The 288,358-nt window shown below is 40.4% G+C and overlaps 3 protein-coding genes and 1 pseudogene across 6 annotated transcripts; 1 reads left to right on the top strand and 3 right to left on the bottom strand.

Annotated features, from left to right (window-relative positions):
- The first annotated feature begins 3,038 nt into the window (after positions 1 to 3,038).
- On the top strand, positions 3,039 to 125,828 carry ATG5 (autophagy related 5). 4 transcript variants are annotated; one of them, XM_060115236.1, is made up of 8 exons: positions 3,039 to 3,312; positions 8,685 to 8,849; positions 17,751 to 17,878; positions 27,172 to 27,250; positions 43,799 to 43,961; positions 73,402 to 73,496; positions 107,226 to 107,343; positions 123,634 to 125,828. In XM_060115236.1, the coding sequence occupies exons 2-8, from the start codon at positions 8,742 to 8,744 to the stop codon at positions 123,768 to 123,770; spliced, it is 828 nt and encodes a 275-aa protein (XP_059971219.1). In that variant the 5' UTR covers positions 3,039 to 3,312; positions 8,685 to 8,741; the 3' UTR covers positions 123,771 to 125,828. The 4 variants fall into 4 exon arrangements, with proteins under 4 accessions (XP_059971219.1, XP_059971218.1, XP_059971222.1 ...); XM_060115235.1 differs by having other exon boundaries at positions 3,039 to 3,307; XM_060115239.1 differs by lacking the exon at positions 123,634 to 125,828 and having other exon boundaries at positions 3,039 to 3,307; positions 73,406 to 73,496; positions 107,226 to 107,298.
- On the bottom strand, positions 59,205 to 66,473 carry LOC132500396 (small ribosomal subunit protein eS25-like). The gene is made up of 3 exons (XM_060115403.1): positions 66,414 to 66,473; positions 59,764 to 59,952; positions 59,205 to 59,692 (listed from the first exon to the last, which is right to left on the bottom strand). The coding sequence occupies exons 1-3, from the start codon at positions 66,471 to 66,473 to the stop codon at positions 59,264 to 59,266; spliced, it is 678 nt and encodes a 225-aa protein (XP_059971386.1). The 3' UTR covers positions 59,205 to 59,263.
- A 5,198-nt stretch (positions 125,829 to 131,026) lies between the features above and the next one.
- On the bottom strand, positions 131,027 to 140,336 carry LOC132499850 (small ribosomal subunit protein eS1-like; annotated as a pseudogene).
- Positions 140,337 to 189,057: 48,721 nt separating this feature from the next.
- PRDM1 (PR/SET domain 1) lies at positions 189,058 to 211,213 on the bottom strand. Its single transcript, XM_060114918.1, has 7 exons — positions 211,051 to 211,213; positions 209,199 to 209,447; positions 202,674 to 202,793; positions 198,493 to 198,745; positions 192,359 to 193,473; positions 191,786 to 191,914; positions 189,058 to 191,431 (listed from the first exon to the last, which is right to left on the bottom strand). The coding sequence occupies exons 1-7, from the start codon at positions 211,090 to 211,092 to the stop codon at positions 190,859 to 190,861; spliced, it is 2,481 nt and encodes an 826-aa protein (XP_059970901.1). The 5' UTR covers positions 211,093 to 211,213; the 3' UTR covers positions 189,058 to 190,858.
- Between the last annotated feature and the right edge of the window lie 77,145 nt (positions 211,214 to 288,358).

The following is a 288,358-nucleotide window of genomic DNA, read 5'->3' on the forward strand; positions in this document are numbered from 1 at the left end:
TTGAAAAACTGCTTGACTAATTTTTCCCAGTTTTTAATAGGAGCTATTTATAGAAACTATTCCTATGGGAACAGCCAAATAATCTAATTCAAAGATTTTTTAAGAATAATAGTAATTTGGGGGATCAAAAATTAAAACACAAATGCATACAAGTTATGAATGTATATATTTTTTCCAAAGAATATTTGGCATATTGTTTTGATTCACTCCTATACAATCTATGTAGGCAAGTAGATAGAGAGTACTGAGTAACTGGAATCATAGTCTTATAACACAATATTTTCAACAAAAACCCACATTTTATCTGTAGCAGTGCTGGAATTACATATGGTGTTATATAGTTGACATGGTAGTCATAAGAAAACTGCTCCAAATTGTGATTTTAACATATATATTCATATAATGAAATTTGGGAGGTTCCTTTGTTGCTGCTTAAGAGTTCTTATTTTCACTTTACCAAGCACCTAATTACGTGAACTCAAGAAATGTTTAAATGACTGAATGAAGACTTGTCACAGTGAATGAAAGGCTGTCACTGAAGCTAAAAGAGTCTATCCATCCGGCTCCTGGATTCATTTTAGAATGTCAGTTAAATAGACACAAATGGGATGTCTGTGATTGTTCAGCATTGAAAGCCTCGAAATAATATTTGAATCCTCCAAATGCTCTCTCACCTCACAGGACAGAACACCGTATAATGATACTTTCCCGACTTTCAAGTGTGTGTCCTTAGAATTGCCTAAAGGTAAAAACTTAGAACTATAAATATGGTCACAATCACAGTCAAATGTGTATTATTCAGTATAATGCATTCTGGCCTGGTTGTTTTGGTCTTTTGTTCAAAATGAATATTTACGTGCAAAGAACTGAGGTAGGCAGTGCCTTAGAAACATGAAGAGCTATAGAGGAGTGTTATGCTCCAAAGCCTTTAGCATCCAGATAGGTAATCTAAAGTCTAAATAAGTGATAGTGTGGGGACAGTGAGAAACTGAAGAGGGCATTCCCAGCCTAAAAGGGAGCAGCTGCAGCTCCACTCCAGCACTTGGTTGCCATGTGGGAATGTGGTCCCAGGGTTGTCAGATTCCAGGATAAGTCAGAAATCCAAATGTTTGAAACCTGTCACCATTTTTTTTTCTTTTTTTAGAGTTTAAGAAACATTTTAAAGGACAGAGTGGATATCTGTCACTCTTGGTAACTGATTGAGAGAGACGATATAACATTAACAAATGGAAATGATGGAGAACAAATATAGAATTCCTCTTATTTCCATATTTTTGCTCAAGGAGCATAATCATGAGATGGGAAAGAGTACAACAACTGGACCATATCCAGAGGAGAGATATGTCATGTGAAGAATGGCTGAAAGAACTGACAGTGTTTATCCTGAGTGGGTTATGAGGCATATCTTTTCATAGCTGAAGTGCTGTCTATCAGAACAAGAGTTAGCTACTTCTCTTGTAGGTTGGGGGTGGGGTAGAGGAGGGACAAGGGGAGGAAGGAAATAAACAGGGTCAATTCTTAAAGGTTACAAGAAGCTGGATTTTAGCTCAATATAATCACTTTCTACCCATTAGGGTTCTCCATAAATAGTTTCTCTGCCCCCTCCCCAAACATTTTATTAGGAAAAATTTTAAGCATAACAGCAAAGTTGAAATAATTTTACAGTGAACACCCATATGCTCACCACCTAGATTCTACCATTAACATTTTACTGTACTTGCATTATCACATTATTTATCCATCTATCCATCCTTCTAGCCATTCGTCCACCCATCTAATTTTTTCAATACATTTCAGAGTAAATTCCATTTAGTTTTGCCTACCATTGGGAAGTGGGGGCAACTTTATCCCAAGAGCTTTTTTACAGAGGCTAATGGCTGTCTGTTGGGGATGCTATAGAGAGGATTTCTGCATTAAGTAAGTGGAGTGGACTGGACTGTGGCTTTCAATTTTTTTTTGACCGTTACTCATATCAAGAAATGTATTTCACATTCCTACACAGTGTAAACCATGTACATAATAAAGTAAAAACTTCAGGAAACAATATTTACCTTTAATATGTGTGAAGCATGACAATATTTTTTTTAACTTAAAAATTGCTAGTCATGACCCACTAACTTGATTTGATGACCCACCAATGAGTTGTGATTCACCACTGTAAAATCATTGGGCTAGACAATCTCCAGGAAGGTTTGCCTTTTTTTTTTCGGCTGCGCTGCATGGGCCTGTGGGATCTTAGTTCCCCGACCAGGGATTGAACCCATGCCCTCAAGCAGTGAAAGCATGGAGTCCTAGCCACTGGACAGCCAGGGAATTCCTAGAAGATTCTTCCTTTAAAAAGAATCCTGTGGCTAATACTAGGATTTTCCTAGTCTTCCCACTTATCAGGAACCTATCATGAGTCTCAGCACAGTAGTATTCACTTGGCATGCATAGCGTTATGTTGAAAGCCATGTGTAATGAAGAGAAAAACGCTAAATGCCTGCTAAGACTTCTGGATAGACCTAATGCAAACACTTTTTAGGAGTAAGTTGACTAATTGCTTGTCGTTTTCACTAACAGGAAGACATAGGTACGTACAATTGGAGGGATGGCTGGGCTTCAGTATTCAAGTGTTTTAGTCTTTTGTTAAATGCGGCTCTTAATCCGTGCTGGGGCTCTGACAAAGTGGAGAAGATCAAATGAGAAAATAGATATGAAAACACTTTGAAAACCAACGTTTTATTAATTTTACTGTGTGAAGCCAGGACAGGGATGCTGAGATGAAGCTCTAGTGAGGCAGTGACTCAGTATTTGTAAAACTCTCTGCTCTCACCGAACTGTTATATTAACCTCCCTAAACAACAATGACTATGCCAAAAGCACAGGACTCTCGGAAGAGGGTAGAACCGAGGAACTTGCCAGGGGTTTGACGGAACATCCACGGTCTCTACTCTGTCCGCGCATGCTCAAGCGCGGCTCCAGCCTCCTCACGGGGTTGGGCCGAACTGGGAGGGCGGAGGGCGGGCCACGTGGGGTCCCGTGACGTCATCTCCGGGCGCCGAGGGTGACTACACTTGCGGTGGGCTTCCAGAGGTCCGCGGCGCTGCGGGCTGTCTTCGCTGGGTACGGGAGGGCGGAAGTGCAGCAGGTTTCGATTCCGACCTCCGCGCAGGTGCCTTCTGCGGCTGCGCGGGCCAGCGGGACTCCAGTCTGGTGCGTCTCTGCGGGACTGTGTGTCTGGCGCTCTCCGCCGCCGCCCAGCCAGAGCCCGAGACCCGAGCGTCCTCACCGGTGCAGGAAGGCGTAGGAGAAGCCTGAGCTTCTGGTAGGGTATGTGTGTGTCTGTCACCCCAGTGTGAAGAAATGCCCAGAGGAAAAGGGTTGGGGAAGTGCTAGGTAGGTGTGGTTAGAAGGAGGGGTGTGTGCGGCGAGAGGAGCGCTCCCCCGGGCGGTGGTGGAGGGTGAAGGTGGCTCCTCCGGGGGAGGTGGCGTTGGCCAAGCGCCGACCTCGGAGCCCTAGTGCCGGCTGGAGGGTATAGCCTGCGCGGTCTCTCGGGGAATACGTCCCTTCCTTACTAAGGTGGGAAGCTTGGGTCTCGTCGCAGGCTCTAGAGTTTAGTTCGGGACCTGCATTTTTCGTGGAATAGTTATTTAGATCATAGTTATTTTTACAGGCAGTTCGATTCTATCCGAAATCGGTGGGGTTTCTCCCCAGTTTATCTTCTCAGACGCATTCATTGTCTCATTTTAATAATAATATTTAGTGCCAACAAAGCCATTTTCCCTTGGCAGAGCACTTTCACATACTTTATAGTTTGGATTATTTTCAAGTCACACCTGAACTTGGGGAACCTAGGGAAAGTGGATTGGTTCTAGATTTTTCCGAGGGATGGGGAGGCACAGCATGTTTTCAGCAAGAATCAGAACCCAGAGGCTATCAAACAACACTGAATTTCCAAGGCCTTCCAGAGTTTACTTGGTAAATTTCAGTCTTTTGGACTGTGTGTACTTGGATCTGAACGGATTTATTTTGTGATTTCCATAAAGGGAGTTGTTGGTTGAATTTTGAATTTGAAAGTAAAGATGTTGGGCTGAGGGTAGCAGTGGAGGGAAATTTTAGAATTTTATATTGGATTTAAGTAGGTGCTTTGATCCTCAAAGGTATGCTGATTAAAATTGTGGAAAAGTGAACAGAATGATACTATATGGTTAAGAGTTTTTAGAATAATGTACAAGCTTCAAGTGTAGGTTCACTTTATTAATTTAACAGATACAAAGTGCTAGTTATGTTCCAGGCACTGAACAAAAAGTAAACAAAACAGTAAACAGTGAGGAAGACAATAAAAATCCCTGCCATCATGAAGTTCACCTTGAGGGTTGAGGGGGGAGACATTAATTTAAAAGTTAATTAAAATATGTGTCAGGTAATGAAAAGTGCTATGGAGAAAAAATAAAGTAATGAAGGGGAATGGGGAGTGCTGGTAGCATGCATGGGAAATTATAGTGGTGGCCTTAGAAAAGATGACATTTGAGCAGAGACCTAATAGTGATAAAGAAGGGTGCCCGTGGATGTAGTGGAGAGGGCCATCAGAGCAACCACAAAGTCCCTGAGGCGGGAGCACATCAGCAAGTTTGGTTGGAACTGGGGGAGCAAGTTGCGGAGAGAAGTAGATAAGCAAGTCAGAGTGGGGTCAGGTCACATAGGGCCTGCTAACACCTTGTAAGACTTTAGTTTTTACTTTGAATGAGATGGTGGGGTTTTGAGTAAAGGAGTGAACTGATCTGACTTGTGTTTTAAAGGATTTTTCTGATTACTTTGTTGTCTCTCTGCAGCAAGGGCAGAAACGTTGAGACCTCTGTTGGTAGGCCATTGCATTTATCTGGGTTAAAGGTCAAGGTGACTTGGATCAGTGTGGTAAGAGTGGAGGTGGTGAGAAATGGCCAGATTCTAGATTTATATCTAGAATTAATATTTATATCTAGAAAATTTTATATCTTTATATCTAGATATATATCTATATATTTATATCTAGAATTATATTTATATTAAATTTATAAAATTTATAGAATTTATATCTAGCATTATATCTAGAATTAATATATATTAATCTAAGCTAGAGCCATCAAGTGTGAAGAGGGGTCATGGATGACTCCCAGATTTATGGCCTGAGAAGCTAAAGAATGGAGTTAACCACTCAGTGATGTGGGGAAGACCACAGAGTAATAGGGAGAGGAGGGAGGAAGATCTGCAAACATTTTCAGTTTTGCACTTGCTGAATTTTCAGATGAAATGTCAGTATACAGTAGTATATATGAAACTGGAGTTCAGAAGAGAAGTCTAGGCTGAAGATGTAAATATGGGAATTGTTAACGTGTAAGTGATATTTAAAGCTCTGAGAGATCTCCAAAGGCAGGGTTCAAGGACCGTGGGGCACTTCAGCATTTGGAGACTGGAGGGAGTTATGACCTATCCCCCAGGGTAGAGGTGGGGCTGTTCCTTAAAACCCCTGTTCAGAACCAATGATCCTCAGTAACCAGATAGAAGGAAATAGAAAGCCAGGTCATTAGCTGAGAGAGAGTGAGGAAGGAGATGTGAAAATTTGAGGAGGGGGAGTTGATTTAGGACAGTGGAAGAATAAATGGACTAGGGAAGTAAGAGAATACTGGACAATACTAAGAGCCCACTTTTGAGGTCAGTGTTCATGAATTTAAAGGGAGACCAGCCAGCATATATATTTTTAGATGTTTACAAATTTACTACTAGTAGGTATTTGATATTTTAAGTAATTTCTGAGTAGTTGGGGATTTTGTCAGCAAAACAGCTTCAGGTAATAGGTTAGCCTTTCTTGGTTTGTAGTGTAAAAGGGACTGTTAATAGTGCATTATATTGGGTTGGCCAAAAAGTTCATTCAGGTTTCTGTAACAGGTTACGGAAAAACCCAAACGAACTTTTTGGCCAGCCCAATATTTTTATCATACTCACTGTACTGTTTGCTAAGTGTTGTTGGTTGGGCACCTGCCTCTTTTCCAGGCCATGAATTAGATGGCAGAGAATACAGCAGTCAAGAAGTAGTCCCTGCCCTCAGGAAGCTTACTTCTAGTACACTGCATCATGGGTTGGGATTTCTATTCTTCCAAAACATTGCCTTCAAGTTGGATGCATGGTGTTGATATCGTAGTATATGTATGAGAGGGAAAAATAGTGAAATTCGCTGAATATGAAGTGTGATTGTACAGATTTAAGAAAGAGTTTAGGTGGAAAAGTTTCTTAAGTAGCTAGTATAACTTTTGGATTTACACATTTTATTTATTTATATATTTTCCAGTTGTTTAACAAAAATTCCAGAGCCTATTATGTGCTGATTATGCTAACATCCTGGATACAAAGGCATATATGACTCAGGAGTCATATATATGGTATATATGCTGTCAAGGAACTGATGTGGGGAGGGGCAAGAGACAGATAAGATACACAGCTGCAATGCATTGTTATACCATATAACAATAAAGATATAATAACAGAAGCAATTAGATTATAGTTTGCTTAGTGGAAAGCTTCCCAAGGAGTTAATGTTAAGCTGACTCTTAAAAGAGGATTAAGAGTTGGCCAAGAGAAGGGGCAAAGGGTATTCAAGCAGAGGGGCCGTGGAAGCACAGGGAAACCATGTATTAAATACATTTACCATTTTTCCAGTGGTTGGTTACTAGGTGCTAAATACCCAACAACCCTGTGAAATTAGAATTATCTTCAGTTTATAGATATGAGGTTTAGAGATGTCAGGTTTGTTGTCCAAGGACGTACAGCTTATATGTGGAAGTCAGGGTTGAAACCTATGTCAGTCTGATTTCAGAACCCCTCAACTACCTTACTATATAGGCTGCTGTAAGCATTTAAATCTTCTTTGTCCTTGTTCTTTGTCCTTCAGCCAGTCTTTTTACCAACTTCTATTCATTCTTCCTTGGAAAGCCCTCCTGTCTCTCATCAATCCACTGCTACCAGTCTAGGTCAGGCACTCATTATATGCCTTAGTTGCTGAAATTGCTTCCTGGCTAGCCTCTCTCTGGCTCTGGATCCCCTTTTGTGTACTGCTACCAGATAATTGTTTTTATTTCACCATTATAAAACCTTTCTAGGCTTGTTGGAAGAAATTGAAAACCCACAAGTTTCTATTTGGTGTACTTCATGATCCAGTTACATTTTATATTTACAAATTTGACATTAAAAGAATAATAATTGCTTTTCTTTCTCAGCACATGCTGTGTCCATTACCATGTCAAATACTTTATAGATTTTTTTTTTTTCTAGAACAACCTGGTGACTTTTACAGGTAAGGAAATTTAGACTTAGTGAAGTAAAGTGACTTACCTAGGATCAGGTATGATAGTAAAACATGTCATAGGTCAGCTCTTTCATTATCTACTACTCCTCCCAACACAAAGTTTCCTAAAAAGTTGGTACACATACTGCTCCTGCCACTTCCTGCCTTTGCTGATGCTATTTTGCCTTGCTTGGAATATTTGTCTTCTTTTTGTCTGTCCATATTCTACTCATTCTTCAAGTTCAATATCTTTTAAGATTCTTCCCTGAACACTATAGGTTCTGTTAATATTTAACTTCTTCCCCTCCTGCATTATGAAAGCTCTCACAAAGTAACATTTAGTTATAACCATGGACATTTTGGCATGGGAAGGGATGTTTGGCAATACGTATGGTATGATGGAAAAAATATGAGATTGGAAATCCTGCTGTAGGAGAGGAGAAGTAGAGGCACAGTGAGGTAACAGAGGTTCTGTCTGATTCATGCATAGAAGAAAGGTTATTCTGAGCAGGGTCCTGAATGATGTGTAAGTTGGAAGGCGAGGTGGGGAAGGCTACTTTAGGGTAAGGAACCACCGGCATGAGCAAAGCCATGCAAAGGACATGAAAGTGCATGGTATGTTTAGCAGATTTGTAAATAATACCTTCTGGGCAATGCCTGAGGTTTTAAAAAAGTTGTTATCACCACCATCATCATCATCATCTTGTATGCCCTCAGCACCTGCCACAGAGCTGGGCATATCAAATGATCAAATATTTATTGACTCTTTATTGAATGTTATTAGCAATGTTCAATGTATAATTTTTAGTTATTTTCCTTTACTCTTATAATTCCAGTTTACACTAAATAATGCTTTTGATTATTCTAAGTTCTTTGAACATTTTTTGAGACATGTTCTGGTTGGTTCTATAAATTATGATGATAAATACACTTTATAGTACTGTGTTATAGGCATTGTTCTAAGTGTTCTACATGTATTAATTTAATTTTCATATCTATCTTATATGGTCAGTGCTGTTATTCCCATTTTACAGATGAGAAAACTGAGACACAGAAGTTATAGGTGAAGGGTTCACTTTAGATAAGCGGTAGACTCTTTTGGGGCTTGTGAGAATGATGCAAGTATAGTTTCACTTTGGCTGTGGTTCATTAGTTGTATATGTAATTTTGAAATGGTTACTTCCGTGATCTCTTTAAATAAATAATAGCTCCACATTTAGAATTTGTTGTACTGATTTTTGCATTCATTCTAAAGAATGCCCATCACGGAGTCTTTTGAAGTGAATAATCTTTATGCATTCTTTTTTTCCTATAATCTTTCTTTGTTTTGGAGCAGGTTCATTTATACCTGCAAGGATCTAATACTCTTTGTTTTATTTTCAGTTTGGCTTTGGCTGGAAAAGAATTTAGCCTATATGTACTGCTTTAACCACTGGAAGAATGACAGATGACAAAGATGTGCTTCGAGATGTGTGGTTTGGACGAATTCCAACTTGCTTCACCCTCTATCAGGATGAGATAACTGAACGGGAGGCAGAACCATATTATGTAAGTATGTTGATGGTGGCAAATGGGATACCATAACTTTGTCCATTTTTGTAAATAAAGATCTAAGAACCTGGAGGCTGGTTTTCAACATTTTATATACAATTAGTATGTGCTTATTGTGGAAAAAAATTAGGAGACAGATCTATGAAAAGAAGGAAATAAGAATTACCTCTAATCCTACTACTCAGAGGAAGAAAACACTGTTGGCATGTTGATGTGGGACCTTCTTGACTTTCTTTTTCTTATGCATATATAGTATATGATAGTGAATCATAAGTTATGTGTGGTTTTTTAACAGGAAGCTATTTTGAAAATGCTAGGTTCAGACTTGATTCTTTTGTATGTAGGTGGTTCAAAGCAACTATTTAAATTCTTTTTGCAAGCTGAGTGAACATATGAATGTGTGTGTGACTTCATATGTTCATGAGCTAATATAGATTATATGAAATATATTGTTTAATAACATAAATCACTGTATATAGGCCTGTAGGTTTGAGTTAGTGTATTATCTGTTCTAAAAAAAAGAGTATCAATTATCTTCTGATTTTAGTCTGCTTTTTTTTCTTTTCTAATTGCATATATGATCCAAACGTAAGCATGTGTCAGTCAGACATAATAGTATCTTGCCTTTTTACTGAATAGTCCCTAGTAGTCAAAGACATTCTCAATTGTTATTTTAGTTTTTTTTTTTTTTCCATCTCAGGTACACATAATATTGTTTACTCAGGAAGATCTGGAGAAGTGGAAATGTATCTGTGGTTCTGGATTATTTCTTGTTTTGCTTTTTAAAAAAATTAATTAATTAATTAATTAATTTTTGGGGCTGCATTGGGTCTTCGTTGCTGCACGCAGGCTTTCTCTAGTTGTGGCAAGTGGGGGCTTCTCTTCATTGCGGCGCACTGGCTTTTCATTGCAGTGGCTTCTCTTGTTGCGGTGCACGGGCTCTAGGCACTAGGGCTTCAGTAGTTGTGGCTCACGAGCTCTAGAGCTCAGGCTCAGTAGTTGTGGCACACGGGCTTAGTTGCTCCGTGGCATGTGGGATCTTCCCGGACCAGGGCTCGAACCCGTGTCCCCTGCATTGGCAGGTGGATCTTAACCACTGCACCACCAGAGAAGTCCTCTTGTTTCACTTAAGTAAAGCTTGCGCTTGGCTTTATTCCTGTCTGTTGGAGGGGCAGCAGTATTCCACAGCCTTCTCCAGCTGTGGGAAGTCAGACTGCTAGAAGAAGCTCCTTCAGGGGCCCATTCACTAAATTTTTGGGTAGAGGAACTTGCATTTTTCTCTGCACATTCTCGAATCTGGCATAGGTCATGCAACTGGTAGATACTCAGTGCATGAAAGCCTCTCCACACCCATGTTAGGGGTTTGTTTTAAATTCTCTGGGTTTTCTTAATGAATGATAATTTCAGAGAAATTGGGCAGTCTTTTGTACTAGTATTTAGGTAGTCGTAGTTGATTATATTTATAAATTTGAGTCGTTTTAATTTTGGAAACCTCAACAGTTTTCTGCCTTTAGAAAAACTTCCATAGTTAAAAACGAAGTGTGATCATAGTTTATTTTTAGAGACATTTCATTTGTTAGATGTATTTTTCCTCTTCTCCCCCTGTAGCATGGGTTAAGATATCATTTATGTTTGTTTCCAAACTAGCTTTTGCTATTTTAATGAAAACTTTTAACTTTGCGTAGCTTTCTAATAGTATATGTGTCCAGTTGGTCAAAGTGGCAAAAACTAAGAAATATATAATTTAAGACTGTTTACTTTTAAGTCAGAGTATGATGTTTGACACACTTTCTGCAGTTAAAAAAAAAATCCAGGGCCTCCCTGGTGGCACAGTGGTTGAGAGTCCGCCTGCCGATGCAGGGGATACGGGTTCGTGCCCCGGTCTGGGAGGATCCCATATGCCGCGGAGCGGCTGGGCCCGTGAGCCATGGCCGCTGGGCCTGCGCATCCGGAGCCTGTGCTCCGCAACGGGAGAGGCCACAACAGTGAGAGGCCCGCATACCGCAAAAAAAAAAAAAAAAAAAAAAAAAAAAAAAAAAAAAAAAATCCAAGTAAAGAATATAACATTTTTCCTTCCTTATATATGAATCTGTTTAAATATGAAAAGACTGTTGTGAGACCTAAAGGGTAAGTTTTTTCTGTTTCTAATCGAATTAAAAATGGCAAAGAGTAATGGGGGATAACTGTTGGAGGAAGAGGATTGTTTTGTCTAATAGTAATTGATTTTTTTCTTGAATTCTTCCTAATTCTTCACCCAAAAGAAACTCATTACATAGTCATTGTGATTATGTTTTTGCAGAATATTGGGTGATAGGCATATAATAAATATTAAACAAAGAACTGGATTTTAAAACCATGCAGCATAATTCAGATTTTGTTCTTTAAATACATACATACTTAATAAACACATACGTACTTAAGTATAAGAAAGACAATATACAAAACCACTAGCAGTGGTTACCCTTAGAATTATTATAGGTGAGCATTTTAGTGCCAACATGATTTTAGTTCACCTGTCTCTTGGTTGTAAATTAAACTTGAATGTATTTTTTAATTGCTTTGAGTTATAATAATGATAACGTTTTAAAGATTCTGGATGAAATGAGATGAAAATATCATAGCCTGAGAGCCAGTAGACCTCTTCCCCAGACATTCTCAAAGTTCAGGTGAAGTAACGTAACAGGGTTGTCACCAAGGGTTGAAGAGTCCATTCACGTTCACATGGAGGTGCAGGAAGGATGGGTGAAAGGGAATGTAGTTTATTTTTATTAATGTTTATAGCTTATTTCTTAGAAACTAGATTTTAAAATATCCACTTGTACCAAATTTATAAATTATTATTCATATAGTCTTCTGGAATTTCCTGTTTCCATTGGAAAAGCATGTTAATATTAGACATATTCCTATTTGTTGGCTCCGTATACATCTTTCAGCCATCATCCTATATGTATATCATTGAGAATTACATCTTATTTTACAGGGAGTATTAGGAAGGAAATTTGTTAGAAAATCGGCAACTTTAAAAAAAAAAAGGCAACTTTTCAATTTTTGTTGTTTCTGTTATATTCATTTGAACTGTTGCTTTTCATTTAGATTATCCAGTATGAAACATACGTACTAAAGTGCATTCATAGTTTGTGACTTGTTACCAGAGGAAATCACATAGATACGTGGTCATCGATTTGAGTGGACCCTAAACATTTCCCAGCATTCCTTTTATGTTTCCTTAGCTGTCTCTGTTCTTCTCTGCTAGGACTATTTCTCTGAGTCCTGACCTCATCTTTCTTGACAGGTGACCTCACTTTCTACTTCACAAAGGAAATAGAAACCATACAGTAGGACCTTTTTTAACTTTCTGCCACCAAGTCTGTAAAACATATCTGCACTCAACATATTTTTACTTCTTCTCTCTCCTGTTTTAATGGAAGAGGTGTCCTTTCTTCCTAGACAAGGCCCAGCCTTCCATCTGTGTTCTGGATCCCATCTCCTGCTTCTCTATTTACTTTACTTTCAAATTTTTCTATCTACTGACTTCTTCTTTGCAGCATTTATATTGTCTCAAATCCTTTCTATCCTAAAACAACCCTCTGTTGACCCCATCCTCCTTTCAACTGCTTGCTTTTTCTTCACAGCCAGACTTATTAAAAAGACCATCTGTACTCATTGTTTCCTTCCCATCTCCCACTACTTACTTCACTGTAATCATATTTCACCCTTCTCCAACAGAACTGTTCTTGTCACTGTCACTAATGACATCTTTTTTTTTTTTTTACCAGCCAATTTGATGTCATTGGCTGTTTTCTCCATTGCTCTGCAGTGCCTCATTCCTGGTTTTGCTTCTGTGGGCCCCTTTGCCAGGGGACCTCTTTTGCTTGTTGCTCAGTGCTGGCATTCGTTGAGGCTTTGCCTTTTTTTTTTTCTTTTTCCACTTCACTGTTTTTCCCCCCCCCCAGAGCTTTCACTCCATTTTTATATCTTTGTTGAGCATTTTTATCTTGACAGCTCCCCAGGATTTTTCTCCTGGTCTCCAGACCTATATGTCTTTCTGCTGGATAGCCTCACTTAGATGTCTTGAAGGAACTCAAACTGAGTGTGTTTGAAACTGGACTCATCATCTTTACTCCAGAAAACCTGATTATCTGCCATCTTCCCTTCCTGTTTTATCATCCAGCTAATTAATTACTCTTACAGTAATTAATATGGGACTCATGCTTTGATACTTCCTTCTCCCGTATCCCTGACATTCATTCATAACTTAGTCCATCTGATTTTACATCTCAAATATTTCACGCTTTTCTGATTCCTTTCATACCCACTGATACAGCCTAGTTCAGGCCACCATTTAAAAACTAGTGTATTGGGCTTCCCTGGTGGTGTAGTGGTTGAGAGTCCGCCTGCCGATGCAGGGGACACTGGTTCGTGCCCCGGTCTGGGAAGATCCCACATGCCACGGAGCGGCTGGGCCCGTGAGCCATGGCCGCTGAGCCTGCGCGTCCGGAGCCTGTGCTCCGCAGCGGGAGAGGCCACAACAGTGAGAGGCCCGCATACTGCAAAAAATAAAAAATAAAAAATAAAATAAAATAAAATAAAAACTAGTGTATTGGGACTTCCCTGGTGTCACAGTGGTTAAGAATCCACCTGCCAGTGCGGGGGACACGGGTTCGAGCCCCGGTCTGCGAAGGTCCCACATGCTGCGGAGCAACTAAGCCCGTGTGCCACAACTACTGAGCCTGCGCTCTAGAGCCCACGAGTCACAACTACTGAGCCCACATGCCACAACTACTGAAGCCTGCATGCCTAGAGCCCATGCTCCACAATGAGAGAAGCCACCGCAATGAGAAACTCGCGCACCTCAACAAAGAGTAGCCCCCTCTCACCCCCGTGCGTAGCAATGAAGGCCCAATGCAGCCAAATAAATAAATAAATAAATTTATAAAACAACAACAACAACAAAAAACTAGTGTATTGTATAGTATTAACTAATTTCCCTGGTTTCAGTCTTGCCCATTTTCCAGTCTGCAGTTGGAGTCATCTTTTCAAAACACATATCTGACATTGTCACCTGCCAGCTAGAAACCTTTAGTGGCTTTTCATTGTCTTTAGGATCCTTAATATAGTTTACAAGGTTCTTCATGATCTGGTCCCTTGCTTCTTCAGTACTATTCTGTCCTAAACCTCTACAGTCCTGTCGTATTCAACTTCTTATAATTCCTCATGTGCCAGTCTTTGTCCTTTTGTATTCACGCCATGCCTTCTTGCAGTTCCCTCTGCTGGAATGAGCAGCAGTATCTCCCACCCCTACTCACACCCAGACATCCACACCAACGCATGTTTGGTTCATTCCTGTTTTCCTTTTGACCCTTGCCTTAAAATTGACTTCCTGTCAAGGCTTCCCTGAGCTCCTAGGTTGGGTTAAGTTTCTTTGCTACTTGCTCCTATAACGTTCTTCACTTCCTCTTTGCATGCATCATGTTTGTAATTTTGTCTTTACTGTCTGCCTCTCAAGCCTGTAAGCTCCCTGAGAGGAAGAATTCTTTCTGTCTCATTCCGTGCTCTATCCTCATCCCCTAGAGTGATGCCTCACACATTGAAATGGGACAGAATTCTGGTGTATTTTAATTCTGTTTTTGTTTTTAGATAAGTGAATCTCCAATTTTATCATTGAAAATTGTTGGACAAATAGGATTTGGTGTAAACAAATAATATTACAGGCACTTTTTTTCTGAAACATAAGTAATCTATACAACTATGTAAAACATGTATTACTTATAAGCTGTACAGAGAAAAAAAATGAATCACTTGTGTCGTACTGAGTACTTGACAGTGCTGAATGAGGAATAAGGGAATGACAGAGTCCACGTAGTGGACAATGTCCCTGGGGGGGGTTAATCCTTTTTGTATTAAAAGAACTTAAAGAACCTTGAAGACATTAATCAAAGTGAAATAAGCCAGACACAAAAGGACAAATATTTCATGATTCCATTTAGATGAGGTACCTAGAATGGTCTAATTCAAAGAGACAGAAAGTAAAAAAGTGATTACAAAGGGCCGGGGGGAAGAGGAGAACGGGGGAATTACTGTTTAATAGGTACAGCGTTTGAGTTTGGGATGATGAAAAGTTCCGGAGGTGGACAGTGGTGATAGTTGCACAGCAGTGTGAATGTATTTAATGCCACTGAACTATACACTTAAAATGGTTAACCTGGTAAATTTTACACTGGGTATATTTTACCACAGTTTTTAAAAACGAACTTGAAGTAAACCAATTTGATACACCGAAGAAAAACCTTATGTGATACAATCTGGATGTAAAAGGCAGGGTGATGTCTTTTTGCTGTTATTTTCTTTCCCTTTTTACCTATTTAAATATTTACTAGATAAAGTATCTATACCTACTCTAGTTATTTCTTAGTGCTACTATGTATAGATATTTATGTTAGTTACTCCCACAGGCTAATTCAGGACAGAAGATTCCAGCTACATTTTAGTGTACCTTCTGTCTGAAGAATGAGCATTCTTTTACAATTTATCACTTTTGACCTTTTGTCCCACTTAGCCTTTTGCATCTCCGATTCATTCAGCAAATATTTATTGTATGCCTGCTATGAAGCAGGCACTGTTTTGGGCATTGGGAATGTTAGTTAGCGGTGAACAAAACAGATGAAAACCCCTGTCTTAATGGAGCTTACGTTCTAATGTTCCTCATTCCTTATTGTAAATAAGTTTTTGTTTCATGAAAACCATTTGTGAATTTTTCAGCAAATTTGGTTGAACCCTATGCATGTAGTACAGCTCTTTCCAAAATCAGGAGCTGATATCCATACTCATTTAGTCCTGATATATCTTCCTTCTTATGATCTCCATAGGGTAATATCATTCTCTACAGAATAGATAGCTATGCAATGCCCAACAGACATTTTAAATTAAAGTCCTTGACTTACTAACATAGAACTATTGGACTAATAGAACATACTTATTTATTTTTTAAAAATGGCTAATTTACCATGCTATTTTAATTTCATAGAGACTGTCCATGATACTTCTGTACTTGATTCTGTCATTTCTGACTCTAATGAATCATTTCTTTGCCATTTATTTAATAGAATATGGTTTTGGCAAGTTATTTAAGCTGTATGTAAAATAGAGGTGATAATAATTCTGCCTGTAAAACAGCTAGTGCTTTTCCTTATACATAGTAAGTATTAGTTTCCTTTTTTTCTCTTCCCTAATCACATTCTAGTTGTTTCTTTATAAAAGAGGAACTTATGTTCTATTGAATCCACACAGCTATCCAATACCTTGTTCCTAGTATTAGTACCATTTATTCCATACTGGAGCATGCCAACTACTGCCTATACCCCTGTACCCTGTAGCTCCTAGGACTACTGTCATGTTCCCTTACCTAACTGGGGCCTGTTACCTTGATCTTCAGTGATTAAGTATCAGTCCCTTTAACCAGAATATTTCTCTTTGTATATATTTCCCAGCCCGCTACATAATTCTACTTGATCTACTGATCAAAAGGCATAACCTTGAATAAGCAGCATGAAAAGTGATGTGGAGTTACACTCACAGAAGCAGCTGAAAGAGAGTAACAAAACAGTTTTACCAGCAAAAGAAGACAGAAGCTTAGGAAAACAAGAAATGGCTAGAGAGTCTGCTGCAAAGGAGGAAAATACATGAATTTTTGCCAGTTTCCTCCTTTTACCTACTTGTAGGTTCTTTAAATAAATTCTTGCTCTCTTATGTTTTCTTTCTGGGTACCTTTCCTAGGGGAAAAACGCTGACAGCCTTCATACTATTCCAGTTGAGGCTTTACCAACCTCAGTGTTCTTTTCCAGACTTTTCTCTCTCCAGAGTCCAAGTAGGTCCAGCCTCTGTAAGGACAGATTGAGGGAGTTGATTGACAGTGGCAGGATCATCAGTCCACCAGCATTACACTCTAAGCTTGTACTTTATTGCATTTAAATATTTAAATGTGTAGCTCAAAAGTCAGTCATCTAACTTACCTCTCTCCTTGAGATTTCTTCATTAGTAATCACAAAAATCTGTTCTGACTTCCAGACCTCCCCCACTTTTCCATTCCTTCTTTCTCATCTCATGTAATATTTCCTTAACAGATTTCCTATCTAGAATCTTACCTTATTGCAATTTTTACATACAATGGCTAGAATATTCCTCAAGTACTATTTTTCATCACGCCATTAATGGTATCATAGTGGGCTTCACTGTTTATCAAATGAAAATTTCTATTTCACCTTCAAAGTTCTTTCTATGGCTGCCATGAAGTATTTTTGTAAGTATTTTTTATGAGTTTTTTTTGTTTTGTTTTTAGCCTCCACTTTATTTTAGCCTCATAGAAAAGGATAGATTATGTCCTTGTCTTGGTGTTCTTCACTGCAACTAAGCCAGTACACAGTAGATTATCAAAATGTGATGGACCAATTGAGAAGTCCTGATTGATAAGTCAAGGTGTACATTAGACTGAGTTAATTATCTTCTCAGAAGTTGAATTAACTCAGGTGAATCATATTAATTTTTAAGTTAAATTTGATAGAACTAGTAAGTAGCTTAAATAGTATGACATCTGATTGCGTTGTATTTTTATTTGGAAAAAAGTATTACAGAAAGATTGCATATAAACTTGTGTTGTTTATTATTCTAGGCATTTATCTTATAAGCTATACATAAGTAATGACCTCATAAGAAATTTTAAAACATCTTAGCCTTTAGCCTTTGATTTTCTATAAAAAGCAGTTGACTTTGTGTGGAGTATTCAAAATAATGCAAAGAAAATGGTTGTTTTTCAGAATATTCAAAATATATTAAAAAACCTATTTAGTATATTTCTTTTTGAAAAAATAGTAAATAAATATGGTTTACAAATTTTCATTTCAGTTGCTTTTGCCAAGAGTAAGTTATTTGACGTTGGTAACTGACAAAGTGAAAAAGCACTTTCAGAAGGTTATGAGACAAGAAGACATTAGTGAGATATGGTTTGAATATGAAGGCACACCACTGAAATGGTGAGTGAATTTTTCTGCATTATTAAGCGTTGAGTATATACTAGCTTTAAGAAGGTATAGTGCCTTGAAGCAGTTTTTTTTAAAGTTCTATACAAGAAGTCACTAGTCTAGCTCTATAATACAGTGAATTTTAAACCAATGCTGGAATATTTTATTGGCAGTATTTCTGTCTTCTATTTGGATGCATGGGAGACTGGACAGATTTGTATATTTTCAACAATAGATTTTTTTATATGGCATAATAATAGTATATTTGGTTATGGAGTTTTTGTTTTTTATTTTTTATTTTTTTAAACGTATATTTAAAACTCGCTTATGAATAAGTCACTCTGTGACACTATTCAGTTTTGTTTCTATCTCTAAAATCTTTTTAAACAGAACTTTATATACACATGATTACCTAAAGGGGCATCTTTCAAACTGATCGTCACATATAGTTGACCACTGTGCTATAAGCACATGTTGTTTAGCCTTGGTTTAGTATTTAAATTATATTGATTTCCTTTTTGTGTGAAAAATAATTTCGGTAGTATATCGGAATGCCATTTTTTCAGAAACATTTAAAATAAATATCCTTTTTCAGAAACATAAATCTGGGCTTATCCATGTATAGATGATGTAATTTTGTACTTCCTCTGTAACTGGGAACTTTGGTCATCGTGCTTCCAAAAATATTTAATGAAATTGAAGAAATTACAGGGAGAATGTTAAAAAATGACTCAAGATATGCTGAGATATAGGTGTTGAAATGCTGCCTTATAGATGTAGTTGAATGAGAAAGATACAGGCTGAGTCAAGCTTTAAGTGAAATATGAAAAATATAAATAGTTTAATAATGGACTTGCTCTTTGAGTCTGGGAATAATAAAGAATGAAGAGTTTTAAAAGAGACTTAAAGCAAATAAAAGGAAGCTAGTAGGTGTGTAATAAGTGCAGCTGACTTGAATCCAAGGATTACTTAGAAACAAGGAGTGAACTTTTAGAACTCACCTTGTGCTGATGAATTTCCAAGAGTGGGTAGATTTCTCTTAATGATTTAGCAATATGCAAGGTGATATCTTGTATTGAGTTATGGGTCACATCACTAACCTTTTTTTTTCTTTTCTTTTCTTTTGTATAACGTTCATTTTTTAGTCAAAACAATACTGAGCTTCATAATCACATTATCAGCCTCATTATGACTCTTCAATAGTTCTAGACCTCTGGCAGCATAGATAAGTCAATGTTTTCTGTTTCTTTTTATTTCTCAGAAGAATTGGAGGTTTTGGAATGGGAAGGTGGCTTAAAAGAAGTATAAGAGGAGCAAGGAACAGTAGAGTAGAGGGAGAGGAAGGAGGGGGAAAGATTGTGGGTGAGTAGTAATAGGATACCTCTGTGTTCTTGACAGTTCTATCTGTGTTATAGATGGATGTTGAAATTGTATTGCTTTTTGTGTATTAGTTATAGATTCCCTTAAGAACTCATGTGACTGACAGTGGGCTTTTCAGTTTTATCATTGTAAAGCATGGGTTCTCAATGAGGGCCCTACTGACATTTTGGACCCAGATAATTCGTTGATGTAGGAGAGCTACTCTGTATGTTGTAGTGTTTTTAGCAGCAGCCCTGGTCTCTATCCACTATTGCCAGTTGCACGCCCTTCAGTTGTGATAGTAAAAATGTTGCTAAATGTCCTGGGGGCAGGGGGTACAAAACCACCCCCAACTGAGAAACTCTGGAAAAGATGGGAAACCTCAATTTAGCTTTTATAGTAAATGATTATTAAGTCATCATCTTTCAGCTGCCGTTTTAATTTATCTTGTGTGGTGATTATTTTTGTATTTGCTGTGATTTGTCTTCTATAGGTTTGTATTCTATATATGATATCAGTAAACAACATTTGGACCCATTCCTCCCTGTTACAACAGAGTGATGATTTTTGGTTTCAAGAGACGTGTTCCTACTTTGTCATTATTTATCCCTTCTGAAAGTCTTTTATTTTATTTTTTATTTTTTATTTTATTTTATTTTATTTTTTTTCTTTTTGCGGTATGAGGGCCTCTCACTGTTGTGGCCTCTCCCGTTGCGGAGCACAGGCTCCGGACGCGCAGGCTCAGCGGCCATGGCTCACGGGCCCAGCCGCTCCGCGGCATATGGGATCCTCCCAGACCGGGGCACGAACCCGTATCCCCTGCATCGGCAGGCAGACTCTTAACCACTGCGCCACCAGGGAGGCCCTGAAAGTCTTTTATTAAAGAGTGAAATTATTTTTCCTTTTAGAGAGCTTATGTGAAAGCAATTGTGTTCACATATCTTCATTTTAGTTTTTGGGGTGTTAGCTTTTTATGCATGATACCACTTTCATAGCTGTGTCTTGCTGTGCACTCATTGTATTTAATGGCTTTTGATACAACTTTTCCTGTAGTGTTGTTAGGTATTCCATATATTTGAGGAATGAATAACTTATCGAGGCATGAATAAAATTTAGGACCTCTGGGCTAAGTTCTGATCTTTCTCTCTTTGCTCCCAACAATAGCAATTTTCTCTTGTGTGATAAGAGTTATCTTCCTGGAAATAGGCTGTCAATATCTACCTGGCATTTAAGCAGTGGGCTTCATAGGATAGGATAATCATTGTAGGGAAGCAGTTACCACTGAAGTTTTGTAGGACTTGGACTTTTGAGACCATAAATGTGTCTTAAGTGTAGAGAAGCATTTATTTCAGTAGGATGATAATATCTGCCTTATACTTGATTCTTTGGAGTTTTAAGTAAATTCAAGTGAGAAAGGAAGTCAAACACCAGTTTAGATAATTCATAAAAGAAGGAAGAAAGCATAAATTGATATTCCTTCTCTCTCTGTAACCCTTCCTCCTATTCATATTAATTATTATTACAAATATTTAATCATCTGTGAGATGCTTGAGCAGGTGCTGTGTACCTTAAGCAGTAGCTCGTAAGAGGTGCTAAGTAAATGTTTGTTGAATAAAAAAATGAATCTAAATAAGTCTCTTCTTTTTATTAAGAAAACTGAGGTTCAAATAAATAACTCACTCAAATGAGCAAGTAGGACCATATTTTGAGGGCTCTTTCTACCATACATGCTGATATTCTGTTTCTTAGTTGTTGTTTTCTCTGATTCTGTATGTTCTAATTACTTATGTTAATTTGTCTATATTAGAATAGAAAAGTATTTAAGAACAGTGGTATGCACATAATGAATACTCAATATGTTGTTGATTTGTAGAGAGATGCCAAAGAGGCCTTATCTGATTAGTGCTTTTAAAAATTATATGGGAAATGGAAAGTGCTGATCTTAATTCAAATTAAGGGTCTCTTTTTAAAGAGTGATTTGAGTTGATTAGTCAGCAGAGGGTGCTCTAACATTGCATTTTAAGGGATAAAGTTTCTTGTTACATTAACTTAAGTGTTCAAAAGTTGTCTTTGTTACTTTTATATTAGGCTTATCTTAAGAGAAAAGTTCTTGGTTCTTCTAAAGAATACTTTGTTAGTATACCCTAATGCTAGTTAGATCTTAGGCCTCCAGGTACAAAATTCAGAAAAAGGTTCTTTGTCAACTGTAAAATAAGTGTCTCTACAAGAATATTATTATTTTGTGTAAATTGACTTATTTTCAGGACTGATTGTTGAAAATGTTGAAACTACCTTTGGAATTAAAAAAAAAAGGCAGCAAATACTGATGTTGATATTAAATGTAGGCATAATACAGTGACCCAGAATTTAATACTGTACCTATGTGATTTCAAAAGTAAATTTTAACAAAGTAATTTTAACATCTTAATTGTAAATATTGTGCAGGCTCTTCTCTTATGTCCAGTCATTTTTCTGAGGTTGTGCATTTTTAGAATTTTATAAATTATTCTGTAAACTAGATTTTTTGAAATGTGGTAGCATTTTATACATGTAGTATCCCTTTAGTTGGTTATTTCTGTACTTTTTTCATCCATAAGAATAGGCTTAGAAAGCTGAGAAACACAGCACTGGCCTGTAATTGTCTGTGTTTGTACTATAGACCGAGTAACGCAAAATAGATTGTAATCATTAAATTACTTTGGTTTACATTTGAGTTAAACCCTTATTCATTAGAATGTAATCCTGTTTTCAGTGAATCACTAATTTAGCAAACTTATGAATAGGATGCATTTATTTCAGTGAAATGGAGTGGGACAATAGTTCTCTAGTATATAGGGAAGATTCCTTTCAATACTGATCTTAAAATACTGGTTTGCTATCTAACTGCAGATGTTTAGACTAGAATGAGCACCCTTGGCTGACCTCAAAGCATATCTGTTACTGCCATGCCATGTGCCAGTATGTATATGTATTTTAGCAGTAATGAAAGGGTAAAGAAGAAACAACTTATGCAAAAAAAAAAAAAAGAAAGAAAGAAAACGTTAATTCATTTAGAGAATTGAATTTAGAAAAGGCTAGAGCAATTTAAGGAAGAGAAAGAAAATGAATAAAATATGAAAGTACACACATCACTAAATATTCTGGTGCAGTTAATTTTTTTTTTTTTTTTGCGGTACGCGGGCCTCTCACTGTTGTGGCCTCCCCCGTTGCGGAGCACAGGCTCCGGACGCGCAGGCTCAGCGGCCATGGCTCACGGGCCCAGCCGCTCCGCGGCATATGGGATCCTCCCAGACCGGGGCACGAACCCGTATCCCCTGCATCGGCAGGCGGACTCTCAACCACTTGCGCCACCAGGGAGGCCCCTGGTGCAGTTAATTTTTATAGCACGGTAGATTGAACCTTTACCAGTTTGGTCCTCTTCTGGGGTATTCCAGGTTCAAATCCTCACCGCTTCCTTTTCTTTTAAATTTAGGTTAAAATGGCAGGAGTAGCAATGTAACAGCCAAATGGCTACATTACGATTTACTCACAGTTATGGCTTACATGGTTTCTGTGTTATGGGTTAGGAGCCTTATAACAAAACTACATGGAATATCTGTTTAGAGGAATTGTGCAAATTAGTACTTTGAAATCTTTGACATAAATCAGATTATAGTGTAAGAGAAAGTCAGTACTTTTAATTTTTGCCAGTTCTGTTTTTTAGATTTTCTTGCATATTAATAGATTCATCAGAAATAAGCAATCTTGGAACCAGTTAATTCAGGTGGTGTATTTGTTTGGACTTAGTATAATACTTGCATCAAAATCGTTCTGACATAAGCATCTGCATTGATGATCCACGTATGGTCTATATACTTTGACAATAGATAGAAGTAAATAGTTATTTTACTCCTAAATTTTTCTGGCTTAATTTTATTTCTAAAGATTGTTACAGGATAATTGTTAGCTATTGTATTATTTAGAATGCTCTTATGTTAATATTTTTTATATTTTTAAATCTTAAATATAAGTTTTAGAAATTATCATACTTAAATTTCCATCCTAACCCTTAGTATATCAGGAAAAAGTCATCATCATTTACTATTTGAGACCAATGAACTTTAAAATATATATGTGTGTGTATATATATATATTTAAGTCACTTTATAAATAACTTAGAGAAGTATAAAGGAATGGCATATAACAACTTTATTATAGAAATTTTAATAAGCATTTAAATATAGAAATTCAGATTTTCACTCCATGTTTTCCTGGTTTCAAAGATATATATATACCAGAAGTGGGCAATGTCCTCAATGCAAGTTACTGCTCATTAATTGTCAAACATTCAAATAGACCTGTATGAGGTTCCAGCTTGTCATTACTTCTGGCTCTTCTTGCGTTTCACGGCAATGCTTTACGAAATTTAAAAAGCCCTAGATCGTGATTTTGTTGTAAAATAATTTCTTTATTACATGAGTAAACATCCTGAATGAGCAGTCCAATTGTTTTTAATTTCTACATCATCTAATTCCTTCCAGTCATCTTTGTGTACAAATCTGGCTTTAATATTTGCCCACTTACTGTCAAGTAAATTGCAGTGTACAAATGGCATTAAAGATGGGAATACTGATACACATCCTTTTAGCAAAATGGAATGGTCTAGGTTCTAGTCATGAAATACTGTATGAAGAAATCCTTTCTTTTGAATGACTAAGTGGATAAGAATGCCATATGTCCTTAGAAATACATTGTTTATGCATTAGTTCTTGAGTTTTATAAAATTCACCTAGGATATCATCATCTAAAGACTCATAGTCTGAGATTTCACTTATATGATCAGTTTACCAATGTCATTAAAGTCTAAAGTACTGCTGTCTGTTTCTTTGCAAAAATCTTTTGATTTATCTAATTATGTAACATCTTCCTCTGTCAATATAGGTGGAAAATAAGACATTTTGAATTTTCAGCTGTATTAATGAGAGATAAAAGCAGACTCCAAAGATGGGGTCTGCATCCTTATTTTATGCTTTTTGGAATATGATATAATGTTTTAGGTGACAAAGTAAGAAAATGGAAGAAGGATGCATTATTATATCTTTCTTCTAGGCATAACATTATTCTTCCAAATTCTTATTATTTTAATCTTTTTTTTAGTTAGGAATAATTGGTAAGTAATGATGAAATAATCCCTAGAATGATGAAATAGCAAAACGTTTCAAGATAGAGGAAAAAAATAAGATCACTAAGATACCACAATATATCTTAGATTTGTAAAAGGGTCCAGTGAATTCATATGGCAGTTACTAGACAGACTAAGTTTTTTTCTTCTTTTTTTTGACGTGAGTTTTCTCTGTGACTTTTGGAAGACTTTTAAGAAAGAATAAAAGGGGGGACTTCCCTGGTGGTCCAGTGGATAAGACTTCACCTTCCAGTGCAGGGGGTGCGGGTTTAATCCCTGGTCGGGGAGCTAAGGGCCCACATGCCTCACCACCCAAAAAATAAAACAGAAGCAATATTGTAACAAATTCAGTAAAGACTTTTAAAATGGTCCATATCAAAAAAAATTTTTTTAAAAGAATAAAAGTTATAAAGTATTAATCTTAAAATAGAGCTGCTCAGAAAAGAAGTTCAGAACCTAAAATTGGGCTCATTGGATCTTCATGGTATACCAAGCGTTAACTATTCTGTGGATCTTTGATTTATGCATTCAGCAGCTATTAGCTACTTTGTTCAAGATTCTATGCACTTGCGGGCCTTTTTTTCTTTTAATATTGAGGGTAAAAAAATAGCTGATTATTATGAGTCTTTTTATGTTTAAATTGTATTCTAACTCAAATACTTGTTATTTATTTTTAAAGTTGTACTTGATTTTATGTGACTGTATAGATTACTTTAAGATAATATTTGATTTAACTTTAGAATTTGTATATAGTTCCATTTGTGAATGGTGGAGAACGTGTACAACACTTGAATTGCTAGTCATCTTATGGGGTTACTGGTGAATCTATCCAATAGGTCAACTACATAATTTGCTAAAGGGATTCTATAATTGTATCTGCAGTGCCACATAGAGTTTGGAAAGCAGTATGCTCTATTGGTTTAAGTACCATATTCATTCTTAACCTAGTTGCACATAACTCAGAGGGACATGAAGACTAAAAAGTCAAATTTGTAAAAGTGCAGGGCATTATGTAGAGCCTGTGCAATTTTAAGAGGTCAGAGAGAAAGATCAGAATTGGATAGAATCTATAACTTGTTTATAGTGCAATATTTTTGTTTTTTTTAATTAATATTTTTATTTCAGTTTTTAACTGAGACTGGAGTTTTTCCTGGTTAGAGAATTTCCTAAAGGAAGCATTCTGTAATTTAGTTAATTCAAGATTTACTTCATGTTCATTCCTAGTTATGAAGGATTTGTGTTAGATACTGACTTTCGATGAGAGAGAAGTTTGAGGGTTTTTTTTTTTTTTTTTTTTACACGGGCCTCTCACTGTTGTGGCCTCTCCCGTTGCGGAGCACAGGCTCCGGACGCGCAGGCTCAGCGGCCATGGCTCACGGGCCCAGCCTCTCCGTGGCATGTGGGCTCTTCCCGGACCGGGGCACAAACCCACGCCCCCTGCATCGGCAGGCAGACTCAACCACCGCGCCACCAGGGAAGCCCAGTTTGAGGGTTTTATTAAGAGATACAACACATACATGACTAAAACTACTCACTGTTTTATTTTGCTAGCAGGGCATTCATCTTAAATTCATTCTAAATAAATATATGATCTCTAATGACTGATGATTTTCCCACAATTATATTATGTAGATGTAAGCAAACATAAACAGTATTAGCTAATATTTGAATCTTGATCAGGTCATGTATTTGGGTCACTCATTTGGAAGGAAATTAGATGTATTTTCAAAGTTTTCCACTCTTAAATCTAGGAGTAATTCACTAATATATTATATAGGAAAGAACGGGACTGTACATAAAACCAGACAGTCTTCTTTTTGTCTTTGTTGGGAGGATTATTTATTCTGATTCACTGATTAAGCTGCTTTAGATTCTTTAAAAGGATGTAAAAAATAAGGTTTGTCCACTGAAATCTGCAAGGTTTGTATTATTAACTTGTTTGTTACTAAATAATTTGCTTCACTGTGAGTAATGGTTATATTAGGAAATGTTCTCTCATTTAGGAAGTCCCAAATTTATTATTATTTTTTTAAAAAACTTTGGAATTAGGCTGCAGAAGAATATTCAGTGACTTTGGAAAATGTTCACCTATTGTTATATGAAAAAAGCAGGTTATAGCAGTCTGTAAAGGATAAGCCTAATGTATATTTAGATATGTATGCATAAAGAAAAGACTGGAAATTTATATACTGTGATGTTAATAGTAATAAGTACAGAATAGGTGATTGCATATGCTCTTTTAGGTGCTCTTTTCAGTTCTTAACATTTTCTAAAATTTTAAGATTTTTTAACATCTTTATTGGAGTATAATTGCTTTACAATGGTGTGTTAGTTTCTGCTTTATAACAAAGTGAATCAGCTATACATATACATATGTCCCCATATCTCCTCCCTCTTGCGTCTCCCTCCCTCCCACCTTCCCTATCCCACCCCTCTAGAAAAAAACTGGTTGCCCAATATGAATGCTTGGATGATAATTAGATGTGGCAGTACTGTGACATAACAGTGCTCATGGCTGATAAAAGGTGCCTTAGTACAATTTCATTATGTATATTGAGGATTCCCTGGGGAACGGTATGGTTAGAAAAAAAAAAAAAACACACCTGATGCCTAGAAACTATGCCATATTAGCCCAGGCAAGTAACTGTGTAAAACATTGCCTTTCTGTGATTTGTGGTTAAAGTCCCCTGATATTTGATGTTGAAACATGCTGGAAATTTATTTTGGAGTTGTAGTTTAACTTTAAATATTTATTTTATCTTAAAGTATACTCTTTCATTTTTAGGCATTATCCAATTGGTTTGCTCTTTGATCTTCTTGCATCAAGTTCAGCTCTTCCTTGGAACATCACAGTACATTTTAAGGTATAGTTTAAATAGCATTTCCCATTTGTCCCACTTGTGGTACTACTTAGTAAGTAGACTTAGAGTAGAATTTTTTTTAAGTTGTTTATTGCTTTTCCCATGATACTTTTTATTTGCTAAGCTGCCATTAGTGTTTATAAAATGCCTTCCAATTTCTTCTTAACTCTTGACGGAACCATTTAAACATTTAACGTATAAGTGCCTATTCTTTGTGGGAGCTGGATACACTGTGTTTAAAATTTATAATATTTTGGAATATTTATATTCATTAAAAAAAATCTCAAATAGGAAGAACAAAATCCTGAGTGCATGTGGGCATGGGAATGGGGAAGGAGGCAACCTAACACTGAGTAATTCTAAGGCTCTTTTGATGGAATGAAAAGAAGTGTTAGGAGACAGAAATACAAAGACTTGATTTAAGTCTGTTTTGAGAAATATTAATTCCTGTAGTTTTTAAGAGTCCAGGCTAGGTTTATTGTAACCTAATTTTGTCTCATTATTTTATAAAAATCTCATCCCTCTTTCTCACTAAACACCCTGATTCTCCATCCTCCACCCCACGAGCAAGTACCGCTGAAGGATTGAACCCCCTCTATTAGTTGATCACTAGGCAGTGATTCTCAAATGGTGACATATAGTGGGAGGGAGACATGCTAAGAGTTTGAAAAGTCATTTAGGTGTCTGATTTGCTTTCCCATTAGGGTCACTTATTCAAAGTCATTACCCAAAGGCTCACCCAGTCTTCCTAAGTTACTTTCCTTTCCTTTTTACTGAAATTGGATTTGTGGGGCGTTTGCATTTATTTCCCTATTATTTGCACTGATATACTTTGCACAGCACCATGCTACCACAGATGTTAGTTACCACGGAACCATACAGAGTGAGGACATGGTTCTAATATGCATGAGTTTCAGTTACTATGAAGAGCAAGGACTGCCTGTATGTATAATAATTTAAATTTAGAATGGTAGGAAGGTAAAACTACTCCAAGCATAATAAGTGTTCCATATTGCCTAACAGGTCTTTCCCATTATGTTGAAAAGCATTCCCAGTAATTGTGTGTGTGTGTAGAATGCACTCTAAAAGACTTTGAAATCTAGGTTAAAATATATCATAGTTACCCACTTATTTATTCATTCAACAAATACTGAGAGCCTGCTGTGTGCCAGCCAGGCACTGTTCTAGGAGCCTGGGATATATGAGTGAATGATACAAAAGATACTCAAACAAATTTTATGGTACCTAGTTGGCATTGCCTGCTAGGCCCTCTGTAATTATTGGTTGAATTAGTTGATGGATTGTAATAATGATAGGAAAGGCTTAGAATTCTTATGATTGGTATAGTGTTATGGTTCTCAGAGTGCTTGATAGACCCAGATCCCTGGGGATTCCTATTTCCATAATAATATTAAGATGCTATTTGCCCTTTCCACTGTGTTTAAATTTGTACTGATCTGCAAAAGCGATGGTGAGCAAAACTTTTGGCAGCTTAGCACAGAGCAAGGCCCTGTACCAAAATGTGCTAGTGGTCGTTGTATTCTTCACCACCACACACTAGGACTGTCCTGGTTGAAGTGGTACAAATTATTAATTATTATTAATCTGGACTCTTAAGTACATGTCTTTTTACATGTGGTGAAATGGGAATACACATAAAGCACTCCTGCTGTGTGCCAAATACGATGGTTGTCTTAAGGAAAAGCATTGTGCCCTTGTTTACTTTGAGAGCTAAATGAGCCACTTTTCTCATGAAACACCATTTTTTATTTGAAAGAGTGACTGACAAACTGTGGTTTATCCACACTTGGGCATTTGTTAGTTTCTTGAAAACAAACAAAGTGACCTCTCATTGCAGAGAAAACAACTGACAGTATTTGTTTCCAATGATAAGATTTGCACTTTTAAGTGAAAATTAGAATTTTGGAAAATATGTATCTGTCACCATGAGCTTGACAGCTTTATTATTCTCAAAGAATTTTCTGATGAGATTGGTGGTCATTTTAACAAATTGATTTTTAAGAAATTTTATATAGTGAAATGTGAAAACATTTGGAGAAGGCCTACCTTAACTCAATAAACAGATACTTTCCAAATGATCACTGCATTATGTTGAGAAATTATGCATGTGTTAAAGATCTGTTCAAAGTGCACGGCTGGCATCAGGAATTTTAATGTAACAGAGGTCAAAATGTTTATTGATGTGTTTTCAGATTCCACATTAATGTAATAATAAACTAATTGAATTGATGTAGTATCAAAAAAGAATATCTATAAATCTGAAAAGACTCAAAATACTACTTTTTCCAACTACATATTTTTATAAACCTGTATAATTACATACTTTAATCAAAACAACTGCATAGTATTGAATGTGGAAGCAAATACGATAACTCCATCTACTTCCCATTAAGCAGACCTTATAAAGATATTTGCAAAACCTGTACAGCAGTGCCGGTCTTCTCCCTAAATCGTTGTTGTTGTTGTCCTGGAAAATATAGTTATTTTTTACAAAAATACAGTTTTTGTGTTGACAGGTAATGGGTTTATTCTTGATATTTTAAAATGAATTGCTCTTTGAGATCCTTAGTAGGTCATATATTGTCTTCCCCAATGGAAAGTTTATTAGAGAAATTAAATAGAAAGGAGAATGTTAGAGGATGTTTTAAATTTGCCCCAACTACCAGCGTGTTTCTGTCAGCTGCTCTTACTCTTTCTGACCCTGGCCTGTGTTGGAGGAAAATTATTGCCCAGATTTCTTTCTCCCTATACTAAGTTCCCTTTATTTAGGGTTATACGACCTGGTTTACCACAAAGGTCGTCCTCAGGTATTTAATTGATAGCTTATACGGACTGATGCAGGCCCACATCCCCTTGTAGTACCTTATGGCTTTTGATTGATTATAATGAAACTGAGTAAGCATTAAATTTGCAGGTAGAAAAGCAATGCTTTTAGATTGAGGAAGCAGGTTTTCTTTAAGTTTCTAGAAAATACTTTCTCATCAACAGGTTACATTTATCAAGTAACAACTTTCTGTCAGTTGATGCATCAGTATTTTATCTTTTATGATTTTGTATTGAGTGTGTCAGATGATGTGTGTGCTTTAACCAGACTGCTTAGAATTTTTATTTTAGAGTTGCTTTCAAAGATACTGATTTTAATTAGATTTTGTGCAACACTGAAGTCTCCAAGAGATGCCCCCACCTCCATCATACACATTTGGGTCAGTTCATAGTTCACACTGAATTCTTGGGGAGAAAACCTGTTAAAAATTTTTCGAAAGGACATATTTTCTCTAATTTTTAACTGACTTTGATGCTTGTCATTTGAATAGATTCATAATGTTTATAGTAAGTGAATTTTAATGTCTAGAGCAGTGCTTTTCAAAATTCAACGAACATACAAATCACATATGTGTCTTGTTAAAGTGCAGATTTTGATTCTGATTCCATAGGTTTGTGTTGAGGGCAGAGGTTCTGCATTTTTAACAAGTTTGCAGTGCTGTTGATCCACCAGGCTGAATAACAAGAGTTTAGAAAACAATGCAGATTTAAAAGTTAGTGTTGGACTTCCCTGGTGGCGCAGTGGTTGAGAATCTGCCTGCCAATGCAGGGGATACGGGTTCGAGCCCAGGTCCAGGAAGATCCCACATGCCGTGGAGCAGCTAAGCCTGTGCGCCACAACTATTGAGCCTGCACTCTAGAGTCCACAAGCCACAACTACTGAAGCCTGTGTGCCTAGAGCCTGTGCTCCACAACAAGAGAAGCTACCGCAATGAGAAGCCCATGCACCAGAACGAAGAGTAGGCCCTGCTCGCCGCAACTAGAGAAAAGTCTGTGTGCAGCAACAAAGACCCAACGCAGCCATAAATAAATAAATATATATTTTTAAAAAAGTTAGTGTTGTTTACAAAACCAAAAGGTTGTAAAGGATGATTCAGAAAATTGTTTTTGTAGGAATTTTTATATTATTTTTTGAATTCTGAGAGAGAAATATTATGCAATTGTAAAGTGTTAACTACTTTAAAACATGTAGATTTACTTTGCTTTCTTTTTCTGTTTACCAAAACAGGAATGAAAAAGGTATCTTCTTCATGGTTTTCTTAATTAACTTCAAGGACATTTTTGATTCCTAAATCTGATTAGCCTCCTGAGAAAATTATTTTATTTCTCTTTCCTCAGCTTTTATGTTAAAAAATTCAAACCTGTATTAGAAAGCTTGAGAGTCGAACACCCACATACCTTTCACCTGGATTTGCCAATTGTTATTTTGCTACCTTTGCTTTATTTCTCTCTGGTTTTTTCTTTGATATTTCATTATTCCTATAGGCATTTTGCTTGCAAAGCTGCATTATAATCAAAAGGTTGCTCACAGGGTGTGCAGTTTTTAAAGAGGGAAGTTAGTAGTGTGACTCAGAAATTTAGTAACATCAGATGAAGAGAGTGGGCTCTTTAAAATGCTCAGGTCTATTGCATATCTATCCTAAAAAAAAATTGATGGAGTAAAAAAAACCCAACAATAATTCGGTGTTTTTCTTTTTCTCTTAATAAAATGGTGCTAAACTGATGTATTTAGGTTTTGAAAAGAACAGAAATTTAAATTTTGAATCTTGACAGTGATAATTAGGGGTCAGAGCTCACATTTGCTAGGCAAAATTGGGTCAGCATTAAGGTAGGTGTTTCTGTGTAAAACACTGCTGAATGATTGTGACCAGACAAACTTAGGTTTTTGGATCAAGGCACTCTGTCTTTCCTAAGGTGCATGGGAAGGCACTACCACTGGTCCTGACTATACTTGTAGGACTGACCACACCCTTTTTCTGATGGACAAGTTTTCTTACTAGGCCAAGAGCCACTGTGTCTCTCTCTAAGGTAATTTACCACGTCCCTGCTCCTTCCACCGTGTGTTGATGACATAGATCTGAGGTAGCTTTCCTTGTTCTTAAGTGCACTTCATGGTCTCTCCTATGCTTCTGCTGCCTGTACTTCCCAGCTCTATATATTGGTGGCTGTCTTGAAGTATTTTATCAATAGTGTATTATATTATCTGTCTATCACGGTGGGACAGGTCACCAGAAATGTAGCAGCTTAAAACAGCACACATTTATTATCGCATAGTTTCTGTGGGTCAGGCTTACCTGGATCCTCAGCTTAGTGTCTCACAAGGCTGTAGTCAAGGTATTGACTGGCCTGTATTCTTGCCTCGAGACTTGAGAATCTGCTTCCAAGTTCACTCAGGTTGCTGGCAGAGTTCATTTCTTTGTGATTGTGGGACTAAGGGATATATCTTCTTGTTGACTGTTAGCTAGAGGCTGTACTCAGCACCTACAGGCTGCTTGAAGTTCCTTGCCATGTGGATTTTCCCAGCATGGTAGCTTACTTCACTGAGTCAACAAAAAGAGCCTCTAGAGCTAGTCTGTTAGCAAGACCAGAGTTATATAACATGACATGACTTAATCACAGGAGTAGTAGCCCATAATCTCTGCCACATTTTTTTTAAATTTTTAATTTATTTTTGGCTGCTTTGGGTCTTTGTTGTTGCGTGCGGGCTTTTTCTAGTTACGGCGAGCGGGGGCTACTCTTTGTTGTGGTGCGTGGGCTTCTCATTGCGGTGGCTTCTCTTGTTATGGAGCACGGGCTGTAGGCATGCAGGCTTCAGTAGCTGCAGCACGTGGGCTCAGTAGCTGCGGTGCACAGGCTCTAGAGCGCAGGCTCAGTAGTTGTGGCGCACGGGCTTAGTTTCTCCACGGCATGTGGAATCTTCCCGGACCAAGGATTGAACCCCTGTCCCCTGTACTGGCAGGCGGATTCTTAACCACTGTGCCACCAGGGAAGTCCCTTTGCCATATTCTTTTTTTTTTTTTTTTTTTTTTTTTTGCGGTATGCGGGCCTCTCACTGCTGTGGCCTCCCCCGCTGCGGAGCACAGGCTCCGGATGCGCAGGCTCCGGACGCGCAGGCTCAGCGGCCATGGCTCACGGGCCCAGCCGCTCCGCGGCATATGGGATCCTCCCAGACCGGGGCACGAACCCGCATCCCCTGCATCGGCAGGCGGACTCTCAACCACTTGCGCCACCAGGGAGGCCCTGCCATATTCTTTTGATTAATGCAGATCACAGGTCCTACCTACACTCCAGGGGAAGGGATTACAGAAAGGTGTGGACACCAAGAGGTTGAGATCACAGAGGGTCACACATACTTAAAACTTTATGAAATAAGGTTTGTTTAGTCATTAAATTTTGTATCAAATATTTATTGGAGTTAACATCTGCTTTCATCTCTGACAGAGTAAGTGGATTATATTTTTCCTCTAGTCATAAGCAGCTATAAAGCCAGACAAAGTATATGAAGTAGAGCTGTTTTCAGGCACTGGATGTAGAGAGAAAGAGAACAAACTAGGTGAGCCCCACATTTAGCCCATCTCTGTGCTTCAGGGTAATTGGCTAACTATGTCATGGGGAGTGGAACTCAAGCAGAGCAAGGAAGTTCTACTGAACTGAGGGTGCAGAGATTGGAGTTCTGGGCTGCTGAAGCAGCTGGAACTTGTTAGACAGGTTGTTGAAGAAGAGGGTACGTATAGAAGTATGAGTTCCCCAAGAGTGCTTGGCTGAGGGTTGGGCTGCACACATGTAGGTGATGTTCCTTAAGGCCTAGTAGAGAGTGCATGTTGGGGGTTAAAAGTGGGAGAAATATCATAATACCTGGAGATGTTGGATTTCAAGAGTGGAGAAAGACCTAGTTAATATACCGGATATTAATCTTAGATTTCTGAAAGGCTGTGCTTTTGGAAAGGCTTGGCAAGTTATGGCCTGTGTGCCATATCTGGCCCACTGACTGTTTTTATATGTCCTATGATCTCAGGATGATTTTTATGTTTGTTAGTGGCTGAAAAGAAATTAAAAGAAGAATAATATTTTGTGACATGTGAAAATGATGTGGAATATAAATTCTAGTGACCGTAAATAATGGATGGATGCAGCCAGCCATGTTAATTCATTTACATACTGCTTTTGGACTACAACAGCAGAGTTGAGTGCTTGCTATAGACATTGTATGGCCCATAAATAATACATTTACCATCTTGCTCTTTAAAGACAAAGTTTAACTCCTCTTACAGAGTAAGGATTGCTCTGGATCTGCCCTGATAAAGCCTAAAATTAAGTCTTTTTAAGATCAAGGAGATGCTCCAGGCAGAACAAACTCAACAAGAAAGACAGTATAATCTAGAATCCTTACACCATATTCACAATGTTTAGCATACAATCGTCTATTACTAGACATGCAAATAAGCAGGGAAACTTGAACCATATCAAGGGGAAAAATGCTGTCAGTAGACATTGACCCTGAGATAACCCACATTTAGAATTAGCAAAAAATGAATTAAAGCAACTATTAAAAACTCAGTGACTTAAGATAACAAAATTGCAGAACTGAAAAGAACAGTATCTGAAATTAAAAGTTCACTGATGGACTTAACAGTGAATTGGAGATGGCATAAGAAAGCTGCTGTGAACTTGACAGATCCATAGAAATTATCCAATGTAAAGAACTGAGAGAAGAAAATTGGAGGGAGGTGGGGACAGAGTCCCAATGACTTCTAGGATAATATCAAGCAGTCTAACATACATGTAATTGGAGTCCTAGAAGGAAAGGAAGGAGGGCATGGGTCAGAAAGAAAATTTTAAGAAATATGATTTGACTCACATTTCCTGGTTTCAAAGCAACAGTAAACACAACTACATGGTACCAGCAACTAAAGTACAAGCAACGAAAGAAAAAAATAGATAATTTGGACTTCATCAAAATGAAATACTTTCTGTGCTTCAAAGGAAGTGAAAAGACAACCCACAGAATAGGAGAAAATATTTGCAAAATTATATATTTAATATGGTCTGGTGTCCCGAATATATAAAGAACTGTTAGAACTTAGTAATAAAAAGATAAATAACCCAATTAAAAATGGAAAAAGGATTTGAGTAGACATTTCTCCAAAGAAGATATATAAATGGCCAGTAAGCATATGAAAAGAAACCAAGCATAATTATTTAGAGTTGCCAAGACATGGAGAAAACCTCAGTGTCCATCAACAGATGAATGGATAAGGAAGATGTGGTATATATATACAATGGGATACTACTCAGCCATAAAAAAGAATGAAATTTTGCCATTTGCAGCGACATGGATAGACTTGGAGGGCATTGTGCTAAGTGAAATAGGTCAGAGAAAGATAAATACTGTATGATGTCACTTACGTGTGGAATCTAAAAAATAGGATAAACTAGTGAATATGACATAAAAGAAGGAGATTCACAGATATAGAGAACAAACTAGTGGTTACCAGTGTTGGGGGAGAGGAGACATAGAGGTGGGGGAAGTGGGAGGTACAAACTCTTGGGTGTTAGATGGGCTCAAGGATGTACTGTGCAACATGGGGAATATAGCCAGTATTTTGTAATAACTGTAAATGGAAAGTAACCTTTAAAAATTGTATAAAAATAAAAAATGAAAAAAACCCACAAAACCTCAGCATAATTAGTCATTAGGGAACTGCAAAGAAATACCTCAGTGAGTTACCCCTTCATGCCCACTAAAATAGCTATAATCAAAATGTTGGACAATAACAGGTGTTGGAGAGAGTGGGCTAATCGGTACTTTTCATATGTTACATGTTACTGTTGTGAATGTAGAATGCTGCAGCTGCTTTGGAGAACAATCTGGCAATTCCCTCAAATGCCATATGACCCACCAACTCCATTCATAGTTACATACACAAGGGAATTGAAAACATATGTCTACCCATCAACTTGTACATGGTGGTTCATAGCAGCTTTAGTCATAAGAACCAAGAAGTGGAAGCAATCCAGATGCTTATCAACTGATGAATGGATATACAAAATGTATATCCATACAATGGAATATAGTTTGGCCATGAAAAGGAACAGAGTACTGTTACATGCTATAGCACAGATGAACCTTGAAACATCATACCGAGCCTGAGCAAAAGGAGGCAGACTCAAAAGGCTGCACTTTATATGATTCATTATATGAAACGTCCAAAATACGCAAATCCATAGAGACAGAAAGTTGAATACTGGTTTTCAAGAGCTGGAGGGAGGACAGAATGGGGAGTGACTGCTTACAGATACGAGGTTGGTTTCTTGAGCGTTGAAAATATTATGTAATTAGATAGCAGTAATGGTTGTACAGCTTGTGAATAGAGTTGTCCCTGGGTGTCTGTGGGGGGTTGGTTCCATGACCCCCCTCCCCATAAAAAAATCCGCTGGATGCTGAAGTCCCTTATATAAAATGGTGTAGTACAGTCAACCCTCTGTATCCACAAGTTCTGCATCCACAGATAAAACCAACTACATTTTGATCGTGGTTGGTTGAATACATGGATGAAGAAGCTGCAGGTATGGAGGGCAACTGCATACTGAAAACTACTGAGTTGTAGTCTTTAAAATGGTCAACTTTAAGTGAATTGTATATGAACTATATCTCAATTTTTTTTAAAGAAATAATGATGAATAATTTTGCAAATTTGGGGGAGAACACAGTCTGTGTGTTAAAGAAGGTCAGCAAATCTAAAGCAAGTAACTATATAGAAGACCACATCCAAGCACATCGTAAACTGCTGAAAACCAGTTATAAACAAAAAATCTTGAAAGCAGCCACCAAAAAAATGACACAAGAACAGTAGGTTAATGATGGGTGACTTCTCATCAAATAGTGAAGAACAGAAAAAATGGAATGATGTCTTAAAGCACTGGAAGAAGCTACAGGCAGGAATGAAGAACACTAGAAATGGTAAATAAGTGATAAATAGAAAAAATTACCTCTTTTAACTTCTTTAAAAGAGAAATGACAGTTTAAGGCAAGAATAATTTAATTTTAAGGAAGGGTTAATAATGTCTGTAAGTAAAATATGTGGCTGCACTTATCTAAAGGATGAGGCCACTAAATCTTCAATTAGCTATGGGTCAAAGAAGAAATCACAAGGGAAATTTTTAAAATATTTCAAACTGAATGATAATGGAAACACAACATATTGAAGTTTGTGGGAGTCATCCTAAGCAGTGCTTAGAGGGAATTAAAAACTTTCTATAGTAGGAAAACATAATTTCTGATACCAGGAATGAAAAAATGGGATATTTCTACAGATCCTATAAACATTACTAGGATAGTAAGAAATATCGTGAACAACTTTATGCCAGAAAATTTGACAAATGGACAAATTCAATGAAAAGAAGAGGTAGCAGATATGAATAGCCCCTGAATATATGTAGAAGTTAGATTTGTAATTAAAAAAAAAACCCTCACAAAGTAAAATTCCTTGCCTAGTTTCGTGATTGGTGAATTCTATCAAACGTTTAAGGAATAAATAATGTCAATCTGTAGGCTTTTTCCAGAAATAGAAGGGGAGGGAATATTTCCCAATTTGTTTTACAGGCCAGAATAACTCTGATACCAAAACCTATTAAAGATATTTAAGGAAAATTGCAGACCAGTATTTCTAATGAACTTAGGTGCAGACACTCTCAAGAAAATACAAGCAAATCAAATGTAGCAACATATAAAAAGGACAATACACCATGACCATGTTGAGATTGTCCCACAAATACAAGGGTGACTCAACTTCATTATCAATGAATCGATTTAATTCATTTCAGCATATTAGCAGAAAAAAGAGAAATCATGATTTGATGAATAGATGCAAAAAAAGCTTTTGACAAAACTCAGTACCCGTTTTTCATCAAAACTCTTAGCAAGCTTAGGAATAGAAGGGAATTGTCTCAATTTGACAAAGACTAAATATGAGAAGCCTACAGCTGAAATCATGCTAAATGGTGGTTTACTGAATGTTTCACCCTAAGATCAGGAAAAAGGCAAGAGTGTCTGCTTTCACCACTTCTACATAGTTTTGCTCTACTGCAAGATACATATTCCTAAAAAGTACTGTGTTGTTAAAAATCAGAGGAAACCCCAAAACTTCATTAATGACAAATGAAAAAGATAGGAACCTAATAAAAGCACAATTTTACGTATGTTAAATGGTTAAGGAATACATAAGTACTACAATGAATATGGCACTCTATGTTGAAAAAGACTGGAAATTTGCTTGTTGAAATGAGCATTGGAAAGGATTGCAGCTTGTTAGTTATTGTGAAGTGATAGGAGGAAGGTTATCTGAAATCAGACAAAATTGTAACATAGGATGTGGATGAGTGTAGCTTATAGTATGATTTGAAGTAGTGGATCCATTTCTGAGGTGTGTGTGTGTTTTGTGTGTTCTGATGTGGTTTGGTTTAGCTGGGTGCATTTTTTGTCTTCACCTACTATTGTGGACAATGTTTACAAAAGTAAACATGAAATTTACATTGTTCAAATTGTTCCCTAACATATCATTCACTTTGGAACACATCCAAAAGATCTAAACAGACATATATATGCACACACACATATATATGTGTATATATATGAACAGATATATAATATATGTATGCTATGTATATGTATGTTCATATGGGAATAACCAATTAGCACATGAAAAGGTGCTCACCATCATCAGTCATCAGGGAAATGTGTATTAAAAACCAAAATGAGATGTTGCTTCACACTCAGTAGAATAACTGAAATTAAAAATACAGTACCGAGAAAAAAGGAATTCCCTGGTCGTCCAGTGGTTAGGACTTGGCACTTTCACTGCCCTGGGACGGGTTCAGTCTCTGGTCAGGGAACTAAGATCCCGTAAGCCACACAGTGTGGCCAAAAAAAAAAAATTCTGACAGTACTAAGTTTGAGGAATGTAGTAACCAGAACTCTCTTACATTGCTGGAGGGAGTGTAAAATTGTACTTTCATCTTGGAAAATAGTTTGGCAGTTTTTAAATAAAGTTAGACATAAACTTTCTTTATGACAACATTTCTATTTCAAGGTATATACTCAAGAAATATGAAAACATGTTCTCAGAAGACTTGTACACTAATGTTCATAGCAACTTTCTTAATAATAGTCAAAATTTGCATATAATCTTAATGTCTACTAACAGGGTTTTGGATTCACAGATGATGGTATATCCATTCAATTGTACACTACTATGCAATAAAAAGAAACTAACTATGGATACATGCAGTAACAAACATGAATCTCAAAAGCATGCTAAGTGAAAGATGCTAGAGTACACAATACTGCACATTGTATGATTCTTTTGATATGCGATTATATTATAGGCAAACCTAATCTCTGGTGATACAAATCAGATCAGTGGTAGCTGAGGTTCAAAATGGGGGAACTGATTGCACAGGGCACCAAGGAACTTTTTAGAAGGTGATGGTAATGTTCTGTATCTTGTTTGGGCTGACAGTTCCGCAGTATCAAAATTCATCTAACTGTATGCGTAAAATTTCTTCATTTGGCTGTATGTGAAATCATATCTCAATAAAGTTACTTATTTTTAAAAGTTTATTGAGATGACACAGACTTGAGAACAGTCTTGGTCTCTGTCCTGTGGAGCTTTAAGAGTATGGTGACATAAGAATATAAATGATATTATAGAGTTAAGTATAAGGACTTTGTGAACATGACCTAGACTTGGGGAGTGAGGGAAATTTCCTGAAGGAAGTGATATCAAAACTGAATCTGAATTTTGAGGAGGATTTTTTTGGGGGGTAGGCATGTAGGTGGTTGAGAGATAGGCAAGGAGAGTGTGCCAGGCAGAAGAAATAGTTTGTGTAAAGGAACAGAAAAGAGAGTATGGCTGAAAGAATGTCTGAACAGATGACATATTCAGGATCGTTGGAGCAGAGAGACTGTATGTGGGAGAGAAGGGAAAGAGAATGGAGTATGTGAAATGCGAGTAAGAGATTATGCTGGAGAGGTTAGCAGAGAGAGAAATCATTCGAATGTTGAAAGCATTAGAAGTTTGATTTTATCCTAAAAGTAGAGCGGAGCAGCTGAGTGAGAAGATCAGATTTGCATTTTAGAAAGATCACCATGACTCCAAATGTGAAAAATGAATTAAAGAGGGTAAGGTTTTGGGCATGGGATCCAGTCACGAGGTTTTTCAGAAATTTCACATAGTTGTTAATTTGTACTAGGAAAGTGGCATTGGGAATGTTGAAAGTGAATGGATTCAGACCTATTTAGGATGTAGATTCAACAGAACTTGATTGGATGTGGGAGATGGGGAGAAGGAGGAATCAGCAGTACATGGGAAATGTTTTTTTGTTTTGCTCTATTGTCATAATAGAGCTTGTAATATTATTATTAATAGACTGAAAAGGCTTTTTTTCCCACTAACTTTGTAAGTAGTTTCAGTGTTTCGTTTAGTGTTATTTGGTTATCTCTAATGCGTCTGGACATACTCCAGACTGCCTGGATTAATATTTTAATTAAAGGACACAGGTAATAATATATAAGTAAATGGAACCTTTCAGGAAAAAAGTGAAATTAGATCTAGTTTATTAGGATTCTGACTTGGAAGATTAATGAAAGCAAGTAAACATGGTGTTAAAGTCGCTGCCTTTATTTGCAAGAATTTGGACTGAAAAGATATGCACTTAAACACAACTGCTCATGTATATGAGAAGAGATTTAGAAATGTAATGTAACAAATCAAGATTCTGCTTGTAATTTTATTGTGAAGCTTTCAAAAAAAATATTTCCCACCCCAGCCCAAGCTAATCATGGAAAGAAGAGCATTTCATGAGTAGAAGCTGTGGGGGCTTTGGTTGAGACATCTGACACTGTATTCATTGCCACAATTAATTCAACTGCTGTGGCTGCCTAAGCAGTTATCTCCGTTTTTCTGTTACTGCTCTCATGCTTCCCCTGAGTTCATTTCATTAAAGAGTTCATCTGGAGATAGGGCATTCTCTGTTGAAGGGTAGGTGTACAAACATGCACTCTCTTAACAGACCCCCTCTTTTGCTATAAAGACTAGGCATTTGGAATTGTCAGCTGTCAATTATAGGTGTCAGCATTGGTTAAGTTTAGAAACCTGCAAAGCAGTGGAAGTCTGGGAAAAGCAAAACCTCAGTAACTTCTCTGGTTACAAGAGCCATTGAAGGAATTAGCAGCCTATGTTGATGCAACACTAAAAAACGGCGGGATTTTTTTCCTCCTGATTTTTCAAACCAGTGGTTTGAGAGATCCTAACTCCTTTTTTTCATAATCAGCTTGTATACAATTTTAAGAAATTCTAACGGTATTTAAGCTTAAATAGGTCATAAATTAAAGTACATGAAGACAATATGAAGACAATATTTTCTTTGGAATATGAACTTTTATATTTTCTGCCACTCATTCATAACCAAAGTGGATAATTAGCAGTGTAGTGAACTGTACAACAGGGGTCCCCAGCCTGTTAGGAACCGGGCCGCACAGCAGGAGGTGAGTGGCGGGCAAGCAAGCGAAGCTTCATTACCCCCTGAACCCACCCCCCCTCCCCCCCCACCTACCCAAATCCCTTCCTGGAAAAACCGGTCCCTGGGGACTACTGTACAATAACTGAAAAAGCCCGTCTAGACTTCCCTGGCGGTCCAGTGGCTAAGACTCCTCCCTTCCACTGCAGGGGATTCAGGTTCTATCCCTGTTTGGTTGGGGAGCAAAGATCCTACATGCTGCACGGCCTAAAAAAGTAAAAAATAAAGAAAGCATTGGTCTGAAAAAGCCCTTCTAATTTTATAGATCAAGTATAACAAAATTGAAATTTTCTTAAATCATAATACTAATCATTATCATATTGCTAATCCATTTGACTGTAATAGAATTGATATGATGTACACTTAATTGTTTGTCCTGGTCAGGAATCCAGGACAAATCCCTTCAGTCTAGCTAATTCAAAGCAAATACAGCTGATTGTAAAGTTGCTTAAGGCAGGGACACTCTCTCTGCTGTCCATATCCTCTCTCATCTTTTAGTTTTATCTGTCCCTCATATTCTCCTTTTGCCTTTTCATTCATAAGACATTTTATATTTTCTCCTATTCTTTGCCTTTGTGTGCCTGTGTTTGAAAGCATCCATCTTAATTCTTTATGGACTTCTAGTTCAAGAGCACCATGAAACTGGAATCCATTTGTACCTAGAGAGACAATTTGATTGTCTCAGCTGTTTACTTCTGCTCTAGGCAACTGTGACCAGCGGGTAGTTATATAGTGGCTTACCATTTACTCAGCAGAAACTGTGAGGCTGGATTCTATGAAAATAGAAGGACGTGTGACTGATTATTTGCGTTTAAAAAATATGCTTTAGGAGATAGCCATAGGTAGTCAAGTGCCTTTTCCTTTGGTAGGAGGGCATCTATGGTAAATTTCCTAATCATTCAGGAGCTTTCCATGACTTGGATAATTGAATGTTGTCTATTAATAACATGAGTAGGCTATAACTCATGCTATTTTCTACCATTATTATTTGACTCCATTTTTATTAAAGGACTTACAGAACAATGTCTTTTTTTGGTAAGATAATGTTCGAATATAATCATTAAGTACATATTTAGGTCTTAGGGAGGAAGTGGTATTGCATGGTGGTTTAAGAGCTGGGACTGTTGAGTCACACTAATTCTAGCTCCACCACTAGCAAGCTGTGCAATTCTATCCACTCCCAGAGCTTTATTTATATATTTTTTATCTGTAAAATAGCAATAACAATAGTGTTTACCTCAAGAGTTGTTAGGAAAATTAAATGATTTAATCCATATTAAAGTCTTAGTACAATGTTTGTCACATACTAAGTGTTCAATTCGAGTTAGCTATTATTGTTAATATCTTTTGTTTGGTGAAAAGTACATGTCATCTCATTTACATAACTGCTTATTTGTCCAATGATCATTGCCTCAACTGCCTAAAAGATTCAGTGAAGGTAAAGAATGTAAATTTAGCTATTTGACCTTACATTTTAACAGCTTTGTTAAGCTCTGATTGACCTAAAGGAAACTATGCATGTTAAAAGTGTACACTTTTATTTATACTGCAGTTTATATATTTATACTGCAGTTTATATATTTGTTTACCTGTTGACACTTAGGTTGCTTCCTGTGTTGTTACTGCTACAAATAAAGCTGCTGTGAACATTCATGTACAAGTCTTTGTGTAGACATATGCTTTTATTCCTCTTAAGTAAATACCTAGTTGTAGAATGACGGGATCAGATGGTAGGTGTCTGTTTGCTTTTTTAGAAGAAACTACCAAACTGTTTTCCACAGTGTTTGTACCATTTTACATTTCCATCCACATTCTTGCCAATACTAGGTATGGTCAGTCAAAAAGCTATTTTTAAAATTCTTGCTCTTTCATATCTTTTTTCATGTTTTATAAATGCATACCATATGACACAAGGATTACTTGGAAAAAGTGAAGAATATGCCAGACAGCTAAAGATTTTTAAGTTAATTTTAAAAAGTATTTGGAGTTATACTAAAATCTCTTTATTGCAAAGGTAAGAGGTGGTTTGCTTAAAATATTGGAAAATTGCAGGAGATAACAGTTCTTTGAAGAGCTAATTTTGTAATGTGTGTACCTGTTTTATATGTGTATTTTTTCTTCCTTTGATAGAGTTTTCCAGAAAAGGACCTTCTGCACTGTCCATCTAAGGATGTAATTGAAGCTCATTTTATGTCTTGTGTGAAAGAAGCGGATGCTTTAAAGCATAAAAGTCAAGTAATCAATGAAATGCAGAAAAAAGATCACAAGCAGCTCTGGATGGGTTTACAAAATGGTAAATATAACAATGTTTAATTTCATAATACCACATTATGAAGTATGAAGTAACTATAATCCTGTGAGTAATTGGTACATCTTAGGGTTGGTGGTACAAGTTTAAATTCCAGCCTCTGTGCACAGAATTTCACAAAGAAGCTACCTTTGGTCATACCTTTCTTACATTGTACCCTTCTAGCATCCCTCTCTTCCTGGATTCCCTAGCATTAGACAGATTGCTTTGCCCATAATATAAGACAGTATAAACTTCCTGTGTTTAGCTTCTGGAAAAAGTGCCCTTAGTCCTAGTCACGATCCTTCTGGAATTGCAACTGAATACCCTGTGTATGTACCGAAATACCTCCGCCTGGGTAGGGCACAATCTCTTAAGTCTCTGCTTTCTCAGAACAGGAAGCCTTGCTTTTTGCTCAGATTCTCTCTCTCCTGGCTGAGATTTAGAAAATACACTCAAGGAAAAAGCTGAGGGGAATCTGCAATTTACTGATGTATTCTCCTTCTCTTAGCCATCATAGTTCCTTAATCTTGCCTGCATTGATTGCCCTCCAGTGCCTACACACAGTTCTGTATGCAGGCAGTTCTCACTTTGCATGGGTCAAATATGCATGAATTTCAGTTAACATGCTTTAGTTAAATAATGCCAGTTCCCCAACAATGTGGCTCAAATTTCATTGGTCATGGTGTATTAACTGTGAATAATCACATAAAGTACAGTTACGTAAGAGTTAGCTCTTCGGTTCAGTCATTATGTAACAACAGATACACGTCATGATCAGTGACCAGTCACTTTCTTTGAGTGTCTGTCAGTGAATCGTCGTTATGCCGCTGTTATTTAATTCACTCACAGACAGCAAAGCATGCAGTTGTGTTGCCTCCTTGTGTCCACTGATAAGCCCACATAACATTTTGTAAAACTGGATAATTGAAAGAGGGAATTAGCCAAGAAAGATGAAAATGTAGCAAAGAAACAAAAAGTGATAATGCTGGAAGTGAAATTTGAATAGAAGGTAGTGGAATTATAGAAGACATAGCTAACTGTGGGGCTGTTGACACTACCACCATTTGAGAGACTTTAGATATGCCGCCCCAGGAGCTTAGTGAAGGCAAACTCTTCCACACAAATGAGGGAAGTGGTTGTGATGAAAAGGATGAAGTTATCCCAGAGGGAGTGATACTGGCAAAGATATCACATTAAAGGAACAGGGATATCTCATGGTGTTGAAAGTGCAAGTAACATGCTTGAAGTTGATCCAGACTTAGAAAGGAGTATGATAATTTGCCAAGGTTTAGGAAAGATGCTTGCTTGTAAGAAAGCAGGCACTATTCAAACTGTGCTTAAGATTTTTACAAATAAAGCACTTTAATTCTCCGTGTTTCTCATGCTTTAATTAGTGTACTGTTAAACACAGTACTAAATAAATATTAGTTTTATTTACTTTTTTCATTTTCCTGTACATTTATAACCATCAGAGTTTTTAATATTTTGACAATTTACTAAAAGATCACAAAACAATCATAAATTTTCCCATTAACTCTTAAGATCACTTTGCATGGTTTTATGTTGCATGGTCATTTTTCCAGTCCTGCACTACTGTGCAAAGCAAGGACTATCTGTATTTTGTCCATCTTCGATAGTTGTTTTTGGACAAGGAGTTGGTACAATATAAGCTGCTGTTTCATGGCAACAACTAGAATAAGAGAAGACCCCTCTTTTCCCCTTAAAAAATTTTTTTTAAATGTGATACAGTTTTATCTTTTGGACTGTATCATTACCATTTCACAGAGTTGTCTGTAGTTATTTAGTATTTATTAAACTTTCATTATGCAAAATACAGGGCATTATCTGTGACTTCATTAGTGCAAAAGGTACGTATTTTATGACAGTGTGTCCTGTAAATTAAATTTTCACATTTCTTTTTAAGTTTCTTAGATTTGACCCAAGTTACATGGAGTTGCTCCTTAGTTTCATATTTGTACCTCTGATATTTCTCAATTAGGTTGTAAGGTTTGCAAAAGGAAGGCACCAGGCCTTTCACTTCATTTCTATTACTGAGTACACATATTCTTATTAAGTGATCAAAAGAGTTTACAACCCCTTAAGAAGGTGTACTTTTTCCTTTTCCTGGCTGGCTATTTGTAGATGAAGTGACATTTTAGGAGGCTTGTGAATAAGAGGATTGCTTAAATGGAAGAAGACAGGAATGCTCTAAAGAGAGAAGAGATCTGAGAGTAATTTGTCTTCAGAATTTAAGTAAATAATTTAGATGAACTTTTAAGTAGATGTTCTTGAAATCTATTGTGAGCATGGTGAGTCAGCTATAGAGAGCCCAGGGATTCAGCAGAGGATTCTAAAATGATTGAACTGTTTCAGTTGGGGCATTAGAGGATTAGTTATGGAGGGTGGTGGGTAAGAGTTGTGGAAATAACCAAGATGTGGTTTTTAGTCTCAGCTCTTCTGGTAGCTCCTTAGGGCAAGTCACTCAATCCCTTTTAGCTTCAGTTTCTTTATCTGTAAAATAAGAGAATATCTGCTATGTTTTCCTATAAATGTTTTTAGAAGCTTTAACGAAACACTAATACAGTTTATGTGAAAGTGTTTGAAAGGAAGTAAAGCTGTCTTGATAAAGAGAATTATTGAGAAGTCACTTTGAGACTCTAGAACAGGAGTTGGCAAAAAGTGTGGTCATGAGCCAGCCACCTGTTTTTGTAAATAAAGATTTATTAGAACCCTGCCACAACAATTCATTTCTGTAACATCTGTGGCTACTTTCATGCTACAACAGCTGAGTTAAATAGTTGTGATCAAAAAAACAAACAACCCAGGGCTTCCCTGGTGGAGCAGTGGTTGAGAGTCCGCCTGCTGATGCAGGGGACACGGATTCGTGCCCTGGTCCGGGAAGATCCCGCATGCCGCGGAGCGGCTGGGCCCGTGAGCCATGGCCACTGAGCCTGTGCGTCAGGAGCCTGTGCTCCGCAACGGGAGAGGCCACAACAGTGAGAGGCCCGCGTACCGCAAAAACAAACAAAAAAACAAAAAAACAACCCAATCCAAAAATGGGCAGAAGACCTAAATAGACATTTCTCCAAAGAAGACATACAGATGGCCAACAAACACATGAAAGGGTGCTCAACATCACTAATCATCAGAGAAATGCAAATCAAAACTACAATGAGGTATCACCTCACACCAGTCAGAATGGCCATCATCAAAATGTCTACAAACAATAAATGCTGGAGAGAGAGTGGAGAAAAGGGAACCCTCTTGCACTGTTGGTGGGAATGTAAATTGATACAGCCACTATGGAGAACAGTATGGAGGTTCCTTAAAAAACTAAAAATAGAACTACCATATGACCCAGCAATCCCACTACTGGGCATATACCCTGAGAAAACCATAATTCAAAAAGAGTCATGTACCACAGTGTTCATTGCAGCACTATTTACAGTAGACAGGACATGAAAGCAATCTAAGTGTCCATCAACAGATGAATGGATAAAGAAGATGTGGCACATATATACAATGGAATATTACTCAGCCATAAAAAGAAATGAAACTGAGTTATTTGTAGTGAGGTGGATGGACCTAGAGTCTGTCATACAGAGTGAAGTAAGTCAGAAAGAGAAAAACAAATACCATATGCTAACACATATATATGGAATCTAAAAAAAAAAAAAAAAAAAGGTTCTAACGAACCTAGAGGCAGAACAGGAATAAAGACACAGAGGTAGAGAATGGACTTGAGGACATGGGGGGGGGAAGGGTAAGCTGGGATGAAATGAGAGAGTGGCATGGACATATATACACTACCAAATGTAAAATAGATAGCTAGTGGGAAGCAGCTGATTAACACAGGGAGATCAGCTCATGCTTTGTGACCACCTAGAGGGGTGGGATAGGGAGGGTGGGAGGGAGACGCAAAAGGGAGGGGATATGGGGATATATGTATATGTATGGCTGACTCACTTTTGTTATACAGCAGCAGCTAACACAACAATGTAAAGCAATTATACTCCAATAAAGATGTTAAAAAAAAAAGTCAAAAAAATGTAGTTGTGAAAGAGACCATGTGGCCCACAGCTTAAAATATTTACTCTCTAACCCTTTTAGAAAACATTTGCCAGCCTATAGAAGGTTGATTAAACCAACAGCTTGTATTTATCATTGATCTAAAGCATGACTCACAGCGTCACACATTCAGAACTTGGTATAACTTAACATATCAGACTTAGTCTAATAACTGCCTTCATTGCTATTTTTTGTATATAAAAAATATATTTTTTTCTAAAATTCCTTTTTTCCTATATTTGTCTTAGCTTATATTCTTGCTTGGATATATGACTATTTTAAAGTTATTTTTATTAATTTAACTTTTATTAAGTTACTTTTCAAATTGAGTTTCATTAAATCCAACTTAAAATGGTATGTGGTTAAAATATATTTTGTTCCTTCTTTTAGCTATAAATTATTTTTGTAGCTCTTATGTTTGGTTTTATTGGTACTGCTAATGATTAAGTTTACACACTCAAAATCCTACATGTGGTATCCTGTGGAGACCTTGATAGTTTATTTTCTACTTTTTTAAATTGAAATATACATTTAGAAAATCTTTGGTTGGGTAGAGGTTGTTTGTAGAAAATATATTTTGGGGTAAAATGTTGAATGTTACCTACATAAAGGTAAATTGGTGAAAGGTGGGTATAGTAGTTCATTCTGTTCCTTCTGCCTAGAATAACCTTTCCCTCCCTTTTTGTCTATTTAATTCTTACTTGATGTTTTAATGCTCATCTGTCTTGTCACCCTCTAAGTGAAAACTTCCCTGTTTCAATTTTTTTTTTAGCCAACAAACTATTTATTGAACATCTAATATGTGCTTGACACTATGCTAGGAGCTAGTGATCATCCAGCAGTGATAGAACAAACATGAATCCTGTTTTTGTGAAGCTACAGCCAAGTGGAGGCAGATCTATTTATATTTTCATGCTCTCACGGCTCCTTGTCCATTCATATGCATTCTTGCTCTCATAATTCACTCTCTGGTATAGTTATGGTTTATGTATTCTGCTAGAATATAAATTTCTCTTGGCTAGAGTGTATCATGCATTTTCTGTATCCCCAGCACCTAGTATATTCTTAGGCATAGAATGGACAAAATAAATATTGACTGAGTGACTCCTTTATTTTAATCCTATCTAGTACAACAAGGAAATACTGTTAACAGCTTTTTATAACTAGATTAATACTAGTATAAAATTGAGGAAGTACCTTTAAAATTTTTAATTATGGAAGTGGATTTTATGTTTAAGAATTTTTCCATACAAAAGAAAGTCTTACAGATCTGTTAGGGCAAAGACATTTCACCTGTTGGTTAGTGTAATTGTAAACTGGTCAGAATTGAGACAAAGCAGATGGTAAATTTATTTCATTCAGAACTGCACCTGTACAGCATAGCAACTAAACGATTTAAACAATTTTTGAATACTTTCAAATGCTAATTTTAATTTTTCAGATCTCTGTGAAAGAGAAATAAGAAAAGCTTTTGAAACCAAGAAAGCTCATTTAAGACATACTGTGCCTTTCAGTGTTTTTTATGGGTTTTCATTTTAGATATAAGAGTATTTAACCTCCCTGTGAAACAAAGGTAATGACCACAAAAAAAGAGAAGAAAGTAGCATTTTTATTATTTATGAGGCACTTGTCACTATATTTGCACGCTATTTTCTATTAAATGTCAGGAGGTTTTTCTTATAAGCTAGAGATTTGAGGAAATCTCTAAAAAATATTTTTAACATAATATATGACTTAGTTTTCAGCTTTGGTTTTCTGAGTATACTAAAAAAGAAAAGATGGCATCAAATAAATTCCATAGACCTTCAAATAAATGCAAGTTTTCACCGTTAAATATTGAAAATTTCCATTGTTTATAAAGTATGGTTAATCCTTTTGAGCTAAGTAATTTTTTAGAGAAATCAATTATTTGGTAGTGTACCATTTTAACTTAAAACTGGTTTTTAAGAGGAAATAGTGGTTAGCTTAAGATGAATTTTATGATAAGTCATAGCATTTTGAAAATACTTTTGTTTGGTGGGTGATGCAAAAGAAACACAATGCTTCTAACTGGCTTATATGACAGAGACAATTGGGTTGTGATTCCATTGCTTTGTTTTTATCAGTTGCAATATAGTAGTATAAGTAATGGACTGAGAATCTCTTGGTCCGAGAAGGAGCATTGGATCATTAACATATGCTCCAAAGGAGCATTGATCTTTCTTTGCTTATCTCCTATTGGTTGTGTGGCCATGGCAGATCACTCTTCTGAGATGGAGTTTCCTTACAAATGTCAAGGTGATGATACCTCACAAGACTCAGATTCAAAGACTGTCCAGTGGTAATCACTTACACCTGAATTCTGGTGATTAGATATTCTTGATTCCAGAGGATTTCCTGGAAGAATAATTATTGTTTATTTCTCTCTCTCTCTCTCTCTCTCTCCCTCCCTCCCTCCCTCCCTCCCCGTCTTTCTCTCTCTACCTCTCCCTCTTTCCCTCTCTTCCTCCCTGGTCCTTTCAAGCAGGACTTAGGTAAAAGGCAATAGATAACTTTCTAAAAATAAATGTGGTGTCATAGAAACGACTACTAAAACAGAAAGACAAGAGATTTTTGGACTTAACTCTGTATCTTGAAGCTTCCATTTCTGTGTTGTTATCACGGTGTCAGTACTGTTCTAATGTGTAGGTGGTGTGGAAGGAGATTCTTAAGTAGAACTGTCAATAGGAAGCATAAGTATTCTTCTTGAACCTTTTGTCTCAGTGAAAGGTCCCTATTTGGAAAGCTTCCTTTCTTTAGAAAAACTCAGATGTTTATCAGTCATGAGAACACCGGGATCACATTGTATAAAGAAGAGCAAAGAAAATAGTGTAATGAGCATCCACATACCTTTCACCCATCTCAGCAGTTATCAGTATATGGTCCGTCTTTTTCATCTGCTCTCACCCCTCCCCCACTTTGAGTTTATATAAATTTTCATTCTTTAATCTAGCGCTACGAATATTACTCACAAACTTATATTCTTCACAGACTTTAGACTCTGTTATTTAATCAAGTCTTGGAAAGAACAATCATTATACGAGAGTTATGCCCAGATCCTGATAGTATGGATGAGCCAATTGTAAGAATCTACCACATGCCAGGCACTGTGCTAGGCATAGGGGGCGCTGGGGTGAGTGTGACAGCCATAGTCCCTCCCCTCCGAGTTCACATCCTGGTGGGGGAGGCAGACATTAAACGGATAGTCTTTAAAGAATTATTACATTCGTATCTTGAGTTACAGAGGAAGGGATCGAGAGCAGTGTGGTGGTGATCAAAGTGTTCCAGGCACAGGGAATGATGTGGGTTAGGCTGAGAAGGAGAAAAGAGCTTAATAAATTCTAGGGGCTCTAAGAAGGCTATTCTTTTTTTTCTTTTTTTTTTTTTCTTCAAAATCAATATTTTAGTTAAGGGGTACTTCTACTTCCTTTAAGCAAATCTTTAAAGCCATGTTACTTGGACTTCCCCCTTCAAGCCTCCTGTGGTTCTTCTTTGTTTAATCAGTGGTTCTCCAAGGCCTCAACTTTCTTGATAAGGCTCCAGAAGGCTATTCTGACTAGAGCCCGGGGATCAAGATTGAGAGTGGCAAGTAGATAACAGTGCACATTGGATAGAGGACCCTATCTATTCAGGGTCTGGTAGGACATTTTAGTGATATTGAACTTAATCTCCAGGAGTGAGGTGAGGTAGATAGGGGACTGCTGAAAGATTATAAGCAGGGATATAAAGGAATCAGATGTTCTTTTTTAAGTTATCTCTGACTACTGTATGGTTAATGAATTAGAAGGGAACAAATATGGAATTAAAAGGCCAAGTACGAGTCCATTCCAGTGGTTAGGTAGCAGATGAATTTTTCTGACTACAGGGCAGTCTTGAAGGTAGAGAGAAGTGGACAGTTTGGAGAAATATTTGAGATGTAGACTTGCTAGGACTTAGTATTTGGTTGAATATGGTGGGTAATAGAATGAAAACTGTCATAGTTGGTTCCCAGACATTTTAGAAACTGTTGAGTGTGCCTAACTACACTCATCCAGCTTATAGACACCCAGAAGGTGATCTTTATCATTACATTAAGATAAATCATTTTTTTGGTATCCAGTACCTTAATACTGTCATAAAAAGAAACATGGTCACTTTGATGCTATAAGTATTTTTAAATTTATGCTGATTTCTACTAATTATTGTTTTACTTTCTGAATGCTCAAAAACATTCTCAAACTCTGCTAAAGATTGACGTCAGGCTTACCAGTTGATAAAATCCATTCATATTTTTAGGTTGAAACATTTGCCTGTCTGCTGACCTCAGGCACCTCTCTCGTTTTCCATTGTTTCATAAGATTATTGGCATTGGTTTTGTAATCCTATCTTTAGGTTCTTTTAGTGTCCTCTGAAGTAATTTTCCTTTGTCTGAAGACTTGCATTAATTTAAAGCAGAGTACCTACTGTTATGTCTGAATCTTTTGAAGCATCATTTTTATTTTAGCTAAGTTTTCGCACTTTCTTCTTTGAAAATCATTCTCTTGTTGAAGAAAATGGAAACTAAACAGAAGTTGGATAGTTTAGCTTTCTCTCTGTCACCTCTTAATATGATAACCATCTTTCCCAATAATGTTCTCCATGCGTTCGTTCTTTCTTTGCCAAACATGGTTTATAAAGCTCGTTTTGTTTTTCCTCCCTTTTTTTTTTTTTTTTTTAAATAAACCTCATCTTGTGCTTGGTGTTGACCTTCCTGCCACTCTTCTTACATACTTACATACTCCTCTTATTAGTCAGGATTCTCCAGAGAAATAGAATGAATACACATACGCACACACACACACACACACACACACAGATTTATTATGAGGAACTGGTTCATGTGATTTTGGAGTCTTACAAGTCCCACAATCTGCCCCCTGCAAGCTGAAGACTCAGGAAAGTCAGAGGTGTAATTCACTCTGAGTTTCAAGGCCTGAGAACCAAGGATGCTGCTGGTATAAATCCCAGTTCAATGGTAGGAAAAGATGAGATGTCTCAGCTCAAGCAATGGGGCAGGAAAAAGTGGGGCAGATTCCTGTCTCCTCTGCCTTTCCTTTTGTTCTCTTCAGGTTCTCAACTGATTGGACGATGTCCACTCACATTGGGGTGGGCAGTCTACTGAAATGACACATATTCATATGCTAATCTCATCCCAAAACACCCTCACAGGCACACCCAGAAATAATGTTTAATCTGGGCATCTGTGGCCAGTCAAGTTGACGCATAAAATTAACCATCACATGCCTGCTATAACTTGGTTCATCTTTTATGAGTGTCATTTTAATGTTAATTCATTGAACAGTTAATTATTGAATCCATACTGGAGATAAAGTAGTAAAAAAAAAAAAAAAAGACTGAATTTCCTGCCCTTATGCAGCTTAAATTATCGTGGGGGAGACAGACAATAAGTATATATAAAAGTAAAATACATTATGCGCCTTATGATGACGAGGAGTGCTGTGGGAGAAAAAGCAGGGAAAGATGAGAAAGGACTGTTTTGGGAGAGGGCGTTGCTGTTTTTAATCAGGTGGTCTCAGAAGGCCTCACTGATTGGATGACATTAAATGAAGACCTAAAGCAGGACCATACATTTATCTGGGGTTCATAATACCTTCATAGGCAGAGGGAATGTCAGGGGCAAAGCCCCTCAGGTGGGGAAAAATGCTAGGTACTTTTGAAGACTTAATCCTATTAGTAGCTTTTACCAAAAGTGAGAGAGAACGTAAGTTGTTTTTCCCTAGGATACCGTTTTCCTCTAGTGTGCTTGTCATATTTCCCCTCTACCTGTGAGAACAATCTATAGTATAGTCTCATCATTTAAAAAAAAAATTCTTTGTAGCAAGAAATGTCACTTTTCTATTATCTGTTTCTTTCCATAAGTTTCATGTGACAGAAAGCATCCTTTTGGCAGTGATCTTACCCTATTTTGAAAGCAATAAACAGTGCTGAGAATAGAGATCATTAGGGATTGGGCCTGTTTTTATTAAGGTAGTTATAAAAGACCTGTTTGAGAAGATGATATTTAAGCTGAAATCTTAGGGTTGAAAGGGAACTAGTCACATTAGGGAATGGCATGTTTTAAGAACATGAGGCAAAAAGTTTGGTACATTTTAAAAAATAGAAAGAAGGCCAGTGTGTCTTGGCCAGTGACCAAGAAGGAAGAGTGACATGCAGTGAGGTTAGAGAAATGGGAAAGATCTAGGTGATATAGGGCCTTTCAAGTCAAGGAAAAGAAAATTTTTTTTAATTTATTTATTTAATTTATTTTTATTTTTGGCTGTGTTGGGTCTTCATTGCTGCATGCGGGCTTTCTCCAGCTGTGGCAAGTGGGGACCCCTCCTCGTTGTGGTGCGCAGGCTCCTCATCGCAGCGGCCTCTCCCATTGCGGAGCACGGGCTCTAGGCGCGTGGGCTTCAATAGATGTGGCATGCGGGCTCAGTAGTTGTGGCTTGTGGGCTCTAGAGCATAGGCTTAGCAGTTGTGGCACACAGGCTTAGTTGCTCAGTGGCATGTGGGATCTTCCTGGACCAGGGCTCGAACCCGTGTCCCCTGCATTGGCAGGCGGACTCAACCACTTCACCACTAGGGAAGCCCAAGGAAAGAATTGTGATGTTAAGTGCATTGCGAAGCCATTGGAGGATTTTTAAGCAGGAGAGTGATGAGATGCAGAATATGTTGGAAGAACATTGTAGCTGCTGAATAGAGGGTGGAATAGAGGGAGCCAAGAGTGGAAGTGGAGAGTCTGTAGTAGTAGGTCCAGGTATAAGATGATGGTGGCCTTTAGGGTGATGATGGTAGAGATGGAGAAAAGTCAGTAAATCTGGGGTTTATTTTGGAGGTAGCATTGACAGAATCTATTATTAGATGGGGTGTTAGGTTGTTACTAAACCAAACTTGAGTCTGCTCACCCACACACAGTAAAGCCAATCTACTGACACTGGGTTGTGGTGAAGGAAAGTACATTGTTTACTGCAGGGCACCAAGCAAGGAGAATGGGCAGTTCATGCTCAAAAGACCCAAACTCACCGACGGCTTTCAGGGAAGGGGTTTTAAAGGCAGTGTGAGGGAGGGGCTGCAGGGTGTGTGATCAGCTGTTGCACAATTCTCTGATTGGTTGGCATCAAGGTGAAGTTCCAAGCATCATCAACCTTCTGGTTTCAAGCAGACTAGGATCTGTGTTCTTGTGGTCAGCAGTTTCCATCTGGTGGGGGCCTGCTTCTTTTAAAAACAACTCAGGAATGTGTGTCAGGCCTTTATCTGTATCTTTCAGGGACCTGGGAGTTGGGTGACTGTGCTGTGTGGTGGATTTATAGTCTAAATTGTTACCAGTTTCCCAGCCCAACAGCTATTCTTTATTTCTACATCTTCACATTTCCTAATCATTAACTCTTGAGTCAGCCTTTTGAGACACAATGGAGGCCTGGGAGACTAAAGCAAAAGCCTTTTACTTCAAAGGACAGGGACACAGGGGCTTGTGTACGGTTTCAAGTTTAGGTTGAAAGAAAGGAAAGAATCATTCCTGAGTTCTGACTTGGGCAGCTAGATGGATAGTAGTGCTTTATACCATGATATGAAATAACTAGACAAAAAATAGGTTTGGGATGGGGAACAAAGCCAAATTGAGAAGGTCAGCCTTGAAGGCAAAAGTTTGAAATGTGGGCTTCCCTGGTGGTGCAGTGGTTAAGAATGCACCTGCCAGTGCAGGGGACACAGGTTCGAGCCTTGGTCCGGGAAGATCCCACATGCCGTGGAGCAGCTAAGCCTGTGCACCACAACTACTGAGCGTGCACTAGAGCCCGATAACTACTGAGCCTGCGTACCTAGAGCCTGTGCTGCACAACAGGAGAAGTCACCACAATGAAAAGCCCACACACTGCAACGAAGAGTAGCCCCCGCTCACCGCAACTAGAGAAAGCCTGTGTGCAGCAACGAAGTCCCAACGCAGCCAAAAATAAATAAATTAAATAAACTAAAAAAGAAAAGTTGGAAATGTCTCTGAGACATTCACGTGCAGATGCATTGAGTTAGATGTTGATAGAATTAAGTATTGTGAGTGTGTGTCAGTAGATGAAGAAAGCTTAACAGATTTGAATCGAATGCTGCAGCTTCTAATTTCATAGTCATTTACTTTAACAATAAGTGCCCTGTTTATTATTTTATCTTAAAAGATATGACAGTTAATGTCCCAGTGTTACAAGGCAATGAATATGGAGCAATCCCATATATTCCTAATGTTTGAGAGTTCTTTATATCCACTAACCGTGTTTTGCTTTTTTTTCTGCATACAGCTGAGATAGTCGTTTTCCTTATTGTTTTGTCTGCATTATAGTAAGATGAATAAGTTCAGTCTGAAGCTGTGTGTGTGGCTTCAGGAATCTACAACTTTGTGAGAAATTTGCTTAGAGAAAATTTGTAACCTGCTTGAGCATTCAAGTTTTACTGTTGAACAAACAAGCATTTTACTATATTATGCTACATGTTTTAAATCAATCTCTTGGTATTCTAACTTTCTGTAATTAGAAATAATGATAAAGATCTAAAAAGTTTATGCATTTGTGTTTTAATATAAAATCATAAAGATACTTTGCTTGGCTTCTGGAGAAAGATTGCTCTTGGGAATTACATGATTTGAATGAGTAAATAAATTTGGTGATAATTTGGATCATAGCTTGTTACAGTGCTTTGGGTATACTTGGCAGTGAACATCATGGATAATAAAACTTGGTGAAAACATTTAGACAGTTATTTCATAATGCACTACAAATTATACCAACATAAGTTTATTGAAAAGAGTCCATTAATTACAGTGAATGGTCATATGTTCCAGAGTTAATCAGTGGTAGAGAGAATACATTTTTGTGTATGAGATTCAGTTGATAAATGTACAAATCTATGAGACTAGATTTATACCTCAGCTAAACTCTGATCAGTACTTGAAAATATTTTTAGTGAACTCTTAGTGTTGCAGGAATACAAAGGTTTAGTTTGTAATGTCATTTTAAATAAAATTCCAAATTATCTACAGTAAGAAGGCTACCTTATGATACCTTTTATTTATCTGGTCCAGTTAAAAAAACTAAAAAAATGTATGCCTTGTAACGTACTGTCACTTTTTTGTAAGGTAAGTTTGGGAAGGTTCAAGAAGCTTTTTCTTATGAATGTTGGTACCCTATATAAAGGAAATGCAGATGAACATCTGTCAGATATTGATCCAATATCAATATCCGGATATTGATTTTCACTCTTGGACTCATGACCTATTATTATTATTTGAATTTACAGTATAATTCCTCTTTCTTCTTAAAAAAAAACAAAACACAGTATACACACAAACACAAAACACATATATATACACAGGTATATATGCATATATAGTTTAACTTTGTTTTTATATTTTTATTTTAGTTTTTAATTTTTTAAATTTAGGTATAATTGACATGTAGCATTATATTATTTTCAGGTGTACAATATAATGATTCAATATTTGTATATATAGCAAAGTGCTCACTACCACAATAAGTCTAGTTAACGTGTCATTTTACATAGTTGTAAAAAAATTTTTTTTGTGATGAGAACTTTTAAGATCTACTCTCTTAGCAACTTTCAAATATGCCATACAGTATTATGAACTGTAGTCATCATGCTGTACCTTACCAGTTACAAAATAACTAAAAATAACTAAAATACTGGCTGCACCAGTTTACATTCCCACCAGCAGTGCACAGGGTTTTCTTTTCTCCCTGTCCTTGCCAACACTTGTTATCTCTTTTCTTTTTGACAGTAGCCATTCTGACAGGTGTGAGGTGATATCTTTTTTTTTTTTTTGGTTGTGTTGTATCTTCGTTGCTGTGCGCGGACTTGCTCTAGTTGTGGCGAGCGGGGGCTACTCTTCGTTGAGGTGCGCGGGCTTCTCATTGCTGTGGCTTCTCTTGTTGCGGAGCACGGGCTCTAGGCGCGCGGGCTTCAGTAGTTGTGGCATGCAGGCTCAGTAGTTGTGGCTCGTGGGCTCTAGAGCGCAGGCTCAGTAGTTGTGGTACACAGGCTTAGTTGCTCCGCTGGCATGTGGGATCTTCCCGGACCAGGGCTTGAATGCATGTCCCCTGCATTGGCAGGCGGATTCTTAATCACTGTGCCACCAGGGAGGCCTGTGAGGTGATATCTTATTGTGGTTTTGATTTGTGTTTTCCTTATTATTAGTGATGTTGAGCACTTTTCATCTACCTGTTAGCCATCTATATGTCTTCTTTGAAAATGTCCATTCAGATCTTCTGCCCATTTTAAAATTGGATTGTTTAGGGTTTTTTTGCTATTGAATTGTATGAGTTTTTTAATATATTTTGGATATTAACCTCTTATCAGATAGATGATTTGCAAATATTTTTTCCCATTCAGTAGATTGTCTTTTCATTTTGTTGATTTCTGTCGCTGAGCAGAAGCTTTTTACTTTGATGTAGTTCCACTTGTTTATTTTTGCTTTTGTTGGTTTTGCTTTTGATGTCAGACTGAAAAAACTTGCCAAGACCTATGTTAAGGTATATGTGCATATATATTTTAACTTATTTTGTTTTTAAATGAATCTTTTGTTTTGAAACTTAATATCATAATTCTCCTCAAGAGAATGGAAAACCCCAAGTGTACTTACTTTTCATAATATTTTTTTTTGTTTTGTCAATTAGCTCCTGATCACTTTTCTCTAGAGCAGTGTTTCTCAAAGTGTAGACAATGGGACAGAAGTATCAGTTTTAGCTAGGAACTGATTAGAAATGTATCCTAAACCAACTGAGTCAGAAACTCTGGGGCAGATCCCAGTAACTTGTGGTCCAGCACCCCTCCAGGTGATTGTGATGCACTAAAGTTTGAGAGCCATTCCTCTTGAGCAGGATTTCTCATTGTTGGCACCATTAGATGTTTTGGACTGGATAATTCTTTGATGTTGGGGTGGTGGCAGGGAGGGGCTGTCCTGTGCACTATAGGACGTTTGGCAGCATTCCTGGTCTCTGCCCACTCACTAGATGCCAGGAGCACACTACTCCCCGTTCTCAATCATCACATTAAAAAATGTCTCCAGACATTGCCAGATATCCCCTAAGCGGCAGAATCACCCCATTTGAGTACCACTGCTCTGAGAGAGGTGATGTAGAATTTTTTTTTTGGATTTAATAAAGTTTTATTTTTCAAAATATACAGCTGGTGGGACCTGTTCATGCATCTTCACCAGCAGCTGGAGCATCTCCACCCTTGCTATTTCTGGTGTACATTACTTGAGCTCTGTGCTTTGAAACCAGTTTAATAAGTCCTTTACTAAGCAGCTCCTGCAGGGCTACCCTGGCCAGGGAGCCACGAATCTTCAGTCTCTCAGAGACGACAGCTGGAGTTGTAAGCTTATAGTTGGGAACTTCTTTACAGAGTTTGTCATACGTTGCTTTGTCAAACAAGACTAGGTTATTGAGCTTGTCCCGAACTTTGCCTTTGGACCACTTCTTCTTTTTGGCCTTGCCCCCAGATTTGTTCACTGGGTCTTTGTCTTTCTTGGCCGACTTTCCGGCATCTTTCTTCTTCTTGTCATCCTTGGGCGGCTTTTGCACTTTGCGGCTAGTTGTGAGGCAGTCACACGTTGCTGTTTCCTGACACTAAAAACCGGGGAAAAGGGACGGAAAACAATTTTATGGATCCCGACAGCTAACTTCCCGGCATTACTGACCGCCAGACGTGCTCCAAGTGCGCAAGCGCCGCAGCCGCGCTCCGGAGTCCGTGATGTAGAATTAATGCATAAAACTGCCTCTCCATTAAAGTAGCAGTGATCATTTATTGAATCCCCAAGTTCTGTCCTGGGTACTTTACATGAATTATCACTGTCATCACAACAGCCTTGTAAGATGTGTTTGAAAGTCTAAAGCGTGGGCCAATTTATTTATGAAGTTTCACATCTGTTCCACCAACTCAGCCTTTGAGAACTACTATGTTCAGTTGTTACAGTGACTCATTTAGGCTGTATTTGGAACTATATTCTTTAAACAAAAGGACTTTGACATGTAAACAAATTAAAAAGTTATTTTAATCAGTTAACTCTTCTTGTATAAACATAACCATGTGAACTTCTTATTGTAAACTTAGCTATAATTGTTTCTGGATGATGAGGATTATTTTATTTTTGTTGAGGTGACTACTAAATGACGAATCAATAGTATGCTGTCATTTCAGTAAGACTTGTTTACATTTTTTAAAAATTCATTTATTTTATTTTTGGCTGCGTTGGGTCTTCGTTGCTGCATGCGGGGTTTCTCTAGTTGTGGCGAGCAGGGCCTACTCTTCGTTGTGGTGTGCGGGCTTCTCATTGTTGTGGCTTCTCTTGTAGAGGAGCACAGGCTCTAGGCGCACGGGCTTCAGTAGTTGCAGCACGCGGGCTCAGTAGTTGTGGCTCGCGGGCTCTAGAGCGTAGGCTCAGTAGTTGTGGCACACGGGCTTAGTTGCTCTGTGGCATGTGGGATCTTCCCAGACCAGGGTTCGAACCTGAGTCCCCTGCATTGGCAGGTGGATTCTTAACCACTGCACCACCAGGGAAGTCCCTGTTTACATTTTTTGAAGTAACATGTGTCTTCCATATTTTTCCTTTTCCTTCTTTTGCTGCCTTTCCTCTCCCTCTCCAGCTTTCTGTGTGGCACTTGATCTAGTTCTGAGTATGTTGATAACACTTCTTTCCCTCTCTTACCTCTCATTTAAACTTTTACCTACTCTCTGACCAATTCTTTCATTATCTTTCTAGGGTCTGGATGACCAAATAAACATTTTAGCTCAACAGTCTAATTAATGCCGGCCAGTGTGTTACCTATTCCCAGGTACCCATTTCATGTACTTTTTAACAATGACCTAGAAATTACTTTATTGAGAATTCTAGAATTTCCTCCCCCTCCACTCTCCCAGTCCTATCCCCGTGACATTCTATTTACTCCATCTCTGCCTGTGCAGACCAGTCCTGATTAGTGGCTGTGATAACGAGTTCTTGATGTCACAGTTCTCCATATTAATGATGTTTTTTCTTAACCAAAGAAGTAACTGCCATTCTATAGCAGGGCTAATTTGTTATTATTCATTGCATGTGTCTTTTATTGCTTTAGAAACTGTAAAAGATTCAGAAATCCTTTTATGTGAAAATTACATTTAAATATTAAACTATTCCAGTGTTTTAATTAACATTCAGAGAGTTGCACAATTTTAACCCAAATGCTGGAAAACTAGAAAAGAAGCAACCCATAAAAAATGAGTGCAAAATAAACAAATTTGTGTATCTAAGATACAGGGTGTTCAGTCAAGTCCTGATCATTATCTTCAAAGTGGCTTTCTACTTAAGAAGCATTTCTTCCCACAGGGTCCCTTTAGGATCCAGACTATCTCTGGTTCCTGGGCTTTTCTACATCTAGCTTATTTCTATCTTTCTCTGTAGAGGAATATCAATGAAATATCCCAAATGGTATTTTTAATTGGAGTTTATTTGCATAAAAGATTTAACCAGATTCAGATTTCGCTTTATTTCACATTACCATAAACCACACTCAGAAGTACACTTCAAGATATATGCCTCTTTTTCTTAAACTAGCTTCTTGTTTTTGTTAATAAACTCAGATTTTTTTCCCTACAAACATATTAACCTGCACTTAACTTTTCGCTTATTTTAAGGTGAAATTATTTTTATGTGGGTTTTTAAAACTCTATAAAAACATTTTTGCAAGAAAAATAATGTATTGCTATTTGTCCACTCAGAATATAAGGAAGGAGGAGCAGAGGAAGAAAGGCAATCAGTGGACATCTAATATCTGGGAAGGAGGAAGAGAAGAGGGCAATAGCATAGGCTCAGTGAGTGACGGAGAGAGGCTTTGCATACAGAAGTTTCCCCCCAAAAGTGGCGGGGGAAGGTGTTGGTGGTGATGGGATGAATTGGGAGATTGGGATTGACATATATACACTAATGTGTATAAAATAGATAACTAATAACAACCTGCTGTACAAAAAATAAATAATATAAAATTCAAAAAAAGTTTCCCCCCAATATTTTTATCAGCATTTATTTTAAGGTGTTATTACACTCAGAATAATATTCTGTAGGATTCAGATATTTGAGTGTAAATGAATAAGTTGAGAAGCACTGGTAGAATAATTTCAACTTTTAATAACTTTATTCTTATTTCTACTGGAATTCTTAGAAATCCTGATTAACTTTTAGGATACATTATGTATATCACTTATTACTAAAACCTACTGAATACATTTAAAATAATAGTATTTATTCTAAAATAAACTCACTACAGGAAGTAATATAGTTTATAAAATATTGGGTGGGCCCTATTTTGGGGGTATGTGTATAATTTTACAAATCAACTTTGTTTTGATAGTGAATGAGTTGTTATAATAAATAAATTTTGTAGTAATTGCCACCTGAATAATCCTAGTAGCTAAAAGTTAAACTGTGGTTGAATTTTCCAGTTTTACTCATCATTGTCCATGGCAGCTTTTAAGAGGTAGTTCCTAATTGAATGATGTTTTCAATTATCAGTTGCATTTTTCCTTGTTCTCATTGAAAAATAATGCCTTAATGTACATGTTGAAGTAAATTTTTATTTACTTAAACGTTTATTAAGTATTTATTTCTGCAGCAGCTACTGCTAACTGTTCAGTTTGTGATCTGTAACTGCCAAAGGAGACAAGATTTGGTAAACTATTATACTTGACACTACCAAGAATTTTGAAGTATAGGACTGTGGAATTTTTGATAATATGAACATTCTGTTCATTAATAGTTTCTCAGATTCCTGTTAATCATACATCATTGAACTGACTCAACTTGGAGTTTTAACAAGCAAGCAGTGTTTTAATTTATAGAAATGTAACTGAAAGTTTTCTGTGATATGGTAGCATCCCTGAGAATCTACTGGCCTGGTGACCTCAAGCAAATCATTTACCTGTTTTGAACTGCAGCTTCCCTCAGTAAGTTGCTTTGAAAATCAAACAACATAATATTCATTTAGGGTTTTAAAAAAACAGTTAAATTCTGTTCAGGTATGTTATTAATAAAAAATGATCTCTGAGGTTCTACTATAATCAGAACCCATGACTTTTCACTCTAGCATCACTTGAGTTATTTTAATACCACTTCTTTACCAGCCTAACTTTAAAAAATTTTTTTATTTTTGGCTGTGTTGGGTCTTTGTTGCTGTGTGCGGGCTTTCTCTGGTTGTGGCGAGCGGGGGCTACTGTTCGTTGCGGTGCATGGGCTTCTCATTGCGGTGGCCTATCTTGTTGCAGAGCACGGGCCCTAGAGCACGCGGGCTTCAGTAATTGCGGTGCGTGGGCTCTAGAGCGCAGGCTCAGTAGTTGTGGCGCATGGGCTTAGTTGCTCCATGGCATGTGGGATCTTCCCAGACCAGGGATCGAACCCATGTCCCCTGCATTGGCAGGCAGATTCTTAACCACTGCGCTACCAGGCCCAGCCTAACTTTTAACATGCTTTTTACTTAAGCATCTGTCACTTGGTCACCTGCATTAGAAGAGAAGTGGGTGGGGAGGACTTGAACCATCAGGCACTACTAATACACAATAAAGGACCAATTGGACTCATTAGAAATTGTGATAACTTTATGTATGTCAATTTGGCTTCCCCAACTACATATTAAGTAAAGGAGAGTCCGTGTACTTGTTTTATATTTTGGTTTTTAATTCTCTACAGCTCCCAGTACTCAATTAAGTACATAATAGGAGTAAATAAACACTTTAATAGATTTAACTCTATGCAGAACCTACAAAGTAAAAACTTAATTGAGTACACTGTTACTTCTATCAGTTGTTTTACTTTTTCTTTTCTCTTCCTTGCCTAGAATTAAACTGGAGATTCATAATATGAACTATTTGCAAATGGGGGACTTCTTTTAAAGAGGCATTTTTCATGTAGCCACCTTGGACAGATGAGATGGATTTGAAATAGAACAGAATTTACCTGTAATCATATTACATTTACTAATTCCTGTGATGTCCCAGTCCTGGATATGCCTTCTTAGTGAGTCTTCCCAAGAATTAGATAAACATTATCAACTTTAAAAACGAGGAAAAGAGCTTACAGGGCTAGTAAGAGATGGGACCAGGATTTGATCCTAGATCTCTGATTCTAAAGTCAGTGTATTTTCTTTTTTTCTTTTTTTAATTTTTATTTATTTATTTTTTTTAAAGATGTTGGGGGTAGGAGTTTATTAATTTATTTATATTTATTTTTGCTGTGTTGGGTCTTTGTTTCTGTGCGAGGGCTTTCTCTAGTTGTGGCAAGCGGGGTCCACTCTTCATCGCGGTGCGCGGGCCTCTCACTATCGCGGCCTCTCTTGTTGTGGAGCACAAGCTCCAGACGCGCAGGCTCAGTAGTTGTGGCTCACGGGCCTAGTTGCCCCGCGGCATGTGGGATCCTCCCAGACCAGGGCTCGAACCCGTGTCCCCTGCATTAGCAGGCAAATTCTCAACCACTGCGCCACCAGGGAAGTCCCTAAAGTCAGTGTATTTTCTATCTGGAGGCTGTTAACTCTGGCTACATATTAGAATCATCTGGGAGTTTCCAAAAAATACAGGTCCAGGGAATCTGAAATAACTGGTCCGGAGTGGATCCTCGACATTAGTATTTTTTTTAAAGTTTCTTAGGTGGTCCAGGTAGGCAGCTAAAGCTGAGAAATGTTGCATTATATATTGCATCTCCAGTGACCGCTGGTGCCCCACCCACCTTTTTAAGTGTTTGTTATTTGTCTATGAATAATTATTAATAAAATTTTCTCATTTACAGTTTCTCATCAGAAGCATGAGGAATTTGTATTAGAATAAAGATAGAGTATCCTGCATAATAAACATTGCAAAGATAATAGTTAATATAATGGAGTATCTTTTTCTCCATTGGTCTTTCAAAAGTGAAAATAGATTTTTGTTTTTGTCTTATGACTTTGGAGTGCTCTGAGTGAAGTAAAAATGGGCTTGATTACATGTTAAATTTGTTTCTGGCCCTCTGAATTTAGGAAAGTGATAAACTGTAACTTAACCTGAGAGGAAAAATATTTTCTCAATTTACAATAGTTTTGAAAGGTAACAAGTCAGGTAGTCTGGTTAAAAATCTATAGGTGATTTACACAGGAATACATTTAGTTAATTAGCACTGGCCTGCCACTGGCTATAGCTCTTTAAATCTCTTTTTGGCAAGCAAGCTACTTTAAAAATTGTCTTTTAGAGTCAGTGAAGACTTGAATATAATTGAAGGTCATTCTTCCTTTTTTAAAATTTTTAACATGAGCACATAGAATAAGTTGGGGGTTTTTTATATTATGATTTTTTTTGAATTTTGAATCCCTTTTATGTTGTTACTGGCCCAATTTGAAAATAAATTTGAAGTAAATGTTTCTTAATTGGTTGAAATACAGTAATTGAATTCTGTCTATTAAAATAAAGTCAACTACTGGGATTGACTCTTGGAATGCATTTTAATTGGGGGAGAGACAGTAACCAATTAAACATGTAAATAGGGTAATTTCAAAGAATGGTAAGTGTTTAGAAGAAAACAATAATACTTTAGCTAGAATTATGAGGAAATTCTCCCCTGAGGAGGTGACACTCTGTTGAGACTTGGATGATGACAAAAAAGCAGCTACGTGATGATTAGAAAAGTGGGGGATTCCAAGCCTCTAACTGATATGGGGATAAGCTTGGTGTTTTCAAGGGACAGAAAAGAAAAATAGTGTGATTTGGAGCTTTAGTAAGTAAGCAGATTGGTAGGCAGCGAGATCTCAGAGGGATGCAGGAACCATTGCATTCCAAGGGAGTGGGAGGGGGCTGAAAGGAACCAGCTTCCTGGGAAGGAGGTATTTCATTACCAACATTGTGGTTGCTTGCACGCAGAGTTTGAGTGGCGAGCCAGTCTGCCCCATTTGTAGCCAGTAAGGAGATGCAGTGGATTTTTTCTTTTAATAATGATTCTAGTACTTAACTTCAAATAATCGTATTGTTAAAGTACATTATAAAGCATTATTCCTTATGGCCCATTAGAAAAATGTTTGGAAATTTATTCATTCATGGTATGATTCAATTTATGTTTTAAAAGAGCATTCTGGATGTTGTGTATTATGGATACAAGTGGAAGGGCAGAGACCAATTAGGAGGCTGTCACAGTGGTTCAGATGAGAGTTGATAGTGGTTTAGATGACAGTTGTAGCAGTGAATACAGAGGGAATTGAACTGTAAAAATATATATTGATTCCTCTCCTTGATGCCAGTTTTCTAGACTGTGTGTTACAGCATCTTTAATGTATTCCGAGAGTGAATCCCAGTAATTGACTTTACTTTAATAAGACAGCACTTCTTTTTTAGGTCAGAGGAGTATGGTAGTTCCTCCTTATTCATGGTTTCGTTTTCCACAGTTTCAGTTTCCTGTGGGCATACGTGGTCTGAAGATATTAAATGAAAAATTCCAGAAATCAGTAATTCACAGGTTTTAAATCGTGCACTGTTCTGAGTAGCATGATGAAATCTTGTTCCGTCTCACCTCAGCATGTGAAGTATAGGAGATGATTCCAGTATATCCACACTGTATGTGCTACCCTCCTGTTAGTCACGCAGTAGCCGTCTCAGGTATCACATCAACTGTTGTGGTATTGCTGGGCTTGTGTTCAAATAACCCTTATTTTACTTAATAATGACCCCCAAATGTTAGTGATGCTGGCAATCAGGAGAGTCTCTTACTGTGCCTAATTTATAAATTAAACTTTATTACAGGTATGTAGGTATAGGAAAAAACACAGTATGTATAGGATTCGGTACTATCCGCTGTTTCAGGCATCCACTGGAGGTCTTGGAACGTATCCCCCATGGATAAGGGGAGACTACTATAAATGTCTTCTCTCAGTTTATTCTGAGACAGTGATGCTCCAGGTCAAAGATTTCCTCAGATCCAGGTTTTATTGCTCTTTTGACTCACTCAAACCACAAATTCCCCAGGGTACAATCCTATTGCCAAGATGAGTGTTTACGAACAGGATTAAGGATTGACCTTCTCCTGGTTTGGTTCTCCTCTCAGCCTTAATACAGAGGCCAGCCTGCTGGTCCTGCCTACTTCTGTCTTCATGACAAATTTTCAGGGGTCCTTGAAGCATTTTCAAGACTTTTTTGAAGATGTATCACAGTAACTTTAAACCTCAAACAGAAGTTCTCTTGGAAATGTGTGGGTGTAGTTCTGTTAAGAAGCATCCAAGCACCCGTGGACTTGCTGCCGTACAGAGAATGCTCCCTTCCCTGGGTCAGCCCTAACTGTCCTGTTAACATATGACTCAGAGGACAAATGAGTTTGAAGATACAGGTCACATATTTAACACACCTGTGTTTGGTACCCTACCAGTAATTAATTGTTTTTTTTCCCCTCCTATTTTGCTTCACAAAGATGTTTACTATATTACATGTTAAGAAATTAATTCAAATAGGTCTGTACTTGGATATGTTTTCTGCTATAAATTTTGAAAGCCTCTGGTCAAAACACCATGTATATTACATGGCCACCTGTAGTACTGATTTGAATAACACTGTTGATAAATGCAGAATTTTGTGAGGAGTGTGTTCCCTTCAGTAGTGATTTTCAACCATTTGCTTTTCTCTTTAAAGAAATGCTTAAAGCCTGTGTTTTATGGGCCATCATGATCTGACACTTATTTAGGGTGCTGTAAATCTGTTCTTTTTGACATCACAGACTTGAAGAGCAGGAAGTGGATGGTGTGCATGTGGAAGCCATTTCACCCCTTCCCTATGGTTATATCCCAGCCAGCGATACCACATTACTGAATTGAGGCTGCGTCACAGTCCCTTAGATGTCCTCCATGTTTCCTGTGGGATCTTGTAGACGAATACATTGTTTGTGGCATTTGAGTATTAAAAATTATTTTGCCTTGAGTTCTTAATAAAGCTTAAGTGGAAGAGCAGAAACATCCTTTAAGATTGCCACTTTTTTCTGCAGCTTTTTCCATGTGAGGAATAAAGAATACAAATGTAATCAATTTATTTTTCATGCTTCTTAGGAAGATCCGATTCGGTTTAAAAAATTTTTTTTTCTGGATTTAAAAAAAATTTCCAAGACCAATATAAAAGCTTAATTCAGCAGAGAGTGAGAAAAAAAAATTGGTGGCCACCAGGATTTTGAGGAATTCTGTTTTTAATATCTTTAAAAAAATAGATTGACTTTCTATAGCACAGCTATAGAAAACAGAAACCAACTTATCAATCATATTCTTTTTTTTTTTTTTTTTGGCTGTGTTGGGTCTTCGTTTCTGTGCGTGGGCTTTCTCTAGTTGCAGCGAGCGGGGGGCACTCTTCATCGCGGTGCGCGGGCCTCTCACTATCGTGGCCTCTCTTGTTGCAGAGCACAGGCTCCAGACGCGCAGGCTCAGTAATTGTGGCTCACGGGCCCAGTTGCTCCGCGGCATGTGGGATCCTCCCAGACCAGGGCTCGAACCCGTGTCCCCTGCATTGGCAGGCAGCTTCTCAACCACTGCACCACCTGGGAAGTCCCAATCATATTCTTAGTAGCTCTGGCAAGAAGTACGTTCAGTTACCTTCTTTCCTCCCATTCTTTGTATAAGCTAAGTGACTGCTAGTTTTAATTTTCTTCTACTTAGTAGTTTGTTTTGTTTTAGATTTAGAATTAAATTAATGTGAAAGCTGTTGAAATAGATGTTCATTTACCTAACTTTACAGTTTAAAAAATGAGCAGCTAAAGACCATTGAGCTTCTTTTACTTGTAGGTTCTGTTTTCGTGGCCAATGACACAAATAACTAAATTTACAACTTAATTATAATAACTAATAACATAGTTCCAATATTCAAAGTATTGTTTGGTAACAGGTTAATATGTACTTGATTCATTACCATGTAAGAAGTTAGCAATACATCCTTACTCCAATTTTATTTAATTATTGACTAAGGGATAGAAGAGTTCTGATGTTCCAAAACCCAGTGTGAAAGACATTTGGTTATAAACTGAAACTCAGCACTAATTTTCTTTTAATTTCTTTTATTTGTGTCTTTCTAGTTAATAACTTTGACTTATAAAAGTTAGATTATTCTTGTTTGGAATTTTTTGGTATTGTTGAGGAAATGCCTATTTTATTTAAGAACATAACATTTTTATAAGAAGATAAAGCTAATCTTAATACAGATTTTTATTATGTCTTTATTCCTTTAAAACATAGTTGTATCAGACTAGGTCCAGTCAGGAGATAGAAACCACACAGAGGGTTAAATAGGTTAAGTATTATATACTGAATGATTAAACTCTGGTAAAAGAGTAACTGAAGATATAAGAAAATCATATCTGGTACCCTAGGGCTAAAGAGGAAGGTCACACTTAAAAGGAGCCCCTTCCCAGGGCTGGGTTTAGAACTCATTGGAGAACGTATATTCCAGCCCATTGGGTTGGTAGAGAAGTTCACTGTTTTGCCCAGATTGGAACTGGTCTGCAGTGGCTGGGAAGTCAGGAAAATCTGGAGTGCGGGCCACCAGCAACAAGTGACACAGGAATGCAGAGGGACTGGTGTCTTTGTGGGAAACTGTAGGCCAGCCACCCATATGGGCCTGCAGAGGAAAACAGGGTGCTAATTTGGGCAAGGGGCCTTCAGTGTGTGTGTGTGTGTGTGTGTGTGTGTGTGTGTGTGTAGGCAGGAGCCCCTTTCTCCTGCAGTGTCCTTTCAGTACTCTCTACTGAGAAAGCTTAATGTGATTGTCACGCTAGAGATGCTTAAAGAAATTGTGTCCATTATGCCTGTGTATATATTGAAGGGTAAATTTGGAGCTGAGTGTCAGTAAATTGGTAATGTGCACAGTAATGTTTCTTTTTCCAGTTTACTTTTTTGCAATATAGGTACGTGAAAGCTTTTTACTAATCACCTTTCTGTACTTTTTGTTTGTGTTTGCTTTCCTTCCTTTAGCCCTATGAACATTTTGAGTCAGATAATTCTTGGTTGTGGAGAGCTGTCCTATGCGTTGTGGTATGTTTAGCAGCATCCCTGTCTTTTACCCACTAGATGCTAGTAACACACACATATTGGTGACATCCAAAGATGTCCCCAGACCCACAGGGGAGCAGAATCTTCCCTGGTTAAGGACCACTGCTTTAGCCCATTTTTTTCCCCCTGTTAGAAACAGTATAAGTTTTTCATTTAATAGAGGTTTGCTTGTGGTTTTTAATAAGTTATATTTTGATAAAGAAGGTGTCTTAAATAAGTACAAAATTTTATTTTTAGAAGAGGTATTAAAACTATTTAACTCCTTTTATTTCATCTGTAAGTGAATTAGGGCAGAATTTTCAGTTGATTTGTTTCTAGTCTAGCTATTAAGTTGCAGACCTAGGATTAGAATCCAGAAATTTTAATGAAAAGTTATATATGTAGTATTCTGTTATTCATTGATTCAAGAGCATATGTTGTGCATGCACTGTGGTAGGTGTTAGAGATTTAATGATGAGGCAGTGAGTAAAATTTTAGCAGCGCATGAAGAATCACTTTATTTAGCTATCACATTCTTGCTTGATACTTGAAAGTAGAAAGATGCTTTTTAAAAAGCATTGACTGAATAATTGATTCATACATGAAAGAATTGTGGTTAAAGGAGCTACTCTTAGCATTAAGATGCAGTTTTGTGGTTGCAACTGTTGAAACGGTTGTGGGCTTTGAATCAGAAGACCAAGAGTCTTGTCTTGGTTCTTAACTAAACTCATAACAAGCTGGACCTTAGTTGTCATCTGTGAAATTGCCCTGGACTGACTGGGTTCTAAATTCCCTATCCTACCAGTTCTATTGTAGTATGTGTCTTTCCCCAGATTGGAGTTGAAAATGAGATTAGAGAAGGCCTAGAGCCTGTCACAGTCATCTAAGAAGAAACAACTAAACTTTGTTTTTTATATATAATTATGATGGCTTAAGCAGTATGAATAGATTGCCAGTAAATTGGGTTGAGATGGGTCTAGTAGTAGAGAATATACCAGGCTGACCTGAGATTCTGGAGTATTCATGTACTTTACAGAGATTTGATTCTGAGATAAATTTCTGTGTATAAAAAATATTTTAAGGTAGAAATCTGCGTGAGTTAAAGGCGTTAAAAAACAACACACAGAATGGGGAAAAAAAACAGTTGTGTATTATTTATCAGATTAAGGGGCTTGTATCCAGAATACATAAAGAACTCTTACAATACTCAACATCAAAAAGATAAACAACCCAGTTAAAAAGAGGACAAAGGATTTGATAGACATTTCTCCAAAAGAAAATATATAAATGGCTAGGAAACAAATGAAAAGATACTCAGCATAATTAGTCTTTAGGGAAATGGAAATCAAACCATAAGGGGATACCACTTCATACCCACTAGAATGACTATAATAAAGAAGATGGACAATAATGTGTTGGCAAGGATGTGGACAGATCAGAACCCTCATACATTGTTGGTGGGGATGTAAAATGGTGCAGTCTCTTTGGAAAGCAGTTTGGCAGTTCCTCAAAACATAGTTACCGTATGGCAGATAAACAGTTACCGTGTAACTCGGCAGTTCCATTCTTAGGTAGTATGCCCAAGAAAATTGAAAATACGCATCCATACAGAAACTTGTACATGAATATTCATGGTAGCATTAATCATAATAGTCAAAAAGTGGGAACAGGGCCTCCCTGGTGGCGCAAGTGGTTGAGAGTCCGCCTGCCGATGCAGGGGATGCGGGTTCGTGCCCCGGTCTGGGAGGATCCCATATGCCGCGGAGCGGCTGGGCCCGTGAGCCATGGCCGCTGAGCCTGCGCGTCCGGAGCCTGCGCGTCCGGAGCCTGTGCTCCGCAACGGGGGAGGCCACAACAGTGAGAGGCCCGCATACCGCAAAAAAAAAAAAAAAAAAAAAAAAGTGGGAACAACCCAGATGTCTACAAACTGATGAATGGGTAAACAAAATGTGGTATCTCCATACAATGACATATTATTTGGTAGTAAAAATGAAGTTCTGATACATGCTACATGTATGAACCTTGAAAACATAGTAAGAAGAAAAATAGATGCAGAAGACCACATATTATATGATTCCATTTATATGAAATCTCTGGAATAGAATAGAGATTAGTGATTTCCAGGGGATGGGGGAGGAGGGCATAATTATTAATGGGTACAGGTTTCTTTTGGGGATGATGAAAATGTTCTGAAATTAGATATTGGCAACTCTGAATATGCTAACAACCACTCAGTTAACACTTCAAAAAGGTGAATTTTATGGTATGTGAATTATATATCAGTAAAGTGGGTGTTTTTTTTGGTTAAAGCAAGCCTTACATTTTTTAAAAGGAGTTTTTTTTTTTGGCGGTACGCGGGCCTCTCACCGTCGTGGCCTCTCCCGTTGCGGACACGGGCTCTGGACGCGCAGGCTCAGAGGCCGCGGCTCACGGGCCTAGCCGCTCCGCGGCATGTGGGATCTTCCCGGACTGGGGCATGAACCCGTGTCTCCTGCATCGGCAGGCGGACTCTCAACCACTCCGCCACCAGGGAAGCCCTAAAAAGGAATTGTTTAATCAGTCTAAGATTTAACTACAACTGACAGTTATTTAAGTGTCAGTTTCACATTTCTTTCAAAGCCTGTCCAATAATTTTATCTTTTTTCTGTTTAATGTGTACTGTGTTTGGTATTTTTACTTTGTTTCTTTAAACAATTTGTGGTTAAACTTTAGGTCACTTGAAGCTGTGCCTTTATAGTTTAGACAGTAGGAATAGGACCAAGGGAATCGAGACATTCATCTATACCTGATGTTTTTTGCTGTGATAACACCAGTAGTCATAATCTATTTAGGGTTTCTCTTATGAGAAAAAGTGTCTATGGAGATATCTAGGAAAAGGGAGCAACAATAATGTAGAAAAAAAAATTTTATATCTTGCTTTATGTTTAGTTATGGAAAGATAAGTTTAAGAAAAAATAATATAGGGCCTCCCTGGTGGCGCAGTGGTTGAGAGTCCGCCTGCCGATGCAGGGGATACGGGTTCGTGCCCCGGTCTGGGAGGATCCCATATGCCGCGGAGCGGCTGGGCCCGTGAGCCATGGCCGCTGGGCCTGCGCGTCCGGAGCCTGTGCTCCGCAACGGGAGAGGCCACAACAGTGAGAGGCCCGCATACCACAAAAAAAAAAAAAAAAAAAAGAAAGAAAAAATAATATAGAAATAATGCCCTTTCAGAAACTTCTACTAGAATGGATGCTTAACAACTTTCATCTCTTCATATGAGGTATTAAATTATAATGTTCATTTTTATGAATAATTTGTCATTACAGACAGATTTGACCAGTTTTGGGCGATCAATCGGAAACTCATGGAATATCCTGCAGAGGAAAATGGATTTCGTTACATCCCTTTTAGAATATACCAGGTAGGAAGTAACATTTTTAACACTACCAACTTATGAAAGCCTCAGACATCCTACTTCTTGAAGCACTCTAGTCCAAAGTCTTTTCAGTTTGCATGGTAACTGAATAACATTTATTAGGGTTTTCCAGATCTCTTCCTTTTGGTGGCAGTCAAATCAGAGACTGCACTGTGAAAATATGTGACTCATTTAGTTGGTGCTCTTTATTTGCAGATTTTGTATTTGCAGATTAGCCTGCTTGCTAAAATTTATTTGCAACCTCAAAGTCAGTACTCAACAGTACTACCCTGGACATGTGCAGAGTGATGAAAAATTTGATTTGCCCATGTGCACATTTTCAGTGATGCTGTCTGTGCCTTCTTGTTTCTGCTCTCATACTGTAAACAAGTGACATTTCCCAGTCTATTTAGTGCCGCGTTCTTCACATTTTTGTGCTTTTTGTTGGTAATACTGATGTTAAAAATGACTCCCAAGCATAGTGCTTAAGTGCTATCTTTATACAGAAACATACATAAAACAAGGTTATGTATTGATGAGTTGAAGACATGTGACCAGAGACTTGCAGTAACCCTTGTAGTCCCCCTAAGAGCAATGGTTCAGTATTTGTTAATTCAGTGTTTGCAGTAACTTTATAAAACATAAGTACCACAGATGAGAATCGACTGTATTTGTTTTAGATGATGGGTCCTCAGTGTTGTACAACAAAATAAATAGTAGCGTCTCATAACTGTACACTTTCATGGGGTTAAGAAACTCCATGTTTCTGTAGAGTACTTTAAAACTACCATGTGTTTCCTATATAGCAATACTGAGTAAATTTTCACTGAATGAATGGTATCCAGAAAGCTAGTTGCCTACGATCATAGAAAAAGCAGTTAAGAATAGGAATTAGAAACACAGTATCACAAACATAGACTCTCATCTAGCAGGCCCTCGATTCCAACTCAAGAGATTGTGTCATAACTTCCCTCAGTAGCCATTTTTACTATCTCACAGTCTTTGCTCATAGTTACTTCTCCAGTTATTTTTTAATCTTTTATAGCGCCATCATATTAGTGTGTGTTCAAAGAGGAAAACAGACTGTCCAATTGAAAAGTAAAAAACAAAAATCCCAATATACTCAAAGAATAAAAGGTTTTTATGACTTACATAAGGTTGCTTCCCATTTATTTCATTAACATAGTGGCAGATAGCCTGTGTTTAGATCATGGATTCATAATATGTACAATAGAAATAAAATGAGGAAAATGCCTGATGGAATGAGACCAGATGATCTAATCAGCCACACACCTCTGCTTCCTTTTTTCAGGAAAGTAAAATTTTAATTCCACGAGTCTTTGTTAAGCACAAATGTTACCCAGTGGGTTTGGCAATACCATAATTTATTTATTTATACTTTATCTTGTATCATGAAGAATCTGAGGCAATTTACAAGAATATATTTTGTATAGTCACAATATAGAAAAAGTTTGAAATTTAAAATTAGAGCCACCAAAGATATAAAATGGAAACCCAGCATGAAATGACCTACGCTCTGAATAAGTGAGATCATCAAATTTATTAAAATTGACCTATAAATTTGACCCCAAGCTTCCTTGTAGCCAGAGCAAAGGGGAAAGAAATGTGATGAGATACAATTTTGTTTTTCATGTTATATATGATGAAAACCTACTAGGTCATCAGGAAAGCTAACTTTTCTTGGGCACCACCTAGGAAAGAAATTCTCACGTGGCCTCATTTTGAAGGGACAGGGCAATATCCTTTATACTTCACCTACGGTAAAAATATAATAATAGTTTCAGTAAAGCTGCTTCCTAAAGTGTCACTCAGCGGTAGCTAAAGACAATGTGTCATAAGCCATGGATCATCCACAGTATAATAAAGACTTGGCGAAGTAATGCGAAGGCTAAGGCAGAATAAAATTTTAGGTTATTTTATGGAAGAATGTGTTTATCAAATAAGAAGGAAAGTAATTGATGGAGCAAGGCAATTGAGGATTGGGATTAACCAGTAAAGTTTTTAGCCCAAGAGAAGAGAGGTTTGCAGAGACCTGTTAAAGAAAAGGAAGGGAAACATTGTTGCTGCTCACATGAGACAGTCTCAGTCTTCTCTGTATAGGCAGCAGAGCGGTAGAACAGTTTCGGCAACTGTTACGTTAAACAGTGGGCAAATAGGACAGTTACTATAGCTGCATAAAATAATGTGAGAAAGGTGGCAGGAAGCCTAGTTGTATGGAGAGAAGTGTCTCACGTTACATGAATTGGTACTGACCACCTAGGTATTCCCTAAGAGAACTTCAGGAGTGATTTTACAGAACTAGATTCATTAGTGATATGCTTTAGTTATTCCACTGAGAAAAGCCAAAATTGAGTCAGATTTTATGGACTAAGTATAGTACTTATAGTGGGTAGGATCCTTTATGTGGTCTGTAAATCTCATAGGGGGAGGCTGCGTCTTCACCATCACTGACATAGATATTGGTGATTAAAATACGGATTAAAAACAGTAACAGGTTATTACAGAATTTTAGAGTGGTCCTGAAGTTTTCTGAGTAGATTTCATTTCTTTTTCTTTTCTTTTTTTTTTTTTTTTTTTTGCGGTACGCGGGCCTCTCACTGTTGTGGCCTCTCCCGTTGCGGAGCACAGGCTCCGGACGTGCAGGCTCAGCGGCCATGGCTCACGGGCCCAGCCGCTCTGCGGCATGTGGGATCTTCCCGGACCGGGGCACGAACCCATGTCCCCTGCATCAGCAGGCGGACTCTCAACCACTCTGCCACCAGGGAAGCCCCATTTTTTTTTTTTTTTTTTAATGCAGCAGCCCACTTTGGGGTTGAACTTGGAAGGGGTGGGTAGATGGGGATAAGTGAGATTGACTCAGGTGGCTTGACTCTCTCCTCCTGGGGACCAGTGGTTATAGTATCACATATTTATGGAAATTCTAAAGCACAGTTTGAAAATCTCTTTATCTAGGCCTGGACAGGTTCATTGATTTGCCCAAGTTAGGTAATTCTTGATCTAACTAGCATTGTGGATACACTAATACACTCAACATGCTAGTGATATCTGAAGGCAAGTTTAGTTTTTTTTGTTTGTTTGGGTTTTTTTTGTTTTTTCCTTTTTAAATCTGTGTAGTAGGATTTAGCACAGTGTTACGTACACTGTAGGTGCTTCACAAGTACTTACTTCGTTGAATCTTGGAATATTAAAAGCACCAAAGATCACATAATTCTGAAGCTGAAAAAAAGACTTTATAGTTCAAATAATCCAAAACTGAAAGAACTAGCTGGCTTTAACAAGGATAGTGCTGTTGTAGTAGTTGAAGAAAAAACACTTTTAAAATTAATTCAGATGGTGGGAGAATAGTAGGAGCAAGTGGAAAAGAGCTGTTGGAAGGGTTGCATCCAGAAACAGTGCATGATAGATCAAGATCACAGTTTTGCCTTATTCACCTAGTCTGACAATTTGTGACTTCATGTAAACCTCTCTGAGCTCGCCAAGTTGTCAGATATTTGAGACATAAAGGCCAAAGCAGTTTCCCTTGAAAAACAGGTTTCCTACTAAGAGCACTGCACTAGAAGGGAGACCTCTAAGGCTCTGTGGGAGGTGTGGCACTGACTAGTTGTGTGTCCACAGGTGCTTACTGTCTTGCTGGGCCTTCGTTTCCTCATCCACAAAATGAAAAGGGCATGACTGAGTGAATTTATACATCTGATCGGAATTGTTCTTTAAAGAAGCCATATTACAGGTTTATCTAATTATACCAATGATATTCTTTTTCAAACACTTTATACTCCTGATTTCAGAGCAGATTTATTATTTTTACAGTAAGCACAGTTCTTTCCTTTATGGCAGTATTTACCATTCTTTTCTGGGGAATATTGTCAGATGTATCCATACCTGTTACTGTCATATCATAACATAAAAGGATTTAGAGAGAGAATGTGAGAGAGAGAGGGAAAGAGAATGTGTATATGTGAGAGAGAATGGTTTTCATAAAGTTCTATAATTAGATAGAAAGTGGGAAGCTAGAGAATTCTCAAAATTTGCTTGACAAAACCTGGCTGCCAGGTGGTGACTGTTAGGGCAGAGCTTGCTGCCTGATCTTTCCTCTGTCAAGACAGTGGCAGCTTTGCCTCAGACAGGGAGAGACAAGAGCCTCAGGGTTTTTTTGTTATTTATTTATTTATTTATTTTTGGCTGTGTTGGGTCTTCGTTGCTGCTCATAGGCTTTCTCTAGTTGTGGCGAGCAGGGGCTACTCTTCATTTGTGGTGCGCAGGCTTCTCGTTGCGGTGGCTTCTCTTGTTGTGGAGCACAGGCTCTAGGCATGCGGGCTTCAGTAGTTGTGGCTCACGAGCTCTAGAGTGCAGGCTCAGTAATTGTGGCACATGGGCTTAGTTGCTCTGCGACATGTGGGATCTTCCTGGACCAGGGATCGAACCCATGTCCCCTGCATTGAAAGGCGGATTCTTAACTGCTGCGCCACCAGAGAAGACCCTGAGCCTCAGGGTTTTATTGGTTCTCTTTATTGACTTTGCTGTTGGCTTTACCCTTATCTGGTTTGGTTTTCTTGAACTTGATTAAAATTTTAGATGTGAGATGCATAAGTGAATATAAAAATTTAGGAGTCTTAGTTTTTGTCCATTGTCCATTCTCTGGCTTTTTCCATTTCCCTATTTTGTATTTTTGAATCTTCATTCATACCTTGATGAAAGGAAGATGGGATCTGCTTTCTGTTTTCCTTAATTATATGATCTAAAGGTAATACCATATTTCTGCTGTTGACTCCTTTACAGCTGATTAGTTTGTGTGGTTGGGATAGTCTATTGATTAAGTGTAGCTTTTACTTATGTGGCATTTTGATTAATCTGTACTTTTCATTTCTTTAATATACTAGATATAGATCTCTGGACTATTTGAGACCTTAAATTAGTAAGTAAATTTAAATAAAACCTGAAAATCCAGGTTTATTAATAAGACAAATAAGGGCATAATTTTGCTAAACTTTTTTACTTTGCAGCATTCTAATAGAATTCCTGTATAGCAGGGGGTGAAAAGGATAGGACAGCAAGCATGCTTCAGTGAGGCCCATTTTATCTTTGGAAGCCTCAAAACCATCTTAGGATGTAGGGATCATTATCTGATTTTACATGTCAGGAAACTGAAGCTGAGGAATTTTAAATCACTTGCTCAGGGGCACACATATGAAATGTGGAACAACTAGTATCCAGACATAGGTAAGACTTACAAAGAAAATATAATTTTATTTATAAAAATTAAGCTTACACAATTTTCAAGACATAAGTATCACATAAAGTGAAGTCCACTTTGACCAAACCTAGAAAATCTCTAACTGGTGATATTCTTTAAAGGTTGACTTTTATACAGATTGTTGGAAAACTTTAGTTCTTTTTCATCTGTAATTTGATTACCGCTGGCTCAAAATGGCTATAAATCCAATGACGGAATTTTAGTGGTAAAAGTAAAATAGGTCCAAAAGTAGTTTAGAGATCCATTACAGACCCCAAAATGTGTCATTTCTGTCATTTACATAACAGTTTACTTTAGCGTCTGTTTCAGGTCTGTGTTCCTGAAATCCAGGTGCTTCATATTAGCCAGTATTCTAGAGATGAGGTTAATGGCAGGAAGTGCTTCAAAAATGTAACTAAAATGTTATTGAGACAAGCACAGGTAAACAGATGTGATTAAGGAGGGTATCTGTTAAAAAGGACTTGTAAAGTGACTGTGAAGTCCTTAGGCATTGGTATTTAGGTTGTATAGTAAAAATTAGGCACATAATTTCTGTTTTTCAAGAAGCAATGGATTCATAAGTGTTATCCTGCCAATATGCTACATGTAAGAAAAGGTTGTCTCATTCATTCATTCAAGTTCATTTGTTCACAAACATTGCATGCTATGCCTAATACTGTGCACAGGGGATGCAAGTGGTTATTAATATGGTACATCATGCTTTAAAAGTTTATAATCTAGAGGTGGAAAGAAATTAAATAAGTATACAAACAAATTTTAAATCACAACTGTGATTGGTTCTGTGAAGGAGAAGTATATAGTGCAATAAAGCCTAATTCCTATAAGGGGAATTTGATCTAGCTTAGTAGGGCAGAGAAGCCTTCTTTGATGAAAGTGTCATGTCTTTTGAGGTCTGACAAGTGGATAGAATTAAGGTAGGCAAAGAGTGATGAGAGGACCTTTGAAGGCAGAGGGGACATTGTAAGTATGAGGACAGCCTGTTGGTCTTGAGCACAGAGTTGAGGGCAAAATAAATATTTCGCTTATTTTTCTTTTGGGTTATTTATCTGATTTTACAAAAATTATTTTTATAGATATTAACCATTTTTCTATCAAACACTTTGTAAAAAATAATCACAACTATAAAATTTGTCTTGATTTTTTTATGGTATCTTTCTGTAAAAAATGTTTACAAACCATTCCATTGGTTTATTTGTATTTTCTTATAACAGTATTATTTTTATTTGATTTTAGTCTTCTGATATCTGCTGGGGCAATTCACCCCTTACCTTTTTTTCAGTCTTTTCATGCTTAATAAGTGGAAATACATTTCTGTTTTAATTTTGGTAGAATTCACCTTTTTATATCAAATCTTCCTACATAAGAACATGGAACATCTTTTTTGTTTGTTTGTTTTTGTTTTTGGCTGCATTGGGTCTTAGTTGCAGTGTGTGGGCTTCTCATTGTGGTGGCTTCTCTTGTTGTGGAGCATGGGCTGTAGGCGCACGGGCTTCAGTAGTTGTGGCTTGTGGACTCTAGAGCACAGGCTCAGTAGTTGTGGTGCACGGGCTTAGTTGCTCTGCGGCATGTGGGATCGTCCCAGACCAGGGCTCGAACCCATGGACCCCTGCGTTGGCAGGCGGATTCTTAACCACTGCACTACCAGGGAAGCCCAGGTACATCTTTCTTATTCAGATTTTGTTTTATGTTCTCAAATAGGCCCTGTGCCTTTCTTTTTAATTTATTTCTAGGTGTTTTTTAGATTTTGTTTTTCTTTATTTCATTTCCATTTCTAGATATTTATTTATGGCATCAACCCAAAAAACAACACCTCTTGCTATAATTTTTTCAGCCATTTCTTGTTTGCTTTATCACATTGCTAGTATTGCATTGCCAAGACAGTATTGAATAATAAATGTTACTAGCAGGATTCAGCCTTTTTTCCCAGCTTTTTCCTTAGCCTTTGGGGATCCATAGACTCGTTGGTCCTTAGGCTCATGTCCACCCAGAGGGGAGAATATTGCAGAGGGTTTGTAGCTCCTCCATGTAGGTCCTCCCTGCCTACTCACCCCAATAGGTGCTTTAGCTCAGGAGAGCCACTGTGTTGGGTATGAGATAGATTTGGGAGTAGAAGGGAGAGGGGGAAGCGTTAAGCTTCCGTGCTCCCAGAATCCTCTCCATGTATAGTTGTTATTATGCTGTTTTTTCATGTAAAGAATTATATGGCAGTAATCCTTGGGGCAAGGTATCTAATACTTAATTCACATCCTAGCTGTGGTGGTACATGCTACAATGACTATTAAGACATCTGTGCTTAAAAACAGGATTTGTATCTCATATGTAAAGACAAGAAAGTACAGAATGGATGCTCAGTTCTCAAAATAACTTCACTTCTGATCCAAGTGAAGGTAACAGTTATAAAATGATACATAACTTGCAAGTTGAAGGCATATCATTCATTTTCACCTTTCTATGTATAAATTTAAGGTCAGCTTATGACGTTAATTTCTTTCCGGAGTATTTTTTTCTCTCTTTTTTATTTTTTATTTTTTTTGTGGTACGCGGGCTTCTCACTGTTGTGGCCTCTCCCGTTGCGGAGCACAGGCTCCGGACGCGCAGGCTCAGCAGCCATGGTTTACGGGCCTAGCCACTCCGCGGCATGTGGGATCTTCCCGGACTGGGGCACGAACCCATGTCCCCTGCGTCGGCAGGCAGACTCTCAACCACTGTGCCACCAGGGAAACCCTCTCTTTTTTTTAAAAAATAGATCTTTATTGGAGTATAATTGCTTCACATTACCATGTTAGTTTCTGTTGCACAACAAAGCGAATCAGCCATATGCATACATATGTCCCCATATCCCCTCCCTCTTGAGCCTCCCTCCCATCCTCCCTATCCCATCCTTCTAGGTCATCGCAAAGCACCGAGCTGATCTCCCTGGGCTATGCTGCTGCTTCCCACTAGCCAACTGTTTTACATTCAGTAGTGTATATATGTCCGTGCTACTCTCACTTTGTCCCAGCTTCGCCCTCCCACCCCATGTCATCAAGTCCATTCTCTATGTCTACCTCTTTATTCCTGCCCTGCAACTAGGTTCATCAGTACCGTTTTTTTTTTAGATTCCATATATATGTGTTAGCATACGGTATTTGTTTTTCTCTTTCTGACTTACTTTACTCTGTGTGACAGACTCTAGGTCCATCTCCCTCACTACAAATAACTCAATTTCATTTCTTTTTATGGCTGAGTATATTCCATTATATATATGTGCCACATCTTTATCCATTCATGTGTCGATGGGCATTTAGGTTGGTCAGAGTATTTTAAACATTTATTAAACAGCTAAGGAGAATTCCTTCTTTAGTAAACGCAGAGAAGAAGTTGAGCCTCTGTACTGTGCTTATATCTTTATGTTCATCACAGTACCATACACATAATAGGTGCTCACTAAATACACAAACTATATAACAAACTAAGGAAGGTCTCATTATCTATGAAGGTGGTGGTCATTCTGGTCTCATAATAAATTAGACTGTAACATTCATACCATACATTTTTACTACAGAATTCTGGGCTGAATTTTCTGTTGAGTAAACTATCATTCTCTACTATTGCCCTAAAGTAGAACAGAGCTATATGAGACATATAATAATAATAAATCCTATTTGTTTAGCACTTTATATTTTGTAAAATACCTTCACGCTACCTCATTTGATCTTCACAACAGCTTTGTGTGGACAGAACAAATACTATTGTCTTCTTTTAAGGTGGAAGTTAATGACCAGATAAAAGACACAAAGCTAGTGAGCAGTGGAGCAGGGACTAGAGTGCAAATCTATCTCTGTATAGTATATACATGTGCCCATATTATAAAGGGATATCTTTTTTGCAAGAAGATGAATGTTTATTGAGACTTTAGCAGTTGGATATGAGATTAATGTTTTACAGGCATAGGTTGGTTCAATTAATGAAGAATTAATTTGGAACATGATTTGAGTTTTAAAGGATTAAAGAAATAGAGTCCAGCATTCTTTTCTATTTGCATTTGTTGCCTTTGCTTTTGGAGTCAGATCCAAAAAATTATTTGCAAGACCATGTCAAGGAGCTTAGCACTTTTCTTACCATTTACTGATATCTACAAGCTTACTGTTTTCTTCTAAGAGTTTTATGGTTTCAGGTCTTACATTCAAGTCTTTAATCCATTTTGAGTTAATTTTTGTGAATGGTATAAGATAGTGGTCCAGTTTCATTCTTTTGCATGTGGCTGTTCAGTTTTCCCAACACCATTTATTGAAGAGATTATCCTTTCCCCATTGTATATTCTTGGTGCCTTTGTCATAAATTAATTGACCATATATATATCTATGGGTTTACTTCTGGGCTCTCTGTGCTATTCCATTGTTCTATGTGGCTGTTTTTTTGCCAGTACTATATTGTTTTGATTACCATAGCTTTGTTATACAGTTTGAAGTCAGGGGGTGTGATGCCTCCAGCTTTGTTCTTCTTTTTTTTTTTTTTTTTTCTTTTTTTTTTTGCGGTACACAGTCCTCTCACTGTTGTGGCCTCTCCCATTGCAGAGCACAGGCTCTGGATGCGCAGGCTCAGTGGCCATGGCTCACAGGCCTAGCCACTCCGCGGCATGTGAGATCTTCCCAGACCGGGACATGAACCCGTGTCCCCTGCATCAGCAGGCAGACCCTCAACCACTGCGCCACCAGGGAAGCCCTTTGTTCTTCTTAAGATTGCTTTAGCTATTCAGGGTATTTTGTGGTTCCGTATCACAAAATTTTAGGATCAAATATTCTAGTGGGTTATTTTTTTTTAGATACAATTCACATCCATAAAATTCACCCCTTTAAAGTGTACAGTTTTAGTATTTCACAGTTGTGCAGCCATCACCACTATCTAATTTCAAAACATTTTCATCACCTCAAAAAGAAACTCCATACCCATTAGTAGTCACTTCTCTTCCCTCCTCTCCCTGGCCCCTGGCAACTACTAATTTACTTTCTGTTTCTGTGGATGTGCTATATGGACATATAAATGGAATCATATCACCCAGTAGTAGTCACTTCTCTTCCCTCCTCCCCCTGGCAACTACTCATTTACTTTCTGTTTCTGTGGATGTGCTACATGGACATATAAATGGAATCACATCATATGTGTCTTTTTGTGTCTGCCTTCTTTCATGTAGCATAATATTTTCAAGGTTCATCTGTCTTGTAGTATGTAGTACCTCATCCTTTTTTTAACTTGAGTAACATTCCATTGTATGGATACATCACATTTTGTTTAACCATTCATCGGGTTGATGAATATTTGGGTGGTTTCCACTTTAGGGCTGTTATGAAGAAAGCTCCTATGAACATTTATGTACAAATTTGGGGGTGGGCATATGTTTTCACTTTTCCTGAGTATATACCTAGGAGTGGAACTGGTGGGTCATATGATAACTCCACATTGAGCCTTTTGAGGAACCTGCCATATTGTTTTCCAAATCGTTGCACCATTTTACATTCCCACCAGCAGTGAATGAGGGATTCAGTTTCTCCATGTCCCTGCCAACACTTGTTACTGTACATTGTTTTGATTAGTTATCCTAAGTGGATATGAAGGGGTATTTCATTATGATTTTGATTTGCTTTTCCCTAATGACTAATGATGTTGAGCATCTTTTTATGGGCTTACTGATGGTTTGTATATCTTCTTAGGAAAAATGTCTCTCCTTTGCTTATTTTTAAACTGGGTTGTCTTTTCATTATTGAGTTGTAAAAGTTCTTTATATATTCTGGATCCTAGACCTTTACTAGATATATGCTTTATAAATAGTTACTTCTGTTCTGTGGGCTGTCTTTTTACTTTAGTGGTCATGGCCTTTGAAACACAAAAAAGTTTTTAGTTCTGATGAAGTCCAGTTCTTTTTGTTGTTGTTGTTATTACTTATGCTTTTATGTTATCATATCTAAGAAAACCTTGCCTAATACTAAGTGATGAAGATTTCCTCTTATGTTTTCTTCTAAAGTTTTATAGTTTCGGTTCTTTGATTTAGGTGTTTGATCCATTTTGAGTTAATTTTTTGTATATGGTGCAAGGTAAAGGGGTCCACCTTCATTCTTTTGTATGTAGATATTCCAGTTCTCCCAGCATGATTTGTTGAAGACTTCTCTTTCTCTCATTGGATTGTCTTAGCACTCTTGTTGAAAATTAGTTGTCCACAATGTGTGGATTTGTATCTAGAGTCTCAATTCTATTCCACTGATTATATGTCTATTCTTGAATTCTGTAGCTTTGTGTAGTAAGTTTTGAAATCAAGAGGTATGAGTCCTCCATCTTTGTTCTTTTTTTAAAGATTATTTTGGCTATTCTGGATCTTTTGCATTTCCGTATGAATACTAGGATCAGCTTGTCAGTTTCTACCAAAAAAAAGACAATTGGGATTTTGATAGGAATTGTATTCAATATGTAGATTAATTTCTGGAGTATTGCTATCTTTTTTTTCTTTTTGGCTGCACCACGCAGCTTGCAGGATCTTAGTTCCCTGACCAGGGATCAAACCTGGGCCCGCAGCAGTGAAAGCCCATGTCCTAACCACTGGACTGCCAGGGAATTCCCTGGAGTATTGCTATCTTTACAAACAACATTAAGTCTTCCAATCAGTGAACACAGGATTTTTTCCCATATATGTAGGTCTTCAATGATGTATTGTCGTTTTCAGTGTACAAGTTGCCCGCTTCTTTTTTTTGCGGTACGTGGGCTTCTCACTGTTGTGGCCTCTCCCGTTGCGGAGCACAGGCTCCGGACGCGCAGGCTCAGCGGCCATGGCTCACGGGCCCAGCCGCTCTACGGCATGTGAGATCTTCCCGGACCGGGGCACGAACCCGTGTCCCCTGCATCGGCAGGCGGACTCTCAACCACTGTGCCACCAGGGAAGCCCTGCCTGCTTCTTTTGTTAAATTTATTCCTATGTAATTTTTTCTTTTTGATCCAGTTTTTATTATCATTTTTGGACTTTTTGCTAGTGTGTATAAATAGTATTGATTTTTTTGTATATTGATCTTGTATCCAGTAGCCTCATTGAACTTGTTTCTTACTTCTAACAGTTGTGGGGGTTTTTGGTTTGGTTTTTGTTTTTGCTGCTTCCTTAGAATTTTCCATATAGAAGGTCATGTCACTACAAATGGAGATAGTTTTACTTCTCCCTTTCCAGTTCGAATGCCTTTTACTTCTTTTTCCTGCCTCATTTCCCTGACTAGAACCTCCAGTACAGAGTCAAAATAAAAGTGGCAAAAGCAGACATCCTTGTTTTATTCCTGATCTTAACGGGGAAGAAAGCTTACAGTCTTTCATTACTGAGTATGATGTTAGCCTGTAAGTTTCTCTTATATGCCCTTTATAAGATTGAGTTCCCTATATTTTGTTGAGTATTTTTATCATGAAAGGGTGTTGGATTTTGTCAGGTGCTTTTTCTGTGTCTATTCAGGTTCTTATGTGGGTTTTCCCCCTTTTTTCTATTAATATGATGTATTGCATTGCTTGATTTTCTTTGTTGAACCAACCTCGTATTCCTGGGATAGATACCAGTCAGTCAGATTATATAACATATGTAGCTGGGTTTGGTTTGCTGGTTTCTTTCTTTCCTTTTCTTTTTTTAATTTATTTACTTTTTAAAATTTTTGGCTGCTTTGGGTCTTTGTTGCTGCACGTGGGCTTTCTCTAGTTGCAGCGAGCAGGGGCTACTCTTCATTGCTGTGCGCGGGCTTCCCTTGTTGCGGAGCACGGGCTCTAAGCGCATGGGCTTCCGTAGTTGCAGCACGCGAGCTCAGTGGTTGGTTGTGGCTCACAGGCTCTATGCGCTCAGCTCAGTAGTTGTGGTGCACAGGCTTAGTTGCTCCGTGGCATGTGGGATCTTCCTGGACCAGGGCTTGAACCCGTGTCCCTTGCATTGGCAGGCAGATTCTTAACCACTGTGCCACCAGGGAAGTCCAGGTTTGCTGGTTTCTTGTTGAGGATTTTGTGTCTATACTCATAACGATTGTTGGTCTCTAGTATTCTTATCTTGTATGTCTTCATCTGATTTTGATATCTGGGTAATACTGGCCTCAGAATGAGTTGGGTAGTGTTTCCTCTTCTAGTTTTTGGAAGAGTGTGTGAAGGATTTGTGTTAAATCTTGAAATAATTGGTAGAATTCACCTGGGAAGCCATCTGGTTCTGGGTGTTTCTTTGTGGGAAGTTTTAAAAATTAATAATTCAGTCTCTCACAGTTTTTGCCAGTGTTCTCATTGCTTTTATGGAAAATAGGATATTTGAAGTACTTACTCCATCATTACTGATGACGTCACCACTTCTAATAATTCTTAACCTCCACATTTAGATAGGTGGATTTTGTAGAAATTTGGGGAAGAGAATAAAGACTGAGGAGTTTTCTAAGGTTTTTTTTTTAATCTGTTCTTTCTAATTATTTCTAAATACAAAAATTTTAGCTTAGCATATTGCTTAAGAACATGAATATTGCTATAAATGATAGATGATTATTACTTTTTCTAAAAGTTGTCTATCCTTGATTATTTTGGAATTTTTTTTCTACATGGGTTCTCCAGTAAAGAACTTTGAAAAATTTGTAGGAATTGAATCTGTAACTTTCATTAATATACCAAGTGGTTAAGATGGAGAAGTTTCATTTAGGCAATTATATCCCAATTAGCTGTGATTTGGGGCATTCACTTCACATCTCTGGACCTCAATTTTATCATTCGTAGAATAGGGATAATAATATTTCATAGGGTTGTTAATGAAAATTAAATGTAATACTTTTTGATATTATGCCTGGCACATAGGAAATAATTTGCAAATTATTTGCTGTAATTATTATTAGATTTTATTGCTGTGAATTATTTTATCAGTGATGATAGGGATTGCCATACCCCCTATGACTAGTGTAACATATGTGACAAATAGTTCACTCCATTTATCAGTATATTTCTGGTCTTAGTGTAGTCTTCTCTGTGAGGCTCTGTCTGGTCCCCAAAATCTATTACTCATTACTGCCAAGTACTCACATAACCTACTCTTTCTGTTTCAGTTCCCTATTTCTTTACCACTTTCTTTCAATTTTCTAGACAAAATGCCTTGGAATCTCTTTTGATTAGTTTCTTAGAATTGTACAGCACCAGAACCATTTGCATTTATCACTTTCTTGCCATTTGCACTAATTTCAGTTACTGTTAATTTGATTTTCATGAAACAAAGCTAGTCTCCTACCAAATAACATCATGTATTGTTCCCCAAAACATGCTTGATATTTTTATTTTCTTACTCTGTTCACTCCTGCTAGGAATAGCGCCTATTCCCAGAATGCTTCTTAACTCAGCTCAAATGTCACTTCCCCCAAGAAGTCTTTCTTGATTTCTCCGTATGTGCCCCAACTCTTCATACCATGTAGAAATTATTTCTTCTTTCTCTGAGTTTTGTTTTAAAACATTCCCTTCTGCCTCTTATTATGGCAAATGTAATTATACATTAGGAGGAAACCTTAGGAATCATCTAATTCAGCCCCCTAATTTTAGAAAGCTTGCACAAAACTCTTGCCCAGATGTTCAACTGGATAGTTAATGGCAGAGACAAGAAGAGTAGAACTTGAGTCTTGGATTTCCAGCCTGGTTCTTTTTCTACATGCAACACTGTAATATAGACATTTGTTAAGCTATTTTGCAGTATTTCACCATGGATCTGTTGAAGTCTATGTGATTTCTCTGTAAGATGTAACCTGTGGATTACTGGAGGTCGAGGAATTGTTTCATTTCTCTCTGTATCTTTATAGAGGTTTCTCAGAGACTGTTTCCTGCTAGAATGAATGAATGAATAAAACTTTGCTTTAGAATTAATTAATATTATTAATGTAAGATTCTAATGATATTCCCTTAGACACCTTTTAAAAGAAATTGGTAAATTGAGGCCTGTAGGGGGCAGCCCAACACAGCAGATTTTGATTGCCCTTGCTAAATAAGCTAGTTACTACTCTGGGATTGTTTTAGTCTTAAATTGCTTCCTATGTGGATTTTTGAAAAGAAAGCAACTATTAATTATAAGCTTATTTGGTGGGTATATTTTTAAAAAATTATATTGTATAAGAATGGGAACTTTTTGATGCAGGTGGTTTGCTGTTTTGTTTTTAAGGCATTGGATATATATTAGAGCTTCTTAAAAATTTGCTTTGTTTATTAATTCCAAAATAACACAGATAATATAATGGCAAATGTTGTCCCTAATTTATTGTTAACGAAGTTAAAATATGCAAATTAATAGTGTTATCCCAACGTACTAAAGTTATTATTAAATGAAGTCAACATTTTCTTATTACTAATTTGTTACACTAAGCTAGGTCATTGTTTCATTTAATATTTTCAAGAATAAAAGACATTGCTGGTAATTAAAGTAAGCTATAGAGAAACACCAGTAATAGCTAACATTTATTGAGTACTTTGTGTGCCAGGTGCTATTTGAAATACTACTTTACATGTATTAGTTCATTTACTTCTCACTAGAGTCCTCTGGGACATATGCTGGTACTGTCCCTGTTGTATGGATGAAGTAATTGGTTGGTTATTGAAAATTGCCTAGGGTCACTCAGGAAGTGGAAGAGCTGGGGTTTGAACCCAGGCAGTCTGGCTCCAGAGCTCTCACTCTTAATCACTATTCCTTTGATACATTGTTGAGTTCATTGCTTTTATTTTCTTATGCCTTTCTATCACAACTTTCCATTTGAGACTGTTTTCCAGTTTTTACACACATCAAGTTACTTATTACTCCACCCTTTCTGTTGCTTCCTGCCTCAGTCCTTTTTTTCTTCTTCTTCTTCTTCTTCTAATAGAGAAAAGGCATGGACAGAAAGTAAAAACATGACATCCTCCCTTTAGTGTGAGGAGATTGAAACAGATAGCTAAAGCTGTGCGGTTTTCTTTCTCTTTTATTTACAGAATGTTCTTTTTCCAGTTACCAATTAAGCGATTTCTAGCGATCACATTAAAGCATAAACTCTCAAATTTAGGAATAGAATAAACTTCACTGCCCTACTTAAGCATGTAGTACTGTGGGGTAATTTTAAGAACTGAAAGATTAAATACCTCATTTTAAAAAGATAGACAAATTTTGATAAGATGGTCTTAATTATTTCACTAAAAATTATATTTTAGATCCCTCCATAAAAAAATTCTTAGTTTAATAACATGCTTATATTTCATTATGGTATTCTAATATATGTAAAAATTAACATTACAGTCAGTTATTTGTGTGTATTTTCTTTCTCATTCTCTCCTTTTGATAATTTCAACTCTCCTTAAACACTCTTTGAGAATATGAGTAGATATGGTAAAAATAAGTTGAACTCCAGTCAGTTTGAAATTTGAAAAAAGCTTAGGTTAACTGTGAGATGACATAAAAAATTATAATTTGGCTAAAATGAAAATAGAGTTGTTTCATACCTAAGTATTCAATAGTATTTATATGACAAAATAAGATCTTGGTGTATAACTCTTAAGAAAATATTTTCAATTCAAGTTTACTCCTTGGTTTATTATTATTTATTTATTAAGGCACCTCATATTACAGTTAATATTTGAGTTTCTTGGAGGAATTGTCAATCGTATGCCATGGATAACCTACACCTTAGGATGGTCAGCTGCTGCTTTAATGGGTTGATTTACAGCCTTCCCATCTTTTTCTAACTGACATGGCTTTTAGTTTCCTGATTTACTGCTGGCCTAATGAGGTCTTGGCAGATGTTAAGCTCAATCCCTGTCTAAAGAATGTTTTTTTCCTTCAGAAAGTTTTCTACTACCCATATCATCTATGTGTGTGTGTGTCATTATCACAATTTTCTTTCATTCCCTTTCCATCTAAGAGAATGCCAACATCCAGGAATGATGCCCTATAGGGTGATCATTTAATCTATTGACAATTTCATGGTGTAAGAAAATTTGCTTAATCACTTATCTATTCCAATAATGAAAACTACCTTCTGATTTTTTTTTCCTGTTCTTCTCATAAATGATTTTCATATAACAGGCCAGAACACACAACACCTGTCCGTTAAGAACAGAATTACTAGGCTTTGATTCTTAGTAGTGGTTCCTTCTTTTGGGTAAATATGAGAATTGCTTTTGGTCTAATTACTCATACTTTTAAAATAACTACTTACTAATAATTTCAAGTAGGTAATGTATGTGTGATTATTTAGGAATATTAGAAGGAAAAACCAATCTAAAAATACACAGGCTAATATCTTATTCTTTATTTCTGGCCTGAACCTAGAAAATTTTGTTTGGTATTTTATATCCTGGTATATTACTCTTTGATGAAGTTTGTGTCTTAGTTGTTGGGTCATACCCATTTTTTTGTTTTTTTTTTAATTTTGTTTTTAATTTTCAAGGTTTTGCGGGGGTTTATATATTTTTGCTTCATGATCCATGCAGGTTGTTTGTAATAATAAGACAAGTACTAAGGAGACCATGTAAATACAAAGATATATGTGTAGATATATTGATGCATGCATCAGTTGTATTGCTATTACATATAGATGCAGATCTTGATATATACATATTTGAAATTTCTAAATTGTTGGCTAGGCAAGTTGCTCCTTTTGCAGATCGATTGTGATATATTAAAATATTAATTCTCAGTTAAGAAATATCTAAACTATACTAAACAGTCAATTGCATTATCTTTTGATGCCTTGGGAGCATTTTATAGAATATATCTTGTCTCAAACAGGATGTGTCTCTCAAAGGTCTGTTTCAAAAAATCTTGTAAATGTAAAGGAATGTCAATGGTGGTTCAAAGAGCCACTGTTTGTGTTGCTTAGAGTGGGTAGTGGATAGGGAGGGCTATCTAACAATGGAATGATGAGTCTTGATCACAATTAAGTTCAACAGGATTGGATCTACATTTGGAAACCATATATGAGTAGACCATATGTCTACCTTGGGTGTGATCTTTTCATGAAAGTCACCTATCTGTTATGTTGTGACACAGTTATGTACACGACTTAAATTAATTAAAATCGTATGAATTGTAAAATTCATACAATTGTGAAATTGTATGAATTGTAAAATTCATACAATTGTGAAATTGTATGAATTGTAAAATTCATACAATTGTGAAATTGTATGAATTGTAAAATTCATACAATTGGGAAATTGTATGAATTAGTAAGCTGAGGATTTCAAATGATTATTGAATTCACTGATGAGTGATTTGTATATTAGATGTGTGGTTGAGTTAATGTGCACAAAACTTTGAGAAGTCAAACTAATATGTTACTTATTGTTGAACTTCATTAACCATATTTTACACCATATTAAATCTGTCTTCAAAACATTCGTGTAAATGGATATTACATTTCAAATGTAGAAAATCAACATACTAAGAAAGAACAGGTCTTCAAAACTAAAGACTCAAAATGTTAAGAATACATACTACATTGGATTTCTGTTTGTCTAGATATTTCAAAGCATAGGTAAGAGAAACGTTGGTTATTTCATGTATATGAGAAGAAAGAATTTCTCCTGCTAGTTTAAAATTTGAAAAAAATAATGTATTTCAGTAGGCACTTCTGTCCTTTTAGTCTTTCCTCCCTTTCTTTTCTTTTCCTCCTCCATTTCTCTTTTTCTTCATCTTTCTATCCCACCTTCTTCTTTTACAGAGCCCCTCCTTTTCTCTGCCTCACTAATCTGAGAAGTTTTTACTATGTAATAAGCATTTCCTATTTTAATTAAAGTTTTGAAGTTTACTTTTAAAAGCAGAGCTTTACTAAAGGAAAAATACCTCTATTAGCTTACATTTAAAATCCTTTTCATCATGATGAGGGTAATTATCTGTTACTTGTAAGAAGTAAGCCACAGCTAATTTCTGACTGCATACATGTTTAAAGTAACTTAGAATCACCTTGGGACAGTTCTGACGTCTCCTTGTGTAATGCAGCATTCGTACTCTTCACTAGGTGTTCATTTTAGCTACAGATGCTTCATATAAAACAGGATAGAGTAGCTTTCAAAAGGATCCACACATCAAAGTATAACTAGAACTCTGGTTTTTACGTTGCTTAAGGAATCCTTAATGGAGTAGAACTAACAAATTTGCTCTTCCCTCTAACACATTATCGTTTTAAAAACTTTTTTACTTCCATGCCTTCCTGAGTCATATCACATATAATTGAATAGATTTATTACTTTGGAATGTTTTAACAATGTCCACATTAAATAATATAGTAATTTATGTTCTGTGTAAAGAAGGCTTCCTTTAATTATAATTAATTCTGGGGAATAATGATCTGCTTTTGGAACAATAAATAAAATTCCTTAAATAAAGAACTATTTTTTAAGTTGAAATACACACTCTTTCACCCATTTTGTAGTTCAGCTGATAACTCTTCATAAGTGTTGTGATAATAGCTTTTAGCCACAGTTTATTCTCTTCTGCCTCAGCACAGTCTTCCATTTCTCAGCTGGATAAACTGTCACTTAAGTTACACAAGAATTAATCTTTGCTGTCTATGGTCCTCCTAGACCCTTATTTAAAAATCACCACTTCAGTGTACTAAATAGCAAAATGTTTATGCTATTTTAAAACTCCCATTGTGGAAAGAAACCTGCAATTCTGACTTGCTGAATTGGTGGTATTGGAAAATTATCTTGAACTAAAATTCTGATGGGATATATTAGCCTACTTTGGATTCTATAGACAGTCCTTTCTTCATATATTGTGTTCCAAAAATTTGAATCTGTAAAGGAGATAGGACTTGTATTATAAGTAAAAACAATTCCTAGGATAGGCTACATAATTAGTAATGAAATTGAACTATGATATTGGTACTGTAAAGCCTAACCTGCACTTAGAATATCGTTTCTTTACCATTCTAGATTCTAAGTCAAGAATCTGTGAGAGGAAGAGCCCCTCTTATTGCAGAGTCCCTCCTCTCCATTCGGGTCTCAGCAGTGTGGGTTGGAATCAGAGGTTCCAAGCCAGCAGGAAGGAAGTAGGTAGATGAGGAGTTCCTCTCCTACCCTGACTGGTGGAGTGGGTTCTGGGAAAGCTCAGAAATAATAGACGTAATGAGTCTACAAGCTGGGCAACAGTTGATCAATAAGGACATTTTTTATGATCCAGACACCCAATTTGGTAAGATAGATTAATTCTGTTTTATATAACCCTTTATTATTAAATTCTGAATTCATTTTAGTAAGCCCCACCCACCCCACCCCCCGCCGCACGCCCATGCTTTAAACTAGGTTTTATAATTTCAAAACTTTCGGGCTTCATTTTTTTATTTTTATTTTTTTTTGATACGCGGGCCTCTCACTGTTGTGGCCTCTCCCATTGCGGAACACAGGCTCCAGCCGCGCAGGCTCAGCAGCCATGGCTCACGGGCCTAGCCACTCCGCAGCATGTGGGATCTTCCCAGGCTGGGGCACGAACCCCTGTCCCCTGCATCGGCAGGCGGACTCTCAACCACTGCGCTACCAGGGAAGCCCTCGGGCTTCATTTTAAGCATCAGAACATGATTTTAAATGAGTTAAACAAATTAAGGCAGAGTTATTTAAATTCCCACAGGCAACTTTAAAATTGGCACGATGCTATACAACTTTTTAAAGAAAAATTTATAATTTTTCTGAATTGATGAGGACAGGGATATTTCTCTGATCCTTATTGTTTGGAAACTCTTGACTTTAAAAATTTTAAATTTGGGCTTCCCTGGTGGCGCAGTGGTTGGGAGTCCGCCTGCCGATGCAGGGGACACGGGTTCGTGCCCCGATCCCGGAAGATCCCACATGCCGCGGAGCGGCTGGGCCCGCGAGCCATGGCCGCGGAGCCTGTGTGTCCGGAGCCTGTGCTCCGCAACGGGAGAGGCCACAGCAGTGAGAGGCCCGCGTACAGCAAAAAAAAAAAAAAAAAAAAAAAAAAAAAAAAAAAAAATTTTAAATTTGTAGAGGTGGTATAATTATTGTTTTTTAAGAACTCATGAAATAAGCATGGTTTGATGAATAGTTGTAAATCAAACTATGATGAATCTGAATTATCACCCCAGAAGGACTCCCCCCACTGCCCACCCATTTGAGGACTTTTTACATTATGTTTTCTTTTTAATAATTGCTTTATTAAAGTATAATTTTGATATCATAAAGTTCACCCTTTTTTTTCTTCTGGCTGTGCCGCATGGCATGCGGAATCTTAGTTCCCCAACCAGTGATCAAACCCAGGTCCCCTGCAGCAGAAGTACAGTCTTAACCACTGGGCTGCCAGGAAAGTCCTAAAGTTCACCCTTTTAAAGTGTACTATTCATTGATTTTTTAAGAATATTCACAAAATTGGTGCAACCATCACTGTTATGTAATTTCAGAACACTTTTATCACCCCCAAAAGACCCCATACCTGATTAACAGTCACTCATTCTTCCTTCCAGCCCATGACAAATTCCCCCTCACCTCCAGTTGATGGCAACCACTAATCTACTTTCTCTCTCTGTCTCTCTATGGATTTGCCTATTCTGAACATTTTGTGTAAATGTAATCTTAAAGTATATGGCCTTTTGTGTCTGGCTTCTTTCACTTTCATTATATTTCCATGGTTCATCAATGTCGTAGCATGTTTCAGTACATTCCTTTTTATGGCCAAGTAATATTCCACTGTTTGGAGATACCACATCTTGTTTATCTATTCACCAATTGATGGTTATTTGGATTGTTTCTACATTTTGGCTGTTATGGATAAACATTGCTGTAGACAATAATGCACTAGTTTTTGTGTGGACATATACTTTCAGTTCTCTTGGGTAGATACTTAAGAGTGGAATTGCTGGGTTATGCGATAATTCTATGTTTAATCTTTTGAGGAACTGCCAGACTGTTTTCCAAAGCATGTGCACCATTTTACATTTCGCTAGCCGAGTACGAGGGTTCCAATTTGTCTACATCCTTGCCAGCACTTGTTATTTTCTGTCATTTTAATTATAACCATCTTAGTGGGTATGCAGGGGTATATCGTTTTGGTCTCAGTTTTCACTTCCCTAATTACTAAAGATGTTAAACATCTTTTCATATGTTTAGTGGTCATTTGTATGTTATCTTAGGAGAAATATCTTCAAAGCCTTTGTTCATTTTTAGTTGGGTTGTCTTTTTATTACTGAATTATAAGAGCTCTTTATATCTTCTAGACACTAATTCCTTATCAGATATATGATTTGCATATATTTTCTCCCATACCATAGATTTTATTTTCATTTTCTTTTTTTTTTTTTTTTTTTTTATTTTCATTTTCTTAATAGTGTCCTTTGAAATACAGAGATTTTTAATTTTGATTAAATTCAGCTTATTTTTTCTTTGGTTGCTTGTGCTTTCAGGTTGTCTTGCCAAATCCGAGGCCATAAAGATTTCCTTCTATGTTTTCTTTCAAGAGTTTTATAGTTTTACTACATTGTTTTTCTTCATATGTTTTTTAGAGTAGTCAAGGGCTATGTTTTTTTAATTTCTTAATCAGCAGATTACTTTCAACAGTGAGATCTGTAAAATGTTTATCACTAGTTTTTATTTGCTACTTGTAAAAAATTCACAAGAATTTATGAAATCTGCTTTTGATGATACTTCAGTAGGATAATTTTTTTAAATTATTTGTATCAGAAACAAAAATATCAACATTCCCATATTATAAACTTTATTTAGCATTCACTGTAAAACCTACAGACCTTGCTCAGAGGACTGAGGATCTTTAGAGCTTCACTAGCTCCTGGCCCAAGTTTAGAAACACTTTTCTAGTGGATAAGACACTTGACTGGACATCAAGAGAACAGAATTTTAATTCTGAGGTCAACACAACCTCTTTTACCCAGATGTTTCTTCTTGCTACTTGGATTTCTATATTTGTACAAATTAAATGTGCTGCATAGTTATTTTATGTAATTATACCATAAAGATAGAAATAATCTGCATATAAAAGTATCCTTTGATTCTTTAGTCAAAAACAGCTTATTAATTACATTACTCTTATAGTAGCCTACCTTTTAGTATGGCTTTTAGGTAAAATGAGAAAAGATATTTTAAAGCTCTTATAGATAATGAAATTTAAACTATGATTCCCCAGGTATGGTTTTGAAATCTTTCCAGAGAAACCTTAGAAGAATTAAGATAATTATTACTAAACACATCAATCCTAGCTCTTTTATAGGAAGCTTCTCAGTTGGCCACTCTACTAATAATTTCAAATAAAACATTTTAAAGCCATATAACTTGTTTTATGAATTAGCTCATAAACAGCATCAAATTGATCTCAATCTTGAGTAAGAGGGATATGGTACTTCCCTGTAACACATTTTATTCAGTGAAAGGATATGAGGAAGACACAAACTGTTGCCTGTATTTGAAGAAAATTTGCCTTAATTATTTATGCGGCAAAATATATTTGGTATTGTGTAGGCAGAAATACAATAAATAAAACAATTTAAATAAGACAAAACATAAACTTCAAACCATATGTGTGGATATAATTCTGATGGGTGCTTTCATTTAATCATAGTCTCAATTAAGACACTGCTGCTTTGAGAATTAAGTGTCCCTGACTATAATAATGACAGCTTTTCAAATGTTAATTATTATTTTTCAGAGTTGTCAGGAATATTAAAAGTGGACCTCAGACTCTGGTAGCATAACTACAGAAAGTGCTTATTTTCAAGTCTCCTATTTCCCTACATAAAGGATAAAAGTAGTCTGATTAAGTGGCACAGACTCCCCCCTCCCGCTGTCCTCCCTGTCCCCCTACTTCCCACCACCAAAAGGACTGTTTACTGTAAAGGTCTAAAAGCGTTCATTTGAAAATGGCCTGTTCTTTTTACTTAATGAGGTATTGTAATTGTGTATATTCTTAAGCTAATTTTAACATGAGGCTTCTTTTGAAAAGCATGTGATGCAAAATTTGACATGCATGAATATATCTAAGGCCAGATATGCATGTGACAGTTTGAAGCACATATCATGTGTCATTGTTGGTAAAGTCTGTCAGCATATCCTCTGTAAACCCCTATTTTCTTTTTCTTTGTGCCACATATTTATTCTAATGAACAAGACTTCAAAGGGAACAACTCATGGTTGGATACCAATTATTTTTTATTCTCTCTGTTTTTGGTTCTGTATAGACTAGATAGTGTTACCTTTCTTTGGTCCACATTTAACCGTGGTTTTAAAGGGAGAAATGAAAGGAATTAATCATTGTTAAAACACCTGTTGCACTAGGTGTTTTGTGTATCTCATCTTCTTTAATTGTTACAACAGTCATTCAAAAATATATATTATTCCCATTTTTCACATTTAGAAACAGACTCCCAAAGGCTGATGCAATTTGCCTTAGGTAGCCAGTCAGTTGTGTTGTGAGATGGGATTCCAACCAAGCCCTTGCTAATTCAATGCATTTGACATTCCACGCTTTATGTGCTAAATTTGTAGGCCATTTTGCTCCCCTTATCCACTAATTTCTCACAGGTACTGTTATATTCCATCTGCCTCTGAATATTTTAGTGGGGAGGGGCATATGAAAGGGAAGGATTAGTACTGTACTCTGCCTGAAATAGCCTTGTCTCTTTCTCTGTTTTAAAAAAAAAATTCTCCATTTCAAGTTGGAAATGGAAGACCTATATTCTCTCCTTTGTTTTCATCTTCTTTGGAAACTCCCTACAATTTTATTTAATACATTACATTCTACCACACTTAGCATATTTTACTTTGAACCTACTGGTATATCTTGCACACTTGTAAAGTGAAATTATGTAACCAGTTTTTTGTTTGATGTTTGTTTGTTTGTTTTTTACTTTTGTTTTTGCTCTAGCTGCCAAAAAGTCCAGAGTTAAAAAGTTTATGCTTGGGCTTTTAAATTTTCTCATAGCACTTTGAACATATTTCTGTTATCACTTAACACTGTTACAATTATTTGTTTATGTGTGCATTGTTCATCTTTGTATCTACTAGCACAAGTGATACCTTCATAAGTGCTCAACAAATGTATAAGGAATGAAGATTTCTGATATATTTACCCCTGCCCTCTGGTTGTTAGAGATCCTGGACATGGGTACTACTACTGGGATAATTCTTTTTGTTTGTTTGTTTTGTTGTGTTGTGTTGTGTTGTGGCTGGACTCTTGACTGTCTGGGTCTGGGCTGTTTGGGGGCAGGTGGGGAGACAGCCATGAGGACTGTGCCTAGTTTCCAAGACCACAGGGCTTCACTGGACTAGGCAAAAATTTACCCAAAACACATGAAATCAGCCTAACTCTCTAAAAATAGGAAGTAGGAAGTGCATCTAAGAAGCCAGAGATGAGAGCTGCCAGTGGGGTGAAGTGGAATCATAGTCAGGAAAAGAAGATGTGATCAGAAACTGGGAGATTTGGGAACAGGCTAGGAAGCAGAATTTGAAAGGATGTGGAGGGAATGTTTCTGGATGGAGGCTGTGAGCACTCTTAGGGGGTGGGACTAATTTTTGAGTTACTGGATTAAAGGAGAGCTACTCAGGGCTGGTCAGAGAGCTCTGTGAGGGGAGTAACCCTGCTCATTTTCTGCTGAATACCTTTAACAACTGCCTGGTACAGTAAAAGAGGTGAATTAAAGTAAGAATAAACAAATGAATTAAGGAAACAAATCTATTTTCAGATCACACAATCTATCCACATCCCTTATATCCACTCTCTCCATTTTCTTTGCCACCACACAAGTTCTTATCCTCATTATTTCTCAGGCTAACCGAAGAGACTCCCCAATTCTCCAATCTCTTCCAATTTTAATTTATGTTATAGACTGTAGCAGGATTAGTCCTTTTCCCCTCTCATTCAGTTTCTGTAAACTAAAAACAAAAACAGTTCACCCAATCCTCCCACCCCCACACTCCCCGCCTCTGGCAACCACTGATCTGTTCTCTGGATCAGTGAGCTTCAGGTCTGTTGGTTTGTTGGTTTGTTGTTTTTATTTTTTGGATTCTGCATATAAGAGATGGGATCATTCTATCCAAGACAAAGATGTGTTAATAGTTTTTGTTGTTATTATACGCATGCTTTTGCTATAAGCAATCTCAAATCCTTTTTTTAAAAAAACATTGACAGGAAATAAATGTAGTATTCTTTGTTGCAATTTATTTATCTTTATATCCTTGTAATGCCTGTCACATTACAAGGATTAATGGAATATCAGTGGCCACATGATTCTCAAAAGTAAAGTATTGTGGTTTTTTTCTACGGATATAAGGAAAGTTTTATTGGTGTTCATCATGTCACCATTTTGACAATAATGAAGGCTTCACTACTTATTATGTAAAGCTTTTAAAATATAGTAAATTTAGTTATTTTAAAATTGTGTCAGTGAAAATGCACTGATTTTGATGGCACTAGTTGGTGGAGTTTTTAATATTGGAAGTAACTTTACAGTTATATGTGTTTTATTGGACTTATAAAATCTAGTGTTTCCAATGCCTTTCAGTTCAATTTATGCTAGTTATAAATATAGTAGGTTTGCATAAAAATCAGAGCAATTTTTTTCACTTCTTGATATTTTTATAATTTATTCCTTTTCCATATTTAATTCTTCTAAAACACATAGTACTATCTGTATAGTCAATGAAATAAATCTAATTACATTCTCTATTAATAAGTAGGCATTGCTAATTCGTTATAGTTCAATATAGCTGATTTTTAAAAAAAAATCTAAAAACCTAACAAGTGAACTCCTTTGATATACTTAAGCAAGTCTTGTAAACCAAATTTTATTTACAAATATAGTAAACCAATTATCCTGACTCATAGGACTTAAAAGCAAAACATACAAAGTAGCTGATGATATCAAAACTTGTTGCTGTACCTGGAGAAATACAACATATATAAAGTATCAATATAATATTTATTTCCTCAGCCCAACCAAGGGCTTAGAATACCAGTCTAAGGCTCACTGGACCAAATGTTATGGATTCAGTTTACAGCGAGTCAGATCAGAGATCCTGAACCTGGGTACTACTACTGGGGTGATTCTGTCCAAGCAGTTGTAACAAACGGGGTCCCTTGTCATCATGAGGTACTGCCTGATGTATCAGTAGGAGACCCACGCACCCCCAGCCTTTTAATTAAGGGCATTTATAAGTTTCACAAACAAGTGAATCATCACGCATCTACTGGGCATCTTTTAGGTTGTATCCTTTCTGAATTTTTATGTTTTTCTCTTTCATAACTTTTAATCTCTTTGTTTCAGTGAATAGAATCTCCTTTTCCTATTGGATATGATTCTTTCCTCTTTAAGGTCACTAACTCCATGGTCCATGAACCAAATGTGTCCAGCTGTAATTTGTCATTTTCAACAAACTAACATTTCTAACTCATTATATTGATACAATATATATTACCAAAACAACAAAATCAGCCCTAATGCTATGTAGTAACAGTGTGATGACAAGATTAGTATATCTTCTTATCCATATTTTATATTACAACTCAATATAAAATACATGTTAGTGTTTAATAAATTTCTTTTGACTGTCAAGTCATGCTTAATAAGAACAGTTACAGCACTTATTGAGCAATTACTGTTCACTAGGCATCCTTCTAAATGCTTTTCATAAATTAACATGTATAATCTTCACATGGAGTTGTAACAAATGATACAGAAACATCTGTATACATACTCTTCACCCAGTTCCCCACACTGGTGACATCTTCTATAACTATAGTAAAATATCATAGCCAGGAAAAGTGACGTTGATACAATCCACAAACTTTATTCATATTTCATTAGTTTTGTTCCAACACAAAGGCTACCCTTTTATAACTCAGCCTCCAACCTCACTTTCTCCTTTCCCTGACCTCTGACAACTACTAATTTGTTCCCCATTTCTAAAATTTTATCATTTTACTAATGTTATATAAGTATAATCATACAGTACATAAGCTTTTGAGTTTGGATTTTTTTTCACGTAGTGTAATTCCCTTGCACTCCATACAATTTGTTGCATGTATTAATAGGTTTTTACATTATTATTACTGAGTAGTATTCTGTGGTATAGATATACCACAGTTTAACCATTCACCTGTTGAAAGACATTGGGATTGTTTTTACTATGAACATTTGTGTACAATTTTTTTTGAGAACATAAGTTTGTGCTTCTCTGGGAGTACTCAAGAGTACAATTGCTGGGTCATATGGTAAATATATGTTTAGTTTTGTAAAAAACTACCTTACCCTTTTCCATAAGAGCTGAACTATTTTACATTTGTACTAGCAGTGGTACGAGAGATCTCGTTTCTCCACATGCTCACCAGCATTTGGTATTATTACCATTTTTTTATTTTAGACATGCTGGTAGGTGTGTAGTGATGTTGTATTGCTTTAATTTGCATTTCCTTAGTGGTTAATGACATGTCAAACATCTTTTTTTATTATTAATTAATTAATTAATTTTATTTATTTATTTTTGGCTGAGTTGGGTCTTTGTTGCTGCGCATGGGCTTTCTCTAGTTGCGGCGAGCGGGGGCTACTCTTTGTTGTGGTGTGCAGGCTTCTCATTGCGGTGGCTTCTCTTGTTGCGGAGCACAGGCTCTAGGCATGCAGGCTTCAGTAGTTGTGGCATGCAGGCTCAGTAGTTGTGGCTCACAGGCTCTAGAGCGCAGACTCAGTAGTTGTGGCGCATGGGCTTAGTTGCTCTGTGGCATGTGGGATCTTCCTGCACCAGGGCTCGAACCCACGTCCCCTGCATTGGCAGGCAGATTCTTAACCACTGCGCCACCAGGGAACCCCTCAAACATCTTTTCATGTGCTTTTTTGCCATATGTATTTCCTCTTTGGTGAAATGTCTGTTGGTGTCTTTTGCTTATTTTCTAATTGAATTCTTTGTGTTCTTTACTGTTGGATTTTTAGAGTTGTTTATATGTTCTGGATACAAGACCTTTGTTGGATATGTAGTCTTGCAGATATTTTCTTTCAGTCTTGTCTTTTCATCTTCTTCACAGACTCTTTTCTAGAGCAAAAGTTTATTTTGATAAGGGTCCAGTTTATCAATATTTCCTTTTATGGATCTTGCTTTTTGGTGTTAAGTTCTAGACTAGTTTTGAATCTAGTCCTAAAGTGACTTTGCTTTTTTTACCCTGCCATATAAAAACATTACAGCATAAGCTGAATTTCATGATTCTGGACCTTTTAGCATCTAGACAAGTGAACTTAGAGAAAGTAGATTAAAACTAAAAAGAAATAAAATTTGAGTCTGCTAAATTGGGACAGTATTAAGTTAAAATATTCGTTACAGTGCTCTAAAACTATTGATCGTGGTGGTGGTGGTGTTGCAGTGGTAGTGTGTGTTTTAGTGTGTATTTAGGTGGTTGTGTGTACCATGATTGTACTCTGTATATATTTTATCTCAGAAACTCTGCAGTGTAGTTATTACCTCCATTTATACTCATGCATATGTGTGCAAACTTGATTCAGTAAAATCTTACAAATTTAACTTAAAATTTTTACAAATTTAGTTCCTCTGCTTCTGTTCAGTATATCTCCAAGGTAAATCAACAGCATAACTTTTTCATACAGGAAAAAGTTATTGTTACAGTGATGAGGGTGCCTGAGTAAATAAGGGATGGGACACAGGCAGCCAGTAGCATCCCAATTTTATATACATTTGATGTGTTTAAGAAATGACTAACATATTTAATTTAAAAACTAGCAAGGGCAGTTTCAAATATGACTTTACCAAGTCATATTATTTCTCATGAGAAAGTAATTCTGTTTCTTGAAAGTCCCTGAAATAATTTGCATATTTACAAATATATGGCTAGATTAAGTGTTGTGGTGTAGTTCTATTACAGTGGCTTTCTTATCTATCAGGCTAAGGTTCGGATTACCATGGATATTGTTAGCATTATCTGGTTTTATGTATACTAAATCAAAGTTTAAAGAATTCATATTCGTGGAGTTTTTGTATTTTTAAAATTCTTGCTATATTCAAAGGGAAAATAGCTTTTAAATACTTCCTAGTATAATTTAGTCTTCTCTGCTTAACTCCAACTTAGGTTTAATGAGATCTGTTAAGAAATTTATATGAATTTACCCTTCATTCCCATTGCCCTTCAGAACCTCTGTACAGTAGTTGAATTCCTGATCTGTCTGTGGAGGGCTTTTGTTTTAAGGCTAAGTAACTCTCAAAAATTGAGTACTTTTCATAGTCTTTGGTGTAACTTACTCAGACACTTAATAGCTCTTTTCTAACATACTAAATTTTTAAGAATGAGAATATAAGGTTTTTTTTAATATGATTTTTAAAATAAATTAATTTATTTATTATTTATCTTTGGCTGCATTGGGTCTTCGCTGCTACACGCAGGCTTTCTCTCGTGGCGAGCGGGGGCTACTCTTTGTTGCGGTGTGCGGGCTTCTCATTGCAGTGGCTTCTCTTGTTGCGGATCACAGGCTCTAGGTGCGCGGGCTTCAGTAGTTGTGGCTCATGGGCTTAGTTGCTCCGCGGCATGTGGGATCTTCCTGGACCAGGGCTCGAACCCGTGTCCCGTGCATTGTCAGGCGGGTTCTTAACCACTGCGCAACCAGGGAAGCCCGAGAATGCAAGTTTTTAAAGGCACTCGAGTAAATGTTAAACAGAAAATGTTTATTAGATTTTTTATTGGGGTATCTTAATAAAAGTTTTTATTATTTGAAAAACAGCAGTTTACTTTTTTTTTTTTTTTACAGCAGTTTACTTTGATGAGAGTTTTCTTGGTTACCATTCTACAGAATTTACTTAGAATATCTGTTAATAGTACTGGGGCTTTCCCCCTCCCCCCAAGCAAATAGCATTATAAAGGTTGTTGAAGTTATACCTTTATTATAACTGCTCCACTTTGGGAGAGAGTTGAAAAAAGAGAAGTACAGGGAAATTACAGGCCATTTTTTCTAGGAATGGGAATAGGGGAGAATTTCTGTTTTTTAATATGTGGCTATGACTACTCAGCCTTTCCTGTTTAGCATATTTTTTCAAATTATTATAATATGTATTATATTATTAGAGCTAAGCCACCTCATAGTTCTGTCACTAAGTAAGGGGCGAATGAATCTTGAAAGGATTTATTTGGCTTTGCTGAAAACCTTAGTATTTTCAGATCAGAGCATGGATGATACATTTTAACTTTTTTTTAATTGGGGGTACAGTCCTGCCCCTCCTTTTCTACTGACCGGGTCCTAGTTGTCATCACATAGGCTTGCATTACTCAGGCAGCCTCTCACCGATCATCCTGATGTTACCTCTTCACCAAGTCTTTGTACACAGAGCTGCTTTCCATTAGCCTTCAGAAAAAGCCTCTTTCATCACGTCACTTCCTTTGCTAAAAAGTCTTAAAAGCCTCTTCATTGCCTGGAAGATAGAAAGCCCTAAGTGGGTGGTGGCTATTTTAAATTATTACTGCAGTCCCCTATTCATTTCTTTTTTCTCTGAATTCTTCTAACTTTTATTATCTTCACATAGTTAATCCTTGATTGTGCATGATATCATGCTCAGTTTCACCTGTGGGAAAAGTATGAGCTTCCTAAATTGAAGGGTATCAATCACACTTAAAAAAATTTTTTTTATTGGTGTATAATTGATTTACAATGTTGTGTTAGTTTCAGGTGTACAGCAAAGTGAATCTGTTACACAAATACATATATCCACTCTTTTTTAGATTCTTTTCCCATATAGTCCATTACATAGTATTGAGTAGAGTTCCCTGTTCAATCATACTTTTAAAAAATGAAGAGTTCAATTAGTGAAGTGAATTGCATTGTATTCATGCATATTTGTTAAAATTTTAGTTTTTTTCATACTTTCCGTATATGCTCAACTGTGTTATTGTAACACCGTTTTTAACATTTATTATGTATTCACTGAACACACAGTGTAAAGCCAGGAGAGGTACTCACATGCTTGCACCACATCTAGCTTTTCTTACATCGTAGTTTATGTCTGCACTTAAAATCAGATGATTTTTTATCAAATCTGGTAAAAGTTATCTTGAAGAAGTTGAGATATACCTCTGTGATTTAAAAACAAACAAACAAGCAGGGACTTCCCTGGTGGTCCAGGGGCTAAAACTCCACACTCCCAATGCAGGGGACCCGGGTTCTATGCCTACTTGGGAAACTAGATCCCACATGCATGCCACAACTAATGATACCGCATGCTGCAGCTAAACATGCCGCAACTAAGACCCAGAGCAGCCTAAATAAATAAATAAATTTAAAAACGAACAAACAAACCAACCAAAAACTTGTCTTTAATGGCTAGGTATTTGAAATCATTTTCTTATAAAATATAAGGTATTACTCTGTTCCTGTAGGTTTTAATGATTTTTCATTCCAGGAAGCTTAAAACAAAAACTTAGCATCTTAAAATGAAATAGCAGTTAAGACTTGTGGTGGGTATTATTCTCCTTATCATTTACTTATTCTGTTCTTGGCAGTTCTCCTATTCCCAGAATAAACTTAAGAGGTATGGAATGTCCCAGATTTCCAAAGAAACTGGGTGCAAGATCATAGAACTCATAAACGACAGTGCTATTTATTCATAGATTGGCTGATTCCAGAGCCTCTGCAGTCTGTCATGGGGAGGCTTCATCATTGTTGTCGTGCTTCTAGAGAGGGAGTTTGAAAAAATAAAACCTAATTTTTTGAATGGGTAAGACGTTGAAAATATTAGCAATAAATTATGACATAGTGCTAATAACAATTGTCAGAGGAAATACATCTACTATTTTGAAATTTGTTGAACCTATAGAAAAGATAAAATAATGAAACAACTAAGACCATATAATACCCTTCACCTGGATTCACCAGTAATTAACATTTTTTCACATTTGCTGTCTCTTTCTACACACATACTCTTTCTCCCTCCCCTCCCCCAACCATTGGACTGTAGGTTTCAGACATCATGGTACCTTACTCCTAAATACTGGATCATGAATTTCTTAACAATAAGGATATTGTCCTTATAAACATTATCACTCCTAAGAAATTTGACATTAATTTAATAATATTATCTAATGTTCATTTCGTATTTCCCCATTTATTCCAAAAATGTCTTTTATAGCTGATCTTTTTAAATTTCTTTCTCCAATCCAGTATTCAGACTTCGTGTTTTGTATTTAGTTGTTATATCTTGTCAGTCTCTTTTAATCTTTTTGTATTGTTTTTATTTTTTTAATGCCTTTGACTTTTTTGAAGTGTTCAGGCCAGCTGTGTTTAGAATGCTGCACGTTCTGAATTTGTTTTATTGCTTCCTGTGATTAGATTTACTTGAGTTTATGTTAAGCATTTTGGGCCATAATACCACATTTGTGATGTTATATGCTTCTGATTACACTATATCAGAAGACAGCTAATGCCAGCTTTAAATTTCTGATCTATTAGTTCATAATTCGCAGCAACAGAGACTTAATTGTTTGAAATCTTTTTTCATTTTTCAAATAGACAACAACTGAACGGCCTTTCATTCAGAAGCTTTTTCGTCCTGTGGCTACAGATGGACAATTGCATACACTAGGAGATCTCCTCAAAGAAGTCTGTCCTTCTGCAGTTGCTCCTGAAGGTAATATAATCAGCAACATTAAAACATTTCTTTCATTTCTCTTTGTTACTGAAGTAATGTAAGCATTCTATATTTATAGATAACATTTATTAGTTACTTCAGGAAGATATTTTCGTTATCTTGTAAGGAAAAATCTTTTGAAATTAGAAGCACTTGATATTTAACTTATTATTTTATAAATTATTGACACTAAGAGAATAAGAATTTCACTCTCTTTAGCAAACTAAAATATACTTTTAAAATTACTCTCTTATATTTCTGGGGCCTTGCATCTTTCATTGGTGAATTCAGTTTTGGTAAACATTATTTTTAATCTTGCATTGTGTTTCTTCATTCTAAAGGAATAAGAGATAGTAAAAAAAAAAAAAAGAAAGAAAAGGTCTTGCCTTTGGTTGATTTTTTTTTTTTTTTGCGGTACGCGGGCCTCTCACTGTTGTGGCCTCTCCCGTTGCGGAGCACAGGCTCCGGATGTGCAGGCTCAGCGGGCATGGCTCACGGGCCCAGCCGCTCCGCGGCATGTGGGATCTTCCCGGACCGGGGCACGAACCCGTGTCCCCTGTATCGGCAGGCGGACTCTCAACCACTGTGCCATCAGGGAAGCCCCTGGTTGATATTTTAAAATTCAAAATATTGAATAATGGATACGTATTTTATTTGAATTTTTTGCTACTCTTTAATGTTTTACTCAACATTGTTCTCTGAGGCTTTAACATTTCACAAGTCCAGTCAAGAACTTGTCCTGTTTTGTAGTCCTCATTTTGTAGCTTAGGTTAAGATTGTTTTCCTGTAAGCAGAGGAAAAATATAAAAATCACAATTCTCTTTTCTTAACTGCAACATAAGGAACACTAGGAAAATGCAGAAAACTAGGGGTGAAATGCTATAGACCCCTAACTCATAGAGGCCACTATTGACACACACATGCAGATATACACTTGAATATTTGAGAGGGGGGGTGGGTGTATAAAATTATATGTCCTGCTGCTTTTTTCACCTAACATAACATGATAGTCATTAAAAATTCTTTAAAGCTATGTTTTTAAATACCAGCACTATGGTCCTTTATATCAATGTACCATAATTTGACCATCACCCTGTTACTGAATGACTTGTCTTATTATTGGTTACACTAAGCTGTAGGGGAAATTTCAGTGGCATATTGCTGTATTTGTTAATATATTGCCTAGACTTGGATTTATCATATAGAAAAACATGTAAAACTTGCCACTTTAAATCCTTTATGGGAAGAGGTAAGGCATTAGTAAATACAACGGTAATACTTCAGTAGATAATGCTGTGTTTCTTATTAATATATCCTAAGTTGTGGTGATGGCAGTATTATTTACATGACTTGTAACTATATCACACAGTTCAAGAATCCTATAGTATCTATGGAAATGGTTTGCCTATTGAGTAGAATTAGAAATAGTAGGATTGAGAGGAATGTTGATATTCTAGCCTAAAGGACTAACCAAAGACTATGGAACTCAAAATGTGTGCTATTTGGCCTGTGACTATAACTGTTTTTCTTAATTAAATATGCTTGCCTTTCCTGGCATTCCTATGTATATCTAGCACTTTGAAAATACACAAAGGCTCAAAAGGAGGGGAGAAGAGGGGCATCTGAAATCCCATGAGAACCAGTTCCAGAAGGGATCGATAAAAAGAATCATTGACCACTACCCAAAATTACGAAAACTGAGCACGTTTCATTGGTTTAAGAGGTTACTAAATAACCTCTTAGTTCTAACCTCTAATAAATAAACCTTATAGTTTACTAAAGGTAGTAAACTATATTTACTGTGTCATTTGTCACCACTGTACTATACTAGTCAAGGTTTTTGATACTGTCATACACATCCTCATATCTCTAATCATAGGATAATGCTATCTCATAATCCTAATCTTCTTTATTGCTATGTAGTTTTCATTTTCAGTAAGAGTTTGTGTTAAATAATCTTTTTGCCATTCAGTGATTTTTATTTTTATTAAATTTATAGAGTTGTGCAGCCATCACCACAATCTAGTTTTGGAATATTTCCATCACCTCAAAGTTCCCACGTGCTTGTTTGTAGCTAATTTCTGTCCCTGCTGCTACTTATAGACAACTACCGGTCTGCTTTCTGTCTCTGTAATTTACCTCTTTTGGATATTTCACATAAAGGGAATTATACAAAATTGCAACTGATTGTTTTCACTTAGCATAATGTTTTTGGGTTTCATTCATATTGTAGTATAAATTAGTAGTTTGTTCCTTTTTATTACTGAGTAGTATTCCATTGGGTGTATGTATCACATTTTGTTTATTCACCAATTGATGGGCATTTGGGTTGTTTCCACCTTTTCACCTTTATGAATGATGGTGCTCTGAACATCCACATACAGGACATATGTTTTCATTTTTCTTGGGTAGATTCCTAGGAGTGGAATGGCTGGGTTGTATGGTAAGTTTATATTTAATTTTTTAAGAAGCTGCTAAACTTTTCCAAAGTGGCTACACCATTTTACAGTTCTACCAGCAATGAATGGGGATTCCAGTTTCTTCACATCTTCATCAATGTATATATTTTTTGTCTTATTATAGCCATCCTAGTGTTGTGTAGTGGTATCTCACGTTGGTTTTTTAAAATCTCCCTAATGACTAATGATGTTGAGTGTTTTCACGTGCTTATTGTTACTCATGGATATATTTGATGAAATGTCTTATGTAAATCCTTTTCTCATTTTTTTCATGGATTATATGTCATATAATCCATGAGTTTTGAGAGTTATTTATATATTCTTCATACAAGTACTTTACCAGACATGGTTGGTAATTATTTTCTTCTAGTCTGAGACTTACCTTTTCATTTTCTTTTAATTAATTAATTTATTTATTTATGGCTGTGTTGGGTCTTCGTTTCTGTTCGAGGGCTTTCTCTAGTTGTGGCAAACGGGGGCCACTCTTCATCTCAGTGCGCGGGCCTCTCACTATCGCGGCCTCTCTTGTTGCAGAGCACAGGCTCCAGACGCGCAGGCTCAGTAATTGTGGCTCACGGGCCCAGTTGCTCTGCGGCATGTGGGATCTTCCCAGACCAGGGCGTGAACCCACATCCCCTGCATTGGCAGGCAGACTCCCAACCACTGTGCCACCAGGGAAGCCCTTCATTTTCTTTTGAAGAGTAAAAAATATTTTATTTTGATGAAGTCCTATTTATCAAGGTTTTTTATACATGTGTTCAGTTAAATAATCAAATACTTTTTCTAGTAGACAATACACTTGTATAGTTCCAAAATCTAAAAGTTTATAAAGGAATTTAGTGAAAAATCTCTATCTCAACTCCTATACATAAAACCCTGACTCAGTTCCCCTCTCCAGAGACAACCAGTGTTGCCATTTTCCTGTAAATTCTCACAGAGATGGTTAAGTAAACTTTTTAGTTTTGAACTCAAGTTATAGAAATTTAGACCGGGATATTCCCAGTAACTTTAGGAATAATCTTATTTTTCCAGTCATTTGATCCATGCTATAAGGGTTTTGTGTGTGTTTTTAAAATCTATTTAATGTCTATTTAGCTACATTCTTGAAGATTCGGGAATATAGACTAGCTTTTCCATTTGAAGTATAATTAAGAGATTAATCATTTTTATTGCTGTCAGAGACGGGACCCACAGGCTGCCCCCACTGCAAGCATTGGCCTTCAGTTATTCATTTCTCTGCACTGTATTTTTCTTTCATTTTGAGTACTTTGCAGTATTTTAAAGAACATTGAAGAAATGCTTTTATCAATTAAGGGTAAATTGAAATTTAAGCTAAAGCGTAATGTTGAAATGGCTACCTGATTGTACTTTTCTTAGATGTTTTTTGACAATCTTCTTTCCAGAACATTGTCATGTAAAATGTACTTCTGTATAAAATCCTTGACTATTGAGTGAGAACATCACAATAAGACTAAACACCTTAATAAAACTGTTCTACTGTAAGGCGCTAGCCCCCCAGCTGGCAGCACAGTTATCAACAAATCCACAGAATGATGAGAGAAAACCTTAGTGGAGGGAGAGCAGGAAGAAATTGGTTGGGTGTTAATTTTGTATTTGACATCTTTAAAGAATCATATAACTGTTGAACCTTAGAGTTATTTTAGTTCAGTCTCTTAGTTTTTTAGATGATTTTCTAAAGGTCTCTTAGCTGCTTAATTGTAGAACTAGGTTTAGAACTCAAGTCTCATCTCCTGGTCCGTTGGTTTTTCCACTTTACTATGCTACCATTTATTTTCATTTTCACCTTTTCAATCTTTTTACTTTTTTGTTTATTTTAAGATAACATTCTGGGGGCTTCCCTGGTGGTGTAGTGGTTGAGAGTCCGCCTGCCGATGCAGGGGACGCAGGTTTGTGCCCCGGTCCAGGAAGATCCCACATGCCACGGAGCGGCCGGGCCCGTGAGCCATGGCCGCTGAGCCTGTGCGTCCGGAGCCTGTGCTCTGCAACGGGAGAGGCCACAACAGTGAGAGGCCCGCGTACCGCAAAAAAACAAACAAACAAAAAACATTCTGAAATGTTTGCTTTTTCCTAACTCAGTTTATTCTATGATTTGTGTTTAGTACCTAATCTGGCCTACGTGCAAGACCTGCACTTTCTTTCAGTGTTCCCTGCCGTGATACTAGGGACCTGAGCTTCTGTTGTTACTGTAGTGTTCTTGTGTATAATTCTGGCTACTCTTCTTGTTGACTTTATGAAAATGCTGTCTATGACATTCTGACATGTAAATGAAAAGCAGTCACATGGTTTGAGCTGACACATTTGTCAGAATGCGCCTTTGTGCTTTTTTGCCATTCCTACACCCAGATCACAGTACATATACAAAGTTACTGTGGTCCTGCACAAGAATGGCAAACACATTTGTGAGGCTTTTTTATTCCTTTAAAGACTCTTTATTCTCTCCTAAATTTTTTTAAACATTTTTTAAAAATTTATTTATTTTTGGCTATGTTAGGTCTTTGCTGCTGCGCGCAGGCTTTCTCTTGTTGTGGCGAGCGAGGGCTACTCTTCGTTGCGGTGCGTGGGCTTCTCATTGCAGTGGCTTCTCTTGTTGCGGAGCATGGACTTAGGCGCATGGGCTTCAGTAGTTGTGGTTTGCAGGCTCAGTAGTTGTGGCTCGTGGGCTCTAGAGCACAGGCTCAGTAGTTGCGGCCCATGGGCTTAGTTGCTCCGTGGCGTGTGGGATCTTCCCGGATCAGGGCTCGAACCCGTGTCCCCTGTGTTGTCAGGCGGATTCTTAACTACTGCACCACCAGGGAAGCCCTCTCCTAAATTTTTAACCTGCCCTACCTGCCCATCCATTCCTAAAGAATACACAAGGTGACTCCCCTTGTTTTTTGTGTTTTTTTTAAAGGGAGGGCGGTGAGGTAGCCACTCACAGCATTAATCCACTAACCTGCCTCTTAGACGGATATCTTTTTGTGACAGACTTCTGTCACATGTTTGTATCCATCAGGGAACATACACATACCATACACACACTTCATTGAAATGATGTAAATAGTACGTATACTTTTAAGGTACTCTTGATGGTACCTTTCATACCAGGAGGAGGCCACATTTCTAACACCAGTATCTTATCTTTGGAAAAACTTTTATTTGCCTCTTCCTTTTGTCACCTCATTGGAAAATAACTGTCAGTCATTTCAGGATCTATGGGGAGTATTCAAAACATCAAGTCACTCTTTCAGTAAAAAACTTTACTGTCTGGTTCAGTACACCTGTGATATTGTCCGTTGTGAAGCATTTTGAAACACCTGCATTCAACTTAAGTTGAAAGTGAAAGACTTTAAGATGGGGTGTGTATGGATAAGAACTAGCTGTCATCACATGATTACAAGAGAAAGTGCTTCATAAAAGTTATGTGGCACCATTGTCTACTATTCCTTACAACAAGTGATTCATGCATGAAGGAATTTTGCCTTATTTCATCATATGAAGGTAGAATGTACTAATATGCATGAAGATGTGCTTTAGGTCATTATTCTTGTAACTAATGATGAGCTGCTTTATGTGTTTCTTTTTTTTGTTTTGTAAGTGGCTAGATAAGTTAGCCAAGGTAACAGGAAGTAACCAAAGGTGAACTCAGGTAAATTTTTTTCTGTGGTGTCAGCAGTAGTTAAAATGACTCAGAGAGCTAAGCTTCTGTAGCAGGCTTGAAGTGAAATTTCTTTCTTTGTCCATTAGAAACAACATACAAAAATTTTTAAAAACCTAAAACTAAAAATCATAGCTTTTATTCTTTTACTTTGGAGAATACAAAAATCTTATAAGCTTTGCCCAATCATGTTTCATTGTTCAGTTTTCTAATGTAATGTATAAAAACCTAGTAAGTTAGGGTTATAAAAATAATAATGTCCATTCTCACTTTTATAAGTTTATTTCAAAGTTCTGGTTGATCATTCCTCTATAACAGTTGGGCTCTTGTAATCCTGAATTTATATTTGGTATTGTACAAATGGAGTGTGTGTGTAGGGAAAGGCTTACATTCAGTGGCAAATTAGTCAGGGTTCCCTGCATCTCTCTTACCAGCAAGTAGTCTTCTTGCTGCTTGCCTTTTTCCGTTTCTGCCCTGCTTCCTGGGATTTTATACTCTTTGAGCCCCTTCCCAACTACCGTTTAACTTTTGGGTTCCATTTGATGTTGTAGCTTTCATTATTTGTCAGTTTCTTCACATCATACTGTCTTCTGACACTGGGGTTACTAAGATGTCCCTGCTTTTAAGAAACTTTAGTCCAGTTGGAGTGGACAGAAAGATGCACAGATGTGATATGTGTAGGAATGGAGATACGCAAAAGATATTAGGAAGATTTATTGTCTTATCCATTCCAGAGTAGGCAGTAAAGACTGAGCTAAGTCTTAAAAGATGAGCAGAAATTAGTTGCAAAGGAGGGACCAGGTCACAGTGTCCCACTGTAGTAGAATCCTTCTCTAGCTACCTAGGGGCTGGTTGCTCAGGGGTAATGTCTGGTCTGAAATGCTGACCTAAAATGTCCCTACTCTATTTCCTGAAAGACTAGCTTTATTTTTCTACTTTTCTCCCATAAATGTGGACAAGACTTTCAATGAGGTCAGAGATGTGGGGGGAAAGTATTGAGGAACTAAGTGACTAAAATTGATCTTTTATTTGCTTAGTACAAATCTTTTTATTTGTACAAGTCTTTTATTGTACAGATCTTTTATTTGTCAGTACATTAGAGTATAATTTTAACAACTGAGGCTAGGTAGTCATAATATCCCATTTAAGTAGTCTAACTTGAAAATTATACTGCTTTATTTTTGACATGCTTTATGAGAAACCACAGAATAGTTTCTATAAAAAGTAAGGAAAGATGGTGCATTCACATTTTTTTCTCCTTGGCCCCATAGCATATGATTAGATTGTTTTATAAAGTAAATCAACTGTTTGTTGTAACAGCTTTTTTCAGACATAAAGCAATTAGAGAAAAGAAACATCTAAATCTCACATTATTCTTCCAAGGTGGATCCTTCAATTTGAACTTCAAATTGGCACTTTTGTCAGCATGATGACACTGACCCCCAAAGAGGTGGCATTTCAATTTGCCAGTTCATGCCACAGAAACATAAAGCCTTCAAACCCCAAACTTCATCAGAATGAGGGTTTAGGAGTAAGAATAATAATCGTTTTACAGTTTCAGTAATTCTTTTTTCACTCATTTAAAATTTGTTTTCATTCTACTATCCTCTTGTACCTTCATACAAAGGTATGATTGATTGATTTAGAAGATCATTTAGTAGTTGCTTTTTTTTTTAATGGTTCTTACTCAGTAAAATAAGGGTGTTACCTGCTATGCACCTGATAGGATGGTTGGAGGGTTTAAATGAACAAAAGATTTGTTTAAGTGAGATTTCATAATCTAATATTTTTCACAGTTTTACAATTAACATTTTTTTGTTTTCTTATGGTTTTGTTAGTATTTTTTCACAAATAACTGTACTCATAAGAAATTTACCAAGTGGAGTTAGCAAGAACCAGTTTTATTTTTTCTTGTTGTCATTTGTTGATAATCCCACTCTGCAGAGATAAGTACGTGTTGATATTCAGCCTCTGCACAGAAGATATAGATGTAGGATGAGCTCTAAATGTAAACTGATGTTGGAACCGCTTATACCTCAGGTTATGGCAAGAGTTCCATGCTACTGAGTTTTAAACTGTTTTTAGAAATTACCTTCTGGATGTGATTAGGAATACTCTGGTAAGACATAAGTAAGCTTATCTCCATAGTCACTGCATCCAGCTGGACTAGCATATACTTGTTAAAACATGTTAAAAAGGAAAAATCTTAAGGCAAGAGGTCCGGAAGTGTTGCTGCTAGTGAAAGCTTTTCATTTAAGACTATAAGCAACGAATCACATATTTATTTGAAGTTTCAGCTATTCACAAGTAACCCTGGAAGGCCCATTTGTAACTCCACTGAGGTACCGTGAGCCTGCCATGTGGGACTGGGTCATTGGGCTGCAGTCTCATCCTGACACTCTCTACTCTTCATTGTTTTCTCTCTCTGGGTGTAAAAGAAATGATACAGTGTCATTCACAGTGGTAATACAAGAAGTTCTTCAAATGTAGCCCTCATCAACAAAGATCTACTATATTCAAGTCTGGACGGAAGTAACTTATAAGGCTTATTTTAAACTTGGTAATTATAATATATTTTCTTAAATGTATCATTATGTCATCAAATCTAAACTGAATCGGACTCTTCGCCTTGTTTGTTTGATTCTCCCTCCATCTCTGTGCTTTGTCCCAACACATGGGTAACATGGACTAATTTTGGTGGTACAGAATCTGTTAATGACTTAACCCATTGACACATGTCTTTTCTAAAATGAAAGAAATAATAAACTGATTATTTTCATTATTCTCCATTAGTGAAGATGGGATTACTAGGCCTGTCAGGAGATGCCTCTGATTTCCTTTATCTAGATCCCAAGAAGTTAAATGAATTAACTTGACTCCTTCAAAAGTGGGAACAGATCTTACACAATTAATATTTCATCTTTAGCACTAAAAAACAATTCCCTTAACAAAATAATAACACATGCAGGCAATTAAAAGCAAGTCATCTCTTCATTAAAACAAGTCCTGTGAGACCTTAATCTGACCATATATAACAGTGTAATTACTGCCTGTATTTTAAATAAAACAATTAGTTTTGAACTATTCTGTAACTCATAATTGACAAATATTAATGGGCCCTATTACACCCAACTAGAATTACTGGATCATTTTATAAAATTAGTTCAAAAACATTTGAACCTATATTTTCAAAGTTTTATTTTTGGGGGCAGGGGTTTCTTGAAGTGAACAAGTTTTAATTTCTAACTTGTACCACACTTTTATCTTATCAGGAGGCATTTAATCAGTTTATGTAAATGGTCTCACAGTCACTTAATACAATGTTCTTTTTATAATTATAGCTAATTTGGGGGGGTTAAGTTTAAATTTTGGTTTATTATCTCCTCATTAAGAAATATAAAGGTTATAAACAAGTCAGTGAAAGAATTAACATAGACATGTTTTGAAAAATCTTACACAAAATGTTAAGAGTCAAGGCTTTGGTAATATTTTGGACAGAAATAATGAAAATATATATAAAGATAAAATTTACGCATGGGAAAAGATATTTGGTATATATTAACTGTGATATTCTATGTTCATTAAAACCTATACTACTAAATGAGCATAGATCCGGAAGAAGTTAATGTAAGTATTTTTAAATGGGTTTGTATTTCTCTGATAAACAGCACTCTCCTTCTGTTTGTGATCATAGGATAAAAGCTCTGTACGCTTGTATATGTTCATTTTTACTGCTACATCATGTAGTGTGCTCTTAAGATTGAGATCTCATTCCCCAGGAAGCATTTCTGTCTAAGATTAATTGCCCTTTTAAAATCAGCGTTTGATGTATTCCTTTGGCTATATCCTGGCTTGGTTTAACCCTCTTTGACCTGACCTCACTGACTATTATCGCTGAGGCTGAGTCAAAATCCTTCAGCATGATGTATGCACTTCAGATTTCAGCCTGTGGTTTTTCATGTCGATGGACTCAATTAGTTGGCGTTTTACTAATGAACATATCAGAAGTTAAAGAATTTGTCAGAGCAACATTGTTCAGAATAGTGACAGTAAAAAAGTTTATCTCTGTTTTTCAGAAGTATCAAATATTTTTCAGAAGTTTTACCTTCAGCATCACACATTCCAAGATAGCAAATCAAGGCATTTTCTGCTGAGCTATGTAAAATATAAATGTGAAGCCACAAATCTAAACACAGTGGTTACAACCTTTGGCCTTAGATTTCTATTATTCCATATTCACAAGTGTGAACTAAGAAAACAAGTTACTAATCTGAAATGTTCTGATTAAAAGCACTTTCCCTTAAAGATATATCATCCATTTCTCTAGCTTCCTTTAAATTCAAAGAAGTTTCACATATTTAGTTACACGTATTAATAGTAAGAGTGAAACTCATGCATCTCTCTAGAATCTCAAGTAACCTGTTTTTAAAGACATATAGGTCATATTCCTTGTTAATAATTGGCTTAAAAATAATGGCTAAGGGCTTCCCTGGTGGCGCAGTGGTTGAGAGTCCGCCTGCCGATGCAGGGGACACGGGTTCGTGCCCCGGTCCGGGAAGATCCCACATGCTGTGGAGTGGCTGGGACCGTGAGCCATGGCCGCTGAGCCTGCGTGTCCGGAACCTGTGCTCCGCAATGGGAGAGGCCACAACAGTGAGAGACCCGCGTACCACAAAAAAAAAAAAAAAAAAGGCTAAAATGCAGATTGGGATGGAGAAGGCTGTGAGCCATTGCTAATAGAAATCTCTAAAAAGCAGATTCATCACATACCCTTAAGTTCTCAAATAATGATATACTTTAAAATGTATAACAAAGATTTTGGAAGTTTTTTCCCCCCCTACTTGAATTTTTCATCTTTAAGATAAAATAAGAACCATATCTAAAGTCTAACATCACCATAGTACAGTAGGGCTCATTTGACTTATCCAGGATGTGCTCTGCTGAATATACATATTTAGAGCAGTACTAGATTTATCCAGAGGGTTTACAGTGCTTAATGACTTTTTTTAAATGTCATTCATTTTGTTATTTGCATAATGATAGAGTGTTTGGGTTTTTTTGTTGTTCTCATCTCGCTCTCTTTTTTTTCTTAACACATTCATAAAATCCGTGTGCCACGCTGCATAATAATGGGTCTGAGTAATGCAGAGTGTATATTAACATGAGGCCAAATTCTCACAGCCCATTGCATGCCAGTCACTTAATTCAGTCCACAGTTTTTATATATGTTTTGGTATATCACTCACTTTATTGAATGCCTACTATGTCCAAGCCCTGTGCTGGGCTCTGTGCTGAGTGCTTTATTTGGATATCCCATTTGATCCTCTCTGCAACCCTGGAGGTTAGAATTCTTTACCTACATTGTAGGAGGAGGAAACTGGGACTCAAAAGGTTAAGTGATTTGCCTAAGAATTAAAAACTAGTGTATTATGCTGGTTTAAACTCAAAAAGAAATATTTTGCTGTTTAGGCATAAAAGACTCATGTACTAGAACTGGAAGACATGTTACCAATCCTCTGTTTTAGACCAGTGCTTTACAAACTGATCCATGGAGTTGAATCACAAACTGCCATGGATCGTAAGTCAGCAAGCAGCAGGACTTGGGAGACAGGCTTCAATCCCACATCAACCAAAGCTGCCCCACCTTCACCTGTGTTATATATTGTGGTTCTGCATAAGATTTTGTTTGAAGAAAAATTCTATACCCATATTATTACATGATTTATTTAAGGGAACATTTAAAAAAAGACTTTACCCCAGAGGTTGATTCAGATCTGGAGAGGTTATATATTTTTAAAAATCTTTCAAATGATTCTGATGGTCAGTCAGATTTGCAAACCATAGATCTAGACAGACATCTTCATTTTATATATAAGGAAAGAGATGAGTTCTGCCTAGAGTCCTTCATTATCAGAATTGGAATTCAAGTTGCCTCCCTCCCAATTTGTGTCTTTTTTTTTTTGCTGTACGCGGGCCTCTCACCGCCGCGGCCTCTCCCGCTGCAGAGCACAGGCTCCGGATGCCCAGGCCCAGCAGCCACGGCTCACGGGCCCAGCCGCTCCGTGGCACGTGGGATCCTCCCAGACCGGGGCATGAACCCACGCCCCCCCGCATCATCAGGCGGACTCCCAACCACTGCGCCACCAGGAAAGCCCTGTGTCTTTTTTTAAAGTTCATAATTTTCATTAATGACTTGTTAACTAATATGAATTTTCTTTTCTTTTTGTTTCTATATGTAATTCTTACTGTTTTAATCATACAACCAAAATCTGTCTAAATATATTTTTCTTAAAATGTCACACAGCTCTAAAATTCTCACTTTAAAGTAGATGCTAGAATTAAGTTTGTTTTTATTAGGGTATTGGTGATAATAAAACATTATATGATATGTTTACATTTTTATCTTTCATAATACTGAGGCTTATAAGTAAGATGAATGTAAGAAATGAAATTTTATTGTGATATTCTGTGTATTGATTTATGATCTCTTTAGATTTAACATCTAACTCTTAAAGTGAATTTAATTGCTACTCAAAGAAAATGCTTGTCTCTGATATTTTTTTCTGTCCTTTTCCTTAATTCACAAACTCAAAGTATTTATGAATGACTGTCCTTATATTTACAAGATGAATTAAAAGAGTTGTTTTTTTAAATTGCTATGTGGACATTCTACAAAATAATGACATGTATTCTTCAAAATTGTCGAGGTTAAGAAATGCAAGGAAAGGCTAAAAACTATCCAAGTTAAAGGAGAGTATAGAGACCTGAAAATTAAATGCAGTGTGTGGTTCCTGGACTGGATCTTAGACTGGAGAAAAAAATAATTAGGATAGTTAATAACATGTGAAATTATTACATAATAGTATAATATCAATATTAATGTTTTTTATTTTGATAACTGTACTATGGTTATATAAAAGAATATTTTTATTAGAAAGTATATACTGAAATATTTAAAGGTAAAGGACTCAGTTTCTAATTTACTCTCAAATGATTCAGAAAGTAGTTACATATATACACAGAATGATAAAGCAAATGGGGTAAAAATGTAAACAGTTGATGACTCTGGGTGAAGAATTCCTTGTGCTATCCTTGTAACTTTTCTCTAAGTTTGAAATTATATCCAAATCAAAAGTTACCCCCAAAAGTGCCCTGTATGTGAAAATTTCATATAGAATGAGTTCACTTGATAACTGTCTCAAACGTTTGCCTACTTTAAAGCATCAGACTAACGTTTTTAAAAATCTGAGTGGGTGGGATGTGGAGTACATATTTCTCCTGAGTCATTTACTTTGTAGTGACATATTTCTTATTCCCAAGTATTAAATTCTAGATTTCCATTTTGAAACACAAAGATATATTTACCAAAAACACGATTTACTTTAGTAGCAGTATCATCAAGTGTTTCCTTTCTGTTAGGGGGAAAAAAAATCTGCTAAATTCTTACTATTTAGTCTTGTTAGTTTTGATATTGCCAAAATGTCCAGTCATGCTTTGTTGTTATTTGTGGTAGCATCAGTTTTGGTGATGGCATATATACTTCTTGGCTTATTTGGAAACATTTTGACTTTTTGTTGTTTTAATACCCAAAACAGTCTTTATCGGTAGCGCTCATCTACATAGTAGTGGTAGTCATTAGAAACTATTTGCAAAACATTAATTTTGATAGTGTGTTTTACCAGCAGCAAAATGATCCAAGCTCTGAAAACATTTATTGTCAGGCACCACGCTAGACACTGAGGATACAGTGATAAATACGAGAGAAGTTTCAGTTAATAGTTTCAAGGAAACTGCTCTCCCATTCTAAGAATCCTTCTGGTGAGAGTTACATCATCAGAGAAAGTCAGAAAACCAAAAAGATAAATATACACAGGTGAAATATTTGGACAAATGTAAGCAGTGACAAAATTATATATTTAAAATCTTAAACTGATGTGTTGAGGGATATGACAGTCTAGATCACTTGCTTAGTTGTCTGTGTTTAGCGACACGTTTATGTTCCGGATTAAAAGTGGCCCCAGGTTAAACCAGAGAATCAGGGCTGCCTATTCAGGTTTCTGATAACAGGATTTATTGGGTTTGTTTTACAAAGTGTTTGAATTGTGCTTATGTTCTCCAGCTTCTGCTGTACAGTTCTTAAACTGTCCCCTTGTGGAACAGGGTTAGCCTTTTGCCTTTCAGACACACAATGCGTCAGTGTGCCATATTGTATTTGCTCCCACATTTACATGCTGCTTCAGGCAGAGTATTTTGGATATTCAGCTCTATTTCATAGTATCCAAAGGTGACACTGCTTAAGGAAGAACTTTACAGATAAGGAACTTTGACTCTTACACCACTGCTCTTTCTTTTTTTTTTTTTTTTTTTGACTCAGTGCTAAGTAGGAGGAAGATTCTGAGACTATTAAGGTATTTCAAAGAAATATATAAGAATATAAAGAGAACTACAGTGAAAATGTTTTTAAATATTCTAAGAAAGATTTAATACAGTGAAACCTTGGCAGTCTAGAACTTACAAAGTATGAATCATTCCAGATAGCTGAGGGCTTAGCCATTTGAATATCAACATTTTAAAATCTTCTCGAAGTACTAATACTGTGCTTTCTATAGTATTCTGTATATAGCTTAATCTTTTAGTTATAGATGATTCACATCATTATGGAAACCAATCATTGTATTAATACTGTGATCACAACTGTGTAAAAAGTATGTATAGATGCAACAAAGATTGGTGGACAAATCAAAACAATGAGAAATTTTTTTTAAGTTAGTAGTATTATAAGGTGACATCTTTTTCCAAAATTGTTTTAAGCTATGACACAGTGATTCAGGGTTTTTTGGAGACATTTATTTGGTTATCTTTGGGGTTGATAATATGTTTGTTAGGTCTTTATTTTTGGCATTCTTTTAGCAATTCTCTAGTGTTTTTGTGTCCTCTCATTGTCAATCTGTTGACTGTCACTGCCCAGGACTGCACTGCCTCTAATAGGGAGTTTAAATATTTCTTTAAAAGGGTCTCTTGTTTCAGGTGCCAGCCAGGCCATTATCACCATACATCATCAGCCCATTTTGCCTAGACATTAGAGCACTAGGGATGCAAAAGTCATTTTGAACAGAGCAGAAAGGAAAAATAGGGTATTTCCCTCTCATACAGTTCCATGAATTCCCTGTTTCCTTGCTGTCTTCTGTGTCCAGGAAGCTGAGAGATTTAGATGTTGTAGACTGAAGAGACTAAAAGAGACAAACCAAGAATTGTGCTAAAGGAGTGATACAAAGTTTCTTGAAGGTTCTTTGTTTTGTTTTATTTTGTTTTCTGTTTTTAGAAAAAGAGTTTGGTTTTACTTTCTTTGTTTTTTCTGTAGCAACCAAGCATGCTTCCGTTTTCTTTAAAGATCGTCAGTATATCATACAAAAATCATAAAAGACACAAAACTAATCTTAAATTTAATTTGTAATAAAATTTGAACTTCAGAGAAGAGTGTGAATTTCAGCAGCCTTTTAATTAGCGAATGGGTGTTAACAAAAATCAGTCAGGTTTCAGTACTCTGAAACAGAAATCCCTGAGTCAGACTCCCAGTTCCTTCTCATTAAAACTTTAACTATTCTTCTAATAGTCTCTAAAATTTTCTCATACATATATGGACAGCTTTATTGAAAATTAACTTACAGCTCCCACCTTGTTATTAAACATCTTCCTAAACACTGCTCTTATTCTTGATGACTTCTAGACACATTTCTGTTTTGTATGTTTTAAATATGTATTGACCTACTTCACCCGCCTGTCATTTTTAATAGCTGTATAGTACAGTTTTTAATGTGTAACTAAAATAAATTTTGGTCAGTGGGTACAATGGGCTGTTTTCTCCACTGTGGTTTCATTAACGTCAATCTTAGGTAAGCACAGTAATTAAGAAAGAATGAATACTTTCACATATAGCAACAGAATTTTTATCAGAATTCATTGTAACCCTCAGGTTTCTGTTTTGGTTGATACATATTGCAACATTTGAACTTTCTCCATGTCCACATTTCCTGCTCAGGAAACAGACCAGGTTTTTAACCTGTTAAAGCAGTAAAATCCATTTAATTCACTGAGGATTCTCAAAGGCAACAGATTATTTTTTCTTCAACTGTTTTGACTCTTATCGATTATTGTTGGATTTCTTTCTTGGAATAGATGGGGAAAAAAAGAATCAAGTGATGATTCATGGAATTGAACCAATGTTGGAAACACCTTTGCAGTGGCTGAGTGAACATCTGAGCTACCCGGATAATTTTCTTCATATTAGTATCATCCCGCAACCAACAGATTGAAGGATCAACCATTTGCTTGAACGGAATCACCCTTAAACAGGATTTACCAGAGCATGTCACCTTTCTGCTTCAATCAGGTTTGGTGGAGGCAACCTGACCAGAAACACTGCTACAAGCCAAACAGGAAAAAGATTCCATGTCAGATAAGGGCACTTGGGCTGGTCTTACTTTGCATCACCACTGCTTTCCTCCGCTGCCGTCATTAAACCTCAGCTGCGACATGAAAGACTTTACAGGACCACTGCAAGTCTTCTGTTTTCTTGTAAAATATAATGAAGCTGAAGCCTTTGGCCTAAGAAGAAAATGGAAATATGTGCCACTCAATTTGTATTTCTGATTAACAAATAAACAGGGGTATTTCCTAAGGTGACCATGGTTGAACTTTAGCTCGAGGGAGTGGAAACATTGGTTTAATTTTCTAGAGAATTAGACTTAAGAAAGTAAAAGAGAAATTCTGTTATCAATAACTTTCAGTAATTTTTTGTAAAAGATCAAATTACAGTAAACCCATCTTTCCTTAATGAAAATTTCCTATGTTTACAGTCTGTCTATTGGTATGCAATCTTGTAACTTTGATAATGAACAGTGAGAGATTTTTAAATAAAGCCTCTAAATATGTTTTGTCATTTAATAACATACAATTTTGTCACTTTTCCAGTACTTTCTGACTCACATACATTAGATCACTGTTTTTACTCTGTGTGTTACCTTTCAGACTGGTCATCATTGGCATGGAATGGGTGTAGGGCATAGGATAACTTGTCTCAGGAGCTGTCATAGAATTTCTTGCTGACGATTTTAAAATCTGTGTTATTTACACTAAAAGTATAAATAATGTTGCCATTTATCATTGCTGTTTTATCACTGTAAATCTGTCAAATCATAGTATCTTTAAGCATCTGTATAATTTTACATTTTTTTGGAAAAACTCATTCCTTTTCAAGCTAGTGTTTTTCATTGGCCTCAGGTCTAATGTTTCACGGTGGTCCCTGGTAGCCAATCTTTGAAGTTTAAAGATTACCGATCTCCAGACTGCAATAGCTTTTCCTTAACTTTACCAAAAATATTCAGAGGTTACTAGAGTTCTTATTCAAATAAGGAAATTTTTGCTGCACTTTATTACCACGCTGCTGGGATTCTACCAGCTGAACGTACTTGTGCATTACACTTTGTTTCTTGTGAGCTAGCTTGCTGTTCATATTGAATGTTGACCCATTTGAGTATGCTAAAAGACAGTATCATACCATAATGGTTTTAGATTCCAAAATAAAGATGAATGTTTTTCTCATAAAAAAAAATTGTACGAATGTGAAGTGAGATCCTGCTAGTGCTCACTGCTTCCTTTTTCCTTTTATGATTTTCACTAATCAGCAGCAGACTTATCCACAGAATGAGATAAAGTTAGTCAAAGATCAAATATTCTGGAATGGAAAGTATAAGCCTCAATCAAAAAGAAAAACATAGGGAACCAACATGATCAGAAAAAAATAGAAGCAAGTAGCAAATACTTGGCTAATGTCAATAAAATGAAAAGTGCCATTTTAGTAAGGCAGAAAAAATAGTAATATTTGAGTTACTTAAGGATTAAAAAACCCACTGACTTGTATTTTTTCAAAAGAGGTTGATCTGAATATGATTGTTCACATTAAAAGTGTTTATTCATCTATTCAGTTTGGGGATTTTCCCTCTTGATGTTTTGACAGACTGATGTGAGCTTCAGTGAGCAAAAGGATCAAAATGCCAGGAGTGCTAAGCTGTGAAGAAGATAAGTGTGGTAAGAGCAGTAAGCCATAGTAGTTTTCACAGACAAGACTAATGTATGGTCTCTGCAGTGGGCTCCAGTGAGCTACTGATCTTTACTTCCAGATTTGAAAGTAAGTTTTATCAAGCCATTTCCCATTTTTACCTACTTGTTCATTATTACACCAGCATCATAACTGTATTATTCTACTCTAGTCCCAGGTAAGTCAAGCTTCTGATACCCAGAGAAAGAATAAAAACAGAAATTAGTGCTGGCTTAAATATCTATTTTTGTTTCTTTTTATTTGAATATTTAAATTTAATGGTTTATTAAAAAATTAAATTAATTTTGTGTCTGTCTTTATTTCTAGAAGTTGAAAATGAAATTTACTATAAATCAAGCTACCTTTTGGGGAAATCATTAAAATTTCCTTATTCTTACACCTGTCATAAAAGTTTCTCAAAGAAATAAACGGTAGGAGGGTTAAAGGAGAACATATGAAAGAAAACTGGAGAGGACCACAAATCTCAATGTGCTTGTTTAACTCATCCTGGGCATTGAGCATCCTAAGAAAATGAAAATGTGTTCTTAAGTTTGGCATTGTTTAACTAGGAAGGAATAAATTCAGCCTAAATAAAGTAAATCATTGCTTGTCCTTCATAATGTTGTTTTTCACTTGGATGACCTAAGTTCATGGATAGAGTGAACTGACAAGGACTTTATGTACCTAAAGACCCAAAGTAGCTTGCTCACAGTTAAAACTGACCTACTAGTCTTTATAGCATGGTGATGTTCAGAACACATTCCAGTCAGTCGGACGTGAACGCAGGATGGGCTGCTCGTATTATGTTTATTCCCCCATTCACTGGAAGCTAGGTGGGAATGGATGGTTTGCTAAGAAAACAATATACAAGATTTGATATTGAGTGACACTTTTAATGGTTATCTTTCTAGGATATGTTTATATTTTGTAGGCTATATGAGGCTAACATTTTTTCTTTCAATTTTCAGAAATTTGGTTTACGTGGGTCATGCCAAAGAATGACAGTCTCATGTTTTATTTATCATACTGTTGATATTTAGGTCTGAGGTAAGTTGGGTTTCCTTTTAGATGTGCCAACACAGTTGAAATAGAAGTGTAGGATCTTGGGGTATGATAAGAAAAAATCAAGTATGACAATATTTATAGTCCATTCCATTCATGGTCAATCACTGGGGTGGAATCAGTCAAAATACTTACCTGTCTCTTGAGTTCTGTCATCCACTTAAGTTTTTATAAATACAATCATCTCTTGGTCTGAAAGTATTAAAAATTACCGACACGGGTGTTGGAGAGAAGGGAGTCATGCCTCTTTTCAAGTAATTTGAGATTAAATGATTCTTTGTAATAAAAATTCATTTACCACATAGATTTATTTGTCAAATTTTCTCAAACATGAATTACAGATTTGATTCTCCACACTTATTGGCAAATGTAATACTACTGTGGAATCTAGTAGTCACAATATAGGAACCATAGAGTGAAAAAGCACTCTAGTTTTAGATCCTTTAGGTGGTTCGTTAAGTATTTAAGTTTTTTAATATTTAACTATTCTTGTCAACTGACAATATGTTGGAATGATCACCAGTGAGATAAAGACTAATCTGAAGATTTAGAAATGTCAACATGTTTCAACATACTAATTGATTCTTCTGAAAGTGATGAATTTGGCTTTCCTTCTAAGCTTCCACACCCCCATATCACAAGAATAAATAAAGCACAACCAGGCCTTTTCCTCTTTGTTTACCATGGTTCTTAGTAGAGTGTCTTGCACATAGTTGGTGCTTTGCAGCTATGTATAAAAAAGAAAAAAAATTAACAGGATTATTTAATGATGCTTTAAAATCAATGTTATGTTTTCCTGTTAAAAATACCAGCTATAAAAATAGGAAGGACCTTGTTGTTTAGAAATCAATATACAAAGTGCAGTGAGTGCAGGTTTGCAGTACTGGTGAAGACTGGCTTACTCAAATTGGCTACTTTCAGCAGGAACCACTGTGGATCCGAACCTTGCGTCAGTCCACATTCATTTTAGCTGTAGCATAGACCACAGCACAGATCTTCTGTTTCAACATCACTCTAATTTAAGCAGCCCCTAAAGTTGGAGCTATTCTCATCAAGCATCTAGAGGTAGTTATTAATTCTGGCCTTTTCATAAATGAGTGGTTTGTGTCTTGCTTTTGCCTTTAGACCTTACTTCTGAAAATGTAATACATTTTTAGCAAGGGAAATGTGTTAGACCTGTGAGCAGGGTTCTTCAAACTGAGCTAGACTCTTAGGACCATGTTTATGAAAAGCTTTAAGAGAAATATTTGTCTTTCAGTCTTTGATATTCAGTGGAAGAGGTATCTGCTTCATGTATTATTTAGAAAATACTGATGAACTTTTCCTTCGTAATGTTTACTGTGGTTTATAATAAATATTTGTATGGTATTTGTTTCTCACACTGAGCATAAACTCCATAAGAGCAGAGACCAGGTCTGTTTGGCCCAGGATTGTATTCTCAGGACCTAGCACTGTGCTGCAACACAGCGGACTATACTACATACTTGTTGAATAAAAGGTTGGAAAAGTCTGTGTAGTACATCTCCCTTTTAGACTCCAAAGCATATTGATACATTAAAGACTTTGAGAAGTTCTAAGGTTAAGAGACCTATTTGATCTAGCATTTCCCAAATTTTCTTGATTATAGGATTTTTCCTCCAGTACCACATCATATTGAACTCTAGTTTGGGAAATACTACATTAAATCGTTATATCCTAATGACCTAGAGTTTAGAGCGTAAGGCTTATCCCTCTTTTTCTGACAACTCCATTTGAAAGTGTCTCTTAAGCTTATGACCCCTCCAAAAAATATCTCGAGTCTATTCATTCCATCCTCTAGATATGTTCCATTTTTGTCAGTATCATTCTTGAAATTCATTCACCAAGTGTATAATGAGTAATATATGCCAAGCTATGTGCAAGAAATACAATAGGTTAGAATTTGTCATGGTAATGCTGGGTGGATAGTCTGGCTGCACAGCAGTGCCATAATTTGACGGCACATACAGAGTAAGATGTAGTAAAAGGGCTGGGAACCACAGGGTCTCTTTACAAGACTTCCATCCAAGTATAAAAACTAGGCAAATGGTCAATCCTTAGGTGTAAAAGTAAGCAGGAATCAGAAATGAATAATTGCTCTCAGGGAGCCTCCATAAAGGTAGGCAAAAGAGCCATGGAGCTGAAATGTGGCATTCCAGGAAAATAATTACTAGAGCTCCAAATGGAAAGGCCAAGCAGAGAGGCTGGCTCTATAGATGGGTGGTTTTCTGTGGCATTGGTACATGTGGCAGGCATTTCTTATCTCTAGGGAGACACTGTACTTGTTTGGGATGTGGCGACTGTATCTTTGTGCTGTCTAATGCACATTCTCCAAATAAGCTATGTTGCTGAAAGCTTAACTCCATAATTTGGAGGTTGATATTCTTGTTACTCCAAACTGTTGGGTTTTAGCTTTCTTTTACAGAGACAGTAACTCAGTGACCTGTTACCTGTATCTGATCTGTTGTGTGCAGGCCCAGGGAAAAATTTCGTGCCCTGACTACTAGCCTTTTTCTGCATAGGCCATCTCAACTATGCCCCCCTAAAGAATTTGGTCATTCCTAAGTGCCAATATTTCAGTAGTTCCTTTTGTCATGGTTTTGAAATTAATTATCATGTAATATGAAATGTCAACTTACCTGATGTCTCTGATGTTCCATAGTGATGCTAACATTCAAGTGTGACACAGAGAGTTATTGATGATACTGCTGACGTGTGAAGGTATCAACTGGAGCCAACTTTAGATGAGGGCTAGCCAGGTTGGGGCAGAGGTTGGGGAGGAATATATATATAAGCAAATCAGGTAAAAGTTAAGTTACTTTGGGGTTGTACCATGCATGAAACATTCGAATAAAAAAATAGAAATGCCAGATAGGTTGTGATTAGCTGTAGTTCAACTCTAATTCAGATGCATGGTGGACACCTTTCATTCTAGGCAGAATGAATACCGTGCATTAGCCTTAGAGCATTTAGGATATCTTAGTAAAAACCAACTCTGATTGCTAATTCTGTGTTCTGCATATTCTCCCAGATCTTAAAGAATTCTACATGATTCATCTATTCAAACATTTGTTGAGCAAGTAGGGTAGTGGATATTCTGAGAGAAAAGATGTGGTCTCTGACCTTAAGGGACCTCTGTAAGAGGAGAGAAGACAGAAGTAACTACAACATAATAGTTGGATATTGCAATGAGAACGTACAAATAAACCACTGTGAGAAAAATGGAGCTGAGAGAATGATTTACTTTGAGCGAACTAGATGTTATCTTGCTTGACCTCTCAGAAGCATTTGACAGTTTATCACACCTTCATTCTTGAAACAATTTCTTCACTGGACACCACACCCTCCTGGTTTTCCTCCTACCTCAGCCCCTTTCTCAGTTGTCTTTGATGATTCTTTCGTTTCTTCACTCCTAAATGTTGCAGTACTCTAGGGCTCAGGCTTTGGTCCTCTTCTCTAGCTACACTCAAGTGTGTGAGCTCATCCTATGGCTTTTAACACCATATGTTTTCTGCAATATTAACTTCTCCTGAGTTCTAGACTTCTACCCAACCACTTACTTGACAAACATCTTAGATGTCTAATAGTTCAAATTTTATTGAGTCAAAGCAGAACTCTTGATTTTCTGCCCATACCTGTAGCTCTCTCTTTCCCATCCTAATAAATGCAACCCAGCCCCAAAGCCTAGTATCTTTTTATTTTAAATAAATTTATTTATTTTTGGCTGTGTTGGGTCTTCGTTGCTGCATGCGGGCTTTCTCTAGTTGCAGCTAGCGGGGGCTACTCATTGTGGTGGCTTCTCGTTGCGGAGCATGGGTCCTAGGCACGCAGGCTTCAATAGTTGTGGCTCGTGGGCTCTAGAGCGCAGGCTCAGTAGTTGTGGCGCATGGGCTTAGTTGCTCTGCAGCATGTGGGATCTTCATGGACCAGGGCTCAAACCTTTGTTCGCTGCATTGGCAGGTGGATTCTTTTCTTTTTTTTTTTTTTTGCAGTACGCGGGCCTCTCACTGTTGTGGCCTCTCCCGTTGCAGAGCACAGGCTCCGGACGCGCAGGCTCAGCGGCCATGGCTCACAGGCCCAGCCACTCCGCGGCATGTGGGATCTTCCCGGACCGGGGCACGAACCCGTGTCCCCTGCATCAGCAGGTGGACTCTCAACCACTGCGCCACCAGGGAAGCCCTGTAGTCAATTACTGATCAGTTATTTTTTTGAGGGATATATTGTTTGTTGATTCAAAGGGACTTCTCAATCTTTTCTACAAGTGTTTTTAGGGTATTAGTATGATTCATTATTAATGGTCTAGATATACTTTTTAAATGTTAACATTTAGCAAAGTAATGCTTTTTTTCCACGAATAAGATCTTTTATTTGTCATCATTAAAAGTGTAAATTTTAAGCAGATTCTTGTACTACTGGCTTATATCCATCAGCTCATTAGACTAGCACCTGTCTCATCCGCAGCAGCTTTTCCAGAACTACTACCTTCACCATGAAACTCCATGAGTTTTCCCAATTCAAACTTGGGCTTCTTCAGCATTTTTACTTTCCTAACAAAGACATCATAGAGCAGATAAGTAGACTGGCAAGCCTTTTCTATGTCTTTTCAATGCTGTCTGGAATCAATTTATTGATCACTTCTTTCAAGTCATTTGTCTTCACCTCTTGGGTCATGGTTTCCATCACCATCTTCCAGATTTGGCAGACCTGTTGGTGCTGGGCATAAGAGGTCTTCCGAATCTGATTGTTACATTTTTTTAGTAAAACCCACACAGAATAGACGAAGCAAATATCCATGGGTAGTCTTGACACCAATGTGAGCTTCAACCATGGTCTGCCATTTTTTGACCATGGAGCACATTTTGTCATGGGTAAGATCCATGCCATGGAAATCAGTCAGACAATTTTTTACCCTGAACATCTTCAGTAATTAGCTTGAATTTTCTAAATGCAACTTCATCATCCTGCAGATCAGCAAGGCTCACTTCAAAAACAGAATCCGTAAGGTCATCAGATGTGATTTTGATTTCTTGAGTTTTTGTGACTAGTGTTTTCCCAGTATTTCTTATATTGACACATAGCTAGTGCTTTCACATCATACCAATCTTTTTTAGAAAATGAATCAACCACTTTCTTCTTGGCTCCCTTTTTGCCACTTTCGTAAGGTGCTTGTTCTTGCCAACCACTGTGGTGCTGCTCAGAGAGCCAAAAAGCCAACGTAATGCTTTTTAACAGAAAACTGCAATATAGTATAAGCATGCTGTTTACAAAATAACTATAGGACTTATTTTTTAAATTAATTCCTAGTTTTGAATGCATAAACTATGATGAATGTCTTCCTCTTTCAATCCCATCAGCATACTTCTGTCACTTCATGTAAAAGCTTATTTGAGATGATGTTAAAAGCCAGGACTAGCCAGATGGAATAGCCTGCCTGTCAGATCCTGCAGAAAGCAGAGGCTCAAAGATAATCAAGCATAGATCGGAAAAGGAGATTATTATAACCTGAAGACAAAATTCAAAATTTTCTTCCTCTGGAATCATTTTTAAAAGTTTCTTTCGGGACTTCCCTGGTGGTCCAGTAGTTAAGAATCTGCCTTCCAATGCAGGGGACGTGGGTTTGATCCTTGGTCAGGGAACTAAGATCCCACATGCTGTGGGCAACTGAGCCCGCGCACCACAACTACTGAGCCTGCATGCTCTAGAGCCCGCACACCACAACTAGAGAGCCCACACGCCACAACTACTGAGCACGCGTGCTCTGGAGCCTACGTGCCACAACTAGAGAGAAGCCTGCGTGCTGCAACGAAAGATCCCACATGCTGCAACGAAGATCCTGCATGCTGCAACTAAGATCTGACTCAGGCAAATAAATACATTAATTATTTTTTAAGTTTTTTTCATTTGTAATACTTTGTACACGTGCAAAATGCAAAAGGTTCCAAGTGTGTATGGTGAAAGTCTCCTCCCTCCCATGCTGTCTTCACAGAGCTCCCCTCTGTCAACCAGTGTCTTGTGTCTATTTCAGAAAACAGCTCTACTTTGTATGTTTAATATTTCATATTAATATATATAGTCTGCGCTATTCTTAATAGCTACATAATTGGATATGATTTTTCCATAATTTTCCCCAAATTTGAATTTTTCTTCATAAAGTTACATGCAAGTGAATATATTGAGCATTTAGGACCATTAAGGAGGAATGTCAGTAGATGCCTCCAGGGAAATTCAACATCCCTCTAAACTTGTTTCCTTATATTTGTAGAGACCGTATCAAAAGCTTGAAGCCCCTGCTAACTCTCCATTCTTACAATTCTAGGAGCCCCTGCTGGGTTTAACAGGACGCTAGAACAGAGCAAAGAGGAGATGCCATTCACTCCTGCGTATCAGCAGACCTACCGGTTAATACCGTCAAGAAATGCTCCAGGGCTTCCCTGGTGGCGCAGTGGTTGGGAGTCCGCCTGCCGATGCAGGGGACATGGGTTCGTGCCCTAGTCCAGGAGGATCCCGCGTGCTGCTGAGCGGCTGGGCCTGTGGGCCGTGGCCGCTGGGCCTGGGCGTCCGGAGTCTGTGCTCCACGGCGGGAGAGGCCACGGCAGTGAGAGGCCCGCGTACTGCAAAAAAAAAAAAAAGAAAGAAAGAAAGAAATGCTCCAAGGCACTTCCATGCCCGTGGGTGAACATTAGAACCATTCCAAACCAATGCTAACATCTGCATGCTTTCCAGAAGACCTCTGATGATGCAGAACAATCATCACCATGTATAAAATGCAAAGCCAATGGGCCCCTGGGAGACCTCACATGACAGTAGTGGTTCTGGAGTTCAAGTGGAGTTCCAGCAGGACTTGGTCTGTTTATCTAGTCTCTCATCTATTCAATACACATTTATGAACATTTACTGTGTTCCAGGCACAGTTCTGCTCCTAGGGGTATGAGAAGAGAGACAAGGTTCTTGCCTTCGGGGAACTTACATTCCAGTGGGGAATAGCTGGCTCCACCTCACCAAAGCCAGCCAGCCTTTGTCTTCCTTCCTCATTCTGGTCATTGCTTCCTCTCATTACCAGCTCCACCCCACCCTTCCACCCCCACCCCCCACACGCCTACCCTCTCTAGTCAACCTGCAAACCTGCCTGCTCTGCTCTTCGTTTCATCACCCCGGATGCCTTGCCTGTGTATATGCATCTATTCATCTCCCATGTGTCTAAGTGTCTTCTTTGTGTCCAGCAGGGTTGGAAGCTCATTATGGGCACTCCATAAAAGTGACTGAATGAAGGCCCGGCTCTTGGCATTAAGGAACTTTTTTTAAAGTAAGCTTTTAATTTTAAAACGGTTTTTTATTCACAGAATAGTTGCAAAGATAATGTACAGAGTTCCCGTATACCCCTCAGCCAGCTCCTCCTGTCATTAGCAACTGACATTACAATGGTATATTTGTCACAATTAATGAACCAATATTGATACGTTGTTATTAACTAAAGTTTATATCTTACTCAGATTTCCTTAGCTTTTCCACTGATATCCTTTTTTGGTTCCAGGGTCTCATCTAGGATGCCACACCACAAGTTGTTGTTGTGTATCCTTAATCCCTCAGGTCTGTGATAGTTTCTAGTCTTGTTTCTCATGGAGTTTTGACAGATTTGAAGAGTTCTAGTTAGGTATTTTGTAGAATGCCCCTCTAGTTGGGTTTCCCTGATACTTTTTTTATGGTTGCACTGGGGTTGTGGGCTATTGGAGGAAGCCAGCAGAGGTGAAGTGCCCTTCTCACATCTTGTCGGGGGTACATGCCATCCACATGATGGGACAGTAAAATCAATCTTGAACACCTGGCCAAGGTACTGTTTGCCAGCTTTCCTCACTGCAGGTGACCCTGTTCCCCTTTTACCTACTCTGTTGCTTGGAATCAAGTCACTAAGTGCCTTCCGCCTCCCCTCAAGGGGGTAGGGGATGGGGAGGATTAAGCTCCACCTCCTGGAGGGTAGTATTTATGTACGTCATTTAAATTCTTCTGTAAGAAAGATGTAACTCTCCCCCTCTTGATTTATTTATTTAGTCAACCACTTATATCAGTATGGACTCTCATGCATATTTATTTAAAGATTTGGGTTATAATCTGATATTAGGCTATTTATTTTGCTGCTCAAATTGTTCCAATTTTGGCCATTGGGAGTTCTTTTTAGGTTGGCTCCTGTGTCCCTTTGACATGCCCTATCCTTTTGTTTTTTGAGTATTTCTTTACTTTCTGGCACTACTGTATATTTCCTGCCCCAGCCTTAGAATCAGCCATTTCTCCAAGGAACCCTGGTTCCTTTTATTGGGGAGGCCTGTTTTTCAATCCAGACCTCAGCATCACTTACCCACCCATTCAGTCAGCCAGTCAAGGAATACGTAGGTATATTCTTCTCTCACGCTGATCATTGAACCAGATGTGGGATATACAGTGGGGAACAGAGCATACAAGTCCCTGCCTTTAAAAGCTAGTGATGTGGCCTACGAGACAGACAATGAGCAAGTCTCAACAAAGAAATACGTAATTATAACTTTGATACATGCTTCAAAGGGAAGGGACATGGCCCTCAGATGAAAAATAATCTAAGTCAGGGACCTGGGTTGCATCAGGTGGCCAGAGAAGCCCCCCATGGGTAGCTAACATTTAGATAGAAAGTTGATGAGAACGATTCAGCCATTCAAAGAGCAGAGGGAGGAGTGTTTTCAAACTGCAGGTTAGTGGGTCATGGCTAGCTTTTTAAAAAAAGGACAGAACATACCAGAAGTATTATGTAAAACTAATGTTGCCTTTATTTATAGGTTGATGTATTTACTGGTTCATGGTATAAAATATTTCTTACTGGGGAGTATTGTCAAAAAAACACGTTGAAAGCAACTGTTTTAGGAGAAAATAAAGGCAGATTGAAAGCTCTGAAAAGAGAAAGAGCCGTAGCATACTTGAGGATCTGAAAGGAGGCCAGTGTGACTGGGGAGTGAGTCTAGGGTGTGAGAAGAGGCTGTAAATGTAGGGAGGTGCGCAGCCCTCGAACAGGGCCAGGGCCCAGGAAGCCTCGGTATTTTCATTAAGGAGCAATGGGAAGTCATTGGAGGGTTTCAAACGGGGAAGTGTTGATATTTAAGAAGATCTTTTAGGCTCCTATGTGGAGAATGGAAGGAGAGGGCAAATGAGGAAGCCGGAGCCAGTCAGCGAGAAGGGTCGTACAGAGGGAGGCCCAAGCAAGAAGAGTCACTAGGACGTGCGTTCACATTCCATTGTCAGTCTTGTACTCCCAGCCACTAGAACAGTGCCTGGAACACAGAAGACCTTCAGTGTATACGTGTTGAATGAATAAGTTACATGACTGTAGTAAAGACGGAGAGAAGTGGTTGAGTCAAGACATGTTTGGAAACTGGCAAGTCTTGTTGATAGATTGGGTCTGGGGGAAGTGGACGGGGAGAGTGAGAGCCCTCCCTCACACACTGCACCCCACCAGTGCTCACGTTTGCTTTCTTTCTCTGCTGTTGGGCTACTTTGGGTAGTTACAGGATCCTTTAACTGTTTAGACTGTGTTTCTACCTCTGTGCTTAGTCATAGTGGCCAGAAGTGGAAATAACAGAATTTTTCAAGAGAAACTGAGATTGAGTAGAATCACAAAAACACACAGATTTTCAGACCCACAGATTTTATAATCTTTGATGCCAAATCTCTGAAATTCTGTGAGCGCCAACCACTAGCAAATAAAGATCCTCAGAGGGGCACCAAACTTCCTGGCGTTTTAGCATTCTGACAGGGAGCTGGCTGGGGGCCGGGGGTAATCGTGCATAGCTATGTGCCGAAGACCCTTCTCCCACCTGATTTTATGTCATATTAAAATATATTGTGGCCAAATCCTTTCCTGATACTCCTTTTCTTGACAGTGCTGATGCCTGCGGTCTGCAGCTGGCTGCCCACTTGGCCGCTAGCTTCCTCAGCAGAGGGCAGCCGCCTCCTGTCACCGTGGAGGGACTGGGACAAGGACAGGCCTAGACAGAGCCAACATGGAGCAGAAAACAGGAGGAGCCAGACCCCAGGAACAGAAAAATGTGAGTCGTCTCTGGCAAGTCAGGCACCAGAGATGGGCATGCTCCAGAAATGCTGATTAATTTTGAAGGATTGGTCCTTTTGGTCAAATGGGTTTCATGCTCTTGACTGAGAAACCAAAGCAACCATCAGATGTTACTGGAGGGATGCCAGTGGTGTTTGCATTGGTTAAGAATTTTCTTATGACAGAATAACAAACTAAAACGGGCTTAAGCAAACAAAGGGATTGTGTTAGCTTACGGCCTGAAAACTCCAGCACACAGTCTAGAATTTAAATCTTCCTCACGATACCAGCTCCGTGTCCGTTTTGTTTGGAGCACTGCCTCTTCTGTGTGTCAGCTTCATCCTCAGGCTGGCACTTCTCTTGGTGGCACAAATGGCTGAGGGAATTCTGAACCTTGTATTCTCCAATACACCATTCAGGAGAAGGGGGATTGTCCCCGCTGGTAAACCCACAGAGGGCTGAGGAAGCTTTTTTTTCAGAAGCCCTAGGGAACATTTCCTCAAATCCCACTGGCCTGAATCGGGCTGTATGCCCACGCCTGAACCAATCACCATGGCCAGGTGATGGATACTCTCTGGCTTAAGCACATCAGGGCTACCCCTGGGAGCTGGATGTATCCAGCTGTTAGAGAAGGGGGAGACAGTGAGGGGGTGGGTGGTTCCCTCAAGGCAAAATGTGGGTGCTGTGGTGGGAAAAGGGGGGAGAGGGACGCTAGGGAGGCAACCTATGTATGTTTACTACATCAACATCATTAGTATCGTGATAAAGGCCAAACTGGAGGCAGTGCAGCTATAGATAAGGAAACCTTTGTTCAGAACCCCAGTTCTGCCTGCTTCTAGGTGAGTGACTTAACCTCTTCAGGTCTCAGTTTCTTTATCTGAAAAGATGTGGATGAAAATACCTCAGGGAGGGTAACATTCATATATCTAAATATGTCATATATATATATATCTCAAAATATATCAGGTTATATATTTGAAAAAGTAAAAATAAAATATGAGGTACTTTTTGTATTTTCTCAAAGTGGCAATTACAGTCAGTCCTGTAGAAGCCAAGATTGAGCCCATGTTTCAGCCTAGTAGGACGGCAGGTGGAAGGAAGGCTTTCCTGGCCACCAAGTGTTGGGCAAGTCAGGGCCCATCTCGTGTCTTCATGGCGAGAAAGAAGTTTCACTGGTTCAGAACCAAACTTAAGCAGCAGGTGTTCAGGGATGGGGTGTTGAAGTTTCAGCTTTGATTTTTCTATGAAATCGTTCAGGTTATTAAAATGTCGGCCCTATTCTCTTGTTTAAGAACTGGTTTCATTTCTAATGACACAGCACCATCATGCCATTCCTTGATTTAGTCACGAGAACCAAAACTAATGTGTGGCTAGTTTCATGTCGTTTTTATAGCAGTTAGTACAGAGAACAACAGGCTCTTGTAAAAACAGATGTATTTGCTATCTGTTTTTCTATCTGCTGCCTCTCAGGCTCAAAACCCTATTTCTAAGATGGCGTGGTCCTCTGGTTGGGCCTTGTGGGAGAGGCTCCTGCAAGGACAAAAACCTCGCTGCTCTTCTCAGTGGGAAACCTTTTCATAAGAAACAAGAGTCCCAGCCCCCAAACATTATAAGAATTGTAAAGGGGTGTCAGAAAGAGACCTTTCACCTTTTGAGAGAAGATTCGCTTGGCATTAATGTCTACTGTGAACCCAGAGGAGGGGGTTTTATTTTATTTTATTTATTTATTTTTACATCTTTATTGGAGTATAATTGCTTTAAATGATGTGTTAGTTTCTGCTTTATAATAAAGTGAATCAGCTCTGCATATACATATATCCCCATATCCCCTCCCTTTTGCGTCTCCCTCCCACCCTCCCTATCCCACCCCTCTAGGTGGTCACAAAGCACCGAGCTGATCTCCCTGTGCTATGCGGCTGCTTCCCACTAGCTATCTATTTTATGTTTGGTAGTGTATGTATGTCCATGCCACTCTCTCACTTCGTCCCAGCTTACCCTTCCCCCTCCCCATATCCTCAGGTCCATTCTCAAGTAGGTCTGTTGTCTTTATTCCTGTTTTACCCCTGGGTTCTTCATGACATTTTTTCTTTTTCTTAAATTCCATATATATGTGTTAGCATACGGTATTTGTCTTTCTCTTTCTGACTTACTTCACTCTGTATGACAGACTCTAGGTCCATCCACCTCATGAGCCTCTGTAAACTTCTTCAAGGCCTTGTGGTATTACCATGAAAAAGTGAGCATATATTTAGCATTCCTGGAAAAAGCATGGCCTTCCTATTAATGCTAATACTCTCATAATGACACTACAGCCAGTCTCCTCACAGAGGCTTTATCATCTACAGTGTCTCTACAAGCAGGTTAGATAACAAATGTTTACAGATGAGGAAACAGAGACATTGAATTTTCCATGGCTTCAGAGAGAGAGTGTTGTGGAATTTAATTAGAGTCCTGGGCTAACCTCTACTGTGTAATTGCTTGATCTCTCTGTGCCTGAGTTTCCTCACATATAAAATGCAAATAATAATAATAATAATAATAAAATCCCTCATGGGTGGTAGTGAGGATCATGTAAACGAATGCATGTAAAGTGTTTAGACCAGCACCTGGCACATAGTTTTCACTCGATAAATGTTTGTTGTTGTAATTATCATTACCTTCCCTATCCTTTTTTCTCAATCGCAAGTTAAATGACCTTGCCTCTTCGACTCACACATATACAACCCACCTACTGGGTCTCCCCCCAACCTCAGTTATTCATTTGATCTTGATCTCAGTTTGTCTTCCAGCATCTGTCTCAGACTAGGGCAAGTCTTGCTTCCATGCTAGAAAGCTGGCCTCCTCTAGGGCCATCTCACCAATCTTTTCTTGTTGCCTTTTAATGCTAAATATGACTCCTAGGGCACCAGTGTTTTTTAAAATGTTGAATATTGAACTGAATTTCATGTTACGTAGATCCAACTCACCTGGAAGACCGGATTGGGCAGTGATGCCTCCTGTTCTTTGCTTTGATTCGGAGCCTGTGCTATGCTGTAGTCAAGCCCAGGTCACCTTCTTGGCCCAGTTTTAAATGTTTCATCCCGTTCAACCAACATCATTTCACTTAATTCCTGCATTTTAAAAAATTTCCACATGGGAACATTGTCAAGAAAGCCTTTCTGTAGTTCATTTCTTTATCTTAATTCAATCTTTGTTTGTTTCAACCAATATTCTTCACTGTGTTCACCTGAGCAGTCCCACTAATATTGCTGGTATTTATTGCTTCGCATATGTACATCTTGTCCCTTCTCTCAGATTGTGAATTTCTTGAGGCCAAAATTCATTGCTTCTATTTCTTTGCATCACCTGCAAGACCATGGGCAGGTCAGCCTGGGGATTAACTTGTGGAAGGGCTGTGACTGCATCTATGGATCTCCCTGCTTACAGCCTCTTTCTTTTCTCCTAAGTGTCTCACTAGGCCCTAAGCAAGCAGAGACATAGATTTCATTGTCAGGGCTGATCTGTCCTGTATTGGGGGCTTTGAAGGTGATACACCCAGGGGCGTCCTTGGACCAGGCCTCCAACACCCTCTGTTGGTGTATGTGTTGGCAAATTACCTGCCATTTCCTCCAACAAACGATCACATCTCCCGTTCATGTCTGATTGTTTTTTCCTTTGTTTAATCTCTCTCCTCCTCCCCACAGTCTTGTCCTGCCTTTCCCTGATTCTCTTGCAGGCCTGTCCCATTTCCTGGCCTCTGTTCGTGCATTGGCCATTACTCTTGCTCGACCCTTCGGTGTGCCTCACTTTGGTTTCTGTTCCCCCTGTTCTTTTTCTTTCACTTTCCCCCGCCCACCAGCCCATTTTAACAGTGTCATCATGACTAACAGTTTGGGAACATGGCCCTCGCCATCTCCCACATTACACAGCCGCCCCAGCTTTCATTTGCCCAGCATCCCTCCCCTGAGCCAATCCAGCAGCACGGAAGCTCTGCCACGGCCAGATGCCAGCCAACTCTTACTGTGAGCCCTGCTTCATGCCCGTCTGCGGAAGCAGGGGCAGGGCTGAAGATGGAGGCCACAGAGAAGGACCCCAGACCTCTCCTCAGCTTCTGCTGGGATGTGTGAGTTGGGTGTGACCCCAAGACTCAGAACAGCTTCGCTCTGTGAAAGAGCGAAACAGGGAGGGTTCTCTGAAAGGAATGGCCTGGGCTGCGGGGAAGAGGTGGGGTAGCACATGTGACAGAGACCCAGGAGGTTTCTTGTGCTGACGTGACTTGGCCTCCTAATCCACAAAACTCAGCTGAAACACCCAAGCCAGTGAGTAACAGGGTCCCGGCCATAAGCAGAAAACGCTCTTCCCTTTTCCTTCCCTCCACCTCACCCATGCAGCCTTGTGCACTCTGTCCTTATACAAAGGTTTGCAACATTGTCCAAGTGGAGGACAGGTCTGCAGTTTCTTGGCCACACCTCCCTTCCCGGAGGGTCAACCAGCACAGCTGGAGCAAGCTGAAGGGGTAGGAGGGGAAGGGGACGGCAAGGATGCTGGGAACGGGGCCTTCTAGGACTCAGTGTCAGAGATCAAGAAAGTGGTCCTCCTATTTCAAACACGCAGACTGAATTTGGTCAAACACTCTCCTTGTGAGGCAGCTGCCCTTTGAAGCTGTGGACCAGGGTGGAAATAAAAGCTCCTGTCTGAGAAAGGATATGTTTCTTCCTTATGCTCTCTCCTGACCATTCTATTTCCTGCTGGTTTGCTGCGTGGACCCTCTGCCGGCAGCATGGGGGGAGCCTCCAGCAGCCAGAGCAGCGGCGCCTGAGTGAAAGTGATGAACACCCTGAGCTCCGCAGCTACCTCGGCAACTGCAGCACCTTTCCCCAGCCCGACCTCCCCTTGATGCCTTGCTGCTGCTGCTGTGTGAGCCAAGCTCTTAAGCCAGGCTGAACAGGCTGGTTGAAGAAAGGAGTGAGACAGGTCTTAAGTCCCAGAAAGGCCATGCAGCCCAAATCCTGGTGCTAGTGGTTAAAGCCCACCCATGGGTGCATCTCACCTATGACACAGGCAAGAAAGCACATACAGCTAAACTCAAGATGGACATCTGTATTCAGAGATCTTTTATATTCATCCATATTACCTGGTATGGTGCTGAGAATGCATTTAATATTTATGGACCTTTTTGGCATTAAGTAAGTCCTGGCCAAGATAAAGGGAAAAAATAATAGGAATTTTGCCAAACAGGACCAAAGAATGCAATTTTTTAAACTCTATTTTTTTCTCTTCCATTATGGCTTATTGTAGAATATTGAATATAGTTCCCTGTGCTATATAATACGACCTTGTTGTTTACCCATTTTATATACAATAGTTTGTATCTGCTAATCCCAACTCCTAATTTATCCCTCCTCCACCCACCTTCCCCTTTGATAACCACAAGTTTGTTTTCTATGTCTGTGAGTCTGTTTCTGCTTCATAAATAAGTTCATTTGTGTCATAGTTTAGATTCCACATATAAGTGATATCATATGGTATTTGTCTTACTCTTTCTGATGTACTTCCCTTAGTATGATAATCTCTAGTTACATCCGTATTGCTGCAAATGGCAAAATTTCATTCTTTTTTATAGCTGAGTAGTATTCCATTGTACTTATACCACATCTTCTTTATCCGTTCATCTGTCAGTGGACATTTAGGTTGCTTACATGTCTTGGCTATTGTAAGTAATGCTGCTATGAACGTTGGGGTGCATGTATCTTCTCAAATTATAGTTTTCTCCAGATATATGCCCAGGAGTGGAATTGCTGGATCATATAACTCTATTTTTAAAGAACTATTTTTATAGAACCTTAGCTTTAGTTTGTATCAGCCAAAGTGTGACAATCTCCTTTCTGACCATCTTATTTTAGAACTAAATGTATAATGTTACCCATACCAAGTATCTTGGATATCTTTTTCAATTAATCTTGAAAGTTCACAGAGCTGGACTTCTGAGGCCTTCTACTCTAGACCCGTGGAGTACACGGATGATCCACTGAAGTGCAAAAAGAAAATATTTTAACTTCTGTTTACATCTATGTTGGTTTTTTTTTAAATAAATTTATTTATTTATTTACTTATTTTTGGCTGCGTTGGGTCTTGGCTGGTGCGCGTGGGCTTTCTCTAGTTGCAGCGAGCGAGGGTCACTCTTCCCTGCGGCACGCGGGCTTCTCATTGCGGTGGCCTCTCTTGTTGCGGAGCACGGGCTCCAGGCACGTGGGCCTCAGTAGCTGCGGCACGTGGGCTCAGTAGTTGTGGCTCGCAGGCTCTAGAGCACAGGCTCAGTAGTTGTGGCGCACAGGCTCAGTTGCTACGCGGCACGTAGGATCCTCCCGGACCAGGGCCTGAACCCATGTCCCCTGCATTGGCAGGCGGATTCTTAAACACTGTGCCACCAGGGAGGTACCCACATCTATGTTTTAATGTAAAAGTGAAGAAAGGAATTAAGCTTTACTAGTACTACTAGTAATAATAATATGACTAATATTTGCTATACATATTTGCAAGTATATGTGTATAACATTTACAAATAAATATAAATATGATGGGGATACAGGTTCTAATTTAGCAGGGGGTGGGGACTGGATTGTATGATCAAAAAAGTTTTCTGGGACTGTTGCTTCTGACCATATGGGTTAATAGAGACCAAATTTACCCTCCCATCTGAAACAGCCCCCACAAAAAAACAAGATCTAGCATAGGAGTTGTCACATGATAGTTGCTGAATGAACATGAGTTGAGTGAATAACTGAAGCTCCCCAGGGAAGCCCAAGATGGTTAGATCACAGATGATGGGGCGTTAGGGCCCAGTGCACCTTAGCACTGATCTATTCCAGTTTCCTCATTATCTAGATGAGGAAATTGAGGTCCAGAGCCACACAGTGACTTCTCCAAAGTCCCTCAGCCCCTAGTGGTGGAGTTACTGGGAATATTCTTTCCTATAAACCAACCCTAGGGTCAACAAGTCAATAAACCACAGCCCCAAGCTGCAGAAGGACTTTTCTTTTTAAAAATAAATTTTATTTATTTATTTTTGGCTGCGTTGGGTCTTCGTTGCTGCACACGGGCTCTCTCTAGTTGTGGCGAGCAGGGGCTACTCTTCGTTGCGGTGCGGTGGCTTCTCTTGCTGAGGAGCACAGGCTCTAGGCGCACGGGGTTCAGTAGTTGTGTCTCGCGGGCTCTAGAGCGCAGCCTCAGTAGTTGTGGCGCACGGGTCTAGTTGTTCCGCGGCATGTGGGATCCTCCCGGACCAGGGCTCGAACCCGTGTCCCCTGCATTGGCAGGTGGATTCTTAACCACTGCGCCACCAGGGAAGCCCCAGAAGGACCTTTCTTAAAGGGCTAATTCCTGCTACTCACAGAACAGGGACAGGGTGGAGTTTGAGGTGTTAAAGGTAGTATGTTCAGAAACAAAAATAGGCACCAAGAATTATTGCAGACAAAGCCACTTGGAATTGAAGATATGGCCAGACATTGCTCAATTCTAGAAAAAGACTGAAAGAAACTTCCAGGTTGGGTAGAGAGGCCAGAGGAAGATCATTGCTAACATAAGCTCTGGTTGCACCTCAAGACTCTACAAGAGACTTTGGATTCTGGATCACAACAGGCCTATCTACCTAGAAACTCCAGAAGATTCTGGACCGGATCCAGGCCAACCAATACTTCCTAGGATAGCCCGCAGGCCCTGGGTCCGTTCTGGGAGTTGGGGGGCAGGTGGGCCCACAGCGAGCAGTCTCATGTTGGGACCCCACTGCCCAACTGCTTGGCCTGACTGAGACCCCACATGGAGAAGACCCACTCCTGAGGGGGACACGGTCAGTAGTGGAGACCTTCAGGCCACATGACATGTGCATCCCGGGAGGATCTTCCTGCTCTGGACTATAGGAGCTGCTGACATTTTACCCAGCAGGCAGGAGCAGAGCACCCCCCACCCCCCCTCCAGGCACTTTGTCCTGGGTTTTCTTGGGAAGTGGCAGCTGTGGGCAAGCCCCTTCACTTTGCGTTTCTCCTCAGTTCACATTTCTGCCTGCTCCTCAAAGCCCTTGAAAAGGCAGCCCAGCTCTTTCAAAGCACTTTTTTTTAGGGCCGGAAAATTCTAAGACATGTCAGCGACTGCCCGCTGGTGTCTTGAGTGTTTAAGCCTTGACCTGGGCCCGTCGTAGGAATGGACTTCTGCCCACAGAGGCTTCCTATTGCCTCTCCTACCACCTGGAGTACGTCTACGGGTTACACGGGGTGGAGGCTAATGCTTGGCTCTGGTTTCAAAGATTTTTTGGTAGTCTCAGAGTTCAACAGAATTTTCAGCAGTGACATTTGGGCTTCACCTGACAGCGTGAATGACACGGTTTGAAAGTGAATGGTGATTTAAATGAGGCTTATACACACTCCTCTGCCCTGGGATCTCTAGAAGGAGAGTTCCTCCAGAAAGGAATCTAACAGGAGATGATTATACAGCTTAAAGCGAGTCTCCTGAACAATACTTGCCGTCTGATGTACACCGGACTTGGAGGTGAATCACCTTAGGCTCGGGGCCCAGCTAGGAGGTGGTCTGAACCAGCCTGACCCAGGGGTGGACATAACCAGCCAAACTTCACCTGTGCTGTGCTCCCTCAGCACGGAATTGTCCACTCGACTCACTAGCAGAGGCCAAACGCAGAGCCCTGGAATGGGAAAGGCATGTTCCTGGCAGCCAGTGACTGGAAAGTGATCTCTATGCACTAATTAGACCGAGCAGGACAGGGCTGTCATTAGTCTCCACTTTATAGATAAGGAAACAAAGGCATTGAAAGAGCAAGTAAGGCACCCACTGCCACAGGGTGAGTCAGCAGTAAACTGGGCCCAGGACACAAAGTTTGTGCCTCCTGGGCCGGCATTCGGCTCCGCCTCGGCCCCTGTGGTCTCAGAGAAGATGTCTCCTGCTTTATCCATAGCAAGAGTTCTTTGTGACACTCATTCCGTGAATCCTGCCCTAACACTCTCTGTTCTCCTCAGGTTTGCTCAACAGCCTGAGGCCCTGCCTTCCTCAGTCTCCCTTCACACCGCCCCTTGGCCGTCTCGTGGGTTGTCCAGCTCCAACTGGCCTCTTACGGACTCGACCCAGTTGGCCTCCCCACTCACTCCAGCACATCCACCAAGTGGTCCCCTTGCCCTCGGCCTTGGCCATGGTGGCAACTTCCCCACACAGTGTGGCTCAGAAACACAGCCCTGACCTGGGGCTCTCAGGCTTGTTTCCTTCCCTTACCGCTTCTGTCACCCACATTGGTCTCTCTGGTTCCTTCAGCCACTCCCTGCATCCTCTTCCTCATTTCTTTCTCTGCCTGGAAAGCCCTCCTCTTCCTGTACCATCAAGGCTCTTTCAGGAATCCTAGGCCCCTCCCAACTCTTCAAGAACTCCTGTTTTTCCTTCTCTGCAATGTCTTCCTGTACTGCCTGAAGAAACACTGTGGTCTCTCCAGCTGCCATTTGCCCCCAAATCTGATTTGGCCTCAACTCTCTCACCAGTATCTCAAATTTATATTTAAGGTGATGTCATAGGCAGAATTCTAAAATGACCCAAGATTTCCTGTTTCCCCACTTGCGTGCACACCCTGTGAATATGATGGATTTTATCTGTGTGATTAGATACGTTTTATGGCACATTTGACCTTAAGGGAGATTATCCCAGTGGCCCTGACCTAATCATAACAGGGACCTCAGTCCTATAACCACAAGGAACTAAATTCTACTACCAAAAAGAAAGTGCTAAAAGTGCCCTGTTTCCCCAGAGCCTTCAGACAAGAGTTCAGCTGCGCCAACACCTTGATTTCAACATTGTGTTACTCTGAGCAGAAGCCCAGGCATGTTGTGCCAGCCTTCTGATTTATAGAATTTAACTGTGAACTAATAAATGGGTATTGTCTTCAGCTGGTAAATTGGTGGTAATTTGTTATGGAGCCATAGAAAACTAATACAGGTAAATATTTAATTGTGTTTGAGTTGTGGATTTTCCACATTTATCCTGGCACCAGAGTCTCAGGTCAGTAGCTACAGCCACACTTGTGTTGATGTGAGCCTTAGGTTGTAGACTCCCAGCAGGAGAGCCTGGCCACCTGGTTCCCTCTGAATATAATTCAGCAATAAGGGGGATTCTTGGTTCTCAGCACTCTGCTGCCAGCTCTGAGGCAAAGACGAACTTGGCCTTCCTGCCCTCAGGGGCTTTTAATATAGTAATTGGACAATCACGGAAAGAGTCTAATACAAAGAAGATCAAGGCAAGGGAAATCACATCCAGTATGTGAAATCAAAAACTTATTAGAGGAAGTGACATTGGACCTGAGCCCTGAAGGCTGAGTGGTGTTTTACTTTAGGGATGGAAATAGGAAATTGAGTGAATTTTTAGAGAAATAGCGTGTTGGACATTTGACACATCAGGGGTAGTGTGAGTTAGGACAGAAACAGTATTCTGGGTCCCCAGTGTGCGAAGGCTCTTGAATCGTCAGGTGTAGTGTGTTTGGGTGATTTGGTGAGGAATTAGGGACCATGGAAAATTTGGAGGCTGGGGCGGGCGGGATAGAATCAAGGTGGACTGCGTATGTAAGACGGATTAAAGTAGAGGCAGGTAGGAGATGGGGATTATTTGCAGACCATGAGAGGAGAAGAGGTAAAAGTTAATCAGAGCCCGCATCATGGCTCTGGCAGTAGGGACAGAAGGAAGGAGAGAATGTCGCAGTCACTGGGGAAGATAGAACTTCCACCAGCAGAGCCACGAAATGAGCATAGCATCCGGCACAGGTCCATCCATCAGTCCCGCCTTCCTCCACTCATTCCAATAGTTAAGGTGTATTGTATGTCTCCCCTACCCAATAATCTGTCCCAGGTGCTGCCCCAAAGGCAAACATCACTACATTTGAGGAGGTAGGAATGACTGTGTTACCAAGAGACAAATGTTAAGTCCTGTAAGAGAAGTCTGGCTCGAGAACTACAGGTTCAGGAGGGAGGAAGATGGCGCCCAGCTGCAGTCAGAGTCTTCAAGAAAGAATGACGTGGAGTCACTGTTTAAGTTGTAGGTGGCAAATTTAAAAGGAAAGGGGTCTTTGCATCTCTTCTCTAAACTACCAATGAAACTTCACCTCATCCTGGTACACACACACACACGCACACGCACGCACACCCGCACGCGGACACTCACTCAGCTGGAGCCTGCTGAATCGTGCCTCACGATGACAAACGTGGTGAGACAGTTATCCCTGCACATGCTCAGATGGGTTGTTCTAGAAGACAACTGGGTAGCCCTTTGGGCCATTCTTTAGACACTGGCTTCCTCCACCCGCCTCCCTGACTGACTGCCCAAGCTGTGGTGGTTATCGTGACCGTACAGGGTAAGAGACATATAACGTCGTTTTTGTTCAGCCACCACCAGAGCAGCCGAGGGCCGACTAGGCCAGCAGGGCTCTTCCTCCTTCCCCCTCGGTTCTGGGTAAGCACACGTCTTCCACCCTTACTTTAAAGGCAGACAATTTGTTTTTATCATTTGCCAACACAGCTGAGGATGATTATTAATTAATCAAAAACACTGACTTTTAACTTCCCACGCTCTCTCCAGAGATGCTCAAGTGACAGCGTGCATCTGGACTTCAGAGCTGTTTAGATAGAAGTGGGCACCATGCAGCAAAGATTTGTTTTCTTCTGGTTTATTCTTTTTAAAACACAACTCTAGCTTAATCCCATTTAGCCAGTAAACTTGATTTTTAAGGTGGTCTCATTTTGTGGGATTTTCTGCTGGTCTTTATACAGCTTCCTTTGAAACCAGAAATGCTGTGTCAGGATTTCACAAAAAGGAAAATGTAAAGAGCACATTTTCTGTTCATCAAAAGCTCAAACCGAAGCACACGAGCACCATGTTTCCATGCATAATGAAACACCACTGTCCTCCTCTGCCAGCAATCTTATGTAGTGGTAGTGCCCACCAAATTCAGGGCCTCGGCAAGGAATACCTAACAGCTTCTGAGAGCAAGTTTGAAACGTTACAGTTGTAACCTCACAGCAAAGGATGATCCGATTCAGTGGGCTGAGGTTTAAGCAACGGAGTCTTTTTCCGCTGTTCTAAGATGGCGCTGCTGGGGAGCCAGCCTCCCCTCTGAACTTGAGCTTTGTGGCTACACAGTGGTTTTCAGTGAAAAAAGAAAGGGGTGGCAGAAGATAGCTTGCCTCAAATGACACATCAAAGCTGAATGGCTACCTCTAGAGTGAGACGGGGTGCGCTCTGGCTTCATCACTTGGCAGAGGCTAGAGCAAAAACTCCGATGCCTTTTTAGGAGCCGTACCGACGGATAGAAGATTTTAAGCAAAACCAAACTTAGGAGGCAGGTGGGCTTCCCTTCCACTTAGTGAGGGCCACATCTTCAGAATCTCAGATACCTGCGAGGAGTGTGTTGTCTTGTAAATGCAGAGGTGCCGGCTTGGGAAAGGTGTTTTGTGAACTGCGGAGCAAGGGCTCCCCCTCCCCCCTTGTGATTGTGCTCCCCTTCCGGCGGCTTCTCTTCCTCAGCCTCGGTGACCCATGTTCCCAAAGCCCCCCCACCCCCGACTCCTTTAAGACGACTCCCGGAAGCTGTCTTGCCGGTGCTCGAGCCATCCAGGCTTTGTTTCTCCTCTTTGCTCTCCTGCCACCTGTCTTTTTGTCCTTCTCATTGTTCCTCAGTATCTCCACTGGAGGTGTGCAAGGGGAATAAAAGGGGATAAAAACTCCACCTTGTCACAGTCCATTTGCTTCTTGTCGACAGCTCTGCTAAAAGGCAGAAGAGGAAGCTATTGCCCAAGATAAGAGTTTAGATAAGGTTTGGGGATTATCTGTAAAATTCACTTATTTGTGGTTACCCTCCCGATCACCTGAGGATAATGGGGGGGGTGTCTTTATCAAGCACCTGTTTTTAGGAAGTTAAGAGCAAAATTCTTCAGTCATTTCTAAGAGCTGGTCAAAATAACTTGAGATAAACCTAGCATACCTACTTTATACCTTGTTGACATAAAACTAGCAAGCAGCTAAATATCCACTCCATTGTTTAGCTCTCTGGAGCCAACTGACTTTGGAAGTGGAGAATTTCCTATCTCTTGTTAGTCGGGGAAACAATTTAACTAATTCTCAGGTTAATAGGGGTCCCTGACAGCCCTGCAGTTCTTTTGAATGGCTGGGAAGAAGTAAATTGAATAGATAAGTGAGGGTCTTTGATTACAAGTAATAGAAAGCAACTGAAACTAATTTAAGCCAAAAAGGTCAATTTATTATAAAGACTCAGCAGAGGATCTCATAGGACCCAAGGACCAGGCCTCTGCAAAGGGCTGGGGCTGAGGCCTGGAAGGCTTTAGGATTCTTGGTCCATCTCTCACCACCCACCTCCCCTTTAAAAAAAACTATCGGGGCTTCCCTGGTGGCGCAGTGGTTGAGAGTCCACCTGCTGATGCAGGGGACGCGGGTTCGTGCCCCGGTCCGGGAAGATCCCACATGCTGCGGAGTGGCTGGGCCTGTGAGCCATGGCTGCTGAGCCTGCGCGTCCGGAACCTGTGCTCCGCAATGGGAGAGGCCACAACAGGGAGAGGCCCGCGTACCGCCAAAAAAATAATAATAATAACCAGGATGACTCTGGGGACAAGGACATCCTCCTAGGGAGTCTCCAACCAGTGAGAGGAGGAATGGGGACATAGCTGGATTTTCTGATATGGGTTACTCAGGAGAGGGTGGCCTGCGAGGGCTGGAGAACGTGGGATGTCCAGGCTACACGCACTCAGCCACAGGAGGAAGTCTTTCAGACACTGTCAATTTAACATTTAATATTAGCATGTAAGTAACATGCTCTGGGTGTGGACTTATACCTGGGGGATTCAACGAGCCCAACAGCCCTCTAGCTGTGTTGTTATCATCCTACCCACTTGTCTTCATCTTTATTTTCTGTAGATTGTTGGGGTTTCTTTTTAATTACAAAAGTTATCTGTACTCCTCATGAAAATCCCAATGATGCAGAAGCCCATTGGAGAACATTTTGTCAAGTGTTACGTTAAAATCAAGAGGCACTAGGCCTCTGGCATTTGCCAGATCTCTGTGGCAGGGAGGTGCTTGTTGGCTTGGTATGCTATCTGCCTTCTTGTTGGCCTGGCTCCCTCTCCCAGCTCTAGAATGTGGTCCTGAGGTCCATGATCATAAGCATCCTGAATGAACGGGATGTGGGCAGACACTTGAACTAGTAGGAGAATCACATTTGCTTTTAGGTTCCTCAAGGTGGTGTTGTCCCTTAGCAATAGTATTTGAGGGCCTAGCTAGGGTTTTATGAGTGGCAATGGAAATAGCATCTAGAAAAATATTCTGTCACTGTATATGGTAAAATGTAGACTTTTAAGTTTTACACAAAGGTAGTCGAGATCTGTTGCTTTTAACTGCCTTACATCCTTTCCCTCTTCTTCAGACGGAGTGCATGACATTAAGTGCAATTAAATGCATTAAAGGCAGTTTGGGGGAACACTGCCTTTCCTCACAGAATGGACACAGCACCACCAGTGCTTGTCTGTTTTGGATGCTGTCCACTCACAGCAGGTGGCTGGCAGGCCAGTGCCACACTCGGTCTATCGTTCTTTCCTGGACTTCTGGGGAAATGCCTGTTTTGATGTGTGTGTATACGTGTGATTTTCTTAAGTCTTTGTTGACGGACAGGTATGATCCAGACCTCAGACTAAGAGACAGGGAAGCCTACATCAGGTATGATATGGAGTCCTTGTGTGGCCTTGAAAAAGCCACTTAACTTCCTGGCCTCAGTTTCCCTGTCTGCAAAACAAGGCTCATAATCCAAATCTAGATGCCTCCCTGGGCTGCCGTGTGCATTAATTACTATTTATCGGGCAAGTGGAAGTTGAGCTGTGTTAATTATTATTATCATTTCTGCGTTTTTCAGCCATGTTGAAGCCAAGCCCTTGCCTTGTTTTTAGTTCCTGAGATCTGACAAGGTATAGCCCCAGGTGGTGAGAAGGGCCATAAATTAAGGCTAATCAGCAGATTTATGCATATCTCACCACAAGGGACTGGCCCTGGGAGGCTCTGCCAGCCACAGGCTTTGGTTCTGGAGTTCCAGGGCAGCCCAGAGACCCACAGGCTTTACTAGAACCTCGTTCGAACAGAGCAAGAGTTGTGAGGCTGCTTCCACACTCCTGTCCCTCGCCTCTTTGTGTACCTGCCATTTAATTTACTAAGGAGACTGGAGATCAATAAGAGACGCTCACCCTGTCATTAGACAAGGCCCTAAATTGCAAGTCACAGGTGGAGAAGCTTCAGAAGTGTTGTGATCACTCATGAAGAAAGATGACTAATCGCTTTCTTCTGGTCACTTATTTGGCTGATGACTTTGGTTTCTACTCTCTAAGTGCAACAGTTATCAGATTTCCATGTAAGTAGGTAGCTGACGATTGGCACATCCAGCTTCACTGACTACGCTTGTGGGTTGACCTAGTCGCAGATGCCTCGTTGTGCTTTTCCCAGAGTCATTTAAACTTCAGGGCACGGGTGAAGGAGAGAAAGCTCACCTCACCCCACCTGCTACCATCTGCTTCCCCACTCAGGATCACTGCTGAGTGTCTGGGAGACACTGCACTTTTAACCCTTTGCAGGGAGGTTAATCTCCTCATATCCAGTGCAAGTTGGATAAACAGTACCAGCAAGTTTGGGTCTTGGCCACGTGTAGAACCCTGGAGTTTAGAAAATGATGCCCAAATCCATGAGCATTCTGAAGAGGAGAAGGGGTGAAGCTGACCATCCAGGGCACAGATGCCACCTATATCCTGTATCATCTCACTTGGCAGGGGCTGGAACAATCTGATTTTAGGAAAATCCTAAGCCCCCTGGTGAAGCACCATGCTTACCCACCAAGGACTGAATCCCATTGTCCAAGTGCAGATCACGTCCCTGCCTGCGTGCTTGACCTCCTCGTCAAGGGACATACCCACATCTATTTGCGCTGATTCATAACCGTCTCCTTCCAAATTTAGTTCTTGGTGTTGATACCACCCCCCGACTCTTCACCCCACATGCCCCGGCCCTCACTTTCCCTAGCTCTGCAATCCCCTGGCAGACAGGCAGGTCCCGCCTGGCTCTTTTGTCTGCTCAGCACAGCAGGCAGACAGCAGGGATAGTGGTGAGTGCTAGTTAACGAATTAATGATTGTAAAGCACTTTGAAAACATAAAGAACTAGATAAATGCCGAGCATTATTGTTGATGAGGAGGCTGTTTAGTCATCCTTTGCCTTGAACTCAGCTCACTGCCCCCACTGTGGCCGCAGGCTGATCTGTGAACTAGGATGAGAGCCCTCCTCCTCTCTGCAGGCGCTGTTTCACACTGAGTCAGTGACCAAGGTGAAGGGCAGGGGCCAGGAAGCCTCTCCCCATCTCCCACCTGCTCTCGAAGCACTGCCTGCTTTGCGGCTGTCAGGCTAACGTTTACCAGAAAGCCAGGCTCTGAAACTGCCGCTCTGTTTCCCATTCACCTGTTTGGTAAGTTCGCTGATGTTTATTTGATTTCTTGATTACGGTGATTAGAACGTCTCTGTGTGAGGACAGGATGGAGCCCAGAGTGAAGCCCTACTTTCCATTTAGCGGATGGACTCACTTTCACGTGATCTGATCATTCTCTCTTTTACGTATTTTTAGGCCTGAACTCTTTTTCTAGATACTCCTATGTACACGTGCTCATTGACAGAGTAGCTCTGTGTGCTGGGGAAGGCAGGTGTTGTTTTCCCCCATTTTACAGACATTAAGGCCCCAGGGCATCTAGAACCTAGTGACAGGGTCAGGGTGCACCCAGCTCTCCTGAGCCCCAGACTGAGCAGTGCCCTCCGACACGGGCAGTGATTGCAGCAGACTCCAGACACCTGGCAGGATATGCCAGAAGACGTTGAAGAGGCTCCCTGATACATTTGCCTGAGGCAGACCCTCTCAGGAGCACCTGGTGTCTGGGTGCTGACCGAATCCCCAGCACCGTCCTGCCTGAGGCTTGTGATCCCAGAATCTGACATCCCGTAGAACGGCAGGGCCAGAGAGATCTCAAAATCTATCTGTGTAATGCCCTCCCTTCACAGGTGACAAATCTGAGATCTAGTCAAACTACTGGTCTAAGATGACAGAGCCGGTTAGGGAATGAGGCTTGAAGCTGGCCTTCCCACTCTGCAGCCTGGCTTCTTCCTCAATAGCCATTTGTAATTCAGGGTGGTGAGGTTTCAGGTGGTGTCATGTTCTTTGTACTTTTCTGTATTTTCCAAAATTTCCTTCTGAAATGATAGAAGTAATCTGAAAACAAATTATTGCTCTATGTGAATAAATGCAAATGTGGAGTGCTGCATTTCTCTTCCCCAAGCACAGAACTCTTCTTGGATCGGTAGATGTTCTTTCAGCAGAGGCTCAGAGGGTGCAGACATTGCTGGTTATCTTAACCCTTTGAGCTGCTATAACAAAATACCACAGTCTGGGTGGCTTATAAACACCAGAAATATATGGCTCCCAATGGTGGAGGCTGAAAATCTGAGATCAGGGTGCCCACACGGTCGGGTGAAGGCTATCCTCCAGTTTGAAGTCTTCTTTTTGGGTCCTCACATGGCAGAAGGGGCTGGGGGCTGTGTGGAGGCCCCTTTTTATTTTTATTATTATTTTTTAAAAATTAATTTAATTAATTTTATTTATTTGGGGCTGTGTTGGGTCTTCGTTGCTGCGTGCGGGCTTTTTCTAGTTGCCGCGAGCGGGGGCTACTCTTTGTTGCGGTGCCTGGGCTTCTCATTACACTGGCCTCCCTTGTGTAGCACGGGCTGTAGGCATGAGGGCTTCAGTAGTTGTGGTGCGTGGGCTCAGTAGTTGTGGCTCGTAAGCTCCAGAGCGCAGGCTCAGTAGTTGTGGCACACAGACTCAGTTGCTCTGCGACATGTGGGATCTTCCCGGCCCAGGGCTCGAACCTGTGTCCCCTGCACTGGCAGGCGGACTCCCAACCGCTGCGGGAGGCCCCTTTTTAAAGAGCACTAATCCCATTTGTGAGGGCTCCACCCTCATGAGCAAAGCACCTCCCAATCCTAACACATTGCCCTGGGCATTAGGATTTCAACATATGATTTTGGGAGCACACAAACCTTCAAACCATTGCACTGGCTGTCTTCTCCCAGCTTAGTTCCCCAAAGGAGGCATCTCAACAGACCTACTACTTGGTTCTAGGTCTAAACCCTCAAAGGTAGGGCTGTGTGGCCTTGGGGGTGGGAGGGACGGTTGATCTGATCCTACAGCCGGGGGTGCAGCCTCTCCTGACGGGGCCACTGCTGCTGTGGGGACAGCCTCAGAAACCATTTGAAGGGCCCTTTGGTAACTCTGAGATCCAACTAACACCACACACTGTGTGCGCTCCTGACCAAGCTCTGTGGCCTAGCACTGTGGCCTGAGGTGCTGTGGGATTTCTTTTATTAAATAGTGAGTTTATTACATAGCTCCGTTTTTAAAAAATTGCAGCTTCAGAATACATTGAAGGTCAAATGTGCATCGAGAATGCAGGCCTGGCCTGGAGTGGAGCTAGAAAGCAGAGCAAAACCCAGCAAAGCCTCGGGTTCCACCCTCTCCTGCCCCCTCTCAGTTCAGAGCAGCCCCGTGAGTGAGGCCACAGCCCTGCTCACAGTGGCGGGTGAGGTGGGCACTGACAGCAGATTCGATTCTCCTCATGTACTCTTTTTTTTTTTTTTTTTTTTTTGCGGTACACGGGCCTCTCACTGTTGTGGCCTCTCCCGCTGCAGAGCACAGGCTCAGCAGCCATGGCTCACGGGCCCAGCCACTCCGCGGCATGTGGGATCTTCCCAGACCGGGGCACGAACCCACGTCCCCTGCATCGGCAGGCGGACTCTCAACCACTGCGCCACCAGGGAAGCCCCCTCATGTACTTTTGAGCAGATGCTTTATCCTGAAGAATTCAGGAGCATCTGGAGAGAGCAGAGGAGAGACAGCACCCAGAGGAGGGGTGACTCCCTCCTCAGCAGTGAGGCTGACTCCGGAAGAGGCATCCGACCCACTGGTCATGGGGAAAGTAAGGCAAGCACATCCCAGAAAAATCACCCCCACCCCACCCTGGAGTTTTCTGGCATGAGCTATAGCATGAGCTATAGCATAATTCACATGGCCAAGTGATACAAAAGAAAATTAGCTTCTCAAACCTAGAATCCTCACTCAACACAGCCATCCCTCTCTTCCTTTTTCGGCAGAGCTAACATGAATGGAGCACTTACGGCATGTCGGGCACGATTACATACAGTCTCTCATTTAACCCTCACATCAGCTGAGGAGCTCACTTTTACAGATGAGGAAGCTAAGGCACAGAGAGGTTAAGTGGCCTGCCCAAGGACACACAGCTAGTACGTGGTAGAACAGGGATTTGAACTGTGTCATCCAGTCTCCAAAGCCCAGGCTTCCATCTCTTTGGTATTTAGAGACCACAGTCCCATCCACATCTCAGTAATTAGAGGTTTCAGTGGAAGTAGAAAACATTTCAGGATCTCTTATGGTGAAAGAATTGCCCAAGAGGTGTTAGGAAGGCCGAGAAGCCAGTTGAGTCACCTGATGGGGGATTTCTTCCCAGGGATGGTGCTCTTGGTGAAAGAAGGAAGCACACAGAGGAGCTTTGCTGCTGAAGAACAGGATCTGGGTGGGCATCTGTGTGGAGCCACCATGCTCAGGACACAGAAAGCCAGGCTGGCTCGGCTCGGAGAGAGACTCGTGCAGAATGACGTTAGTTGCCCATGCTTTGAACTCCTCAACGCCATTTCCACTTCCATCAAAATCCACTTACAGACACCGCTTTAGTCAGTTGGACTTTACAAGCATCAAGGCATAGATGCTGGAAAAAAGGGATTTCTGAAATGCTACCACATGTTTGAAAGGTTGTGTGCAGGCTGTTGTGTCGTGTTTGGCTTTGGCTGGACCTGGCCGACTCCCGCCCCCCAGCAATATTTAACAAGCACCTTCCAGAAGATGCAGCTCTGCATAACCTGTGCCAGGAATTTGGGCCTCTGCCCTGAATATTGGTCCTATTTCACATGTGCCTCATCAACCTGATAACATTCCTCCCAGCTGAAGAGTCACGTTGGTGGAGTGTGCAGGGCAGGGAAGCTCAGAAACACAGGACCACAGGACTTACCTACAGAAAGGCTTTCATTCGAGCATCACAAAGCACTGACGGACAGTAATTAATCCTCATAACACCTGTGCTCGGAAGGTGAGTGATCACCTGGTTTTTATAGATTGGGAGGACTTTCTTCAGGCAGTGCCTCCCTCGAGAAGCTGAGACTGGATGGTGGGGCAATCCTACCTCTGAAGTGGAGGAGAGGCAGAGAGGGTGGCTCGGTGGAAGCCAGGCCCGTGTCACCTGGCCACCTTTCCCTCCCCAGGACACACGTTCCCCAGTGCACACTTACTGTGGCTGCGAGCTGGGGAGAGGGGGTTAAGAAGATTCTCAGAGATTCAAGAAACCAAAGATGGGGTGAGGGGTAGAAGAGAAAGAGAATGAAAAGCAAAAAATAGAGCAGGAGGAGGTTAGAGGTTCTCTCTGACTTCCTGTAAGTATAATCCGACTGGTGGCCACATGTGAGGGAAACCAAATGTCATGTGAAGCAGTGCAATTGTCACCCTCAGGAGGTGGGCCTTGTTGGGCAAAAGGTCAGAATAATCCCTTCTCTAGCAAAGCAGAAGTCCCAATGCTATTTTTGGAAACTCCTAGAATTTGCCACCACAACATGGTATGAGAAGAGCCAGAGTTACAGTTCATCACCCTGCAGTGCAGCGTCACCCTTCTCTCCGTTGTGGCCGATAGGCTTCTGAGAAGTGATCAGAGCAGATGTTAGTAAAGTGCATCACACCTCGAGCACACTGGGGCTCCTCGTGGTTACAGGACTTGGCGGGGAGGATCAGGGCAAACAAGTCATGACCCCCCTGAGCAGCGGTTGGAAATGTGGGCTTTTTAGTTCTGCTGAGCTGAGCACCAATCCCAGCCCCACCTCCCGCCATAGCTGGGTCATCTCGGTAAGCAGCTTGATCTCTTTGAGCCTCATTTTCCTCATCTGTTAACTGGGGCTAGTCATGCCGTCCCTCCTGGGATGGTTGGAAGAGTTACCTGCAGGGCTTCCCTGGTGGCACAGTGGTTGAGAATCTGCCTGCTAATGCAGGGGACACGGGTTCGAGCCCTGGTCTGGGAAGATCCCACATGCCGCGGAGCAACTAGGCCCATGAGCCACAACTACTGAGCCTGCGCGTCTGGAGCCTGTGCTCCGCAACAAGAGAGGCTGCGATAGTGAGGCCCGCGCACCGCGATGAAGAGTGGCCCCCGCTTGCCACAACTAGAGAAAGCCCTCGCACAGAAACGAAGACCCAACACAGCAAAAATAAATAAATTAATAAAACAAAGGACTAGTCTTTGCCAAAGAATGATTGAAGTTTAAAAAAAAAAAAAGTGACCTGCAATAATACTAGTTCCTAATAAGCATTCAATGAACAGCAGCTGTTATTATGTTCTTACATTTTACATATTGGTTTGTCTTTACTAATAGGACACCTCCTGTAGATGACAGGAGCGAATGAGAGCACTGTTCCTTTAGGGTTCTAAAACACACCATTCCTCCAAGCTGGTTCACAGTGCCTCTACATTCCAAGTCTATGAAGCATGACTGATTTTGCTTGGCCTAGAACACCCTGGCTTTTCATTCCCTTGGGACGAGCATGGATCAAGATGACAGCCCGGGCCATCTGGGGGCTGATCCATCCAGTCCTCTGAAAACACTCCCATGGTTTTTCAAGAGGACCAGCATTATTTCTCTTCTAATGGAAGATCTGATGCAATGACTAAACCTTTTTGAATGCCCCCTTGGGAATTTGATAAAAGTCATAGTCCTCTCCCTCTCAAAAAAATGCCAATGCACACAAAAGTTTACAGTCAATTCTTGTTACTTGTGGTGGTTGTGTTCTATGACTGCTAGGAATACTGAATTCATGAGTATGGAACCATTGCCCCTAGGGAAGATACAGAGTTAGGGTCCTGCCAGCCTCTGGTCACAACATTTTCATCAACTGATCAATACATAACTTTGTGTTATGTGTGGTTCTGTTTAAAGAACCTGATTTAATAGAAATTGATTAACATTGAACTCACAGCCAGCACTCCAGCACTGTAACTCATACCTGAATGAAGCTTCTGTAACACACATATTTTCTCTGTAAGGAACATCACAGCCTTCTTGCACTTAGGAACACTAGGCAGCTCTTCAGCACTGTGCCTGGGGCCTTTTTAAACAGTGAAATCACTAACAAAAAGTACAAGAGGCACATAACATGGAATTAAATAGGCTGCAAAAAGTCGCTTCTTTACAGTGTCAGGGCCAAAACAAGGAGACAATGTTGCCTTGTTCAACTTTAGCTGAAGTGTGCGTATTGGGTGACTCAAAATTTTTGCTGCACTGCACAAGTGTGTGTCCGCAGATGACTACAAAAGCACCAAGAGTATTGATCCTGGGATTACAAATAAATCTTAACAAGTAGATGAATTTGCAAATACAGACTCTGCAAATAATAAGGATTGACTTATATCGTCTCCAGGCATTCAACCCGTGGAAGCCAATTCTGTGGTAACTGGGGCAGGGTGAAGTGTTTTATCTTTCGCAACCCGTAGGAATGTGTCTAATCCAGGAACAAGTAAAATGTCTTTCGGTATAGGTATGGGCATCCTTTACCAGACATTTCCATTATTTTCTGCCTTGATATTTTCTACCTCTGGACTATGTTCAAGGCCAACAATGAAAAACCTAGACTTTTGGGGAAAAAATGAGCATATTATTATAGAAAGTAAAACTACTTGGTGCTTTCTTTACATTTATTATTATTGGCTTTAGCAGTAAAACGTTTCTCTTTCTCAAAAATGTCTGATTATAACTACATGAAAAAATACGCATATGCAGAAAGATTGGGAGGAAACGAGAAAAATGAAAACAGTTGTTAGGGTGGCAGAATATGAAAACATTTCTCCTTCAGAATGTGCTCTTCAGAGTTGATGTTATGTGATCTCAGACATAAACTGGAGGAAAAAAACCTTCAATTAAAACAATATGACCGGGAGTAGAAAAATGACCAATGAAAATATATTTAAACACAGGGGACTTAATAATCTTTCATCATTTGTCCTTTGGAAGTTAGCTCACATTGGCAAAAAAAGATTGTGCATTCCATGTCACCCATCATTTCTGTTCTGCAGCATTCTCTAAGGTCCGTGCTATTCCTCTGCAGGATGGATTTTAATATTCTAAGCCCTTTGGATGCTTTCATTCCTGCAGACACATGGTGTTAGACAGAAAGTAGAAAACCAGAAGAGTCAAGATGTAAATGGCGCAGGTAACCAGCACATTATCAGGTGTCTCTGGGAAACAGGAAACTCAGCAACAAGTGATTTTGTGAAAACTACCAAGGAGAAAGTCCAGAGAGAAATCGCCAGCATGCGTGCAAAGTGGCCTGTATAAGGCAGATTGGCCACAGGTGCGACCTACAGCCTTTGAGCACAGAATCTGATGCAGTTCATGGGTGCACATGCCTTAGTAAAATTCCCCCTGAAGGCCATAGCCATCAGCCAATCCAGGATTTACTGAGCACATTTAATATGGCAGGCTGGACAACATGTGGCGGGCACCAAGAAAAATCAGACCCAGTCCTTGGCCTCCAGTTACAATCTGCTTGCGAAGACAGGATTCGGTCATGGAAGGAGCCCTGGGCTCAATGAGCGCCCAGCGCTCATCTCCCACTGGTACCAGACCAGGTCTAGGCTTTTGGGACACACAGTGAATAAGAGAAAGTCCCTGCCTTCAGTTGCTCAGATTTTTGTGGGGGAGACAGACAATAAACATGAAAACAAATCAAGAGGACTGCTTCCGACAGAGATGAAGTGCTACGAAGAAAACCAATGGCAGTGTTATAAAGAGCGCTCGGCCTCTCTGGGGAGATAGCACGTGAGCTCAGGTGATGGGAAGTCAGCCAGCTGCAGCAAGATCTGCGGGGGGAGATTTCACTGGCAGAGGATCTACGGTATGGGTGGCACATCAGGAGACCAGTCCAGAGGGAGGAATGACGCCTGTAAGGAGGGAATCCTCCAGGGGGTGGAGGACATGCAGTAAGGTCGGACTTTATTCTGCAGGTCAGGGCTGCCTGCTACTCCCTGCCTTTGCTCTCGGAGCAGATATTGCTAATCTAACCCGGCACTCTCTCCCACCAGGCCCAGGGGCAACCTCTCAAGCAGACACTACTAATCAACTAGAACTGAGGTGTGAGTTAAAGACTATTTGTCACCAGCGCTATAAACAGTGGGAAGCCTTTTAAAGGGTTTGAGCAAGAGACTTTCAAAATAAAAGGAGTGTTTTAAGAAAGATGAATCCAACCATGCTATGCAGGCGAACTTGGAGGGAACTGAAATGAGTGTTCAGCAAGGCCACTCAGAAGTGAATATTAATTGTAGACGTTTATTAAGCACCTACTATGTCCTAGCACTTTACAGCTTTATCCGTTTTTATCAACCTCAAAAGGCAGATATTATTGTTCCCTTTGAGCAGATAAAGAAACTGAAACTCGGAGAAGGAAAGTCAGTGGTTCAAGTGGAGAAATGGAGACCTAAGTCTTTCGGTTCCGAAGCCCTCTCTCATTTCCCTGTGGAACACTGATATTCTGAGCGCAGGTCAGTAGGAATTTGGATGGAAAGATATGAGAAACATAAAGGAAAAACTAGGGGGAGTTGATGCAGGCAAGGGTAGGGTCAAAGATGGTGGCCACAACAAAAGAAACTTGGTTTTGGTTGTGGAGAACAAAATGTTGAGTGACACACACACCGGTACTTGGGAGGAGCGGGATGGGGAGTTGGGGCTACAGGGCGTATTTTTAGTTGTTTTATAAGCTTCTGCATTTGTTTTGCAATAAGTGTATAATTTTATAATTTAAAAAGTTAGATTATTTAGAAATCTAAGTCTTTTTCTCCTGGGTAACTGAGAGATGCCACTGACAGAATTCAGGAGATGCTAAGTTTTGGCTTGGGGGTAAGATAATACATCCAATTTAGACCCATTGATTGAGGCGCTGATGGGATAGCCAGGTGACAACGGCCCATAGTGTTTTGGTTTTTTTTCATTTTTATTTTATTTATTTATTTTGGCTGCGTTGGGTCTTTGTTGCTGCACGCGGGCTTTCTCTAGTCGTGGTGAGTAGGGGCTACTCTTCGTGGCGGCGCGCGGGCTTCTCATTGCAGTGGCTTCTCTTGTTGTGGACCATGGGCTCTAGGTGCGCAGGCTTCAGTAGTTGTGGCTCATGGGCTTAGTTGCTCCGCGGCATGTGGGATCTTCCCGGACCAGGGCTCAAACCTGTGTCCCCCGCATTGGCAGGCGGATTCTTAACCACTGCGCCACCAGGGAAGGCCGGCCCATAGTGTTTTCGTTCCAATTCAGGATTCAGGGACATTTGTGGTTCCAAGCTCTGACTCTTCATTTTGGAATGAGGCCAACCTAGGCCATCCTGTCTGCCACTAGGCTAGCCACTCAAGTCGAAAGCTCAGGAGATCCATGGCAAATCTCCAGCACCAGCGTGGCACTGGAGCTGGACCCAGAATGAGGAGGAGTGACACCGCTCTGGGCATATTCTTCATTTGTTCACAGTTCCCAAGACTGCTCCTGGCAGGGCGGTTGGGGAGGGCAGGAGAGGGACCCCCTCTGGCATCCCTGGCCCCGGCGAAATGCTGGCCCTCTAGTCTAGGAGTGGGCCCTGGCCAGGAGAGAACTTCCTGGAGTACTTAACCTCTCCATGCCCTGTTTACCTCAAAGCAATGGGTTTGTGAGCAATGGCTAATAAAAAGAGCCCTTTGACAACTAGCAGTTTCCATAATCACAACCATAACAAGAACAATCATAATAATATGTCCAGGAAAAACAACAGTTCACTGAAAATTTGAGAGTAGATTCCTGAGGTGGGAATAAGATGCCCCCATAATCATCTTACTCAAGATGCTTTTTAATAGAAGGTAATAACCAGAAATGAAACCATCAACATAATATACGCCATGTCATAAAATAAAAAATAATTGTCGGGTCGGCCAGCCTCCCTGGAGCAAGACTTCCCCTGCCTTACTCCTTCGTTGCCAGCCTCAGACTTCATTCTTTACCGTCACTTAGCAGATACCTGTCCTCGGTGTCCGGGCTTTCAGAATCGGAGCAGAGAGAGCCCAGTAAGCCGATACACATCGTCCCAGCTCCCAAGCAGCCGGGAAGCTTTGAACTCTAGGAGTGGGCCATTTCCTCTATGGGAGAGAAACGAGTGGAGCCAACCCAGAATGAACATGTTTCCCTCCTGTTTGTTTGCCAGATGTGTGGCTTTCAAGCAAGCTGGCCTGGAATGGGTACATCGCTAACATGGCTGGGGTGGGCCTCTGGGTGGCACTGCCCCACACTGCAAGACTGCAAAGTCTCCCTTGGGCTCTCAAGAAGTCAGTCAAATGGTCATTTTCCAACCCCCAAAGCCTAAATATGTATAATTTCTTTAGAAATTGTCCTGAAACCCAACAGCTGCCTAAACGTACCAGCTGTCTGAATGTGCTAATGGACCCCTGGCCCTGGAGGAACCCAGTGGGTCATGCGCTGCCAGGCCCACACCGTGGGCCATCTTCACAGCTTATAGGCTGACACTTGACCCAAAGTCTCTCTGTCACAGTGGTCCATGTCCTGTGACCCTGGAGCTCTATGTTCATTTTAAAAGGCCTAATTCTAAAGCATCACTTCACACTGTGGCCTTTAACAGAAACTTCCCTCCAAGCAGCAGAAGGCAGATCTTGCGGTTGCAGGGCGTGAAGCAGCACTTTTACCTGTGGCGGATCCCCTGGCTGAACCTGTGAAATGTGGGAAATATCCCAGTTCTCTATAGGAAGCAGCAGCCCAAGTGGGGCGGCCCTGCCCTGCATTACTCAGTCTCGAGGTTGATTCATTTCAGTGATACAGACAGTGGGGGAGGCAGGCAGCCACTGCCCATTACCCACCTCTCTGTCACTTCGAATTTAATCACTTAGAGTCATCGGACATAATTTGGATCGTTTTACAATGTGTTATTTCAAATTCTATTTACGTAAGCTGGAGGGGAGAGTGGGCACCCCCAGCTCCCCAAGGCCTCGTGGCTAGAGGCAGGGCACTGGCCATGTGGCCCAGCTGGGTCTTTGTGCCGAAGGAGGCCCGCTAGTCTGCACGTCCCCTTGGGTTGTTGAGTGACATTCCTTTCATCCCTAAGGATAAGTCTCTCTGGTGTGGTTGGTGGCTCCTTCCTTCCTTGGCAAGCTCTCCAGCCCAAGGTAGACTGGATCATCTCTAAGGAAGCCCCAAAGTCAGCAATCCCTCCCCGCTAGATTCTGGTGTAGCAAATCCCTTCTCACCCGGCCTCATTTCCTCTTCCTCTCTTGGTTCTGCGTGGGCCTGTCATTCTCTTCCCTGACCGCCCAGACTCCTAACAGCATGACTTAGATTTACAAAATCTCACAACCTCTGAACCGATAGAGGCTTTCACCTCCCTCTGCCCCAACGTTTCTTCCATCACTGACCCTTCTCAACCGGAAGAGCATTTATTCCGCTCAGCTGGCACCGGGAGGGGCAAGCATTGGACATTGTCCCTTACTTTGGCGCCCAGTACTAAATTCCTGCGGTTAGTGCCCGAGAGGGGCCTCCTCATGTAGCTGCCCACAGTGTCCGCAGCCTGGTGACACACCAGCATCTTCCCAGAGGGGCTTCATTTGTGATGTCGACTATGGCAGCCAGTAGCTACCCTGGCAACGTGGCTCGTTCGAAGAGAAACATGCTGTAAGGGTAAAACAGCAGACTTCTAAGACTTAGAGCAACAACAGCAAAAAAACCCCTCAAATATCTCATTAATAATTTTTAGATTGATTATATGTTGAAATGATATTTTGGATACATTAGGTTAAAGAAAATACTAAAATTCTTTAGCCTGTTTCTTTTTACCTTTTAAAAGTGGCTACTAGAAAATTTAAAATTACACCTGTGGCTCGCATTGCATTTCTATTGGGTAACACTGGTCTGGGCTGGCTACCATATGCCATGATTCTATTTACGCTGCTACTATTTGTTTACCAAGTTTTCTGGTTATTTTTATTATTATTTTTTTGTGTGGTACGCGGGCCTCTCACTGCTGTGGCCTCTCCCGTTGTGGAGCACAGGCCCTGGACGCACAGGTTCAGTGGCCATGGCTCACGGGCCCAGCTGCTCCGCGGCACGTGGGATCGTCCCGGACCGGGGCACGAACCTGTGTCCCCTGCATCGGCAGGCGGACTCCCAACCACTGCGCCACCAGGGAAGCCCTATATTTTCTTTATCCTTTCCATTTCCCCCTGCTCTTTGCCTTCCTATTTTAACCTCTTGTTCCTCCATTCACTCATTACCACATTCCCACACACATTTTCCCTTTTCTTTTGTCTTTTTCCCCCAATGGCAGGATTGCCACAAATTATGGAGTAAGAAACAGTAACGGCAGCGACAAAACAGTGTTTTGGTAGAAGAGCCACCTCCACCCAAATCCTCTCGAAAAGAAACTATCTCAGGCACCAGCCATTACTTCACAGGGCTCCTGGGCCCACAATGCCACCCCTTAGCCCTTTTGAAATAGCTCGAGAATGTGGCCTTAAGGCTGACCCCTCAAGGGGTGATTTCCACCCACACAGTGAAGATGGGATTAAGGGGGAAAGTTAAAAAAAAAAAAATCCTCCCTAACTGCCTGATTAGCTTGTATTGTAGGTCCCTGGAGACTATGTTCTTTAAGGCCTCAATTGCTATCCATGCAGTGGCCCCCAAGAAACATGTTTATTACTGTGACTAGTATTAGGCCCAATATTAATAATAGCCATAATAATCATCTGTTCAGCCAGAGTGAGTAAAATATTCCGCGAGAGTGAGATGTACACCCTTTAACTCAGGGCACTGGAGTGTGTGTTTGGAAAATGAGCTCTTCTAGGAACTAAAGGATACTTGAAGTCCTGACAGAGTTCATTGCAAAGGCATGTATCACCAAGCCATGCTTCCTTAACCCCGCTGGACAGGTACGGCTCTCAAAATCGCCATAGACGGCGTCCATGCAACCCCATTTCTTTGGTGTATTAAAAACAGCTCCAGGGCTTCGCCTGCGCCTCCGGAGCCTGTGCTCCACAACGGGAGAGGCCACAACAGTGAGAAGCCCGCGTACCGCAAAAACAAACAAACAAAAACCAGCTCCAATGGTGTTATCCCTTCTAATGCAGTAGTGGTTGAACACCCACCTATGGGACTCCCGATTCTGTGACAGTTCCTGGGGAGGGGGACGCAGGAGGTCGAGGGCGATGCTTTCCTCCTGGGGTGGCGTCCTGCACGCCCTCCCTTCTCCTGTCCATCAGCCTCGCCCCATGTTCATCCTCCTGAAACATGGAAGGCTGCATGTGATCCTGTGCTCAGAAACTTTCCATGAGCTTCTGTTGTCTAAGTCCCCCACTCTGGTCCCTGGTTCCGCCTGTCACTTCCCTTCCCAGCACTCCGCAAACGGTTCAGCCAGCTGGTGGGTCATTTGTTCATTCCTCAGCCAGAGACTGAAGGCTGAGGACGTGCCTTGAGTTCTCCTAGGCTTTGAAGATACAGACAGACTCCATTCCTACCCCCTGGAGTCTACTGTCTAGTGAGGAAATAATTACACAAATCATGGTTTTCCTGGAAACTATGAAGGTCAAGTACAGAGGCTGGAGAAGCCTATCTCAGCTCTCCTTAAGCCTTTGATCTCCACCTCCAGTGGAGGCTCCCGGAGGACAGTCACGTGGTTACCTCCCCAGGAAGTGCCCCCCCCCCCCGCCGCCACATGGCTGAGCAGGAGTCGGTGCTCAGGGAATTCCAGGCAGAGCTTATTGGTGACAAAATATCAGGGGCAGTCAGGCTCTTTCCAGCCATGGACTCGGTGCTTTTCTGTGTCTGTGCTCAGTGGTTCAGGATTCAGAAATGCCTGGCAGAGCAGCAAGAGAGAGTCCAGGGACCCCTGCCAGGCTTTGTGCAAAGCGTCAACGGTAGGACACTTCCTGTGAATTCTTGTCAATACTGTAGATATGATTGTACTCAGTAGAGCACTTTGAGGAGTAACACACTAAAAACTATGTGTAGGACTTCCCTACACATATGTGTAGAATCCGCCTGCCAATGCAGGGGACACGGATTTGAGCCCTGGTCCGGGAAGATCCCACATGCCACGGAGCAACTAAGCCCGTGCATTACAACTACTGAGCCTGTGCTCTAGAGCCCACGAGCCATAACTACTGAACCCACATGCCACAACTACTGAAGCCCAGAACACCTAGAGCCTGTGCTCCACAAGAGAAGCCACCACAATGAGCAGCCCACGCACCACAACAAAGAGTAGCCCCCGCTCGCCACAGCTAGAGAAAAGCCCATGCGCAGCAACGAAGACCCAATGCAGCCAAAAATAAATAAATAAATTTATTAAAATAAATTTAAAATATTATATATTTTAGACCTTCCAGCAAGACCCTGCCCCCAAAGGGGAGGCTGACAATCACTGAAGGCGAAGTGATGGTTCCTCCCCTTTGCGTGGCTCAGACTCCACCCGGAAGGCATCAGGAAAGTGAGCATATCACCAGGGGAGTTTGGTGGGTGATGCCTGTCAAAGTCACGGTGTCCTGCCCTCAGGTTGTCAGCCAGGAGCGTGTGGAGCAGGAACCAGCGTGACACTGTCGTCATCACCCCATTACGTCATCCAAGTCCACGGGGAGTTTCTGTGGAACCAGAACCAGTGAGTTTCTTGCTCGCTGCTGGGAGGCGCTTCCTGAGTTACAGTGAGCACCATCTTATGAAACCCCAGCTTGGTTTCCTCTTCAGGTGGACTTGCCAGCCTTGCTGCAGATTTTATTTTATATTTATTGATTTATTTATTTTTAACATCTTTATTGGAGTAGAATTGCTTTACAATGGTGTGTTAGTTTCTGCTTTACAACAAAGTGAATCAGCTCTGCATATACATACATGCCCATATCTCCTCCCTCTCTTGCTGCAGATTTTAAAGAGAGTCCCTCAGGCTACTTTCAGGCCAGAATCACCTGGGGATTCCTGGGCCTCACCCCGAATCTTCCAAACCAGGTCTGGGGCTGGGGTGAGACCCAGAAATCTGCACTCTGCCTGAGTGCCCCTGGGGACATTTGCGAACCGCTGTGGAGAGTGACCTCCCTGACCCTTCCCTCAACCCCCATCTCTCGCTTCCCTCGGCTGTCAGTCCGCCCCCTCATCTTCCCGGAGATGGTGTTCTGCTATCCCTGTTCTTCAAAGCTTATTGTCTGCTAGCCAAACTGCCCATCCTGCTGTCCTCTGGAACTTTCTAGAGTTGTTTTTTGGTAGTGAGTGTCCACCTCTAGGGGAGGCTCTCTTGTGTTCCAGAGGGAAGGAAAGGAGAGGGGAGGAGGAGGGGGAGACAGGTGACCCAGTGGGAGAGGCAGATTCCACCCTAGCAAGATAATTGGGTGAAAAAACGAAAACTCCTACTGTCCTTATATTTCCTAAATAGAAAACAATGCACTTTTATTGTGGAAAAGGTGGACTTTAATAGAACAAAAAAAAAGAATAAGGAAGAAAACAAAAATATACTACAAACTCACACTATAGATAAAATAATTAACCCATGAATAAACTTCCCTAGAATCTTTTTCCTAGAAACTTATGCTCTGCTTTACCAGTTTGAGCTACAAAATAATCACAGTTCTTTTAACATTAAAATTGATGAGATTTGAGCCCCCATCCTGCCTATGAGTCTGTCTTTCCTTCCCGCCTATAAGTCTGTCTCTTCCTGTGATAATTTTAAGAACCAGAAGGCTTACTGGTCTTGCTGCTGGATGCAGAGCTGTCAGGCTGTGTGGTTGCTCCCAGACCCACTTTCTCCTGAACAAGACAGACCCAAGCCTGGGTCACCAGTTCAAACTCTTCATCACACCCGCTGAGTTTGCAAGGCCAGGGGTAGGGCAGGCACAGGGTGGAATGCTAGGATCCTTCCTTACCAGCTGACCTCAATCCAGGCTACATCCATCCATCAGAAATGTTCTTATGATACTGAACCTCAAAGAACAACCAAGGATTCATTCTCTTTCCTCTGGCAGCCCTGACAATGTGTCCACTCCCTGCTGCAGGAATGTCCTAAACATATATAAAGAGGGACCACTTCATTTTTTCCTTTGGCCACCCCGTGTGGCTTTCAGGATCTTAGTTCCCTAACCAGGGATTGAACTCGGGCCCTCAGCAGTGAAAGCGCTGAGTCCTAACCACTGGACCGTCAGGGAATTCCCAAAGAGGGACCACTTTTGTCAAGACACACACACACACACACACACACACACACACACACACACACACACACACACACACACACACACACACACACACACACACACAGTCCTACTAACCGTTTCTCACAGTACATAAGTGAAAAGGACCACCAAAATGATTCTTCCTAAGGTGACCAGCCAGTTGTCACAGCTTCTCAAAATAGAGGTGGCTGGAAACTTTTGAATGTCATTTCACCTTAACTAAAAAGTATTTTTAAATGGTGTGGCTTTAAGCTATTTTTTTAAGTGACAAAAGGACTATCCTTTTTACTACTCCCAAACCCTGATTGTTGGTCATAAAAATGTTTCAATTATGAATTTTTTCCAAGGCATTCTCTTAAAGGAAATACTACCAGGGCTAATCCTGGGCGGCACTGTGAATTTGTCTTTCTTACCTCACATTATTCTATTTTCTTTCACCATTTCAGGGCCCTGTATATCTCCAGACTACAGGGATGTTAGACTGTCTCTCCAAGTCTTCTCTTCTAGAAAAAAATCATTTGATAAAAACCAACTTACTTTGATAAAACCAATTATTAACAAGATTTTTAGGAATTTCCCAGCAGGAGGGCATTTTGAAACAGAACTTTAGAGAGAGAGAGAGCAAGAAGCACAATGGTACAATGGTTAGCACCAGGAATGTTAGCACCAATGATGGCAGTCATCATCTGGTGGGTAAAGAGCCTTTGACATGCTCACAATCACCCTTGTAGTTGGATGCCTGGCTGCTCTGCCCTGCTGGAGGCCAACCCCAAATATTTCCAGCCTGCTGGAAAATGAAAATAGAAGGAGTTTCACGAAGGTGAAACTAAGGTGTACTCTTTTTTTTTTTAATTTTTTTTCATTTTTGGCCACTTTGCGTCTTCATTGCTGTTCGCGGGCTTTCTCTAGTTGCAGCGAGCAGGGACTACTCGTTGTTGTGGTGTGCGGGCTTCCCATTGTGGTGGCTTCTCCTATTGTGGACGGAGCACAGGCTCTAGGTGTGCGGGCTTCAGTAGTTGTGTCACGTGGGCTCAGTAGTTGTGGCTTGCGGGCTCTAGAGCACAGGCTCAGTAGTTGTGGCACACGGGCTTAGTTGCTCCATGGCATGTGGGATCTTCCTGGACCAGGGCTTAAACCCGTGTCCCCTGCATTGGCAGGCAGATTCTTAACCACTGTGCCACCAGGGAAGTCCTAATGTGTACTCTTTAAGACCGACAAAAAACTGACAAAAGTTAAAGCTGGATAATGGGTACATGGAGGTTCATTATACCATTGTCTCTACTTTTATAGATGCTTGGAAATTTCCATAATAGAAAGGCTTAGAATGCTCTTTAACCAGAAACTGTGGTGGTGATGATGTTGGACTTTTGACTCTATGTAGGTTGGAAGAGCGAATAAAAATATTCTGTTGATTTTGAAATATATTATTTCATTTAGTCAGCTCGTAACTGACAGGTGCATTTTGAACACGGGGAATTAAGTTAAATTATTGCACAAAAGTATGCCACAAGTCCAGTTCTTTTCTCTTTAGTAAAATAATATTTTTGTAATCCAGGAAGTAAAGCCCCATTATGCAAAAAGGAAGGGATCTTTGGACACAGTCCAGGCCCTTCAAAGAGATGACCAGACTTTTCATGTATGCAAAATAACCACAGTCCGGGCTGACTCCAGCTCTTGCCAGAATCATTCATGAAACCTGTACTAACAGAAATGCAGAGTCTCTTGAAATAGCCAGACATGCTTTGGACACTCATGGCATTAAGGGTAATTATTGTTGCATAATCTGAGAACTTGTCACTGGATGATATAAAAATATGGTCATCAGAAACTAGTTTAAGAGTGACACTGTGGCTTATCTCTGGGATAACTTGCATGTAAACACACAAAGTAAAACTTGGCCAACCAGAAATCTTGGGGAGTGAGTCATTTTTGCTATCTTGGTGTTACTGATATCCTTCAGGCAGTAAAACTCTAACCATTATGTATAGGGATTCCTTGACAAAAGTCGTGAACCTCTTCATCATGTTATAACTGGTCGTGGTCGGTCCTTGTCTTGGTGACTTAGGGATGTGATGATGAACAGTTACTCTGTTTCTGGATGTCAGGGTAGCTGCGGGCGGAGCTCTCACCTCCTACACTAAATGGTCTACGTGTGCTCCTTTGTAAAGCACCTCTTCCTTCTATTCAGGTATCGGCCACCTCTTCTGCCCGCTCTAAGAAGCAGGTTTCTAGCGTCTTTCCCTCTGGCTTTGCCTTTTGATTTGCGGTCTCTAGTCTTCTACTGTGGACTGGTAAGAAGATCCCTGGCCCCTTCAGAATTGTGTAGAAAGTAAGAGTGAGTAGAATGTGAATGACTCTAGAGGAGGGGCTCAGCTAATAAGCCGAGGGCTGGATTTTAGCACTGAACTTTTATGAGACCCTTTCTGGTGTATCAGAGGCCAGTTTTCTCAATGGATAAGGTCTTATCATCAAAATAACTTACATGGTGTTGGTAAATATAACATTTCTGTCTTATATTTTGAGCTTTATGTTGTTTCTTCCCCCCCCCCTTTATCAACATTTTAGTGTTTTGCACTCCAGACTTCACCCCTGTAGACAATGCCTAGGCTCAAAGATGTCAGCTTATTGAAGGGAGTTAATATCCATGGATCCAAATTACATCAGAGGAATTATTTTTAAATTTGTGTGTGTGTGTGTGTGTGTGTGTGTGTGTTTTAATTGGCCAAGAGGTGATTGGGCAGCACATAGGTGGTGAGAGGCAGGGTGAGCACAGTATTAAGAACCAGGCCGCCTCCATGGTAAAATGGGGACAAGCACACAGTTGTTGGGAGTTATATGAGTTGGTATTGGTAAAGTATTTGGTAAACTTGAACTTATATTTTTAGTCAGTGAAAGAAATGAGCCAGGGCTGAAGACTGGTTCTAGGTTAGTACAAGAGTAAATTCCCTCTCCCCTACCTTCTTCCTGCTTCAGACAAAGGAAAGAAAGAGAAAAGGGGATGGTAAAAATGGCGGCGAAGGAGAGAGGCCATGGAGGTACTTTGTGACTATTTGTGTCTATTCGTAAAATGACCATTAGCTAAAACAGAACTGTATGTAAATAGTGATGGCAGCCTAACGATCCACCAGTATCTGGCAAATAAAAATGCAGAGAAGACAAAGGAAGAGAGAGAGAGTGGAAAAAGTCATGGGAACAGAAGCCACAAGGACAGTGCTCCAAAGGTGACTTCTGAAGTGGCAAGCACTCACTGCCCCTACTGGGAGACTTTCCTAGTTAGACGGGGGAGTGCCAGAGAGAACTCAGGAATAAATGCAGCTGGGGTCAGGCAAGGGCCAAGGGCTGGTGAGCAATGAGTGTGGCAGACTTTTTCTTTAATTTTATGATCTCATGAAACACACACTCAACTGCAAGGAAGTGCTGTCTTGAGTTGTTAATTAAACACGATTCAGTAAATGAATCAGGACAAAGCCTGAAGTTGCAGCATAATTAATTCAGTGGTGCAGTTCCCGCCACCCCCCCTTTTGTTAGTTGAGTCATTTCCAAAGGCAGACACCAAAACCCTTGAGCTGTGGCTGGAAATGAAGAATAAAGATTAACTTAGGTGCTGACACTTTTTTATTCATCGAGACCTGAGACACTGGACATAGGGTAGAACTTTGGAACCTTTCAACGAAAGCCAAACAAGCCAAGAAATCAGAGGACCCCCATCTTCTGGGCAGGAATGGAGAGGCTCTCTCCCTGGAGCTCAGCTTCCGGGCTGTCCCAACACGAAAAAACAAGATAGTTGGTGGTTTTCATTGTAAACATTCAGCTCCAAACAAATACCTTCATTCGTTAAGCAGTCGGATGATCCGTTTTGACTCATGCTGCCGAGGTGGCGGAAGTCCCGCTGAGAACAGCAGGAGGAATTAGATGAGACTAAATTAACTCAGGTGTCTGTGGAAATGGGTGGGAAGAGGCAGTGATTCATAGCCAGGACGGAGATAAGCTGGTTCTTGTCTTTATAAACTCCAAGTCCAGAGTCCATTTTCTGCAGTCATCATAAAGGTGGAAATTTATTTTAGTAAATAGAAAGTAAAAGCCGTCAGAGCTGCACAGGTGAGACTCTCAGTAGGGTTAGAGGTCAGCGCCCAGGAGTGATGAGCCATTTGCCAACCCAACCCAGTGGACTCTGATGCCCAGAGACTTAGCTTGATCCCATAGACACAGGGGACTCATACAAATAGCAAAAAGAGAAGTGGTATCAAATGGAGGAGCACAATTAGCCCTTATTATGTTTTTTAAAGTTAGTCCAAGAACTGAGGTTTTATTGTTTTCTTTTTCCAACAGAAAAAAAAAGGACACATTTGTCTATTTTCCTTACTGCTTTGCTCCTATAGTATGGTTTCCAGACCTGAGACTGTAGGAAGTTTTATATAACCCATCACTGATCAAAATTGGTATGTTACATCTTGGGGTGAAGATTTTTTCATGCTGAAACTTCTAGGTTGGACTTGATCCATGGGGGGAGTGGTGGGTATATATCCTGAAGACTACCTGTCTGGCTGTTGGCTGGGAGTCTGTGTGATCACCCACCTTCTCTCCAGCAGGAAGAGGGAATCTCCTGGTCCCTTTATTCCCACCCTGAAACCTGTCTCAGTAGCCTGGCCTTAGGGAAGCCCTGACTCTGACTTGTCGAGTTTGCCCTCACAGTGTTCAATCCATTTTGGAGGAACAGCTGTCATGGCCTTAGAATCGCCCCAACTGAAACTCCAAGGAGACCGTGACTTTATGTAGTGTCATAGAAAGAGCACTGGACTCAGGATTTGAAGAGCAAGGGCACCATCCCAGCTCTGCACCTTATGCCTGATGTGTCCATGGGCGGGTCAGTCTTCCCCAGGGCCTGACTGTAAGATGAGGGCGGTGAGGAGAGTTTCCAGAGTCCTTCCTGCCTCTGAGATTCTACTGGTCTAGGAGATGTTATTGCCAATGGTAACAAAGTTCTGATAAGCTGCCATACCCTCTGGGAATGTGCCAGGAAGAGCTTAGAACCAAGAAGACATGACCCTCCTTATGACAGGAGCTAGGGCTGTCAGTCCCCTTCTTGGCCACAGGTGTCCAGGTGACAAAGGACACCCACAAGTGTGACAGAGTCAGCAGAGGTTCTCAGGGAAGAAAGAACCTTCTACTCAGGGCACATCTGGCTGGCTCTCCTGTGTTCCCCAAATCCCTTCCCTCAACAATGTCCCACATCCTTTTGAATTATCATGTTGAATCAGTTCCCTAAAACTCCAAGTTTAATGGAATGTTAGGTTATAGAAACCTCTTCTGTCCTGCTCTACATGTTAGAAGCATCAGATGGGAACTGACTTGAAGGGAACACAGCAGTAGATCTTCCAGTTAGGGATTAGGGCACATCTTAAATATTATTATTTTTATTTAAAAATTTGATAATATATGTACCAGGTTGGAAAATTCACAAGTGACAAGAGGATGCTGAAGCTAAGGTGACTCTTCCTCCTTCCCCATTCCTTAGCCTCCCATCTCTTCCCAAGAGCCATTTGCTTTTTCCAGATTCCTGTATATCTGTTCAAAGATATCCAATGCATACATAAGACTTGGCATCTACGCCTATTTTTTTCTTTTTCACAAATGGTAGCACAGGACACACTATTACACACTTGCTTTTTTCTCTTAAAGGTATATTTTGGAGCGCTTCCATTGTAGTAGATGGAGAGCCAGCCCATTCTTTTTTACTAGCTACATAGTATTCCACTGTATAGATGATCATGTTTTGTTTAACCAGTCTTCTGTATTAATGGACATTTAGACGTTTCCCCAAATGTTGTTATAACAAACAATGCTGCAGTGAATATCCTTGTACCTACAACATTTGTCTTACTGGGCATAATCACATATGGCCTTGCTCTGTTGGTGTTATTTTTATGTGTACATGTCCATCTTTCCAATTAGATTGTAAATTCCAGGGAACAGCAGCAGACACTGTTCTGTCCTGTGTCTCCGAAAACACAAAATGCAGCATCATGCACAAAAGTTTGGGTTTCCTAAACATTGGATGAAAGAATTAAAGCCCCTCATTTGTACCAATGATACTTCAGAGATAAGTAAATGGTAAATCAAAGGTTCAACGACTTGCCTAAAATCACAGAGAACCCGTCAGGCATAGGAAACACCAATAAATTAAAATAGATGCAAATAAAAGCAGATATTTAGAATATTCCCAAAGTGGGCTATTTTTCCAGATTTACATGCACACATAGAAGAGTTCACTCCATTGTCTAGCTCTGCAAGGTGAGTAAATAACTCCTCTGGAAAAACTGGTCGTATTGGGAGGTGGGTAGATGTCTCCAGCTATTGGAATTTCACTCCATAAATGTTGACTGCAGTTCACCCAACAGTGTCCCAGTGACCTGGAAAAGTCAAGCATTGCCCAAAGTGCCTGACTGGTCAGGAGGGAGACATTTCCTCACATGAGGAACCCTAGTTCAACCCAGAGGAAAGTAAAAAAGGAGAAGGAAGGAAAGAGGAAGGAGGAAAAATCAGGAGGAGAAAAAATGTTCTCTGACCATTTGACAGCTCTGAAAGAAATCAGGAAGAAAGGGAATGAGTAGATGACTTTAATTGTGCCACATCACCTGTCATCAGTGATACATGAAGAGAATGCCCCTGTGTTAGCAAAGAAGGAGGGTGCTGTTATCATGATGTTTAATGAACACTCATTGTAACCTGGTAGCACGAAATGTGTGGTCTGATTGGTTGATCTCAAAACAATTATGTCGACATCTCATAGCTTAAAGATTATACAGCCTTGTAGTTTCACAACTTATTACCCACTTAAAAAATAGTTTTCCATACAAATAAGTGTTGTATTAATCTTTACAAAATGTTTCCAGGATTTCCAAGACCCCTGTCTACCAAGGGTGACTCTAGTATTGACACCAATGTTTTTGAGGTGGTAAGTTTCCTTTGTCCTCAAATTGGGAAGAGTGTTGGGTTTCTTTTCTCTCTCTCTCTCTCTCTCTCTCTCTCTCTCTCTCTCTTTTTCTCTTTTCTCGTTAGTGACCTGAAAGAGCAGATTCATTGGGTCTAAGCAAAATATCCCAATTCACCCTTATTCCCACCCCCAAGCAATAAAAGCCTTGTCATCAGGTTTATGGGTTAGATGACAACAAGCAAACTGCACAACACCAGGGAAGAGTAAGTGTGGATGCCACATGGCACTGAAATGCAAGACTAATGTGAGAAGCATAATTATCCCAGGTGGCAGTTTGATGAAGGGACGGAGGTTGACACCCCTAAGCTTGAGTCAGGTATCCTGGACTCTGAGTGCGTATGACTGGTCTGCATTTCAAGTCCCTGCCTCACCCCGAAGTGCCGGCAGCTCGCTCCTCACAAGGCCTTCCTGGGCACCTGCAGCCCTGACCACAGGGCAGAGAGCCACGTGCTGAGTCATCAATACCTCCCAGAGCTCTGAGCCAAGAGCTGCAGGGCAACGCCACCCTGTTTTCCTTTGCCACCCTGACCAAAACACCGTGTTTGGCTAAAAGACAGAATGGCTAGAAGGGAGGCCACCAGCTGAGTGAGGTTTCCCTGAGATCTTTTCATGTTAATACAGCTTTACTAAAATGAGCAACAAGCTTTTACATCCATTGATTTGTAGAAATGGACTTAGACGTTTAACTACTGCATTTTACAGATGTGGAAACAGACTTGGAGAAGCTACACCTCTTGCTGAAGTAGCCCAGCTGGCCATACCAGGAATAAACCCAGGTGTCCTGATTACCTGTCCCCTTACCCCACAACTCCCCCCAGTATAGCGCCCCTTCCATTTCAAGACCTCCCACCATTATTGCTGTTTTTCTGGGAATACATCTTCTTGAAAGAAAAAAATGACCTGACATGATTTTATGAATCCTTATGAGATGCTTGGATAGTTAAAGTTAAACCTAGCACATCTCAGCATAGTGTGTTTTATATAATATTAAGAACAAACAAGTTAGAGCTCTCTTTGTTTATGATCTCATCCAGAAAGTCACATTTCTGAAGGTAGAAATGATACTGTAGTCCTGTGACCACCTACTCCTAAATTATCACTGATTTATAACAACATTTTTTTAAATTTTTATTTATTTATTTATTTTTGGCTGTGTTGGGTCTTCGTTTCTGTGCGAGGACTTTCTCTAGTTGCGGCGAGTGGGGGCCACTCTTCATCGCGGTGCGCGGGCCTCTCACTGTCACGGCCTCTCTTGTTGCCGAGCACAGGCTCCAGACGCGCAGGCTCAGTAGCTGTGGCTCACGGGCCCAGTTGCTCCACGGCATGTGGGATCTTCCCAGACCAGGACTCGAACCCGTGTCCCCTGCATCGGCAGGCGGATTCTTAACCACTGTGCCACCAGGGAAGCCCATAACAAAAATTTTTAGTTAAATATTCTGGGCTTCCCTGGTGGCGCAGTGATTGAGAGTCCGCCTGCCGATCCAGGGGACACGGGTTCATGCCCCAGTCCGGGAAGATCCCACATGCCGCGGAGCGGCTGGGCCCATGAGCCATGGCTGCTGAGCCTGCACGTCCGGAGCCTGTGCTCCGCAACGGGAGAGGCCACAACAGTGAGAGGCCCGCGTACCGCAAAAAAAAAAAAAAAAAAAAAAAAAAAAAAAAAATTCCTTGCAGGCATAGCCAGATTTAACAATGTGTTTTGCTGATATTCAGCTCTAGCACTGCCCCATGGAGGCTAGTACAAATGTAAAAAGTGGACATGGAATTCTCTGTTAGACATCCAAACCCAAATATAGTCAGGATGTACACTGTTCTTACTTAAATTATTGTTTTTGAGCCAAAGGTGACTTATATGCAGAAGATACACAAAATACCTATAAAACTAAATGCTTCAAATGAAAGCTAGGAATTTGTGTTTCTAATTCAATTTGATCCCTCTTAGCAGTTATTAATAGAACTAATTTATTTAACATCAATCAAATTGTACATAGCTCTCTCTCTCCAGAGGCAGGAAACTCTTTGACATCAAGGTCTTGGTCTTATTCGTACCTGCTCCTGGGTTTATTCCTGGTTTGGCCAGCTGGGATACTTTAGCCTGGCCCAATATTTAAAGTATAATAGGCAGGCAATAAATATTGTTGAATGAACAAATGATTGAATACATGAGTCAAAATGCTGGATTTACCTTTCATTATTAGGTTGAAAGCCTCACAATTTAAAACAGGCCCCCCGCACCCCAAACTCAGTCATTCTGATAAAATGATTTTAAAATAAGAGGAGCAGTAGGGAGGATTTTCCCAGCGTTTTGTTTTGTTTCTTCCCCCTTGGGGGAAATGGGTTAAAAAACCACAAGGTTGTATGAATTACATTTAGTGACTCCTCAACAAACTAATTCTATAGCTAATACATAATAAAGTGGAAGTTCCAGAAAATGTTTAAAACTAAATCTCTTGTATTTCATGGACTAAGATTGCTATGCTGAGGTGGAGAGAGAAGTTAGTGGCCATGGTTTAGGAAGGTTTTGGTCATAGTTACTAGTGGCGTGATATTAAGCAAGTTACTTAAGAACAGTTACTGTTTTGGAGTACTTTCGATGTGAATTGGGTTAAGGGCTTTTTTCCCTGCATCACCTAATTTATTTGATCTCTCTGGGCCTCTGTTTCCTTGTATGTATAATAGAACCCATCTCAAAGGGTATTCATGAGGGGGCTTCCCTGGTGGCACAGTGGTTGAGAGTCCACCTGCCGATGTAGGGGACACGGGTTCGTGCCCCGGTCCAGGAAGATCCCACATGCCGCGGAGCGGCTGGGCCCATGAGCCATGGCCGCTGAGCCTGCGCGTCTGGAGCCTGTGCTCCGCAACGGGAGAGGCCACAACAGTGAGAGGCCCGCGTACCACAAAAAAAAAAAAAGAAAAAAGAAAAAAAGAAAAAAAAAGGGTATTCATGAGGATAAAATGAGAAAATGGCAGTGGCAGATCCTAGTAACGTATACAGTATAAATCAAATGAGGCATTATTTTCATAATGATTATTGTACTACAGAAGCACCAAAATCAGTATTTAAGGTACATATTTTACTTTCTGTTTCTTCTACTGGAACAATGCCATTTAAAATGAATACAGTAGAGAAAAAAATAGGCATGACTCATAAATCCTATGTTCTTTGGAACCTTAATCTGTTGCTCTCTTCATTTATCTCATGAAGGAAATGAACCAAAGAAGGAAAAAGTCAAGACAGGAGTGAGAGAAGATGAAAAGTTACTCTAAGAAGTGCCCAGCTAATTTCTAGAAAGCTTCTTATCTGCAAATAGCATGGTCAAATTGTTCAGAGTGTTTTGAAAGCATCCGTAGGACTACTGGAGTGTGATTTGTAATCTTTTTCCATATTTTCTTTCCCCTGAATTTCCATTCTCAGGAGTCTCAGAGTAAGAAGTACATCGTAAAAGCCTGGAAGCTTTGTTCTGGGCGGGAGAAAATGGTCTACTGAAAAACAAGCCAACCTCATTCTGGGCCTTGAAGCTTGACCATGTCATTTATGGAGTGACCCAGTCACACTGTAAATGACCAGAGACATTCCAGAGTTCATGACTATTGTGTAACAACAACACTTCAAGGGTGGCTACAGGCACGAGGCACAACACGCCTGTCCAGTGCGGTGAGTGGGAGGAACCCTCCCCCTGGAATGTGGCTTTGCTCCAAGGCGTGCCCTCCTCGCCATCCCCGCCACCAAGTGCTGGGGGTGGGAGACTGGACAGACTGGAGGGACGACTCTATTTTCAGGGAATGACAAGCTGATCGAGCTGATTGAGTGAGAGTACTTACCTGCCTCCTGCTCTGACTCCAGGGACAACCTGCTGGGAGGATTTGTTTAGACGTAACTTGTATGAGGAAGTGGCGCAGAGCCACAGGTGCCCCCAACAACCCGCCAGCAGAGAGGACTGCAGCCCAGGCTCCATCAGAAAATTGGAGCAAGGGTCCTTGTCCTCCCCAGGGTCCAGCAGCCACCAAGCTGCTGGAGAGGACATTCCATTCTACTGAGAGAGAGGAGACAAGATGGCAGCTTGACGTTACATGTGCAACAGCCCAGGAAGCTTGTAAACATTTAAGGAGTTGATTGTTATTTTCATTCCTGACCACTTTGGTGGTGTCAATAACAAGTCCATAAACTGCTGAAGCCCAGCCGGAGTGCTGAGGACAAGCATTTGGGAACGTGATCCCCAGTGAGTGATGAATATTCATGGCCGAGTGAATCTGAACTGCTCACTAGACAGGGAGGCTGGTGCATGAACTTGCAACAGGTCTTGGCACGGAAATCAAGTTTATAGATTTAACTGAAAAAAAAGCACTCATGATCAAGACATGTCAGTGCACAGGGTCTCAGGGGGAGGCCAAAGGGGCGCTATTGTTTCACGGCCTTAGAGTTTCAGCTTTGCAAGATGAAAATGTTCTAGAGATCTTTGCACAACAATGTGATGAGAGTGAACACTACTGAACTGTACACTTAAAAACAGTGAAGGTGGTAAATTTTGTGTGTACTGTTTTTTACCATGATTTTAAAAAAGTGAGAGAAGAAATGTCACTATAGAGACTGCCCTAAAACAGCTCAAATCAAATATATAGCTGTGCCCCAGCCTCTCTCCCCTTGTCCTCCCAATATGTCACCTGTCCATCGGGACAGGTGCTAAGGAGTCAGGTATAAGCTATCCTCAGGCTACACAGAGGTCCCCGTGGCCACTCTTCTGGCTTCCCAGAACCACAGAGCTCTGGAAGTGGATGTTCTTTCCTTCGTTGAATGATCTCTTCCTCCATCACCCCAAGGTGATCAGGGGCATTAAAAGACATGCTTTGCAGCTCGGAGGATTGGAGAGACCGGCCGGGGTGGGTACACTGTAGAGGCCAGGAGGAAACCTTATTGATCCCTCCTCTCCCCTCTCCCTACCACCCCCCTTCCTGGCCCCCAACACCCTCTACCCCCATCGAAAGGGACTTTCCCTCTCTAACCACCAGGGTCTCCAGTGGTGAGCAGAGACGGTGACAAAAGACGTGATGTGGTTTCTGCTCAGTTAGAAGCACAGGAAAAACTTTCAAACACCCCTTAGAAGGGAGAAAAACCCAAATACGGAAGGAAGGAAGGAAGTCTGTGCACCTTCAGCACAGACTTTGCCCTGCCTTTTTCTGGTTTTTGTTTATAAGAAATAGATGCTTCTCTTTTGGAGAAGCCCAGTGGCCCTCAGCAGAACTCATGGTGAGCTGGGGTTCAGCATCCCTGCCAGCCAATGCTCATCTCCACCTGATCACGTTCTAACTCATTCCTCTGATGTGAATAAGATTTGGACCTGAATTCAAGAGATGCTTCTCTCATGTCTAAGTTATATAGCTAGTCTTAAAAGATTCCTTTCTTCTCTTCCTTCCTTCCTTTCTTTCTTTCTTTCTCTTTCTTTCTTTCTTTCTTTCTTTCCTGCCAGTCCTCTTAAGAGCACCTAATTCTTCAGGCTATAGATGAACTGTAATATATGATGTTATTACACTAAAGTTGGAGGGATGGTTGAAACAGCTGTAACCTATCTAAGATGGGCTGAATGGTTTGCTACAGATAAATGTAATTTTCAGTCTGGAATCCATGTGCAGGTCAAAACTAGAGAAGACAAAAACTACCAGTTTGAAGCAACATGACTATAAATCTACGGGGTTTCTGTTGGTTGCAAAAGCTGTATAACAGGTGGGTATATTGCAAGTCTTCAGATAATTCTTAGTGAAATCGTGCCTTTTGGGATTACATTGCCTGGGAACAAAAAGGTAGAACAGACTGTTCTTTCTCAACTTTCATCTCTGTCTCCAGGTATGTTGGTTAACTATATATGGGCAATATTTAAAACAGAGAACATACCTCCTTAAACTCAGAAGCAACAAAAAAATTTTTATGTGTACTCGAAGCAGACAAGATGTCCATTTATGTGTTTCCTCTTCTTTGTAGAAAACACAGACCCTCCATGCTTTTAAAGTGGAATGAGCTTATCCACTTTATCCAAAATAGCAGCTGAATTTTTGCAAGTGCGCAGTGCCTTCTGTCTGAGCATCACTGTGCCCTTCAGCTGTAGTTGTCAGGTCCCTGAGGCATGTCCTGACAGGGAATGAGGAGCTCTCTGCCTCAGTTGCCTCTTTGGAGCACTGCTGACCTGAGGCTGACCCGGAACCACTGAAGCCTGACACCCACCCTCTGTTAATGCACGTGGAACTGCCAACTCAATCTGGCTCTTTGAAGGGAACTGGCTACCCCCAGAGTGATGAAAGCCTTTCAGAAAAGGGGCATCTGGAGGGAGCTTGGTTTCAGAGATGTTAATAATTGTGTTGAGCTGGGATGGATTCAGAATAACTTTGGGCCGTAGTTGGCCACGGTTCTCCAAGGCTTGCTGTCTCCACCTTGCTTTCCTGAAATGTCTGCAGAACTCGTTAAGAGTCAAGCTCCGGACAAGGCAAAAGACAGTAACTTAATGCTGTAAAACCCTGCTGTTTTGGCAAGTCTGCCCTAAGTAAAAACAGCATCAGTGACTCCTGTGGCCCTACCCCGCTAGGTAATAGCCGTGTTGTGTAACCTGCTAACTTGGGAAGCAGAATCAGGAAGCTGGGATTTGGTTTCCAGGTCCAGCAGGAACTTGTCAGGTGGCTTGGGCCTCTCTCCTGACCTTCCGTGCTTTGACAGTCCCATTTCTAAGATGGAGATGCTCAAAGCCCACCCCTACCTTCCTCCTTCGTGAAAACATTCAAGGACGAAAGCCTTAAACCTTCCACCAGCACAAGGCCAGGTACTTCTTGCAGCAACAGCAAGAGCAGATACTAAGATCTGTGTGAGGCTCTGAGGGAAACCTCAGCCCCATTGGCCAGATGTACAGAACTACAGTCTTACCTTGGTTCTTAAAAATGAAACGGATTCATTAAAATTGGGCCTCATTCTTTGATTTTACAGCTAGCTGTGTGCATCGGCTCACTGCTCCATGGGTCACTTGGGTCAAATGTTCCCTGGACATTTGAACCCTGAACCCTGGCGGGCCACCCACCTCCCTGGAGTCCACTGGAGACAACCAGTGAGGCCCTCGCAAGCAAATTATCTCAGGATTTGTGACCACCCATCTTCCACCTCCTTTCTGTTGAAACAGGATCAAAAGTTAGCTGCACGCAGGCAGCTCCGATAGAGAAGTATGTTCTATACTTGGAAGGAGCAGGGGGGCGACCCTGCAGCACTGGAGATGGCTTGTACTATTTGTACCGGCGTGATGCTTCCTCGTGATGCTGGACCCGTCTTCTGGTGGGTGCGAGCACTTCCGGTCCTCACGCTTCCGGGAGGCTCGGAGGGTGGGGTCAACCGGTGGAACCGGTTCACTTCCTAGGGCTGCCGATGCTTCTTCAAGTAGGCGGGGACAGAGGCAGTTCTGCTATGATTGGCATTTTCTTTGCTGGCCCTGATGTGCTCCGGAGAGGATATTCTGTCAGCTCTTGGAACAGAAGACATTGTGGGACGGCCATTGTGTCCCTGCCCTGACACACCACGAGGAATGAAAAGGATCACTGAGTATGATGAACTCACAGCCTCATTTTCAGAAAATGGCAGAGGCAGGCTGAGCGTCCGGGCTGCGTCAACTTCTCTTAGAAGATCTGCTCACCCTCCCCGGCCCTCGGCCCTCGCTCCTTGCCTTGCCCGTGTCCTGTATGTACGGAGAAGCTATCGCCTGCCTTGTAGTGTCAGCAGGTTGGAGAGAGGACCAAGTCATGTTTTCTGTGTTCAAGGCGGTAAAATGGGCCACATGAGTCTGTGATGGCGAGTAATCACAGTGAAACTGACACTCAAGTAGAAAACGGAGTCCGCCCACAGGAGCAGCCCTGCACCAACTGCTGCATATAGGTTAAGCCTGGAGTCGCAGCTCAGGTCAGCCTCTGGCTGCCACGAGCTGGTGATTCAGTAATAACTGGAAGCACGATTGCTTTTTCACTCACTATTTTTTAACGGTTTATTCATAAAGCAATTTTTCACTTTTCACTTATTTTCAGCCCCTTTCACATCTATCTACTCACAGTTTCTGTCTTGGCTTAACCTTTCCCTCTCCTCCTCCCTCTTGCTGCTTCATTTTTCTTTATTCCCCTTTTTAAACCTTGAACCGTTAGAGCAGTATCGAGGCCTCCATTGCTTTGCTAACCAGAATGTTTCTTTCAACGTCTTCTTGGGTTCTCTCGATTGGCCTCACCTTCTCTTCTTTAGCTCTCATATTTTTGACCCCCTTTCCTTTTTGTGGCAACAAAATTAAATATTTCTTAGTCTTCATACAAGTAAGCCTTTGCATAAAAAGAAAGAAAGAAAAAAGACGTATAAGAAAAAACAAAAAGCCGCTAAACTAAACAGCCTAGAATTCATGGTACTTGAGCAGAGGTTTGATTTACACACAACTCATTATTTCCATTAAAAGAATCTTGATTCCTTTCAGATGAGCATATTAATTCCTAGGGAAATTTCATGGTTCTCACAAATTAGCAGGACCTTTGCGAGCCCAATCTCTTGCCAAAAGAAGCCACAATAGTTTTTTCCATATAAGCCTGCCCCTCATTTCCATTTTCCTCTGACATCTGCTCTCTAAATTACAAATATCTGCCTATAGCAACAATCAGACTTCCAAGGAAAACAAACCAAAAGGAAATAAGAGAAAACGATGGACTTTTAGCATATTAAGAGATGTAATACTTCTGAAAGAGGCAAAGACAACCTAGAAATGACTCCTTCATTTTATGGATCAGGCAACTGAGGCCCAAGAAGTTCCAGGACTTTCTTGAGAGCACACAGGTAACTAGGGGTTGAACCAGGACTAGAACTAAACCCCTAGTTCACTCTTTCCTGCAGAGTAGGAGCACATAATCTCAGTTCCCACCTTGGGTGTATATTTAGACTCTGGCCTGGGGAGCACAGAAGAAGGACTTAAATCACCCCATTCATGATCTTTAGATGGTTAGTCTCACAGCAAATGACCCTCGCGTTAATTGTTCTAAAACTGGGGAGGCAAGAAAGCGTTCCACACAAAGGGATGAGGGTGCATCCCACTTCCTTTGCCTGTGTGGATGGGAAATAGTGCTAAAGGGCAGCCTTGCTATGGAAGGAGGGAGGGTGGAGACGGTCCCTTCTCTTCCCAAGGCGTAACTATACTGACAGGCTGCTAGCCTGGACATTGCTCTGCAGAGTGCTGGGTGCCAGGTGAGAGTGGTACCATGTCTCATTTTCCACCCCCTTTCAGAATCCCTGGGAAGAACTCAAACAGGGAATACGTTTCCAAATATTTTACAAAATATACAGTTCATTTCGTGGTGTCATGGACTCTTCCTCAGAATTAGACAAGCTCTTCAGATTTGTCTTCCATATAGATTTATATAAATAGTTTCCTAGGAGGCCTCAGGAACATTAAGGAAACTTAAGTTCTCTACCAGAGCCTTAGCTTTGTCTTGTCTCCAGGTGCACCATCGTTTGTAAGGCTGAGAGAAACCTTTGAATTACAGACGTGGGAAGGACTTGCCAGGCATCTTGCTTATCCTGTGCTTTCAAACAAGCTGGCTCCGCTCTAAGCCCTCCCAGCAAGGAGACTTACTTCCTCCCTCCCGTGGAAAGGAACCCATTGTGTTACCAACCCTAGAGGTGGGTGTTATTTTTTGTCATTTAAACCAAAGTCCCTTCTGCTCATGATTTAACTTCATTTCTTTAGCTCCACTCCTCACCCTGGCTGCCATAGCCCACAGAGGAATTCTTCAGATACCTGAAGATGGGAAGTTGTACCCCGATCCCATGAGAACAACCCCCTTTTGTTAACACGCTGAAGAATTTCTTACCAAAACTACCCACTGGCATTTACCTGTCACTTCCTCTTTCTTTCTTGATGGGAGTAGGAGAAAACTACACGGTGACTGTGTTCACATTTATGCTAAGTAAAAGCTTCTATCTTAAATTCAGAGAGAAGGAATGTGTACATGACCAACTCTGGTTCGTTATTTATCAAACCTGGAAGGAAGAGCAAACCAGGAGAGGGTTTGTTAGTTTATCGTATTCTGTGAAACTGGGCATGGGGAGTATTTGCATAAATCAGGTTAAAAATAACTTTTTGGAATCTTGCTCTGTTTTTGGCCTAAATTACATGATTAAAGCTATACTGAGATTAAAATCACTTCTCACTTATTGAAGGAGCAGCTGTCAGTAGCACTTTGAGCAAATGGACTTGGGGGTCCTGAGGACTTGAAGCTTAAAAAAGGATGTGATGGGAGGCTTATTCCTGAGTCCTGAAACATTCCTTGCAGCTGCTGTATGCCCAGAAGTGGACTCCAAAGAGGTAGCCAGTGCTCAGGATGATCTGATTTCTTCTGGCCAGACACTGATAATGGAGAAAGAACTCTATGGTCTCATAAAGGAAATAGAAATGTCTTTTCAATTGGTTCAATGATCCCATTCTATGTAACTTCTCTTCTATGCATTAATGTTTTTAGCTGCCAACCTCTGTGGTACAGCCTTCCTTTGTAGACCAGATTATCCCAGAGGCCTGGTTTTACATTAGAAGTCCTCCATGTGCCTCTAATTACTTTCATTTCTCTGCTCTGGCCTTTCCCCATTATCTTCTTTTAAAGAAGGCTTCACACACACACACACACACAGAGAGAGAGAAATAAGTTCACTTATACAAACTTATGGGTCCTAAATTGGTTTCCTGCCCCTCAAGAGAAAAAATTTGAGATGTGTGCCCATAAACTCCCGTGGAACTGTATATTCTATATGTTTTCTTCTGGTGAAGAATTGAATGCATCATTTGTGAACAGGGCTTTTAGTTTAAGGAAAGATTCAAAAAGGTGGCTTCTTCATTTTTGCCTTGCTCTACAAACAGCTGCCCAAAGTCTCAGTTCAACAGGGTGGATGTCGGCCGGCGAGACTTGAACTACTAGTGAATATTATCTTCTCATGTAATGTTTCGTTAAACAGCTAAGTCCACAAGTGTTCCCGAGATAGGTAACTCTCAAGAAAGAAAGGCATGCTTTGCCAAGTAAAGAACTATGATTTATGGTAGTAACTGTTATACTCTGACTCCTTTTGGGCTTTGTTTTGAAAAATTATTACCACAATGGTTCTGTAGAATTTAGTAGTGCAACCAGCACCGTTTGGCCCGTTTATGACAATAGGGTTCTGGTTTTCTTAACTCCCTGGTTAAATGTTGGCAGCATTTCAAATTCTTGGCACAGATGTTTAAGTGAATATAAAGAAGAAGCACTTAAAAAAAGTGGGCAGTTTTGAGTGTCTAAATGTAGGGAGCATTATTTTCTTAACAGTTAGCATGGGCGTGGTACCATGAACTTGGTAGTGGATGAAACGGCAAGCATGAAAACCATTTGAAAAGGGCTTTTAGATTTTTTTTTGTTTGTTTCATTGAGGGCAGCAGCACTTTTATACAGGCATCTCTCTTATTCACATCTACCAAGTGAGACTCAAAATAATTTGTGCCTTTTTGTTTGTGACTGGAGAAAGATTAGTTACTGGAGCATCAATGGATGAGCAAGTAGACTCACTCCCAACATACGACCCTTGGGACCACATGGCCAAGCCACCATGATCCCTGGGCTTCAGACTAACAATGCCCAGAGGCTGGTCAAACAACAGCTTTCTTGAAATTTGCTTTAAATGCACAAGTGGCAAATCTACTTCCCGAGTTAAGATGTGAAGGACAAAGATACGATGGGATGTAGGGCAGGAAGACTATGCAGAAGTACAAAAGCGCTGATTCCCCATGGGGGTGCTCAAGGCTGGCTACTGAAGCAAAAATGATACCACCAATGGGCAAAATGCCCCTCACCCAGCAGCTGGCTGGGTCCACACACATACACGCTGGATCAAGGCTAGGACGGCATTTCTGGACTTGATCTCAAGTCTTCCTCACCTTGCCACCACCCCACGTCCATCAACAAAGTAAAACAAAAAAGTCCAACAAAAGCAAACAAATCTTCCCCTACTTACTGGCTAATGCTTGAAATGATTTCCTTAGAGGGCACTTCTATAGCTCATAATTAAAGAGAAAAATCTTTGAGTTATGAGAGAAGCAAGAGGCCAACCCTGTTAGAGCAGTCGCCGAGAGAGGAGGTGAAATTAGGGAATCATCTCTGGGGGGGATGAAGGGTCGGGGTGGGGATGTGTGCAGGATAGAGGCAAATTGTGTCACGTTCAGAATTTGTTTTGGGGCCACCCTTGCAGTATGGTTAAGGTGTCATTCACTCACCCTTCACTCAAGACACTAGACAAGCATTGGTAAAGCATGAACATTTATATTTAATTTACATTTTGACAATTTGCACATAAATAACAATGTAAACCAGTACGTAAACATAAGATAGTTTGTTGTTCTAGCAAAGTAAAAAGCCAATAACTTTGGTTGGTTTTAACTTTGAGTAGAAGAAAAAAAAAAAAAACCACTGTTGATTGTGGGCTCAACATTCACATGTAAGAGGCCTCAGGGAAAGTCAGAAGGTAAAGAGAATCAAGAAGTCTCAAGCCACTGTGCAGGTCTCAGGAAAAATTCCCATTAATGAGAAAGCATGAAAGGGGAAAAAAAGAACCAATGAGTAATTGGGAATAGGAAGTATTTGGTATCAACGTCAGAATGTGATGCTTTGGTTTACCTACAATTAAGGACTGTGTTTGTCAAACACTGATTAAAAAATACCATAAAGAACTGTCAGTTTCGTTACTTAAAGGAACAGATCAGTAAGGCTCTTAAGTTTCTGTGCATTATCCTAAATTTGTTGTTCTCTTCTGCAGGTTGACATTAGTTGCCATGGGCCAAAATACTGAATATATAAACCAGATTGATGAGTGATACATCAGTTATTTAGGAAGGAGGGAGAGGAAGAGAGAAAAGTTGCAGTGGTCGATGGGATTTTTATTTCTGGGGCTTGGGTGTGACCACATCATCAGAATGTGGCAAAACAAAAAAAACCCCATCTTAGATTGTCCTTAATAGTAAAAAAGTATGTCTCTTTCTCCCTGGTTGTCATGCAGTCCCCACCTTTGCACCAAGGTTTTAGGGTCACTTACAATACCAAGGGGGTGCCCAAGCGCACCAATATGACTGTGAGGTCATCGAGTGCTAATTAAGCAAAGTCTCAGAAAGGGTTTGATTTTTTTTTTTAATGCCATTAGGAAAAGAAGGATCTTTTACATGGTTTGGCTCACAATTTAAGTGGTTATAAATATATTATATATACACATGGTATAGTGGTATAAATAGATTTATAAATATACATCATTCTCCGCTACACCTCAAATGCCAACGTGTCATCTTTGGGTTTAGCAGAAGAGGAGACAGAATGCGACGCATTCCAGCTTTCTGGTGCACGCTGGCTCTCTCCTCTTGAGTAGCAAATCATTAGAGAAGCCATCACTTCCTGCACTACTGGACACACTCAATGAGGTAATTGTTGAACAACTCTGCAATGCCCTTTCTTCTTCAATTAAATTAACCATAAAATGTAAAAACACAAATACTGAGAAAAGTCTGAGTTGTACAGAAAAGAAATACAATTGATGTGTTGGGGATAGGAATGTTCATTACCCGCTTTGACCCTAAGACAACGAGAATACCCGTTTTCCGGTTTTTGGTTTTTAAAGTGTGGCCTGAGCCTATCTAACTCAAATCCTTCCTGGTGGAGCACCACGTTTGTGCAATTTTGACAAAACAACAAAAAAGACCAACAACAAAAACACCCAGACTCATGCTCCCTCACCTCACCCATACAAAACCACCTGTGCTTTGGGAATGTTTTGCAGTGGTTTTAAACATGGCATTTTGTCTTCTTCACATTTTCAGATAATACATTGGGATGCCAAAGTCTCGTGGCCACTCCGAACGGTCACATGACTTTGGGGGTGGGGCGACCCTGTTTTTCGGAGAGGGAGACAGACTAGCAAAGCCTTCTTGTCGCCTTTCTGGTAAATCTGTGAATGGGGGGAAAATGCTGAACTATCTACAGAAACATACAAGATTCTCTCTTTCTTATTTCTTCTACCAGAGTTATTACTGGGTAATTCTGCACACATACCCCCAAGTTATACAGTGCTGTTCAAAATGATACAATCCTATGAATGAACACATCAATTGCCTAACTTTGGCAATACCAAAACCTCATTTTCAAACCATTATTACAGAGGGAGGTCGGCTGACGTAATGTATTTGTTTACTAAATCTTAGGTACTTAAAACAGATGTGCAGAAATTATCTACAAAGAACAGCCACCAGACAAAAATATAACAACTCAAATTACAAGGAATTCTTCCAGTCATTGTAAACTTTTTTTAATTATTGCTTTTTGAATGATAAATTGTATAATAAATTATGAAGGATTATCATTGAAAAAATAATTATGACTAGGCCATAGTCTTAGCAATGGGAGGGCTATGCAAACATATCCACACAAATATTCAAAATACACAGGTTCAAATATATAGATGGGGGTGTAAATAAGTATATATAATATGTATATATATTGTCTTTCCCTCATTTATGCCCTGAGATTTCAGTAACTTTGGGGATCCTTCTTTAATTCCAGAGAGGTGAGGGGAAACCACCTGCCATCAGGAGAGCTTTGCAGAACTGGAATCATGTACAAGCATTTGCTACAGGCACCCTGACTCGCCAAGTCATAAGTTAAGAAAAAAGACAAAACACCTTTTGTTTTCTGCAAATCTTAAGGATCCATTGGTTCGACTGTTTCTTGTTTGACCTTTACAGGTCCCAGAGGTAGTGGGTTGCTGTGAGGCAACTTCAGGAAGGACGGGTCCGTTGACTCGTAGAGGCTACAGCCTGAGAGCAGTCCATTCCCCATGTTTCTTTGCAAAGACACTTTCAGGCCAGTTTCTTCTTTCTCTTTTCTGACCACGGCCAGAATCTCCTTCTCCACCACAGAGGTCACGTCAACGTTGTCCTCCATGTCCTCCAGCCGGTCGGCATTGTCGCTGATGTCAAACTTCTCGATTTCTTCGTTGATTCTGGTCAGGTCCTCCAGAGGCAGCCCCGTGGCTGGGGCCACAGGACAGTACCCCTTCAGGTGGACCTTGAGGCTGCAGAGATGGATGTAGCTCTTGTGGCAGTGGGCACACTTGTGGGGCCGCTCCCGGGTGTGTAGGCGCTTGTGGAGTTTCAGGTGCACAAACTGGGTGAACTTGGCGGGGCACACCTTGCACTGGTAAGGTTTCTCTCCCGAGTGGAGTCGCAGGTGGGTCTTGAGATTGCTGGTGCTGCTGAAGCGCTTGTGGCAAACCTGCAGCGTGGGGAAGGGGGCAGGGAAGGGAGGTGGGAGACCAGAAGGTTAAGAGCTGCCAAGCGGAGGGGCACGCTGCCCACCCACACCCAGCAACCTGGGAGGTGAAAAAACTCCCAGCAGCGTTAGGCAAATAGAGCGATGGGAACACACCGCCCATGGGGTGGTGTCTCCCTTCCCGACCACTGTCCAACCACTGGAAGCTGGTGTGTGTCATCATCTCAGCTCATCAGCAGCCCAAAGAAGGCAGAATCCTTGTGCTGGTTTAAACTATGGGCTATGGGATGATGGGAGGACGACTCCTGAGACACTGTCTACAGAGGTCGAAAGTTCTACCGAGAAAACACTGCCCACCTGGCATTCATGTGGCTTCTCTCCCGTGTGTACCAGGTAGTGTTTCTGCAGATGGGCGAGCTGAGTGAAGCCCTTGTTGCAAGTCTGGCATTTGAAAGGCCGTTCTCCGCTGTGCACTCTGAGGTGGACCTGGGAAGAAGCCACACACATTAGTTCGGCTGTCACTTGGCTGCAAAATCGAACATTCCCGTGCAAGGACTCGGGCATTTAGGATGCAAACCTCTTAAAAAAAAGCATCCAGGTGAAGTCTTAAAACAAATCAAACCCCGATGTGATTTTCAGAACTCTGTTGTGTTGGAGCTAAAGGAACAAAAGGCATAGGCTAAGCGGGGACTTGAAACTGATGTTCTGGCGCAAACCCCACGTGTTTATCATTCAGAAGACACTCAGGAGAGGGGAAGCAACGTGTCCCAAGTGGCGCAGCCAGAGCAGCAAAGGCAAAAGCAAAGCCGCATCGACGGTGCCCAGCCCAGGTCTCACACTGTGCAAACGGCAATTTATAACCTGCGGGAGGTGAACTAAAGACGCACGCGCGTCGTGCACTCCAGGGGACAGACCCCACGCCAGGCCTACCTTCAGGTTTGAGAGCTGGCCGAAAGTCTTGGCGCAGACGTTGCACTCGTACTTGATCTTGCCGTTCTGCTTCTTCAGGGGGTAGGGGAGCGTCTTGTAGCCGGTCATGTTCCTTTTGTTCTTGATGAGATTCACGGCCTCGTCGCTGCCGCCGCCGCCGCCGGGGGCCGCCGCGGCCGCTGAGGTAGCTTTGGGCTGCACCACGTGCTCGGCCGTGGCGGCGGTGCCGGCCGTCGGGGACCCGCTGGTGGGGCTGCAGGCCTTGTCCTTCAGGCTGGCGGCCGCCCCGGGCAGGGAGAAGGCGCTGTGCGGCGGGGGCACCAGCACCTCCCGAGGGTGCTCGGGCTGCAGCAGGCGGCGCGCCCCCTCCGAGGGCAGCGAGCTGGGGAGGGAGGCGGGCGCCAGCATCGGGGGAGGCAGGCCGCCCCCGCCCAGGAGGCCGCTGTACACGGGGTACAGCCTCGGGAAGAGGCCGAAGCTGCCGAGGCCGTTGATGTTGCCCACGGCGCCCAGGCCGTTGCAGTTCATGCCGTAGGGGGGCAGCAGGAACTTGGGGTAGTGCGCGTTGTAGGAAGGGATGAAGGCGGGCGGCAGGTGCGGGGGCGGTGCGTAGCCGGGGTAGGAGCCCAGCCCCTCGGCGGCGGCGGCGGCGTACGGAGCGTTCAAGTAGGCGTAAGGGTCCCGGTGCTCCTGGGAGACGGGGGCCCGCGGCGACACGGTGTTCCCCGGGCTGCTGTGCAGGCTCCGGTCCGGGCTGCTGCGCGCCGAGGGGCTGGGCGTCGTGGAGGACGGGATGGGGGAGTGCGCGATGTAGGGCGGCCGCTCCATCCCGTAGGCCAGGGAAGCTTTCAGAAAGTCTTCCGGGAGAGGGGCCCGGATCGGGTACACCACCCGCGGGTAGAAGGGCATCTCGGGGCTCCCATGTTTCCGGAAGTCATCCGCGTCCTTTTCCAAAGTGAGGGGTGAAATGTTGGAGCGGTATAAGTCCTTCCCTTTGGAGGGGTAGGAGTCCAATTTTAGTATTTCTTTCACGCTGTACTCTCTCTTCGGGACACTCTTTGGGCAAAGTTCATGTTTCTCAGTGCTCTGCTGCTTTGAATGGCTCTGGGTTTGCGCTGAAATAAAGAAAGGGGGATTACTCAGAGGGAGACAGAAAATCGGAGCGAGTTGCTCTCTCCTTGAGCAAACCTGAGCCCCAGCTGCCCCAAGAGGGACACCTGGCATCTCAACGCCCACTCATTCTAGAAGGCTCTCGCCACTCCAGTTCCTTCTCAGCAAAACCAGGTCACTGGTGGCATCGATAAAACGAATAGCACCGTTTGTATTATTTTTGTTTCCAATGGTAAAAACCTCATGATAGGACAAGTCCTGTTCGACCTAGAGTAGGGAGAGCCTCCATGAAAATGGCGTGGAAAAATACCGGCACGGGGTGTCAACAGGTTAATGAAAGTCATTCTCATGTTCACGGTTTACCTAAAGGAAATCAGCACACCCTGTAAACTAGATGTGCAAGATTAAGACTCATTTCAAGTAATAAGCAGTCATCAATTTTCGCCTCCATTCTTGTTTAATACGAATTTGATAAAACCCTGTTCAAACTGCCTCTCCCAAACAGACAGATTAGCAATGTGATGCCAACCCTTCCCCTCGATTTGCTGACAACACCAGAATTTCACTGAGGCTCTGGTCTAACCAGGCTCCCAGTAATGCTGTCCCCTGGAATCACAAGGCATGACACAGGCATCTCTGCCAAACCACAACTGGCACTTCCTGAGCCAGTTCAATTACTTAGAGCACCAAAGAAAACAGGCAGCAAAGATGAAAGCATGTGTTCCAAAAGACGGCATATTATTACTTGGTAAACAGACTGTTTAGGAACAGCAGCAACGAGAGGACAGGCTCTCCAGGCCATCGCCAGCACTGCCCCTCCTAACACACAGAACAAACGATGCCTTCGGGAAGACACCAGCCAGAGCAGGGAAAACCAAACACTCGCTGCTCAGCCTTCCCTGGAAACCAAAAGTAAAATACATGCTGCTTAGTCGGAGCTCTGGTTGTTGGAGGGCAACCCCTCCAGCCTGCACACCTGCCGTAGGCGTAGGCATCAGCTGTTGGTGTGTGTAGATGCCAGGAGAGGCAGGGACCTCGTGGCCTTAGCCTCAGAAGAGGACAGGCTTGGGGGACTGGGCTGAAGCCTCTGTAAAAGTATCATTCACTGTCTTTAAAAAAGTCCCTGTTCGACTTAACGGAGGAGGAACTTCAGGCTTGATACCTGATAGGTCTAGAAATGAACTCTGTGGAACTCCAGAGTCTGAATTCTTCAAATCCATTCTCTAGACTGACAAGCTTGAGGGATTCGATTCCAGTTTGAGAGCCCCTCAGAGAATGTTATCTCTGCTGGCTGTTATCAGCTACTCGTGGGTGAGCCAGCAACCCCAGAATAAACACAGCCCAGACACTATCAGGGAAGATGCTGATGGGGGCAGTGACGGAAAGCTTGTTGAGGGAGAGGGGTTTCTGAAGCCACGAAACCAAAATAAATAGCCCCTTATCAGGCCAATATCAGTCTTTCAGTGAGGCTCAGCAGGCAGGAAGTTCAAATTGTCACTTTTGTTTTTTAAAGCTGAAATGGTAAAGGAAGAGAGACAACTAAGTTGGAAAGCTGATAGGCAAGGCATCTCACACCCACAGGAGGGAATTGTGAGGTGAAAAAGAATGATTTGGAGTCATCCACAGAAAGATGTCACCCTAAAAAAAATGAAAATACAGAAACTTCACCATCATAACTTTCTGCCATTTTTATGTGGCAAGTAACATCTAAGTCTCCTAATTTTCTTCAGTGGCTTCAACACTGTCTTGGTTCTAAAATTCAATAAATTAAAGCCATAAGCAAAAAGTTTAAGTCTGTCCGTAGCACTGTCCCTACTATTTATTTAGTCTGGTGTTCTTACTGAGCACCTCCATAATCCGATTATTGAACTACCACAGAGCTAACGACTGGGGACTTCCCTGGTGGTCCAGCGGGAAAGACTCCACCCTCCCAATGCAGAGGGCCCCGGTTCGATCCCTGGTCGGGGAACTAGATCCCTCATGCGTGCCGCAGCTAAGAGTCCACATGCCACAACTAAGAGTCCGCGTGCTGCAACTAACACCTGGTGCAGCCAAAATAAAAATTAATTAATTAATTTTAAAAAAACTTTAAAAAAAGCTAACGATTGGGCCAACAAACCAGAAAGTCGGAATTTATAATTTTCTGCGCAAAATACTGAGCACGGTGTGCCTAGCATATAGTAAATCCATGATATGTGTTCGATATCTCTTATGCCTTCATAAAAATACATTTATTTCTTATTACAAAACAATATCCGGAGGGCAACGTCAGCCCCCCTCAGGTGTTCTAAGGTGGCGATCATGGAGTCTATGTGAAAAGGTACATTTAAAAAAACCATCCTTCAGCAGCTGAGTAATCAGTGGAGCTGGTGTCATTTCTGACTCTCCCACTCAGCAGCAGCTTGAGTTAGTTAACATGAAAAAGAAAATCAAGATCTGTTTTTGTTCTTAAATCTTAAATGGCTGTAGGCGGACGGAGTCATTTCAAGAGTGAACTGCTTCTGAAGGCTCTGAATGGCTTAATTATGCCGACTCACATTTTCGATCTATAATAAGAACCCCCAAGACTACAAGAACCTAGAAGTTCTGCAGTAGGCAAAACAAAGCCTGTTTTCAACTGAAACTGAGAAAGCAGATTAACATTTAGAAGTCTATAATCTGGTCAACTGTTTTCTAGATGGGTTAGTTAGATAGATTGAAAAAAACTACCAAAAAAACTTGGGAGGGGTAAGAGTTAAACCTGATAGTTCCTACTCCTTTTCTTTGGTTTTTAAAAAATGCCTACTTATGATTTCTGGCTACTTATTTTTCTTTACCTCAGTTTTCTTCAAATCTCTTCTCCTCAGAACTCTACCAGTTGAACTATCACTGCCATTTTAAAGCCCTCACGGAGATTCTGACACAAGCCTCTATTGTGCTTGAAGCATGGAACCCAACACAACTCTTGTGAAGACGCAATCTACCTATTAGGCCTGATGAAACAGTGGAAATTTTCCTGATCAGCATCTCAATCATCAGTTACCACACCTAAGACAACTGGTTTCACAAGGCAACTGGAGTCTTGGCTTATTGTGACTGGCTATTGTTAACTCTCATTCTTTACTACGAATACTGGACAATGAATGGGTACCTAAAAATGTTAAACCACCATTCAGAAAAAATTCTGCATAAACAAAAAGGGATATTTGAGGGAACAAAGGTGTCATTTCATAGTATACATGACAGTTGCTTCTGAATACAAAGAATAAGCATTTGAATAAATGCAAGGCCTTTTAAGACCTTTCTTTGACTGGCAGGAGGTAAGGGATGTATGTGAAAAAACTTCTTTGTGGTTGGAGCAAAGTCACCAGGGTGGGTCATCTCAAATGGAGTTACTGTTCAAAAAAAAAAAAAAAAAAAAAAAAAAAAAGTCTTTTTCTGAATCCGTGAATGATGAAGCTCAAGGAATGGGAGGAGACCCTCAAGAGGAAGTGACCGGCTATGCTGAGAAAGTCAGGAGGAAGCAGCACATCTTCTCGGGAGATGTCCTGCCGGAATATAAGTTGCCTTTTACCACTGGGCCTGGCACCTACAGGTGGTAAAATAGCGGAAGGGCTCCTGGGATGCTTGGCACTAGTGACATGATGGAGACTCTTGGAAGCGCTAAAGAGAGATAAGGGAAAAGAACCGCCACCATTGGCCAGGACCTGATTATACCCACCATGCTCAAGCTGAAAGCCAATTTGTTCCAACTATTCTAAGACTTCTTCCTGAAGCTCAAGGTGCACAATATGTGTGTATGTAAGGACCACAAACACAAATTTAAAGATGATCTTATGGTGGAGGTCCTTAAGCTTTTATAGCCCCAGCTTTTCAGAAAACTGCAAATATAGTCTTGGGATCACAGGGAGAGCAAAAGTAAACTAGACAGTGTGGGATGAGTACCAAATAGCTACACAATTGGATTATACCTGACTAGGATAAATAATTGGTCCTAAAGTTTAAGTCAAATTCTAATTTATGTTAATATTAACATTCATCTCAAAGGACAAAGTGTGAACTAAAACAATTTAGCCTCCAGATAAAGCAGGTGGGACAGCATATGGACTACTGATGAATCTGGTTAAAGGGTCTCTGGGAATTCTTTGTACTGTTCTTGCAACTTCTCCTTAGGTTGGAAATGAGATCAAAACAAAAGGTTACAAAAATTTCAGCATTTAGAGACCAAAACTTTTAAACCAGAAGGAGCTGATTTAAAAAACTGCTTTAAAACTTAGCAGTCTGCGAATATACAACCATAGCTACAACAGGTTGGAATTTTATGGTAAATCTTAAATCATTCATAGAGATCACTTGAGAACGACTAAAATGAAGTAGGGTTTTGCAGAGAGGTCATGATAGCCAACTTTAACCAAATAAAAAAGTAAAAGCTTGCAAACCTAAGGAACTGAGGATTTGTTAAGATAAAGTGATAGGTGGTTACTGTAAACTCATCAGGAGATCAGATGATTAGGTTTTTACCATTAGGAAGGAAGCTAAGATATAAAATCTTTAGGGTTATCCATATTCAAATAAGATCTGAAAAATTATAGCTCCGAGTTTTTCTAGAAACCTTTCATGTTTCACATCAGACCATAACTTGATAACCAAATGTGCATCTCTGCAATATTTCAATGTACATGTTAAGCACTGACAAATTACCACAAACAAGGAACTATATACCTTGCATTCTTGGCATGTCAGAACCAATCTCTATTATATTATAATCCTACCTGCCCCCTTTTGGATAGATTAGCATTGAACATATATTTCTTCCTGTAACTTTCTGAACATTCAAAGTAGTTCTTAGTATTTTTTAAATGATCCAGTTTCATTATAGGGAATAGAGACTCAAAAAAGCTGTTTTCCTGTTCCCAGTCCCTAGTTTAAGCCACCTCCTTGGCCCATCCGATGAAGCCATGTAATTAAACAACATGTTATTAGCGCAAAGGGGCAGAACTGACGTTACTGGCATTTCTGATTTTTTTGTTCTGTAATCCACTTACTGAGATTAATCATTGTCAGCTCTCCAGGATAAGGGTAGTGAAGCCTTTCCGCAAAGTCCCGGCAATACCACACAAGAAGCTCCTGGTTGGCGGGGATGGGCTTAATGGTGTAGAAGTAGATGTTCATGCCGTTCTGACAGGCGGCCAGGTTCTGTTCCCGGGCAGAGTGTGCTGGGTTCACGTAGCGCAGCCAGTTGCTCTTCTCTTCATTAAAGCCATCGATGAAGTGGTGAAGCTCCCCTCGGGAATAGATCTGCCCCAAAGAGAAGACAGACATGGAAAAGACAGCCCCCAAGCAAGGGAAAGCTTCCCTGGCACCTCTGAGAATAAACCCAGCAAATCCCGGCTTTGATTTCTGGTCCCTTATTGCCTGGTTAGAAAAGGCAATCAGTTTAGCCGGAGTTGTCTTGAATCAGCAGAAATAAGGGCATTAACAGGGAAGGCACACTTTGTCAGTTACCTTTTCCATTTCAGTTTTAGTGTCTTTTCACTTTTGGGGGGAAAAGTAACAGAAGAGTGAAACACAAGATTTCATTTAAGGAGCTGCCTCAGAAGGACTCAACAACCACCGAGTACTGTTTCTGCTACCACAGTGAATGGCACACAGGCAATGCTACTAACTTGAGTTCCGATCATGCAGACTTTTAATGCTTTGAGTCACTGGGTATTAGACCAACCCGACTGAGTACGTCAAACCGAGTCTCTCAACTTTTTCTATGGCCTCTGTACTTGCCGTTTCCTACACCCCCGCCCGAGGCTTAAACTATGCAAACATCCTCCACCCCCAAGCCTCCAAGTCCAGCAGAAACACTTGTTCATATGAATACTTGGAAGCTTGCCTTTTTGGGGAAACGCTGGGTGAGGCCAAGGTGAACTTCACCTGCCATAACAAAGTGAACACCGGGACAGAAGCCAGCATCAGACAGTCTACTGAGAAGCCACTTTTCCTCTTGACAAGCGAGTTCGGCCTTGCACTTTTCTTTCAAGGCAGAGGAGGGGAGAGGGAACCCTCTTATCCGTGAGGTGGTTGGGCTAAAACACCACTCACAGAGCCACAGGGTTCGTGTTTTTGGTAAAAGAACAGAAAGAAACCACGTTGTTCTTTCAAGGCAATGCAAAATGAAGAACTCAAAGCCTGCCCTAGAGGCATGCTGCTTTTGGTTAACAGATGCCCTCAGGCCACTCGGTAAAAAGGTAGAGGTAAAAATAGGAAACATTAAAGTATACATTCTTACTGAAGCTTTATAAACAAACGCCTTGCCCTTCCACAGTAAGTTTCTCTCTTTCCCTCTTTTTAAGATGTACCCAACTCGTCTTCAGACTTAAGAGATCCTTAACACATATATAAGAAATACCTGGTAATCGGCAACTTAGAGGTTCCAAGTCATAGGGCCTGGTTCATAGCAGAAGTTTTGCTCTAACCGGACAGCAGGTTATTGCTTTCTTCTTAGTCACATGCTATGTTAGCCTCTAAAGTGTTTCTGTATTCTGCTCAAGTGTTATCAGACAAAAAGGAACTCTGTCCCTTTAACACGGGCAGTAAACACCAGAATCACTTTCTTTTAAGAGTAACTTCCTGTAAATTGTGAAGGGGGAAATACATGTGGCTTCATCAAAGCAGCTTGTGAGAGCTTTTGCGGTGTGTTTTGTTAAGAGAAAATGGAACAAGGCCGGGTGAATTCTGCTATCAAGAGGGGTTTTCAAGTTTGTTTACTCTGATGTGCAAACTTCCAGGAACACGGGGTTCCATCGCTGTTGCACTCTTCGCTGGGCGGGCGGAAACTGCTTTCTAAAGCTACGGGTATGTTGATTCCAGTCAGCCTTCCACGGACTACAATTTACTGTATCCTCATTTAAAAACAGATATGTCGATGCCATGAAGTCACACACACACACACACACACACACACACACGAAAATAAAATAAGGATACGTCAGATGCACACTGCTCCCTATCACCCTCTCTACATTTCCATATATTATCAAGAAGATTAAAAACGTGCTGACTCATAGCACAGTTACAAGAAATGTCACTGGTTTCTCAACTTGAACATCCCTTCTCTTCTTTGACTGTGTAATTTGCATGAAACTTTTTCTTTCCTCACAACAGATGTTCATATTCCTGCCAGCAAAATCAGGATGCTTTTAACAACATGTGGGAAGTTATCTCCTACAATATCCTTTGCATGTGAAGGACCGATTTCAATAAATCCTCCCAAGGAAAGCATTTCAGCTACTTAGAGTGAATCTTCAATGAAGCAGGGAACTGGGACAGAGATAGGAGGTTCTTAAATATTTCTTGTCGTTTTTTTTCAAAAGGATCATGAATTAACAAGACTTAGGCTGGATTTTCTTAATTCCGACCTTCAACTCCAAGAACTACACGTGTCTGTGGCTCATTTCTGAGAAGACCTTATTGGCAGTAAAGGGAAAAATGAACTCGCTTACATTTTGCCCATTATTAGTCAGGTATTAAATATATTTTAAGCATGACTAATTATTAAATAAAAATTGTGAGCACACAACTCAGAGTGAAAAATTCTCAGTGATCTCTTTTGTTTGGAAAATAGTAAAATACTAAAACACAAAACTTCCCAAATTAAAAAAAAAAAAGCTTGTTTCTTAGGAACAGCTTCTGAGTGATCCCCAAATAGAAATCTTTTATAAATATACTTGTCCAAATGATATAAGCATTCTAGGTAAATCTGGCCAGAGTAAGTATAATACAATTTTTGTTGCTACCATGTAGCTGTTTCTTAAAAGAATTTTAGTAACAGTTTCTCAGTAATCATGTACATTTTATGCAAGTATGTATATAAAAAATTGCTTTTAAATTTAGTAAAGGTAGCTTTATTTTCTAATTGAGGAAACCAAGTATCCCAGAGAGATCTATGGGAAAATGGAAAGTAGTCCAATTTTTTCTCTGTTCATCCTAATCCAGGGTCTTTTACTCAAAGATTCCATCTAATTAGTTCACCTGTCAGGTCCTTTTTTATTTTTTTAATTAATTAATTAATTTTTTATTTTTGGCTGTGTTGGATCTTCCTTGCTGTGTGCGCTTTCTCTAGTTGCGGCGAGCGGGGGCTACTCTTCGTTGCTGTGTGCAGGATTCTCATTGCAGTGGCTTCTCTTTGTTATGGAGCATGGGCTCTAGGCGTGCGGGCTTCGGTAGTCATGGCACACGGGCTCTATAGAGCACAGGCTCAGTAGTTGTGGTGCACGGGCTTAGTTGCTCCGCGGCATGTGGGATCTTCCCAGATCAGGGCTCGAACCCGTGTCTCCTGCATAGGCAGGCGGATTTTTTTTTTTTTTTTTTTTTTTGCGGTGCTTGGGCCTCTCACTGTTGTGGCCTCTCCCGTCGCGGAGCACAGGCTCCGACACGCAGGCTCAGCGGCCATGGCTCACGGGCCCAGCCGCTCCGCGGCATGTGGGATCTTCCCAGGCCGGGGCACGAACCCATGTCCCCTGCATCGGCAGGCGGACTCTCAACCACTGCGCCACCAGGGAAGTCCTGTGAGATCCTTTCTAAGTGTGATATTCCAAAGGAAACTGGATTGGCCAGACTCTTTGGATGTTAAAGGAAAGTTTATCATCCCGAATGATTGTAAGCATTTCCTTTACGCTATGGGAGTAACTTATGTACTGTCAAACCCAATAGTTTCATGGTACAGGTGCATTGAAACAGGACGAGTCTTGTGGTCCATCTCCATTCCCCTAGTACCATCTTCTACCCATCCTTCCTTAAAGGCATTTATTTTTGAGGTAATTCATTTATGATTACTTGTCCATTCAATTAAAGTTAAGTCAGCAAGAGATCAACAAGGGGTGAAATCTAAGGCTTGGTGACTCATTACTACTTCCTTGCACAGAAATGCAAATGAACTTACCCTTGAAGCAAGCAGCAAACTGTTTCCTTTCATCACAAAGCTCTAATGAATTGCAAAAATTAAGATTCACATATAGACCATCTCTCCATCCCTAACCACCTACATACAGGCTGTGTTTCCCAGGCCAAACATTTAACCAGGTTCATCACGATTGCTTAGAATTCCCTATGTCCTTGGGGACCCTGAATACTTGTGGGGAGCCCCAGGACAGGTTGAAAAAGGAAGTGACCCAGCAATTTTAGTTTCATTTTTTCCCCTAATACTTAATGAGTCTGGAAAAATTTCCCTACTTACCCGCCAAAAATATTTCCTGTTGGCGTTCTTGGGAACTGTATCATTGGTGTAGATTTCACCTATTAGAGGTCCAAAACGTGTCCCCTTTGGTATGTATTCTTTACTCACCACTCCAATAACCTAAAGGGGGTAAAACATATGAAACAATGAGTTCAACTGTAAAATATTAATCAATCTTTTCATTTCAATGAATTGAATCGTCAAATGGTAATATAACCAACAATGATGAAATTGTACTATGGAGAGCGGACATTAATGGTGCCACATAATTAACAACGAGCTTGACTTTTGGGGAAGACCATCTTTTAAACTCGCAGATCATAAGCAAATACACAACCAAGTATATAAAACAGTCTAATTCTCCGGTGACTGAGTGTCCTCTATTTTTTATTAATACTTTTTATGTGAGAACGGAGAGGGTAACCATTCCATTTTAGAACGAGTTTCAGATACTGAAGAACTAGACAGTCAAGGTTAGACCACTTCAGCCCGCTCCTAGTTTCCTACTTCTTCTTCTCCCTCAAGCCATAAACAGTGTGCTTAAGGGGAATAAAATAGTTTTAACCTCAGAAACCAAACTAATGTTCTTTGGTTGTTCCACAAAGGCCTAAGGAACCAGAAACAAAATATATTATATTTTTTTTCATTCCAGATGAGGGTTTTTTTTCTCTTCTTATAACTTGTAAGTTCTCTTTAATAGAAGGGAATTCTTTCAAGTAACTTTGTTCTTCTCTAGCATCTTCTGCTCAACAGTGGTCAAAAGTCTTCCTTTGAAGTGGAATTTATATGGAGGAGAGCTGTGGGTTCTAAGATCTGAGGAAATGACCTTCTCAGACTTGGATGTATCACACATTTTGACTTTGTAGGGCCTTGCTAAAGAAACATGTTAACTATACCAGTTCCTCCTGAGTCGTAAATTTCTTTGGTGGGGGGGGGGGTTGAAAAAAAAAGTCACCAACCAGGAATCAGGAAGCAATTCATTACTATTCAAAAGAACTCCTTCTCCTCTGTAATAGTCCCTTACGACATTTTGCAGTACATTTCGTTTTGGTTTTTATTCACTCACTTTCCTCTTTTCATTTTCTTTTTGCTCCAAACAGCCTACAAATCACGTACTGAATACCTTACTGATATGGACCAAGAAGGGAGGTAAAACATATTTATTTCCAGGTTTTATTATCCCTGGTGACTCCTTTATAGTTGTGTACCTGACATGGTAGGCCCCAATACATGAAGCAATAAATGTCTGCAGTGGAATCTAAGATTCTGGTTATGATATACACTGACACCTCACTAATCTCATCAATAATTTGTCTCTGTTTAAATGAATATGGAATAAGCATACCTACATGCTTGTGACAGACCAGGCTTTCTCATGTACGTGACTTAAAGAATTAATGTTAAAAAATTTAGTATTCAGTATACAAGCCAATGGAGCATACCCAGACTGGAAAGACAGAAAAAAAGAAAATTTCCTCTACCTAACACAAGTTGAAACAAGGTTGGTGAGCTAGTGTTATTTTTGGCCCGTTATGAACTTCTGGCAAGAGCTGAAAAAAGCAGATGTTCATTTCATCCTCCTCCTCTGCCTCATTTACATCTATCTGCCCTTTCAATAACAGCTCATCATTATTGGTATACGTTGGCAGTATAGCTCTGGGGGACGGGAGTACTTCAGCACAGTCTTGAGATAAAAATACATCCTAAAGCTTAAGTAGACTTACTTATTCAGAGGCTCATTGTTTATGATATATTATTGAAAATAATTAATTTGAAAAATGCATGGAATTGGCTTCTATGACACAAATCATTTGGCATTCATATCTGAGTGATTATTCCATAATATTAGAATGACAAACAGGAAAAACAAGTAATGTCATTTGTTGGTGAGCCAATAATTAGCAGTTGATATTTTCAACATACCCACTTTAAAGCAGTAATTGTAAAAAAGGTACTCAACTGGTTCATCAACCTTGTTTTAAATGATAGTCTCTCGCAGACAGTGTCTTGGGGGTCAGAGCTTGATTACCAACAAGTAGCACGACATTGAGGCCAGGGTTTTTCTTCTGAATTGCCATTCTTTTAAGCAATGGGCTTTGTGGTATTCAGCTATCAATCTTACACTAAGAAACATACACCATTTTCTTATGGTCCAGAAGAAGTCAACTAGCATTTTGTTCCCACAAAGGAATCTGAAGTAGACATAAGCCACCTGACACCTTTGAGCACAGCTATAGGCAAGTCGCTGGGGAAGCTGTGTGGCAGCCCTGGAAGTAGCTCTTGTCATCGATAACTTACAGGTGAAATGCAGCGGCCAGACAGGCGAGTCATCTGTTAGGAAAGGGAGGTCTGTGAAAACCCTCAAGGCCCAAACAAATAAAAAGAGCCTCGATATTAGATTATCTTTGCAAGTGAGACAGAACCCTAATATTTTAAGCTGTGTGATGCACAGAGCTTTGGGTACATATAAACTCACACATGTGAATAAACAGAGACACAAAATCACAGAATTTCAAGGTTGGAAGGAACAGTGTAGCTTATATACCATCTCTATCCGTTCCCAGTCCAGCACCCTATCTCACAATCAGCACCTTCACCTCAAATCCATGTCGGAGACATTATTCAAAGAGCACATAAGAGCTGCAACTCTAAGATTCCAATCCTAAGATTCCAGTGCTCAGCCAGGTAACCGGAGTGGGGATCGGAACCAGGGTAGTTTTTCGTGGGAAGTGGGAGACCCAAGTCATACTTCTCCCTCTGGCCCTGGAAAGATCCAGATGTGAATCTTAGCCAACAAAGTTCTATCCTTGGAGCTAGCCTATGATACAGGGGAACCTGGTATGTGCCTTGAATTTCCCAGAGCTAAAAAGACTAAGAATGTGTTCACCTAGTTCAGGAAGGAAACTTCACTGGAACTGACCAGGGTCCTAAAGCATCCTTGCTGGGCACGGACTGCTGTGTGCCTCCCATAAACCTACCAGCGAGACAGCGAGAGGACACTGGCCTCAACACTTCCCCGCCTGCCCGCTCTTCCCCACTGTGTGTTATGTGTGGGGCTGACCCCTTCAGATCTGTGAGGGGCCTCAGTTACAGAACATACCCTGAAGTCCATGGGTTGCAGACAAAAAACAGGGCTTGTTTTCCATTTTACAAAATGAAGATGTCACAACTTAGTATAGGTGGACTGGGGGTGCTGAATGAAAGTCTGATAGTAAGGAGAATAAATTTGCTTTTTTTTTTTTTTGAAAGCAAATTCCCTCTTTAGAATATATGAATACACACGCATCGCAGTGAGTTTCAAGCAGAAACATCATTCAGGTCTAAATGTGGTATAAGCATCCTCACCCCAAATTATATTAAAATCATTTAAATTACTAGCTACCTCTTCCCCTCTCCCTCCATAAAAATGACTCATTCGATTAAAATTCTATTTTGAATACAAGGATAGTTGCACTGAGATGACTAGAGCTCTGTAGTGTACTTCAGCCTGTACTTCACCCCATTTTTTAAAAACCGGGGTGGAGTGGATAACGATGTTTTTGGAAAGTTTCCTTCTTAATTATCTTCATATTAAAAGAAATGTGGCAATGCCTGGGTACATGGTCTCCAAAATAAAAGGCAGTATGAAGAGGGAATTGCACTTACGGCAAGATACTTTTTAGAGATGGCTTAATAATGGACTTCAATCAAAATGGACACTGAGTCCCCATCTTCGGCCTGATGTTTCACTGCCACACAACTCTGGAGGTCAGGCTCGGAGCCACAGAGCCTCTGAATTCAACTCAAGCAACCTCAGTACAGGCTACTGCTTCCAGAACAGAAGTGTTTAAATCGATCTTTCTGTATTCAAGTATTCACAGAAAATTATTTCAGGAGGTCAAGGGGAAAATCCCCCTAAAAGAATAACCCAGCAGTTTAAAAAGTTTTAAAAGTTTTTGAATAGTATGTCTATATTTGGTTTGAGTTCTGGAAATAGGAAGTAAGAACAGCCTCATTAAAGGTGCACAATGATTCTAAACCAAATCTAAAAATGAGGGTCAAGATCAGAAATATGGTTTGTATGTTTTGTTTTTAAACCAAAAAAAAAAAAAAAAAGGTGCTGACACATAGCACAAATTCATAATGAAAAATGGTCTTGCTAAAAAAAAAATCCCCAGGATGTCAGAACATCAGTACATAATGTAACATCTTTGCTACTTAAATGAAAACATTTATAGAAGGGCAAGATAAATCAGTCAGATGAAAACTACACGTACAAAGGCTTTTTTCCTCTTTCCACGGCTTGTGGGACTGAAAGAACTAACTGAATAATGATAATGTAAACATTTCACCCATCCTGAAGATTTCTGTTCTAGAACTGGTGTGCAGCTCTCATACTCTCAATGGCTCAATTCCACAGTTCTCTTTCACCACCTGGAGGGAGCTCTCCTTCCCCAAAGTGCAAAAAGGAAGGAGGGAGAAACAGAATAACAGGTACACGTTCCAGAGAGAGCTTAAGACAGTATTATATTTAAGTTGGTTTCCTGGTTGCTTTTATGAGGAGGGACTACAGATATACTGCTCTCTTCAAGCATTTCTAGGGGAAAACAGAATAAGAGAAACCTGATTTCTTATTAGGTTCGTTTTGAAGGACCCTCCTTAGGAATACAGGCACTGTATGCTTTTTGGGTGCTGAATATATGAAATAGGGAGTTACACATTTAGAGAAAAAAAACACTAAACAAGCTTAATAAATGATCGTCCTGAAGTTATCTTAAGACGATAAATAAAACCACAGTGACACCAAGAGGGGCCAGTGTAGCACAATCAAGTAGCACTGGTTGGGGAAGTCTGAAGAACTTTGCTCCAAGTCCTGGCTCTGGCTCTAAGTATATACCTTAAGTAAGTGACTATCTTTCTGAACCTTGGACTAAGGGCATTATTCTATTTAGCTATGATTTTACATAGAATGATGAAAATTGAAAAACTTAAGCTAAGAGCTGAACCGAGGATAAGAACACTACAGAACTAAAAGGCAAGGGTGACCCACAGAATGGAGGTCTTGATTTCAATCCCAAGGGGCTGGATGGGGCAACACAGCACAATTGAAACCTGGGAACAGATCAATATCTGATCAAATTTGATATGGGAAAAAATGCTACACCTTATAAAGCCACAGCCAAACCTTAAATACCCAAACAAATCCTACACTGATTCCATGGGCCACATATTAAGAGACCTTCTATAGAAAAGGGTGTTACTTTCAGCAGGAGGTGTAATTAAGGCCGATCTCTGGCGTGAAATTTTTGGTAATGTTCACATAAAAATACAATTTAAAGTTTGCTTTCTATGAAATCAGCCTCCTCTCTCCCAGCAGGAAAAAAAAAAAAAAGTTGAGCTTTAATGAAACCCAAAGCAGAGCTGCTCTATTTAACTTTAGACAGCTGTTCACCCCTCACCAAAAACACTGAACTCAGATACACAAACAGGAAAGAGACAAAGTATTTCCCAAACCAGCTCTCAACTCCTTCAAATGCTGTTCCTTAGGGAAGGAGGAAAGTGATTTGACATGGTTGTAATGAATAGTCCCAGTATAGAATTCTGGGCTCCTACAGCAAATGACCCCCTTTTCGCGACTTTCTGAAGGCAGTGATAGGACGGACGGTGACCTATGGGAATGGTTGTGATGGCAGGGCTGTGGACGGGTGGATTCCTCCAGCTCAGCCCGGCAGGCAGTAGACCAATGAAAGCAGCTGCAGTAGCTGAATTCTCAAAACAAGAGGTGGTTCTGCAAGTTATTTCACAGCCAAACATCACGCCTAGCTACAATCATTATAGAAAAGGGTAAACACAAATCCTTTGCTCATTCCAAGTTTGGGTTTTCAGCCCCTCTGAAACAACAAAGGGTGCACCCACTTCAGAGGCCAAGAAGAAATTGGCCTGCCAGCCCGGTCAGAGCAAAGGAGCTGCCGCAGATAAACAGGGGTTAGCTCTGAAGTCATCCGGACAGAGGGCACTTTTACATGAAACTCTTCTTCGTTTATACCATCACTTCAGTTCATAAACACGTCAAGGTTTTGAGAATAATTTTAGAAACCCGGCTAAGAAAGCTGGCTCGTTAAAAAAGTAAATAAATAAAGCCATCTCATGACCAAAAAGAGACAAAAGAAACATGTCAAACATTTTTTCTAAGAAAATTTTCTCTCCCTCAAAAGCTAGTATACCGGGGGACGAGGGCCAGAATAGCCAGAAAACTTTCTCAAAGCTGCTGACAATTTCACCCACCCCATGCTGCAATTCGGCTTTTCCAAGACATGTCAACTTGCCAAAAGATTTCACTGTTTACTAATTCGTATGGAATGGTCGAGAGCTGGAGGAATAAGAAGGGATGGACTTAGGGCAAGAGAAAGCAATGAAAGAAGTGAATTAAGTGATCGGTTATTTACTGATACTTGCAGATTCTCACAGACATACAAGGCCTCAAGGGCAAGTAGGGAGATTTGGCGTCAGGTGCCACTCTTCTTCAACAAGAAACCAGAGGCTTACCTCTTTGCTGTCTGTGGCATATTTGAAAAGCAGGTTCCTCGGTAAGGATGCCTCTGCCTGAACCGAAGTGCCTCCTTCGGTGCCAGAATCCCAGGGGTGGTCGTTCACAATGTATGTACACTTCTCCTCAAACTCAGCCTCTGTCCACAGAGTCATGTCCGCGTCCTCCATGTCCATTTTCATGGTCCCCTCAGTCCCCTCTGCCAACCCTGGAACCTTCACAGCACTGGAGTTACACTTAGGGGCAGCCTGGAAGAGAAAGGAAAGGCCTTTAATCCCCATTGTCCTGTGGCTCCTCCGAGAGAGGCTATGACTAATACAGTCGTCTGAAGACTTTAAAAGCAGATGCAGCGTGCTTGGTACAGTTGAGTAAGAGCCAGAAAGCCGTATAAAGATTGCCTTGGAGAAGCAAGGTTTTTAAATGCTATCCTTAGTCAAAAAAAAAAAAAAAAAAGTGTGGCAACCACATTGGGGGACAAAGTTAAAAAAAAGAAAAAAAGGAAAAAGGAAAAGAACCACCTCCAATCCCTGGCTTTACCTCTCACGGCAGAAAAATGTTGGGGGCGCCTAGTTCTCTGTCCCAGGATGCCTGGGGTCATGGCCGCCAGACCCTCAGCGCTGTGGAAAAGCTGCCTCAGAAAAGTGTCACAAACAAGGAGAGGAAGAGGAAGGAGCTCTGTCTGCCTCTGAATGAAGCTAAAAATGGAAAGCGCGTGTGGTGCAGGAGCGGAACCCAGCCTGCCTTTTCCAAATGGGGAAGACTGAACTTTCCCACCAGCTCCCAACTCAAAACAACTTTCAAAACAACTCACCCCCCCCCCCCCTCTGCAGCGCGATCTCTTTCATCCTCTCACAGGGAAGGCCGAGAAGGGCTGCATCCTGCCAGCATCCCTGAGCTGCAGCTTTTCCGAGATCGTTTGGACCATAGGAAAAGAGAAGGAAAGACGGGGGCGGAAGGGGGGGCAACTCCCCGCAGTTTCTTTTGACCGTGGGCATCTCACGCCAAATTGAAAAAGTAAAAACAAAGCATAAAACTGTTCAATAGAATTCCCTGGAGAGAATTCCTTTAGGAGCCCTCAGCTACAAATAGCACTTTCCATTTAAATCTGAAAGTGTACGAATTCCCAGAAGTCACTGATGGGCTGCAGTTACTGTAACTAAAGTTATAACAAATATAGAAGACTCAGAAGACGAGCTCTGCTTCCACTTATACACTGATAAGGGTATTCCCGCAAATCCCCCCTCACACGCAGGAAAAGTGCTCTCCAAAGAGGGGGAAAAAAAGGTAAACAACGTCTGCAGTGTTTTCGCATACAGACGGGTTGGGGAAGCAGCAGGAACGTGGGTATCATTTCCATGTAAGAACATGTCCTTGTCAGAATGTAAACATAACACCGTCCAAGTCCTTCAGGGTGGCTTTTCCATTCTTTTATTTCTTCCCTAAATATGATGCTCTTAAAAAAAAAAAAAGTCGGATGCTAAGTTGTCTTTCCCTCGGCCACGATTTAAACAAACGTGCTTATTTCTACGTAGTTGCAACATGTACAGTCACGATGCCAAATAAGTGTTAAAATAAAACCAAAATTTAAACTTAAGCCAACGCGGAATAGTTACTTTATTGGACGGGTGTGGGCGGGAGCCACTACCGAAATTTCAATGAACTGACAATTATGCCTAGAACTGAAAGGGTTAATGATTCATAAGGAAAAAGTCTTATAAGTGTTTGACAGTACTAAGCGCCCTAAAGCAGAAGCCCTTCTGGTTTCTACTACGACTACGTTAGCCAAGAGAGAGAGAAAAAAAAAAGTTTTCAGATCAATTTCAGAATGAAAAACAAGATCAAGTTCCTTACCAAGGTCGTACCCACACGTTTTTCCAAGCAAATATCCAACATCTGAGATAAGTGTCGCTCATGCCTACACAGTCCGCATGTGCTCCGCGTCCCCTCCCGGCCGAGGGCTGGCGCGCACCGCGGCGGTGCCCCTCTCCTCCGGCGGCCGGCGCCCGTGTCCCGACTCCCGGCGCAGACAGGTGCCGTGCTGCCCTGCCTCTGCGCAACACTGGAGGGCCGAGTGTCACGGCAGCACGCTCAGTCTGTGTTAACCCGGCCGGCGGCTCGGCCCTTTCCTCCTCCCTGCCGCAGATTTCCCATTCGTGATTCACTCCTACCAGCCGCCCGAAGTGGGGGCGTGGCCACACCTGGCCGAGCCGTGCAGAGCTCACCCCAGGGCTTTCCCCCAGCCCGAGAGCGCCCAGAGCTTCCTCCCTCCGTATGTGAATTTCAACATTTACTTGGAATCTTCTGACTTCCCTTTGAGGGCACAACCTCAGCGTTTACTCGGGCTGTATTGTATTCTAAAGACTCCAGACCGCCCTCCTTCCTGCTGCGGCTTTATAAGGGGGCGCACATTCCTTAAATTCAGGGAAACCTAAAAATCACCTAAAATCGTTTGAGTTCCTCGGCTCAGATCCAGTTACAGAACATACAAAACTTACTTGAAAAGATCACGTGAAAAGAGCAATTATTTTTGCATGGAATGGAATAAGATGTAGCTGTCTAGTCCCCAAGCTACTGCCTGTGAAATACACGTTTTCTCCCCGCAAACTTGAAAGCTTCCATGTCTCCTGCTAACTAAAGGGAACTCATCTTTGGTAGAACTGACTTCCCTCTTTCAATTATTTAGTAAATAGGGAAATAGGAAAAAGGTATAATCCTACAGATTAAAATTTCTTTGCCTTTTCTCTCCTCCCCAAAACTCACAGGCAGACTTCCGAGGAGTGTGTTTGCAAAGTGTAGAGCATTAATCGTTTCCTAGTTAAAGGGAATGTGGAACTGATCGCTGCAAGTGGAAGGCAGACGAAGGCAGTAATTAGTGGCGCTCTACGCTGGGAGCCCTGCCCGGCTTTTCCTCCAGCCCCAGTCAGCCCTCTGTTGAAGGAAGGACATCCTGTGATGATGGCATACAATGTCCTGTTTGTTTATTATTAAGAGCGTGGACCTTGCATTCCTGCTTCTCATTACAAAACAAACCAGATGCTTTACTTCCTTCAATGGTCTTGTGCCTTCAGCAAGGAATCGTCTAATTCAGAGAAACAATGATGCAAAGAGTCCATTTAGAGCAGACACACCATTACAAGGACTGTTTAGGTCACTGTAACACAAGTCTCCCACTATTCCTGCTTGCCTTCTATACGTGGTGGTTCTTAAAATCATCTCTCTCCCTCAACCTTAGGCTGCAATGTTTTCTCTAACATTTTAAATACACGTGTGCCTACACACCCACGTCCCGACAGACATGCACACCCCGACATACACACACCCAGTCCCCACCTAATGATACCAACTTAGTCATACAGTGAAGTGGACATGTGAGTATTTGTTTATAGGAAGAAAGAAAACAAAGCAAAAAAAAGCCCAACTCGATCATAAAAATATGTCTGTTTATCTTTAAAATTTCTTTTCTCTCTTTTAGGAAACTTTTCTAGAATTTTTTTTTGGGGGGGTAGGTGGGAAGTAAAAGACTACTTGCCAGGAAATGGTATTTATGTCTAAAGTCCTTCCTCAATCTCTGTAGTACAGAACAATTAAATTCCCACTAGGGGACATAAGTAACACACTCCCCGCTCACTGCCTGGTGACCTGTGGTTACATGTTATGCCAGAGGGGACGCTAGCACCCAGAGGAAACAGGACTTTGAGTTGGTAGATGTGCTAGGGGTATAAAACTGAATGAACAATTCCTTAAAGTGTTCTCAGAAAGCTCCAAGATGATAATTAAACAAGAGAAATCCAGCCTTCTGGAGAGGGTTTATTAACCGATGCTGAGTCAGCGCCACAATGTACAAAAAAACAATGTAGTCATACTGAAGGCTGGCCTGCTGTTCAAACAGTCTCGCCTGCAGATGTTAAAGAGTATTTCACTTCCCTTTTAGAATCAAACGCTGTTCTTAGGCCACATACACCCTGCAAGCGCTGGTGAGTCAACCACGGTGGAGCAAGGGAAGGGGCGAAAAGTTGGGAGAGTTGAGGTGGGAAGAGGCTATTTTAAACCAAATATTTACTTTAATGACTGGAAGATGCCAGTGAATCAACTCTCTGTTAATTGATATCAGCCTGCACTCACTCACCTTCAGAGGTGGTGAAATGGGCTTGAGTCTAAGGAGGATGCAAACTTCAAATTCCAGTGTGGGACTCAGCCAGGCAGCCCTAAAATTAGTTCCAGGTGCTCCAGCTGAGCTGGAGAAGGCCAGGACTGGAGCTTTAAGGAAAAAAGACACACAGAGAATTGGACTAGAAGATCCTGCCAATGATACCAAAAGCACCAAACCCAACCATTTTTATTGCAATCATAGCAGTCAAGGGTAGGCCGTAATATAATTTAACATGAAAGCTGCAAAAAAGGAGGAGGGAATAAAGGAAGGAAGCAGGCCCCATTGTAAGGAAAAGCGTGTTCACACGGTCATATCTAGGTGCGTCCAGCATACAAGTGTTAAGGGGGAAGAAGAAGGGGTCTTCCAAACTTCACTCCCCACTTCTAGAAGGCCAGAGCTTGGCATTTAGAATGCTGACAAGCAGGCAGATGTCAGTACTGGTACAGCTGTGCAGAGTTATCTGAGGCTACCACTGTCTGGAATCTTAAGTCTCAAAATGCTTGTTTCTAAGTAGTACCTTGGTGCGTTTGTAGTCACTATATTATTTCCTTCCCTGTTAGAACACCAAAAAAAAAAAAAAAAAAGCCAACCTCAGTTACCTTTTTTTTTTTTTTTTTTTTGCGGCACGCGGGCCTCTCACTGTTGTGGCCTCTCCCGTCGTGGAGCACAGGCTCCGGCTGCGCAGGCTCAGCGGCCACGGCTCACGGGCCCAGCCGCTCCGCGGCATGTGGGATCTTCCCGGACTGGGGCACGAACCCGTGTCCCCTGCATCGGCAGGCGGACTCTCAACCACTGTGCCACCAGGGAAGCCCATCAGTTACCTTTATTAATCAGCATTTCTCAGGCAGAGTTCTCTCCTTACAAGTGTTCACAATGGCAGCAAATTATGAATGATCCCAACAGCTCAGCTCTCAGAAACTCCCATCTATTCCCTTTGATGGTGTCATCACAACGGCTCGACAAGCCTATAATACACAGTCTCAGCTACCAGGCCGGCCCAGTCCTCGGTGGCCCGGGAGTTGCAATGTAGGTGGTCAGATGAGTGTGGGCGAAGACTACTACAGAACGAAGGGAAATTGAGTACCAAATCTGGAGACCTGACTCCACTTGGGAAAAAAAAAATTTTTTTTTTCCCTGAGGTAAGTGAAAAATGGGATGAAATGCGCCTAGGAGGAAACGTGTTTTCATTTTCTAATTCAACTCCTGCTCTACCCAGACAAGGTCAATGACAGACTAACCACATCAAGAGAACACCCCACCCTCCTCTCCCCACTCCCCACCCTCACCCCAACACCCACTTCCCACTTCCTGTAAGTCAGGCATCTTCATGCTGGTAAACATTTGGGGACCAACTGCAAGCCTGAGCTCTAAAAGAGGGGCACTGCGGCTTTGAAGCCCTCCCACATGTCTCAAAGCCATGCTGAGCACTAGAGGGGCACTTGGTTTTTACACTTTAACAGCCTTTTCAATTCAAATCACTGTGCTCGGTGTGCCGGCTGCCTTCCTTTTTTAAAGCTGGACAAGGAGGGCTGGGATGTGTGTGAGTGAGAGAGAATGTATGTATGACACATGGCATGTTACAATGCAGCGTGTGTGTCACTGGTATGATATGTGTATGATATGTTTCAACGATGGGTTGCATCAGTTTAAAAATAGCACAAGGCTTCCTTCCCGTGACACAGCTCACGGCTCCAACACTTTGGACAAACGTATTCAGGGCCTAAACCTCGGGACAGTGATCCTAGGGGGCTGTGGGTGTTTTGAAATGAGGTCAGTATTTTGAATTCTTAAATAAGGGAAACAAACATTAAGTAAATTGAAGAACCAAAGCCGAGCTCCCTCCCCTTCCTAGGAATAAAGAACTGGTAAGCGCCGTCCAAAGGACTTTATAAAACCCACCCAATGTCCGAGGTCTCAGTGTTTACAGAACCACCTGAGTCTCATCATACCTAAGTGTCTTGTCCGCCTTCCCTTCAGACAGACACTTATGTTCTTATTGAATCATTTACATATTTTAAACTTATTCATTGAGTTTGACATCCACCCACTTAATAAACAACAGCAGCAACTATAATCATTTCTATGTGATTTGTGGGGAAACCAAGGTGGGTTTCCAATGTCGGTGTTTCTTCCTAATCATGTATCTATTTTATCCAACATTCAGACAAGAGAGGGATTTAAATGTCTGAAAAGGCTATGGGCAAGGACACGGGAAGGAAGATCATTTCTGAATCCAGAAAACATTTCCTAGTCTTGCATTTGGTGGGACAAAGGAATAAAACAAACTAACAGGAGACAAAATATGGGCTGTAAATAAGGGAGAAAGAGAGCAACGAGAAAGGTGTCCATCCTGAAACTCGGCTTCCTCTTACCTCTTCTCTTCCTTTACGGAAGAGGAAGAGCAGCTGCCGCATAGGAGAAGGAACACCTCAGGGCAGAAGTTTGCTTCTCGCACCTTCCAGTGGGAGGAAGAAACCACACCGAAGTGTGGGGGGAAGTAGGGATCCAAGGTGGAAATACAAAGGATGGTTGTAGAGAGGATGTTTTAGCAGAGAGAGATGAAAGAGGGGCGAGTTGTCCTAACACAAAGGTGAGCCAGGAGAAGCAGCAGCAGCCGGAAGTGCAGCCGTGAGGCCAGGAGAGCCCGCACAGGCAGGGGCCGTCCCCACAGACCAGGAAAAATGCCCCACGGCTGGGCCTGCCACACTCTGTTTCCCTGAAACCCCAGAGTGTTCAACAAAGGATCAGGGAAGAATGATTTCTTATTAAAAATGGGACTGACGGGTTCTTCCCATCCTTTCTAAGCAAAGATTCGAGGTTGCGGAGGCTTGATTTTTATGTGCCAGGGTGAGTTAGGAGAGAAGAGACAGAAATAATAGTGAAATCCTTTGAACTCCCCGCCAAACAGAGAGCAGGGCGGGGGCGGGGGGGCGCGGGGGAAAGTAGGACCTTTGTAATTTGTTTAAAGACAGAAAGATGTCCCCCATCCCCCAGTTCTGCTCCAAAGCGGATTTCATATGCCAACGGCAGTGAGGACCATAGACCCAGCCCAACATCTTATTTTCCTGCTGAGGAAGCTGAGGGCCAGAGGTCAGGAAGCAGAAAGCTCATCTCTCCCGGCCCTCCTTCCATACTTGGGTCTTACAGACAGCTGGGAACCTGGCAGATGCCAGCCCCTGGGCAGGCCTCAGCTCCCGCAGAGAGCAAAACCAGAACTTGGCTCACTGTTGAGTGTGGAATCCTCATCCTCGTGGATGCTTAAGCACCTGTGAGGCCTAAAGTACAGGTGGGCTAGGAAAGGGGGAGGGAGGAGACTCATCTATTGTAGAATCTTTTAAATGCTAAACTGGTGGTGACAGGAATAAAATTAAACCTGCCTAATTCGGTGCCTGGGTTTGGAGACTGGTGACTGGTCCTTTAAATGCTTTCTTCTCCACCTGAGTTGAGAGGTGATGGAGGAAAGGGAAGGCAATACAATGACAAACCTAATTTAATAGACATCTTATCTTTTGAAAAACTCTCTGATGTTGACAGAAGAATACTAAGAATACCCAGGAGACCTTTCAACAAGAAGATAGTGTGAAAATTGTGAAGCCGGCAGCCCTGGCTTATCTGATCTCCATCTACAGCCCATTGTTTCCTGCAAATACACAGGGGAAGCTGGGGCTGAGGGGTTAATGTTCAATAGGCATCTTCCCCCTTAAGGTGTGCCCCTGGGGACAGAAGGGCAACCCAGCATTACCCTAGAATGGGACCAATCACAGGGAAACCCAGGGCTTCGTGTTTGTCAGGCTGGCTTCCCAGCAGCTCCTTTTAAAAGAACAGGCACTGTCTTTAGGAGAGATAATCCCACAATGGAGGTCCATTAAAAGTATTAGGATGTAGACCGCCACCATGATCCTCGGGAGGAGAGCTCTGTCCTGACAATAGACAATTAAAGCTGATAAATCCAAGCTACTTGTTGCTGTTCTAATGCCTCCTAATTGTATGCTACTTGTCCCTGGTTCCAGCATTCAGGGATGAAGCACGTCACTCTAATCTCCAAAGTACCTGACCTACTTCCTACAGGATCTTTTCAGCATTCTTGTCTCCCCATCTGGACCCCTTTTTCTCTTCTACTTTTCTCCTCTTCCTCATAGCTTGAGGAGAGGAGAAGGAAGGGTGTTGGTGGGGAGGGGGTGTCGGAACAGAAGGTTGCCTCCAAATCAATACCCCTGGGGCCTCAGACAGGTCACTAATCGGTAACAGCTAATCATGCTCACCGACACACCAGTGACTAGACTGCACTTCGCATTAGACTCAATGAGTGGCACGGGGCACACGGATGATCCAACTGTTAGATCACTGCTGGCTGCCAAATCTGCAAGTGCTCATGTGTGCTGAGCATATGCCTCGGTGATTCTATTTGTAGCTGACATCTCACTAATTATGCTGCCACCACCAGCTACTCAGAGCAAAGCATTCATTTCTCACCCAGCGCTCCAAAGCATATAATTCTATCTCAGCAACAGAGCTTCAAATGCCAGTTTGGTGCCTGCCGGCACGTGTGTGCTCTCCTTCCAGAAACTTAGGAAAGGAGCAAAACTATCTTTGCAATACAATTTTGGCCGTACGGTTTATTTTTTATGTTGAAAAATCTTTATTAGAGCCATCTATTCCTTCCCCAGTCAGTATCCTAAAGAGTACGTTGTGGGCTTCCCTGGTGGCGCAGTGGTTGAGAGTCCGCCAGCCGATGCAGGGGACACGGGTTCGTGCCCCGGTCCGGGAAGATCCCACATGTCGCGAAGCGGCTGGGCCCGTGAGCCATGGCCGCTGAGCCTGTGCATCCGGAGCCTGTGCTCCGCAACGGGAGAGGCCACAACAGTGAGAGGCCCACATACCGCAAAAAATAAAAAAAATAAAAAAAAAAAAAAAGAAGAGTACTTTGTGATCAGTCCTTAAAAAAATACAATAATTTTTTGGTTGTTTTAAAAATAAATCCTTGTATTTCAGATATACGTACTGAAATACTTATGGGTGAAATCATGCTTTCTGGGATTTGCTTCAAAACCCCTCAGGTTGGGGTACAGATGAAACAATCCAGGTCTTGAGTTGATAATTGTTGAACTGGGTCATAGGGTGCATTATATCATGTTCTTCAGTATTGTAAACAAAATTTTATATTAAAAAGGTGAAAAAAAAACTTTAAAGTTCTGCCTGATTGACCCATGCTGTTGAACTCAAGTTTATCACCTTTTGTTAGTGGGAATGCACGTTGAGAAGCACTGATACAAAATGAAGGAGGCACCTACTTGCTATCCTGCCCCTGTGAAAAGAAGCAGTCTCTGGGATTGCAGTCATTTTGGGGGACAAGTTTTTTTAGTGTTTGGCAAATGTAAGGCATCTTTAGTGCCCTTCAGCATGAGAGGTATAACAGTCACCAAATATGTTTAATTTCACCCTTCTGATAAAATTGAAAATTGTGCCTCACTGGATGCTGTTTTACAGTGACCCCACTAGGAAATGATTAAGAGCCCGCCTTGGGCTGAAAACATATATGCTACAGGCGGTAAAACAACTCATAGCCATCAGAATCGGTCCCTGAGTCATGCACCCTCCTCCAGATAGAGGGACCAGGAATAAAATATGGCAGATAACTCACTTTTTCTCTGCAGTATTCTGAGCCAGCAGCTGGCAGCACCCAGCAGGGACTCAACTGATAAACTGTGTCAAAGTCAAATCATTTGTTAGCTCCAAAGGGAGGAGAACAAGCTGAAAGATGGACTCAGGAAGTAGATTTATCTGGTGCAACACATTAACTAGTATAAATACCAGTGGAAAAAGTAAACACATTTACCCAGCAAGAAAGGACTAATCACAAGTACCTCACTGCTTAACTCAATGTTCTCCCGAAGCTTTTCGCTCATCAGACAAGTGACACCAATTTGTCTTGATGTTCTACTCAGAATATATTTAAACAAATCAAAGGTTTATCTCCTTATTGACCTCTATTTCATTAACATCTAGTTTACACTAATATAAAAAGGTTCTGCCGGACTAAAGTTTTCTCCAGTGATAATGTCCCTCTGTTCCTTAGGAGAGAACTTTTTCCAAAATACCATTAGAAATAAAAACACAGTGTTTTTCTATTCTTCAAATTGTGATGCATATTAAACATACACATTCATTCATATAATTTTAGACGTTCTTTGAAACATTTTTCATTTCAGAAGCCCCAATCAGCAAAGATCAGCACGAGAGTCAATACACGATATTGGGTTATTGAAGTACACGCTTTGCTAAAGAGTTGCTGGAAGATGGTAACCGTGCCAGGCATGGCCAGGACACCTGGCTTCCAGGCCGGGCTGTGCCTCCAGGCTCCATTTCCTCGTGTGTACCACTTTTTTGCTCATGCTCTACCAATGAATCTATGCACTGAGTGAGGACCTGTCTCTGCAGTCTGCTACCTACTGGCCTGCGCGCAATCCCAGGCATCTTTGCGCACCCAACACGCAGCACGGTGCCTGGCGTGTGTTGGATGGTTGACTAATGTGCGCTGCATGAATGGATAAAAAATGGCTCTCGGGTCCCACCTGTGAATGAGGCATTGCCATAGGCTCTGGAGATACTTTCTCTTTTTCTAGAGAAGGTATATACTGCTGCTCAGCCCTTGTTCCTGGAACTTTAAAAAATGTTTCTGGATAGAAGCCACAGGCATGGAAATGTGCATATTTATGGGAGAAGGGAGGAACCTACCTCTGACAACAGAGCTTGAAAATAACTTCACCAGCTAAAAACTGTAACAGTTTCCCAGGCCTAAGTGATTTAGCCAGTCCTCGTGGGGTCTGCTTTTGTGCACTCATACAGCACTGGACATCTCCCTAAAATTCTCCCCTGCCAGTCCCTGGGCCTTCCTCCCCTGCACAGCCATTCCACCCCATGGTAATTAGGTTTAACAAGAGCAATTAACAAAACAAACTCCTTGCTGCTTAGTGGGCTGATAATTCTGATTGCAAAATTGTTTTAGGATGTGCAAGCAGTTTAAAACAAAGATAAATAAGTTATGCAGCCATTTTGCATATAATCAATTGTGTGTAGGAAACACACTCCTACGTCTTAAACATGCAGTCTAAAATTACCATTTCAACTATAGTTTACTAAGCATTATGCCTTCTTCAAATAATATTAATTTAGACCTAAAGGATCTAATTAGGATTAGTTTTTCCAGCGTTACAGAGTTTTAAATGCTTCTGACACAAAGGCCTCGTTTTTTCCTACTAATAAGTAAATAGCCCTTCTCTGTGTGTGGTTTTTTAAAAAATTAATTAATTTATTTTTGGCTGTGTTGGGTCTTTGCTGTGCGTGGACTTAAGCTGCAGCGAGCAGGGACTACTCTTCGTTGAGGTGCGCGGGCTTCTCATTGTGGTGGCTTCTCCTGTTGTGGAGCACGGGCTCTAGGCGCACGGGCTTCAGTAGTTATGGCTCGCGGGCTCAGTCGTTGTGGCTTCCAGGCTCTAGAGTGCAGGCTCAGTAGCTGTGGCGCACGGGCTTAGTTGCTCTGTGGCATTGGGATCTTCCCGGACCAGGGCTTGAACCTGTGTCCCCTGCATTGGCAGGCGGATTCTTAACCACTGCGCCACCAGGGAAGTCCCATCTTATGTGTTTTTTAAAAGGAAGATTGATGTAAACATAATTAACACCATCCAATTTCCTGAATGCTTCTACACAAAATACTTGTGTGCCACCTTAATTTAAAAGGGATCAGTGAGGGGTAGACTATTTCAAGTTGAAATTATGATTTTGCCTTCGACCTAGTCACCCAAGCTAGGTCCACTAAACAACACTACCACCTAGAACCTTTCATTCCTTTACCACTCAACCTCACCAGGTCCTGTCAATACTACTTCCAAATTACACAAAATACTATGATTTCTAATTTTTTTCTGTCACTATCGTTGTAAAATCTTTTCTCTGTACACCAAAAATGTGGCACAATTCCAATGTTTTGCTTATTATTCAGTACTAGTGTCACATAAGATTTCAAGCATACATCTGGAGTTCTATATACTTTTTTTTTTTTTTGCAGTACACGGGCATCTCACTGTTGTGGCCTCTCCAGTTGCAGAGCACAGGCTCCGGACGCACAGGCTGCACGGCCACGGCTCACGGGCCCAGCCGCTCCGCGGCATGTGGGATCCTCCCGGACCGGGGCACGAACCCGTGTCCTCTGCATCAGCAGGCGGACTCTCAACCACTACGCCACCAGGGAAGCCCGGGAGTTCTATATACTTTAATTTGATTTTACCCGTAGTGATTTTTATCATAGTCTTATACCAACTCCCTTGACTTTTGGAATAGGAGCATGGCGATGAAGGAAAAAGAAGCTTTCTGCAACTACACCTGAAAAGGGAAAGCCTACACTTGATTAAAAGTATAGTCTTCTTTCTACTAGAAGTCTGCATGAGCATCTGACAGTAACAGAATTCTCAGTGTCTTAAAATGGGGATAATCCTACAGAAAAACAAACACAATAGCCTCTGAGGGCCAAGGAAGAGACTTATCAGAACCAGGGACATTTAACAGTTAATATAAGGCTTTGTAAAGCTTTTTTTATCTCTTGGATTTCCCAAGAAGTCATTGTTGCTAAGTATTATGTCTTTATTCTGAAAGAAACAGATCACTGGAAATAAAAATCCAATTGTCTCAAAATATATAGAACTGGTGAAGAGCTAGAGCTAAAAGAATGGCTAGAATATTACTTTAGCTTCTAGAAATCTAATTTAGTGTAGGAAGTGAAGAGTTTTTGAAAATTAGTTTGCTTAAGAAAGGAAGCCACTGAAGGACTCCTCTAAATTGTAAATTGTTCTTGCATTAAAAATATGGCTTAATTTATAAAAATTTTGTTTTATACAAATTTTGAAAATGAGATCTGTTGATATAGTAAGAGATATTGATAATTCAAACCAAGTTCTGTTATGATGGTCAAAATTACTTTTTTTTCCCAATTTAGTTGCTAGTTAATACAGCTGATGTTTCTTATTCAATGCAACTAGGATCAGATTTTTTTCTAACAATTTTTTAAAATTGAGGTATGGTTGATTTACAATATTATAAAAGTTTTAGGTGTGCAACATAGTGACTCACAATTTTTAAAGATTATACTCCATTTATAGTTATTATAAAATATTGGTTATATTCCCTGTACTGCACAATATATCCTTGTAGCTTATTTATTTTATACATAGTAGTTTGTTCCCCTTAACCTCCTACCTCTATCTTGCGCCTCCCCAATTTTTAAAAATTATGTAAAGAGTTAAACCAGAGGCTCACAAAAAACAATAGATACTAACCTTAAACATTGTATTTGATGATAGATCAATGAATGTCAATTTTACTGTCTTTGATGCAGGGCCAAGGCCTCTGTCTGAGAATGAACCTCTTCCTTCTGAAGTCCCCAGTGTCTTTCCTGCATAAACCCTCTCATACTTCAATGCCTTTCAGTCCAAGAAACCTGAGGGCAAAAATCCTCCTAGATTTATCCCCCCTCCCCAATATTTTATAATTGTTTCACCCACATCTATTTCAATTATAGGAATTTTTTCAACTAGTATTTATCAAGTCTTTCCAAAGATTTCTACTTGGTTTTAATGGAACCAAGTCTTAATACTTATATTTCATTGGTTTATATAATATTTAATTAAATTACATAATTACAACTAGCATCATCAAGTTTGGGAACACATACAAGCATCTCTTGGTAAGCATACAAATCAGAAAATACAGAGCAGAAATGCTCAAGGAATGTTAGAGAGGGGTTGATGAGAGAAGCATGAGAGTAAAAAGTCAGTGTGTTTACAGAGGGTACAGAGAATACAAAAACACCCAGCAAGTTATTTAGTGAGATGAGTTAATAGCATTTCTGGGTGATCAGCCCATAACTGAATTCTTCTAAATCACCGCACTTGGGATAATAAATTGTTTTGAAGCAGCTGATACTGAAAAGTATAACCAAGAAGATGCTGCGATTTAAAAACGTTATTCATTTTTTTCTTATTGTCCACATTTCTGAACTATGAAAAATAATTTTTAATAATTAGTAAATTGGAAATATTGACTCCATAAAATAAGCATTCTGATCTAAAAGGTAAAAGGATATTTATTATATAATACAAAACTATAAAACCTATGCTGAGCGGGCTTCCCTGGTGGCGCAGTGGTTGAGAGTCCGCCTGCCGATGCAGGGGACATGGGTTCGTGCCCCGGTCCGGGAAGATCCCACATGCCGTGGAGTGACTGGGCCCACGAGCCATGACTGCTGAGCCTCCGCGTCCAGAGCCTGTGCTCCGCAACGGGAGAGGCCACAACAGTGAGAGGCCCGTGTACCGCAAACAAAACAAAACAAAACAAAACAACCTATGCTTAGTTAAGAGAGTATCATACAAAAATATGTCCTTTTTTTCATAGGTAGAGGTAGAGTTATGAGATGCCTTCATTGAATTTAACAACAAATCGTTCCTAGCAGAACTCAAAGCAGAAGCAAGATGTTTCTTAAGGTTCTATTTGAGAAGTGATAAAGGAAGTATTCAGAAATTTTAAAAAACTTACATTTAAAAATAAATTACCCATTTATTTTAATACACAAGGAATCAGTACTCATGGCTAAATTAAAAAAAGAAATGAATATTTTATACACTATCACAGCAGCTTTATTGCATTTGCTTTTGATAGATGGCCATGAGCTTATCTGCTGTGCCCCGTTCGTAAATCTTCAACAAAAGGCTTTACACCTGAGATAGTTTAAGTGGGTTTATTATCCCTTGCTACCAAGTGAACCCTAACAAAACAATTATTGTTAACCATTATGGTGTAGATGATTGAGTTTATCCAAGTATCATTTTTAAAATAACATCCTATTGTAAATAGTCTTATAACCCACTTTTTTTCACCTATTACTGCAAACATCTGCCCATGAATGCATCATTTTAAATTGCTATAAAGTATTCCAAAGTGCATATATCATACCATGCTTTATTAATCAACAAACTTACATCACTAATATATTTTTAAACTATTATACAGAATGCTGTGGGCAATTAGTAATTTGAGTCTGAAGTTTAGGAGCATTTGGTCCATGAAAAGTTACAGTCCCTAGAGATCTTATCTAACTTCTTAATTTCATAGGGGAAAAAGGCTGACACAGACAGAGAGGGTAATTTTCTTTTGGTCTAGTTACTGGTATAAGGCCTATAGTATCTTATCTGCCAGCCCCCAATCCAAAAAGCTCTGAAAATTGAAAGTTGTTTCACTTTTTTATTCCTACCACCATGCATCCACTCTCATCACCAAGATACTACAATGGTCTTTGCATTGTTTTCTCCATTTCCGGTTCCACCAGGATTTCATCAACATCACTGCTACTGGACTTATCGCTCTGAATCACAGCCTGCCCATGGCCCTTCCCTCCCTCGAACCCTTGCATGGTCCCCACCCCTGCTGACCCAAGACAGCCTGTTGTCTTTGCCTCAATTAGTGAAACGTCATGCTGTTTTCTGCTGCAGAAACACTAATGTTTGAATAAGAACGCCTCACTGGGTGGATATGCATCAATATTACCACCCTAAATTCTCAGAAGTTCCAAAGTCTAAGTCACACCTGGCCCTGAGGGATGCAGACAAAGGAGTAGGACCTGCATCAGGGTCAATTCAAGAGCCAGGTCACGTTTCTCAATTGGTCACTGGGGCTGCGACTCCGTATACAATGATTGACGGTGGCCTAACAAAGATACTGGTTGAGGGACCTCCCTGGAGGCGCAGTGATTAAGAATCCTCCCGCTAACGCAGGGGACACGGGTTTTATCCCTGATCCGGGAAGATCCCACATGCCGCGGAGCAACCAAGTCCGTGTGCCACAACTACTGAGCCTGTACGCTAGGACCCAAGCCACAACTACTGAGCCCGCGCGCCTAGAGCCCGTGCTCCACAACAAGAGAAGCCACCACAATGAGAAGCCTGCGCACCGCAACGAAGAGCAGCCCCCGCTCGCCGCAACTAGAGGAAGTCTGTGCACAGCAACCAAGACCCAACACAGCCAAAAAAAAAAAAAAAAAAATTTAAAAATTTAAAAATTAAAAATTAAAAGAAAACAAAGATACTGGCTGAAATGAGTTACAAAGTTTTTATCTCTTCTCTTCTTATACAAACTTAAAAGTCACAAATAATTTTTAAACAATAGTAAGATACGTAGCCACACGTTATCTAGGCAGAACAATAAATGAAAATAGTAGTTCCTTAATACTGTTCAGCTGATTTGAAGACAGGGACAATAAAATGGCCTCATCAATTTTTTAGACTGAAGAAGATCATATGCTAGGCTATAATATTGCCCTTAATATACGCAATCCAAAGGATACTGAGAGATACGGTGGGTTTAGAATGATACACATGCACACAGACGCACTAATTCACTGACCACTGGGATTCTACGTGCCTACTCCTGGTTGCCTCATGGTGAAGAGAACAGTCAGCAGCCAGTTCTCCTCCCTTCCTCTACACCCTTGTGCCATCCCTGCTTCCCCTTCCCTGGCCCACTGGAGTCAAATCTGCACACAACACAAGCCCAGTCTTCCGGGCAAGCCCAAAGGCCTGTTGGCATAGGTTCCCTTCAAAGCATACCCTGGAAGTCTTGTCTGGGATAAGAGTATTGAAACCATCCCATTTCCAGGGAAGAGCTAAATCTGCCCCACCATGTTTCTGCTCTCGTTTACTCAGGGCTCATGACATAAATGGTTAGAAGGTTGTCCCGAAGCTCCCCGGTGCAGACGGCACTGCAGACGGCAGGAGAAGCTGCACGCACATCTGGGCAGAGGCTTCCAAATAGGACACACTGAAATGTGGTTATCCAGCCTTGAGTTTCATTAGAACTGGGTTACAGAGAAAAGACTCACTGTGGGACTGACTGTGGGAAAGAAGAGGGAATTGTTCCATCTCTCTGCTTCCCCCCTGCTCTTCCCCTCTTGCATTGGACCAATACTCAAACTCTACAACAAAGAGGAGAGCTGGGCGTGGAGAATAGGAACTACCTTAGTTGCAGACAAGGCACACCCAATTGTGTGCTATACTTCAGTGTAGAGAGGGCAGAGAGGTCACGATTCCCAGAACCGCCTCCTTTATAATCTGCAATTCTGCTTAGGACTCATATATTACTCCCCAAAATATGCCTGCATTATTCTGCTTCCTTTTAGACTATGAATTTCCTCCTCACTTTTCTCCCCTTTTCCTGCCCCCAAAGAAATAACTAAGAAGAATGAAGGCGAGCTTTTCATCACAGTAGGTAAATAAGATGGATGTCTATGACTTGGTGTGGACATCAATGCAAAAGCCCAGGCAAGGGCATCAGTGAATGGAACACACTGACGGTAGGTCATTATAATATGCCCCACAAAAGACTTCCCTCAGTGGTCCTCAAACTTTTCTGAATATTAGAATGGGGAACCATAAAAAATTCTGATGGCCAGGTCGCACCTCACACCAGTTAAATCAGAATACTGGCATGGGAGCCAGCAAGCTAGGTTTTAAAGATCTTCAGGTGATTCCAATGTGCTGCCAAGTTTTGGAAGCAAATAATTTACTTAATTAGATGCCCACCTTTTAGATTAAATCTGCACTTGAAATACTGTCTTCCCCCATTGTCCCCTGGCTAAGGAAATGTACCATGGCTGTGGAACGTTCACAGGAATGGCATCTGAATATATGGCTTGGGTTGATCACCAGGTAACAGGCAATCTGCCTCTGAGATTAGCAAAGAAGGGGGGCAGCAAGGCCAAGGACCACAGGGGTCCCTTAGGCTGGCTTGGGTCTGTGGCCGTAGGTTGTGTCCCTAATTCCAGTTATGGAGGAATATTGTGCCTGGAAAAGGAAACCACCACCAAGAGTGTGGATGAGTAAATGCCAATGCAATACCCGATACCAGAAAATCAACTCAGAATTCTACATTCTACTGAAAATGGGTCAGTACTGTCATCTTTGTGTATCAATTATTTGTTGGCCTTTATGTTATTGCTCTTACCAAACTGGATTCTGATCATAGTCTGAATTAAAACATGAATGGATGGTCATGGCAAGGTGCATTCTTAATGTAGATGGTTTGAACCTATTGATATAAGTCATGATTGTTCAAAGAAACAGCCTGGAAGATTGTTTTAAGAATAAATATTTGGGACTTCCCTGGTGGCGCAGTGGATAAGAATCTGCCTGCCAGTGCAGGGGACATGGGTTCGATCCCTGGTCTGGGAAGATCCCACATGCCATGGACAACTAAGCCTGCGAGCCACAACTACTGAGCCTGTGCTCCAGAGCCTGCAAGCCACAACTACTGAGCCCACGTGCCACAACTACTGAAGCCCATGCACTTAAACCCCGTACTCTGCAACAAGAGAAGCCACGGCAATGAGAAGCCTGTACACTGCAATGAAGAGTAGCCCCTGCTACTTCTCCACAAATGGAGAAAGCCTGCACGCAGCAACAAAGAAAACTATTAGAGGAAAACATAGGCAGAACACTCTATGACATAAATCACAGCAAGATCCTTTTTGACCCACCTCCTAGAGAAATGGAAATAAAGACAAAAATAAACACATGGGACCTAATGAAACTTAAAAGCTTTTGCATGGCAAAGGAAACCATAAATAAGACCAAAAGACAACCCTCAGAATGGGAGAAAATATTTGCAAATGAAGCAACTGACAAAGGATTAATCTCCAAAATTTGTAAGCAGCTCATGCAGCTCAATATCAAAAAAACAAACAACCCAATCCAAAAATGGGCAGAAGACCTAAATAGACATTTCTCCAAAGAAGATATACAAACTGCCAACAGACACATGAAAGGATGCTCAACATCACTAATCATTAGAGAAATGCAAATCAAACCCACAGTGAGGTATCACCTCATACCAGATGGAATGGCCATCATCAAAAAATCTACAAACAATAAATGCTGGAGAGGGTGTGGAGAAAAGAGAACCCTCTTGCACTGTTGGTGGGAATGTAAACTGATACAGCCACTATGGAGAACAGTGTGAGGTTCCTTAAAAAACTAAAAATAGAACTACCATATGACACAGCAATCCCACTCCTGGGCATATACCCTGAGAAAACCATAATTCAAAAAGAGTCATGTACCACAGTGTTCACTGCAGCACTATTTACAATAGCCAGGACATGGAAGCAACCTAAGTGTCCATCAACAGATGAATGGATAAAGAAGATGTGGCACATACATACAATGGAATATTATTCAGCCATAAGAAGAAACGAAATTGAGTTATTTGTAGTGAGGTGGATGGACCTAGAGTCTGTCACACAGAGTGAAGTAAGTCAGAAAGAGAAAAACAAACACTGTATGCTAACACATATACATGGAATCTAAAAAAAAAAGGTTCTGATGAACCTAGGGGCAGGACAGGAAAAAAGATGCACACATAGAGAATGGACTTGAGGACACGGGAGGGGGAAGGGTGAGCTGGGGCGAAGTGAGAGAGTGGCATGGACATATATACACTACCCAATGTAAAATAGCTAGTGGGAAGCAGCTGCATAGCACAGGGAGATCAGCTCGGTGCGTTGTGACCACCTAGAGGGGTGGGATAGGGAGGGTGAGAGGGAGACGCAAGAGGGAGGAGATATGGGAATATATGTACATGTATAGCTGATTCACTTCGTTATACAGCAACAACTAACACAACATTGTAAAGCAATTATACCCCAACAAAGATGTTAAAAAAATTTTTTTAAAGAAAAAAGAAAAGAAAAGAAAACAAGAAGAATAAATATTTGAGGGACTTCCCTGGTAGTCTAGTGGGTAAGGCTCCACGCTCCCAATGCAGGGGGCCCGGGTTTGATCCCTGGTTGGGGAACGAGATACCTCATGCGTGCCGCAACTAAGACTTCGCAGGCTGTAACTAAGAAGTCTGCATGCCATGACTAAAGATCCCGGGTGCCGCAACTAAGATCCAGTGCAGCCAAAATAAATAAAAAATAAATTAAAAAAAAAAAAAAGAAATATTTGAAAGTAGCCAAAAGTACTCCTTGGGGTATGGCATGGTGCCTAGAACACAGAGCCCAATATGTTTGTCAAATGAATAAATGATAGAAGTGCTAAGCCATAGGACAATTTTTCAAATATTACTAATGCCACCAATATTTACATAGAGAAAAATATAAAAACATGGAGATTCTTGACATTTTAAGTTAAATCTAAATGTCCAGATATTTGCAAACTATACTTTGATAGCATAACTTTTCCGGAAAGAGATTCAGCAGTATATACCAAGAGCTTTAAAGATTCATAACCTTTGGTCAGATGATTATACTGATGGAGATATACCGACAAGAAAATAATTTGAGGAGTCAGATTTATATAAACATATTAGTTGCAATGTTGTTTAGAATAATGACAAAATGGAAACAGCCTGAATATTCATATTTATAGAAATTGCCAAATAGGTTATGATACAGCCACATGATATGAGTATTATGTGGCCATTAAAAAAGGGTTTTAAATAAATGTAACATGAGAGAATGCTCATGATATACCACTGAATAAAAAAAGGAGGATACAAGACTGTACTATGATATGATTCCATTCGTATTCCTTTTTACAGCTCCTAAAAAGGTCCTATATTTTATGTAAAATAAAAACATCTAAAACAATTAGGAGGGTATATATGAAAGTTGATTCCCAATTCTACCCCTCTAATTAGTCTTAATGAAGTCAGCAGTGTTGTCATAAATTACAATTAACTATAATCCCCATCTGACACGCAGCCGCTGGTCCATATGTTGGGCCTCTTAGTAGACCAAATGTAACAGCCTTTGAAAGCTTATGTAGCTAAAAAACATGCAACAGACACAAAATGACAGCCACCTAGGAAACCTGAAAAGATAATCGTTAAAAGCAAATTGAGGGGGAGTTGGAGGGAGGGGAGAAGGAAGAATTGCATTAAATCTATTTTCCAATTTTCCTCCTTCCTTCAAGCATAAGTTAATCCAATCACAGCTCATAAATAGCTTAGAAATTTTTTTAAGGTGAAAAAAACATACACAGGGCATTGAAGCCAGTTCCTTATTCCCCATCCTCCTCACTAAGGCAACCCCTTCCACTGAAGTCAGGCAACTAGCTAAGAGTGTAGCTCACAAGAGTGTATTTTTTATCCAGCAGAAATATTTAGCTTGGCTGTCTGCCAGAGAATGCTGGAAGAACGGACTGAATTAGGGGATTTACCTTCCACGTGTTTGGCACGTGTCATTTGGAGTATCTGAGAAGCTGGTCTCTTTCTCCATGGCATTCAAGCAGTGGAGAGGGCTGCCACACTATCGGAAGAGTAGTGTCACTACTAAGTAGTAAGATACAGCATGATCTGAACTTATAAGTGGGGCATTTTACTCAGCTTCCAGTTTGCTTTTTTTCCATGACTGATACAATAATAAAAGGTTAGCCTAGCTATCTATCACCACTGTAAGAAGAAACATGTAACATTTTCCCTAAATTCTAAAGATGCTTCCATTTCTTTCCTCTTAACACCACTTTGGAGTTGTATGAGTCTATAAACAATTTTTGATAACTGTGATTTCAAAAAAAAGCTCTGCATCACAAGGCAGTTTTAACACCTTCATCTATGCATTCTGAGGAACTGTTACTTTATTTGTTAAACATAGACACCATTGAGAGTTATATACAATCAAGTCCCTGACTTAAGTTTTTTAATTGGTCCGATCCTGTGCTAAGCCACTCTACACTTAGTAGACTCTCTGTCAGAAGTGAATCTACTGTCATCTCCCTCATTTTATGAGAAAGGCTAGATGATCGGCTAGCGGAGGAAGAGGTGGCGCCAGATCTGAAATCTTTACACCCATGTCCCTGTGTGCTTTTGGCAACCTCGTGCCAGCAGCCCATTTGGCACAAAGATCAGTGAGTGACGGGAAGTCCCTTGCAGCTGAGGAAGGCTCTGTCTATGCTGACATAACAGCGGCCAAAGGTGGGGGACATCCCACAGCCGCCAAATAGAGAACGTTCATCAAGCACCAATTCCTAAAGAACTTGTTTATTCTCAGAAATCAAACAAGAGAGGATGACGTTCCTCTCTTTAAGTGAGGAAAGAAAATGCCTGTTTGCCTTCTCTTTGCGGGAGGTGCCCATCAGGCTGTCATCGTATCTAGAGTTGGAAAGATCACCCCGAGCCTGCACCACGTCTCCAGACAAGGGGGGGTTCTATCTCTTGGCCCAAACCCCCAGCTCCGTACAACCTGTTAAATAACAATGTTCAATTGTATGACTATGGATGGGAGAGGGGAAATTTAACCAGGCTTTTAAAAAGTGAATGAAGTGGGAGAGGTTTCTATAGATACAAATTTAACATGAATGTTTTATGAGATACGATTTATGTGAAAAGGAAGGGAGAAGATATACTGCACATATACACAGGGAAGGCTACACAAGAGGCTGAAAAGTCATTACCTCTGGGGAGGAGAACTGGGTGGCTAGTCACGTGTGTAGAGTTTTCATTGTATACCTTTGGCACCTTTTGAATTCTGAACCATGTGTATTTACCCACGCAAAATAAATCAAATATAATTTATATATATGTATATGTATATACATATATGTATTGCTTTCAATTTAAAAAATAATGTTGCTGAAGATATGCTAAATCTTGATTCAGGTCAATTTGACAAACTTATCATACATTTTTAAAATTGTGGTAAATATATAAAACAACTTGGTAATTTTATTTATTTACTTTTGGCTGTACTGGGTATTCATTGCTGCGCGCGGGCTTTCTCTAGTTTTGAAGAGCGGGGGCTACTCTTTGTTGCGGTGCGCGGGCTTCTCATTGCGGTGGCTCCTCCTGTTGCAGAGCATGGGCTCTAGGCGTGTGAGCTCAGTTGTTGTGACTCACAGACTCTAGAGCGCAGACTCAGTAGTTGTGGCGCACGGGCGTAGTTGCTCCGCGGCATGTGGGATCTTCCTGGACCAGGGCTCGAACCCGTGTCCCCTGCATTGGCAGGCAGATTCTCCACCACTGCGCCACGAGGGAAGCCCACAACTTGGTAATTTAATCATTTAAGTGTATAATTCAGTGGCATTGATTATATTCACACAATTGTACAATAACCACCGCTATCTATTTCCAACAATTTTCGTTACCTGAAACAGAAACTCTGTATCTATTAGACAATAACTCCTCATTCCCCACCCGCCCCCCAACTCTTCCCCTTCCCAGCCTCTGGTAACCTCTATTCTACTTTCTGTTTCTATGAATTTGCCTATCCCCATTTCCCATATAAGTGAAAACATACAGTATTTGCCTTTCTGTGTCCAGCTTATTTCACTTACCATAAGGTTTTCAGGGTTTATCCACATGTAGTGTGTGTTAGAACTTCATTCCTGTTCATGGCTGACTAATATTCCATTTTGTTTTTCTGTCTGTATATACCATTTCTATATGCCATTTTATTTACTCATCTGATGATGGACACATTATTTCCCTCTTTGCGCTACTGAGAACAATGCTGCTATGAACATCAACATACAAATATCTGAGTCCCTGTTTTCACTTCTTTTGGGTATATATCTAGGAGTAGAAATGTTCTGTCATATGGTAATTCTGTTTAGCTTTTTGAGGAAGCAAACTCACATACATTTTAACACAGAAATGATAATTGTAGGAATTTATTCTAGGGAAGTAATTGTAGGTGTTCCCAGATAATTACCTACCAGGTTACTGAACATAAGCACTGTTTATAAAATTGAAAAATTAGAAGCAAGCCAAATGATCAAGTGATATAGGATAGATTAAATGTATTATTTCTACAAGCAAAGTCCATGAGGTTGTTCGGGGTAGTGGTTAAGAGAAGTGGCTCTGAGGTCATCCTGCCTGGGTTAAGATCTTGTCTCCACTATCTACATGCTGTCTGACTTCAGGCAAGGTAATTACCTTTTCTTTTTTTTTTTTTTTTTTTTTTCTTTTTGCGGTATGTGGGCCTCTCACTGTTGTGGCCTCTCCCGTTGCGGAGCACAGGCTCCGGATGCGCAGGCCCAGCGGCCATGGCTCACGGGCCCAGCCGCTCCGCGGCATATGGGATCCTCCCAGACCGGGGCACGAACCCGTATCCCCTGCATCGGCAGGCGGACTCTTAACCACTTGCGCCACCAGGGAGGCCCAGTAATTACCTTTTCTACCTCTCATATTCTTCATGAGCAAAATGGAAATAATAATTGTACTATGTTCACTGAGAGGTTGTAAAGACTAACCCAGTTAACATATACATGGAACATTCATGTATAAAAGAGCCTGGCACATAGAATGTGCTTAATAAATGTCCATATGTATGGTTAGAATACTTTACAATAAGCATGCCCTAATTTTATAATAAATAATTGCTGCAGAATATGTGTAAAAATGGAGAAAATACTTGGATTTATAGCTGACATTACTATAATGAGTTGGGGTGGAAATCTGCATATATATCCAAAAAATTGGAAATAGATACACAAAATATTAATAATTAATTATAACTAAGTGGTGGAAATACAATTCATTTTTTTCCTGCATTTTTTCAAGATTTTTCAAATCTTTAAGAATGAATATTACTTTGATAATCAGAAAAAAAGTTAAAAATATTGGATAGAGGAGCTGTTTTTTGAATATCCATCACATTTTTAATTTGGATTCCTAAAATTAAACAGAGTTTGATGTCCTAGTTTCAGAAATTCTAGATCCTAAAACCCGCTTTGAAGGAAGAACCACGAAGCAGAAAATTCTCCTTTACAAAACTGCCTATGATTAAACTTTTATTTAAAAATCTTTATTAAAATCTGGTAATCATCTTTGACGGTAAAGTTTTAAGACTGACTTGACCAAGCCCCCCTCCTTCAGCTCCCTCCCGCCTTTTGATATGATCAGCTAGCTCTTGTTCCCAGCGTGATGAATTAAATGTATGACAGATATGACAGGTGAGGAGTGCATGGAGGGGCTTAACCAGCAGGGATAAGATAAAGCCCCCATTTGAGAACAAAGCCCCCACCAAAGCTTGCCTACTAATGACCACGAACAGAATCTCTTCATTTGCCCCCTTTGGAAGGAACAGGCGGAAACCACAACCAGTGTGTGGTTAGGCAGGGAGGCTGTTTCTCCAAGGGTCTCTCAACCAACTAATTGAAAATCCTTGATTTTCTGTTAAACATGTCTGCAAGACAGGCCCCCTTCCACAGACATGAGTGAGGCTGCCTTTCAATGCTGTAGTAATACAAAAGACTTAAATTTACAGCTGGACTAAGTGGAATTACTGTATATAAACCATAATATCTATCTGCAGCTAAGATCCAGCTAAGCCCCAGAGAGACAAGTCCAGCAGTGCAAATACAAGGAATTCTGGAAGTCAATCCATTAGGATTACCAGGCAGCCCCCGATTTTGGAAGTCATAGGCTCAATCTATGGAAGCAATGAAGTCTCAATCTTCTTTTACCCTAACCTCTTATCTGAAGGCCTATTGACCCAGTTTTTATTTAAAATAAACTGATAAACTACAGAGGACATTGTAATCATTTTCTACAATACATAGTGACACTGTATTATTGGACAGGCAGACCAGTCACATATGAACTTTTGTGCAGTAATTAAAAACAGACTTTTGAAAACTATTTGCATAGCAGAAGTGTAGCCCTCTTCATATATGATTACAATAACCTGAACATTACCAATGACGCATGATGCTAACGATACACATAGGAAATGAACTGTTGGTTACCATCTCCTCCTTCAAGACTTTTAGCCACTGCTCATTTCAGCTTGTTAACAACACAGGGCATTGTAAAAAAAGCTAAGTTATAGGATGCTCTCTGAGAACGTACTGTCTTCTAGGGTCTAGCTCTTGTGGATTGATTTGTGTAGGGGCAGGTCTAAACACAGTAGATACTCAAGAAATACTTGTTGAATAAATAATAGACAAGATGGGGCTTCCCTGGTGGCGCGGTGGCTGGGAGTCCGCCTACCGATGCAGGGGACACGGGTTCGTGCCCCGGTCCGGGAAGACCCCACATGTCGCGGAGCGGCTGGGCCCATGAGCCATGGCCGCTGGGCCTGTGCATCCGGAGCCTGTGCTCCGCAACGGGAGAGGCCACAGCAGTGAGAGGCCTGCGTACCACGAAAAAAAAAAAAAAAAAAAGAGACAAGATGGACAGAAAACTTTAAAGCCATAGACATCCTCCAGGCACTGTGGAGGTGACAGTAAATTTGATGGGTGTCCTGGACCATCCCTGCAGTCTGTGCAAGGTCTGTCACATTAACACAGCTGTGGCTGGATGAAGTCCTACTGAGGACCAGGTAGGCCAATAGCAAGAAGCATTAGCTCTCTTCCACAGGTGAGGAAACACTGACTCAATTAAGCAACTGTCCCAAGTTCAAAGAGCAATTCAGAGACCGGGCTGAGTGAGAACCCACTGGAATCTGTAAGGCACCAAAGGCTCTTTCCCTCTGCTGTCCCTCTCACCCCACCCCAGTGGAAAGTTCCCTGATCAATGCTAGCTGTAATTCTGCCTCAGTGAGAACTCAGGCTAAATGTGCATTCTTTCCTTCTCACTAAGGAGAACCAGCTCTGGGAACATCTGAAACATCAGGACCCAACTTAAGCTTCCACTGCCAGGAAAACTAGAGAGAATTTTCCTGCTCATAGAGGTCAGGATAAATGGATGCTGCTTTGCCTGCTCTCAGAAGACAAGCCCTCAAGTACTGCTTCCTTTCTCCAGTTTCACTCAGGAGCAGAATTATTCAGATGTTCCTTAAAATATCAGATTCAAGTCACTTGGCAAATACTCTTCAAGTCTCTGGACTTGGACCCACCGCAAAAACAACCACCTGTGTGTTTTAACAGTCCAGCAGCTTCCCTGCCAGCTGAGCCTCTCACCAAGAACCCGGGAGAGCGATGGATCGCTGTGGGGACCCTGCGAACAGGTCTGGATTGTGTCTGTCTACGGCTCAACACCCAGAGAGGACATTTTGCAGAAGAGCCAAACAGATGTGGAGGCAAGCTCTGGGGGACAAAGGACAATACTTAACTTTCACCACCTGGGCTAGCCTTGCAGAAGAAATGGTCACACTCAGTTATTGTCTTTTCCTCCTAGACAACTACTGTTTAATCCTACCTCCAGCTGATAGAAACTGGTGGAAGACACAATGCTATTTTTAGACAGGACAGTGGATTCTCCCTTTCATCTATGAGATATGTACATCCTCTTGCATTCGGGTCCCTCCCAGATGCTGGATTTGGGGTAAAATTTTAATATGAGGGCGTTATTACAAAGTGAGTGAGCTTAGAATTCTCTCAAACAGTTTTAAATCCAAAGACATACCTTCCATACTGAACTCTTTTAAAATGTGAACGTCAGGACTTCCCTGGTGGCGCAGTGGTTGAGAGTTCGCCTGCCGATGCAGGGGACACGGGTGCGTGCCCCAGTCTGGGAAGATCCCACATGCCGCGGAGCGGCTGGGCCCGTGAGCCATGGCCGCTGAGCCTGCGTGTCTGGAGCCTGTGCTCCGCAACGGTGAGAGGCCCGCGTACCACACACACACACACACACACACAAAAGTGAAAGTCAACAGAATATAGGCTAAATCCCTACAAGCCACACTCTTGACACAATGATGAAAGGTCATTTATTTTAAATAAGGCTAGTACACAAGGGGAAATTAACCAACATAACAACAAAAGCTTCTTGACTTATTTCTGCCTTCTACCATTCTCAACCATTATCCTCACTCCATCTTTTTAATCTCAGGCTAACAAATGACTTGATCAAGAACTTGATTCAACATGTAGTACACTTAAAATGGAATTTCCAGAGTTGACAAAAAAATATTTTTGGGATTCATCATACTGCCACTCTTTCATATCTTTTTCTATTTTTTAGAAATATTTTTCAAGGAACCGGGAATTACTAAATTGATATATTATCTTTATGCAATAAGTAACGCTTTAGAGAAAGAACGTATCACACAGAGCAGACAATCAAACCTGATTCTTAAATACCCGAAAATGAGGAGAAAACTCATGCCAGCCACAATTAATGTTCTTGTTTTAAGATGTGACTGCTCATTTTTCAGAGGTGGGGTTGCGGGACATTTATAGGCAGAATATAGATTAAGATCAGGTAAACTCTACCAACTTTGGATCATTCTAGTTGGTGCCAAGACTACCTGCTCTGTAACCAAGAGGTGAAATCCTTGGTGTACAAGGCAGCTTTGGAAAATCCAAGCATGTTATTTCCCCTGGTAATTTTTTTTGCCATTTGAAGAATGATCTGGAAAGGAGGTGTTGAGTTAGTTTACATTAACCTCAGCCTGACCTGGAGGTAGAGGTTTTAGGGGCTGAGCAGCGGCCACAGTCAGGAAAACAGCACAAGGAAAGGGCTGCATTTGCCGGGACCCAAGAATCACCCTGCCATTCTTATTGTGGACGGAGGGCATCCTCTTCGCCCTTTGGGTGGGAGGGAATCCATCCATCTTCATTAGGTTTTTTTGGGGGATGGAAGGAGGAGGCCTGCCATTTCCTTTGACTTTGAAAAACAGAAGCCAGCAGTGATTATTCATTTCCACCCAGTGCCCCCTACCAAACCCTCATAGGCAACTGGGGAAGAATCAACATGGCCCAACGCATTAGCAGCCATCCTATTAACCACAGCAAGCCACAACCTAATCAAAACCCATAATTAGAAAAGATATGTGTGTTGGAGGTGGGGAGGTGTAAACGGTTTTGAAAGCTCTTCCTAACTTTTTCTATCAGGAATAACTTCTGTTAGAGCAAGTCCATATAAAAGCTAGTCCACTCTTAGAAATGGCCGGATTTGGCCAACGTGTTTTGTACATATCACATTACAAATACAATGTTGAGATTCTGCTTTTTTGTACTCCCAACAGCAACTGTGCTGGCAGTGGTATCTGGAGGACTGGAAATGTATCTCAAACTGTTTTGCAGTATAAATATGTGGAAAAATCAGTTTCAAGATATGAACTTTTGTGCTACAGAGTAACCTCATGAAAGACGGGGTTATACATTTTCCTTCCCTATGAAAAGAAAAACAGATTGCAAATGAATGCTACAGGACAAAAAGACATAGAAAATTACTTAGATCTTAAGAATAAAAAGAAACACATTGCATTACAGAGATGTGTCCCAATAGATGGAGCAAAAATTTATTTTTAAGATTCTATAGCTAGCTCTAAATCTGAAATGATCAAGAACCTCTTTATAAATAGCCTGAGTTGTAAGAACAAGATATGTAGACAGTGGAGCCAGGAGTTGTTTTTTTTTTTCTTTTAAATTGTAATATATATGTCCCACTTACTTTCCAACACTGATGAATGTATTTACAACTTCACCAATAGTTGTTTTTCCCTCACCCTTGCCTATACTGGCATTTTCCAGCTATCATCTTTGCCAATCCGATAAGCAGAATGATATGGGATGGTTAGCTGTACATCAGGATAGATCCCCTCCTGACTATATCTTGAAACTGCTTTAAAGCCTGTCCACTTCACTTCTTCTTTGACAGGTCTATATTCTAAGGCCATTCTCTAAAAAGTAGAAACTGATCATGGATGGGCCAGGGCTGAATTTGCCTGTTGACATCATTAGAGTCTCCCAATGCCTCTGCAATGTACAAAGACCTCTGCCCCTAATTAGCTGAAAGCTTCAAGCCCATCAGTCAATGTCTCTGAGCCTCAATTTCCTTATTAAGACCCTCAACTCAAACAAGAAATAGTGTGTCTTTATACCACAGTGCTTGTTGCTAGAGATGACTGAGATGAAGTGGAGGAACTCAGAATCTAACTGCATAATGGAAAATAGATTTGAAGTAACACTGAGCTGAGGGACACAATTATCGTACCCAAGGCAGATGAATTCAGACATTTGGCTGGGGTGATAACTCTTGAGTCAGGTGCTGAAGGACAAGGTGGATAGGAATTGCTGGAAGGCAATCAGTCCAGGTTCGTCGAACCAGTTAACTGTTCTGGCTAAATCTCAGGACGCTGGCTGAAAACCAAAGAAAGGAATTGGGGCGGTGGGGAGAGAGGAGCAGTCACGGCATTGAGTCTGGGATTCTTCTTGCTTCTCGTGACTGCGTCTAGACCATTTCTCCCCGCCCCCAATCCCTTCTGTTGAAGGACACGACATGCATATGCCACACCTCTGCTCGCTGCCATTATCCACAGACCCCCTGGTCTATCCTCCTCTTACTGACTTTCACACCTGGCTCCCTATCTTCCTTGCTAGTTACTTCTTGTTACTTCCGACATCACCTGATCTTTTCTCGCCTTCTTTCCTACCCCAGCCACCCATTCCCAGTCCACTTAATGGCATCACATCATGAATAACCAAGAAGCATCCTTCCTCCAAGCGCCTGTCTCAATCTCCTCCTCTCCGGTCTTCCCAGCACATTGACTTTACTATCCTGACTCCAAAAATTTCTCAAATCGCATCAGATCTTTTAGCCCAATGATGAGTTACCCTACTTTTTCACTCTCTGATATTTACCTCCTGTTCTGACTTCCCTTATCACCCAATGTTGAGTCTATGATCTGGCCTCCCTTGCGTATCATCTTCAATTATATAGTTCCACTTCTGTCACACTTACCAGTGCCCAAGAGAGTCGTCTGTGTCTTCAGACTCTACTTTCTTTCATCCCAATTTCTCCCCAATCCACTGCAATCAAGTTTTCACTCCCACAATTGCACTTGAAATCACATGTTCACCAATGGCTTCCATCTTGCCAAATGAGTGGGCAATGCTCTGTTCTCATCGTGTTTATCTATGAGCATCACTTGACACAATGGTGCACTCCTTCTTGAGGAAATTCTTCATTTGACTTCTAAGCACTACACTCTCCTGTTTTCTTCACTAGCCACTGCTTCTAGCCTTCTTTGTTGGATTCTCATCTTCTTCCTTTAAGAGGTGGCGTGAACTAGGGTTCAGCTGCAGCATCTAATGCTTGGATTTAAATAACCATCTATATGCTGACAACTCCCAATTTTAGATCTCTAGCCGGGAACACTCCACTGAGCACCAGACTTCTGTAACCAGCAACCTACCTGACATCTTTACTTGGGATGTTTTATGGACGTCTCCTTCTTAACAAACCAAAATAGAATAGATTTTCCCCTCCCAAAATCACTCTTCTCCCTATCTTCCAATCTCAGTGAGTGGCACCTCCATCCACCAAGATCAAACTTAGGAATCATCAATCATTTATGCTTCCCTATTTATCTCTATCCCCTCCCTCCACAGCCAGTCCATCAGCCTGTCTCACTAGCTCTACCTTCCAAATATATCCCAAATCCTTCAACCACATCTCACCACCTCCAGCAGTACTACCCTAGCCCCAGACACTATCATCTCTTGCCTGGACTGTTGAAAGAGCCTACTAGATGGTCTTCTCCCCATCTTGTCCTCCACCATCCATTCTTTACCCAACATTCAGAGAGCTCGTAAAGCATAAATCAGATCATGTCATTCCAATGATAAAACTTGCCAAGGGCTTTCCATCACCCTCAGAATGAAATTAAACTACTTACTTACCATGATAGTCAAGACCTTCCATGTTCTAGCTCTTAAATCTCATCTCCTTTCACTCTCCCGCTGGTTCTCCAGGCTCTAGCCACACTGTCTTTCTGCTGTTTCTCTAACAAACAAAATCATTCTCACCTTTGAATCTGTGCTCTTCTCTCACCAGACCTTACATGGATTGCTCACTCATTTCATTACAGTCTATACTCAGATGCCACCTCCTCAGGGAGACCTTTCTTGTCTACCTTTCTCTAGAAATAGCACCCTAACTCATCATTCTCTAGTGCTTTACCCTGTTTTAATTCTACTATCATGATCACTGTCTCATTAAAATCTGGAATTGCATTAATTAATTTGTTTATTGATTTATCTGTCATCCCACTAGAATGTAATCCCCATTAAGGTTACAGAATGTATTTTTTGCTTTCGTTTTTTGTCTTTTTACCTCTAGTCCTTAGCACTTAGAACTATGCTTGGTACTTGTAGGTACTCAAGAAATATTTGTTGAACAAGAGAATTATTGAATGAGTGGATGGAGCAGTTGAATGCTATAAATTTAAATTTTGTTCACTAAGTGATTGTTGAGCATGGTGATCTTTTGGGCAGGAACACTGACGTGATGGAGATGGAGTTAGAGATGGGCTAGCTACTCACGTGAGACGGAAGCAAACGGAGGCCAGAATCACTTGCCCTGAGGCTGTTCTAAGAAGTGCATCTGAAAGTGGGAAAGAACTTTTGCCAGATATTGCTGCAGGATGGTATGTAATGTAAGGAGGGGCCAAGGCGAGGAAAAGTCACGAGGCATTTTAAGAATGTAAACCTATACAACCCAGAAGTGCGGCTGCCCAAGGAGGAACCAGCACGCAGCAAGAGAGGACGATTATATATTAATGTGCACCATGTTCTACCTACTTTTAACAGCAAGAGCTGAACAAAGAATTTCAGAGTTTCTGGAATTTCTGGTTCTGAATTTGGGGCTGGGGTAGAATGCAGCAAGAAAGAGGAGAAGGGGCTCCCATGAGAGGAGGACGCTGGTCCAAGGCTGATGCGTGACTGTGGGAGGAGCTTACCCCAGGTGCCCCTACCACCAGCATCCCTGTGTGTGGCCACGGCCGCACCACTCCCAAGGATGCAGTTGGGGAAAGGACTGTGAGAGCCCTCCCAGGCATGACCATCCGGTGACCATCCTGGGGCCTCAGCACACTCTGCCCCTCCCATCTCCTTTATATTTGTTTATTTAAAAAGAAAACAAATTATCTAAGGTTTAAGGCACATTTTCTTAGAGTAAGAGGAGCACAGAAACGAAAACTGGGTTTTATATAGAGCAGGAACCAAGGACCAAATGATTATTATATCTAGTTTCATTTTAAGAGACAATTTATGGTTCTGGTAGGAATCCTGTCACTCCAAATGATTTTAAATGGTTCTCTGACATGTTTTTCTTTGTAACACAGTGAATTTGGCATAGATATATATAAAGCTGATTTATTAAAAAGAAAAATCAATATTGTGCAATAAACCAGTAAATCATCCTACAAAATCAGAACACACACACACACACATTCCTATTGACTTATACTCTGCTCAGTATGCATCCCAAACCAACAATTGTGGTGAAAAATTAAGAATCATTGCCTCCTCTCAAGGTCTACAAGAAAAAGCTGCATTTATGTGAATATATTTGGCAGGTGTATGAGGTAAAAAGCTTCTTTTCACCTTTCTGTGCAAATATAACTTTAACAAGAGTGCTTGAACATGCTTTTCTCTAAACCACTCATAAAAATTCTTGAGGTTCTTAACCTTACTGGAAAAGAAAACCTCAGATGACTATAAAGTAAATACACAGCATATTCTCAACATCATGGCCATCTTCAAGCAATTTCTCACACTTATAATGCATTTATTTTTATATAAAGCAGATGCATGTCTCTGGGGTAAACCATGCCTTTTATTCTTATGTTGTGAAAGTCCCTTCTAATTAAAACAGGAAATACAAATTTCCTTGTCTAGTTCTAAGATCCTACTTAGCACAAGCAGCTGTCTGCAATTTTTGATGAACCCTTTCTGGCTATTCCAAATGTGCACTGCTGAATTCATACTTTGTGGGCACTTCTGAATCCCCATTCCAAGAACAAAGGGCACACCCAGCGCTTCTGCATTCTAACCAGCCAGGACTTCGCACGCTTTGGGCACCTTCACAAGCTAAATAAACAACACGAGCAGTGTTGCAGCTTCAAAAACATATTCAGAGGTGAGAAAGCTGAATATATTCTGGTGGAGGGGTTAAGTAAAATGAGAAGTCACTCAAAGAAAAGAGAGAATGTAAATGAATTTCTTTTAAAAAAATTATTCTTCTTTAAATGTTTTACATTATAGCTCAAATTGCAATTAAGAAGACTCTGGTCCCACCCTTCTAATTAAAAAGCACAAGTAGTTCCTTTACTGACCACAACAAAGGGCAAGTAGACTCAAACCCACTTCCTTTGCAGAAGCTTCTCTTGTTGCTTCTGAGCGGTTCATGTACAGCTGATAAAACGGGCTATTAGGTCTAAGGGATTCAAGCCCAAGCAAGTTTATACACCTTGGAGCAGATTAGATATGGTATCTGCTGAATGAGACAGTTTTTCCACTCTTGTCAAGCCTGGATTAATATTCCTACTAATTGCATTTTAGGAATGGCCAATTAGTTAGAGTTCAGTCACCTGCATAGGGGTGGCAGCAGGAAGGTAGAGATGAGAAACCGCCCTTAAACCCTTAGGGGTCTGTGGGTCCCAGTCCAAATGCCCTGTGCTTTCTCCATTTCACTGCTGAGCCCTCACTGGACACCGGAGTAGGAAGCCAACATCCTAAATCCTGCTGGTCTGTGACAACAGAGTTGGTGATGGAAGTTTGCACTTAACTAATGAAACAAAACTGCTTGGTAGCTTCATCTGTTAAGAATTATGATATGGATATTCCTAGCTTGAAAGGGTCTTCTTTTCATCTTAAATACAATTTCTACCTTTATATTGGAAACAATGAGTTTTTTCCTTGAGTGAAAAATTTGATGTTTGTTCTTAAGAATGACCCTCACCCAATCCAGATTTACAGATTTAATTTACAGATTTAATATACAGATTTAATTTTATTTGGCCTCTCAGTCAAAAGAGTCTTATTACCTAACTTAAATTTGCAAATTCAGCAAAGTGTTGGTTGTGCTTGGAATAATAACAGGCACCTTGGCAACTAAAGTGTCAATAATGACTATGAACCCTTTAAAAATCGAGTCAGGGGCCAGAAGTTGCACTAATGATTCTCCATAAACATGGCAAGAAAGTTAGTTAATAAACACCAACTAACTTTTTTCAACTGCAGCAATAAATTGTTTAATTGGTGAAATGTCCACAAACTCCACTCAAAACACCTCCTGAATTGTTTAATTAGCAAACTCTTGCAACACTCAACAAATAGATATTGGCAAGTTAGGGAGACACAAGGTCCCTGAAGTATTAGCTGTGCTGATAATCTAATCTGTAGGATTTTCAAAGGGACACATATTTCTTTTCTTTTCTTTTTTAAGATTTCAGACATTCTAATGACAAACATTTTCCACTTAAAATGTTCTAACAAGTAAATAAAATATAAAAGATGTATAGACAACTACTTATAATTGTGAACCAGGTTGCTAACCAGATTAATAACACATCTCATGTATATAATGATGCAGGACATGTGTGTATGTACCCTCCCAATGTAACGATAGCATTTTGTTCACACAAATATACCTAAATGAAAAAAAAATTCTTTCGAAAAACAGGTTGTCTTGCTGTTTCAGCAAACTGCAGAGTAGAGTATTACTTGATATATATTTAAGGCTGTCCGCCCAGTCTCCTACCTGCCAAAGTACTAGGAAAGTTCAACTGGCAGTGATTTATAATTGTTGAACAGTACTCCATGGCATGTTTTGAACCAAGAAGTGCTGAGTGGGAAGATCATCCTTCACGACAACCCCTTCTGCAAAGGTACCCACACCCAGGGGAGGGTGAGCAGTTTGGGTGTGGTGAACCAAGTCCTAACGCATTAGTTGTTTGGGAAGCCCTGGCAGAGCCATCCTGGATGTGAATGGTTTCCTTCCTTGGCTCAGATAATCCAGGACTGAGAAGTGCTGGTTAGCTGATGAAGCCCAGGTCACAAATCCAATAGCAGTATGGATCATTTCAATATATTTTGTGCCAAGGGTATAAACCAATATTTATGGTAGTATCTTAAGTAAAATGGTGTGTATGGAAATGTCAAAACCCTACCTTCACTATGAATTCAAAATATATGTCTCCTCTGTGAAAAGATCAGTAAGTAGTGTGCTTTTACTTATAAAGGAACACATAAACACTCATCCCATAAAGACAAAAGAAATGTATACCTTTTCTTGGCACAGAAAAGTTTGAGAAGCATTAAATTAAGCTTCTCTCTCCTTTCTCCTTAGAAACTACAGGTATGATTCATTACAATTAGCATAAACTAATTGATTAAGCTTCGTGTAGCTATTCTTAGCTCTACCTGAAGAAGTCAGAATGCACATGGTCCTTATCTTCTTAAAGCTTATATTTTAATCTGACACTTATCTTCTTAGGCTGAAATGTCCAAGTCTTTCATATACTGGTTTGCAAAGCACAAAAGTTGAAGAGCTATGCTTACTATCCACTTAATAGTCTTTTATATACTTGACATATCCTTGGAAGAATATCTTGAAAGAAAACTGAATACCACTGAAGACACACTCCCCTCCCACTCGCACAATTCAGAATTAGTTTTAAGTGAGAGACAGATAGACAGATAGAAGGGAACAAGTAGCAATTTGATTTTCAATTTAGAGCAGAAATATAACCAGGCATACACACAAAAGATTTTAAATTATTTATAAGAAGAATAAGAGGCAAATCATCTACTTGGTCAAAAAACATTTAAAAACCTTTCTGTAAAATATCTGAGTTTGTATCTTCCTTCAGTTTTCTCTATACATAATTGTTTGTGTAAAAACTTTTAGACGATCTTGTTCTTTATTTGTCTGCTACAATCGAATAATGACAGCTACCTGAAACACTATCAGTCTTGGGGTCGGCCACTTCACCAAGCAGTAGGCAGACTGATGCTTCCAGCAGATGACCTGTGATCCAAGAATTTAGTCTCCATGAAAAAAAAAGAGACCAACCCAATGATCAAGCTCTGCAGTGAAACCAAAGAGGGGCTTTTATTCTGGAAGTTGTTACAAGTAGTTCATAACCTTTGTACTCTAGACACTCATTCAAACTACCTCACCACTCTGTAAACCAGGGGCTAAGGATGCTCGAAGGCATGAACTTTCTACCCAAACAGGGGATTGTAAACATTTGGGGGAGGCCTGGTGCTACTGCTAAAATAAACCATAAAAAAGGACATTAGCCAAGACACTTTTATTCAGGGAGCCTCTCTCAGTTCAGGGAACCCAATTTCAACTTCAACCCTTTTACTCAAGAGCTAGGTCTCAGTGAAAACAAGCAAGCCTCTTTAGAGCACTAGCATTTTCAAGTTTTGTCAGCATCCTTCAGGGCTAATAAAAAGTGTATTTAAAAGAATTAAAGGAATCAGGATACAATAGAATAGAATATATATTTATAGTCTGGGTTGCAACAGTGTTCTCTATTTTTTAAATTGTAAATGAAACACAGGGGAAAAAAATACATATAAAGGGGAGACTGCTCCTCAAAAGAAATTACTTACGACTTAGCATTTCTGCTTCCTTCTAATTTGGTTGTCTTAATTTTAATTTTTGAAGTGAGTTTTAGTTTTTAGTAAGAGATCTTACCTCTGTCAGGTTCAAAGATGTGTTGACTACAAATTGAAATTAGATTATTTGATCCTAGACTGCAAAAAAGCTTTTTCTTAATTGGGGAGGGAGGAAGAGGACAGAAGAAGGGAGTCTCCATGCTCTTAAAACTGGTGTAAATAAAATCACCAGGGGAAGCAGGAAGTGAAATTGGGTCCAGTCTGCCTCAACTGAAGAAAATAAAAGAATGCATTTGTTCTAAAACTCAAATTTAATTAAAATAAAATTTCACTCAAAACAATCACTTTAAATTAAGGTGTAAATTTGTAGAAAATAATAATATGTTATAATGTTTAGGTTTTAATAACCTCTCGATGATCACTATGAATTTTTAAAGTTATATGCTTTAAACACACCTAGTTAAGAAGTCTTTGGGTGTAAATCTGCCGTCCCACCAAATCATCATCAATGGCTAACAAGCAGGAGACAGTTTGTTCCAACCATGGATCCAAAATAACTATTGAATTTAATACATTGGATATTTTACTGTGATGGTCTGATGAGGTAAAGTATACATTATTAACATCAAGTTGATAATTATTTTTAGAATTGTTAATTAAACGTAAAGCACAGAAAGCATAAAAGAGATAAAAGGCATCTGGTTAACTAGAAATTCAAGGAGACAATGCCTTGAACACATGGGATGTGGAAAGCTTCCATGAAGTCAAAAATATTACCCGAAGACTCAGTTCACTTAAAAAACAAAACAAAACCAAGCAACTGGTTTTGTCTTAGTCATGTTAATCTCCAAGTCAACTGAACCAAATTTCTACAGGCTTCCTTTGGTATATCTTATAATAAAAATGTCTTTGAACAATATTTATGATAGCTAATTTTTTAAAACATTGGTCAAAATATACATAACATTTATCATTTTAACTGTTTTCAAGTGCACAGTTCAGTGGCATTAAACATATTCACACTGTTGTGCAACTATCACTGCTATCCATCTCCACAACTTTTTCATGATCCTCAAACCCATAAACACCAACTCCCCATTCCCTCCCCACCCCCAGTCCTGGTAACCCCATTCTACTTAATGTCTCTGTGAATTGGACTATTCTAGGTACCTCACATAAGTGGAATCATACAATATTTGTCCTTTTGTGTCTGGCTTATTTCACTTAGCATAATGTTAATTTTTAAAAAAATGTAAATCTTAATTATCCAATTTATATATTTAAAAAAAAGAAAAAAAACTTGTTATTTGGAAACTATAAAGGCGACATCATTCCCAAAATACAGTACAACCATCACAGGCCACCCACTCACCTTTTCAAAAATAATTTTTGCCTTCTATAAAAAAAATTCAGGTTTCAGCATCATTTCCCCCTTCAAGAGTTCAGACTCCAGAATCTTCCTGGACAAGCCATGTTGTGGTCTACTTCTAGCCCAGAAAAGAAAGTTATGCCAGCTATCCTAAGCAACACTTTGCTGTACCACACACCTGTTCAGACAACGGGTCAGTTAAACAAGCAAAATAACAGCTGAGAAAGCCAGGTCAGCTACCCTCTGATCTGCAAGACATTTACAGAACCAGTCCCCCTTCTCTGCCTTCTTTATGTGAAAATAGCAGTTGAAGTAACACGATCCCTTCCCTTCCTGTTTGAAGAGACAGTGAAAGCCCTCCTGCTGCGAGTCCACTCTCTAAGTCTGGGGAAGAGGCCGCCTCTATCCTCCAGCTTAGTTCTTAAGCCTGGGTCTACAGGGGGAAGAGGACCCATCCCACCGTGGTTATGTTTGTTTAAGGAGCCAGGTCCAACTCAAAGAGTTAACGATTAACAAGGGCCATATTACATGTCACATTTTCTTGTTACCATGCTTTTTACTCCCAGGTATAATTAAGGGAACTTTTTTGCTTTCTGACCTTTCTTAAGTTTCTCTTCAGTTGGGCCCAAAGGTTTTAAATGCAAAGAATACACAAACTGAATAGATAGCATTGTGGTCTTATGACAGATGAAATCTGAATTTTCCAGAAGAATTTTTTTTTTTGAAAACTGATACAACACTACAGGTATCTGATGTAAAGACTTGATGAGTTTACCTCTTCCAAATATAGTTTTATAAATTTTTTTCTAAGTACAATTTATCATTGGATTATAAGAATGAAAAGTATACAATTCTTTAAGGACATGACTTTTAAAAAATGTTTTCCTTTATTTGTAACTGGGGAAAAGTGTTTCTCTCAATAGCTTAGGTGTGAGTATACTGGTTTGCTTTATTTTACCTCAAGAAAAAAGAAAGGATGAATGACTGAAATCACCTAAGTACTGACTCATATGTTTTTGAAGGTGTAACTCTGTACTAAATTTATCACACGAAACTAGCAAGTCCATACCCAGCCTTCTGTAGGTAGGGAAGTTTTGTCTTTGTAGCTGAAATGGATGAAGGGAAAAAACCTAGCATGCCTGGAAAGATGACAGCTCAAGAATATACATTATTTTCAAATAATCTCATCTGTTTTTGCAAAATAATAAAGAAAAATTTAAAAAGAGCCTCAACATTTTATATTCTAAAGTACCATAAATAATTCTGGTTAAAAAAATTCCTGTGTGTAATAATTCTCTTTTAGGCTTTCATTTTAATTTTAGTAAAGCTTTTCTCATGCTCTCTTAAAATCACAGTTTTAGAATTCTGTATGTAAACTTAGAGATAATGTAGTATAGTGTACAGTATCCAAACTCTTTTTTTTTTAGTAGTGGCACCACCTCTGCTTTTTTTTTCTTCTATTAAATCTATCGAAATCTTACAGTGCTCTGAGCAACTGGAATATAGATAAAAGCAGAAATCTGACTGGGGACGCAACCTGAGGGTCCAAGGCCCATGTCCGAGAATCACTTTGCGGCAGTCCAATTGTACAGAAGTGGAAACAGAGACCCAATAAGGTTAGGCGACTTCCCCAAATTCACATCGCACCGGTCTTGCAGCTGAGACTAGCACGAGCGCTCCTGATTCACTGCCATCTCCTACCTTACTCTCCACCAAATCTTAACAGTTCGGAATTTCAAGTAATTTATTATTTTGCACTTGTAGGAGAATTACAGAAGCAGCACAAAGTTTAGTGGGGGGAAGAGAAGTGTGTGTTTGAAATCCTTGATCACCTCAATTTGCGTTAACAAGGCCAAAAGACAAGAAATAAAGATAGAGAATCAGGAAAAGAAGGGACCAAATTGAAGGGTCAAGGCAGTCATTCAGCATTCTTTCCTATATTCATTCGTTCAGCAGACAGTTATAGCAGACCTACCTGCGCCAGGTACCGAGAAAGACGCCCAGATAAATTCGGACATCGTTTCGGGGCCGAAGTTTACGTCGTGGTACGGCGCGTGTGCGTGTGCGTATGCGCATGCCCATACCGTCCTAGGCGGGATGTGATAGAGGCCACGAAAGCCACACCGGGGAGGGGTGGGTGACCACGGGAGGGTGACGGAGAAGGTGTCCTCTGAGCTGAGCCTCAACAACTATGGTGGGGGATGGTAGCACCAAGGATGGATGCCAGCAGCCGTGGCTGGAGAACAGGGGTGGAAGGGAAGGGAAGAACGCCGGCCTTTCTCCCAACTACTCTGGCAGAAACGAAGGCCACGTGCAGAATTGTGGGAACTATGTCAGGAAGTTACTTTGGCCCAAACTTTGAAGGGGTGGGGAGTAGGGAGAAGAGAGGTAGCCAGCAGACAGTGTGGAGGCCAGGGCTTCAGGTTGGGGGAAAAGGACTGGCGAGTAAAGGAAGTATTTATTTACTAAGGGTATGCATGGAAGATAAATCCGTCTAGAAATAACGCATAAAATTAGAGCAGCCACCTAAGGATTACTGGTAAATGAGGTTATAGATTTCACCAGTTGTTGCCGAGCTCGTTTTGGTAGAAACAGTAGAGGTATAGCGTAGTCAGCTCTGGAGGGCTGCAACCAGTTTGCTTTCCAGAATCAGTGTCTTTACAACTCACCCCCACTTCCCGGTACTATGCTGCCCCAGAAGTGCTAACAGACGGTTGGAGAGCCTTTCCCTCACATTTAGAAAAAAAAAAAAGAGCTCTAAAATACTAAGGAATGGAAAAGGTCAACTCTGAAGCAAGACAAAAGTAACACCAAGGGAAGAGAGAAAAGACTTCCTCTACAGCCTGGCCTTCACTATTCCATAAAACACATTTCTCTCCTGATAAGACCCTGTGCTGACCAGGCAGCCACACTTTACTGCAGGTTCACTAACTAACTAAGCTGTCTTTTTCAAGGATATCAGTGCAACCAGAAGAGCCATAAAATTGTGAAATTTCGAGAAAAGGGGGCTAAGTCAAACATAGGCTTGGCCTAGCCTGATCAGTACGGCCGCCGTGGACAGACAGCTAAACTGCTGATATCAGGATAACACAGTGTGGTCAGCTCTGAGCGCCCCAGTCCTGCCCAGGTCCACTCACATATTGTTTCTTCCAGAGGTGTTGTTTTTGAGAGATGCAGAGCCCGTGCCATCAGAAGTCTGGTAAGGGGAGAGGCATTTTCCAAATTCTGGTTATTCATACCAAATAAAATATAAACAAAGGCATTTACTATTTGCAACTACATTTTAGAATTTCTGGCATAAGCTGTTTAAGAAGTGCCAAATCTGAAGTTTTACAGCTAAAAAAAAAAAAAAAAGACTCTCCCTCTACTTTGAATTTATTTATTAAAATGCCCCAGACTTTTAGAACTATGCAGTTCTTCTAACCAGCTCCTGTGTTTTAGCTCTGAGGAAACCAAGGATCAGAGAGGGTTGGGATTTGTTCACACTTGGCTTATCAACAGGAAAAAGTGACAATATCCAGGGTTCTCAACTCCTGGCTCTTACTCTCTCTGTTACCATAAATAATTTTCTTATTAGTCTTTAAAATTTTAGTGAAGGTCCATGTAATTCTAATTCCTTTGGTGCAACTATTATGAGAGGTTGAAGTGAAACGTAACTCTGAAGATAAGGATGACAGAATCGGTCATCCTAATACATATTTTCCCCTTGGAAAGTCCCAGTGAATTTCCCATAATAAAGATTTACCTCTTTATACCCTACTCTTGTGTGATTAGCTAAGCCACACACACAATGAAAAGAAGATATGCAATTCTCAATTTACCTTTTGACCAACTATCCATGTGTCTGTCTCTCTACCGGCATTTCCACAAAGACCTATTTCACTGCTAAAGACTATTTTTAAAATGTACTATGCCAATAAAACCCAAATTAACTACTTCTCTCACTGTCCTCAAGAACTAAAGAAATTGCATAAATTGTGACTAGAAATGAGGGGTACACTATGTGTAGTACTTATGATTAAGGAAACAAATTAAGACTCCAAATTCTTCCCTCACCTCCACTAGTTATTCTTTTTTCCTTTCCTAGTATTTCTGATATAGGTGTTAGCAGAGAAATCAAAATAGATGCAATGTGCATAAAGAGTTAAGAAAACCTAGGACACTTGGTCCTCTGTATTTATTAGTTTAAGAAACAAGGAAAGATCATATAGGTCACTTCCTATGGTGATCGTCAATCTCTTAATAAGTGTTGCTTTTCAAACTTCTTAATCAGTAAAAAAGTGAAAAGTACCTATGATGATCTTACTTGAAACTTCAGAAAAACTGTTATTAGGAAGAATGTCATCTTCCCTCTATAGGAAAGAATATATTCTCAGGACACAATTAGAAGCTCAGAGAATTTCTGAACCCTGAATTTACTTGTCCTTCATTCTTCTTTAATTTGGCTAGAATAAGCCTCTCCCCCACTGTTGATGAAATACTCACTTTTCCACTCAAGCGGCCTGGAGTTCCCCTCCGGACCTCTGAAGGAGCCGCCCAGAGCACAGCTCTCCCTCACCCAGTGCAGAGCAGCTCTCCCACGGCCCCCCCAAAGCAGCTCTGCAAGAGGCCTGTGTCAACAGCCCTATCGGGACGATCACATGACATGGCCTTTGTCTCCTTCCTGCTGGTGTGTCAGTGGTCATGGCCAAAGACTGCGACAGGGGATTGCCAGGAGATGCAAAATGCTTCATGTGTTTGTATTCTGCTGTCCAAGAGGGAGGACAAGCAGCCTTTTCCACTGCCTTCCATCAGCCCACAAAGGACCTGCTTCTCCCACCTGAATGGTTTAGGACGTGCCAGGAACTAGAGACACAGGAAACTAGATCTGTGGCCAGGAGCCCACTGTCCTTATTCCATGGAAATGAAAGACAAGTTGCTTTGATCACCTTGGAGACCAACCACCTCCTTCTGCTGAAAACTAACCCCACCTTAGCGGTCCCTCCTTCCCCTCCCCACAGGAGCCCCACTCCCTCTACTCCGGCTTGAGTATCAGGCTAATCAGTTTGATCTGACAGATTTTAATTACATTAATTAGGGCTTTTCTGAGTAGGCCTGATTAGCATCCTATACACACATTTGTGTGTGTGTGTGTGTTTGTGTGTGTTTTCTTCCCTAAAGCAGCTCTGCTAGGATCAGGACGAATACTTTCCTTTCCTCTAACAATGGTGGGGTTTTTTTTTGCTTGCTCAAGGTAAAAAGTCAGATATTTGGTGGCAATGGTTGTGAGAGTGTATTTTATAATAAAATCACCCATGCGGATCTGGGGTAGGCTCTGCATCTATCTTGTGAGCCTTAGTGGGGGAGAAGGGATTGTTATTTAGAATGTTTGTCTAGAACACAAACATTGGTTTTGTTTAGCCTTTGCTTAGTAAATACTATATTTAGTTTGAGGGTTTTGTTTATTTGTTTGTTTACTTATTTTTGGCTGCGTTGGGTCTTCGTTTCTGTGTGAGGGCTTTCTCTAGTTGCGGCGAGCGGGGGCCACTCTTCATCGCGGCGCGCAGGCCTCTCACTGTCACGGCCTCTCTTGTTGCGGAGCACAGGCTCCAGACACGCAAGCTCAGTAGTTGTGGCTCACGGGCTTAGTTGCTCCGCGGCATGTGGGATCTTCCCAGACCGGGGCTTGAACCCGTGTCCCCTGCATTGGCAGGCAGATTCTCAACCACTGCGCCACCAGGGAAGCCCTTAGTTTAAGTTTTAAAACTCCAAGTTCTTCTAAATCTTGCCCCATACCCTCATCAGACTGGAGCACAAAGAAATAGATTCGTACCTCTCTGTACTATTTTGTCCATCACTTTTAGAGAGAACCAATGATAACCACACAACAGCCAAAGGAGATTTATCCTCCACCCCTTCATTGTTTCTTAGAGTACTGAATGTCAACCAGGTGTTTTTTTTTTTTTTTTTTTTTTTTTTTTTTTTTGTGGTACGCAGGCCCCTCACTGTTGTGGCCTCTCCCGTTGCGGAGCACAGGCTCCGGACGCACAGGCTCAGCGGCCATGGTTCACAGGCACAGCCACTCTGCGGCATGTGGGATCTTCCCGGACCGGGGCACGAACCTGCGTCCCCTGCATCAGCAGGCGGACTCCCAACCACTGGGCCACCAGGGAAGCCCTCAACCAGGTTTTAAAGAAAATATTTCTTAACTACTTTCAGCCACTAATAAAAGAGAACAACAACACTGATTTCTCAGAACACTGTACAAAGATTAGCATGGCATATATATTTAGCCTTGTTGATCATCTGTACTTTAATTATTGCTTTAAAATATGCTGTTTTGAATAAGCCACAATAAATGAGGGCATAGTTTCAGACACCAGGAAAAAAATCTAACAAACTAAATAAGGTTTGTTTGCTTTTTTAAACAGTCTGATACGCAACAATTTTTTTAAAAACCATGTATCTTAAGGAAAGCAGTAGAAGCATGGACTTGTGACCCTTAATCCCAGTTTTGAATCCTATTTACACGGCTATCTCCCCGCTGCCACTTGTGCAATAGCCACTTCTCTGTGGATTAACACTGCTATTCACACCACCTGAGTTATGTTATAACTAGGATGGTGTTTTATTGGGATAGTTCTGAATTGGTTGGAATCTTGGTCAGACAGCTGAGAAATTGCATTTTCTAGCCACAGTGACTTAACAGAAAGATAAAAGTTCTTTTTTAATTACCTAAAAAATATTCTAATGCCATATTTTTCATTTACAATGTATCCAATTATCTTATCTTTAAGGGTTAACTTGGATTTAACATTTCTAGCCATTTGGTTTCCTAGTCACTTTAAAGTGAAAGTGAAGTTTCTAAAGGTGGCTATGTATTCACCTTTTTTTTTTTTCTCTCATTTTGAGGCGAAAAAGTCCTCAGTAAAAAATGATGTTCATTACCTTTTTGTTGTCTCCCGATTCTCACTGGAAATCAGAGTGATCGTTCCTCCTTTCCTTGGTCTTATCTAGGTGGATAGGATGTCCTTTGAGAAAGAACCTGATTTAACCTGCTTTGATGACTACCAAGCTTAGAAATGGGCTTAACAATCACAAGAATGGGAATGATCCATTCACCTGCTTGGGAAGCAGCAGGAATCCAAACCTTTTAACTCTAGGTCTTTGATCCACTTTGGATTAGACAATTAAGATTTTCTAGGAAGCATTAGTAAAAGACTGAAGGAATTGAAGTGTAGAAACAGGTTATGTGGTTTAATGTCAGATACTGCTCCTCCCTCCACACCCAAATGTTTGCCCTGGATAGGATCTATTTTATGCTTTGCAGTGATGGTTGACTTCTGGCTTCCCCTGGCAAAAAATACTAAGTGATTTATTAAGTAAACAGACAACAACAAAAAACAAAACAAGCAAACCTGCACACAGTAACGTAGTGCCAAATTTTACCTAGTATTCAATTTAATTACTCAGCTACAACTTTCAAATCTTCTAAACAGTTCAAAGGAAGAGAAATGGAGTTAGAGTGTTGACAGAATTTGGTGTGTGTGTGTGTGTGTGTGTGTGTGTGAAGAATAGAAAAACGGTAACAACAAAAAAGGATAGAAGAACAAAAAGGGAGAAGGTGGTTGATGGGGAAAAAAAAGTAAAGCTTTTCTTTTCCAAAAAAATTGAGAACTTTAAAAGCAATGGTAACTTAAAAAATACAGATATAGATATACATAGGCAAATGTGTGTGCATGTGTGCGTGTGTGTGGAGAGAAAAAGAGAGAGAGTAGGGGTGGGGAGTAGGGCATAAAATTAACACAGAAAAGAACTGCAAGTGAGAAAAAGCCTTTCCTTAGAATTTAAAATACTCACTCCAGTGCAGAATAATAGGATCTCAACCCATTTTATTAAATTAAGTTACACGGATGGTCACCTACCGATTTCAATGCCACTTACTGTCAATTTGATTAAAAATACTAAAGTCTGACTGTAAGCTCTCCAAACATATTTTTGTAATCATTAGGTCTAGAGGATGACAGCTCTTCATTCGGTTCACTCAGCCAGTCAGCCAGCCATCGATGATTTACTGAGTCCCCGCTATGTAGCAGGCACTGTGCTAAGCAGCGGGTATGCAGTATTTAGCAAAAACGACATGGTCCATACCCTTCATGGAGTGTATCATTAAGGGAGAGACTGACATGAAACCAGTAAATGTAAAAATATAATCACCACGTGTGGGAAGTGATAGGAAAGGAAAAAAGGAGAGGGTGCTGTGTGAGAGAAGAGAGGAATGGCAGGGAACTGGGTGTTCAAGGAAGACCACTTTGTGAGGGAACTTTTAAGCTGAAGCTTAAAGGTGCCAGCCTGGGCTTCCCTGGTGGCGCAGTGGTTGAGAGTCCCCCTGCCGATGCGGGGGACGCGGGTTCGTGGCCCGAATTGGGGGGTCCCGTATGCCGCGGAGCGGCTGGGCCCGTGAGCCATGGCCGCTGAGCCTGCGCGTCCGGAGCCTGTGCTCCGCAACGGGAGAGGCCGCGGCGATGAGAGACCCGCGTACCGCAAAAAAAAAGACAGAAAATGCTGTATACCTTTATGTTCCTCTATAATTATATGATCATGGAAGTAGGTAACAAAGGACCCACACCATGATGTTAACATTAAAAATGGAGTTTTTTTTCTTAATTCATAAAATGCAAGTTAATAATAATTCTTCTAACTATAAAAAATAAGAAATATATAAGCTTTTGATCTACTAGAGTAAGGTATGTACTCCAACAACACCTGAGCCCACAAGATACAGGTTAGAACTGGAAAGCCTGCTTTATACAGAGAAGCTGCAGGCTGCTACTGAAAGGATTCTTAATCACTGAGAAAGTAGAACAGAAACTAGGAGTATATCTCTTAAGCAGACTATCTGCAAGCCCCTTCAATCCTTTTATTAGAGGCTAAATACACTCTGGCTTGAGTGTGGACAGAGGTGGTGTGCCTGTATTGTGTGTGCAAGCACGCATGCACATGTGTATTTATTCTAACAATACCACACTCTCCATTGCTCCAGTCTGGAACAATGTTGGAAGGAGGGGACAAATAAATCAATTCAGCAGGTCACTCTTAGACACCGTTGGAAATCAGCTGGATGCTTTGATTTCTTCATTAATGTCAAGAAAAGGAGAACAATAGGTCCAGCCATTAAGCCCCTCCCAGTTCAAGATAAGAAAGAGTTAAATAGATGATAATCCTTGCATTAGCTGGGTTTCAAACGTTTCACTGCTTAATCATTTCTTCCTCGCTGTGCACTGTACAAACACACAGGGAATGTTTGGAGAGCCTTGGTCTTAGGGATGAGGAAAGGAAAAGAGTTTCTAGAGAGGTGTGGGGAGGGGAGGGGGAAGGACGGAGACAGAGAATTCACAGGGGTGGACAAGCCAGAGAGATTTCACGGGCAAACCTGTACTAGGAAATGAAACCATTTCTTAATTGCCATTTGGAAAATAGGCTAAATACAATCTTACTAAGCCACTATGGACTGGCTAACTGATTAAGGCAGGGATGTCAGCAAGAAATACTTAATTCTAATATCATATGACAATAGATTTGTGACTAACCCATTCAGTACTATTGTTTTGCAAACTAGCTTATTTTAACTTTTTAAGTAACACTTTAATCATGTTTCACTGAACATATTAGGGGTAACATATACTTGAATTTAATGATAAGGAGAGACAGAAGGGAGCAAATTCCAGGTGGCCTATATTTCAATTCTTTTGAAATAAAAGCAATAAATAAAAAGAAAAAACCAGCTATGGTTGCTTCCTGAAATGAGTGGGCTTAGGAATATAGACTTGTCTGATAAGTTGGCACAATGTTTCAGAAACATTTATGAGTAACCAAAATAGTAGTTATAGAGGATAATTCTTCTCCTTATAATCAGCGTGCTGTATAATACAGAAACTTGTAAAACTATAACAGGAATTGATTCACTTCTCTCTTAGGTGAAAGAAAAACTTAAGAAGACTTTTCTGAATACACAGACCAAATGTAATTTTATATTCTTGATGTAATAAAAATCTATATCTACAAAAATGCTCCTTACCTGTCTCTTTTGTAAGAAATGTCCTTATCCTTTGAGGAAACCTCTTACCCTCTCCCCACCTCAACAATACAAACTGGAAAGATAGAGATTACCGCAAGAAATCAAAGGGAATGCTTATTCCATAGCTACTTCTACATTTTCTAAAGGTATGTAAGCAAGAAATAAGATACCTTAGTTATTTTCTAAATATTTTAAAAACACATACTTATATGTTATCTCATTTGATCTTCTCTAGTTATGGGTCATTAGGATGGACAAGTTTTATGCAAATCTGAATAAGATTCCTGAAAATACATGTAGGATAAAACATGTGTGTTCAAAATGGCAACTGAGGGCTTCCCTGGTGGCGCAGGGGTTAAGAATCTGCCTGCCAATGCAGGGGACACGGGTTCGAGCCCTGGTCTGGGAAGATCCCACATGCCATGGAGCAACTAAGCCCGTGCACCACAACTACTGAGCCTGAGCTCCAGAGCCCATGAGCCACAACTACTGAACTTGCGTGCCACAACTACTGAAGCCCACGTGCCTAGAGCCCGTGCTCCACAACAAGAGAAGCCACCGCAATGAGAAGCCTGCGCACCTCAACAAAGAGTAGCGCCCGCTCGCCTCAACTACAGAAAGCCCGCGTGCAGCAATGAAGACCCAACACAGCCAAAAATAAATTAATAAAATAAATTAATTTTACAAAAAGGCAATTGAAGGAGAAGATTCTGGGAAGGTGGTGGAGTAAGAAGTACCAGGTATCCATTGCCTGAACTAAATGACAATTCCACTGGAAAAACCCGTCTGACGTAATTATTTTGGAAGTCAAGTAGACCGACACTCACCATGGGAGTCCCAGAAGGAAAAGAGAGAGAGAAAGAGGAAGAATGAATATTTGAAGAAATAATGGCTGAAAATTTCCTAAATTTGATGGAAGACATGAATATAAACAACCACGAAGCTCAATGAACTTCAAGTAAGATGAACTTAAAGAGATCCACACTGAGACACATTACTATCAAACTTTCAAAAGACAAAGAGAAAATAGACAAATTAAACTTCGTGAAAATTAAAACCTGTGTATCAAAGGACACTATCAACAGAGTGAAAGGTAGCAAACGGAGTGGAAGAAAATATTTGCAAATCATGTATCTTTCAAGAGATTAATATTCAGAATATATATAAAGAACTCCTAAGACTCAACAACAGCAACAAGAAGCCAATCCTGATTCAAATGTGGGCAAAGGATTTGAATAGCCATTTCTCCAAAGAAGTTATATGGGGTCCAGTGGGTAAGACTCCGAGCTCCCAAAGCAGGAGGCACGGGTTCGATCCCTGGTCAGGGAACTAAATCCTGCATGCCGCAACTAAGAGTTCACATGCCTCAACTAAGACCAGGCGCAGCCAAAACAAACAAACAAACAAATAAATAAGAAGATATATGAATAGTCAATAAACACATGCAAAGATGCTCAGCATCACTAAAACTAGGGAAATGCAAATCAAAACCATGATGAGAGAATATGCTACTATCAAAAACCAAGAAAATAACAAGTGTTGGAGCATTTGTGGATAAAATGGAATCTTTGTGCACTGTTGGTTAGATTGTAAAATGTTGCAGTCGCTGTGGACAACAGTATGGTGATTCCTCAAAAAATTAAAAATAAAATTACCATATAGTCCAGAAATTCCACTTCTGGGTATATACCTAAAAGAATTGAAAGTGGAGTATCAAAAAGATAGTTGTATACTCATGTTCACATCAGCATTAGTCACAATACCTAAAACTTGGAAACAACCCAATTGTACATTGACAGATGAATGGATAAGCCAAATGTTGTATATACATAAAATAGAATATTATTTAGCCTTAAAAAGGAAGAAAATTCTGAAATATGCTATATCATGGATGAACCTTGAGGACATTATGCTAAGAGTTTCAGTTGTGCAAGATGAAAAGAGGTCTGGGGATGAATGGTAGTGATGGTTGGACAACAATATGAATGTGCTTAATATCATTTAACTATACTCTAAAATATGGGCAAGATGGTAAATCTTACATGCATTTTGCCACAATACAAAAATAGTCACAAAGAAAATTTGAACTAAAAAAAATAACCTCTGGGAATTGTTCTAGCCAAGTAATTGGTGAGGCTTGGCTGAGACTTAAATGAGAAAATTTCTAGAAGTTTCTAGTCAAAAATCAAGCCTGGGTACAACATTGGTAGATTCCCAAAGCATGGATGGAAAAACGGGCAAGGGTTTTATCAGCTGTATGTCTATTCCATAAGTTATATTTGCATTTTCCTTTTTGTAACCTTTAGCTAAACCTTTGGATGATGATAACATATTATTACTGAAACACCAAAAATAAAGGTTGTTCGTTGTTTCCTCTGATTCTGAAGCAGATTGTTTTTCTCAAAAGAATCTGTCGGCTGGGGAATGTGTTTGAAAGAAAAACAAAAAGGTCTAGGCTGGACTCTTTCTATCTCATTAAGCAGATAGTACACACATCCTAAACCAAGCTTCCTCTGCCTCTATGAGCTGCATGGGCTTCATCTGGTAAATGGGCATTTGAAATATCTTAATTGTTCTATATTAACTTTGGTCCACTCTAGTCAATGAAGAAAGATCCTAATGAAAAATGAAAAGTGATTTCAAAGAAATATGAGTCAGTAAGATTTCTCCCTGCCATAGGAATAAGAACTATACTACAGTTGCTTCCTGATTCTGCACTCCCACAGAATCCTGTTAAAGTGGTGTACTTACCCTGAGAAATAAGAAGATAAATACCTACTAAGAGTCACCTTCCCCTTTTGGAAAATCATTAAGATTTTTAAAAACAAATCTTCTTATTGAATGTTAGATATCACTATCACAAATTAATTCATGTGGACTTAACATTGCCAGTTATGATTAAGTAATTAGTTCTAAACCAATTCTCCAACTAAAGGCAACTAGAACGCTGGACAAAAATATGATACAAATGTTTTCAGATACAGAACTGTGATCTTTGAGAGATGGGAAACTAACAAGATGAGTCCTACCACCCCCCAACTTTCTGCCTGAGCACCTATAAGTACAGCAAATGAAGGGACCCCAAGAAGACTACTGCCATCTCATTAACCTGAGGTGCCAAATATCAAAGAACAAGGCAGCAGAGGTGGTTGGAATTTGTACAGCAAAGAACCAAACAGAGAGAGCTATGCAGAAGAAGGGCTTAAGAAATCGGCAGGTGGGTCTCCTTGAGGCTCTGACTGAATATGCTTAATATCGTTAAGGTGAGATTCCATAAGGCCAAGAAACAAAGAAAAGCTACCAGGGAGCTATAAGTAGAACAACGACCATCACAAGATGAAAAGACCATGGTCTACTACTCGACAACTTAAAGGAATGAACTCTTGATACACAGGAATGAACTCTTGATACACACAACATAGGTAAATCTCAAAATCATTATGCTGAGTGAAAGAAGCCAAAAAAAATGAGCACATACTGCATGATTCCATTTATATAAATTCTAGAAAATGCTATCTAATTTATAGTGATAGGAAGCAGATCAGTGTTTGCCTGTGGATAGGGGTGGGAGGAAGAATGGATTTATACAATTACAAAGAGGCACAAGGAAACTTTTCTTGGAGGGGAGCTGATTGAATGTTTATTATGCTGATTGTGGTGATGATTTCGCAGGTGTCTGCTGATGTCAAAACTCATCAGATTGTATACTTTAAATATGTATAGTTTGGTTTACTCCAATTATACTTAAATAAAGTAGAAAAAATCAAACAGGATCATACATACATACTACAGTATTTTTTAACTTAATAATGTGATATGAACACATTTCTATACAAATGCCTATGTTTCTGTGCTGTTTTAGTATCCCATTATATGAACATACTGATTTATTTAACCAAACCCTTGTGATTTGATATTCAAGTTGCTTTCAACTGCTCACTATCACGACCCACAGAAAACAGTATTTTCAATGAGGGAACATGTCTAATTCTCAGTGGCATCACCTCAGTTGGTTAGAGTACTACACTCATGAAGCAAAGGTCCAACATTAAAGTTCTGTTCCAGAGCCATGAACTTGGTCTTAACCTTAGTCTTGAACTGCTGTGCTAAAAATACACACAGTTGGACCAGGAGGCACTGGACCAGCTCAATGTGAGGTAAAAAATCAACACAAATCCAGCCTCACCAGAAGAGAAAAAAGCATATGCTGAAAAGGAGGAGCCACCACATCATCTCTGAATGCAAAGAATACGTTTAATCAGCCTTAAAAGAAGGATGAAAAAAAAATATTTATTGCAGGTCTTCAGCATATATTCTGGGGTATTAGAGGAATGCAGAAGAGCTCTGCAAGGAAAATAACACTATCTCAGCTCTATGGTGCTGAAGGCTGGATCCTGCATTGTGGAAAGAGAATCAAGTAAGTAAATTCACATTTGCAAACCCACACAGGGGATCACGCCTAACAGGCTAACTACCACTTGTCCAAGTTACCTGAGACCCAGCAGGAAGAGATGGTGAAATGGTCAAAAAAGCAGCCAAAGGGCATTTTACATGGGTAAAAAAAAAAAAAAAAAAGAATATAAACAATAGTTTCCTCTCCCCCCAAATAGAAGTTGTTTTTTTTTCATTTGGAAGATAGCGGTTTTACCATACAATCAAACACACTGTTTTATGATAAAGGAATAATACATCATTTCATACCTATCTGGCACTCTTAAGAGAAAAAACAATCAACTGCTCCACTCTCATTCTCTCTCTTCCCCTCCTTCCTGGTCCCCCGCCACCTATTCTCCGTGCAGCAGCCGGTACTTTACTATTCTTTCTCTCCCTGCCGCGCTGGAGCATACCTCTCCTTCATGCCAAAACTGCCCTTTGAAGTCGGCCCTCCCATTAGGGCTTTGGTGTAGGTATTCAGACTGATCACACAAGCCCAGCAGAATTCCCCAACCGTCCACGTTCTGTCGTATACAGTTGTTTCATGTGGCCTGTGATTTACGGTCTTAATTAATGCTCAAAAGAAGAAGAGCACATCTTCGGTGGAGCTGTTCCCCCCTTCTTCCTACAAAACAGGGCTCTTGGGGTTTCTGTGGACATTGTGCAGGATGGCTTTGCCAAATGGAATGAAGCACACTTAATACTTTTCCTTTATAACCTTTGCCATAAATCAGCTGGCACTCCGTTTGCACAAGTGCAGCGATTAATGTTCCGCCCCTCCCCCACCACTTCCCGAATTTTAAACAAAGTAGGAATAAACTGAGGGTGAGCAGAGCCAGTGGGCCCAGTAAATCAGTTTAATGAGATCTGAATAGATCACATAGGACATATTGTGGAAAAATAAGGTGGGTGGTGGGGTTGTGAATTTCAGCAGGGTGGGAGGAGCCGGGCTGAGGAGAGAAAAAATGGAAGTTGCGGTAGGTGATGCTCAAACTCTGACACATGTCTTTGGTAAAAAGAGCACATCTTACGTTCTCCTTCCCATTTGCTGAAACTTACTGCTGTGACTCGTTTAGATTTAGCACTGTTTCCTGTCTGTGGTTTTGCTGGTCCATGTTTTCCCACAGATGGGGAGTTTTCTGTTTGCTTCTCATCCAGAACTATCTTGATGAGCATTCATTCTTAGTCTACAGACCCCCTTCTACAAATAGACATCTTTCTATGCACAAATACCTCTCCCTCTAAGGAAAAATAAAGACCTGCAGATCTAAGGGCTGAACTTAGTAAGAAGCAAGAAACTAATTATTAGGTGATACCCATCTGTTGTTGGTCAGCCAGGCGCTGCTCGGCACACTTTTCCTCTTACTGTCACTAATGAGCAGGAAATTCACAATCCTCCCTCCCCTCCACAGCATCAGAGAAAAACATATTGTTCAGTTTTCTGCTCTTTAAATAAAATACACAAATGGGATTCCCTCTGTATTGAAAACTATGTTAAATGAAAAAGAAAACCACCTTCTTTCAAAGAAGTGGTCTGATTTCCTTAATGTCACTCACGAGGAAACGTACAACATCCTAGGTGTCTCAGTTAATAGACCTCTCTTGAGTTATAGAATTTTTGAGATTGTTGAGGAAATAAAGGAAAAAGAAATGAGAGAAAATGAAAGAAGGCTTTCGTAATGTTTCACTTAACTTTACGAAATGCATAAGGTCTGTTTCAAAACTTCTGAGTCCCCTGTATATAAGATTACGAAGTTTTAGTCATGTTTATTGTTCTTATTACTCTCCATGACTAAACACCAGAAAGACATTACGATGTTATAAGGCCAAATGACTTTGTGAGAAAACTCCACACACAACTTATTAACTCCCAAAGAGTCCCTATTTGACAGAAAGAAAATGCATCATAATGCCATGCTGTTACACCTTTATATGGGAGGATATGGATCACTCTTTTTAATTTTCTTAGGAGAGAAATGAAAGTTACTTTTACATACATCTCTCTTCTCAGTTCAGCCTGAACACACTAAGCAGCCTTCATCTCACACTAAAACGTTTCTTCTACAAAGCAGGTTCATGATTTGAATACTCTAAATCTGCCTTTCAACTGGAAAGCAATTAAAAAAAAAGAAGTGCAACCTTCATCTTGCATCACTATGGGGAATAAATACTAATTAAATGTTTTTAAGCCTAAAAGATTGCCAGCATACTAATCCTGAGGAATGTCTGTGAACTGAAAGTTATGGACTGTCTATGGCAATTTCAGTCCTCTCGTGCTTCTGGATGATTCTGTACTACGGATTATGTCCAGCATATGGCATGAAAGTTAATGAATTCAACAACACAAAGGAATACAGCTGTGGAAGAGCCTAAATTACACAATAACAATTTTGCATTTTAACATTTAGGCCTCAAGTGCTTTTCGAACTTAACATAAGGTCTCCATTTCCACTGCTCCGCCCCTTCTTTTCTCCTTTTACATGTGAAAGAAGTTGATTGATAACATATTTCAACTTTACCAGATAGCCCAGAGGTGGTTTTCTTGTTTGGAAAAAAAAATCTCAACTACATACAGCATGACATTTTAAAATCATGCCTTTTACATATTCTTTTCTTTCTTGCAGAGGTCAAAAATGCTCTACCTTTGCAGAGATAATAAATAGAATCTGCAGCAGACAGGAAACTGGGATTCACTCCCAAGTGCTAGATCCAGTCATCTTCCTATGCGCAGAACCATTTCCATCTCTTCGCCTTTTTTTTTTTTTTTTTAACAAGTAAGGGATTTCATTACCTGCAAATAACCCCATGGAAGGATAAGTTAAACCTAGTGTCTGGTACACTTTGTACAAAAACCAAGGTGAACTGTTTCCCTACCCCATGGAAAAACCAGTTGCCTTCATTTGTACTCCACTGGATAGAAAAAGACAGACTCAGATTCGGTGAAATTTTAAAAGCTCCACACCTTCTAATGTGACTTCTTCCACTGGACAGATGATTAAGAATGCAGAAAATAATAGTTTGAATTTACAGCATAATGCCATTTTCAAATGTCACCTGTTTGTCTCATGAGAAAGTCATTTCCTTTCACAGAAGAGCAACCCAAGACAAATTAAAAATTTTAACTGCAATCTGCTATCATAGCATGTAAATGAAACAAGGAGGTGTCTGAGGTATTTTAATCCTCTGAATGGGACACAGTACTAATTAGGTGGGAGGAAATGTCATCTGTATTGTACAAACGATATTACATTAGGACATACCTTTTTTTTTTTTTTTTGCGGTATGCGGGACTCTCACTGCTGTGGCCTCTCCCCTTGTGGAGCACAGGCTCCGGATGCGCAGGCTCAGCGGCCATGGCTCACGGGCCCAGCCACTCCGCGGCATGTGGGATCTTCCCGGACCGGGGCACGAACCCGTGTCCCCTGCATCGGCAGGCGGACTCTCAATCACTGGCCACCAGGGAAGCCCAACATACCATTTTTAAAAAAGGCCAAATGTCCTTGAAACTTTGAAGAAAGCTATGGTCATAGCCATAGGCTATGCACTTAATTTTGGGGGTTTGTGGAGACAGCCACAAGGCCATGCTCCACAGGGAGAGATGGCCTGATAGGCACAAAAGGAATCAAACAGGCTTCAGGAGCTTAAATGGACATGTAGGCACTTGGCTTGGTTTTTCTGGATCTTTTATCAGAGAAGTAAGGCTTCAGGTCACAGTTGAGATGTGGTAGAAAAACAACTTGGAGTCAGACACCAGCAGAATCCATCAGCACCAGTCCTGGCCCTGCCACAAGCCATGTGGCCTGTGCTACTGAAAACAGCCCCAGTGTTTCCTTGTTTGTAAAAAACGGGGACAGAGTTATGCAAAGAGTATCCAACTTGTCCTAAAGGACAGGCTTTTTCAGGCAATTAGTGTAGTTCCTACCCTAAGGAAAAGCTAAGAACCCAGCTTACTCAACAGAGATGACAAGACAAGGAATTAAGCAAAGTTCTTGTCAAATGAAAAAAAAGTAACGACCTCCCTTGCCTACTTAAGGAAAGCTTCTTCGGGGAGCGGAGGGCTTGATCAGAACTTACTTTAAATCACTAAAATCTAAACCACTGTTACACACTAAAGTAGTCTTAGCAAAGTGCCAGAGTCATACAAACACTATAGAAAATACACCATAGTCGATAGAGGAAAAGGAAGAAAATAAGAATAGAGTAAGTCCATGATCTATAAGAGACCAAACAACTAATAGAAGCAACAAGGTTTGCATCCACAAATCATGGCAATTCCCCCCTGCTGGTCATTTACTTTTGTATCAAAGACACTGCTAATGAATTAATTACCAGATTTCCAAGCACTAAAGCAGAAAATCAGAAAAAGCAATCAGAAAGGATGAAGGAAACGGCATACATTATGCAAGAGGAGCAGCCAACAGTCTTTCAGTGAGAAAGACATGGAAAAGCAGAGCAAACAAGAACTCAAAAAAATCACAGCAGCTTGAAGCCACTTAGAATAAAGGGTAAAGACCCTGAACAATTCTCTTTTGGGAGGGAGGCGTAAATATCTGCTTTTATTAAGCTAATATTTATTGTACCTAAATAAACATTCCTGTTTGTTTTCACAAGTAACAAATAGGTAGACAGATATACCTAAGAAAATTCAGGACCTCTTTTTGTTCAGATAATCAATGAGTAGGCTACAGAACAACTAGCCCCATTCTAAATTTGACTCCAGGGACTTTGAAAATTCTATAACCAATATTCATGGTGATGACCTTGAATCTCTAAGAAATAGTAGAGTGATGTTCAAAATTCTATGTATTGCTTAAGGGTACACATGCCTTACTAGGTAGATTTACATGGAATTTCATATTTCCAATTCTGCTAGAAAAGCTTGATCGTTCAATAGAAATACCATCATGCTTCTGTGGCACCTTAAACATCCTATGCTCTTTCTTGTCTTATTTTATCCCTATACCAGTCTTTAGGGTGGGAAGACAGATTCTGTAACTCCTATTTTAGATATGAGGAAACTGAACCATCAGACTTAAAATGACTTTCTCAGAATCATCAATCTCCTTAGTGACAATCTCATGAGTGTTGGCACATGCTTGAAGAAATAAACATTCAGTTTGGAGGAAAACGGGACTGTCTCTTTGGCTTTGTAATTAATGGCATGACCATCATTATCTTTTTCTGTAATAGCGCTCAGGAAAGCTTCCTTTCGCCCCCAAGTAAAGGAGCAAGAGCCTCAGGTTTGTAAACTCGAAGAAAACCAACCCTGTCTGCCTTTCTCCACTCAGGGATGCAGTCTAAGTTACGGGGCAAATTTCAGTGGCAGGGAGAGTCTGCTGCACGGCCACTCCCCACCCCTACCCCCCGAACACACACACACACACACACACACACGCACGCACACACACACACACACTCTCTTCGTTTGCTTTTTCTCCATTCTCTGCATTTTTTGCTGAAATTGGAAGGGGAGTAGGGGAGGAGGTCGAGAAGGGAAACCACCTAAATGTAGGAAACTGGAAGTACTTAACAAAAGAAAAAGAAAACATAATCAAAGAATTTGATGTCAGTAAGCCTGAAGTCTGTTCAGTTTACAGTTGGCCTCAGATTACACACTCTTGCCAATGTGATTTAGTGCACACACTTGTGTTTCCTTTCAATTATCAAAAACCAAACAACACTATCTTTAACAAGTTATTGTTATGAATGGCCTACATTTCTACTCTACTTATTAACGCTATTAGCCTTTTATAAAAGCCACAATCCACTCCAACAGAGTCAAAATCCTCAGAGGATGTGAAGATAGAAAAGAATGGGCAAGGGCTGGCCCTGAAGAGGATGCAGTGTGATAGCTGGGAAGGCGTTCTGAGATGACCGACTCAAAGTTCTCTTTTTACCCATTTGGAAACTGAGATTTAGGTGTAAAGGGATTTACCCAAATAGCAAAAGGCCAACAAGCAATTTATAAGTTATACAAGTCATAGAAGAATGATCTTGTGTGGAATGCCAAGGACATGGCTTTAGAATGTTCTATCACGGCAAACCCTCCCTTCCCCTCTATCAAATTCATCATGAAGGGGACTTCCCTGGTGGTCCAGTGGTTAGGACTCCACGCTTTCACTGATGAGGGCCCAGGTTCGATCCCTGGTTGGGGAACTAAGATCCCACAAGCCTTGCGGCCATAAAAACAAACACACCAAAAAACCCAAAAAAATTCACCACTGGGGATGGGAGTGCAGAGTAAAGTACAAAGAACACTCAAGGGTTTTGCAGACCTGGACTGGATCTGGATTAGTCCGTGTAAACTTTGAGCAAATGGCTTAATCACTCCAAGTATCACTTTCCTCATCTGTGAAACAGGAAAAATAGACTCCTACCAACCCTGACCAATCAGCTCTCTTATATTTCTATCAGATAATATAAATGTAAACCACCAGGCATACAAGAAGTACTAAGTAAATGCTGGTTTTCTCTCTCTCAACATTAAGTAAAATTTCAAAAATTAAGGAGAGAGAGAGAGAATAAAGAAATTAATCAGTAATAGACACAAGGAATCATCTATTTCTTAGGAGCTGAATAACCAGTATGTGGAATATTCACATCCATTTCTCCAACCATTCCATTCCATTTCTTAGCCAGCTGACTCCTGCCACAGATGGACAAAAATGCAAGTTTATCAAGTTTTCAGTTCTAATTAAAAAAAAAAAAATTGTAGGGGGAAGAAATAACCAAAAGCTATAGACTAACTCAATATTTGTGATTTACCTACGTTTCAGTTATTCATATTATTTTGAGATGCCACCCGGGTAAATTTACATGAGTAAGTAATATATACAAGATTAAGCTTTTCTTAGAATATGAAAACGCTGTACACCAAATAATTTATGTAGATATGCTGCCCTTGAGGAAATGGAGCATAACTCCCTACTCCTTAAATGTTGGCTATGCATACAACTTCCTTCCAAAGAGTACAGTGTGAGAAGATGGGGGGACAAAGTCCTGTGGAGAAACCTGCCAAACACGACCTCAGCTAGGTGGTCAAGGTTAACATCAATGGTGTTAAGTTACGTTGATAATATGTACGCTTGATGTGATATGATGACATGGTACTTTATCTCTGTGGTCTTCTGCCCCAAGGAAGGAAGTCTTATATAGTTATATTAGACTATAACCCCTAGTCTAATCACGAAAAAAAATTAGATAAATCCCAGTTGAGGGACATGCTACAAAATACCTGACCAAGAACTCCTCAAAACTGTCAAGGTCATGAAAAACAAGGAAAGTCTGAGAAACTGTCACAGACCAGAGGGGCCTAAGGAAGACATGACAATAATATGGTATCCTGGATGGTATCCTGGAATAGAAAAAGGACATTGGGTAAAAACTAAGGAAACCTGAAAAAAGTATGGACTTTAGTTAATAGAACGTATCAATACTGGTTCATTAATTCTGACAAATGATCCATACTAATGTAGGATGTTAATAACAGAAGAAACTCCCTGTACTATCTTATCAGTTTTTCTGTATGTCTAAGTCATTTCTTAAAAAACCACTATAGGGCCTCCCTGGTGGCGCAAGTGGTTGAGAGTCCGCCTGCCGATGCAGGGGATACGGGTTCGTGCCCCGGTCTGGGAGGATCCCATATGCCGCGGAGCGGCTGGGCCCGTGAGCCATGGCCGCTGAGCCTGCGCGTCCGGAGCCTGTGCTCCGCAACGGGGGAGGCCACAACAGTGAGAGGCCCGCATACCGCAAAAAAAAAAAAAAACCACTATAAATCATTACATTAACACTATTTTATTTATTTATTTTTTCACCATCCGTATAGAATTTATTGTTTTGTTCTTAACAGCTTAAACATCTGTCCAAAGAGCTGAGTTGGCAAAATCTACCTATAATCAAACCAACTTAAATAAATATGGGAAGCTGAGCTATTAGACAAACTATCAGTAGAGATTAAAACTTATTTTTACACCCAAGAGAAAGAATAACTTCTTAGGGGAAAACTACATGAAACTTGACTATATCATAACAAAGGGTAACAAAAATGACACAAAATAATAAAATAAAATCTGGATAAAATTATGATTTAGAGCTGTAGTTCTCAACCCAGGGTGATTCTCCCCCCACCTCCCCAGGGGACATTTAGCAATGTCTGGAGACATTTTGATTGTCACAGTTGGGGTGTGGCAGGGAGAGCATGCGCTACTGTTCCCTTTTCTCCACATCCTCTCCAGCATTTACTGTTTGTAGATTTTTTGATAATGGCCATTCTGACTGGTGTGAGGTGATACCTCATTGTGGATTTGATTTGCATTTCTCTAACGATTAGTGATGTTGAGCATCCTTTCATGAACAGCACTATTTTAATAAGTATACAGTCCATTACTAGCAAACTTATTTTCCTAGAGTCAAATGTCTATTCATTCCAGCTTTGTGTAAAAAAAAAAAAAAAAAAAAAAAAAAAAAATGGTGTTCTGTTGAGGGAATAGCCATCATTGGAAAATCAAGTTGTGTCATAAAGGCTGAGCAGTTCAGATGAAAATGTCCTGATATTTGCCCAACTTGTCCTCAGAGTAATATGGCCACATGCAAGACCTCTTAAACAACTTCATCTGTTAATTTCCACACCAATAAATCCAACAAGCTGGACTAGATTATCAGTATGGTTCTTTACAGCTCTCCAGTTCCACCATAGTCAATATTATTTCTCCAAAAACCAGAGGCACACATTCAAAATAACAGAGAACTCTCCCACCTCTACCCCACCCCCTTTTCTCAGCCCACGACAGGCTTTATTTCTCGTTCCAAAAGTGGGTCTGGCCTTTCATCTGCCCCTGCTCCCACGTCATCACCATGACTGACAGAGTCAACCATGAGGGGCTGCCACTAAATCAACCTCCCTTCAGGGTCCTTTTGCAAAAAGTTAAAAATGCTGGCAGCTGGCCTTGGAACCAGGGTTGTTCAGTGGTCAAAGCTGGTGCATCATCCATCATTAAGAGATGAGGGGACATCTGCCCAGGGTCAGAATGGCCAAGCAACTGTGTGAACTTACCCCAAACCCCACTGCTGCTTCCCTTTTGCCTGTTTCTAAACTTAGTCACTTTATTCTTAACATGGTGCCCTCCGGCAGGGGTAGGGTGGCAGTGCACAGGTCAGCCTCTATGGCCAGTTCACAGTGAAGTCACATACCCACACTCAGACATACACAGAGCAGGAGTGTTTTCTATTAGCTTGCGTTCATTAATACTGCCGTCTGGCTGCCATGTTGTGTTTGGAAAATGGCTGCATTTCTGCAGCTACTTCCTATCACCTAAGTGTATTTTAACTCAAAACTAATACCAAATAAACAAGATCATTGCTTCAGAACTGACAGAGCTGAACAAACACCTTTGACTTCTCTATTGTCCTTTATGAAGTAAACTCAAAACTCATTTTCAACCTACCACTTAGTCATTTGACAGACAGACAAGTGCCAAGTAAACACTTGCTTATTACTCTACCAGTTCTGGGGATTCAGAGAGATGAATAAGATACATAAGACATGGCCCTCACTCTCAAAGTTCCCAGTCTAGAAGGGGTGAAAGACAAAATGCAAATAATTACATGCCATAAGTATATAAGGTATAAAGAAATCAGTGTTACTCATAATAGCTAAAAGGTGGAAACAACACACACGTCCATCAGCAGATGAATGGATTAACAAAATGTGGTATATACATGTAGTGGAATATTATGCAGCCATAAAAGGAATGAAATTCTATACATGCTACAACATGCATGAACCTTGAAGATGTTATGCTAAGTGAAATAAGCCAGACACAAATGGACGAGTATCATATGATTCCACTTACATGAGGTACCTAGAATAGCCAAATTCACAGAGACAGAAAGTAGAATAGAGGTTACAAGGAGCCGCAATGGGAGACTTATTGTTTAGTGCATATAGAGCTATGGTTTAAGATGATGAAAACATTCTGAAATTGGGGGTATTGGTGGTGGTTGTCCAACATTGTGAAAGTACTTAACGCCTTTGAATTGCACTCTTTAAAATGGTTAAAAGGGTAAATTTTATGTCGTGTGTATTTGACCACGGTTTTTTAAAAAATTGCACTTCCCTCCAAAAAAAAGAAAAGAAAGAAAGAAAAGTTTAGAAGGGTAAGTGCCAAAGATCAAAATAAGATGGGAGTTAAGAATTTGGAAAATTTTTATCTTTATTTTACATTTTTGGATAGAGAACACATTACATGATTCAAAGTCAGAATGATATAAAAAGATACACAGGGTGAGTCTCACCCTTGGTCCTGTCTCCAGCCTTGCCCTCCTACTGGCCCTCACAGTCCCAGCTGTCCATCAGAGACCATCGTTACCCTTTCTTCTTTATTCTTCTTTAGCAAACAGAAGCTAACGCAAATAGATATCTCATTTTTCCACTCTTTCTTACACAAAAGGTAGCACATTATATTCATTGTTTAGCACTTTGCTTTGCTTTTAAATCTTGAGAAGTTTGAAATGTTTTAATGTACCTTGAAAATGATGATTTTACACATTGGTACGGGAAAAAGATCCAGACATAATTTTTTTACCCAAGTAGCACTTTTTAACAAGTGCAGCGAAGTTCACTTTTCTACTTCATTAACAAAGTTAAAAAAACAAAAAAAGAGAGAAAAGAAATTTTAACTTCAAGAAGCGTTAAGGATGGCTGACCTGCCCTGGGGGAAAACTTTACAAGGTGTAAAGCTCCTCTTTCAAAGCAGCCTTATTTCCATAGGCAGCTAAGAGATTACCACCTTGTAAAAGAAAGGAAGAAATGAAACCTCCCCACCTTTGAGTTATCCATCCCAGAAAAGGGAACACTTGGGGTCGGGGGTGGGGGTAGCCTCTGGATGATCACTGCTCAGACTGCAAGGGCAAGACTCTGTTCTTTTCAATTTAAGGAAGTTCACTGGGCGACCCAGGGGACTGTGCCTTGAACTCTATGAACCTATTCTGTCCCTGGGCCTCCTTCCTTTCCCCTCAACCCCATCTCACAAAAAGACAGACAAAAAAAGCAAAATCCAGACCATCATTTTCCCAAACTATTTTGATCACAGTAATTTACAACTTTGGCTATTTTTAAAAGACAGAGAAAGGCACCTGTCACCAGAAAACCAACTGCTGCCTTTTAAGTTTCTATAAAAAAAACAAAAAAAACCCCAAAAAACCCACTTTCTACTTTTCAGGATAAATCCAAACTTTAGAAGTGACAATGGTAGTAGCTATTATATACTAAAGGTAGATAACATATATATTAAAAGAATTTGGTTTCAAACTTTTAAAAATTCTTAAGTACTTCAGCATTTGCATTCATTCATCATTCATTTATTTAATATTTTTTATTCAAGTATTTTTTTGAGCATCTTTTATGTGCCAGAAATGGTTCCAGATACAACAGTGAACAAGGCAGGCGAATTCCTTGCCTTCATGGTGTTAGCATGCTGGCTGGAGAGGCAGACAGCAAAGAAGTAAACAGAATTTGAAAAAGAGTGAAAAAAAAATAGAATGGATACTTGTATGGATATAACTGAATCACTTTGCTGTACCCCCGTAATAAATACATCATTGTTAATCAACTATACTCCAGTATAAAATAAGAAATTTAAAAAAAACAAGTAAACAAATAGATACATACATTTAGGCAGTGACAAGAGCTGTGAAATAACAAAATGAAGCAAGATAATAGGACGGCAAAGGAGGAAGGAGGAAGTTCTCTTAGACATGACCATCAGGAAAGGCCCCTGTGAGGAGGTGACCAAACACAATAAAGGCAGAGGGCCAGTCCCTCGGAAATTAGGGACACAGGAAAGAGCCTGGGAAGGAATGGTAGAGAACATGGAGGCTACACTGGGGTGAGGAGAAGGGAGCAGTGAGAGAAGGTCAAAGAAGCAAGAAGTCAGACAAGTATGGCCTCATAGGTCAGCGGCTGGTAAACTATGCCCCAGAGGCCGAGTCTGGCCTGTTGCTTGTTTTTGTGTGGCCCATGAGCTAACACTGGAAAAAAAATCAAAATAAGAATAATAATTCATGACAAGTTTTCATATGAAAATTCAAAGAATTAAAATTTCAGCATACTTATTTTTTTCTGGTTGCTTTTGTGCTACAATGGCAGAGTTGAGAAGCTGTGACAGAGACCATGTAGCCCACTGCTATGGACTGAATTTTGTCCCCGACAAATTCGTATGTTGAAGCTGGCACCCCCAATGTAGTGGTATTTGGAGATGGGGCATTTGGGAGATAATTAAGTTTAGATGAGTTCATGAGGGTGGGGTCCTCCTGATGGGATTGGTGCCCCTATCAAAAGAGACACAAGAGAGCTTGCTCTTCCTCTCCCAACCCTCACCCCGCTAGCCCCGCCTCTACGTGAGGACACAGAGAGAGGCAGCCAGCTATAATCCAGAAAGAGGGTACTCACCAGAACCCAACCATGATGGCACCCTGTTCTCAGGCTTCCAGTTACCAGAACTGTGAGGAAATAAATTTCTGTTGCTTAAGCCACCCAATCTGTGGTAATTTGTTATGGCAGCCTGAGCAGACCAACACACATACAAAGCCTAAAATATTTACTATTTGGCCCTTCCCAGAAAACATTTGCCAACCCATCACAGACCATGGATTCTATCCTAAGTGAGATGGGAAATGAGTGGAGGGTCAGATCATGGTAAATGAGCAGATCTAATATTGCTGTTTGAACCATTCAGAGTGGTTCTGACTTTCCTGAGCAACGTGAAGGTCTCTGACAAGTTATTGCTCTGAGGTGGGAATCTGGGTCATTCATTTCAACAGAACTTTATGTAACACCCACTAAGTTCCAATCTGTGGTCTGTTAGCTTAATGGAGGGTCTGTTTCCCCTCCATGCGTTGAGCAAGCCCTGCAGCCGCTTCAGCCTCTGTAGCCCTACTGGACCACGTGGGGTTTTCGGAAACTCTTGGCAGCACTAACGAAGGTGAAGAGAGTTGGTTCGCTGTGAAGATGACCCTTGAATGAAAGGTGGAGCTTCAAGGAAAGGTCAGAAGACAGTTTACATGCATGGTGAAGATAAGCTCAGTTTGGGTGGGCGGCTATAAAATTATTTCTGTTTTTGAAGGATTTGCAAGGATGCTGGACATATACTTGCAAATATCAAGAGTAGGACGTAAAGAGAAAAAAGGGACATGGCAGGTCTTATACATCTAACTCCATATTTATTCAGCCATCTAACCAACTAAAAAACAAAAAAAGTAGAGAACAAACTCTAAAACTTAAAATCAGTATTTCCAAACATACAAAGGGGCAAGTAATCTTTTCCTTAGAACATATCACTCAGGTTCAAGTTTTCAGAGCTACTGAATTTTCTGAAGTTGCTCTAGAAAACTATTCACCTGGATACATCTGGAGGCATAGGCTGGCAGTGGGGAGCCTTGAAAGCTGCAAAGCAAGCATAACCGTGGGCTCTTTCTTTGGGGGTGGAGGTGGTGGGAGCTTGGCAGCAGGCTGACTGAGAGTTGGGGGCTGTAGCCACCAAGCACACTGTTTTCACTTACGTCGTATGTTGAGGTGAGCGAGGGCCACTTCCAAGTCCCTGTCCCTTTGGAGATGCCACTGTCCATGCACATTAGAAATTTCAAGTAATGAGGACTTCTGACTTTGAGGCTTGTCCTCCTTCTACTACATACTCTGTTTTCCAGGATAGGGTGTAAAGTAAGTGCAGGATGAGGAGGCTCTTGACTCGTGTCCCTGGGCACAGCTGATCAGGGAGAATGGCACTGAGCGCACACTCCTCACACGTCCACGCCTTCCTCCACTCGCACTCTGTCCTACTTCTATCTCAGGAAGGCAAGACCCAAACAAGCCCTAATGTTCTCCATATGCTAGTCTAGAAACTGGCTGGAGAATTCAGGTCACACACACACACACACACACACACACACACAACCAAAGTGCATTTTTAGGTTTAAGAAAACTTGTCAACATCAGGATATCCCAGTGTCGTGCCAACTTCCCTTTCCACAGGCCAGACCAAAATCAGGCACTGGAGGTTCTTCATAGAGTCTTACATCTAGGATTTTCTATAACAAAAAGTGACAAATTTCAGCCTTTTGTGTATTGCGTAATATGTGTAACAGAGCAAGGCAACTCTTTAAAGTAAAAAAGCTAAACAAAACAAACAAACAAAAGAGAACTGCTCCAAGACAAAAAGACAAAATGAGAGAGGACAGTAACGATGAGAAGTTGTACTATCTGGGTAGTAAGGGTGCCAGGTGCACCAGAGCAACAGTTTGCAAACTGGGCTCTGCAGGCTGTTCCTGCTGTTGTTCTGTGGCTACAGCTGAAATCCTCAGATGTGCATTACTGATTAGAAGGCCACTTGCCTGGCATGAGTCTTTAAAAAATCTTAACCCTGAGCAAGTTCGTGCATGTAAAGCTATCTGAATGGACCTCCAGTCCCTACCGGCTGAGCTCAGTGAGATCCCAGAAATGGTTTGAGATCCCAGGCCAATTCTCTGCTAAAAGTGACCTGCGTGAGGGACTTCCCTGGTGGTGCAGTGGGTAAGACTCCACTAGGTCCCACATGCATACCGCAACTAAGAGTTCTCATGTCGCAACGAACATCCTGAGTACCGCAACTAAGACCTGCCGCAGCCAAAATAAATAAATATATAATAAATAAATAAATAAAATTAAAAAAAAAAAAAGTGGGGCCTCCCTGGTGGCGCAGTGGTTGAGAGTCCGCCTGCCGATGCAGGGGACACGGGTTCGTGCCCCGGTCTGGGAGGATCCCATATGCCGCGGAGCGGCTGGGCCCGTGAGCCATGGCCACTGGGCCTGCGCATCCGGAGCCTGTGCTCCGCAGCGGGAGAGGCCACAACAGTGAGAGGCCCGCATACTGAAAAAAAAAAAAAAAAAAAGTGACCTGTGTGATAACAGGGCACGTGGCGTTAAGAGAGGTCCACAGCTGCATGCTGTACATAGCTCTGGTGTCAGTACTTGTACATTGTGGGTGTTTTTTTGATCTTCAAATTAGAGATCAAAAAAAGGAAAATCTAAAAAGAGAACTTGATGATAGATGTAACACGATTAATCAGTCTTAAGATGAATTGAACCGAATTAGGCAATACTGTCACGAAATGGATTGATCTGATAAAGTGAACACAAAGCAACTTATAGAAATTAATTGGATGCCCAGGCAGATGGAAGGCTGTAACTATTCTACACAACCATAGATTTCATATTTGGGATTCAACAAGAGTTGAACTGATTCATCTCATAATAAATGAATGTTTTAAATATATACATTTATAGTATTATGCATTTTATTCATATTATTAAGCTATCACTTACATATTTTTTATTTATTGAGATTCTGAGTAAACGTTTCTCTGAAAAAGGGGTCTGTTCCTTAAGAAGAAAAAATAAAGGGTTGGAAACACCTTTAGGAATGTCCCGCCAGAGTCTTGGGTACTCAAGCTGTGAGGCTTGAGCTAAATTAGCTTGCAGAGGGCCTAAACCAACCTCACCATACTCCAGAGGGGGGGACTGGGCACGTTTGAGCACCCCCATAGCTTTCTGAGTGGCCTACTGGACTTCTGCTGACTCTGACCTGCCATAGTCGTGACTCAGATAATCAGGAGCGGTAGGATATCACACCCCCTCACAGCAGAGGCTCAGCAATTTCCCCTGGTCTCTGCCCCCTTCTCTTAGCCCCTTCTTTAATTTCAATGCTTTCTCTCCTACTTGTACCCCTGATTTACTGATTCATCTTTGTTCTCCACCTAGATATAGCTTTTTCTTTCCTCTGTATGTACCTATATGGATATATCTTCTGTACTCTCTTCCTCCCTTTACTGCAGCTTTGAATATGTGTGATTTTTTTATTTTTATTTTTTTGCAGTACACGGGGCCTCTCACTGTTGTGGTCTCTCCCGTCGCAGAGCACAGGCTCCGGACGCGCAGGCTCAGCGGCCGTGGCTCACGGGCCCAGCCGCTCCGCGGCATGTGGGATCTTCCCGGACCAGGGCACGAACCCGTGTCCCCTGCATCGGCAGGCAGACCCTCAACCACTGCGCCACCAGGGAAGCCCTATGTGTGAGTTTTTGAAGTGAGCAGAGTTCAGAGGAAAATCAAAACAAAACATAACCCTGGGGGAATGATTTACCTAAGGAGTGCTAATTACTCATCCAAGTAAATGTAGAGCCTTTCTCAATTTTTTCCTCATCTTAGTGTGATCCAGATCTCTGGACCAGAAGAAAGAGAAAGTAATCCTTAAAATCCACGTTAATATTTGCTACAATATAAATTGGAACTGGAATGAATCTACTTTGGAGCCCAGGAGTCACATTTTAAAACCTGATTGCCTACAGCAGAAACTAACACAACATTGTAAAGCAACTATACTCCAATAAAAAATTAATTTAAAAAAACTACCTGATTGTCACATATATAACTCTAGTATAGTTCATGCATTTGGAATTTGTTCACTGTCCTTGCTTCAAATATCTTTTGTCAAAGTGAATTTACTTCATGCTGAGAAGCAAAACCAAGAGCATAATAGGCCCCAGTCAAGTGTTCTAGGGGAGACAATAATGACTAAGATAGTGATAAGACAGGAGAAGGTAGCTGACCCAAGGGGAAGGTACGAACACTTGGCAGAATCTGATCCCTGCCATGTGGGAATTATGCTCAGTCTCTGGGGTCTTCAGGAGGGAAAGATGATGTCTGGCCATGGATGGGAACTTGGTGAAAGGCAGAGTTGAAAGGAAGGAGATTCCAGGTGGGAGGGGCTGGTGGGAGCAGAAGACAGGGTGCGCAAGAGGGGAAAGAGATTGCCAGTAACCACACATCTATTTGAAGCAAAGCATCAGGTAAAGCCCTGGACAAACAGGGATAAAGACAGGGGCACCACCAAAAACAACCCCACTCTGCCTCTTACACTCAGATGTTACCTGAGGGGCTGTCCCTTCCTGTCTGGGGAAGGAAGAAAATCCTAGAAAGCAGGTACTTAAAGAAGGGGGTACCCCAGCTCTGCACCAAGACAGGAAGGAAGGTAAACCTGGGAGAGAATTCCCACTAATGTGAGTTATGTGAGAAACATTGGGGACATTTCCTAAAAGGCTTTGACAAGAATGTGGGATAAAAGTGCACGACATTTAGCTTGTATATAATGTAAAGCCATTAGGGGCTCTGGAGATAAAAAGAGATTTCATCAAAGTGGTACATTTTTCACTGAACAAACACCCAGTGAGTGAAAGGGGTACAGCGGGGGAGAGGACAGGCCTCGTCCCTCCCCTCACAGGGCGTAGTACCATCAGTGCATTAGGAAGCTGAAGGTGAGAGCCTGGGAGAGCCTGGAGCTGGAGAGTCTTCAGTAGTTGAGTTGAGGAAAACATAAAGGCTAACCAGTGTGATAGAAAAGGAATAGGTAGGCATGCCCTGATTTGCCAACCCCCAAGTGAGGAATGACAGTAAGAGAAGGTCTTAAGGAATAAAGAAGTAGGGAAAAGTCCAGACAATGTGGGAAATGTCTACATTATCTCCTTTGTTTAATAGTCTTAAGAAATTAAGATTAAATGTACCAAGAAAATTAGTTTGGAATATAACTTTTTAATTGTCAACTCCCTCGCATGTTTACTTCCACATAATTTGGAAGATGTAATAGAGCAGATCATTTTCCATGAATGATCTGCTCAAATAGTAGCAAAAATGATAGTTGCTTTTTTGTGTGTGTGTGTGGTACGCGGGCCTCTCACTGCTGTGGCCTCTCCTGTTGTGGAGCACAGGCTCTGGACGCGCAGGCTCAGCGGCCATGGCTCACGGGCCCAGCCGCTCCGAGGCATGTGGGATCTTCCCGGACCGGGGCAGGAACCTGTGTCCCCTGCATCGGCAGGCGGACTCTCAACCACTGCGCCACCAGGGAAGCCCGATAGTTGCTTTTGCCTCAAATAATTTTTGATTCACCAACTCCTAAATAACATGTGAAATGGTAATGCAGCAAACTAAGAAAAAACGAGACAGGAATCACTCGGAAAACAGGTCAGATCTAACTGTGACTAAGCCCTCATGAAATACACCGGGGAAACTGCAAATAATAATAATTAATTTGAGTGCAGTGTGTTATCATCTGTTAACACACCTTCCATATTATATGCAAGTGGCATAAACAATCACTGAATGTGGGAGTTAGGAGAAAACTCAGACATTTTAAACGTACACTCTGGCCCCGGGGAAAAGATGATTTTGCTCTGTTGTCAAAGTAGAGAAACCATGCGGGGGATACCTTTAATATCCAGTTTAATACTGGATATTAATAGTGGATATTTAATACTTTAGTATCCAGTTTAATACTCTTTCCCCTACAACACAGTATCTGAGTAGGAAGCAGGACAGGCAATTTCTGATGGAAAGTGGAGACCAGGACATGGACTTCACCTTGCAGAGCTGGAAAGAAGATAGCATTTCTCCATTATGAGTACCGGCCAAACCCTGAGGGTACTTTGGTGATATCTGGTAATGGTCTGGTTTTTGTTCTCTTTCTGTTCTTGTTTTGTTTTGTTTTGGTAAAGAAAGGGAGAATAAGTAGTGGGAGGATGGAGGAAAAGGAAAGGTGTCCTCTAAGGGCAAACAGCTGACAAAATAATACCTGAAGTTAAATGACGTTTTAAAAGAATCTCAAGCTTCCATTTAATCAGAGTTTAGGTTCACCCCAAAGGCAAATTTATTAAAATCTCCTAACTGCAAGCTCAGAGGTCCTTTGAGGAAGCAAAGCTGCTCCTTTCCCTGACATACTTCCCTCTTCCTACAAAAGTAAAGCTCATGCCAGGGGTCAGTAATCAACGACTCAATTGTTGTGTAGGAGGTCATCCCTACCCCATCCACAGAGGGGAGGAAAATAAAAAAGGGAAAAAAAAGAAAAAAGAAAAAGACACTGTCAGTCTTGCTTGAGTCTGAACACACCCAGAAGGAGGCTTAAGTGTTTACACACAGCATGTTTGCCTCAATCTAAACAAGAAGCTGATCTCCCGGGAATCCAGCACTTTCCATGCTTGGGGGAGTCAGACACCTTCATTAGAAGGAATTGGAACCCGTGAGGAAGTAATAAGCAGTTTGGATGAGGACTGTTGTTGTTTCGAACTTAAGAGGCTAGAAGTAGCACATCTGGGGTCACAAAACCAGCCTCTGATTTCCTTCAGTCTTCAGAAGTCTTCAGAAGCCAGAGAAACAACCTTTCTGGAAACTACAGAATTATAAACCCCAAGGGAATCTCAACCAAGGATATTTAAATCTAAAGTTTTCTGGCTTGTTAATACTAAAATTTACTGAAGATTGATCATAAAAGAACATGTAGCATAAGCATCAAGATTTAAATCCATGACCGGCATATATTTTAGTGGGGAGAATACTAAGAATTTTCCTATAGTGCAATTTTTCTCCTCTCTCCTTCAACTCCCCTTCAAAAAAAGAAGCCAGGACATCCTTAAATTTTGTACTTATACTTCCGGCCAAGCTTGGACTAAACGTTTTAATAAAAATTCTAGTGCAGTGTGTGAAAAATTGAATCTAAGGGTCAAGCTTTTAAACCCCAAATCTGGAATTGAAAGTTGCTTTTTCCTGTTTAAGATGTTTTCCATATTGATTTTACTCAAAACCTGATACCCAAGGAGTGCCTGTGAACAAATCAAAAACAACCTCATTGACTTTGCAAGTTACTGGAAGATTTGTACAAAATAAGTTTTCTTGAAATTAAACACCTGGTTTGACAGCTTCACTAATTACAGTCGGCTCTGCAGAGGAAGGCCAAGGCCTGTGGCCAAGCACACAGATTAGCCACAGTTACTCAATAAAACAACTATTTAGTAGAGACAAACCCTGGGAGAGAAACCTAAGAAGTCATGTGCATATCCAAACAGGCTGCCCCGGTGTAAAGAAATCCCCTTAAGTCACTTTAGGCTTCATTAGCACATGAAAATGGGGTAATTGAACATTCTTCAGCCTTCCATCAAGTGCCAAAATCAATCATTCATGGAAATTAAGTTTTGATAAGAGGTGTTTAAACACTGTCAAAAGCTGCTTGAATGTGTCATTCTTTCAGCCTTGAGAAGATTTCAGCCAGCACTTAACTGTACAAAGGGACTGGAGAATTAAAGGTGTCAGTCCTAGGGTAAACTTATGACATTATTAGAACCACAAAACCAGAAGAGGAAATCTAGCGCGGAGTTCGCTGTTTCCATAAAATCATTTATTTGGGGAAGGTTGTTCTCCTTTTCACAAATATATCATTCCTAATAGTTGTTTTGAGAAGCTCATAAAAATACATTTCTTAACCCAACATCTATTCTAAGAAAAGGTAGCTGTATGCCGACCATATATATTTTTAGTCACCATGCCAAACGTATAAATGATTTTAAAGTGCTTTAATATATTCATAACAGCATAATATGTCATGCTATTACCACTATCTCCAGCCTCCCTCCATTAAAAAAATTCATCCAGATTCTGTTTCCAAAAAACTTAAAAACAACAAAGCAGTTTAGTATAATCTATTACACTACCACCAAAAAAAAAATCCTTCCTTTTTTTTCCAGATAAGCTATCCACTGAACTGTAGGAAAACCAGAAAGTAAACCACTACAAAATCACTTGGCTCTTTTGTCAAACTATATTCTTTCAACCTGTAAATATTTGCAAAGGGTCAAGAAGTTACTCAGGTTATGCTTACCTTTGGTGCCACAAATATCAGTCTTTTAAACAGTATTAGTCAATAGTTACATTCATTATTGCTGAACAAAAGGATTCTAAACCAAGGGGCTCTGATGAAAGATGAGCAATCTGTTTCAATATTTACGTTAGCATGTATGTTACTGTCTTTCTACCTCCAATGGCTCAAATTTACCATATCCACACACAGGGCCATGCTTTCCATCTCAGAAGCACCTGGGAAGGTCATACCCAGGGGTTTTCTATCTAGTTGCCTATCACAAGCCTGGTTACAATGAGAGCAGGTAGAGGTCGGGTTGCAGAGAGCTACTCTCTCTTCTCCTTTCCCTTTTCAAGTAGTTCAGCCCCCTTGGGAACCTTTGATCTGACTATCAGCAAACACACACTCCCATATTTTGTACTTTCAAGTATAGATTTCAGAAAAGGGAGGGGTATAACCCACAAAACCAGAATGACTCTTTCCCAAACAGTCCATACATTCTCCCCATCCTGTCTGCCACACAAGGAAAGGCAACCCCTTCCTGCTTCTTTCTCCCCTCCACTCAACACTCCCTCTTCCCTTTGGAGGGAGAGGCAAACTGCAAAGCCACAGTGCTGGAACACAGGCACACAAAGCTGTTCTGCTTTGAGAATCATCTGTACTCAGGTCCAAAAATTAGCAAGGTCCAGACCGGAGGTGAACGTCTGTGCTCCTTTCAGATTCTTTATAATCCAAAACAAGAACCTACAAATCCTGTGACTTGAATGCTGAACAGCAATGAAAAGCACCTGTCCTTCTAGGAGGCGTCTCAAGTAGTCAAAAGGAATAGCCAGTTGATTTTGTCTAGAGAATGGCCTGGAAATCTAATTAATCTAACTATAAAATAAGAAGACTAGTAACAAAGGCTAGGGCCAGAAGTATGTTACCAGTCCAAAATAAAAGAAATGCAGACGCTAAAGACATTTAAATTTTTTAAATGTCTGGGCTTACCTGGTGGCGCAGTGGTTGAGAGTCTGCCTGCCAATGCGGGGTACACGGGTTCGTGCCCCGATCCGGGAAGATCCCACATGCCGCAGAGCGGCTGGGCCCGTGAGCCATGGCCGCTGAGCCTGCGCGTCTGGAGCCTGTGCTCCGCAACGGGAGAGGCCACAGCAGTGAGAGGCTCGCGTACCGCAAAAAAAAAAAAAAAAAAAAAAAAAAAAAATTTAAATGTCAAAGGTACACCTAAAGCTAATACAATGTTGTATGTCAATTATATATATTTTCCAAAATGTCTAAGGATAACAAAGAAGCAAGGTAGAGACACGATTTCTAGAAAAGCAGGACTAAGGATGTGTGAATTCAATGAAACTAGCAGATTACAGGCAGGGCACACTTAGCACCCAATAAACCTGCTGTCTCTGGGTGTTTGTTTTATATTAATAGGAGCAGTGCCTATACAGAAGCCTCCCCCTTCCTTCTGATCAACTCTTTCCCTTCCTTTCCCATTCTGAGAGAGTTAACTAGGTTTTCAAAAAACCTCCTGATTGTAGGAAGCATGATACACAGTGCTCAGAGCCTGATGGCTTGCCAGCGAAGACCCTGGTTTGTGTTTATTGTTCCTAATGCCCCCTTTCACTCTCAAAAGTGTCCTGCTTTGGACAGCACATTATATGGTCACTCTATTCATAATATGTCCATGTATGTATGATGAGTGAATGAATAAATAAGCAACTATCTTCAATTCCAACTATATGTTCCTATGTGTATCTGTAAAGGAATTCTCTGACTAGGCTTGTCTTAGTCTTTATTAAGTTGGAATAAAACAATTAAAGAACAAAAAATAACCACAAACTAAAACCATTGCATTATAATAAAGTAAAAATTCCCAAACACCACAATCCTGCTGAAGGCTCCAAAGGAGAATGGCTAACTCCATAGGGTTTTTTGGTTTTTGTTTTTTTCTCTTGGCCACGCACACACACAGCTGAGAAACGTGGCCAAAAAGCAGAAAGTGGATGAGAAATGGAGAAAAATCAGCACTATGAACCAGAAACTGCACTCTCTACAGGTATACACAGCAACACCTAGGGCCAATCCATGGTAAATTATAGAATGGAATGAATTGAATGCCTTAGCATCATTTCTTCTTCCAGTGGACAAAGGCAATGAGGTAAGTAAGGAAAAAACCCCAAATATTTATAAAACAATTATGATATAGATTCATAGTCAATGAGGATAATTCAAAGTATTTTCTAAGTTTGTATAAAGCAGAATACTTAAAAAAAAACGAAGCCCTAGAAGTCTTCCTACTTTTGAATACTATTCATTTCCAATATTAGATGTCTTAAGGATGAAAGAATTCAAAGTAAATTTTCAGTTAGATATAACTTTGACAATCTTATTTTTAATCAGGCCCCCAAATAAACATGTTATGAAATCCCTTATCATCACCAATAGATACAATTATCTAACCCTTTTCCTGCAGTTCAACAAGGTTAAGTGTTTCTAAGCAATTCTTTCTGAAGTTAAACATTACATTAAAAAAAATTAAAACACCACTAAGAAACATGTGATGACCTGAAGGCATTTTAAAAGCAGCAAAGGTTAGAAGGGCAGCTTTCAAATAACACCCATTGTTCTATCTCTACTTAATGACAAAAGGAGAAAAGAAAGCGATTACCTGGCCTTACCTCTACATCTCAATTCAAATGCTACTTAAGAAAACAAAAACCCTCATTTTTTGCAACAGAACACTTTTCAGCTTAGTCAACCTCTGATTTTTTTTTCTTAAACTAAATTAACTTTTCCAACTCTCTTCATGCACCAAAATTCAAGATGGTCAAATTCAGCAGCAGATTTGAAGGTAGTTTAGTATCAACTACATAACGCAGTTCAATGAAGATCCAAAATTTAAAGACAGAAAATATTAAATGGATATTTCCAACTTGAAATTCCACAGAAAGTTATTTACAGATACTAGCGTCTCCCCCCAAATATTATAATCTGTTTTTCCGCTTTGAAAAAGTATATATATCAACCCTAAAATCTAATGGAAGAGAAAAAGGCCAAGAACAAACCAAGACTATTTTGAAGAACACAGTTGGGGAACTTACCAGATGTCAAGACATAAAGCAGTTGACTCCACTGTTGTGGTACAAGGATAGACAACTAGACCAATAAAAAGAAAAGAGACACACAGATGTATGTATGAATCTGATATAGGATGGAGGTGACATTTTCAAAGTGTAAGAAAAGGATGGGCTATTTAATAAATGGTGCTTGGACAATTAGATATCTATTTGGGAGGAAAAGTAGATTTTTACCTCAAACCAAACACAAAAATACATTTTAGGTAGACTTAAAAACAAAGCAAAACTTTATGAAACTTACAAGAAAATATAGGTAAATAAACTTATGACTTCAGGCTAAGAAGATTTCCTTAAACAAGAGACAAAAGGACAAACGCTAGAGGAAATATATTTCATGACATTAAAAATAAAACTTATGCATTTTTAAAGACACCATAAACAACACCTGGCTAAGCCACAGAACCGGGAAATATTTTTACAGCAAACATAACCAATAAGGAATTAGAATCCAGAAGGGAAAAAGAATGATAAACCAGTAAGAAAAATAAGCCAAATATGAAAAGGATAAGCAAAGTATAAGAGCAAACAATTCAGAGCAGAGGAAAGCCAGGTGTCTAACGTACAGTCTCACTAGCAGTGAGGAAAATATAATCTAAAACAATAATGAGTTGCGATTTTATACCCATCTGAAGTGGGAAAATATTTGAGAGTCTAATCTTAGCAGGTGTTGGTGACAATATAAATGCAGCAGAAACTCTCCCATACTGCTAGTAGCAGTGTAAATTGGTGCAAACATTTGGGAAAGCAATTTAGTGACAGTTATCAAAGCTGAAAGTATGCATAAGCCTATGACTGACAATTCCATTTCTGTGTAAAATTCTAGAGAGACAACCTGTGCACAAGGAGACGTGTAGGAGAATTTCACAGCAGCATTATTTGAAACAGTGAACATTACAAAATAGATAAATCAATGATAGTATGTTCCTACTGTATACCACAGGGAACTGTATTCAATATCCTGTAATAAACCATAATGGAAAAGAATATGAAAAAGAATATATATGTACAATTGAATCACTTCGCTGTACAGCAGAAATTAACAGAACATTGTAAATCAACTATACTTCAATAAAATTTAAAAAAAATAGTAATTACCCAAAAAAAGTGATGGTATGTTCATCGATGGAATACTACAGCATTGATAATGGAATGGACCAAAACAGCATGTATCAGTGTGGGTAAATCTCAAAAAAAAAAAGTTTAGTTAAAAAGAACATACGTATACAGTATGGTGCTATTTATGTCACTTTTTAATTTTTTTATTTTATTTAAAATATTTTATTTAAAATATTTTATTTATTGTTTGTTTGTTTGTTTGTTTGTTTGGCTGTACCAGGTCTTAGTTGCAGCAAGCGGGATTTTCATTGCTGCATGCAGGATCTTTGTTGATCTTTGTTGTGGCATGCGGGATCTTTAGTTGGTGGCATAAGGGATCTTTAGTTTCGTCATGTGGGATCTAGTTCCCTGACCAGGGATCGAACCCGGGCCCCCTGTGATGGCAGCACGGAGTCTTAGCCACTGGACCACCAGGGAAATCCCTATGTCACTTTTTAAAATAAGCAAAACAATGCTATGAATAGAGACAAATATAATAAGTCTAAAACCTATGTGTGGGAATAACCTTCCTTAGGGAGAGAGGAAAAAGAGATGAAAAGAGTAAATTTAGGAGGCTTTAACATAAAAAAGCCTCCTAAAAAAATATAATATAAAAATGTGTATATTTTTAAAAAATGAAGCAAAGATGGCTTTGATGTGTCTTGGAGATAGGTACACATAGAGATAAGCACATTGAAGATGGTGGTGGTTATATTATTCTTTTGGATATAGTTGAAATATATAAAACAAAGTATTCTGAAAATACTCTGAAGCTCTTGGATTTGGCTGCATATTTTTTCAAATACCATTTCATCTCAACTTCCCATATTGAACAGATAGGGAAACTGAAGCACTGCGGGTAACTCCAAAGGTTACATCA

Source organism: Mesoplodon densirostris, chromosome 12, assembly GCF_025265405.1.
Source record: "Mesoplodon densirostris isolate mMesDen1 chromosome 12, mMesDen1 primary haplotype, whole genome shotgun sequence".
NCBI lineage: Eukaryota > Metazoa > Chordata > Mammalia > Artiodactyla > Ziphiidae > Mesoplodon > Mesoplodon densirostris.

What these genes read in the sequence shown, in the direction of transcription:
- ATG5 (XM_060115236.1), top strand. Translation starts at nt 8,742, where the DNA reads ATGACAGATGACAAAGATGTGCTTCGAGATGTGTGGTTTGGACGAATT. An exon ending in GAAGGCACACCACTGAAATG is followed by an intron (nt 17,879 to 27,171) that starts GTGAGTGAATTT and finishes TTTCATTTTTAG; the next exon opens with GCATTATCCAATTGGTTTGC. An exon ending in TTCTGCAGTTGCTCCTGAAG is followed by an intron (nt 107,344 to 123,633) that starts GTAATATAATCA and finishes TTCTTGGAATAG; the next exon opens with ATGGGGAAAAAAAGAATCAA.
- LOC132500396 (XM_060115403.1), bottom strand. Translation starts at nt 66,473, where the DNA reads ATGAATAAGGAGGAACTACCATACTCCTCTGACCTAAAAAAGAAGTGC. An exon ending in AGAAGTGCTGTCTTATTAAA is followed by an intron (nt 59,953 to 66,413) that starts GTAAAGTCAATT and finishes CCCACGCTTTAG; the next exon opens with ACTTTCAAACACATCTTACA. An exon ending in CACTTGGAGCACGTCTGGCG is followed by an intron (nt 59,693 to 59,763) that starts GTCAGTAATGCC and finishes CCCGGTTTTTAG; the next exon opens with TGTCAGGAAACAGCAACGTG.
- PRDM1 (XM_060114918.1), bottom strand. Translation starts at nt 211,092, where the DNA reads ATGTTGGATATTTGCTTGGAAAAACGTGTGGGTACGACCTTG. An exon ending in ATGCCACAGACAGCAAAGAG is followed by an intron (nt 202,794 to 209,198) that starts GTAAGCCTCTGG and finishes TACCCCCTTTAG; the next exon opens with GTTATTGGAGTGGTGAGTAA. An exon ending in ACAGGAAATATTTTTGGCGG is followed by an intron (nt 198,746 to 202,673) that starts GTAAGTAGGGAA and finishes TCTTTGGGGCAG; the next exon opens with ATCTATTCCCGAGGGGAGCT.